The 258,520-nt window shown below is 39.9% G+C and overlaps 15 protein-coding genes and 1 long non-coding RNA gene across 28 annotated transcripts; 8 read left to right on the forward strand and 8 right to left on the reverse strand.

Moving 5' to 3' along the window:
- Positions 1–12,110: 12,110 nt before the first annotated feature.
- On the reverse strand, positions 12,111–25,354 carry LOC130918702 (gastrula zinc finger protein XlCGF57.1-like). The gene is made up of 3 exons (XM_057840646.1): positions 25,267–25,354; positions 24,892–25,008; positions 12,111–15,513 (listed from the first exon to the last, which is right to left on the reverse strand). Exons 2-3 carry the CDS (start codon positions 25,006–25,008, stop codon positions 13,711–13,713), a joined length of 1,920 nt encoding a protein of 639 aa, XP_057696629.1. The 5' UTR covers positions 25,267–25,354; the 3' UTR covers positions 12,111–13,710.
- Positions 25,355–28,215: 2,861 nt separating this feature from the next.
- On the reverse strand, positions 28,216–43,472 carry LOC130918864 (gastrula zinc finger protein XlCGF57.1-like). Of its 2 annotated transcripts, none has more exons than XM_057841032.1 (3): positions 43,379–43,472; positions 43,004–43,120; positions 28,216–31,834 (listed from the first exon to the last, which is right to left on the reverse strand). In XM_057841032.1, the coding sequence occupies exons 2-3, from the start codon at positions 43,118–43,120 to the stop codon at positions 30,620–30,622; spliced, it is 1,332 nt and encodes a 443-aa protein (XP_057697015.1). In that variant the 5' UTR covers positions 43,379–43,472; the 3' UTR covers positions 28,216–30,619. The 2 variants fall into 2 exon arrangements, 1 of the variants encoding a protein (XP_057697015.1); XR_009063848.1 differs by lacking the exon at positions 28,216–31,834 and adding an exon at positions 31,884–33,488.
- Positions 43,473–63,142: 19,670 nt separating this feature from the next.
- LOC130918775 (gastrula zinc finger protein XlCGF57.1-like) lies at positions 63,143–69,826 on the reverse strand. Its single transcript, XM_057840821.1, has 3 exons — positions 69,739–69,826; positions 69,361–69,479; positions 63,143–65,326 (listed from the first exon to the last, which is right to left on the reverse strand). Exons 2-3 carry the CDS (start codon positions 69,364–69,366, stop codon positions 63,725–63,727), a joined length of 1,608 nt encoding a protein of 535 aa, XP_057696804.1. The 5' UTR covers positions 69,367–69,479; positions 69,739–69,826; the 3' UTR covers positions 63,143–63,724.
- A 2,152-nt stretch (positions 69,827–71,978) lies between these two features.
- On the reverse strand, positions 71,979–87,151 carry LOC130918835 (gastrula zinc finger protein XlCGF28.1-like). 5 transcript variants are annotated; one of them, XM_057840975.1, is made up of 2 exons: positions 87,034–87,151; positions 71,979–73,751 (listed from the first exon to the last, which is right to left on the reverse strand). In XM_057840975.1, exon 2 carries the CDS (start codon positions 73,668–73,670, stop codon positions 72,477–72,479), a length of 1,194 nt encoding a protein of 397 aa, XP_057696958.1. In that variant the 5' UTR covers positions 73,671–73,751; positions 87,034–87,151; the 3' UTR covers positions 71,979–72,476. The 5 variants fall into 5 exon arrangements, 4 of the variants coding, with proteins under 4 accessions (XP_057696958.1, XP_057696940.1, XP_057696951.1 ...); XM_057840957.1 differs by lacking the exon at positions 87,034–87,151 and adding an exon at positions 82,924–83,847; XM_057840968.1 differs by lacking the exon at positions 87,034–87,151 and adding an exon at positions 74,358–74,536.
- On the reverse strand, positions 85,766–141,936 carry LOC130918743 (gastrula zinc finger protein XlCGF57.1-like). The gene is made up of 3 exons (XM_057840743.1): positions 141,843–141,936; positions 141,455–141,577; positions 85,766–87,457 (listed from the first exon to the last, which is right to left on the reverse strand). Exons 2-3 carry the CDS (start codon positions 141,575–141,577, stop codon positions 85,916–85,918), a joined length of 1,665 nt encoding a protein of 554 aa, XP_057696726.1. The 5' UTR covers positions 141,843–141,936; the 3' UTR covers positions 85,766–85,915.
- On the reverse strand, positions 97,502–102,109 carry LOC130918991 (uncharacterized). Its single transcript, XR_009063867.1, has 3 exons — positions 101,309–102,109; positions 97,983–98,158; positions 97,502–97,913 (listed from the first exon to the last, which is right to left on the reverse strand). It is a non-coding gene; the product is annotated as an uncharacterized LOC130918991 (long non-coding RNA).
- On the reverse strand, positions 102,933–133,784 carry LOC130918708 (gastrula zinc finger protein XlCGF57.1-like). 3 transcript variants are annotated; one of them, XM_057840677.1, is made up of 4 exons: positions 133,680–133,784; positions 133,306–133,421; positions 110,570–111,411; positions 102,933–105,249 (listed from the first exon to the last, which is right to left on the reverse strand). In XM_057840677.1, exon 4 carries the CDS (start codon positions 105,166–105,168, stop codon positions 103,471–103,473), a length of 1,698 nt encoding a protein of 565 aa, XP_057696660.1. In that variant the 5' UTR covers positions 105,169–105,249; positions 110,570–111,411; positions 133,306–133,421; positions 133,680–133,784; the 3' UTR covers positions 102,933–103,470. The 3 variants fall into 3 exon arrangements, with proteins under 3 accessions (XP_057696660.1, XP_057696651.1, XP_057696641.1); XM_057840668.1 differs by lacking the exon at positions 110,570–111,411 and adding an exon at positions 132,903–132,984; XM_057840658.1 differs by lacking the exon at positions 110,570–111,411.
- Positions 141,937–145,293: 3,357 nt separating the features above from the next.
- Positions 145,294–149,908, reverse strand: LOC130918673 (oocyte zinc finger protein XlCOF6-like). The gene is made up of 3 exons (XM_057840589.1): positions 149,804–149,908; positions 149,413–149,540; positions 145,294–147,650 (listed from the first exon to the last, which is right to left on the reverse strand). Exons 2-3 carry the CDS (start codon positions 149,416–149,418, stop codon positions 145,509–145,511), a joined length of 2,148 nt encoding a protein of 715 aa, XP_057696572.1. The 5' UTR covers positions 149,419–149,540; positions 149,804–149,908; the 3' UTR covers positions 145,294–145,508.
- Positions 149,909–153,222: 3,314 nt separating this feature from the next.
- On the forward strand, positions 153,223–159,961 carry LOC130918869 (gastrula zinc finger protein XlCGF57.1-like). The gene is made up of 2 exons (XM_057841049.1): positions 153,223–153,626; positions 155,599–159,961. Exons 1-2 carry the CDS (start codon positions 153,621–153,623, stop codon positions 156,892–156,894), a joined length of 1,302 nt encoding a protein of 433 aa, XP_057697032.1. The 5' UTR covers positions 153,223–153,620; the 3' UTR covers positions 156,895–159,961.
- A 14,640-nt stretch (positions 159,962–174,601) lies between these two features.
- Positions 174,602–185,688, forward strand: LOC130918941 (gastrula zinc finger protein xLCGF3.1-like). The gene is made up of 2 exons (XM_057841238.1): positions 174,602–174,683; positions 182,952–185,688. The coding sequence occupies exon 2, from the start codon at positions 183,033–183,035 to the stop codon at positions 184,161–184,163; it is 1,131 nt and encodes a 376-aa protein (XP_057697221.1). The 5' UTR covers positions 174,602–174,683; positions 182,952–183,032; the 3' UTR covers positions 184,164–185,688.
- Positions 185,689–188,092: 2,404 nt separating this feature from the next.
- Positions 188,093–192,662, forward strand: LOC130918810 (gastrula zinc finger protein XlCGF57.1-like). Of its 2 annotated transcripts, none has more exons than XM_057840901.1 (2): positions 188,093–188,549; positions 190,318–192,661. In XM_057840901.1, the coding sequence occupies exons 1-2, from the start codon at positions 188,499–188,501 to the stop codon at positions 191,761–191,763; spliced, it is 1,497 nt and encodes a 498-aa protein (XP_057696884.1). In that variant the 5' UTR covers positions 188,093–188,498; the 3' UTR covers positions 191,764–192,661. The 2 variants fall into 2 exon arrangements, with proteins under 2 accessions (XP_057696884.1, XP_057696892.1); XM_057840909.1 differs by lacking the exon at positions 188,093–188,549 and adding an exon at positions 188,859–188,977 and having other exon boundaries at positions 190,318–192,662.
- Positions 192,663–195,606: 2,944 nt separating this feature from the next.
- Positions 195,607–207,069, forward strand: LOC130918880 (zinc finger protein OZF-like). 3 transcript variants are annotated; one of them, XM_057841084.1, is made up of 4 exons: positions 195,617–195,696; positions 198,884–198,986; positions 201,039–201,143; positions 205,211–207,069. In XM_057841084.1, the coding sequence occupies exons 3-4, from the start codon at positions 201,138–201,140 to the stop codon at positions 206,435–206,437; spliced, it is 1,233 nt and encodes a 410-aa protein (XP_057697067.1). In that variant the 5' UTR covers positions 195,617–195,696; positions 198,884–198,986; positions 201,039–201,137; the 3' UTR covers positions 206,438–207,069. The 3 variants fall into 3 exon arrangements, with proteins under 3 accessions (XP_057697060.1, XP_057697067.1, XP_057697076.1); XM_057841077.1 differs by lacking the exon at positions 198,884–198,986 and having other exon boundaries at positions 195,607–195,696; positions 205,211–207,068; XM_057841093.1 differs by lacking the exon at positions 198,884–198,986 and having other exon boundaries at positions 195,618–195,708.
- A 2,383-nt stretch (positions 207,070–209,452) lies between these two features.
- Positions 209,453–219,546, forward strand: LOC130918823 (gastrula zinc finger protein XlCGF57.1-like). The gene is made up of 3 exons (XM_057840922.1): positions 209,453–209,552; positions 212,958–213,062; positions 216,624–219,546. The coding sequence occupies exons 2-3, from the start codon at positions 213,057–213,059 to the stop codon at positions 218,097–218,099; spliced, it is 1,482 nt and encodes a 493-aa protein (XP_057696905.1). The 5' UTR covers positions 209,453–209,552; positions 212,958–213,056; the 3' UTR covers positions 218,100–219,546.
- A 3,775-nt stretch (positions 219,547–223,321) lies between these two features.
- LOC130918949 (gastrula zinc finger protein XlCGF52.1-like) lies at positions 223,322–236,023 on the forward strand. 2 transcript variants are annotated; one of them, XM_057841250.1, is made up of 3 exons: positions 223,322–223,450; positions 226,590–226,694; positions 234,463–236,023. In XM_057841250.1, exons 2-3 carry the CDS (start codon positions 226,689–226,691, stop codon positions 235,567–235,569), a joined length of 1,113 nt encoding a protein of 370 aa, XP_057697233.1. In that variant the 5' UTR covers positions 223,322–223,450; positions 226,590–226,688; the 3' UTR covers positions 235,570–236,023. The 2 variants fall into 2 exon arrangements, with proteins under 2 accessions (XP_057697233.1, XP_057697243.1); XM_057841260.1 differs by having other exon boundaries at positions 223,364–223,462.
- A 400-nt stretch (positions 236,024–236,423) lies between these two features.
- On the forward strand, positions 236,424–245,426 carry LOC130918760 (gastrula zinc finger protein XlCGF57.1-like). Its single transcript, XM_057840773.1, has 4 exons — positions 236,424–236,496; positions 238,628–238,809; positions 242,850–242,953; positions 243,710–245,426. The coding sequence occupies exons 3-4, from the start codon at positions 242,888–242,890 to the stop codon at positions 245,288–245,290; spliced, it is 1,647 nt and encodes a 548-aa protein (XP_057696756.1). The 5' UTR covers positions 236,424–236,496; positions 238,628–238,809; positions 242,850–242,887; the 3' UTR covers positions 245,291–245,426.
- A 6,272-nt stretch (positions 245,427–251,698) lies between these two features.
- On the forward strand, positions 251,699–256,866 carry LOC130918894 (zinc finger protein OZF-like). 2 transcript variants are annotated; one of them, XM_057841122.1, is made up of 3 exons: positions 251,699–251,825; positions 252,903–252,997; positions 255,198–256,865. In XM_057841122.1, the coding sequence occupies exons 2-3, from the start codon at positions 252,992–252,994 to the stop codon at positions 256,386–256,388; spliced, it is 1,197 nt and encodes a 398-aa protein (XP_057697105.1). In that variant the 5' UTR covers positions 251,699–251,825; positions 252,903–252,991; the 3' UTR covers positions 256,389–256,865. The 2 variants fall into 2 exon arrangements, with proteins under 2 accessions (XP_057697105.1, XP_057697112.1); XM_057841129.1 differs by having other exon boundaries at positions 251,760–251,813; positions 255,198–256,866.
- The last annotated feature ends 1,654 nt before the right edge of the window (positions 256,867–258,520 follow it).

The following is a 258,520-nucleotide window of genomic DNA, read 5'->3' on the forward strand; positions in this document are numbered from 1 at the left end:
TTCTCGAACACTCATCTTTATAAAATTTGAAAAGATTATAGTGAAGAAAAAATATATATAACACTGAAAAAAAGTATTTTCAAAAATATTGACTAGTAGTTCAGTTCAATTCTAATTTTTCTGGCATAGGACCCAATAAAGTTTTTTTTTTTTTTTTTTGCGAACTCAATAAAGCTTCTGCATGAACAAGTCACGGAGCTGCGTCACACACAACGTCACACAGCCTACTCTTTCGCCGTTTGCGCGCTGCTGTAAGCCTGTCACTTCTACTCGCCGAGAGGCCGACTAGAGCCTAGTTCGGGCCTAAAAAATCCAGCCCGACCCGACACGGCCCGCTGGTATTGAGGCCCGACCCGGCCCGAGCTCGATCACTTAACTAGATTTGCAGGCCCGAGCCCGAAAACCCCGATTTAAAAAAATTTTTTTAAATTTTTTTTTTTTTTGAGTGACGCGGAAAAAACGCAGCAGCAGCAATTTATTTTCATTTCTTCGATTTGGCAGAAAAAAACGCAAGTTTTCTTAATGTTTAAATAATCTACATATTTTTTTGAGAATTATCAAAGCATTCACACAACGAAATAACGCTGGGAAAGTTTGTTAAACATATTTCTGAGTGTGTGGGATATTGTTCTCACATGGACGCGCCTCTCTGACAAGGAGAGGGAACAGCAGCAAAAAAAAAAATAAAACTACAAATGCTTTGAAATAACATTCTTTATTGTAACGACAACAATACCAAAATAAAAAATAAAAATGAAATAAAAGCTTTAAACTGCGGGCTGGCCTTGACTGCAGTCGGCAACTTGCGGCCCCCGCCTCATGTCTTGCTCTTATATTACTGTGAAATAAGGGAAATAATTAGACCGGCTCTGACTAAAAATGGCGATTTGAACAGCAGGATATTATGGTTTATACTTACACTGGTTATATTTTTTGGTCGTCGTCGTGCAGAAATAAAATAAAATCCGTCTTCAGTTTGTTTTTAGCTTCTTTCTGCTCCATATTGGAAAAGTACCAAGAGGATGAGTTGTGTACACTCGGTGCAGAGAGGGAGAAAATGAAAATGAGGGCGGCGCCTCGGCCGTGCGCAAACGGTACAGCGGGAGGACAAGAAGAAAAAGCGGCCGGCGCCACGGCGTTCGTGCACACGCACAAGCAAAAGCGCAATACAGAGAGCCTGCTCTCCATTTTTTTTTTTTTTTAAAAATAATTTATTAGTCCGGCATGGCGGCCCGCCCCGTCCTGACCCGAACGCGAATGCTTAAAATGTGTGTTCGGGTTCGGGCACAAAATCTAACCTCTAACGCCGACTCATCCCAGGAAAACAACGACAAATACGGCTCATCTTCATCCTTGAGTTAATGAAATAATGCATTAGCTTGCGCTAGATTTAGTTTTAGATTCATTCTGCACGTTTCAAAGTCGCTCGCTCAAACTGGCCGTTGCTTGCTTCAGCATGCCTCCTTTTCCTTAGTTGGCGCCTCGCTCGCAAATTTATTAAAAATGTCCACATTCGGTTTGCCCTTCTTGACATCACAACGGCTCTTGGGATATATGTAGTCTTTTGTGCTGCTTTGGGTTTTGAAAAAGGACAAGAAATGATGGAAATATGGAGATAGATACACTGTCCATGCACTCAAAAAAAAAATCCACTGGCTCTACTTAAAAAAATTGTTGTAACAATTTGCATGTAATTTTTTGAGTAAATTCAACTAAGCAATGATTAAGTACTTCCCTTATAAATTTTCTAACTGGACTAACTCAATTATTCTAGTTGAACCATCATTATTTATTGTCCTCCACAAGCTTTATTGTGTAGAACCAACTCAATTTTTATAGCATTAATAAGAAATAAAACTACTTCATTTAGGTTGCTATAACTCCTTCATTTTAATTTCTCAACTCAAAAGTTGATGCAAAATGGTACTTTAATTTATTGAGTAAGAGCAACTCATTCATTTTCCATGCCGCTTTTTCCTCACAAGGGTCGCGGAGGTGCTGGAGACTATCTCAGCTAACTATGGGCAGTAGGCAGGGGACACCCTGAACTGGTTGCCAGCCAATCGCAGGGCACAAGGAGACATACAACCATTCAGGTACACTCATACCTACGGACAATTTAGAGTGCTCAATCAGCCAACCATGCATGTTTTTGGGATGAAACCGACGCGGGCACGGGGAGAACATGCAAACTCCACACAGGAAGGCTGAAGCCTGGGATTGAACCCTTGATCTCAGAACTGTGAAGCAGACGTGCTAACCACTCAGCCACCGTGCCGCCTAAGAGTACCTTGTTTTTCAAAATAAATTGGACATGGCAACTCCAGTTTTATTTGGAAAAATATACATATTTCAAAACTCAAAAGAATGGACAAAATGAAAGTGCAGAGCAAAACCAATATAAACATCCTAAACATTGTCAACAGTTCACTTCAGGTGCAGGTATAAACGAAAAGTGTACTTCCAGTACTTTGATTCACAGATATGGCACAACAACACACAGTGCAAAACAAGTGTACAACAAAATGTTTGCAAATGTACAAACAGTATAGGGTGATTGAAAAGTAACTCCTGTTTTAAGATAATTTATTTAAATGTTGTAAACATTTTTGTAATTTTTTCGAGTATGCTGCTTGATGTATGGTAATGAAATCTGTTTTCATTTTCTTTCTGACTGCAAATATTGTAAGGCAGAAAATGGCCAATTCTTTTCCCGTGGTAATATGCACATGTGATGGGAATATAGGAAGTTGCACGAACTTAATAATGGAATAGAAATTAAATTTCACTCACTTAATCTTTCCCTTTGTTACGTGAAAGCAGAAAAGCTTATTCAAAAACAATATACTTTTAAGTTAATACGTCTTTCTTAATATTTAACTTTGATTAACTCCATAAAAGAAGTTACCAACTTAATAAAACAATGAATAGTAAAAAAAAAGCCATTTTTATGTTGAAAAAGCTCATGTTTTCAAGTCATACCAACTAGCCTCATGAATCATTTTTTAGAGTGTGCAGCCTTTTAATGCATATTTATGAGTGCAATAAAACTATAAAACTCAAATGACATTATCTCCCGTTTTTCATGGTCGATTGACTTCAAATAAAAACTGGTGTGGACATCAACTTCCGTACTTTCAAATGAGACCAACCAGAGGCACGTGGGTGACGTAATTACAGCGTGACGAAGCTTCAAAGACGTTATGCGTAAACGCGTCGCTGCCGACACGTTCGGTGTTAAAGGGTTAAATGAGCCCTCGCTCACTGCCCTAGCCACCGCCCCCCGGGGGAATCCCCACCGCCATCTTAAGGGCCGTTCCAATGGCGTACCGCACGCAGGCTATTTTTAGACCGTGACGTCGCATCGTAAAGCCGAAGTGGGACATTATAGACCCGCCCTCGCATTGACACACGTTATTAGTGCTACTTTTCTCCGGTAATCTTTAAAAACGAACATGCCGATCACGCATTGCTTTTTTGGAACTTGTAAAAACGACCCTAGACATTTCGACACATGAAGGATGTTTTCTTCATACGTTTCCGGAAACCAAAAACTCGGGAGGAAAAAATGTGAGGACCGAATCAACTTGCGCGGACTTTAACACCAGCTCGGTGAATCCATTCATGTTTCATATGCAGTAAACATTATGTTGGGTTGGCATGGTCTTTCAGAGGACAAAGAGGTAAGCCATTTTTATATTTTTAACTTATTTTTTTAGCGTAACGTCAATGGTATCTGACTGCCACTGTTACAGTTTCTGTTATTTGTTAAAAAAAAAAAAAAAAAAAAACTTTAGTCAGGGGGAAATGTAAATAAATTGTAGGATGAAGATGTGTTATCAATGAAAAAATTAAAAGTGTTCGTTGGCTGTCACTGAGTAGCATTTGCGATCGCTCCACAAAGCTAACTAAATTACCCCCAAGAACGGTAAGAGACGTAGGACAACCAGAGGATATATAAGAAAGAGGAGGCGGCGTGCTGAATTCTTCGGTTGTGCACATTTGGAGGCTAAATCAAATATATAATTATCGGATTGCGTTATCGGTTGAATGTTTTTTATTATCTGGATTATCTGTGTGACATCATAATTGCCATTATCGGCCGATAATTATCGGCAACCGATATTGTCGTGTATCTTTACTTTCAATTGCAGAAAACTTTGACAGTCAATCAACAGGGGGACATGGAAAGAGAGGATTGGAAGTGAAATAGAGGTATTTGTAAAGGTGTGTATATTCATTGATTCAAAACTCGAAGGAAGTGACTCGTTTAAATTCTACACTAAGGTTTTCCGGGACAGACATAGGGGCAGGGCCGGCCCAGCCTATACGCAGACGATGCAGCTGCTTAGGGCCCCTTACCACTAGGGGGCCCCCAATCTGGCAATTGTTTAATCTATATTCTATTTTGTTTACTGCAGTTTGCTTTATTTGACTTTTGTGAGTTTTGATACTTGATTACAAGCTTAAAAAAATAAAAGTTCTTCCTTAACTTCTTTCTTTCCTCTTTTAGAAAAAGGTTTGGCGCTATCTACTGTAAGTCCTGACAATCATTTTGGGTGAGAAGTTTGAAGTATGCAGTGCAAAAAAATCTGATTAATATACGTACAAAATATGGACGTATGGGTTGGATTGCATGTATGGGTTTCACAGTACACTGTGACAAAATGGTGGGCCAAAAATTTGGACCCCTTTGCATTTTTTTGCTTAGGGCCCCCAAATGGCCTGGGCCGGACCTGCATAGGGGAAGGACTGTGGCCTCTTCATGTTGATGGTAGGTGAGTTTAATTGTCTAATTTTTTCCTCTGTGATATTTGTATTCATTTATCCATTTGTAGTATGCTCTTTACTCTGTTCTGGATGCTCTTTTTGAGTTTAACCGTTGTAAGTTGAAGTTCACCGAATCATTCAAATTGGGCTACAAAATGTCCTTGTCGTTATTCATTATTTACACTTGTTTTTAATTTTTGTTAGACTGATATGCCAACTCTGAGGAATTGGTGGCGTATATTAGTGGTGTCAACAATAATCGATGCGGCGATGCATCCCGATGCGGGGCATGGACGATTCGATTCGATGCGGGCAACAAGCCGAATCGATTCAGCGCATTTTAAAATATATAAGTACGTTCAAAAATCTTCCCTGCGCAATTCCGGTGATGCAACGGATTTGGTTTCCCCATTTGTATTATTATTTACATGTTTCATTTTTTACACACTGCCTAACTCTGGTCAAGTTTCCCACCAATCTCGTGAAGCCAAAATGTCTCCAGATGTCTGCTTTCAATGTCTTAGGTGCATCAATAATCTTTATCGCGCCCTCTTTCTCCGCTTCAGCCATTGTTATGTTATGTCCTATCTCTTAGAGCAGGGGTCGGCAACCTATGACACGCGTGTCAGCATTGGCACGCGAAGGGTTAACCAGTGACACGCGAGCGCATGGCAAAAAAAAAAAAAAAAAACAAGAAAAAAAACGCCTTTTTACCTGAATTTCAGACATTTTCTGTTTCGCGCCCTGTTATTTAAGCCACACACACACATCCAAGGAAATTCATGTGTAAAGAGACATGGGATTTACTCACGTCATTGCTTTCACGTATAAAAAGATGTCCCGAGAATGGAGCGGGTTGGACGCTTTCACAGACTTGTCCCGTTTTGCCCACTGGCGCTCTCTGTGCGGGAAGGGCCGCTGGCGCGATTTTATAACCTCTGACATTACGTCATTTTTGGTAGGCATCGGCTGTCACAATGTTGGTCAAATCGTGTTTTATTCCAGAGTCAGCGTTCCCAACGTCGTAACTGCAGCCAATTCAATCTCATCAAGACTGTATTTAAGAGTGTTATTCCCCCACCAAGATCTGCACCCGCGGCTCCACCCGGGCTGGTATGGGGCTAGATCAGTCTTCTAGCCCCACACGCCCGCGCCTTCCTTGGGCACCACGAGAGCTCCACCCGGGCCCGCGCCCGAGGCTTCCATGCGCACCATGAGAGCCAGCCTCCTCGGGGAGAGGCGGCTCCACTCGGGTTCTCGCCCGAGGCTTGCGTGCGCACCGCGATAGGGAAGCTTTCTCTCCCCGGGGAAAGGCTCGCTCCTCGCGGCTCCACCCGGGCCCGCGCCCGAGGCTTCCATGCGCACCACGAGAGGGGGCTCCACTCGGGTTCTCGCCCGAGGCTTCCGTGCGCACCGCGATAGGGAAGCTTTCTCTCCCCGGGGAAAGGCTCGCTCCTCGCGGCTCCACCCGGGCCCGCGCCCGAGCCTTTCGTGCGCACCGCAAGAGCCAGCCTCCCGGGGGCCGCGGCGGCTCCACCCGGGCCCGTGCCTCTCCCCGGGGAGAACAAGTGTCAAACGTCATTATGAGACAAAACATGAAAATTCATTCAAGGAGGAGTCTGACAAGGCAGAGACATTAAAACGTGCTGTGTCCAGGTAGTGTAAACAAAAACACCCTGAAAACCTTTTGTCACTGCTAAAAACACCGCCACCGAAGCAAGCTATCACTTTGCTCACTGCATTGCAAAGCAAGGAAAACCTGATGAAAAAAAGAAAAACTGATGGCGAATATATCAAAGAGGCGATCTTGTCAAGCTCAGAGGTTTTGGTTGATGGCTTGACTAACAAAGAGACACTCAAAAAAAAGGGATAAGCAGCTAAAAGTCACAAAGTAAAACCCCGAAATCAGAGCTGAGCCAAGGAAAACAGGGCCAGGGATCACATTAAGGTAGGCATCTTTTATCTTTGTAATATAAAAGAATATCTAAAATGCTGCATATAATTTACTGTTTAAGTTGATAGTGAACAACTAGCTAGTGAACTGTTGCACTTATTTTCAAGTTTTGACATTTTCTACAATATGCATTTATTTTTTAGTTAATTGAAAAAGAATGGTAGTTATACGATTTCAATATATGTTCATGTTGTTTTCTTTGGGGTAAAATTACAGCTCTGTTGGATATAAAAAATTGGATGTCCGTCATTAATCTCGGTGTGGCACACTGATTGACAAGAAAATTTGAAAGTGGCACTCCACACCAAAAAGGTTGCTGACCCCTGTCTTAGAGGTTAGATCTTGTGCCCGAACCCGAACGGGTCGGGCCCAAAATGTTAAGCATTTACTTGTTCGGGTCGGGTCGGGCCGCTGCGCCGGACAAATGCATTATATAAAATTTTTTTTAAAAAAAAACATGGGATAAAACCAAGAGCAGGCTCTCTGTATTGTGCATTTGCTTGTGGACGCACATGAATGCTGTGGCGCCGCCCGCTTTTTCTTCTTCTCCTCCGCTGTGGCGCTTGCGATTCGTTACGAAAGACACTTTTATTTATGCACACAAAGGCAACACAAATGTGATCCTTTTGAATCTTCTCTGTTGAGTTAATTATCGAGGGTTGATTGAATATTTGCTTGATTGATTGAATACTTGCTTGTGCTCATACATACCTAATACATATTGCCTTATTTTTTCTTATTGATATCACCAGTAAATGATTATTGCTTGCTATACAAGGTTGTAGTATAACGTTTAAGTGTTACAAAGAGTAAAGAGGGTCGGGATGACAACTGCCTTGCTTCATGGCCGCATCATTGCGTAACTAGACCTTCCGGGACATCTTCAGCACCTGGCGTCTAGACTTTCGTCTAGACCTTCGAGGACAATTTTCCATTCGAGGACATCTTCCATGGCCGCAGCATTGCATAACTGAAGTGTCTGGGTCATTCTGACCATTTTTACCTGTGCCTTTGCTTACACACGTGTATTTAGTTAGTTCCAACTACATGCTCACACATAGCCAACCAAAATCACATGGGTGTCTCCAGCTTGCTTTCCCCCTCCCTTCAGGGCGGCACCCTTCTGTGTTAACACAAACCCCTAATAAAAAGAGCAAGGAGGGTTTTTTCCTTAGAACAATTTTGGTGACTATACAGCATAATCTAGCATTCCTCTGTCTAGTCCCTCTTTGCTCTCCTTGGCCAAGAAAACTGAGTGTCTTCTCTCCTTATTTTTGGGTAATTTTACAAATGTCTACCTGAGGGTCTATTTTTTGAACTTGACATTCTCCTCTGTGTGTCTGCAAAATCGCATGTTTTGTTTTTTTAATATATATTAAACTTTCCCAGCGTTATTTCGTTGTGTAAATGATTTCATAATGATCATAAAAATATGTAGACCAGGGGTGTCCAAACTTTTTGCAAAGGGGGCCAGATTTGGTTTGGTAAAAATGTAGGGGGCCGACCTTGGATGACGTCCTTTACGTAGAACAATAAATTTAAGCAAATTTTAGCAAGCTATTCTGTGTGTCACATTTTCTTTATTTATTTTTGAATTAATAATTTCAACAATCTTGCAACTATCATTGTGGCGTTCTCTTTTGACTCTCGAGCTCTTGTGAAATACTGCTGCTGTAAAATTAAACTAGCTTCAAGTTGCTATAATTTCTTGCTGCGTATCTTCCCTGAAATGTTGTACATGTCAGTGTGTCTTGTTTGGTATTATTGCCTCACATTGAACTTTTTAAAAACAGCTACTGTCTCTTTGCAAATGAGGCAGACCGAGTTGTTGCATATTTTAGGGAAGAAATCGTCCAATTTCCACCTATCCTTGAAGCGTCGGCTGTCGCAGTCAGCTTTTTTGTTAATTGTCGCCATTTTAGAAAATTGGAAGGGTCACATGTGGTAATGTTGCTTCGAGTGCTGCTGCCTTATAGTGGGTAAATCATGAGCAGCATTTAGTGTGTAAGCTACTTCATATGCTGGTAGCAGCACTGCTGACCAATTTACCATATTGGCCCGAATATAAGACAGCCCTGATTATAAGATAACCCCCTGTTTTTCAAGACGCAAGTTTGGAAAAAGACTTTTTGAACACCAAATTAATTTTTATTCAGAAAATAATTACAGTACATCTGAAACAAATGATTATAACAATATATTTGAGAGAAAAAGCATGTTATTTTGCCTCATTCAAATCTTAATATCTGAACATTTAAATATGTAAACTAAAGTGCAATCACATTTGTAAATGAATGGCTTCTGGTTTTTGAAATGTAAATAAACCAATCTATTGTGATAAAACAACAAAATTACAAAAACTGCATTAACCATCAAAGTGAAGTCTAACTAACTGTAGTCTTGAAACAAATCTGAATAAGGAAAAACATTGTAATAAAATAATGCAAACTGGTTAAACTTGAAAGTAGCTGAGATCTGTCATGACAGAACATCGCTTCAATAATATCTGGCGCCATCTAGCGTCGTAAATGGGTATAATGTCTAGACCGCGAATTTAAGACGACCCCAACTTTTTCAGTCTTATTTCAATGCAAAAAACACCGTCTTATATTCGGGCCAATACAGTGTGCAGGCCAGACGTAATTGATTTTATGACAGAGGCTGGGGGCTAGATGAATTTTGACCGTGGGCCGCATTTGGCCCCCGGGCCGGACTTTGGACATGCCTGATGTAGACTATTTAAACATTAAGAAAACTTGCGTTTTTTCTGCCAACTCGAAGAAATGAAAATAAATTGCTGCTGCTGCGTTGTATTTTTTTTCCGCGTCACTCCAAGCCGGGTCGGGTTTCAATACCAGCGGGCCGTGTCGGGTCGGGCTGGATTTTTTAGACCTGATCTAACCTCTACTATCTCTCTGCTCTCTCAATTGCAAAAAACTGATATTTCCTCATGTTGATTTTTTATTGTTATGTGGTAGTTACTGATTGCATTTCTAAGTTGATTTCACATATATAGTGGGCTATGCCTACATTTTACTTTTGTTCTACATTGCAATTTAGTTGTTTTGTTTGCGACTGAACTGATCCCTGGATTGATATTGCGATAAAGATGCTGCTGCACTACAATATTTTCTTTGTTGTTTTCTTTAATATTTACTTGAATATTTTTATTGCGGGGTTGTTGTGACTAAAATACAGTGACTGTTATTATTGATTTTGCACAGGAGTTCAGACGTTGCACTGTGTGAAAAGCTGCTACTGGGTGTGAAAAAAGAGAAAGTCCTGGTCTCATTCAAAGCACTAATTAAATGCTGTGATCAGTTTTTTAAAAAAAAAATATATATATATATATATATATATATATATATGAAAGTATTTTCATTTGACTTCAACCAGGAGTGACACAAGAGCCAATAAAAAGTTGTTTAATGTCTGACCGCTTGTGTTGCCTCATGATTCACGAAAAATATGCTTTGCTTTAGAATTTTAATGCATCCCGGGCTTTAATGCATTGTGATGCATTGCCGAATTGAACCGAATCAGATCGTGACCCTCTGAATCGAATCGATTCAAATCGTGAGGGCAGTGCCGATGCACACCTCTAGTGTATATTGCTAGTGAACAATATCAAACTTGGGTGCATGGTAAGTCTTTGAAACTGTTGACATGACGTTCACAGGAAAGTAGGTGCACAGCATCTTAATTCTTTGTTGGAAATTGTGGAGTACTTATTTTTGTGTTTTTTCAACTTATGTGAGCCACAGGAAAGAGTTTGCCCATTGGACAGATAAGGCAAAAGCATCACTCCAGGGTGAAGTGTCACCAGTCTATTAGTTGAAGAAGTGAAATTTGGATATAATTGCTGAGGTCAGCTTTTAAAGACTTTGTAGTGTGCATTTCTCTGAAGCACTTTTGAACATGCCCCCCTTAATTGACTTATTTTTTTAGGAAGAGGTGCAACCACAGCTCCTTCAAGTTAGTGGTGGCCCACTGCAACATATGGCAGGGAAAAAAGAGGTGTAAGATTGTTTATATACCTAGTTTAAAATCAAGAATAAAATTAATAAAGCATCATTTTTATTTTACTTTTGTAATATTCAAATAGCTCTTTTCTTTCTCTTTTCCAAAGTACAGTTTTGGTAAAAGGATTGTGCAAGACAGCACAAAAGCCTGGGACAGGGTTAGGGGGAAAAAAATCAATGCAGTAGGAGTTCCCAAGCATCCTGCCGATGGAAGAGGATGACCTCGGACGACAATGTCTTGGAGCCATTCAAGTTCTGTTTCAACCATCTGGAAGACGAATTTACCCTTTCTGAGGCGATCGTTGACTAAAGAAAATATATTGTATTCTCTCAATAATAATAAAAAAATATATAAAAACAAAAAATAAAGTTTACCACATCAGAACTGGTTGTATTGAGTTCATTTTTTTCTACAGTTTTAGTCGGTTTTTTTTTCTTTTTTTTTTTTTTTTCTTTTATCCCAGATGTTAGTTGTAGGTTGTTTTAATTACCTCTGATGAAGGCGGAAGTGTTGGCCGGAAAATGCCAGGTAATTAAAACAACCTACAAGTGTTGTCTGGGACAAAAGAAAAAAACAACACATTACAACTATTTTGTCGTTTCTGTTTGAAATAAAGCTGCTTTACCTGGAGCAGAAAGTGCTTAATATAGTTTCTGAATCAGTTAATTAGGATCTTGAAGAGTGAGCACCCACATGAATGAATTTAAGTCGTGAAAATGTCAGACAAGAAAATTTGTTTGGTTGCACCATAGAGAGAATATTACTTTTTTGATACATTAAATTGTAATGAAGCTATATTAATGAGTCCGTTCATAAAAATGTGAGGACGACAGCAATTTCTAGTAATTCAAAATAGGAATAAATTTTACATTTGACAAACTAAAGTACACACTGTGAGAGGTCACGGGCGATCTTTTAGTCACTAATTAAACCTTTATTGCAGTAATGTGTATTTTAATTTTGATGTACTGTAACTTTTTCGTTTTGGTAAAATCAGCACGCTTTAACAAACTGGCTGCGCACAGTTAAAGAGTTAATCTCCCTGAATCTCAATTCAAGGAGTATGGAAATAAAATATTTAAATAATAATGAGTGATGCTGAAACTGAAAATAAAATACGTGCAAAAAGTAAACTATTATTTACGTCCCCCCCAATTTTTGTTTGGATCGATTATTTATCATCTAACAAATCGGAGAAAATGTGACTAACAAAAAAAATACAATTAAGCGACAGCTATAATCTGTGACTGATTTACAGACACTCATTTTTTTCATTGTGACGTAATTTGTTTAAAAGTTTAAAATATCCAAGTGAACAATTTTTTAAAGTCGTTTATTATTTTTTTAAACTAAATATTAGACATCAATTAATGATTCTAAGCTAAAAATGTCATTTCCAAAAATGAATCTTACGTGCCTTCTTTTTTTGGCTGGGTTGAAACAAAAGCGGTTGCACGACATCTTTAAAAGGGGGTTTCCAGTGTAAACCGGACATATTAAAAATAGTTTAGGGGCTTAATGTGCCATGATTATGCTATGGCAGCATATGGACATATTGTTCCATCAAACACAACAGTTTTGGCTTAAAACAGTACTTCTCAAATAGTGGGGCACGCCCCCCCTAGGGGGGCGCAGAGCGATGTCAGGGGTGGCGCATGCGACCTCGGGGAACATGCTTTTTTTTTTTTTTTTTGCTGTACTAGAATAAAGTGTACTTGCACATCCACTCAGTGGGTGGCAGTGGCGCTCTCATTTTCAGAGTGCACGCAGTATTTTTGAACTAAGCAAGAGGACAGAAAGGAGATATGAAGAGTTGTGCGCAGTTTTCGAAAGCCGTTTTCCGGCCGGACTCACGCAGCTACCCACAGTCTTCTCCGGTTCTCAGGTGTCCGCCTGAGAAGTGCCATTTTCGGTTTGGGATCGTCACGACGACCGCCCTCACCTACGGTTCTCCCTCGGCCGCCGAGAATGCGCTTTTTTCGGGCCGTTTGCCTTTGACTTTTAATACAGTGGGAGTTACTGAGAGATGAGGAAAGACCACTGTGTACTGTGTCTAAAAATGATGATAGCGGACAGCCGGAAGTCAAATCAATTAAGACGCCACTTAAAGACATTAGATCTCAATCTCATTGATAAGCCGCTTGATTGTTTTTCAGCGAAAACGTGCCGAATATTGCCAACAATCGTCCCGCTTTATCAGTGTTATATCAGTAAACCGGTGAGCACTGTTAGCATGCTCAGTGCAAAATAACCCCACATCATTGCAAACTGGAGGTGATACTGGGAGCAGCGAGCAGCAAAAATAAAACTGTCCTTCTGTCCAAAGACACTTTTTTCCCCTTCTATTCAGTTTTGTTTTTCGGTCAAATTTTGGGGCATATTGTCCTCATGAGTTAATGTTTCTAATCAATTTGAATTAGTTATTGTTTACTGATTTTATTACATTTTATTTTTCAGTATCCAATGGTCAAAAATTTACCTTGTTTGTATTTTTAGTTTGGATGTGACTTTTTTTTTTAATTCAGGCAAAAAAAACAATATTAATAAAGTTATACTTTATTATAAGTTTATCTATGTTACTTTTTTTCTTTAATAGAAAAAAAGGACACAATGTTAGGCAGAGGTGTACTTATAATAGTCATATTATAGACATGATACTATTTACAGTGGCGGCAGGGGGGGGCGCGAAACATTTACGTCTTCTTTGGGGGGGGGGGGCGTAACAGAAAATAATTGAGAAGCACTGGCTTAAAATACAGCAGTTTATTTTAAAGTGGGGTGCAAGAGCAGAAACTGCCATTTCAACCTTGTCTGTGTTTTCCGCCATATATGAATTGGATAGTTGTAAAAAAGAACAGCACCTGAAAAATCATGAACAACTTTTTCAAAAGAGGCTCGTGAGAAACCGAATAATGAAATTGAAATGCTTTTTCCATTGTAAATGCAGGAATCGGAACATTTTGTCACAAGCAAGAATTCAAAGGTTTTCTCTCAGTGTGGCTACTTGCGTGGCTTACTACATGTCCTTTCCGAGCGAATCGTTTACCACAAAGTGAGCATGCAAAAGGCTTTTCTCCAGTGTGTGAGCGCTTATGTATTTTTAAATTATTCTTCTGAGAAAATCTTTTATGGCAAAGTGTGCAGGCAAAAGGCTTCTCTCCAGTGTGTGTTCTTGTGTGTTTGTTTAAATCTCCCTTACAGGTGAATCTTTTACCACAAAGTGTGCAGGCAAAAGGTTTCTCTCCAGTGTGTGTTCTTGTGTGAATGTTTAAATTTCCCTGCTTGGTGAATCTTTTACCACAAAGTGTGCAGGCAAAAGGCTTCTCTCCGGTGTGTGTACTTGTGTGTTTGTTGAAATCTCCCTTATGGCTGAATCTTTTACCACAAAATGTGCAGGCAAAAGGCTTCTCTTCAGTGTGTGTTCTTGTGTGTATGTTTAAATTTGCCTTTGTGGAGTATTTTTTATCACAAAATGTGCAGGCAAAAGGCTTCCCTTCAGTGTGTGTTCTTGTGTGTTTGTTTAAATCTCCCTTACAGGCGAATCTTTTACCACAAAGTGTGCAGGCAAAAGGTTTCTCTCCAGTGTGTGTTCTTGTGTGAATGTCTAAATGTCCCTGATAAGTGAACCTTTTACCACAAAGTGTGCAGCCAAAAGGCTTCTCTCCAGTGTGTGTTCTTGTGTGATAGTTTAAATTTTCTTTCGTAAAGTATTTTTTATCACAAAGTGTGCAGGCATAAGGCTTCTCTCCAGTGTGTAATCTTGTGTGGTTGTTTAATTTTGCCTTCGTGGAATATTTTTCATTGCAAAGTGTGCAGGCAAAAGGTTTCTCTCCAGTGTGTGTTCTTGTGTGAATGTTTAAATCTTCCTTACGGGTGAATCTTTTACCACAAAATGTGCAGGCAAAAGGTTTCTCTCTAGTGTGTGTTCTTGTGTGAACGTTTAAATGTCCCTGATGTGTGAAACTTTTACCACAAAATGTGCAGGCAAAAGGTTTCTCTCCAGTGTGTGTTCTTGTGTGAATGTTTAAATCCCGCTGATATGTGAAACTTTCACCACAAAGTGTGCAGGCAAAAGGCTTCTCTCCAGTGTGTGTTCTTGTGTGATAGTTTAAATTTTCCTTTGTGGAGTATTTTTTATCACAAAGTGTGCAGGCATAAGGCTTCTCTCCAGTGTGTGTTCTTGTGTGTATGTTTAATTTTGCCTTCGTGGAGTATTTTTTATCGCAAAGTGTGCAGGCAAAAGGTTTCTCTTCAGTGTGTCTACGCATGTGTGCCCTTAAGTATCGTTTACAAGGAAATGTTTTATCACAAAGTGAGCAGGGAAAACGTTTCCCAACCACGCCTTCCTTTGCGTCTATTTTAAATGATGACTTGTCTAAGGATTTTGAAGCATTTTGGTCAAAGTCATCCTCCTCCTCATCAGTATTAAAGTCAGAAGAATGTGACTTTAAGTCATCGCTGTCCGAAAGCGGAGCTAAGAGGCCGACCGGTTGCTCTCCTTTTGTTGTCTGGTGCTGAAATGAGCAGTCGCTCAAAGGGTTCGTTGCTCTGCTCTCTTCGCTTGTTCCTTCGTCTTCTTCGCTCTTCACACCGACACCCATCAGAAACTTGAGGATTTCAATTTCCTGTTTTTCTTCTTTGATGTCAGAGGTCCCTGGCTCCGCCTCCTGTTTGATCAACAGCATGTCAGGCTCCTCCTTCTGTTTAACGTGGACTGGATTGTGCTTCTCAGGGTGAAGTTCTTCTTCAGTGACGTTTGCGGGACTCTGGATGGGGGGGGGGGGGGGGGGGGGAATTACGTGATTTGATGACGTCGGAGATATAGAGAGAATATAGAAAGAAAAACAGGTAGTCCCCGGGTTACGACGTACCTGACTGATGTAATTTCAACTTTAGGACGCTGGAGTCGCCAGTCTTTTTTTTTTAATCATGTTGACTTTTGTTTTGTGATGCATGCTTTTATTTTGACGTAGGAAATGTAGGGCAGGTAGTACTTCCGCACGAGAGGGTTGCAAGTCAGAGCGCATTTACACACGAAGAACGTATTTACACACGCGAAGATGAACGCGAACACACACACACACACCCACACACACACACAAGGAAGAGCAATTTGCTCCCACGAAGAAGCCGAGGTGTGAGAGAGGAAATACCCTGCGCGCACATTTGTTACTTTCGAAGCATCCAGAGGCAACACCGTTTGTACAGTTTCTTGTGCGTTTTCAATTGTGGTCAAATACTTTGGGCGAGTTGATGTGATTTTTTTTTTTTCAAGGATGTGTGGACGCTAACTGATACGTGCTAATCGTTTGTGTTTATTGTTATTGCTGTATCAGCAGCGAGTTATGAAAATTTGAATTGCTATTATTGACGATGAACTGATTTTATTCAATTTTTATTTTTGTTTCATTCTGCACGTGTTGATGTCTTGAGAAGCTGAATAAAGTCAGGAAACCACATGGACTTATCTCCAACATCTTGGCGAGAACAGTACAATGTCGTCTATTTTGGGGTTTTGGATAGTTATTTTGAATTTTAGGCGGTATTTAAAGGGTTAATTCTGTGGGTTGGGAATCTCTGGCATGAAGCCGATTTGATATGTGTCTAGATACACAGGTTTCGATTCGATTCAAAAGCGATACATTTTTAAGGCCGAGCGATTCGATACGATTGGATACAGTTTAAGAAAGATACGGTTCGATACAGAGTGAAAACGATACGATAGTAAACATTAGTTGTGTGTGTTCGTACAGTATTTCAAACATATAAAAAAAGATTAAATTAAACAACAAAATTTCATACCAATGTTATGTTTTATTTTTTTATGAAAAAAATAAAGCTGACTATAGCCCGTCATTTTGTTGGATGGGATTGATGATAAAATAAAACTCCAGTGACAGACAACAATAACATGCAGTTACGAACGTAAAACTAATTAATTAAATTAATTAATTAATTAAATTAATTAAACTAGTTAAACTAATGTATTTTCTGGTGTTTTGAGCACAATAGGCAAGTAATTTAAGTGCAAACTTTCAACGTAAACATCTTACAAGCAAAAACTTAATTATATGCAGCAGCTCTAGCAAAAAAATTAAACCTGCTCGTGTTGTCATCAATAAATAATAAATTATGCTTTACCACTGGAATAACAGGGTGAATAAAAACATGGCATTTTAAACAGACAGGTAAATAATCATTACTTTAACCTTATTCACAGCAAAGTCATTCACTTATGCCTGTGCTTCCACATTATTTTATTCCTCATCACTGTCTATATCTTTTTTGAAGGGCAGATTTTTCTTGAGGAAGATCAACTGATCCACATCTTCATGTTTAAGAAAACTGCGTTTAACTGTCCATTGTTTTAGCATGTTGCTTCGTTGCCTCGACTAGTTTCGTTTTGGGCTGTGAAGAAAACGCTACGGAGCGTGGGTTACAGTGGTTTTGTTAGCTCTCGCGTTGTTATGACACGCCCGTGACAATCGGGTAATGACGGCGACTACTAGCCGTTCTGCCGAAATGAATGGGAAGTTGAGGCAACCACGACGTCACAATCTAACTGCACTGTGTGGTGAATGACACAAGCGCAGCATGTAAAAGCTAAATTTTTATCATATTAAGCAATGCATTGAACTAGGCATTAGAAGCAGATTCTTGTGCTCACGATAGCCAAATTCTATCTCCACTATCGGTTCAATGAATATTTAATGGCTAATTAGTAATTAGCCATTGTAACGGTGTAACGGTACACAAAAATCTCGGTTCGGTACAGTAAGAAAACAAAATGCAAAATATAAATGTGCTAGTTGTTTATTACACACTTTTGTGCTTTCAACAGTAGGAACAGTAGCCTATAGACCCTACCCACCGACGTCACAAAACCACGTGCTCGCTGTATGGTTCCGCCCACTTGTCCGTCATTTTGTCTCTGTATTAGCATTGGTTTCAATTGATCGAGGAATTTAAAATGCATTTCATGGAAGACCCGGTGCTTTCTGATGCCGTAAACTCACTGGATGTGTTGCATAAAAGGCGTTGTGTGGAAAAGCTTAGTTCTATACAGTCGCCAGATCCATATTTGATGCCCAAATCGATGTTTTTTGACCCACTGTCTTCGCCCTGTCTGCCTGACATCTGCTACGCTGATATTTACAATTATCTTGTCCACACAAAATCAGCCTATTCTCACGAAAATTTGAAAAACTTCAAGAGCTTGGAAGCTTATAAATACTTCGTTGCTGGTTGGGTGAAACAGGTCCTCGTCCACGAAAATTCGGCAGGAATCTATCTTGTGCTTGGAAAGGTGAGTTACGAAATTTTCAATTCAAAATCTTTTGTTATTGCTAACATCCACTGTCAAGTCTAATGTATTTCAAGTACTTCAAGTCTCTCCGTCTATCTTCTCTGTTATTGCAACCGACCGCCACACACGCCTTCACCATTTTGATTATTAATGTTAACGAGCAGAAAAACACGCCGTAAATAGGAGGAATGTACGTAGTCGTAACAGGTCGACACGATGTGTTGACGGACAAGTGGGCGGCACCAGTCAGGAGAGCGGAGTTGTGACGTCACGTGGGTAGGGTCTATACAAAGCTAGAATTCTGCTAAAAAAAAGTAGCGGGTATTTAAAGATAATAATCCAACAACAATTTGCCTTTCAGACCTCGCGTATTGGTCAGCTTTCTTTCTGAAAGAAAGAAGAAAAAAGAAGTCCTGTGCTAAAGAGAAAAGCAATCCCAATGACAAAGATTTTAACATGTATTTTACAAATGAAATGCCTCAATGAATCTTTTTTTTTTCTTCTGAACGGTTTTCAAAAGCTTTATTGGTGGTTTTTCTCAAGTTAAAGTGCCAGACAGAAATTAATAAATTTAATTGTGTAAGCAGGATCTGTGTATTATTCTTATTTAATTACAGGTGTTTTAGCTCATTTCAATTTATTTTATTTAAATGGGCTATTATTTATTTTGAGTTTATATTTTACAAATGTCATGTAGTATTCATTTATATTGTATATTTTATGTTGTATAACTTTAGTTCCAATATGAATATTAGTTCTTACTTGCTTTGTTGTGGTAGGAGGGTTTTGGATTGAACACGGGGCCTTGTTGGTTATTATTATAGCAGAGGAAACAGCAGTAAATCAACAAAGACAAGTCAACGGTGCCCCGAACTACCACTCAAGAGATCTGATGGACTCAAAAAGTGGGTTACGATTGCATATTAGTTTGAAAATCGACCAGATCCCCCATATTTTTACACGAGTGACTTCCGGTCTGCCCGATCCTAGCTATTGGTAGTAGTATTGATGCAGGAGGGTCGCGTCTCGCGTCAAATAATAAACTCTGCCATTCTTTTCACGTGCGTCGTGTTGAGCCTCTTCTGGGACGCATCTAACACACGGCCGCACTGCGACGGGTGTGCATTGGCTGATTGACTTGTAATGCCCGCGTTTCATTGCGTTCTCGCGGCGTTGACGTTTCCGGGTTACAGTCCTACTGTGTTGGTGCTCATTATAGTAGAGAAGACTGAGTAAATATAAACATAAACTACACAAAGAAACTGTACCCCGATCGACTCACAGCCTCGAAAAGTAAGGGCTACATTACGTCAGAAACTCGTTCGGTACGCCTCCGTTCCGAACCGAGCACCACGTACCGAAACGGTTCAATACAAATACATGTACCGTTACACCCTTACTAATTACTGTCGAATGGTAACTTTACTATCGATACAGCTGTAGCTCTCACCTGTAAAACCGGATATCCGGTCGTATCGGTTTATCGTTCTCAAGCTTAGTTAATTCCGACTTATGCAGAAATTCAGGTTACATCTCCAGCGTAGGAATGGAACTCGTTCGTAAACCGGGGACTACCTGTATAAATAGATGAATTCATTGACTTCATGTTTTACTTAATGCTGGCCCGAGAAGCATTCTATGTGTGAAAAATGTGTTGCATGACAATATATTGAACCCTGACATATTGGCAGAGGTGGGAAGTAATGCGTTACATTTACTCCATTACATTTACTTGAGTAACTTTTAGAGAAAAATGTACTACTTAGAGTGATGATGATGAAACTTTTTGATTTCGAGCATGCACACACAAAACAAAAAACAAACAACATAATTCAACAAAAATAATTGCACTCGAAAGGGAGTGGGAAGAACTTATTTTATCCCACCCCTGATCTCATTGTCATTGTAGAGTAGTTTTACAATGCAATGCTTTTTACTTTTACTTGAGTAGATTTGTAAAGAAGAAACGTGACTCTTACTCCACTACTTTGGGCTACAAAGTTGTTACATTTTTCCTCTTTATTCTACATATTGATTTTAATTTTGCCAGACATGCCGACAGAGGCTCTCATTTTCACCAATGAGACGTTGCAACAATAACCACATGCGCCACTATACCAATCAAAGGCAAAACTGTTTTTTCTCCACTAGAGGCGCTCATGCTCTTTGGACGGGTGGTATATTATTTCTTTTTTTCTTCCACATGAAAATTATATTTCATTTCAGTCAAATTTTTATCACTCGACGGTGGATAAAGGGTGGCAGGATCAAAACAGTTCAAAAAGTAGTTCAAATATTGTGTCAGCATGGTAATGCGGTCCAAAAAAAATAATGGTTGACATTGCCACCTCAATAAGGAACAATGAAGATAAAATGATTACCAATTCATGTTTCAAGAGTTGTTCTGGTCTGAATTTGAGTGTTTTTGTGTCATCTTTTGGCCTAATGTGGTCACGTAAAAGGTTATAGTCAGGGGCGCACATATTTTTTTTGCCCAGGTTCTCAGAGGAGGACCTGGAGATGTGACTTGGTCCTCATTGAGCTTGAGAGCCGACCCGCCTGATGCGATAAAATTATGATAAGCTTTACTTAGAGCCAATTAACTTTAATTAATTATATTAACAATTAATGCTTGATTAACATCAACTGGCACAACAAAATTGCCATTACTTTGAAGTGAAATGTAAAGAAATAAAAATAAAAGCACCAATTCAAAATAAAGTGCATTATGCGGCTCCCATATTAACTCCAAGCCTTGGTAAAAGTGGAATGTCCTCCTCATAAGACCTCATTGATCGTGCATGTTTAGCTTTGTAAAATGCGAGCAAAAACACGTTTGTCAGTGCATGTCGCTGTTCATTACCTTTATTCCGCCACTTGTCCATAGGGCGAGTGGGGTCCTGTTTGACATCGATAGTTTGCTTAAATGCCACATGATCTCTGTTTTTTCCGTGCTTTTCAAAGTTTGGATGGCTGAAATTCTTTGACCCTACATAAAATGTGCTGCTCTTATCAGCGACATTGGGATTCTCACGACGCATTTTGTACCGCATTTCCGTGCGAGCATCATTTGCTTCTAGCCTATGGTACCTCCTGGAGCCACTTTTCAGCAAAAGTACTTTTTTTCGGTAGGTCCGGTGACATCTCTGTCGTCTGTCTGTCTTTTGACGGGGGTGGGGGTACACGGAAATAATTACTCAGTGGGGCCTGCCTCTTCGACATTTTGAGAAGTTATTTTCTTGTGTCCGCCGCAAATACAGTGGTCAGCCATCGGTACGCAAAAGCGTATGGAAGCCGTTGAGGGCCAGCGCGTTTGTCTACGTCCAGTACGCATGCGGACCACTTATGTGCAGCCCTGTTTATAGTACAGTATAATAATAACAGTTCATATAGATGACGTTATGCTGAGGAAAAAAAATATTTAACCCCTTAACGCCGAATGTCGCGATTCGGCATCATACCGTTCCCGCTTTGAAAGCGGCCAAAATATCGTCTGCCTTTGTTCACTGCCGGTACATTAATGTCAAACACATGCCTAGGAACCTTTTCCAAGCATTAGTTTCAGTCGTGTCCGACCAGAGACAACACCGCTTCCTTTTCCGGACCGTGATATTCAAGATGAAAGCCACGTCGAAGTCCTGCGCACCAACTTGACTAATTCATTCAATTCAAGGTAAGTCAGCTAAAATAAAAAAATATGTACCGTCTTATTGTGTACTTGTGTTGCTAACACGATGAGATAGAGTTTCTATGATGAGTATTTTTGAAGCTCTATGACGATTTTGGTTTGTAGCGCTATCGCTACAGCCGGCATCATCGGAAAAGCACCTCCCCCCTCCCCCGCAAACGTAAATGCGTTGTTTGTCGAAGGTTTGCAACACTCGCACGCGTTTTATCTATAAACTATCACTCTCGTTATCATCTGTAAACATTACAAAAGCAATGTGTTGCATAAAAAAGGGCATTTGTGGTTACTATTTTTCTGTAGAACAAATAAATGAACACATCCTTTATATGCAACGGTGCACACGGGTGCCTCCATGTCGTTCCACTTTTAGACACGTTTTATTCAGACATTGCCACACTTGTTGTCATCTGTAGACATAATAAACATAACGTGTTGCATAAACAATGTCATTGCTAATGATTTATTTTTCTTATTTCTATATAATGAAAAATGAACACAGCATGAGCTGATAACTACCAAACAGAAGCAAATGTATGTATGTTGATGGTTTTCAACACATTTTGTTTTGAAATTATAACAGTAATTTCTTTACCTTATTTTTCTGCAGAAATACAAATGAATGCAGCAGCTTTTTACGCAAAGCTAGCACACCGGGCCAAACCACCTCCTGTTGAGAGTGCTCTCAGTGAGAGTGAGGGCAGCGATGAGGAGTACAATCCTAATAAAGCAAGTGAAGGTGAGTTTGTGTCAAGTTTGAGCTTGTTTGACATCTATGGATGTAACTACGTGAACACACTGAAAAGATAAAAATGTTTGGTGTTTCCTAAAGTGATTTATTATTTTCTGCACCAGGTGATGAAAGCAGCAGCAATGACTCTACAGTGGACATTAGCAGCAGTGAGGAAGATGATGATGATCCGCCTCATCCACCTCCAACCACCAGTGCTGCACCTGCAAGACTTGCAAGAGCTACATCAAGGGCAGATCGAGCCTAAAGCAATATATCCAAAAAAAAAGCCATACAAATTGGGATACAAGATTTTTGTACTGTGCGACACGAGAGGTCTGGTGCACTCATTTGACATATTCACAGGGAAAATAGATCCGGTACCAGGCCAACCAGACATAGGAGCCAGTGGTAACATTGTGCTCAAGCTTGCACAAGTCATTCATCCTGCTGTTCTTTGATAACTGGTTCTCATCTGTAGATCTGTTTGTTGCTCTTGCAAAAAAGGGCATACCTGCACTTGGGACCGTGCAGCACAATCGCCTGCGTGGGTGCTGTTTCAGTGCAGACTCATAGATGAAGAAGAAGCGAAGAGGGACATTTGAAGAGCAAGAGGCTCTTGTGGACAATGTCTGCATAAGAGCATTTGAAGAGCAAGAGGCTCTTGTGGACAATGTCTGCATAAGAGCAGTCAGTGTTTATATGCCATCATATAAACATGCATTTTAGTGCATAATATTTATGTGCTTACTTTTACTGATCTGAAGAAATTTAGCATTAAAGTGCTGAGAACACTCTTTACTGTTTGTAAAGTGAGACGGGGCACACTGTTGATTGCTATAGCTCGCTTAGCAGCTAGGTTTACTACATGAGCAAGAAATCGTATTTGTGGTACGAATCCATCTGTGTCACGTACTGAAATAACAATATTTGGTATGGATTGATTTGGCCTGCTTAACTTCCATTCAGTCATGGCGGTCTATAATTCATCGATGTAGTATATGGACTACGTGTTCCATAATCACTCTGGGCTCACGTAGCCAATGGCATGGGACGTAGCACATCTAGTTTGCTATTTCATGATATCTAGTGTGTGCGCGCATTAAAAAAGTTAGCAAACGCCACATAAGTCACGTCTGCTCATTAATGCACAACACCAGCATATGACAATCGACTTTCATAAACAGGACGACTTTGAAGCACAGCGCTCTTAATTTGCCACTCAATGTTCATCATGTCCGTTGTCAAAGCGTGGTTGTTCGTAGCGGTCGGTAACAATGTTTTGCCGAAAAACAGTCGCCCCGCGTGAAATGTCACCCCTGACGGAAGCGCTCACACGTCAACAACAACGGCACGCCGGAGATGGTCCGCAGTCAATCCGAAGCACTGACGCGGCCGGTATACGTTGAACAATAGGATATAATGGGAACGATTGGCAGAAACGAAGAGGCATTTTGCGCAGTTGGTAACAAGGAATCCGAACTTTTAACAGCATGTCTGCCGCACGCGCGCACGCACGTGCACGCGAGGCGATAAATCGCAGCGGAAAAATTACCGCCTCCATTTTTATTTATCGTGCGATAAATGGAATTACTGCATATTGCGACATGTTTACTCACGAGCACATTATGCCTAGCAATTTGACCAAAAGAACGAAAATGATTGGAGAAAAAAAACGACACTATTATTGGACAGAGGGACAGTTCATATTTTTACTGTAGGCTGTATCGGCTCCTTTGCAATAGTGTGAGGTTATTTTGCACTGAGCATGCTAAACAGTGCTCGCTGCTTTACTGATCTAACACTGACAAAGCGGGACGATTGTCGGCAATATTACAATATTCGGCATGGTTTCGCTAAAAAACAATCAAGAAGCTTATCATTGAGATTGGATTCTAATTTCTTTTAGTGGCATCCTAATTGAGTTGGCTTCTCGCTGTTCGTTACAAACATTATTGGACACAGTAAACAGAGGAGTCTGTTCTCATCTCCCGCGCATTCTCATCAGCCGGGAGAACTGGAGGTGAGGGCAGTCGTCGCGACGCTCCCAAGGCAAACATGGCGCTTCTCGGGCAGACACATGAGAACTGGAGAAGACAGTGGGTCGCTGTGTGAGCCCGGGCAAAAACGGCGCACAGCTCTTCATATTTCTTTGCTGTGTGCTCGTTTGGTTCAAAAATACTGCGCACACTCTGAACGTGAGACTGTCACTACCATCCACTGAGTGGATGTGCAAATACACTTAATTCAAGTACGGCAAAAAGTATGTTCCCTGAGGTCACAGAGACCACCCCCTGCATCGCTCTGCCCCCCCGGGTGGGGCGGACCACCGCACTATTTGAGAACTACTTCCCTACAGTAACAATCACAACAAAACAAAGTCTGATGTTGCATGAAAAATACAACTAATGTCATGCCGTTACCTTCATTTTCTTTTGTTTCAGTTGTTCGTCGTGACCTGGATATCCTCTCATTATTTCTACTCTTTGACTTGATGTTTGGGATCGTGTTGGCCACCAGTCAGTAGTAATTTGTCGCATCTTAAAAACAAGTCGAGAAGTGTCTCATACAATTAAATGTAATCACGCTCATGTCAACCGATCGATTTTTCCTGAAAACAAACTCTGCAAATCGAAAGAGAAGTCAAAGCAGTCCGAATGTGTTAACGTGTCTTAGCTAGCGAGCTAAGCTAAACTAAGTTAAGTGAGCCTGCGAAGCTTCAACATAAAGCCGAACGACTACCATTATGCTTTAAAATGAGACTTTTTAGTCCATTAAATTCTCTCTTCGGTACTTACCCACTTAAATTGCTTTGAAGGAGGTCGTTTGGTTTGGAGAATGGAACACGAAAGAACAGCAAGCCCCGGATGGGCACATAGAGGTTGCGTCAAGTGAACCGGAAGTAGAAACGTTCAAGTGCTGAAACTTCAGCGTAAGAAGATCAAACCTTTGGAAATTGCCTCCTGCAAGTAGTGATGGCAAACTGAAGCATCATGAAGCAATGAGGCTTTCCATCAAACTGGTTCGCTCCTGGGCCGAAGCATCATGAGGCTTCATTTGTTCTATTGCGCCTTCATGTGGAAAATAAATGTCATGACAGAGAGAGTGATTAAAATGATACCATGGATTTGATGGAGTCAAAAGGGCAGGGAGTTGTTATGTGAATGAATGTGCGTGTGTTACTTGAAAATAGAGCCTAGATTGGGCCCAAGAAATCCAGCCTGACCCGGCCCGAGTGATTAACTTAACTGTCAGGTCCGAGCCCGAATAAACCCGAAATTGTATTTTTTTTAATTTGTATACCCGAGCCCGAAAAAAAAGCCGAAATTTTATTTTTTATTTGTGAGAACCCAGAAGAAGGAAATGCAGGGATACAATGCATCACTCAGACCTGGACAGAGCACTGCTTGGAAAATGGCTGCATTTTGTGTGATCACATTTGTGACAACACCTATGTGCATAATGATAACAAATTAAAGCCTGTCTTTTATAACAATTTCTCCCAGTTGAACAAGACTGTAAAATGCATATTCAATAAACATTTATATCTTTCATATTTGTGTGTGGATAGTTCATGTGTCATTTCCTTGGTAAAATGCAGCAACAGACATTTATTTTAATTTCTTCAAGTTGGCAGAAAAGAATGCAATTTTTATTCATGTTTAAATAGTCTACATATTTTTATGATAATAATAAATGCATGTACACAACGGAATAACGCTGGATAGGTTTGTTAAATATATTTCTGTGTGGGATATTGTGCTCTCATGGACGCACCTCTCTGACAAGGAGAGGAACAGCAGCATATACAAAAATAAACTAAAATACTTTTAAATAACATTCTTTATTTTAATGACTCGCATCAGAACAGCCAAAAGAAAAACCTGCCTTAAGGAGCACTGAAACAAAATAAGAACATTTTAAAGAACACCACGAAGTCCTGCTTTGCACGAAGAGGTACGGCCCTCGAAACACATGATAATAAAGATGTTTGACTAATATCATATCCATATCGAAATTCGAAAAGGAAATATCAGGATGCAGAGTTGCAGACTCGCGGAGAGCCCCATGCTGAGCCTTCATGTGCGCAAACAATGCACTGGCTCTGCATGCGGCTCATTTTGGATTACCACAGCGCCCTTTCTCTGTTTTATCCAATTTATTTATTTTATAACAAGTATTCCTTAGTTTAACATCCATACACAAATATACATTTATTCAAAAAAAAAAAAAAAAAAGTTAGCGAGAGAAGAAGTCCGGCCCGACCCGACCCGAACGTAAATGAGTGACATTTTGGGCCCGACCTGAGCTCAAGATCTAGGCTCTATTTGAAAGAATGATTGCCTTATATTAGACATTGACACATAAACAAGAAACAAGGCACACCTTTCATTCATTTTTATTGAGGAAAACTTTCCTAATTTCTTAGGAATAATTAAAGTTTTTGGCTTGAAACGGTTTCATTTTTTTTTTTTTTTTTTTTAAAAGATAGAATTTCTCCTGCTTTTGAAAATAGTCATTCGCAAGGGACGGATGAGGCCGGGGTACAATGCCTCAACATAGATGAAGTGTTCTCTTGGTACCCAAGTTCTTTAGAACAAAGTTTGCACGTCACCTTTTGAAAAATCAGCAAGTAGAAGAAAGACATTAAAACGAGGGATACACTGTGTTGTCACAATAATTTACAATTATATATTCACACTGGTTATTAATTTGTACCTTTTTAGGAGAGAACTGCTCAAAATGATCCCAGACAGGGGATGCGCTCTTCTTTTTCGATGTTGGACAGTGCGTCCATTGCAAAATGAATCCATTGAATTTAGGTTTGAAGATGCGAGCTGGGTGTGTCAGTGTCACCTGTCGTCTCGGTGCGCCACTTCATTTCGAATCACCGGCGAAACTATGTGTTGGCGATGACGTAGGAAGCCCGTCTCGTGAGGCTTCGGACGTAGCAACGTGCCTTCCGAGGCTTCGGGCGTGGCCACAAGAGTAATCAACACATGCCTCGATGCGCGCTTTGCAGATTTTTTTCCGGTTTACTCGGCACACGCCTCGGCGCCTCGGCACAGTAGGGCACATCACTACCTGCAAGTACACGTCACTTCCGCTTATTAATATTCATGACATTAGCTACCGTTGCTAACTAAGTAGGGACTGTCATTAATCGGGTAATGACAGGGACAAGCCACCGTTTGTCCCTCATAGGAAATGAATGGAAATCGTGTACGAAGGAGATGTTTACAAAGCTAAATCTACCAATTCTCTTCGAAAATGATGTGCCTGGTGCCAAATTCACTGGCAAAGATGTGGAAGAACATAAAAATGTTGCGTTAAAGAGAGGGCTTGAGTGTCGAAGGCTGAAAAAGACGGGGAAAAAATGAGCCGACCTAAGCATAGCTTTAGCTTTTTTATTGACGCGACTGACAATGACATTTTCCTGTTTCAACAAATTATCCTTTACTATCAGCCCTGTCTTTCTTATATATCCTCTGGTTGTCCTACATCTCTTACCGTTCTTGGGGGTAATTTAGTTACCTTTGTGTAGCGATTGCAAATGCTGCTCAGTGACAGCCAAAGGACACTTTGAATTTTTTCATTGATAACACATCTTAATTCTATAATTTATTTACACTTCCCCCTTACTAAAGTTTTTATATATATAGATAGATATTTTATATATATATATATATATATATATATATATATATATATATATATATATATATATAACTATAACAAACGGTAACAGTGGCAGTCAGATACCATTGTAATTCTTTTCTGGTCATTCTTTGTCAGACAGAAGCAGTACGGCACAACGTTACACTAAAAAAATAAGTTAAAAATATAAAAATGGCTTACCTCTTTGTCCTCTGAAAGACCATGCCAACCCAACATAATGTTTACTACATATGAAATGTGAATGAATTCACCGAGCTGGTGTTAAAGTCCGCGGTCGTCACATTTTTTACTCCCGAGTTTTTGGTTTCCGGAAACGTATAAAGAAAACATCCTTCATGTGTCATAATGTCTAGAGTCGTTTCTACAAGTTCCAAAAAAGCAATGCGTGATCGGCATGTTCGTTTTTGAAAGATTACCGGAGAAAAGTAGCACTTTTTACGTTGGGTCTATGCGAGGGCGGGTCTATGTCGTCCCACTTCGGCTTTACTTCCGCCACAACCACACAATAGACCCTACTCACGTGACGTCACAGCCACGCCCCCGCGCCATGATGTCCGCATACTCGCCATAGAAATGCATTAGCGCTTCGTAAATTCTTCCTATTATTGCACGTTTTACTGCTCGTCAACATTAATACTCAAAATGGTGAAGTCGTGTGTGGCGGTCGGTTGCAAAAACAGAGACGATAGACGGAGAGACTTGAATTTTTACCGTATTCCGAGAGATCCGAAGAGGAGGCCGCGATTGACTGCTGCAATTCGACGAGAAAACTGGGCTCCTAACGACTACCACAGATTATGTAGTAGTCATTTTATATCTGGTAAGATGCATTTAATATATATTTAGAGGGTTTTGGGCTGACAACCACAATTAAGATAATTGCTAGGCTAATCGCCGACAACATACACGTATGTACAGTATGTAGTTAGTGCTATCGCTAAACCATATAAACATTAAAAGCCCTAGCTCCATTGACAAATGACATGAAATACATTAGACTTGACAGTGGATGTTAGCAAGAACAAAAGATTTTGAATTGAAAATTTCGTAACTCACCTTCCGAGCACAAGATTCCTGCCGAATTTTCGTGTACGAGGACGTGTTTCACTTAACCAGCAACGTAGCATTTATAAGCCTCCAAGCTCTTAAAGTTTTTCAAACTTTCGTGAGAATAGGCTGATTTTGTGTGGGTATCAGATGTCAGGCGAAGCCAGCGGGTCGAAAAACATCGATTTAGGCATCAAATACGGATCTGGCGAATGGATAAACTGAAGCTTTTCCACGTAACGCCTTTTATGCAACGGATCCAATGAGTTTACAGCGTCAGATGACACCGGGGCTTCCATGAATTGCTCTATAACTTGCTCGACTAATTGAAAACAATGAGAATAGGTCTGAAAAAGAGGTACAGTATGGCGGCCGGAAACAGCGACACGCCCATTTTGTGACGTAGGTGAGTAGGGTCTATACAAGGGAACGAACCATACAAAACTAAAAATAACATAACAATAAAAGAAGGTAAACTACAGTGATACAAAAATTAGGCCATCTATTGGCCCAGTTTTAAAAGGCACCTATTCCAGTGCTTCCAGAACAGTGACAAGCAGCGAGTAGAACTATGCAAAATGTTTGTCAGGCCCCAGACAGTCACATTTTCCGAACATTTCAGACGATAAATAAAATTAAACATTAGCACCCTTAGAAGGGCCTGGAGAGTATTCACCTGAGCAGATACAAACATTTCAGAGGCACTGCACCATCTGGGTCTTTTTCAGCAAGATTCTCAAAGAATCATTGTATGCCACTTGCAGTCTCTGAAAACTTGTCATAGTGTAATCTGACCACAGATGCGCAGTGTAGAGGGGAGTACAATAAGCCTTGAACAGGGCGAGCTTGACCTCATCAGAGCATGGACCAAATTTTCGAGAGACACATGAGCCACACTGTCGCAATATGTCCTCGTTGTCAGTCAGAGTGTCCATGAGCAGATGACCAAGGTATTTTACCTGACTACAGGACCAGACAATTTAAAATTAGGGAAAACCAAACGTTTGTCCTCTTTGGTTCTTAAAATCATAATGACACTCTTTGATTCATTGTATTTGATGTTGTGTAACTCCCGATACCCTGAACACACATTGAGTAGCTGCTGTAGACCTGCTGAGCTTGGGCTAAGTAGCACACAATCATCTGCATACATTAGATGGTTGACCACCAAGCCACCAACCATGCAGCCATTTCTACACTTACTTAATAATTTTGACAAATTTGACAATTTTAAAGAGGGGTGCAAGAGCAGAAACTGCCATTTCAACCATGTCTGTGTGTTCTGCCATAAATGAATTGGATAGTTGTAAAAAAGAACAGCACATGAAAAATCATGGACAACTTTTTCAAAAGAGGCTCGTGAGAAACCGAATAATGAAATTGAAATGCTTTTTCTATTGTAAATGCAGGAATCAGAATATTTTGTCACACGCTAGAATTCAAAGGTTTTTTCTCAGTGTGGCTACTTGCATGGCGTACTAAATGTTTTTTCTGAGGAAATCTTTTACCGCAAAGTGAGCATGTAAACGGCTTTTCTCCAGTGTGTGTTCTTGTGTGATAGTTTAAATTTTCCTTTGTGGAGTATTTTTTATCACAAAGTGTGCAGGCATAAGGCTTCTCTCCAGTGTGTGTTCTTGTGTGATAGTTTAAATTTTCCTTTGAGGAGTATTTTTTATCACAAAGTGTGCAGGCATAAGGCTTCTCTCCAGTGTGTGTTCTTGTGTGAGAGTTTAAATGTGACTTCATGAAGTATTTTTTATCACAAAGTGTGCAGGCATAAGGCTTCTCTCCGGTGTGTGTTCTTATGTGATAATTTAAACCTCCTTTATTGGTGCATCTTTTACCACAAAATGTGCAGGCAAAAGGTTTCTCCCCAGTGTGGGTTCTTGTGTGATAGTTTAAATTTTCCTTTGTAAAGTATTTTTTATCACAAAGTGTGCAGGCATAAGGCTTCTCTCCAGTGTGCGTTCTTGTGTGAGAGTTTAAATCTGCCTTCTTGAAGAATTTTTTATCACAAAGTGTGCAGGCATAAGGCTTCTCTTCAGTGTGTGTTCTCATGTGAAAATTTAAACCTACTTTATGGGTGCATCTTTTACCACAAAATGTGCAGGCAAAAGGCTTCTCTCCAGTGTGTCTACGCATGTGTGCCTTTAAGGAGCATTTCCAAGGAAATATTTTATCACAAAGTGAGCAGGGAAAACTTTTCACAACCACGCCTTCGATTGTGTCTATTTTAAATGATGACTTGTCTAAGGATTTTGAAGCGTTTTGGTCAAAGTCATCCTCCTCCTCATCAGTATTAAAGTCAGAAGAATGTGACGTTAAGTCATCGCTGTCCGAAAGCGGAGCTAAGAGGCCGTCCGGTTGCTCTCCTTTTGTTGTCTGGTGCTGAAATGAGCTGTCGCTCAAAGGGTTCGCTGCTCCGCTCTCTTCGCTGGGTCCTTCGTCTTCTTCGATCTTCACACCGACACCCATTGGAAACTTGAGGATTTCAATTTCCTGTTTTTCTTCTTTGATGTCAGAGGTCTCTGGCTCCGCCTCCTGTTTGATCAAAGGCATGTCAGGCTCCTCCTTCTGTTTAACGTGGACGGGATTGTGCTTCTCAGGGTGAAGATCTTCTACAGTGACGTCTGCGGGACTCTGGATGGGGGGTGGGAAAATCACGTGATTTGCTGACGTCAGAAGAAAAACAGGTAGTCCCCGGGTTACGACGAAACCAACTAATATAATTTCAACTTTAGGACGCTGGAGTCTACAGTCTTTCTTTTTTAATCATGTTGACTTTTGTTTTGTGATGCATGCTTTTACTTTGGCGTAGGAAATGTAGGGCAGGTAGTACTTCCGCACGCGAGGCACACACACACACCATTTGCACCCACGAAGAAGCCGAGTGTGAGAGAGGAAAGACCCTGCGCGCACATTTGTTACTTTCGAAGCATCCAGAGGCAACACCTTTTGTACAGTTTCTTATGCGTTTTCAATTGTGGTCGAATACTTTGGGCGAGTTGATGTGATTTTTTTTTTTAATGATGTGTGGACGCTGATACGTGCTAATCGTTTGTGTTTATTGTTATTGCTGTATTAGCAGCGAGTTATCAAAATTTGAACTGCTATTATTGACGATGAACTGATTTCATTCAATTTTTATTTTTGTTTCATTCTGCACGTGCTGATGTCATGAGTAGCTGAATAAAGTCAGGAAACCACATGGACTTCTCTCCAACATCTTGGCGAGGACAGTACAATGTTGTCTATTCTAGGGTTTTGGATAGTTATTTTGAATTTTAGGCGGTATTTAAAGGGTTAATTCTAGGGTTGGGAATCTCTGGCATGAAGCCGATTCGATATGTATCTAGATACACAGGTTTTGATTCGATTCAAAAGCGATACATTTTTAAGGCCGCGCGATTCGATTGGATACAGTTTAAGAAGGATACGTTTCGATACAGAGTGAAAACGATACGATAGTAAACATTAGTTGTGTGTGTTCGTACAGTATTTCAAACATAAAAAAAAGATTAAATTAAACAACAAAATTTCATACCAATGTTGTTTTATTTTTTTATGAAAAAAATAAAGCTTACTATAGACCGTCATTTTGTTGGATGGGATTGATAATAAAATAAAACTCCAGTGACAGACAACAATAAAGTGCAGTTATTTAACCCTTTAACACCGAACGTGTCGGCAGCGACGCGTTTAATAGTCGTGTTTGAAGCTTCGTCACGCTGTAATTACGTCACCCACGTGTCGCTGGTTGGTCTCATTTGAAAGTGCGGAAGTTGATGTCTAAGCCAGTTTTTATTTGAAGTCAATCGACCAAGAAAAACGGGAGATAATGTCATTTGAGTTTTATAGTTTTATGGCACTCATAAATATGCATTAAAACGCTGCATGTACCATGTATCTATCTCCATATTTCCATCATTTCTTGTCCTTTTTCAAAACCGAAAGCAGCACAAAAGACTACATATCCCAAGATCCGTTGTGATGTCAAGAAGGACGAACCGAATGCGAACATTTTTAATAAATTGCCGATCTAGGCTGCAACTAAGGAAAAGAAGGCATGAACACCGGTTGGATTGCGCGAGCTACTTTGAAACATGCAGAATGAATCGAAAACTAAATTTAGCGCAAGCTAATGCATTTTTTCATCAACTCAAGGAATAGGATGAGCTGCATTTGTCGTTGTTTTCCTCGGATTAGTTGGCGTCTCGGCGAGTAGAAATGACAGCAGCGCTCAAACGGCAGAAGAGTAGGCTGTGTGACGTTGAATGTGACGCAGCTCAGTGACCTGTTCAAAAACAAACTTTATTGAGTGCGCAACAAAAAAAAAAAAACAACAAAAAAAAAAAACTATCGGGTCGCATGCCTGAAAAAATTGAATTGAACTGAGCTACTGGACTGTCTCAGAAAATTAGAATACACAATATTCTAATTTTCTGAGACAGTCCTGTACATTAATCCACCATTTAAAGCAGGGGTGTCCAAACTTTTTGCAAAGGGGACCAGATTTGGCGTGGTAAAAATGTGGGGGGCCGACCTTGGCTGATGTCCTTTACATAGAACAATATACAGGACTGTCTCAGAAAATTAGAATATTGTGTATTCTAATTTTCTGAGACAGTCCAGTACTTGTCAATATTTTTGAAAATACTTGTTTAATTGTTATATTTTTTTTTTTCTTCACTATGAATCTTTTCAATATTTATATAGATGTGTGTTCGAGAAGCTTGATTGCATGTACGTATACTTTAGGTAAGGTGATGGGTATAATACCTAACTTCACAAAGAGATATCCTCCAAACCTTTTTTGTGTTAGATGATATAATTTTTTTTCTCACTATTTTGCACTGTATATAACCTGTTTTGACCACAGTATGTGTAAAGGCCAAAAACGCCTATGACCATACCCGCTGTGTGTTGAATAGTCAAACATAAAACTATTCAATCTTATTTTTTTCGATTAAATGTTTATCCTAACAAGTTGAATAAATATTATCAAGCTTCAAAACGGATGGTTGAGCATGTTTGGTTGTCAATTGGACACCAACATTACAAATTTTGAAAAAAATATTTCGGGATTTTTTTTGTCTTTTTGGGTCCAAAATGTGGATTATAATTGGTCAGTGAAGAAAACAACGGTTTGGACATGAAGTTCAAGGTGTCTTGATAAAAGGGACTCAACTTGGCCATTGTGAACATTTTTTTCTTTGAAATATAAAGGCAACATCAAATGCATGCAAATTCGGCCAAAATAGGCTTAGGTGTTAAAGGGTTAACTAATGTATTTTCTGGTGTTTTGAGCACAATAGGCAAGTAATTTAAGTGCAAACTTTCAACGTTAACATCTTACAAGCAAAAAATATTAATTATATGCAGCAGCTCTAGAAAAAAAATTAAACCTGCTCATGTTATCATAAATTAATAATAAATTATGCTTTACCACTGGAATAACTGGGTGAATAAAAACATGGCATTTTAAACAGACAGGTATATAATCATTACTTTAACCTTATACACAGCAAAGTCATTCACTTATGCCTGTGCTTCCACATTATTTTATTCCTCATCACTGTCTACATCTTTTTTGAAGGGCAGATTTTTCTTGAGGAAGATCAACTGATCCACATCTTCATTTTTAAGTAAACTGCGTTTAACTGTCCATTGTTTTAGCATGTTGCTTCGTTGCCATGACTAGTTTCGTTTTGGGCTGTGAAGAAAACGCTACGGAGCGTGCGTTAGTGGTTTTGTTAGCTCTCGCGTTGTTATGACACGCCCGTGACGATCGGGTAATGACGGCGACTACTAGCCGTTCTGCCGAAATGAATGGGAAGTTGAGGCAACCACGACGGCGGTCACAATCTAACTGCACTGTGTGGTGAATGACACAAGCGCAGGATGTAAAAGCTAAATTTTTATCATATTAAGCAACTAGGCATTAGAAGCAGATTCTTGTGTTCACGATTGCCAAATTCTATCTCTACTATCGGTTCATTGAATATTTAATGGCTAATTAGTAATTAGCCATTGTAATGGTGTAACGGTACACAAAAATCTCGGTTCGGTACGTATCTCGGTTTTGAGGTCACGGTTCGGTTCATTTTCATTACAGTAAGAAAACAAAATGCAAAATATAAATGTGTTAGTTGTTTACTACACACTTTTGTGCTTTCAACAATAGGAACAGTAGCCTATACAAAACTAGAATTCTGCTAAAAAAAGTAGCGGGTATTTAAAGATAATAATCCAACAACAATTTGCCTTTCAGACCTCGCGTATTGGTCAGCTTTCTTTCTGAAAGAAAGAAGAAAAAAAGAAGTCCTGTGCTAAAGAGAAAAGCAATCCCAAAGACAAAGATTTTAACATGTATTTTACAAATGAAATGCCTCAATGAATCATTTTTTTTCTTATGAACGGTTTTCAAAAGCTTTATTGGTGGATTTTCTCAGGTTAAAGTGCCAGACAGAAATTAATAGATTTAATTGCGTAAGCAGGATCTGTGTATTATTCTTATTATTTAATTCCAGGTGTTTTAGCTCATTTCAATTTATTTTATTTAAATGGGCTATTATTTATTTTGGGTTTATATTTTACAAATGTGATGTAGTATTAATTTATATTGTATATTTTATTTTGGTTATTATTATAGCAGAGAAGACAGCAGTAAATCAACAAAGACAAGTCAACTGTGCCTCGAACTACCACTCAAGAGATCTGATGGACTCAAAAAGTGGGTTACGATTGCATAAAATCGAAAATCGAAAAAAAAATGAAAATCGACCGGATCCCCCGTATTTTTACACGAGTGACTTCCGGTCTGCCCGATCCTAGCTACTGGTAGTAGTATTGATGCAGGAGGGTCGCATCTCGCGTCAAATAATAAACTCTGCCATTCTTTTCACGTGCGTCGTGTTGAGCCGCTTCTGGGACGCGTCTAACATGCAGCCGCACTGCGACTGGTGTGCATTGGCTGATTGACTTGTAATGCCCGCGTTTCATTGCGTTCTCGCGGCGTTGACGTTTCCGGGTTACAGTCCTACCGTGTTGGTGCTCATAATAGTAGAGAAGACGGAGTAAATAGAAATTACACAAAGAAACTGTAACCGGATCGACTCACAGCCTCGAAATGTAAGGGCTACATTACGTCAGAAACTCGTTCGGTACACCTCCGTTCCGAACCGAGCACCACGTACCGAAACGGTTCAATACAAATACATGTACCGTTACACCCTTACTAATTACTGTCGAATGGTGACTTTACTATCGATACAGCTGTATCTCTCACCTGTAAAACCGGATATCCGGTCGTTCGGTTTATCGTTCTCAACCTTAGTTAATTCCGATTTATGCGGAAATTCAGGTTACATCTCCAGCGTAGGAATGGAACTCGTTCGTAAACCGGGGACTGCCTGTATACATAGATGAATTCATTGACTTCATGTTTTACTATGCTGGCCCGAGAAGCATTCTTTAAGTTAAAAATGTGTTGCATGACAATATATTGAACCCTGACATATTGGCAGAGGTGGGAAGTAATGCGTTGCATTTACTCCATTACTTTTACACCTCCGTGAAGTTGGCCCCCCATCAGACGCAAATTTATATAAAAATTATGTCAATCGTTTGTGCTATGATTGTGCTGGTTTGTGCTGCAAAAAGTTTCGTTTGTGCCATCATCGTTTTGCAGTTATTAAACATTGTTTTTTAGGTCATCCAGAGTTCACCCAGCCCCCCATCTGTGGCGGAATGGAACCCCGGTGGTGTCATTTGATTCTGCCTCGTTAGTGCTGGATTGTGCTGCAAAAAGTTTTGTTTGAACTGCTACGGTTTTTGAGATATTCATAAAAATGTCTAGTGATGACGTCACGCGCAGCCCCCCATCTGCGGCGGAATGGAACGGCGATGATGCCATTTTTTTCTTCATCGTTAGTGCTGGTTTGTGCTGCAAAAAGTTTCGTTTGTGCCATCATCGTTTTGCAGTTATTAAACATTGTTTTTTTAGGTCATCCAGAGTTCACCCAGCCCCCCATCTGCGGCGGAATGGAACCCCAGTGGTGTCATTTGATTCTGCCTCGTTAGTGCTGGATTGTGCTGCAAAAAGTTTTGTTTGAACTGCTACGGTTTTCGAGATATTCATAAAAATGTCTAGTGATGACGTCACGCGCAGCCCCCCATCTGCGGCGGAATGGAACGGCGATGATGCCATTTTTTTCTTCGTCGTTAGTGCTGGATTGTGCTGCAAAAAGTTTTGTTTGAACTGCTACGGTTTTCGAGATATTCATAAAAATGTCTAGTGATGACGTCACGCGCAGCCCCCCATCTGCGGCGGAATGGAACGGCGATGATGCCATTTTTTTCTTCGTCGTTAGTGCTGGATTGTGCTGCAAAAAGTTTTGTTTGAACTGCTACGGTTTTCGAGATGTTCATAAAAATGTCTAGTGATGACGTCACGCGCAGCCCCCCATCTGCGGCGGAATGGAACGGCGATGATGCCATTTTTTTCTTCGTCGTTAGTGCTGGATTGTGCTGCAAAAAGTTTTGTTTGAACTGCTACGGTTTTCGAGATATTCATAATAATGTAAAGTGATGACCTCAGTTTTCAGCGCTGCGGGCCGCACAATCGGTTCTTGCCTCGTGACGTTTCTGGCGCAATGCATTGTGGGTTTTCGTGTATTGTACAACAACAACAAGCCCGTGACGCGATCCTTTGCTCGGCATCCATTCTGCGTGGTAATCGATGAAAATGGTACACTCGTGTTGTTTGAAAGACTGCCATTCTAGGTCCCATGATAGAAACGAATGCAAAAAGGATGGGATACGTTTTTTTTTAGCATTCCCGCCTGGAAGAGCAAATATGGAACTCCGATGAGTTGACCAAGAGGCTTCGAATGGTTGCAGCGGTGAGAAGAAAGGCCATCGCTTTTCATTCATCAACTGAAAACATGTCGGTCTGTTCCCTACATTTCCATAAAGGTAAGTAACTGGAAGTGTTAATGTTCTTCGGACGCTGATACTGACTGCATTTAAACGCTTATGGCGTGTGGTTGTGTTGCTTGCTTTGGCTAACCACGCTAGTGTCTAAGAGAGGCTAACTGTAGCCCTACTGGCTAACTGTGCATAAACCACAGGCGTTCACCGTATGATACTAGTACACAAAAAAACAGTTCAAAGGTAACAAAGTAAGGGTATTAATGAAGTTGTAACAGCACACCATGAATGATTATAAGTATGGGAGATGTGTTAGAAATAAATGCTATATTTACCTCCCGCTTAGGCTACTGATATGCTTGACCAAGCAGTCTGTGGAGGAGACTACAGATCTACTAAATCACCAGAAGAAATCTTCTGCTTGTTTGTTATGCCTAATGATCAGTTAAACTTAAAAAATAATTAATAAATTTAAAAAAATCTGTTGCATACACATCAGTGCCATATGAAGGCAGTTCCCACCAGTTTAGACACACTACAAAGCTTTAAAATCCATTTTAAGTAACTAATGTTAACCTGTTGTATGACTGATACGACTTTTGTAATTGCAGGAAAACCAGCATATGAAAGAAATGAGGCAGACCCTGACTGGGCACCATCCTTACGCCTGGGACACACATGTGTTCAACCCACCAACGTGGACCGCTCTTCTAGACGAAGTAGGCATGAGAAATTGAGGATGGAGGAGGACGTTGGTGCGCTACAGGAGGAGCCTTCAGCGCCCTTCAGATGCTCCTTCTGACCTTCATGCGCCTGCGTTAGGACCTGTCTGCACTACACATTGCACACATATTCCATGTTTCCCGTAAGACTGTGTACTGAGTGTTCAATGACATGGTGCCCTTTTTACATGCTAACTTGAGACGAGCAATTGTTTGGCCCAACAGAGAAACACTCTATAAAACAATGCCTCACGAGTTTGTTGAGTCCTTCAGACGCAGAGTTGCAGTGATTATTGATTAAAAAAAAAAAAAAAAAAAATTACAGAGAAACCATCAAATATTAAGGCCCGTGCGCAAATGTTTTCTAGTTATAAGCATAACTACACCATGAAATACCTAATTGGAATCACACCAAAGTGGGGAATTTGTTTCATGTCAAAAGGTTGGGGTGGTTGCACAAGTGACAAACATATCACCTTGAACAGTGCTTTGCTCAATAACCTTTTGCCTGGGGACATTGTCTTGGCTGACAGAGGTTTTGATATTCAAGAACACGTGGGTATGTTATGTGCAGAGGTCCAACTCCCTGCGTTCACAAACGGTCGCTGTCAGTTAGCTGGTAGAGATGTGGAGGAGACTAGGAAGATGGCACATTTGAGGATCCATGTTGAACAGGTAATTGGTAATCTTTGCCAGAAGTATAAGATCCTAACAGGAACTAAACCTATTAACGTGGTTCTGCCATGTGACGGCGAAGATTGCACATTGTTGTAAAGATTGTTTTATGTTTGCGGTGCCCTTACAAACCTTTGCCCAACTGTTTTGTAGTTTGTACTGTTATACATGAAAGGTACCATTTAGTATGCTAACAGTTTCAGCCTTTCAAATTTAGCTGTTATTGATTTTTTGTATTTTGTTGTGACTTGATTGTACTTAATAAAACATTAAGTCATCTTGAATCCTATTCTTTGTAAGTACAGCATTTGTGTCAATACTGTATTTTATGTATGTATGTATATATATATACACACACACACGCATAATAATGTTTATACAAAGGACGACAGTTTACTACTTTGGCCAGGTACTTTTAATGTTGCCAAATTGTCAGTTAAAGCAAATCACAAACTACCAATCACCACTAACTTAAGTGGAGCACAGAGAGCAGAACTGACATATGTCTTTAGCTGTGTCATGTTGTGTAGACCAACACAGGTTAAATAATAATGGGGCAGTTCTCATTATCACACGCAACAAGTCATCTTTGGTCTTCAGACCACGGCAGAAGCACCATAACTGACGTCATAACTGACAAATACCGATCTCTCGCTTCCTTTTCAAGCTTCTCCACATAAGGAGTCTTGTCGTTCTTCAGGCTTTTTTCCATTTTGATGTGACATTCGCGTGGCTGCTTCCCCGCAAAACTCTACAAAACAAACGTGACTGCGGCGGATGTAGTCCAGGTCACTGAGATACACGAAAGATGGCGGCTCAGGTGGTCGTGATGACGTAGGAGACAACAACCGATAGATCAGCGGAGAACGTCACTGAAACCTGTCAGTGGACGCAATCTTATTCCTGATCTATTGTGCGGCCCGCGGCGCTGAAAACTGAGGTCATCACTTTACATTATTAAGAATATCTCGAAAACCGTAGCAGTTCAAACAAAACTTTTTGCAGCACAATCCAGCACTAACGACGAAGAAAAAAATGGCATCATCGCCGTTCCATTCCGCCGCAGATGGGGGGCTGCGCGTGACGTCATCACTAGACATTTTTATGAATATCTCGAAAACCGTAGCAGTTCAAACAAAACTTTTTGCAGCACAATCCAGCACTAACGACGAAGAAAAAAATGGCATCATCGCCGTTCCGTTCCGCCGCAGATGGGGGGCTGCGCGTGACGTCATCACTAGACATTTTTATGAATATCTCGAAAACCGTAGCAGTTCAAACAAAACTTTTTGCAGCACAATCCAGCACTAACGACGAAGAAAAAAATGGCATCATCGCCGTTCCATTCCGCCGCAGATGGGGGGCTGCGCGTGACGTCATCACTAGACATTTTTATGAATATCTCGAAAACTGTAGCAGTTCAAACAAAACTTTTTGCAGCACAATCCAGCACTAACGAGGCAGAATCAAATGACACCACTGGGGTTCCATTCCGCCGCAGATGGGGGGCTGGGTGAACTCTGGATGACCTAAAAAAACAATGTTTAATAACTGCAAAACGATGATGGCACAAACGAAACTTTTTGCAGCACAAACCAGCACTAACGATGAAGAAAAAAATGGCATCATCGCCGTTCCATTCCGCCGCAGATGGGGGGCTGCGCATGACGTCATCACTAGACATTTTTATGAATATCTCAAAAACCGTAGCAGTTCAAACAAAACTTTTTGCAGCACAATCCAGCACTAACGAGGCAGAATCAAATGACACCACCGGGGTTCCATTCCGCCACAGATGGGGGGCTGGGTGAACTCTGGATGACCTAAAAAACAATGTTTAATAACTGCAAAACGATGATGGCACAAACAAAACTTTTTGCAGCACAAACCAGCACTAACGACGAAGAAAAAAATGGCATCATCGCCGTTCCATTCCGCCGCAGATGGGGGGCTGCGCGTGACGTCATCACTAGACATTTTTATGAATATCTCGAAAACCGTAGCAGTTCAAACAAAACTTTTTGCAGCACAATCCAGCACTAACGAGGCAGAATCAAATGACACCACCGGGGTTCCATTCCGCCACAGATGGGGGGCTGGGTGAACTCTGGATGACCTAAAAAACAATGTTTAATAACTGCAAAACGATGATGGCACAAACGAAACTTTTTGCAGCACAAACGATTGACATAATTTTTATATAAATTTGCGTCTGATGGGGGGCCAACTTCACGGAGGTTACATTTACTTGAGTAACTTTTAGAGAAAAATGTACTTCTTAGAGTGATGATGATGATGAAACTTTTTTATTTCGAGCATGCACACACAAAAGAAACAAAAAACAAACAATATAATTCAACAAAAATAGTTGCACTCGAAAGGGAGTGGGAAGAAGAAAAAACTTATTTTATTTTCTCGTGTCCGCCGCAAATACAGTGGTCAGCCATCGGTACGCAAAAGCCTATGGAAGCCGTTGAGGGCCAGCGCGTTTGTCTACGTCCAGTACGCATGCGCGCATGCGGACCACTTATGTGCAGCCCTGGTTATAGTACAGTATAATAATAACAGTTCATATAGATGACGTTATTCTGAGGAAAAAAAATATTTAACAAAAATTAATATTCTTCGCAGTTACAATGTTACTTATTACTACTTTTTTACTTGTACTTGAGTAAATTTTTGGATGACTAATTTTATTTGAAACTTGAGTAATATAATCTGGAAGTAACTTTACTATTACTTGAGTATAATTTTTGGCTACTATACTCACCCCTGCATTTTAGTGGCAGGGTTGGTATACGTTTTTAATGGCCAAATTCAAGCTCTTTTAAAAGAACTTTCAAGACCATTTTAACAGTACCTTATAAATATTATCCCAATGAGTTATTATTGTTTTTTTTGTTGTTGTTTTTTTAAATATGGCGGAAATCATATTGCGCCATCTCACAAATGCACAAATGTCTTCCAAAATATTCGACGACCCTGGACGATGAAAAGTGGCAATTCTGAATTTCGTCTATTTTTTCCAAAAATAAATAAATAAAAGGTTTCCAATTATTTTGAATGAACATTGAGAGACGAGCACATATTTTTGCGTCTACAGGGACAACATCAACTTGGTGGAAATACACACTCAGCAAGAAAAAAAGTACATTATATTCAATGAATTATAGCCAACTCGACTCCACAAAAAAAAAAAAAAAAAAAAAAAAAAAAAGCGAATGATATGCTACGCTAACGCAGTGCTTCTCAATTATTTTCTGTGACGCCCTTCCCCAGGAAGACATAAATGTTTCGCGCCCCCCCCAACTCCATGCCGACACTGTAAACAGTATCATGTTTATCAAATCATTATTTTTATTATAAAGTACACCTCTGCATAATATTGTGTCCTATTTGAGAAGTACTTCCCCACAGTAACAATCACAACAAAACAAAGTCTGATATTGCATGAAAAATACAACTAATGTCATGACCTTACCTTCATTTTCTTTTGTTTCAGTTGTTCGTCGTGACCTGGATATCCTCTCCTCATTTCTACTCTTTGACTTGATGTTTGGGATTGTGTTGGCCACCAGTCAGTAGTAATTTGTCGCATCTTAAAGACAAGTCGAGAAGTGTCTCATACAATTAAATGTAATCACGCTCATGTCAACCGATCGATTTTTCCTGAAAACAAACTTTGCAAATCGAAAGTGAAGTCAAAGCAGTCGGAATGCGTTAACGTGTCTTAGCTAGCGAGCTAAGCTAAACTAAGTTAAGTGAGCCTGCGAAGCTTCAACATAAAGCCGAACGACTTCCATTATGCTTTAAAATAAGACTTTTTAGTCCATTAAATTCTCTCTTCGGTACTTACCCAATTAAATTGCTTTGAAGGAGGTCGTTTGGTTTGGAGAATGGAACACGAAAGAACAGCAAGCCCCGGATGGGTACATAGAGGTTACGTAAAGTGAACCGGAAGTAGAAACGTTCAAGTGCTGAATTTTCAGCCTAAGAAGATCAAGCCTTTGGAAATTCCATCACTTCACCTGGTCACCGGAGTAAAAAAAAAAAAAAAAAAAAAAAAAATCAATAAATATGATAAACATATCCGAATTCTAGTCATCACTATCAATACCTCAATTTTAAGGCTCAGAATTTAAATATTTCATAAATGTATACACTAACTTTATCCAATCGGTCTTTGTCAGTCACGTGCCCAAACTAGCGGACACGCCCCCATGCACCATTTTGAGTGTATCACGGATGTAAACAAACCAGAACAGGAGTAGCTCCGACGCCACATTACTGCCTCAAACTTCATCGCTGGATATAAAAAAAAGTCCCTCGTTTACGGTATCAGCGCTTACATTTTAAAAACTATAAATCTCTCGAAGCTCACGGACATTTAACGAATGGCTCGGTGCAGGATCTTCGCAGTTCGACCGCAGGACTGCGACAACACAGTCGTCACTCGTTGCTCCTCTCAGAAACATGATACAGCTCTTACTTGAACATCCCTGAACTTGAATTGTACCTTGAATATCATCTTAAACATCATATGACTAAATCAGGTGAAGGAACTGTCATAATGACATGCAAATTCATGTATATTGCACAATATATTGTTTCAGTGTTGACATTGCCATGCAAAGGTGCAATTCTCTCAATGCAGGACTTCTGTGAAGAGGGACAAATTTACTTGAACACGTTATTCTACAACTAGTGTTATTTTACTTCATATGCACGTTTTATAGTTCCTTGTATTGCTATTTTCTGTTTACCATTGTGCTGCTGCTGTGTTTTGATTGAGAATTTTAGTAAAAATTATAAATCCAAAAAAAGTAAACCTGTCAAACATCTCGTTTTGTTCGCAAACATTGTATTTCCTATTCAGTGTTTATCTCCACAAAATTGTTTGAATGTAATTAGTAAAAAAAAAAAAAAAAAAAAAAAAAAAAAGTACTTTTCATTATCAAAACCAACACTAGCGTTTTACGTACCTAAGAGAGGCAAGGAGTCAAGTCTTCAAAATTGTCACTGACATACTTTATTAAACAGGTTTAAGTCATCTACAAATGTATAAAACAAACTGCTTGTACAAACACTATGAAAAGAAAATTGTACTATACTACTGTTGAGCAATGGCTTATCAGGGCACAGCAGAAAGTGACCTTATCCAACATTGTGGCTTCTTCACCTTCACATGGAAGAATCATGTTTATGGGTATGGTTCCTGTTAAGATCTTATACTTCTGACAAACATTTCCGATGACCCTTTCAACATGGATTCTCAAATGTGCTGACAGCAGCCTTTTGTAAATGCTGGGAGTTTGACATCTGAACACTACATGCCCACACATTCTTGTATGTCAAAACCTCTGTCAGCCAAGACAATGTCCCCAGGTAACAAATTATCAAGAAAATCACTGTTCAGGGTTATATGTTTGTCACTTGTACGCCCTCCCCAGCCTTTTGATAAGAAACAAATGGCTCCCTTGGGTGTAATATATATTAAATACTTCATAGTGTGGTGGTGCTTGTAGCTGGAAAACATTTGGGCACGTGCTTTCAGATTTGATGGGTTTTCTGTGAAAATTTCAAAACGGTCAATAATCACAGTCTGTGTCACATCCTGATTGGTGTTGTGCGTCTCATCCTCTGTGATTAGCTGATCACCTTCTTCTCCAGCTTCATGTGTCCCCTCTTCAGTCTGTAGCTGACCACTTTCTTCTCAATTCAATTCAATTCAATTTTATTTGAATAGCCCTCAATCACAACAGAAGTCTCAAAGGGCTTAACAGAGGCAATATGAAATTAGAAATGAAGCAACAAAGATGAATAGATGCAACAAAGATGAATAGATGCAATTCAAGTCCTGGGTATCCCCTATCCTTAAGACCCTCCATGCCGGCAAGGAAAAACTCCAAAAACTCCAGAGTCAATTGGGAGAAAAATGAGAAACCTTGGGGAGTACCACAGTCAGGAGAGATCCACTCCCAGGACGGATAGACAGGAACCCCAGAACGGCTAAAGGGAATTAGCAAGCGAAATTATAGTCCGTAAAAATACAGTGGAGTAAAGGAGCAAGAAGAAGTCCCTCTAGTCAGATGAGACGGGGGTAGCAGCGAGGACGTCTATCCAGCCAGGGGTCCGGACAGTCAGGAGGCTGCAGCTGAAAAATAGCCCCTCCCCAGAGGGGAGGGGGGATAGGGGACACCGGATGACTAGTGATGAAGAGACTAGACAACTAGATATTAACATTGGAAAATAGAAATAAAGTAAGACAAGTGGTAGGTAGAGTAAGAAAAGGAGATAGAACTCAGCGGCTGTACTGCCCCCAGCATTATAGCTTCTAATGCAGCTTAGACTAAACTGTGAGTCTACTCCGACTTCAACTAGCCTAACCATAAGCTTTGTCGAATAGGAACGTTTTTAATCTAATCTTAAATGTGCAGACTGTCTCGGCTTCTTTAATACTAGCTGGAAGCTGATTCCATAAAACAGGGGCTTGGTGGCTAAAGGCTCTAGCTCCGACAGTACTTTTATAAACCCTGGAAACTACCAGTAGACCTGCATTCTGAGATCGGAGTGTTCTGTTGGGGCGGTATGGAACCAGAGCATCGGTGAGATAAGGTGGCCCCAACCCATTAATGGTCTTAAATGTAAGAAGGAGTATTTTAAATTTAATTCTAAACTCGACTGGAAGCCAGTGAAGTGCCTGGAGCACAGGGGTGATGTGCTCTCTTCTATTGGTTCCTGTTAAAAGTCTTGCTGCTGCGTTTTGGACTAGCTGAAGAACTTTTAGAGAGCTTTTAGGACAAGCTGCAAGTAGGGAGTTACAGTAATCCAATCTCGATGTAACGAACGCGTGAATTAATTTTTCTGCATCGCTTTTAGATAAAATATTTCTAATTTTGGCGATGTTGCGCAGGTGAAAGAAAGCCGTTCTACAGGTTTGTTTAATGTGTGCTTTAAACGATAAGTCAGGGTCAAATAAAACTCCTAGGTTTTTAACTGTGGTGCTGGAGGCTACACTTACATTGTCCAGAGTGACTATCTGGGCAGCTAAAGAGTCTCTAACACTTTTCGGGCCTATTATAAGGACTTCTGTCTTTTCAGGGTTAAGTAGAAGATAGTTAGTGCTCATCCAGGTATTTACATCTCGGACGCAGGCGCTTAGTTTTTCTACTTGCCTGACCTGCTCAGGTTTAATTGATAAATACAGTTGTGTGTCGTCAGCGTAACAATGAAAGTTAATGCTATGTTTTCTTATGATATTACCTAGAGGAAGCATATACAGCGTAAACAAGATGGGCCCGAGGACAGATCCTTGCGGCACACCATAACTAACTCTAGAGTACGATGATGATTGTTGGTTTACATTGACAAACTGGTACCTATTAGATAAATATGATTTAAACCAGCAGAGGGCTGCTCCTCTAATGCCTATGTCACATTCTAATCTCTGCAATAAGATATTATGGTCGATTGTGTCAAAGGCTGCGCTCAGGTCCAACAGAACCAGGATCGAGACTAATCCAACGTCAGCGGCAAGTAACAAGTCATTAGTTACTTTAACTAATGCGGTTTCAGTGCTATGATGAGCTCGAAAGCCAGACTGGAACTGTTCAAATAAACTATTGTCCTGTAGGTGCTGACAGAGCTGTTTAATTACCACTCTTTCAAGGACTTTGGAGAGAAATGGTAAGTTAGAAATAGGTCTATAATTGGCCAAAATTTCAGGATCAAGAGTAGGTTTTTTCAAGAGCGGTTTAATAACTGCATATTTAAAGGACTGCGGCACGTAGCCAGTAACTAATGAGGTATTTATTATATTTAAGATAGTGTCAATAGTTAGAGGCAGGGTCTCTTTAAAAAGTTTGGTTGGGATTGGGTCGAGGAGGCACGTTGATGGTTTGGAGGACATTATAATTGAAAAAATAGATGAATTATAATAATAAAGAATAAATAATAAGTACAATAAAGTTGCACAACAGCATTACCTTGGCCTTTCCAAAGGAAAGACCCAGGTAATTACATCAATTTGGTCTACAGTGGTAAAGTTATTTAATATTTTAGAGGGGTTTATAGGAGATTCCGAATTCTTTGTCTGCACTTTATCAGACCTAATAACTGGAAGTGAGTCATTTATTTTATTTCTAATAGTTGCGATTTTATTGTTAAAACATTTTAGGAAGTCATCACAGCTAAGGGTGGTTGGGATATAAGGTTCTATTGAGCTGTGACTGTTTGTCAGCCTTGCTACAGTGCTGAACAGAAACCTAGGATTATTTTTGTTTTCCTCTATTAAGGATGAGTAATATCTGGTTTTAGCCGTACGCAAGGCCTGCTTATATGTCACTAAGCTGTGTTTCCAGGCAGAGAGGGTGTGCTCTGTGTTGGAACGGCGCCAAAGTCTTTCTAATTTACGTGTCGATTGTTTAAGAGAGCGCGTTTCAGCATTATACCAGGGAGAGGCTCGTCTCGGCTTGACAAACTTTAATTTGGAGGGAGCAACGACATCGAGGGTAGTACGAAGCGTAAACATAACACGATCAACAAACTCGTCATTAACAGCAAGGCCGGACATTATTCCTTCATAATTAGATGACATGGAGGCAAATATAGGCTGAATTATCTGTTTATACTCTGAAACAGAGCGATCACCTAATGTCCTTTTCATCTGAGTTCTAGTCACTAGTGGCGGATTATCTTGAAGCACAAACTGAAAGGTAATTAGAAAATGATCAGACAGTACGGGGTTGTGGGGATGGACACTAAGATCACTAATCTCCGTACCGTAGGTTAAAATCAAGTCCAGGGTGTGCTTGTGACTATGAGTTGGTTTATTTACATTTTGAATGAAGCCAGTCCCATCTAGTAGGTCATTAAAGGCCGTACCAAGGGAGTCACCTTCATCGTCAACATGTATATTAAAATCCCCTACAATTATAATTCTATCCCAGCTTAGCAAAATACTAGATAAAAAGTCAGAGAAATCTAACAAAAACTGTGAGTAGGGACCAGGGGGACGGTAAACCACTATGAAAAGAACTGGTTTTTGGTTCTTCCAGTTAGCGTCTATAATTGATAGTGCTAGACTTTCAAAGGAGTTATAAATGTAATTAGATTTACTTTTTGGGCTCATACCTAAACAAGAGTGTGATATTACTGCCACCCCCCCTCCACGGCCCGTGCTTCTAGCTGTGTGAAAATTCACGTGACTTGGGGATGTGGATTCATTAAGTCTAACAAAGTCACCCTGCTGAAGCCAAGTTTCAGTCAGGGCCAAAATATGAATATTATAATCCCCAATTAAGTCATTAACTAACAGAGATTTGGGCGAGATTGACCTGATGTTTAATAATCCGCATTTTATATATTTATTAAGAGCTATTTTATTTTCACTGCAATCAGGGGCTATATGTATTAAATTCTTTGGTCTCGTTCCTATAGTACTCTGTTTTCCCCTGTTCACTATACGAGGCACGGACACAGTCTCTATCTTCTGTCCTGAATTTTGGATTTGTGACAGCTCGGAAAGAGGCGAGTGGTCACTACTAACAGAGTTGTGTTTTACACTACAACACTGCGCCCGGGCCCCCACTCTGAAGTGTCACTTTGGGAGACTTAGTTTGGCGGCCAAATTTCGAGTTAAGAGAGCAGCACCGTCCCAAGTCGGATGAATGCCGTCTCGGCGCATGAGCCCGGACTTGCCCCAAAACGCGTGCCAGTTATCAACAAAGACTATATCGTTTTCTGGGCACCATCTAGACAACCAGCGGTTAAATGATGAGAATCTAGAGTACATCTCATCATTGACCAAATTAGGCAGAGGACCAGAGAAAACTACGGTGTCCGCCATCGACTTAGCAAGTTTACACACCGAGGCTACGTTTAATTTAAGCACCTCAGACTGTCTCCGCCGGGCGTCGTTACCGCCTGCGTGAATCACGATACGGCGGAACCTCTTCCTACTCTGCTTTAAGAGCCTGAGGTTTCCTTCGATGTCACCGACTCTGGCCCCTGGGTAACACCTGACAGACACCGCCGGGTGCTTCACGTCTCTAACTATGGAGCTTCCAATTACGAGAGTGTCTGGTTCAGCCGGTGTGTCGCTGGCGGGGGCAAACCTATTGCTGACGTGAAGCGGCTGGTGCACTAAGGTTGTGCGTTTACCACTGCGCTTCCCAAGTACAGTCACAAATCCGTCCTTAATTTCCCCCGGCTGCACGGGGCTCGCTGGGGGGCTAACTGCGCTAGCAATCCTACTACTGCAAGCACGACCTGCGGGCCCTGCCACTACCTGGCTATAGCTAGGACTAGCTTTCGTCTCTAGAGTGCAGAGCCGTGCTTCTAGCTCAGAAACCCTGGTCTCCAACCCTGAGACGAAGCTACACTTCCTACAGCTACTACTGTCCTCGACAAAGGAGCCAGGGTGCTCGCTATACATACAGCACACTGAGCAGAAAAGACGGGAGGAAGAAGGCAGAGGGCTAGCCATAGCTCGGATAAGCTAGGCTAGGAAGATAGAGCTAAAGAGGAGAGTAGTTTTAACCCACAACCTGTTAAATCGTGGGATAAAACAAATTAAGGAGCACTAGGAGAGCCGAACCAGCCTAGGATCGATTCTCCGATGTGTCCGTGGGATAAAACAAATTGAGGAGCACTAGGAGATTAGCGACTAGTAGCAGCGCTAACAAACAAACGTTACACTCACCGGATGTGACGTCACGTCGAAGATCATTACAGGCTGAGAGCTGCCCTTACCTGGCTAACTCCAGCGTCAGGTGTCCCTTCCTCATTCTGTTGGTGACTGTTTATTTCACCAGGCTCAGATGGTCCCTCCTTGGTCTGCAGCTCTTCAATGTTTGCATCCTGCTGGACCCCCATATCTGGTGCTTGCAGTGTCTCTTTCCGTAGCTGCTCACGTTCGTCTTGCAGAGCGTGCAGTGTTTGTTGGTGTAACAGATGTGTGTCCCAGATGTAGGGATGGTGCCCAGTCTGGGTCAGTCTCCATCATTTCATAAGCTGGTTCACCTGCAATCACAGGTTTTATTTAGAAAGCTAGGTAAGATTGGATATTTCCATGACATTTCACTTTCGTAAACACTTAATCAGACATGCTACCATCCCATCAGATCTCTCAGATCACAAAAGGAAATCTCGCGCATTGATAAATATTTCGGTGCATTTTTGCTGTTTACCTATATCTTTTAACTCATTCACTCTAGAATGTTTTTATAAACGATGACTGAATAAATTAAACACTGATTTATCACGTACAGATTAACCCATTTCAACTGCCCTCCCTCTTTGCCTGTAGTTTACAAGTGAGGCTAGCTAGCTAAGGTTAGCCAATGAGAAAATAGCGACTTTAGAAAGCAAAAAAACAGCATATTCAGTATCAATACTTTGAAAAAAACTGACTTGCCTTTATGAAAATGCCGAGAGCAAACACGCCGGAAGGGAGATATGGTGTAGAAAGTCGTTTCGCCGCTGCGACTCAGGCCATCCGACGCCGCTTCGTTAGTTCCTCAACCTGTTGTCTATAATCTCTTTTCCAAGAGGGAAAACGAAAAAATCTTACGTCGTGGTCAACTTTGCTGCCATTTTTGTCGTGTGATTTAGTATGGCAGCCTTTCAAACAACACGCGTGTCCCATTTATCAAAGACAATAATGAAAGCAAAGACGATTTTCACACTGCTCAGTTGTTTACAATAAGTGTACACTCAAAATGGCGATTCAACCCACAATGCACTGCGGCTTTTGACAGCGTTACGTCACCTGACAAAGACCGATGGACTGTTCTTGTCCATTGTGGGTTTTCGTGTATTGCAGAACAACAACAAGCCCGCGACGTGATCCTTTGCTAGGCATCCATTCTGCGTGGTAATCGTTGAAAATGGTACACTCGTGTTGTGTGAAAGACTGCCATTCGAGGTCCCATGATAGAAACGAATGCAAAAAGGATGGGATAGTTTTTTTTTTTAGCATTCCCGCCTGGAAGAGAAGATATGGAACTCTAGGAGTTGACCTAGAGGCTTCGAATGGTTGCAGCGGTGAGAAGAAAGGCCATCACTTTTTATTCATCAACTGAAAACATGTCGGTCTGTTCCCTACATTTCCATAAAGGTAAGTAACTGGAAGTGTTAATGTTCTTCGGATGCTGATACTGACTGCATTTAAACACTTATGGCGTGTGGTTGTGTTGTTTATTTTGGCTAACCACGCTAGTGTCTAAGAGAGGCTAACTGTAGCCCTACTGGCTAACTAACTGTGCATAAGCAACAGGCGTTCACCGTATGGTACTAGTACACAAGAAACAGTTCAAAGGTAACAAAGTAAGGGTAGTAATGAAGATGTAACAGCACACAATGAATGATTATAAGTATGGGAGATGTGTTAGAAAAAAATGCGATATTTACCTCCCGCTTAGGCTACTGATATGCTTGACCAAGCACTCTGTGGAAGAGACTACAGATCTACTAAATCACCAGAAGAATCTTCTACTTGTTTGTTATGCCTAATGATCAGTTAAACAGTTTTAAAAAAAAAATAAAAAAAAAAGTTTAAGTCTGTTGCATACAAATCAGTGCCATATGAGGGCAGGTCCCACCAGTTTAGACACACTACAAAGCTTTAAAATCCATTTTAAGTTACTAATGTTAACCTGTTGTATGACTGATACGACTTTTATAATTTCAGGAAAACCAACATATGAAATAAATGAGGCAGACCCTGACTGGGCACCATCCTTACGCCTGGGACACACATGTGTTCAGCCCACCAACGTGGACCGCTCTTTTAGGCGAAGTAGGCGTGAGAAATTGAGGATGGAGGAAGACGTTGGTGAGCTACAGGAGGAGCCGTCAGCGCCCTTTAGATGCTCCTTCTGACCTTCATGCGCCTGCGTTTGGACCTGCCTACACTACACATTGCACACATATTCCATGTTTCCCGTAAGACTGTATTGAGTGTTCAGTGGCATGGTGCCCTTTTTACATGCTAACTTGAGACGAGCAATTGTTTGGCCCAACAGAGAAACACTCTATAAAACAATGCCTCACGAGTTTGTTGAGTCCTTCAGACGCAGAGTTGCAGTGATTATTGAGTTTTTTTGCAATTTTTACAGAGAAACCATCAAATCTTAAGGCGCATGCGCAAATGTTTTCTAGTTACAAGCATAACTACACCATGAAATACCTAACTGGAATCACACCAAAGGGGGGAATTTGTTTGATGTCAAAAGGTTGGGGTGGTCGCACAAGTGACAAACATATCACCTTGGACAGTGCTTTTTTTAATAACCTTTTGCCCGGGGACATTGTCTTGGCTGACAGAGGCTTTGATATTCAAGAACATGTGGGTATGTTATGTGCAGAGGTCAAACTCCCTGCGTTCACAAAAGGTCGCTGTCAGTTAGCTGGTAGAGATGTGGAGGAGACTAGGAAGATAGCACATTTGAGGATCCATGTTGAACGGGTAATTGGTCATCTTTGCCAGAAGTATAAGATCCTAACAGGAACTATACCTATTAACTTGGTTCTGCCATGTGATGGCGAAGATTGCACATTGTTGGATAAGATTGTTTATGTATGCGGTGCCCTTACAAACCTTTGCCCAACTGTTGTGTAGTTTGTGCTGTTATACCATTTAGTATGCTAACCGTTTCAGCCTTTCAAACTTAGCTGTTATTAATATTTTGTTGTGACTTGATTGTATTTAATAAAACATATTAAGTCATCTTGAATCCTATTCTTTGTAAGTACAGCATGTGTCAATACTGTATTATATATATATATACACACGCATAATACAGGCATGAAAATCTCTCACCTTTCGGCGAAATTCGCCGTTTTGAAGTCAAAAAGGGCGACTTGCGTGAATTGCGTAGATCCGAGGAGAAATTCTTTTTGGGAAGGGGGGGGGGGTCAGGAGGTTGTAGTGCCAGGAAGGAGTCGGAGGCGGAGTATCGTGGTCAACACTTGAAAACATTTATTTAACAGAGCAGGACTTGCACACAAAAGCACGAGGTCACAGCAGAACAGAGCGGAGTGTGACAACTATATGGGTCCGGGCGGAACTCCCTCCTTATACGTTCCTCCGAGTGAATTATGTAAATAGTAACGCCACAAGGTTTTATTTAATTATTATTATTATCATCATGTGATTAACTTAGTACGTAAACTGAGCACATAAGAACACAGTCAGCAAATCCTTCTAGATGCTTCGCTGACAAGAACCAATCATCGGCCCAAGCTGCGTTCCATTATTCCAAACGCGCGCACTCCTTACGCGTGTACATGGAGTGCTCGGAGAGCCTTCGGTTGCATTGCAAAGCTGCGAAATCAAAAAGCAGGCCTTATCCACATCGGGGCAGACCAGAGCGCAGCATACACACTTGCCTGTATTTGCCAGCAGATTGAATTTGGTGAGTAATGGTTTCAATCGTTTTCACGTTTTGCGATATAAAAAAGTTACTGCCATTAGTTGCAGCTTGCGTTGAACACTGCCAGAGCTAGCCAAATCTCCCATGAAAAAAAATAGCTCCCGTTAAATTGGCGTCAAGCTTGTGTATTTAACGGTAATATAAACGAAGAAACACACTGTTGAGTCAAATTAAGCGGCATTCTCTCGGATGGAGGGGGCGCCTCACATCGCTCCCGTCGTCCGCCGGAGACGCGTTATTTTCGGCTTGGATTTGAGCTGACGGCCGGTGTCGGCACAACAGCGGCCCGACGAGTGGTGGGAATGAGTCCTGCTTCTTAAAGCTTTTCAGAAATACAGGGATCCCTCGTTTTTCGCGGTTAATGGGGACCAGAACCCGCCGCAATAAGTGAAAACCGCGAAGTAGCGCACCAACCCCCCCCCCCCCGCCCCCCATTTTTTTGTGCGTGTTCAATGCATTTATTCAGATTTAACATTGGAAAAAAGATACATATATATAAGACATGTTTTTTCACTTTTTTCACCAAAGTATCATTTATAAATGGTTTTCAAACACTTCAAAATGGAAGAATTATGATAAGTTTTAAACATGTTACTGCCCCACCGAATTATTTTTAAACAAGAATAAAGTAGTTAGAAAATGCTTGGCTTTATTAAAAGCTTCATAGTGAGTCTACTCAAACCCTCTCAGGCTTTGGTAAACGGTGATTGGCACATGTGCAAAGTTTTTCTTTTTACATATATTTTTTTGTTTGAAGCAACTTATTTGATTGAATAATAAAGACACAAATGTCCTAGCCAAAATGTGGCCCAAACGCAAAACATTACTTAAATGGAAAAATTTGTTTCAATCAAGAAAAATGGTTTTCAAATGCTTTTTTTGTCTCAAATTTATTATTGCAATCAAAAACTTTTTTTTTTTATTGAAGCTACTTTTTGGGATTAAAAGTATATACTGTATTTTGATTGAAGCAACTTTGTTTTTGATAGAAGTAACTTTGTTTTTTGATTGAATAATAAAAACACAAATCTAACTCCATCGTTATTGAGTGAGAAAGAAATTAAGAAAGCTTTAAAACTAAAAGCCACCGGGGAGTCTGTTTGTTTTTTTAAATATTTATATTTCATTACATAGACATGCGTCGTAGGGAAGGGAGATTGAGGGATAAAAAAAGGAGTTAGATGAGGCTGCTAAAGGCAGTGGATACCTCATCAGCTGGGTGAATAGCAGACCTGGTAAGAACAAGTTTGCAAGGATAGTCGGGTATTAAATCCAATCATAAACACAATTACAATGTTATTTTTCTATAAGATTTTTATGTCATTGCTTTATTAATCATTAGGTGCTAGAGTTGTTAAGTATGGATAATAATGAAATAATAGTTTTAAGAAAACTGTGCTGTTGGTGGCTCAGTGACCATCTGATGTGGTTTGTTCTCAGATGAACAAGTTGAGGAAGGAAGTTTTGATGCAGAGGTTGAAGGAAGAAAAGAGGCAGACTGACTGAGTCACAGCCAGAAAGTGTTGATGACAGTTTTGATTTCTATTCACTGTTGCCCCCTCCCAATTAAAGTATGTCACAGTCGCAGCCAATTATTATCTAAAGCTGGTTAAAATTGAAGTTATGTTGTTTTAAGGTGTATTAAATACTTGTTCATGTGCCCCTTTTGATCTACGAGCACCCACCCCTCCACCGGTCTCTGCATGGCCCTGCTGAAACACAGTGTGGGTCGACAGAGCTCAATATTTTGTTGGGGTGTACAATACAGTGTACTGGAATATATTTCCTCCACACCCTTCTCACCTTTTTAACCCCTGACCCATTTTCATGCCTGATAATAATGTTTATACAAAGACGACAGTTAAGTACTTTGGCCAGGTACTTTTAATGTTGCCAAATTGTCAGTTAAAACAAATCACAAACTACCAACCACCACTAACTTAAGTGGAGCACAGAGAGCAGAACCAACACATCTTTATCTGTTTCATGCGGTGTAGACCAACACAGGTTAAATAATAATGGGGCAGATCTCATTATCACACGCAACCATGTCATCTTTGGTCTCCAGACCACAGCAGAGGCACCATAACTGACAAATACCGATCTCTCGCTTCCTTTTCAAGCTTCTCCACATAAGGAGTCTTGTCGTTCTTCTGGCTTTTTCCCATTTTGATGTGACATTCACGTGGCTGCTTACCCGCAAAATTGTCAACAAACGTGACCGGGGCGGATGTAGTCCAGGTCACTGAGATACACGAAAGATGGCGGCTCAGGTGGTCGTGATGACGTAGGTGACAACAACCGATGGGTGAAACATGGTAATATAACGGGTCGCGATGCATATATCGCAGACATCAAGGAGTGGTAGAGATTTTCTTTTTCATATAGTTCCCCTTTTAAATGCCTCCCATTTTTGATTGGATCGATTATTTATCATCCAACATATCGGAGAAAATGTGACTAACAAAAAAAATACAATAAGGCGACAGTTATAAGGTAGATATCTGTGACTGATTCACAGACACCCATTTTTTTCATTATGACAAAATTTGTTTAAAAATTTAAAAAATTATTCACTTGTATTTTTTAAAGACTTTTTTTTTTTTTTTAAACTAAATTTTAGACATCAATTAATGATTCTAAGCTAAAAATGACAGACATTTCGTATAATAAATCTACTTACCTGCCTTCTTTTTTTGGATGGGTTGAAACAAAAGCGGTTGCACGACATCTGTAAACGGGGGTTTCCAGGGTAAAACGGACATGAGAAATAGTTTGGGGGCCTAATGCGCCATTATTCTGCTATGGCTGGCAGATAGATAGATAGATTAGATAGATTAGATAGATTTATTAACAGACTCAAGGTCCAAGCCACAACCACACAATACAAGGGAACGAACCATACAAAACTAAAAACAACATAACAATAAAAGAAGGTAAACTACAGTGATACAAAAATTAGGCCATCTATTGGCCCAGTTTTAAAAGGCACCTATTCCAGTGCTTCCAGAACAGTGACAAGAAGCGAGTACAACTATACAAAATGTTTGTCAGGCCCCAGACAATCACATTTTCCAAACATTTCAGATGATAAATAAAATTAAACATTAGCACCCTTAGAAGGGCCTGGAGAGTATTCACCCGAGCAGATACAAACATTTCAGAGGCACTGCACCATCTGGGTCTTTTCAGCAAGATTCTCAAAGAATCATTGTATGCCACTTGCAGTCTCTGAAAACTTATCTTAGTGTAATTTGACCACAGATGCGCAGTGTAGAGGGGAGTACAATAAGCCTTGAACAGGGCGAGCTTGACCTCATCAGAGCATGGACCAAATTTTCGAGAGAGAACATTGGCTTGGACATATAATGAGCGACACTGTCGCAATATGTCCTCGTTGTCAGTCAGAGTGTCCGTGAGCAAATGACCAAGGTATTTTACCTGACTACAGGACTTTAAAACTTGACCAGACAATTTAAAATTAGGGAAAACCAAACGTTTGTCCTCTTTGGCTCTTAAAATCATAATGACACTCTTTGATTTATTGTATTTAATGTTGTGTAGCTCCCCATACCCTGAACACACATTGAGTAGCTGCTGTAGACCTGCTGAGCTTGAGCTAAGTAGCACACAATCATCTGCGTACATTAGATGGTTGACCACCAAGCCACCAACCAGGCAGCCATTTCTACACTTATTTAATAATTTTGACAGGTCATTCATATACAAATTGAATAAAATTGGAGATAAAATACTCCCCTGTCTGACCCCATTGCTAACTTGGAAGGGGGCAGACATACAGCCGTCCCACTTAACCTGCATAGTTTGATGAGTGTACCAATATAAAAGAATTCTTATGATGTCATTGGGAACTCCCGCTTGGCTTAATTTCCTAAACAACTTCCCGTGGTTTACACGATCAAAGGCTTTGGAAGCGTCTAGAAAACACATAAACATAGACGAGTTTTTCCTCAAATAGGTGTTGACCAATTCTTTTAAAACATAAATAGACATGTCTGTGCCATGCCTAGGTTTAAAGCCAAACTGATTATCTGAAGAGCTTATTAATGTACTAACTCTCTCCAGCATGAGGAGTTCAAATACCTTAGAGAGAACACTAGCAAGGGCGATAGGTCTGTAATTGTCCGAGCTGCTTACTTTCCCTGCTTTATCCTTGATGACAGGGACCAGCATCACCGACATCATAGAATCGGGAAGACAGCCGTGAACCATAAAGGAAGTAAAGCAGAGTGCAAGAAGTGGAACTAGCCTCGGACTAGCATGCATAAGATGTTCGGCAGATATAGAATCCATACCTGTGGACCTATTAACTGATAAGTCTTTAATGACGTGAAACACCTCATGGGTCTGAATTGTACACACCTCTTCGACATTGCCCACTTGATAGTGTTCAGTTGTTACACAGTTAAAAAGATTTTTGTAATGCTTTTGCCAAAAAGCAGCAATTGCATTAGCACCTGAGAAGCCATCAATTGAGCAAGGCAAGCAGGGTTTGCAATAAGTAGCAAGCCTCACCTCCTAAAAGGCTTTAGTGTTGTTACAAAATAACTTCTTGGCCATGGAGTAAGTCCTCAATGTTTGTTCGTTCTTTTTGATGTACCGTAGAGCATATTTAAATTTTGCATTCGTACACTTCTTATATTCAAATATGGGGCCCTGCCTGGGTCTACCTGCCGAAGCCCAAGCCTTGGTAGCTTCACAGGCTTCTGCATACAATTCAGCGACATAAGTGTTCCAGCCAGGCCTAATTCTATTCCTCCTTCTATGCGTACTAAGGGGTTTACTGGCAGCAAGTAGTGCTGACACAATGTGATTATACATTTCCATGACATCTGTTTTATGACTGGGATCACAGCAATTATTGTTTCTACACATGACTGCTTGCTTGGGCAGATTTAAGTTGCTCAGCAGTACATCGGTGTCGGAAGTATAGGAAGTAATGTCATCGTCAGAAAGAGAAGACCAGACTACCAGATCTGGGTTAAAATTTCTCTTCGCTTTAACAGTATTCGGGACATTAGCAAAACTTATAACCATCTTCACAGGTATGTGATCTGAGGTAGACATGTTATATAAAATTTCCATCTTTGCCAATGACGTGTGAGCATCCACTGTTGATATTCAATGATCTAGCCATGATGTAGTGTGCCATGCCTCACTTATATGGGTGTAGCTGCCAGAAGGCAGGAGCTCCCTACTGGATAGAACCAACCCATTATCCCTACAGAGATGATTCAGGTGGTTAGCAAACAAGGAGCCGCTATCTGAAATGTCAGCATTAAAATCCCCAACTATAAAAATATTAGTGTATTGCGCATTCAATAGAAAAGAAGCAATAAATGCCATCTTATCCATATAATCATCAACATTATCCCGACATTCATATGGGGTATAAACATTTAAAATGAGAAGTTCCTTGTCAGACAGGTGTACAGCAATGCACCAATCTACCCCAAGTCTAATAACATTAACCACAGAGTCCAGTCTTTTGTTCCATAAAACCGCCACACCGCCAGGTATTCTGCCCCTTCTTATGCCCAAACTGAGATCAGTGGAGGACTCGCCAGCGCCATGAAAGTTATCATTGAGCGTATTTAGCCCTTTTAAGTCTTGCTTAGCCAGAAAAGTTTCCTGCAGGCACAAAATGTCACAGTGCTCCAACCTGCAACGATAAAACCAGAAGCTCGGAGCTCGAGCACCGCTTTATGTTGTCATTTCCGGTCTGAGGAAACTGAGAGCTGCGATATTGCGTCATTTCCTGTCTGCGGGATCGGTACTGAGAGTACTGAGACGAGCGGCGCAGGGTACTGAGAGAAGAGGGCTGCAGCCAGACTCTTGGAGATTGGGTGAACTTGGTGAGATGGACCCTCAGAGGGCTCAGTGATCGAGTGAAAAACGATGGTCACTCCGGAGCTCCCTGAATCCCACAATGCATTGCATGGGTACACGCAAAATATGTCCATGCAGTAGTGATAATGAAGCTAAATTACCGTTGGCTGCTGTCTATTTACCACCAAAGAAGAAGAAAATGAATGGAGGAGCCAGCACGGCGTTTGAATGTGATACCAAACTGCCTTTGGAATCGTAAAATTTATCATTGTTGTTAATAAATAAAAAAATTTTAAAATTAGACTATGTGGCAGTTATGGCAGGACGTATGGAATCACAGGAGTGCCAAAATAAAAAATAAATAAACATACAGGACTGTCTCAGATAATTAGAATATTGTGATAAAGTTCTTTACTTTCTGTAATGCAATTAAAAAAACAAAAATGTCATACATTCTGGATTCATTACACATCAACTGAACTATTTCAAGCCTTTTATTATTTTAATATTGCTGAATTTGGCTTACAGCTTAAGAAAACTCAAAAATCCTATCTCAAAATATTAGAATATCATGAAAAAGTATACAAGTAGGCTATTCAACTAATCACCTGAATCATCTAATTAACTCGAAACACCTGCGAGGGTTTCCTGAGCCTTAAAAACACTCAGCTTGGTTCAGTAAACTAAATCACAAGTATGGGGAAGACTGCTGATCTGACTGCTGTCCAGAGGACCATCATTGATACCCTCCATCAGGAGGGTAAGACACAAAAAGAAATTTCTCAAAGAGCAGGCTGTTCACAGAGTGCAGTTTCAAAGCATATCCACAAAAAGTCTGTTGGAAGGGAAAAATGTGGCCGGAAACGCTGCACAACCAAGAGAGATGACCGCAGCCTTAACAAAATTGTGAAGAAGAGCCGCTTCCAGAATTTGAGGGAGCTTCAAAGACAGTGGGCTGAAGCTGGAGTCCAGGTATCAAAAGCCACAGTTCACAGACGTGTCCGGGAAATGGGCTACAATAGCCATATTCCCATGGTCAAGCCACTTCTGAACTCAAGACAACGGAAGAAGCGTCTGACTTGGGCTATGGAGAAGCAGCACTGGACAGTTGCAGAGTGGTCCAAAGTCCTCTTTTCAGACGAAAGCAAGTTTTGCATTTCATTTGGAAGTCAAGGCGCCAGAGTCTGGAGAAAGGCTGGAGAGGAGCAAAATCCAAGTTGCTTGAAATCCAGTGTGAAGTTCCCACAGTCAGCAATGGTTTGGGGAGCCATGTCAGCTGCTGGTGTTGGTCCACTGTGTTTCATCAAGTCCAGAGTAAATGCAACTGTGTACCAAGAGATTTTAGAGCACTACATGCTTCCATCTGCTGAAAAGCTCTATGGAGATGAGGATTTCATTTTCCAGCATGATCTGGCACCTGCCCACAGTGCCAAAACCACCAGTAACTGGTGCACTGACCATGGCATCACTGTCCTTGATTGGCCTGCTAATTCCCCTGACCTGAACCCCATCGAGAATTTGTGGGGTATAGTTAAGAAGAAGATGAAAGACACTAGACCTACAAATGCAAATGAGCTGAAGGCCGCTATCGAAGCATCCTGGGCATCAGTAACACCTCAGCAATGCCACAGGCTGATTGCCTCCATGCCACGCCGGATTGATGCAGTAATCCGTGCAAAAGGATTCCCAACCAAGTACTGAGTGCATCAATGGACATTTTCAAATGTTTGATTTAGTTTTGCTGTTATAAAATTATTTTTTTACTTGGTCTGAGGAAGTATTCTAATATTTTGAGATAGGATTTTTGAGTTTTCTTAAGCTGTAAGCCAAATTCAGCAATATTAAAATAATAAAAGGCTTGAAATAGTTCAGTTGATGTGTAATGAATCCAGAATGTATGACATTTTTGTTTTTTTAATTGCATTACAGAAAGTAAAGAACTTTATCACAATATTCTAATTATCTGAGACAGTCCTGTAAAGAGAAATAAATGAATAAAGACTAAAGTTACTTTTTATTGACTTTCACTTTTGTCGGTGAGAAAAGGAAAAAACAATGACAATTTTTGTCATTGATGTTTTTTGCTTTTAATGAAAGGAATGGTCTGTCAATCAAATGGCGTTGGGACTGAACTTTCATTCATTCATTTTCCATGCCGCTTTTCCTCACAAGGGTCGCGGAGGTGCCGGAGCCTATCCCAGCTAACTTAAACTTCAAATAGGTTAAATGTATTTGAACAACAAATATGTTTACAGATTGTAAGGTATAGATGAATAAATAATGAAATGCCCAAATAAAATTTCATACAAAACCTATAATTCTGATAATTCCCAGGTACCAACGTATTGCCATCAAGCGCGGAATACTTTTCCAGCTTATTGACATGAGTCGCAGTATATTTTGTGCGATGTGGAATAAAGGTGCCACCAGGGGGTGGCGAGGCCCGGCCACATTTCCCCCCAATGAATTTGTTGACTACCCCCCTGGTCACCCCACTCGCCAGAATAATGTCAGATTGTAGTAGCTGCGGAACTCAAAAGTTTGACTGGACTATGTACATTAACGCAATATAATAGTATACAATAAACAATATAACACCATCAACAAAAGTAATCAGAAGGTGCGTCTTGAAGTCTTCCTGACAACTTTCTACTGGCCTGTTTAAGACTACAACATAGTAAAAACCTGAAATGATGGCTTTTATTTTTTTGGTGTGCCACCCCAAGGTTTTAAGTGGCCCCATTTGGCCACCCCTATGAAGAATTTCTGGAGGCGCTACCGATTTGAAATATGCAGTATAGCGCTACTCCAACACCTTGTGGTTGTTCCATGATTTTCTTGCCTGTGAGTGAACGAGGGCAGGTGTGTTCCATTTACGTCTTTCGCTCCCCCTCCGCCCACTTTCCCTCCACCCTCCAAGTGGCCTCAGTGTGACGTCGTAGCAAGTGCTCAGGGCAAGTGAGCGAGGGCAACTTAAATCGTGATTGGACAGCAGCCCATCACTTCACCTGATCAGTGAAAAGTCAGAAAAATATTCAATAAATATGATCAACATATCCGAATTCTAGTCATTACTATAAAGACCTCAATTTGAAGGCTCAGAATTTAAATATTTCGTAAATGTATACACTGACTTGATCCAACGTACTGTACTAATGGGTGAAACATGGTAATATAATAAGGGTCGCGATGCAGAAATCGCAAACATCAAGGAGTGGTAGACATTTTCGTTTTCATATACCCTTTTAAATGCCCCCCCCCCCCCCATTTTTGTTTGGATCGATTATTTATCATCTAACCAATCGGAGAAAATGTGATGAACAAAAAAATTACAATTAAGCGACAGTTATAAGGTAGATATCCGTGACTGATATACAGACACCACTTTTTTCATTGTGACGTAATTTGTTTATAATATATAAGTGAACAATTCTTTAAAGTCGTTTTTTTTTTAAACCAAATATTAGACATCAATTAATGATTCTAAGCTAAAAATGACAAACATTTCGTATGATAAATCTACTTACCTGCCTTCTTTTTTTGGCTGGGTTGAAACAAAAGCGGTTGCATGACATCTGTAAACGGGGGTTTTCAGTGTAAACCGGAAATATTGATAGTTCGGGGGCTTAATGTGCCATGATTCTGCTATGGCAGCATACAGACATACAGTACTGTTCTATCAAACACAACAGTTGTTTTGGCTTAAAATACAGCAGTTTATTTTAAAGAGGGGTGCAAGAGCAGAAACTGCCATTTCAACCTTGTCTGTATGTTCCACCATATATGAATTGGATATTTGTAAAAAAGAACAGCACCTGAAAAATCATGAACAACTTTTTCAAAAGAGGCTTGTGAGAAACCGAATAATGAAATTGAAATGCTTTTTCCATTGTAAATGCAGGAATCAGTATATTTTGTCACACGCTAGAATTCAAAGGTTTTTTCTCAGTGTGGCTACTTGCGTGGCTTACTAAATGTCCTTTCCGAGCAAATCGTTTACCACAAAGTGAGCATGCAAAAGGCTTTTCTCCAGTGTGTGAGCGCTTATGTATTTCCAAATTATTCTTCTGAGAAAATCTTTTATCGCAAAGTGTGCAGGCAAAAGGCTTCTCTCCAGTGTGTGTTCTTGTGTGAATGTTTAATTTTTTCTTCGTGGAGAATGTTTTATCACAAAGTGTGCAGGTAAAAGGTTTATCTCCAGTGTGTGTTCTTGTGTGAATGTTTAAATCATCCTTACGGGTGAATCTTTTACCACAAAGTGCGCAGGCAAAAGGCTTCTCTCCAGTGTGTGTTCTTATGTGTATGTTTAATTTTCCCTTCGTGGAGTATTTTTTATCACAAAGTGTGCAGGCATAAGGCTTCTCTCCGGTGTGTGTACTTATGTGATAGTTTAAACCTCCCTTATGGGTGCATCTTTTACCACAAAATGTGCAGACAAAAGGTTTCTCTCCAGTGTGTGTTCTTGTGTGAATGTTTAAATGTCCCTGATATGTGAACCTTTTCCCACAAAGTGTGCAGCCAAAAGGCTTCTCTCCAGTGTGTGTTCTTGTGTGATAGTTTAAATTTTCCTTTGTAAAGTATTTTTTATCACAAAGTGTGCAGGCATAAGGCTTCTCTCCAGTGTGTGATCTTGTGTGTATGTTTAATTTTGCCTTCGTGGGGTATTCTTTATCGCAAAGTGTGCAGGCAAAAGGTTTCTCTCCAGTGTGTGTTCTTGTGTGAATGTTTAAATCTTCCTTACGGGTGAATCTTTTACCACAAAATGTGCAGGCAAAAGGTTTCTCTCCAGTGTGTATTCTTGTGTGAATGTTTAAATCCCGCTGATATGTGAAACTTTTACCACAAAGTGTGCAGGCAAAAGGCTTCTCTCCAGTGTGTGTTCTTGTGTGATAGTTTAAATTTTCCTTTGTGGAGTATTTTTTATCACAAAGTGTGCAGGCATAAGGCTTCTCTCCAGTGTGTGTTCTTGTGTGTATGTTTAATTTTGCCTTCGTGGTGTATTTTTTATCGCAAAGTGTGCAGGCAAAAGGCTTCTCTCCAGTGTGTCTACGCATGTGTGCCTTTAAGTAGCGTTTACAAGGAAATGTTTTATCACAAAGTGAGCAGGGAAAACGTTTCCCAACCACGCCTTCCTTTGCGTCTCTTTTAAATGATGACTTTTCTAAGGATTTTGAAGCATTTTGGTCAAAGTCATCCTCCTCATCATCAGTATTAAAGTCAGAAGAATGTGACGTTAAGTCATCGCTGTCCGAAAGCGGAGCTAAGAGGCCGACCAGTTGCTCTCCTTTTGTTGTCTGGTGCTGAAATGAGCAGTCGCTCAAAGGGTTCGCTGCTCTGCTCTCTTCGCTTGTTCCTTTGTCTTCTTCGCTCTTCACACTGACACCCATTGGAAAATTGAGGATTTCAATTTCCTGTTTTTCTTCTTTGAGGTCAGAGGTCTCTGGCTCCGCCTCCTGTTTAACATGGACGGGATTGTGCTTTCCAGGGGGAAGTTCTTCTACAGTGACGTTTGCGGGACTCTGGGTGGGGGAAAAAAAAAAATTACGTGATTTGATGACGTCGGAGATAGAGAGAGAATATAGAAAGAAAAACAGGTAGTCCCCGGGTTACGACGTACCCGACTGATGTCATTTCAACTTTAGGACGCTGGAGTCTCCAGTCTTTTTTTTTTTTTTATCATGTTGACTTTTGTTTTGTGGCGCATGCTTTTTTTTTGGCGTAGGAAATGTAGGGCAGGTAGTACTTCCGCACGCGAGGGTTGCAAGTCAGAGCGCATTTACACACAAAGAACGTATTTGTTCATGCTAAGATGAACGCAAACACACACACAAACACACACAAGGAAGAGCCATTTGCTCCCACGAAGCAGAATGAAGAAGCCGAGTGTGAGAGAGGAAAGACCCTGCGTGCACATTTGTTACTTTCGAAGCATCCAGAGGCAACACCTTTTGTACCGTTTCTTGTGCGTTTTCAATTTTGGTCGAATACTTTGGGCAAGTTGAAGTGATTTTTTTTTTTTTTAATGATGTGTGGACGCTAACCGATACGTGCTAATCATTTGTGTTTATTGTTATTGCTGTATCAGCAGCGAGTTATCAAAATTTGAACTGCTATTATTGACGATGAACTGATTTCATTTAATTTTTATTTTTGTTTCATTCTGCACGTGTTGATGTCATGAGAAGCTGAATAAAGTCAGGAAACCACATGGACTTACTATCTCCAACATCTTGGCGAGGACAGTACAATGTCATCTAAGAGTGTGACAATATCTCGATACAGCGATATATCGCGATATTTTGCAACCCGATCGGTTATCGATATGCTCCCGCCAAGTATCGATACTTTTATTTACCATATTCGCCATACAATGGATGCTGTAAAGTGCTCAATGTTTTTTTGGCAATTCCTTGGCGGTCCACTAGGGGCGCTCGGGAGTGGCGGTGAGGGTAAAGTGCGCACAAGTCGTCTAGAGAAGAAGAGAGGAAGCTCCAAGTGGGTTGAAAAAATAAAAAAGCTCAGTGAGAACGGTGGAGGAAAAAATGAGAAAAATATTGCTTCAAATCACACATGGGGACACACTTTAGATTTTACACCAACAAGAAAGGAAGTAAGGTGAACAAGGACTTTGCTCTTTGCAAGAATTGTCTGAGAAAAATAAGTTTCACTGGCAGCTAGTTACGTAGTGGACACCGGAGTTTGTGAGCTTCGCTTCCATCACTTGAGGTAACAAAGTTTTGCAATGTAATTGACTTTTTAATTTACATGTATTATTTTGATGACATTTGGTGTTGAATAATATAAAATAAATCAGGACCCTAAACTGGATGAAAATGAATATCGAACAAGCCCACATGAATTTACCGATTTATTTGATATTATTTGAGAACCACTTTCCATCTAGTTTACTACACAAACTGTTATTACTGTCATTTTGATACAATAAGCTATAAAAATGGTTTGAATAGGTTCCAACATATATAAAGTGATGTGCATGATAATTAATGCAGCCTACATATTAAAAATAGGTAATTATTGCATTTTTAATTTCTATAGATTCAATTCATATTTTTTTAAATTCAAAACTTCCAACACACACAAAAAAAAAATCAGGATTTCAACTCAAAAAGCTATGAAGTAGCTAATATTTTTGGTTTTATTTTGTTGTTTTTAAGGTGAGGAAGACTGTGCCTGAGCAAGTCTGACATCTTAAATGCTGAAGCAGATAGTGGAAGTGCTCAAACCAAGCAACAAAGGTCATACACGAAGACCCACCAATTTTATCATTGCCCCACTCCAAGCTCAACTGCTGACACCTACGGCACTTTTTTTTTTTCTTTTTCTTTTTTAAAGATTTAAAACTTTAAATTAAGGGTGCCATTCATCAGATTTATATTAGATATATTATGTTATATTATATTGTATTTATATTAGATTTATATTTATATTAGATGTATATTTTACAGCAATGTTGCACAGAAAAGGTGTCACTGTTTAATAAATGACTTAAACAGTATTTTTTCTATTTTTAAATTTTTTTTTTCCGATTCAACAGTTGTATCGTAGAATGTCATGTATCCAATTTCTGCCCAATATATCGATAATCGCTATATCGTGATATCGTGAGATAATCGTTATCGTGAGCCTTGTATCGCGAATCGTATCGTATTGTGAGGTGCCCTGAGGTTCCCACTCCTAATGTCATCTATTTCGGGGTTTTGGATAGTTATTTTGAGTTTTAGGCGGCATTTAAAGGGTTAATTCTGGGGTTGGGAATCTCTGGCAAGAAGCCGATTCGATATGTATCTAGATACACAGGATACGATTCAATTCAAAAGTGATACATTTTTAAGGCCGAGCTATTCGATACGATTGAGAACGATACGGTTCGATACAGAGTGAAAACGATAGGATAGTAAACATTAGTAGTGTGTGTTCGTACAGTATTTCAAACATATATAAAAAGATTAAAGATTAAATTAAACAACAAAATTTCATACCAATTAAATTCAAATTAATTAGCAACGTTAACTCACGAGGACATTAAGCAATTTGACCGAAAGAACGAAAATGATTGGAGAAAAAAAACGACACGGTCATTGGACAGAGGGACAGTTTATAATTATTGCTGTAGGCCAGACATGTCCAAAGTCCGGCCCGGGGGCCAAATGCGGCCCGTGGTCAAATTTAATCCGGCCCCCAGCCGCTGTCATACAATCAATAACGTCTGGCCCGCACACAGACTTAATAAATTGGTCAGCAGAACTGCTACCAGCATATGAAGTAGCTTACACACTAAATGCTGCTCCTCATTTACCCACTAAAAGGCAGCAGCACTCTAAGCAACATTACGCCGTTTGACCCTTTACTTCCAATTTTGTCAAATGGCAACAATCAACAAAAAAAGGGAAAGTTGACTGCGACGGTTGACGATTCATGGATAGGTGGAATTTGGATTCCTTCCTCACTAAAATACACAACAACTGTGTCTTCCTCATTTGCAGGGACAGTCGCTGTTTTTAAAGAGTTCAGTGTGAGGGGATATTTCCAAACAAGACACACTGACATGTGCGACAAGATTACAGGGAAGATTCACAGCGAGAAATTGAAGCGTTTAATTTCACAGTAGCAGTATTTCGCAGGGGCCCGAAAGTCACAAGATAACTCTGCAAAGGCTAGTTGTGAGATTGTTGAAATTATTAATTAAAAACAAATAATAAAGCAAATGTGACACACAGAATGGCTTGCTAAAATTTGCTTAAATATATTGTTCTACATAAAGGATGTCAGCTAAGGTCGGCCCCCCACATTTTTACCTCACCAAATCTGGCCCCCCTTTGCAAAAAGTTTGGACACCCCTGCTGTAGGCTGTATCGGCTCCTTTGCAATAGTGTGAGGTTATTTTGCACTGAGCATGCTAAACAGTGCTCGCTGGTTTACTGATCTAACACTGACAAAGCGGGACGATTGTCGGCAATATTATAATATTCTGCACATTTTCGCTAAAAAACAATCAAGAAGCTTATCAATGACATCGGATTCTAATGTCTTTAAGTGGCATCTTAATTGATTAGGTTTTTCGCTGTTCGTTACAACCATTTTTGGACACAGTAAACAGAGGGGTCATCTCCTCATCTCCCGCGCATTCTCACCAGCAGGGAGAACTGGAAGTGAGGGCAGTCGTCGTGACGCTCCCAAGGCAAAGTTGGCGCTTCTCGGGCAGACACATGAGAACTGGAGAAGACAGCGGGTCACTGCGTGAGCCCGGGCAAAAACGGCGCATAGCTCTTCATATCTTTTTGCTGTGTACTCGAGTTTGGTTAAAAAATACTGTGCACACTCTGAAAGTGAGAGTATCACTACCATCCACTGAGTGGATGTGCAAATACACTTATTTCAAGTACGGCAAAATGTATGTTCCCCGAGGTCACATGGACCACCCCTTGCATCGTTCTGCCCCCCCCCCCATTTGAGAAGTACTTCCCTACAGTAACAATCACACAACACAAAGTCTGATATTGCATGAAAAATACAACTAATGTCATGACCTTACCTTCATTTCCTTTTGTGTTTCAGTTGTTCGACGTGACCTGGATTTCCTCTCCTAATTTCAACTCTTTGACTTGATGTTTGGGATTGCGTTGGCCACCAGTCAGTAGTAATTTGTCGCATCTTAAAGAAAAGTCGAGAAGCGTCTCATACAATTAAATGTAATCACGCTCATGTCAACCGATCGACTTTTCCTGAAAACAAAACTTTACAAATCGGAAGTGAAGTCAAAGCAGTCGGAATGCGTTAACGTATCTTAGCTAGCGAGCTAAGCTAAACTAAGTTAAGTGAGCCTGTGAAGCTTCAACATAAAGCCGAACGACTTCCATTATGCTTTAAAATGAGACTTTTTAGTCCATTAAATTCTCTCTTCGGTACTTACCCAATTAAATTACTTTGAAGGAGGTCGTTTGGTTTGGAGAAAGGAACACGAAAGAACAGCAAGCCCCGGATGGGTACATAGAGGTTGCGTCAAGTGAACCGGAAGTAGAAACGTTCAAATGCTGAAACTTCAGCGTAAGAAGATCAAGCGTTTGGAAATTCCATCACTTCACATGACCACTGGAGTCAAAAAAATATTCAATAAATTTGATCAACATATCCGAATTCTAGTCATCACTATCAGTACCTCAATTTGAAGGGTCAGAATTTAAATATTTCGTGACCCTACTCACCAACGTCACAGAATGACGTGTCGCTGTATCCGGCCGCCATATTGTCCGTCATTGTTTATCCGTATTCTCAATGGTTTCAATTTGTCGTGCAATTTATAGTGCAATTCATGGAAGCCCCGGTGCTTTCAGACGCTGTAAACTCATTGGATACGTTGCATAAAAGGCGTTATGTGGAAAAGCTTCAGTCTATCCATTCGCCAGATCCATATTTGATGCCTAAATCGCTATTTTTCGACCCGCTGTCTTCGCCCTCTCTGCCTCACATCTGCTACCCTGATATCTACAACTATCTTGTCCACACAAAATCAGCCTATTCTCACGAAAGTTTGAAAAACTTTTAAGAGCAGAACTCTAAGCAACATTACCCCGTGTGACCCTTTACTTTGAATTTTCTAAAATGGCGACATTCAATTAAAAAAAAAAAAAGTTGACTGCGATGGCCGACGCTTCAAGGATAGGTGGATATTGGACTATTTCTTCAATAAAACACGCAACAACTGTGTCTGCCCCATTTGCAAAAAGACAGTCGCTGTTTTCAAAGAGTTCGATGTGACGCGATAATGATATTACCGAACAAGACACGCTGACATGTACGACATTACAGGGAAGATACGCAGTGAGAAATTATAGCAACTTGAAGCGAGTTTAATTTCACAGCAGTAGTATTTCGCAAGAGCCCGAGTCTCGAAAGAGAACGCCACAAAGACGAGACTGTTGAAATTATGAATTAAAAAAAATAATAAAGCAAATGTGACACACAGAAGGGCTTGCTAAAATTTGTTTAAATATATTGTTCTATGTAAATCAGCCAGGGTAGCCCCCCGCATTTTTACCACACCAAATCTGGCCCCCTTTGCAAAAGGTTTGGACACACCTGTTTAACTGGTGATCCGTAGACGAGGCCAGCTTCTTTCACTTGGTACCAGCTAAATATTATTCAAAATGTAATGATGGTGGAAGAAATAAGCATCTTGAATTTGAACCTGTATGTTGTCGGCGATTAGCCTTGCAATGATCTTAATTGTGGTTGTCAGCCCAAAACCCTCTAAATATATCTTAAATGCATTTTACCAGATATAAAATGACTACTACATAATCTGTGGTAATCGTTTGGAGCCCAGTTTTCTCGTCGAATTGCAGCAGCCCATCTCGCTCTCCTCTCCGGGTCTCTTGGAATACGGTAGAACTTCAAGTCTCTCCGTCTATCTTCTCTGTTATTGCAACCAACCGCCACACACGCCTTCACCATTTTGATTGTTAATGTTAACGAGCAGAAAATCACGCCATAATAGGAGGAATTTACGTAGCGGTAATGCGTCAACACAACGAGTTGACGGACAATATGGCGTGGAGGCGTGGTTGTGACGTCATGTGAGTAGGGTCTATAGGCCTACAGTGTGGCGGGATGCGATGCGGGAGTCTTGTTGGCCCGTTGAGCAGACGACTTGCTGTGTCCGGCCGCTTGGGACTCTCAGTAACCTCTCAACTCAGCCGGAACGCGCACGGATGTTTAGTATCTGTCATGTGACTGTGACGTAGCCGGTAACGCACTCGGCCAAATGTACACACAAGTTCCGTGAGTGAATTATGTCACACAAAGGGTCACCACAACAGACTTTATCCAATGCACTGTACCAATGGGTGAAACATGGTAATATAACAAGGGTCGCGATGCAGAAATCGCAGACATCAAGGAGTGGTAGAGATTTTCTTTTTCATATGGTTCCCCTTTTAAATGTTTTTTTTCCCCCCAATTTTTGTTTGGATCGATTATTTATCATCCAACATATCGGTGAAAACGTGACCCACAAAAAAAATACAATTAAGCGACATTTATAAGGTAGATATCTGTGACAGATTTACAAACACCCATTCTTTTCATTGTGACGAAATTTGTTTAAAAGTTTAAAATATACAAGTGAACAATTTTTTAAAGTCGTTTTTTTTTTTTTATTTTTTTAACTAAATATTAGACATCAATTAATGATTCTTAGCTAAAAATGACAGACATTTCGAATAATAAATCGACTTACCTACCTTCTTTTTCTGGCTGGATTGAAACAAAAGCGGTTGCACAACATCTGTAAACGGGGGTTTCCAGGGTAAAACGGGCATATTAAAAATAGTTTGGAGGCCTAATGCGCCATGATTCTGCTATGGCAGCATATAGACATATTGTTCTATCAAACACAACAGTTGTTTTGGCTTAAAATACAGCAGTTTATTTTAAAGAGGGGTGCAAGAGCAGAAACTGACATTTTAACCTTGTCTGTGTGTTCCGCCATATATGAATTGGATAGTTGTAAAAAAGAACAGCACCTGAAAAATCATTAACAACTTTTTCAAAAGAGGCTCGTGAGAAACGGGATAAATTAATTGAAATGCTTTTCCCATTGTACATACAGGAATCAAAAATATTTTCTCACACGCTAGAATTCAAACGTTTTTACTCAGTGTGGATTCTTGCGTGCCTTACTAAATTTCCTTTCTGAGCGAATCCTTTACCACAAAGTGAGCATGAAAAAGGCTTTTCTCCAGTGTGTGAGCGCTTATGTATTTTCAAATAAGTCTTCTGAGAAAATCTTTTATCGCAAAGTGTGCAGACATAAGGCTTCTCTCCAGTGTGTGTTCTTGTGTGTTTCTTTAAACCACCCTCCTCGACAAATCTTTTATCACAAAGTGTGCAGGCAAAAGGCCTCTCTCCAGTATGTGTTCTTGTATGTATGTCTAATTTTGCCTTCCTGAAGTATTTTTTATCACAAAGTGTGCAGGCATAAGGCTTCTCTCCGGTGTGTGTGCTTGTATGTTTGTTTAAATCTCCCTTATGGGTGAATCTTTTACCACAAAATGTGCAGACAAAAGGTTTCTCTCCAGTGTGTGTTCTTGTGTGAATGTTTAAATTTCCCTGCTTTGTGAACCTTTTACCACAAAGTGTGCAGGCAAAAGGCTTCTCTCCAGTGTGTGTTCTTGTGTGAATGTTTAAATTTGCCTTCGCGAAGTATTTTTTATCACAAAGTGTGCAGGCATAAGGCTTCTCTTCAGTGTGTGTCCTTCTGTGTTTCTTTAATCCACCCTTCGCGATGAATCTTTTACCACAAAGTGTGCAGGCAAAAGGCTTCTCTCCAGTGTGTGTTCTTGTGTGAATTTTTAAAGTTGCCTGCTTGGGGAATCTTTTCCCACAAAGTGTGCAGGCAAAAGGCTTCTCTCCAGTGTGTCTCCGCATGTGTGCCTTTAAGTAGCATTTCCAAGGAAATATTTTATCACAAAGTGAGCAGGGAAAACGTTTTCCAACCACGCCTTCCTTTGCGTCTCTTTTAAATGATGACTTTTCTAAGGATTTTGAAGCATTTTGGTCAAAGTCATCCTCCTCCTCATCAGTAATAAAGTCAGAAGAATGTGACGTTATGTCATCGCTGTCCGAAAGCGGAGCTAAGAAGCCGTCCGGTTGCTCTCCTTTTGTTGTCTGGTGCTGAAATGAGCCGTCACTCATAGGGTTCGCTGCTCCGCTCTCTTCGCTTGGTCCTTCGTCTTCTTCGCTCTTCACGCCGACACCCATTGGAAACTTGAGGATTTCAATTTCCTGTTTTTCTTCTTTGATGTCAGAGGTCTCTGGCTCCGCCTCCTTTTTGATCAACGGCATGTCAGGCTCCTCCTTATGTTTACCGTGGATGGGATTGTGCTTCTCAGGGTTAAGATCTTCTACAGTGACGTCTGCAGGACTCTGGATGGGGGGAAAAAAATCACGTGATTTGCTGATGTCGGAGATATAGAGAGAATGTAGAAAGAAAAACAGGTAGTCCCCGGGTTACGACATACCCGACTGACAACTTTAGGACGCTGGAGTCTCCAGTCTTTTTTTTTAATCATGTTGACTTTTGTTTTGTGATGCATGCTTTTATTTTGGCGAAGGAAATGTAGGGCAGGTAGTACTTCCGCACGCAAGGCTTGCAAGTCAGAGCGCATTTACACACGAAGAACGTATTTGCTCACGCAAAGATGAGCGCACGCACACACACAAGAAGGAGGCATTTGCTCCCACAAAGAAGCCGAGTGTGAGAGAGAAGACCCTGCGCGCACATTTGTTACTTTCGAAGCATCCAGAGGCAACACCTTTTGTACCGTTTCTTGTGTGTTTTTAAATGTGGTCGAATACTTTGGGTGAGTTGATGTGATTGAGAGTGAGATCTTTTGTTGGATTATGCTCTTACCATAGACCCCAATCACCAACGTCACACAATCACATGATCGCTGAATTGTGCCGCCATATTGTCCGTCATTGTGTGTCGTATTGTCAATGATCGTAGTTTCTAAAGGTGGATTCGCTTGCAAATTATGGAAGCCCCGTTGCTTTCAGACGCTGTAAACTCATTGGATGAGTTGCATAAAAGCTGTTATTTGGAAAAGCTTCGGTCGATCCAGTCGCCAGATCCATTTTTGATGCCCAATTCGATGTTTCCTCCCGTCCGGTCCCGTGAGTCAGAGCTCGTCCTGAGACCACAAAATTTCCAATCATACACCAATTTACGTCACTATGAGGAGTCGGGTACCCAAAACCGGCACCGGCCCGAATATATACCCCAATCACGTGACGTCACAACTCCGCCCCCCTGACTGGTGCCGCCATATTGTCCGTCAGCTCATCGTGTTTACATATTACCGCTACGTACATTCTTCCTATTGCTGCGTGTTTTTCTGCTTGTCTAAAGAATCACCGCCGAGTAAACGAACCCAAAAACCTTCCTGACAATCGTTAACAATGATTCATTAAAATGGTGAAGGCATGTGTGGTGGTTGGTTGCAGTAACAGAGAAGATAAACGGTCATTTTAGTAGTTGCTGTGTGCCCATTGTTAGAAGGGCAAATCTCGAAAGCAGCACGGTTTGTTTATCTCGGTCCATGATGCGTTTGTGTCGACAGCTGTTAGACAGCGGCGAAAACATCAATATAACACGATCGCAGACATCATCAGACGGAGACTACGAAGCTCGTCGTCACGGTCGCGCAGCAAGAAGGTGAGCGCAACAACAGGTGTTGTGCCGACAAATAGCCGCCCTGTGTGAAACGTCCCCCCTGACGGGAGCGCCCACACGGAAACGACTTTCTTGTACCGTGAATATATTTTTTTTTACTCAGCTTGAAGTAATAAATGTCATACCTGTGTGATTGTCATTGGGATATTGTCGTGAAAACCCGTAGACTAATACGTTTCTGTTCAAAGATGGTTATGTGGCCCAGTCCACCATTTGTTACTAAAATACAGTACTAATATTTTGTGCAATTCAATTATTCAAACCTGATCTTACAGTCGTAAATCCATTACTGTAATGCGTCCATGAAAACATTTGAAGTTTTCACGTCAATAAATAAGCGCTTCCGTCACGCGTGGCAGCCATTTTTCGGCACACACCGGCCCGTTGTCGATCAAGTTTCATTTTACAATCGTGACAACCGTGACGCTCAGCTGACCAAATGTCGGTTTATATTCGGGCCGGTGCCGATTTTGGGTACCCGACTCCTCATCGTGACATAAACTGGAGTATGATTGGAAATTTTGCTGTCTCAGGACGAGCTCTGACACACGGGACGGGAGGAAACATCGGTTTGGGAATCAAATGTGGATCTGGCGACTGGATCGACCGAAACTTTTCCAAATAACGACTTTTATGCAACTCATCCAATGAGTTTACAGCGTCTGAAAGCACCGGGGCGTCCATAATTTGCAAGTGAATCCACCTTTAGAAACTACGATCAATGACAATACGGACACATAATGACGGACAATATGGCGGCACAATACAGCGATCACGTGATTGTGTGACGTTGGTGATTGGGGTCTATAAACCGACATTTGGGCAGCTGAGCGTCACCATTGTCACGATTGTAAAATGAAACTTGATCAGCGGTTTGACAACGGGCCGGCGTGTGCCGAAGACGGTGTGTGCTGAAAAATAGCGCCCCGCGTGAAATGTCCCCCCTGACAGGAGCGCTTATTTATAACGCTTTATTGAAAACATCAAATGTTTTCATGGACGCATTACAGTAATGGATTTACAACTGTAAGATCAGTTTTGAATAATTAAATTACACAAAATATTAGTACTGTATTTTAGCAACATATTGTGGACTGGGCCACATAACCATCTTTGAACACAAATGTATTAGTCTACTGGTTTTCACGACCATATCCCAATGACAATCACACAGGTATGACATTTATTAGTTCAAGCAGAGTAAAATACGAAGGGTATTCAAAAAGTAATGCAACCAGCTTTATTATGTACAAACAAATTATGATAGCAACATGTGTTATACATAAAAAAAGAAAGGTACAAGTGTGAGGATTACATTTTTACTCCTCCACATAGTCTCCACCTCTCTCAAGAGCTACAGTCCACCTATGAACAAGGGCATGTATACCATTGTTGTAGAACTCAGCCGGTTGTTCTCTAAGCCAATTCTTGACAGCAGTTTTCACTTCATTGTCATTGCCATATCGGTTGCCCGGGAGTCCTTCTTTCATTGGACCAAAGAGGTGGTAGTCTGACGGTGCCAAATCAGGAGAATATGGCAGATGTGGTATCACAGTCCATACAAATGAAGTGATGGCCTCCATGGTCTTGATGCTTGTGTGAGGACATGCATCGTCCTGCTGGAGGAGCACATTTGCCATGTCCAAGTTGGGCCGAACACGTTGAATTCTTGCTTTGAGCTTTCTAAGAGTCTCAATGTTTTCCTCAGAGTTATTGGTTTCCCCTTTCGGCAAAAAATCCACAAGGATTACACCTTGAGAATCCCAAAAAACGGTGGCCATAATTTTGCCATCTGACTATTGGGCCTTGAACTTTTTGGTCCTTGGTGAATTTGGGCGACGCCATTCCATTCATCTCCTTTTAGATTCAGGTTCAAAATGGTATACCCATGTCTTTTTACAGTACTATAGTCTACGGTAACATCCTTGTAGACATTTTCCAGCCGGTTGTGAATCCTCAGAGGGGTTTCTCCCTCTGCAACAAGGAATTTGATTACAGCTCTTTGTTTCTGACGAGCTTCAAGAGCGGCAGCCATTTTGGAAGCTAGGTAAAGCTTTAAAAATCTGAAAATAAGAAAAACACATATGACAATCGCAAAAAGGTGTGTCCTATCATGTTTGTTCGAAATATAAACAAGATTGGTAAAATCCTGCACGAGCAATACACTTAAGTGCATTACTTTTTGAAAGCCCCTCGTAATACATATTCACAGTACAAGATTTATTAGTTCAAGCAGAGTAAAATAATACATATTCACGGTACAAGAAAGTCGTTTCCGTGTGGGCGCTCCCGTCAGGGGGGACATTTCACGCGGGGCGGCTATTTTTCGGCACAACAACTGTTGTTGCACTCACCTTCTTGCTGTGCGACCGCTAGAGGTGTGCAAAATTTCCGATTCTTAGATTATTCGCGATTCGGCCGTGGAAGATTCGAGAACGATTCACAAACATCCAAATTCCGATTATTGAAATATGCCAAGTAAAGCGGAAGTACAACACACTCAGCGCGCCGCGCGGTCTTCGGGACGGAACGGAGCGGGAGTAGCTAAACATCATGCTTCTCATTAACCGGCCCCTCGGGTAATGCCAACGCTCAACTCACGGCTCTAGCTCAACTCATGCCACGAGATAAAAAAAACACAACAACATACCTGACTGCTGCCGAAAAGCTGCTACAAGTACAGCTACATAATGTTACGGTAGATATCATTTATATACGACTAGATGCAATATAGACTCGGTAGCGGGAGCAGCACATCTACAAAAAGCTAGATGCGGGCGTTAGTAAACGGCCGCCATCTTAAAGCAGTAAACTTTCCTGCAATGCTTTTGTAGCGAACCTTCCAAGCAAACCTAATTAACTTTTTATCTAAAATACTCCTAAATCGGTAAAATATTGACTTGAATCTATCTTTAAAATAGTTTTTAAACTTTCACATGTCAAAAGTAGACAAAAGGGAAATTATGAAATAACGGGAGCAATTTTAACAACTTTAACGGTTGATTCACAACATTAATTGAATGTAGTTTAAAGCTGCTGATACAGAATGGGGACTGGAGTTTTTTTATTTAATGTTATTTTTGTATATTTGTTTACTGCTATATGTTAACTTGATACTGAAATAGTAGTTTGGTTTAGCCTGAGAGTATTTTTGAACAATTTTGGAACTAATGTACAAAACAAAACAAAAAAAAAAGGAGGGGGGTGCATCAATAATCGTTTTATAATCGAATCGGAGCCTCTGAATCGTAATCGAATCGTTAGGTGCCCAAAGATTCTCAGCTCTAGCGACCGCGGCGACGAGCATCGGAGTCTGTGTCTGATGATGTCTGCGATCATGTTGGCATCACGACTATTGATATTTTCTTCGCTGTCTGATGGCTGTCGACACAAACGCATCATGGATCGAGATAAGCAAACCGTGCTGCTTTAGAGATTTGCCCTTTTAAAAATGGGCACACAGTAACGAAAGTTACTACAACCAACCGCCACACATGCCTTCACCTGGTTCACCATTTTGATTAATTAATGTTAACGATTGTCAGGAAGGTTTTTGGTTTCGTTTACTAGGTGGTGAGTCCTTAGACAAGCAGACAAACACGCAGTAATAGGAGGAATGTACGAAGCGGTAATATGTAAACACGATGAGCGGCACCAGTCAGGGGGGCGGTAATGTGACGTCACGTGAATGGGGTCTATAGGAGGTTTGTCAAGAACTTTTCCATAATTTCTGCCACTTTACACGCACTCACTCACAAAGGTGCTATTTTTTGATGGAGAGTTGAGTGTGAAGATGCATTTCAGTCTCTAAAATATTGTCTTGCAAACCCATCAGTTCTGGCACATCGTGTCTTTTCTCAAACTTTCCTGCTACACACTGATACGTCACTAGAGGGCATTGGGTCAGTGTTATCTCAAAAACTGGACAGAAAAGAACATGTTATTGCATTTGCAAGCCACAGTTTGAGTGCTACAGGGAAAAAATGGTCTACTTTTGATCGTGAATTGTATGCCGTTGTTTGGTCTGTAAGCCATTTTAAACATTTTCTTTCTGGCAGTTCTTTTGTTGTGATCACTGACCAAAAGCCACTTTTGACTCTAAAGAAACATGCAGTTGACAATGATCCAACAGGCAGAAGAAATAGATGGATTCTTGAATTGGACATATATGATTTCACCATCATGCATCGGGAAGGTAATCAGCATGCCAATGCTGATGCCTTGTCCAGATGTCCAAACACAGAAAAACTTGACCAAGCTACGCAGTGTGTTGATTTGTTATCAATGAAAAAATTAAAAGTGTTTGTTGGCTGTCACTGAGTAGCATTTGCGATCGCTACACACAACTAACAGTATAAATTACCCCCAAGAACGATCAGAGACGTAGGACAACCAGAGGATATAATATATAAGAAAGACAGGGCTGGTGGTAAAGGACAGCTTGTTGAAACCGGAGAATGTCATTGTCAGTCGCGTAAGAAAAAGGTGTCGATAAAAAAAAAGCGAAGGCTATGCTTAGGTCAGCTCGTTTTTTTCATCTTTTTCACCCCTCGACACTCAAGCCATCTCTTTAACTGAACATTTTTATGTTCTTCTATATCTTTGCCAGTGAATTTGGCACCAGGCACATCATTTTCAGAGAGAATTGGTAGGTTTAGCTCTGTAAAGATCTCCTTCGTACACGATTTCCATTCATTTCCTATTGGGGACAAACGATAGCGTGTTCTCCCTTAGCAACAGTAGCTAACGCCATGAATATTAATGAGCAGAAGTGACGTGTTGCCTTGCGGTACGCCATTGTGCATTGTTATAATTTCATTATTGGTGTTTTGGCTCATTTCAATTTATTTTATTTATATAGGCTGTTATTTATTTTATTATATAGTTATGTTTTCAAATGTCATGCAGAATTCCTTTATATTCATTATTTATGTTGTATAATTTTCACTTGATGCGTTGCATAAAAGGCGTTATGTGGAAAAGCTTCAGTTAATCCATTCGCCAGATCCATATTTGATGCCTAAATCGATGTTTTTCGACCCGCTGTCTCCGCCGTATTTGCCTGACTTCTGCTAGATACCCTGATATTTACAACTATCTTGTCCACACAAAATCAGCCTATTCTCACGAAAGTTTGAAAAACTTTAAGAGCTTGGAGGCTTATAAATACTTTGTTGCTGGTTGGGTGAAACAGGTCCTCGTCCACGAAAATTCGGCAGGAATCTATCTTGTGCTTGGAAAGGTGAGTTACGAAATTTTCAATCCAAAATATTTTGTTCTTGCTAACATCCACTGTCAAGTCTAATGTATTTCATGTCATTTGTCAATGGAGCTAGAGGTTTTAATGTTTATATGGTTTAGCGATAGCACTCTCACTACATACATACGTTTATGTTGTCGGCGATTAGCCGAGCAATGATCTTAATTAATTAATGATCTTAATTCGTGTTTTACCAGCCTTCGACACTCAAGCCATCTTTTCAACTGAACATTTTTATGTTCTTCCACATCTTTGCCAGTGAATTTGGCACCAGGCACATCATTTTCAGAGAGAATTGGTAGGTTTAGCTCTGTAAAGATCTCCTTCGTACACGATTTCCATTCATTTCCTATTGGGGACAAAATTGGGCTGTCAAAATTATCGCGTTAACGGGCGGTAATTTTTTTTAATTTTTATTAATCACGTTAAAATATTTGACGCAATTAACGCACATGCCCCGCTCAGACAGATTTAAATGACAGCACAGAGAAATGCCCACATGTTAATTGTGTTTTATGGGGTTTTGCCACCCTCTGCTGGCGCTTGGGTGCGACTGATTTTATAGGCTTCACCACCCATGAGCATTGTGTAAGTAATTATTGACATCAACAATGGCGGGCTACTAGTTTATTTTTTGATTGATATTTTTACAAATTTTATTAAAACGAAAACATTAAGAGGGGTTTTAATATAAAATTTCTATAACTTGTACTAACATTTATATTTTAAGAACTACACGTCTTTCTATCCATGGATCGCTTTAACAGAATGTTAATAATGTTAATGCCAGCTTGTTGATTTATTGTTATAATAAACACAGTCCATATGTACCGTATGTTGAATGTATATATCCATCTTGTGTCTTATCTTTCCATTCCAACAATAATTTTTTACAGAAAAATATGGCATATTTTATAGATGGTTTGAATTGCGATTAATTGTGATTAATTACAATTAACTAATTTTTAAGCTGTAATTAACTCGATTAAAAATTTTAATCGTTTGACAGCCCTAATATATATATATATAACAGAAACGGTAAAGGTGGCAGTCAGATACCATTGTAATTCTTTTCAGGTCATTCAATGTTAGACAGAAGCAGTACGGCACAACGTTACGCTAAAAAAAAAAAAAAAAAAAAGGTTAAAAATATAAAAATGGCTTACCTCTTTGTCCTCTGAAAGACCATGCCAACCCAACAAAGTGTTTACTGCATATGAAATGTGAATGGATTCACCGAGCTGGTGTTAAAGTCCGCGCAAGTTGATTCGCTCTTCACATTTTTTCCTCCCGAGTTTTTGGTTTCCGGAAACGTATGAAGAAAACATCCTTCATGTCTCGTAATGTCTAGAGTAATTTCTACAAGTTCCAAAAAAGCAATGAGTGATCGGCATGTTTGTTTTTGAAAGATTACCGGCTAAAAGTAGCACAAAATATATTGTTTCTATGCGAGGGCGGGTCTATAATGTCCCACTTCGGCTTTACTTCCGCTTTACGATGCGACGTCACGGTCTAAAAATAGCATGCGTGCGGTACGCCATTGACGACACAGTATGTAAAATTAGATCCTTTAAGTCTTTGCATTCATGTTGAATTATTCCATATCTTTGAATTATGTGAACATATATTATCATGTGAAAATGTAAGTAATAATCCATGAGTGAATGAGGATGCTTGAGGACTTTTTTAAAATTTCATTCAAAAACATAGTTTTTTAAAAAATGTTTAATATTTAGTTGGTTCCTTTTTATTGATTTCAATTTCTGCTGTGGACAACACACACTTGCATGGAACCAACGATGCCAGCATGACCAAGAATTTCTTAGCCAGTTAAAACAGGTTTGGATAAGATGTCCATTGGCTCCTCCAGTATTGAAAAAAATCTGCATTGCGTGCCATGTTGGGCTCAGCCATGCGTCGTTGCACTTTTGCAATTTCATCTACTGTTGCATTGTCTCCTTGACTCCCCACTTTGTCATCGAAGTGCTACCATAGCCCATCAGAAAAGAATTGAAGTGGAAAATAAATAAATTATAGCTTAATTACCGATTTCTAATAAATTACCAAAAAAAGCTACTGTGGGAAAGTAAAGGAATGGCTCTATCCCTGTGTTTGGTATAGAGCCAAGCCATTCTCATGCTTGGCCCAATAATGCTTTGAACAGCATTGTGGAGGTGGCTACTGTTTGAATATGACAGGCTGAAAGTACAAATGCGACATTTCGCCAGCAAAAAAAAATAGTGTTACTAATAATATTCCGATGTTCTTAAGAGCCGCGGCGTGCGACGCAATCCGTTCAACGCAGTCAGACCAGGACTGCCACCCGCGCGCCCAACGCGTCGCGGACGAAAGTAAGTGCTCTGACCACTATGCTAGCAGGTTAAATACCTTATATTTCCTTGATGCTTGATACTTTATAGTAGAGAACACTGAGTAAATACACCACAATATAAGAACTGTAACCCGATCCACCCACAGCCTCACAGCCACGAAAAGTAAGGGTTACATATGAAAGCCTGCGAAACTTCAACATAAAGCCAAACGACTTCCACTATGCTTTAAAATTACTTTTTAGTCCACTAAATTGTCACTCCGGTACTTACCCAATTATATTGCTTTGAAGGAGGTTGTTTGGTTTGGAGAATGGAACACGAAAGAACAGCAAGCCCCGGATGGGTACATAGAGGTTGCGTCAAGGGACCCGGAAGTAGAAACGTTCAAGTGCTGAAACTTCAGCGTAAGAAGATCAAGCGTTTGGAAATTCCATCACGACTTTACCTGATCACTGGAGTCAAAAAATATTCAATAAATATGATCAACATATCCGAATTCTAGTCATCATTATCAATACCTCAATTTGAAGGCTCAGAATCAAGGGCGTTGGTTTGCATAGGGCCGGTGTTCTGCCAAAATATGCTACATCGGCGAAACGTCCTACATTAGTCGAATTTGACACCTAAAGTACTACCGTGCGCTCTAAACGCGTTTTGTTTAGATGCAAACAGGAATAACGTACTAAAAAAATGCCTGCAGAAAATACTTAAATGTAGTTATATCAAATAAGGACGGTTTAAATACGCTAGATGACTAATGTGGTCAACTGCTTCAAAGCTAACACAAAAAAAAAACACAATGGTTAAACGTATGAGAGGGTAATACATGCAAAAAGTATCTTTGAGGCAGTGAAAAGGTTCTAAATAACTAAATAAAAACAAAAATAGTGAGTACTCGCCGATTCTAAGCGATGTGCGCATGCGTCTGGATGCATGCGCAAGCGCCCTGAGCATTGTGTAGGACGTTTCGCCGCGTAGTAAGGAATGGCCGAACACCGGTAGTGACATAACACGACCAACTTTTCAGGATGCTCAAATTATCCCCACCAACTTTTAAGCAACCTTATTTGCATTATATAATGACTTCAGTCATATAGGTCATTTAGATTGTCTCCCTATATGTTGTAAGGATAGAATTGATCTTACCAATATTAAGTGAATTACAGTACTTTCATTATGTTCAGACTTACACTGACCCCTTTTCACTCGCTGAATGTTCCAGTCTATTTTCTTTTTTACTCAAACGCACGTTTGATGGGCTGATGACTTGAACCCCCCCACACACACGTATTCACAGCCCAACAGAAATACAACATGCTGCCACCCCCTTCAAAGACGAGGAATATTGGAAGTTTTTTTCCGCCAGAAGCAGCCACTGTAAGTCATGTAGAAAGACGTCAATGTTATGGAGGTGGGGAACACACCACTAATTTTGCTACTGCTACAGTGCTTCTAGTCGATTTTACTTAGATTTCTTTAAATAAGAGCTATCTGAAAATAAGTTTAACACTTATTTTAAGCAAAAAGTTTGTATATTTAATCTTTATTATTTAATCTAAAGAAAAATTTGTCAGAAATGTTATTAATTCAAGAATATTGTTCAAAACATTATCTGAAAGAAATTTTTTCTTGATTTGGGTGAAAAATGGCCAACTTTTAGATGTATGGGTTCAATACAAACAAATAGTCATATTTACTTAAAGTAAGTGGAAGAATCTGATGCATTAATCTGTGAACTAACCTTTCACAATCAAAAAAAAAAAAAAGATGAAGAAAATTATTTGACTAGATTTAACAAAAATGATCAGATTATGACATTATAAATTTGCAGTGTAAAGGTTAGTATAGTATTTATTTTGCATTGATCATTTAGTCAATTATTTAGGTTCATATTGGTGAGAAATGCAGCCTTGACCCCCATTTACCCATATGTTTGGTGTAATTAATGTCCCATCCTCAGCAAAAAGTGGACAAGCAGGTTATACAGTATATTGTCCCTACCGATATGAAGACCAAGCCCATGCCCTTGCTCAGAATTTAAATATTTCGTAAAGGTATACACTGACTTTATCCAATCTACTGTACCAATGGGTGAAACATGGTAATATAACAAGGGTCGTGATGCAGAAATCGCAGACATCAACCAGTGGTAGAGATTTTTTCATATAGTTACCCTTTTAAACGTTTTTTTTTCTCCCAATTTTTGTTTGGATTGATTATTTATCATCTAACATATCGGAGAAAATGTGACTATCAAAAAAAAAAAAAAAATACAATGAAGCGACAGTTATAAGGTAGATATCTGTGACTGATTTACAGACACCCATTTTTTTCATTGTGATGTAATTTGTTTGTGAATGATTAAAAAAAAAAAAAAAAAATTACCAAAGTATTAGACATCAATTAATTATTCTAAGCTAAAAATGACAGACATTTTGAATAATAAATCTAATTACTTATCTTCTTTTTCTGACTGGGTTGAAACAAAAGCGGTTGCACGACATCTGTAAACGGGGGTTTCCAGGGTAAAACGGACATATTAAAAATAGTTCAAGGGCTTAATGCGTCATGATTCTGCTATGGCAGCATATACACATATTGTTCTATCAAACACAACAGTTATTTTGGCTTACAGCAGTTTATTTTAAAGAAGGGTGCAAGAGCAAAAACTGCCATTTCAACCTTGTCTGTTTTCCGCCATATATGAATTGGATAGTTGTAAAAAAGAACAGCACCTGAAAAATCATGAACAACTTTTTCGAAAGAGGCTCGTGAAAAACCGAATAATAATAATAATAATTGAAATGCTTTTTCCATTGTAAATGCAGGATTTTTTTTTTTTTTTTACACGCTAGAATTCAAAGGTTTTTACTCAGTGTGGCTACTTGCGTGCCTTACTACATGTTCTTTCCGAGCGAATCGTTTACCACAAAGTGAGCATGCAAAAGGCTTTTCTCCAGTGTGTGTTCTCACATGAATGTTTATACATTCCTTTGTGGCGTATTTTTTATCACAAAGTGTGCAGGCATAATGCTTCGCTCTGGTGTGTGTGCTTGTGTGACTGTTTAAACTACCCTTTTGGGCGAATTGTTTACCACAAATTGTGCAGGCAAAAGGCTTCTCTCCAGTGTGTGTTCTTGTGTGAATGTTTAAATTATCCTTCGTGGAGTATTTTTTATCACAAAGTGTGCAGGCAAAACGTTTCTCTCCAGTGTGTGTTCTTGTGTGAATGTATAATTTTCCCTTCCTGGAGTATTTTTTATCACAAAGTGTGCAGGCATAAGGCGTGTGTGCTTGTGTGTTCGTTTAAATCTGCCTTACGGGTGAATCTTTTACCACAAAGTGTGCAGGCAAAAGGCTTCTCTCCAGTATGTTTTCTTGTGTGAATGTTTAAATCTCCCTTCCCGGTGAATCTTTTACCACAAAGTGTGCAGGCAAAAGGCTTCTCTCCAGTATGTTTTCTTGTGTGAATGTTTAATTTTCCCTTCCTGGAGTATTTTTTATCACAAAGTGTGCAGGCATAAGGCTTCTCTCCAATGTGTGTTCTTGTGTGAATGTTTAAATTTCCCTTATGGTTGAATCTTTTACCACAACGTGTGCAGGCAAAAGGCTTCTCTCCAGTGTGTGTTCTTGTGTGTGTGTTTAAATCTCCCTTACGGGTGAATCTTTTACCACAACGTGTGCAGGCAAAAGGCTTCTCTCCGGTGTGTGTTCTTGTGTGACTGTTTAAATTTGCCTTCACGATGTATTTTTTATCACAAAGTGTGCAGGCATAAGGCTTCTCTTCAGTGTGTGTTCTTGTGTGTTTGCTTAAACTACCCTTCTCAGTGAATCTTTTACCACAAAGTGTGCAGGCAAAAGGTTTCTCTCCAGTGTGTGTTCTTGTGTGACTGTTTAAATTTGCCTTCCCGAAGAATTTTTTATCACAAAGTGTGCAGGCATAAGGCTTCTCTTCAGTGTGTGTTCTTGTGTGTCTCTTTAAACCACTGTTATTGAAATATCTTTTATCGCAACGTGTGCAGGCAAAAGGCTTCTCTCCGGTGTGTGTTCTTGTGTGAATGTTTAAATTTGCCTTCACGATGTATTTTTTATCACAAAGTGTGCAGGCATAAGGCTTCTCTTCAGTGTGTGTTCTTGTGTGTTTGCTTAAACTACCCTTCTCAGTGAATCTTTTACCACAAAGTGTGCAGGCAAAAGGTTTCTCTCCAGTGTGTGTTCTTGTGTGACTGTTTAAATTTGCCTTCCCGAAGAATTTTTTATCACAAAGTGTGCAGGCAAAAGGCTTCGCTCCAGTGTGTCTACGCATGTGTGCCCTTAAGTAGCGTTTACAAGGAAATGTTTTATCACAAAGTGAGCAGGGAAAACGTTTTTCAACCACACCTTTCTTTGCGTCTCTTTGAAATGATGACTTGTCTAAGGATTTTGAAGCATTTTGGTCAAAGTCGTCCTCTTCCTCATCAGTATTAAAGTCAGAAGAATGTGACGTTATGTCATCGCTGTCCAAAAGCGGAGCTAAGAGGCTGTACGGTTGCTCTCCTTTTGTTGTCTGGTGCTGTAATGAGCTGTCGCTCAAAGGGTTCGCTGCTCTGCTCTCTTCGCTTGTTCCTTCGTCTTCTTCGCTCTTCACACCGACACCCGTTGGAAAATTGAGGATTTCAATTTCCTGTTTTTCTTCTTTGAGGTCAGAGGTCTCTGGCTCCGCCTCCTGTTTAATCAACGGCATGTCAGGCTCCTCCTTCTGTTTAACATGGACGGGATTGTGCTTCTCAGGGGGAAGTTCTTCTACAGTGACGTTTGCGGGACTCTGGGTGGGGAAAAAAAATTACGTGATTTGATGACGTCGGAGATATAGAGCGAATATAGAAAGAAAAACAGGTAGTCCCCGGGTTACGACGTACCCGACTGATGTCATTTCAACTTTAGGACGCTGGAGTCTCCAGTCTATTTTTTTATCATGTTGACTTTTGTTTTGTGATGCATGCTTTTATTTTGGCGTAGGAAATGTAGGGCAGGTAGTACTTCCGCACGCAAGGCTTGCAAGTCAGAGCGCATTTACCGTATTTAAATGAGGCAAAATAACATGCTTTTTCTCTCAAGTATATTGTTATAATAATTTGTTTTAGATGTACTGTAATTATTTTCTGTATAAAAATTAATTTGGTGTTCAAAAAGTCTTTTTTCAAACTTGAGTCTTGAAAAAGAGGGGGTCGTGTTAGTAATCAGGGTTGTCTTACACACGACACACGAAGAACGTATTTGTTCATGCTAAGATGAACGCACACACACACACACACACACACACACACACACACACACACACACACACACACACACACAAGGAAGAGCCATTTGCGCCCACGAAGAAGCCGAGTGTGAGAGAGGAAAGACCCTGTGCGCATATTTGTTACAATCGAAGCATCCAGAGGCAACACCTTTTGTCCCGTTTCCAATTGTGGTCGAATACTTTGGGCGAGTTGATGTGATTGAGAGTGAGATCTTTTGTTGGATTATGCGCCAACTATAGGAGGTTTGTCAAGAACTTTTCCATCATTTCTGCCCCTTTAAGCGCACTCACTCACAAAGGTGCTATTTTCAAATGGACAGTTGAGTGTGAAGATGCATTTCAGTCTCTAAAATATTGTTTTGCAAACCCATCAGTTCTGGCCAGTGCTTAATTTGTAAATCATAAGGTGCCGGAACGCAAAGTACATATGACAGCGCAGGGATGGCTAGACATGCACAGGTCCCGGAACACAGACAAAAACTGCTGTCAAAAACAACACGCAAATGCCCACTTGTCATACTGTGGGACTTACAAGCCTCAATTTCAGATAATATCCATGGTATAAATGCTATGACAACAATTTACAATTATTACCTGACCAGCTGCTGCCACGGTAGTAGCCTTCTGCTTGGCTGGCTCCCCGTGAACCTGGCTACCTGCTGCGGCACTAGCCTCCTGCTGCACCTGCTTCTCACTGTTAGCATGTTTGCTGCAGCTTCCCTGTTCGCCGGCTGTGGCTTTTTTGACTCGTTTTGAATCTTCCTTTTTTTTTTTGAAAGAAAAACTGTAAATTCAATTGCCTTTTTGGCATGTTGAAATAATGTTTAATCCGATTCCTGGCTTCGTGCTTTCCAGATGCCGCCGAAGTTTTTTTTTTTTTTTTTTTTAGTATGTCGGGGAGGGGCGTAATTTCTCCGACTCTTTCAAATGACGTTTTTTTTTTTTTTTTTTTTTTTAAATAAACAGCATACAGTCCTAGGGTTTTTTTTAAAAAAATGAATTTATGCACATTATTATTATTATTTTATGAATTAAAAAAACAACAACTTTTTTTTATATAATATTATGGGCTCTTATTGGTGCGCCAGCACGACGCTCCGATTGGTGGACTGCATAGCCGCCCTCCAGTGACTTGTTGTGTATTTTACATTAGGGTGGCGGAAAGAAGAATAAAATGAGGGGGTAAAAAGCGTCAAGGTTCCTGTGTTATTTTCGCTGCCAAGCTTTCACCTAGCAAATGTTACAATTTAAAGCAACTGTTTTCTGTTAAGCCCAAATGCTCTATGAAAAGTTTGGGCAACCATGACTTTAGAGTGGTGGTTGGTTTCCAGTCTTATTTATCGTGTGCTCCGTGCTTCAAACTATTGCACGTCGTGGCGTAATGGACTGAAGAGGGCGACATCGTTAAAGGAGACGTTTATCACTTTGCGCTCTCCTCTAAAACACCCGGCATAGTATTATCATGAATATTTACACTCAAAAGGTACCGGAATGGACTAAATAAGTCCCGGAACACGTGGATTCTAAAACCAAGAGGTACCGGAACATGTTCCGGCATGTTCCGGCACAAATTAACCCCTGGTTCTGGCACATCGTATCTTTTCTCAACCTTTCCTGCTATACACTGATGCGTCACTAGAGGGCATTGGGTCAGTGTTATCTCAAAAACTGGACAGAAAAGAACATGTTATTGCATATACAAGCCACAGTTTGAGTGCTACAGGGAAAAAATGGTCTACTTTTGATCGTGAATTGTATGCCGTTGTTTGGTCTGTAAGCCATTTTAAACATTTTCTTTCTGGCAGTTCTTTTGTTGTGATCACTGACCATAAGCCACTTTTGACTCTAAAGAAACATGCAGTTGACAATGATCCAACAGGCAGAAGAAATAGATGGATTCTTGAATTGGACATATATGATTTCACCATCATGCATCGGGAAGGTAAACAGCATGCCAATGCTGATGCCTTGTCCAGACGTCCAAACACAGAAAAACTTGACCAAGCTACGCAGTGTGTTGATTTGTTATCAATGAAAAAATTAAAAGTGTTTGTTGGCTGTCACTGAGTAGCATTTGCGATCGCTACACACAACTAACAATATAAATTACCCCCAAGAACGATCAGAGACGTAGGACAACCAGAGGATATAATATATAAGAAAGATAGGGCTGGTGGTAAAGGACAGCTTGTTGAAACCGGAGAATGTCATTGTCAGTCGCGTAAGAAAAAGGTGTCGATAAAAAAAAAGCGAAGGCTATGTTTAGGTCATCTTGTTTTTTTCATCTTTTTCACCCCTCGACACTCAAGCCATCTCTTTAACTGAACATTTTTATGTTCTTCTATATCTTTGCCAGTGAATTTGGCACCAGGGACATCATTTTCAGAGAGAATTGTTAGGTTTAGCTCTGTAAACATCTCCTTCGTACACGATTTCCATTCATTTCCTATTGGGGACAAACGATAGCGTGTTCCCCCTTAGCAACAGTAGCTAACGCCATGAATATTAATGAGCAGAAGTGACGTGTTGCCTTGGGGTACGCCATTGTGCATTGTTATAATTTCATTATTGGTGTTTTGGCTCATTTCAATTTATTTTATTTATATAGGCTATTATGTATTTTATTATATAGTTATGTTTTCAAATGTCATGCAGAATTCCTTTATATTCATTATTTATGTTGTATAATTTTATTTTATCCTATTTGCATATTAGTTTCTCCAGGGTTGTGTTGTGGTAGGACGTGTTAAATTAAACACGAGAGTTTCCTGGCGCCCCGCGCTAGAAATAAAGACGCTGAGTTAATACTGTCCTGCCGTGTCGATCATCTTTATAGTAGTGATGGGTCCGTGAGACATCATGAAGGGTGTTGACACAGTGACACTCTGTGTTGACGCAGTGTGGATACTGTGTCATTGAATACTGACACCTGCTGGACATTAAAAATCCCTACAGGCAACCCACTTGACAGATTGACACTGAATGGCGTACTGCAAGCAACACGTCACTTCCGTTCATTAATATTCATGATATTAGCTGCTGTTGCTAAGTAGGGACAAGCCAACGTTTGTCCCTAATAGGAAATTAATGGAAATCGTGTACGAAGGAGATGTTTACAGAGCTAAACCTACCAATTCTCTCCGAAAATGATGTGCAGTTGAAGAGATGGCTTGAGTGTCGAAGGCTGAAAAAGACGAAAAAAACGAGCCAACCTAAGCATAGCCTTAGCTTTTTTATCGACGCGACTGACAATGAAATTCTCCTGTTTCAACAAGCTATCCTTTACCATCAGCCCTGTCTTTCTTATATATCCTCTGGTTGTCCTACATCTCTGACCGGTCTTGGGGGTAATTTATATTGTTTGTCTCGCGTAGCGATCGCAAATGCTACTCAGTGACAGCCAACGAACACTTTTAATTTTTTCATTGATAACAAATCTTAATTCTGGAATTTATTTACACTTCCCCCTCACTAAAGTTGTTATATATATATTAGGGCTGTCAAAATTATCGCGTTAACGGGCAGTAATTATTCTTTTAAATTAATCACGTTAAAATATTTGACGCAATTAACGCACATGCCCCGCTCAGACAGATTTAAATGACAGTACAGAGGAATGCCCACATGTTAATTGTTTTATGGAGTTTTGCCGCCCTCTGCTGGCGCTTGGGTGCGACTGATTTTATAGGCTTCAGCGCCCATGAGCATTGTGTAAGTAATTATCGACATCAACAATGGCGGGCAACTAGTTTATTTTTTTGATTGAAATTTTTACAAATTTTATTAAAACGAAAACATTAAGAGGGGTTTTAATATAAAATTTCTATAACTTGTACTAACATTTATATTTTAAGAACTACAAGTCTTTCTATCCATGGATCGCTTTAACAGAATGTTAATAATGTTAATGCCATCTTGTTGATTTATTGTTATAATAAACAAATACAGTCCTTATGTACCGTATGTTGAATGTATATATCCATCTTGTGTCTTATCTTTCCATTCCAACAATAATTTTTACAGAAAAATATGGCATATTTCGTAGATGGTTTGAATTGCGATTAATTGCGATTAATTACAATTAATTAGTTTTTAAGCTGTAATTAACTCGATTAAAAATTTTAATCGTTTGACAGCCCTAATAAATATATATAACAGAAACGGTAACAGTGGCAGCCAGATACCATTGTAATTCTTTTCAGGTCATTCACTGTTAAACAGAAGCAGTACGGCACAACGTTACGCTAAAAAAAATAAGTTAAAAATATAAAAATGGCTTACCTCTTTGTCCTCTGAAAGACCATGCCAAACCAACAAAATGTTTACTGCATATGAAATGCGAATGGATTCACCGAGCTGGTGTTAAAGTCCGCGCAAGTTGATTCGGTCATCACATTTTTTTCACAGTTTTTGGTTTCCGGAAACGTATGAAGAAAACATCCTTCATGTCTCGCAATGTCTAGAGCAGACATGTCCAAAGTCCGGCCTGGGGGCCAAATGCGGCCCGCGGTCAAATTTCATCCGGCCCCTCAGCCTCTGTCATAAAATCAATTACGTCTGGCACGCACAGACTTAATAAATTGGTCAGCGGTGCTGCTACCAGCATACGGAGTAGCTTACACACTAAATGCTGCTCCTCATTTACCCGCTAAAAGGCAGCAGCACTCTAAACAACATTACCCCATGTGACCCTTCCAATTTTCTAAAATGGCGACAATCGACAAAAAAAAAAGAAAGTTGACTACGACGGCCGACGCTTCAAGGATAGGTGGAAATTGGACTATTTCTTCACTAAAATACGCAACAACTCGGTCTGCCTCATTTGCAAAGAGACAGTAGCTGTTTTTAAAAAGTTCAATGTGAGGCGATAATACCAAACAAGACACTCTGACATGTACGACAAGATGATAGGGAAGATACGCAGTGAGAAATTGAAGCAAACTTGAAGCTAGTTTAATTTCACATCAGCAGTATTTCGCAAGAGCCCAAGAGTCAAAAGAGAACGCCACAAAGGCTAGTTGCGAGATTGTTGAAATTATTAATTTAAAAAAAATAAAGCAAATGTGACACACAGAATGGCTTGCTAAAAATGTGCTTATATATATTGTTCTACGTAAAGGACGTCAGCCAAGGTCGGCCCCCCAAACCAAACCAAATCTGGCCCCCTTTGCAAAAAGTTTGGACACCCCTGGTCTAGAGTCATTTCTACAAGTTCCAAAAACACAATGAGTGATCGGTTTGTTCGTTTTTGAAAGATTACCAGCTAAAAGTAGCACAAAATACACTGTTTCTATACGAGGGTGGGTCTATAGACCCTACTCACATGACGTCACAACCACGCCCCCGCACCATATTGTCCGTCAACTCGTCGTGTTGATGCATTACCGCTACATAAATTCCTCCTATTATGGTGTGTTTTTCTGCTCGTTAACATTAATAATCAAAATGGTGAAGGCGTGTGTGGCGTTTGGTTACAGTAACAGAGAAGATAGATGGAGAGACTTGAAGTTCTACCGTATTCCGAGAGACCTGGAGAGGAGAGCGAGATGGACTGCTGCAATTCGACGAGAAAACTGGGCTCCAAACGATTACCACAGATTATGTAGTAGTCATTTTATATCTGGTAAGATGCATTTAATATATATTTAGAGGGTTTTGGGCTGACAACCACAATTAAGATTATTGCGAGGCTAATCGCCGACAACATACCGTTTCAAATTCAAGATGCTTATGTCTTCCACCATCTTTATTTTTTGAATAATATTAAGCTGGTAACAAGTGAAAGAAGCTGGCCTCGTCTACGGATCATCGGTTGAACGGGTGTCCAAACATTTTGCAAAGGGGGCCAGATTTGGTGTGGTAAAAATGTGGGGGGCTACCTGGGCTGATTTCCGAAGAACAATACATTTAAAGAAATTTTAGCAAGCCCTTCTGTGTTTCACATTTGCTTTATTATTATTTTTTTTTAATTCATAATTTCAACAATCTCGCTTTTGTGGCGTTCTCTTTCGACCCTCGGGCTCTTGCGAAATACTGCTGCTGTGAAATTAAATTAGCTTCAAGTTGCTTTCATTTCTCGTTGCATATCTTCCCCAACTGTCTCTTTGCAAATGAGGCAGACACAGTTGTGTATTTTATTGAAGAAATAGTCCAATATGCACCTATCCTTGACGCATCGCAGTCAACTTTTTATTTTTTTTTTGATTGTCGCCATTTTAGAAAATTGGAAGTAAAGGGTCACACGGGGTAATGTTGCTTAGAGTGCTGCTCTTAAAGTTTTTCAAACATTCGTGAGAATAGGCTGATTTTGTGTGGACAAGATAGTTGTAGATATCAGGGTAGCAGATGTCAGGCAGAGACGGCGGAGACAGCGGGTCGAAAAACATCGATTTAGGCATCAAATGTGGATCTGGCGAATGGATAAACTGAAGCTTTTCCACATAACGCCTTTTATGCAACGCATCCAATGAGTTTACAGCGTCAGATAACACCGGGGCTTCCATGAATTGCTCTATAAATTGCACGACTAATTGAAACCATTGAGAATAGGGCTAAGCAATGACGGACAATATGGCTGCCGGATACAGCGACACGTCATTTTGTGACGTTGGCGAGTAGGGTCTATAACAGGGGTCGGCAACCTATGACACGCATGTCAGCACTGGCACGCGAAGGGTTAACGAGTGACACGCGAGGGCATGGCAAAAAAAAAAAAAAAATGTGTGTTATGTTTATTGTCGGTTGTATCTTTATCACTTGCTCAAGCGCCCCATCTTGTGGCCGTTTTATTTATTGGTTCCAAAACAGTAGAAGAAAAATGCAAATAGGAAGTTCTTCAAATGGGATTCAGTGTGTTACATGGCAGCTCCACTCTCACAACTTGAGTGGCATTTGTGTTCTTTAGAGCAACGTCTGTGAGTATTTTGTTGTCAAATTGAGAATTACACTCTTTATATTGTCTTCAGGTTGTATGTTTGAGGGGAAATGTGTTTGATATTTCTAATTAAGAACTACTGAATACAGGCTAATTGTGTTTGCGTATATGGATGGCATTTTTGTTATTTGCAGCATTGTTGCTGATTGCATGTATATTTTCATTGTTTTAGTTTCATAAAAAAGAAAACGGACACATAAAGGATTACTGAAAACATCCGGAGTGTGAACCTTTTCATGTTTAGCTGTTTGGATAGCGGAAGCGAGCCCATTTACAATGTGCCTTTTTACCGGAAATTAAGGCATTTTCAGTTGCGCGCCCTGTTATTTAGGGGCTTTACGGGACCGCCCCTCTCACCCACTCTGCCTGTGGCGTTATATGCGAGTAATAATGGATTTTGGGCACACCTCCAGCTCTTCCCCAATTTCTCGACTCCTGTGCTTGTCGGATTTTTTTTTTCTCTGCGCGTTTAATTCAGCCCACGCTACTAACATGTCACGAAGCCGACCAATCAGAGAGCTGGCGGAAGTACACTGTGTTACCAACTGCACTTTTTGGTAATTGCAACTCTGCACCGTTGGGTGTGGTGGACAGGCGATTAACGTAGCTTGTTGTCGTCGATTCGCCCGGTGCTTACTTCAGAGAGGTGGTGATGTGTATAAAAACTCAGTGACACGTTGGATGGTATTTTGCTGGAGACTTTTATTAACAAAACTAAAACCAGCATGGGACACAGCCACTTTTCATGGCGCTCTTCGCACAACTCTCTCTCAACAACTTGCTCCCTGCCTCTCTTTTTCTTACGCTTAACTAGTAAGCTGGTCATACTGTAGGGGACAGCGGCCCCTTGGGGGTGCCGGTAACAACTGGTTGGCTGGTTACTTCCGCTTGCTCTGTGCATTATGCCTCGGGAGCGTTGTGTGTGTGTCGCACAACAAGTGTCAAACGCAACTACGAGACGAAACATGAAATTCATGGAAAACAGGGCCAGGGCTCACATTAAGGTAGTCATCTTTTGTATTTGTTATATAAAATCTAAAATTGTGCATAGAATTCACTGTTAGTGAAAAAGACAAAGTAGTCGCCTGACTTTGAAGGTTAAAACAGCCCGCTCTGTACTGTGAGAGACCTGCACTGAGAATCACGCTTGTTCCCCTTTTCTTGCTGGGTTGTGTGTGTGTGTGATATGTTTACATAAGATGATGCTCAGGTTTTGATATTTTCTACAATATACTTTTATTTTTTAGTTATTTGATAAAGAAGAATGGTAGTTGTAAGATTTCAACGTATGTTCATGTTGTTTTCTTTGGAGTAAAATTACAGTTCTGTTGGATATAAAAATTTGGATGTGCGTCATTAATCTTGGTGTGGCACACTGATTGACAAGAAAATTTGAAAGCGGCACGCCACACCAAAAAGGTTGCTGACCCCTGGTCTATAATGTCTCACTTCGGCTTTACTTCCGCTTTACGATGCGACGTCACGGTCTAAAAATAGCATGCGTGCAGTACACCGTTGACGACATAGTATGTAAAATCAGATCCTTTAAGTCTTTGCATTCATGTTGAATTATTCCATATCGTTAAATTATGTGAACATATATTATCATGTGAAAATGTAAGTAATAATGAATGAGTGAATGAGGATGCTTGAGGACTTTTTGTAAATTTCATTCAAAAACATAGTTTTTTAAATGTTTAATATCTAGTTGCTTCCTTTTTATTGATTTCAATTTCACCTGCTGTGGACAACACACACTTGCATGGAACCAACGATGCCAGCATGCACAAGAATTTCTTAACCAGTTAAAACAGGTTTGGATCAGATGTCCATTGGCTCCTCCAGTATTGAAAAAAATCTGCATTGCGTGCCATGTTGGGCTCAGCCATGCGTCGTTGCACTTTTGCAATTTCATCTACTGTTGCATTGTCTCATTGACTCCCCACTTCGTCATCTAAGTGCTACCATAGCCCATCAGAAAAAAAATGAAGTGGACAATAAATAAATTATAGCTTAATTACCGATTTCAAATAAATTACCAAAAAAAGCTACTGTGGGAAAGTAAAGGAATGGCTCTCTATACCTGTGTTTGGTATAGAGCCAAGCCCTTCTCATGTTTGGCCCAATAGGGAATGGGACGTACTACGTCATTGTTTCGACACGCCTCCATGCTGATAATATACTTTACTTCCGGTCCGCCAAACTCAACGGGGATTGTAACGTGTGGTAGTGCTAAGCTAATTCCTTCGGTGTATTAGAAAGAAATTATGGGTGTGTATTGTTGTGTTACCGAGTGCAACAGCGTCTCCCACCCACGACAAAAAAGGGCAAGGAAAACTGGACTCTTTTCACCGTTTTCCTGCATGGAGGACCAAATATCAGATCACGAAGGCACGACGAATGGCTTGGGTCGCAGCGGTTCGTCGGAAAAGCATTTCTTTTTATCATATTTCAGCTGGAATGAGAGTGTTCAAATATATGTATATATATGTATTATAATACATAATATACTACATTATAAAAAGCTATATACTATATAAATACAAGATCACAACAAAACCTGTCTTTTTCAAAGCAGTTTTAAAAAATTCAGTGGCCTTAGGCAAATTAAGGTGTATAAATATGTACATTACAGTTCTTGCATTTCTATTTTAGGTATTGCAACTTTTCCAACACTATATGAATTGACAGTCTAAAGTCTACATTAGAGCAAACAAGAATATATTATAATCATAGAATATATACAATATTACAATTAAACGTCTTTGTCAAAGTGGTTAAAAAAAAAACACTGGCCTTAGTTAAATGCACATATTTATTCTGCTTGGCTATTTAAATTCTTGCATTTTCACAAGTTAAAAGCCCGCAGTCCATTGACAAAAAGGGCAGACCCAGATGGTGTCTGCTGCTTAGGCTTATTTGAGTCCGACACAAGACAAATGGAACAAATTTTTTTGTCAAATAATCCAAGAAGACAGACGGTGACCAATCGGGATGTGTTGTCAGCATTTCATACGCAGGTTTACCTAGGAACACAACAAGCTACACAACGGTAAAAAAAAAAAAAAAAATGTATTGAAACCAAAAGAGTGGATAAATCGTTCAACTTACAAGAGTAGAGATGACGGGAACACACTCTCATTCCAGAAGAAATGCTTTTCCGACGAACCGCTGCGACCCAAGCCATCCGTCGTGCCTTCGTGATCTGATATTTGGTCCTCCACGCAGGAAAACGGTGAAAAGTGAGTCCAGTTTCCTTGCCCTTTTTTTGTCGTGGGTGGGAGACGCTGTTGCACCCGGTAACACAACAATACACACCCATAATTTCTATCTAATACACCGAAGGAATTAGTTTAGCACTACCACATGTTACAATCCCCGTTGAGTTTGGCGGACCGGTGTTGTACCGAAATCTGCGATCCGTCAGAATCTGTGACGAAGGAGGGCGATGTTGCCAAAAGCAAGGCCGACAGCAACGACGAAGAGGAAACGAAGAAGAACACTTACGCTAATGGCGTGAACTGCTACGTAAACGAGGCTCGCTACAAGTTGCGAGGCTTATTTTCCCTTTCACGGTATTAACGTCGTGACATTCGATCATGACATCGTTACTAAGAAAATGCTTTAAAAGTTTTGGATATTTCATGTGAATTTTTGACATTGTGAAATAGTCCGCTGTAATAAATTGCTATTATTCTTCATCATGATGAGGTTATTATGTAAATATCCCATTAAATAAATTACATAAAATGTATGGCTTTTGATGTTGTGAAAATGTGCGCTTTTCTAAATTAGGTACTGTATTCTATTTGTGAAATTATGGAATTGTCTGCTCTTATAAATTACTTTCATTTTTGTAACTTATGACTCTTCCACACATGCACTCACAATTTTAAATGCATAAGGATAATGATATAAATATATGCCGTAGTCTGTGATTGATCTCGCTGTATTTTCCTTATGCTGTTGCCCAGCCCATCAAAGACAAATCCTTACTAATCTGACATTTTTTTTTACCATCATCTGAATATATAATACCTCAAAACGACCTCCAGAAACTATATTTTTATTGTCACAACCTCTGGTAGGTGCAGACGTGGCTGTCAGAAATAGTGATCCTCCCTATTGTGTCTAAAATGAAGTCACCACTAAGGCTCTTTGCTGATTTTCTGACAACCCCCCCCCCCCCCCCCCCCCCCCGCCCCCCATACTACATCTCCTCTCAATTGTACCCCCAGAGTACTAAATATCACAGGAGGATCACAATTTCTGATAGGTGTAGATGTGGCTTACAGAAATTGTCAGCATCAGAAAATGTGATCCTCCTGTATTGTGTCTAAAATCAGTCAAGTCACCCTTAAGGCTCTTTGCTGATCTAATGATACTGATGTTTAGTGATGACAAAATGTACAAACTCTGGGGGTCCAATTGAGAGGAGATGTAATAGTGTGGGGGGGGGGGGGGGGGGGGGTCAGAAAATCAGCAAAGAGCCTTAGTGGTGACTTCATTTTAGACACAATAGGGAGGATCACAATTTCTGATAGGTGCAGATGTGGCTTACAGAGATTGTCAGCATCAGAAAATGTGATCCTCCTGTATTGTGTCTAAAATCAGTCAAGTCACCCTTAAAGCTCTTTGCTGATCTAATGACAGACCCCACTTCCCCTAGTACATATTTTTTCAATTGGACCCCCAGAACTGAAAATTGGGTTAATCGGCTATCGCAAAAGTGCAAGTGTCAATGTTACAGCCCCACCTACAGTTGGGGAGGATCACAATTTCTGACAGCCACATTTGACCCTATCAGAAAATGTCATGATAAAGTGTACAGACTTTGGGGGTCAAATTGAGACAAGATGTGGTAGGGGGAGTAGGAATAGTGTCAGGGGATCAGGAAAGAGCTTTAAGAGTGTTTTGATTGTTCTTAGACACAGTAGAGGAGTATCACTATTTCCGACAGCCACATTTGCACCTATCGGAAAATGTAATAATTGAATATACACCCTCTGGGGGTCCAGTTGAGAGGATATATAGTAGGGGGGAGTTGGGATGGTGTCAGAAGATCAACAAAGAGCTTTAAGAGTGACTTGATTGTTCTCAGGCACAGTGGAGGAGTATCACCATTTCCGACAGCCACATCTGCACCTATGAGAAAACGTGACACTAAAAATATGGTATCTGGTGGTCGTTTTGAGGGAACATGCATTCAAATGACAGTAAGGGAATGTCAAATAAGTAAGGAATTGCCTTCGATGGGCTGGGAAATAGCATAAGTAAAATACAGTAAAATCACACACTAACTACCGCATTTACATTTATATCATTCATTGTCCTTATACATCGAAAATTGTGTATGCGAGAGTGTGTGAGGAAGAGTAATAAATTCATAATGTAATTTATAGGTGCGGATAATTTCATAATCTCAGAAATACAATACAGCAATGTAATTTATTAGAACACACATTTTCACAACGTCAAAAGTCATACAATAAATGTAATTCATTGAAGAGGATATTTACACAATAACCTCGTCAGGAAGAATAAGAAGAAAAATCGCAATTTATTGCAGCTTACGATTTCACAATATCAAAAGTAATCTATTCAAGCAGAAATGTTCGAAACATCAAAAATTCATAATATACTGTATGATATAGCTACTTTATGTGATTTTTTTTAAGCAGACATTTTCCAAATGTCAGCGTCTTGATTAAATATCATGACGTTTATTCGGTGAAAGGGAAAATAAGCCTCGGCAACTGCGAGTGAATAGCCTCATTTACGTAGCAAATGGGTGTTTACGCCGTTAGCGTAAGTGGCCTTGTTCGATTCCTCATCTTCGTTGCTGTCGGCCTTGCTTTTGGCAACATCGCCCTCCTTCGTCACAGACTCTGACGGATCGCAGATTTCGGTACAACACCGGAAGTAAAGTATATTATCAGCATGGAGGGGTGTCTAAACAATGACGTAGTACGTCCCATTCCCTATAATGCTTCAGCATTGAGGAGGTGGCTACTGTTTGAATATGACAGGTTGAAAGTACAAATGCGACATTTCGCCAGCAAAAAAAAAAATTATGTTAATAATAATATATTCGGTGTTCTTAAGAGCCGCGGCGTGCGACGCAATCCGTTCAACACAGTCAGACCAGGACTCCCACCCGCGCGCCCAACGCGTCGCGGACGAAAGTAAGTGCTCTGACCACTATGCTAGCAGGTTAAATACCTTATATTTCCTTGATGCTTGATACTTTATAGTAGAGAACACTGAGTTAATACACCACAATATAAGAACTGTAACCCAATCCACCCACAGCCTCACAGCCACGAAAAGTAAGGGTTACATATGAAAGCCTGCGAAACTTCAACATAAAGCCAAACGACTTCCACTATGCTTTAAAATTACTTTTTAGTCCACTAAATTGTCACTGCGGTACTTACCCAATTAAATTGCTTTGAAGGAGGACGTTTGGTTTGGAGAATGGAACACGAAAGAACAGCAAGCCCCGGATGGGTACATAGAGGTTGCGTCAAGTGACCCGGAAGTAGAAACGTTCAAGTGCTAAAACTTCAGCGTAAGAAGATCAAGCGTTTGGAAATTCCATCACGACTTTACCTGATCATTGGAGTCAAAAAATATTCAATAAATATGATCAACATATCCGAGTTCTAGTCATCACTATCAATACCTCAATTTGAAGGCTCAGAATCAAGGGCCTAGGTTTGCATAGGGACGGTAGGGACATAACACGACCAACTTTTCAGGATGCTCAAATTATCCCCACCAACTTTTTGGCAACCTTATTTGCATTATATAATGACTTCAGTCATACAGGCCATTTAGATTGTCTCCCTATATGTTGTAAGGATAAGTTTTATCTTACCAATATTAAGTGAATTACAGTACTTTCATTATGTTCAGACTTACACTGACCTTTTCACTCGCTGAATGTTCCAGTCTATTTTCTTTTTTACTCAAACGCACGTTTGATGGGCTGATGACTTGAACCCCCCCACACACACGTATTCACAGCCCGACAGAAATACAACATGCTGCCACCCCCTTCAAAGACGAGGAATATTGGAAGTTTTTTTCCGCCAGAAGCAGCCACTGTAAGTCATGTAGAAAGACGTCAATGTTATGGAGGTGGGGAACACACCACTAATTTTGCTACTGCTACAGTGCTTCTAGTTGATTTTACTTAGATTTCTTGAAATAAGAGCTAGCTGAAAATAAGTTTAACACTTATTTTAAGGAAAAAGTTTCTATATTTAATCTTTATTATTTAATCTAAAGAAAAACTTGTCAGAAATGTTATTAATTCAAGAATATTGTTCAAAACATTATTTGAAAGAATTTTTTTCTTGATTTGGGTGAAAAATGGCCAACTTTTAGATGTATGGGTTCAATACAAACAAATAGTCATATTTACTTAAAGTAAGTGGAAGTATCTGACGCATTAATCTGTGAACTAACCTTTCACAATCAAAAAAAAAAAAAAAAAAAAGATGGAGAAAATTATTTGACTAGATTTAACAAAAATGATCAGATTAAGACATTATAAATTTGCAGTGTAAAGGTTAGCATAGTATTTATTTTGCATAAATCATTTAGTCAATTATTTAGGTTCATATTGGTGAGAAATGTAGCCTTGACCCCCATTCACCAATATGTTTGGTGTAATTAATGTCCCATCCTCAGCAAAAAGTGGACAAGCAGGTTATACAGTATATTGTCCCTACCGATATTAAGACCAAGCCCATGCCCTTGCTCAGAATTTAAATAATTCGTAAAGGTATACACTGACTTTATCCAATCTTCTGTACCAATGGGGGAAAAATGGTAATATAACAAGGGTCGTGATGCAGAAATCGCAGACATCAACCAGTGGTAGAGATTTTTTCATATAGTTACCCTTTTAAACGTTTTTTTTTTCTCCCAATTTTTGTTTGGATTGATTATTTATCATCTAACATATCGGAGAAAATGTGACTATCAAAAAAAAAAAAAAAATACAATGAAGCGACAGTTATAAGGTAGATATCTGTGACTGATTTACAGACACCCATTTTTTTCATTGTGATGTAATTTGTTTGTGAATGATTAAAAAAAAAAAAAAAAAAATTACCAAAGTATTAGACATCAATTAATGATTCTAAGCTAAAAATGACAGACATTTTGAATAATAAATCTAATTACTTACCTTCTTTTTCTGACTGGGTTGAAACAAAAGCGGTTGCACGACATCTGTAAACGGGGGTTTCCAGGGTAAAACGGACATATTAAAAATAGTTCAAGGGCTTAATGCGTCATGATTCTGCTATGGCAGCATATACACATATTGTTCTATCAAACACAACAGTTATTTTGGCTTACAGCAGTTTATTTTAAAGAAGGGTGCAAGAGCAAAAACTGCCATTTCAACCTTGTCTGTTTTCCGCCATATATGAATTGGATAGTTGTAAAAAAGAACAGCACCTGAAAAATCATGAACAACTTTTTCGAAAGAGGCTTGTGAAAAACCGAATAATGAAATTGAAATGCTTTTTCCATTGTAAATGCAGGAATTTTTTTTTTTTTACACGCTAGAATTCGAAGGTTTTTACTCAGTGTGGCTACTTGCGTGCCTTACTACATGTTCTTTCCGAGCGAATCGTTTACCACAAAGTGAGCATGCAAAAGGCTTTTCTCCAGTGTGTGTTCTCACATGAATGTTTATACATTCCTTTGTGGCGTATTTTTTATCACAAAGTGTGCAGGCATAAGTCTTCGCTCCGGTGTGTGTGCTTGTGTGACTGTTTAAACTTCCCTTTTGGGCGAATTGTTTACCACAAATTGTGCAGGCAAAAGGCTTCTCTCCAGTGTGTGTTCTTGTGTGAATGTTTAAATTATCCTTCGTGGAGTATTTTTTATCACAAAGTGTGCAGGCAAAACGTTTCTCTCCAGTGTGTGTTCTTGTGTGAATGTATAATTTTCCCTTCCTGGAGTATTTTTTATCACAAAGTGTGCAGGCATAAGGCTTCTCTCCAGTGTGTGTGCTTGTGTGTCCGTTTAAATCTGCCTTACGGGTGAATCTTTTACCACAAAGTGTGCAGGCAAAAGGCTTCTCTCCAGTGTGTGTTCTTGTGTGAATGTTTAAATGTGCCTTCACGAAGTATTTTTTATCACAAAGTGTGCAGGCATAAGGCTTCTCTTCAGTGTGTGTTCTTGTGTGTTTGCTTAAACTACCCTTCTCAGTGAATCTTTTACCACAAAGTGTGCAGGCAAAAGGCTTCTCTCCAGTATGTTTTCTTGTGTGAATGTTTAATGTTGCCTTCCTGGAGTATTTTTTATCACAAAGTGTGCAGGCATAAGGCTTCTCTCCAGTGTGTGTGCTTGTGTGTTTGTTTAAATCTCCCTTACGGGTGAATCTTCTACCACAACGTGTGCAGGCAAAAGGCTTCTCTCCAGTATGTTTTCTTGTGTGAATGTTTAATGTTCCCTTCCTGGAGTATTTTTTATCACAAAGTGTGCAGGCATAAGGCTTCTCTTCAGTGTGTGTTCTTGTGTGTTTGCTTAAACTACCCTTCTCAATGAATCTTTTACCACAAAGTGTGCAGGCAAAAGGTTTCTCTCCAGTGTGGGTTCTTGTGTGAATGTTTAAATGTCGCTGATATGTAAAACTTTTACCACAAAGTGTGCAGGCAAAAGGCTTCTCTCCAGTGTGTGTTCTTGTGTGTCTCTTTAAACCACTGTTATCGAAATATCTTTTATCGCAAAGTGTGCAGGCAAAAGGCTTCTCTCCAGTGTGTGTTCTTGTGTGAAGGTTAAAATCTGCATTGTTGAAGAATTTTTTATCACAAAGTGTGCAGGCAAAAGGCTTCTCTCCAGTGTGTCTACGCATGTGTGCCCTTAAGTAGCGTTTACAAGGAAATGTTTTATCACAAAGTGAGCAGGGAAAACGTTTTTCAACCACACCTTTCTTTGCGTCTCTTTGAAATGATGACTTGTCTAAGGATTTTGAAGCATTTTGGTCAAAGTCGTCCTCTTCCTCATCAGTATTAAAGTCAGAAGAATGTGACGTTATGTCATCGCTGTCCAAAAGCGGAGCTAAGAGGCTGTACGGTTGCTCTCCTTTTGTTGTCTGGTGCTGTAATGAGCTGTCGCTCAAAGGGTTCGCTGCTCCGCTCTCTTCGCTTGGTCCTTCGTCTTCTTTGCTCTTAACACCGACACCCATTGGAAACTTGAGGATTTCAATTTCCTGTTTTTCTTCTTTGATGTCAGAGGTCTCTGGCTCCGCCTCCTGTTTGATAAACGGCATGTCAGGCTCCTCCTTCTGTTTAACCTGGACGGGATTGTTCTTCTCAGGGTGAAGATCTTCGACAGTGATGTCTGCGGGACTCTGGATGGGAAAAAAAAAATCACGTGATTTGCTGACGTCGGAGATATAGAGAGAATATAAAAAGAAAAACAGGTACTCCCCGGCTTACGACGTACCCGACTGATGTCATTTCAACTTTAGGACGCTGGAGTCTCCAGTCTTTTTTTTATCATGTTGACTTTTGTTTTGTGATGCATGCTTTTATTTTGGCGTAGGAAATGTAGGGCAGGTAGTACTTCCGCAAGCAAGGCTTGCAAGTCAGAGCGCATTTACCGTATTGGCCCGAATATAAGACGTTTTTTTTTGCATTGAAATAAGACTGAAAAAGTGGGGGTCGTCTTATTTTTGCAGTCTAGACGTTATACCCATTCACGACGCTAGATGGCGCCTGATTATCATTGAAGCGATGTTCTGTCACAACTAGAGCTGAAACGAATACTCGAGCAACTCGAGTAACTCGAGTTTAAAAACTGATCCGAGTAATTTTATTCACCTCGAGTAATCGTTTATTTTGACAGCTCTAAGCATCACGTTTCGCTCGGACTACTTTTAATGCGGGACAACGCGCTGACGTCACGTGCGTAGAGGAAGAAGCAATAAAAAAATATAAAAAACATTTCCGCAGCCGACAGCCGCTCCAAACTACGCCGACGTTGCTAAAAATTAGCCCGCATGATGTTAAGTTGGTAGCAGGTAGCATCTGAGGAGTCTCATAGAGATCACATGTATGTTGAACTAGATGCTTTATGATAGACTCGGCCGCGTCTGGGCAGCGTTAATAAACAGCGGCCATCTTAAAGCAGTAGAGCGCTAAGCGCTAATAAAGAGGGCTAAGCGCTAATAAAGAGGGCTAAGCGCTAATAAAGAGCGCTAAGCGCTAATAAAGAGCGCTAAGCGCTAAAAAATAAGATTAACGTTACTGTCTGAGTCACTAGCTCACGTAACGTTAGCCCTGCGGAGGGCTAAGTTTCTATTAATTATGACCACTTTCGATGCGTGGCTAACGTGTCTTACATACAGGCTTTAACATAACATAGCTTTGTGGAGTGATAAGGGTGTAAAATAAAAACTCAATAATGCTAACCATCAATTTTAGCTTAGTAGTCATTGCTGGATAAAACACCAAGTAGCACTGGTCCCTAATGTGCTCCAATACAGCCTGTATCATACATTTATCTTGAACACTGCAAAAACACAAAATCCTATCAGGACTTACAGTTTAGAGTAGCGTAAAACTTAACTAGAACTTAAAAATGGCTTGACACAAATAGAAATTCAATTGAAACAGGTGGGAAAAAATCCAAACTTTTAAGTGATGTGTGTTATCAAGCGTAATGGCATTTTTAGGTATAAATATATATTTTTTTTAATAAGATCTAAAGGTTTTTTGAGTGAAAGCAGTGAATTTGTCTTTTTTTTTTTAATTCTTGTTACATCTGAGATGCAATTGTTGGCTGTTTTCAACAATATACATCGAAAATAAAGACATTGATTGACTGAAAATGGTTCAAGATTAGATGAAATGTCTTGTTTTCTCATGTATATTTATAATTGCTCTTCACCTAAAAATATATTTGTTTTATCCGATTACTCGATTAATCGATAGAATTTTCAGTCGATTACTCGATTACTAAAATATTCGATAGCTGCAGCCCTAGTCACGACAGATCTCAGCTACTCTCAAGTTTAACCAGTTTGCATTATTTTATTGCAATGTTTTTCCTTATTCAGATTTGTTTGAAGACTACAGTTAGTTAGCCTTCACTTTGATGGTTAATGCAGTTATTACAATTTTGTTGTTTTATCACAATGGATTGGTTTATTCACATTTCAAAAACCAGAAGCCATTAATTTAAGAATGTGATTGCACTTTAGTTTACATATTTAAATGTTCAGATATTAAGATTTAAATGAGGCAAAATAACATGCTTTTTCTCTCAAGTATATTGTTATAATAATTTGTTTTAGATGTAATTATTTTCTGTATAAAAATTAATTTGGTGTTCAAAAAGTCTTTTTTCAAACTTGAGTCTTGAAAAAGAGGGGGTCGTGTTAGTAATCAGGGTTGTCTTACACACGACAATCGAAGAACGTATTTGTTCATGCTAAGATGAACGCACACACACCCACACACAAGGAAGAGCCATTTGCGCCCACGAAGAAGCCGAGTGTGAGAGAGGAAAGACCCTGTGCGCATATTTGTTACAATCGAAGCATCCAGAGGCAACACCTTTTGTCCCATTTCCAATTGTGGTCGAATACTTTGGGCGAGTTGATGTGATTGAGAGTGAGATCTTTTGTTGGATTATGCGCCAACTATAGGAGGTTTGTCAAGAACTTTTCCATCATTTCTGCCCCTTTAAGCGCACTCACTCACAAAGGTGCTATTTTCAAATGGACAGTTGAGTGTGAAGATGCATTTCAGTCTCTAAAATATTGTTTTGCAAACTCGAGCTGAAACGAGTACTCGAGCAACTCGAGTAACTCGAGTTTAAAAACTGATTCGAGTAATTTTATTCACCTTGAGTAATTGTTTATTTTGACAGCTCTAAGCATCACGTTTTGCTCGGACTACTTTTAATGCGGGACAACGCGCTGTCACGTGCGGAGAGGAAGAAGGAAAAAAAAAAAACTTACTGCAGCCGACAGCCGCTACAAACGACGCTGACGTTGCTAAATACTAGCCCGCACGATGCTACGTTGGTACAGGTAGCGTCTGATGCGTCTCATAGAGATCACATGTATGTTGAACTAGATGCACAATGACGGACTCGGCCGCGTCTGGGCAGCGTTAGTAAACAGCCGCCATCTTAAAGCAGCAGAGCACTAAGCGCTAATAAATAAGACTAACGTTACTGTCGCTACTAGCTCACGTAACGTTAGCCCTGCGGAGGGCTAGGTTTCAATTAATTATGACCACTGTCGATGCGTGGCTAACATGTCTTACATACAGGCTTTAACATAACATAGCATTGTGGAGTGATGAGGGTGTAAAATAAAAACATAATCATGCTAACTATCAATTTTAGCTCAGTAGCCATTGCTGGATAAAACACCAAGTAGCACTGGTCCCTAATGTGCTCCAATACAGCCTGTATCCTACATTTATTTTGAACACTGCAAAAACTCAAAATCATATCAGGAATTACAGTTTAGACTAACTTAAAACTTAACTAGAACTTAAAAATGGCTTGACACAAAGAGAAATTCAATTGAAACACGTGGGAAAACCTTTAAGTGATGTGTGTTATCAAGCATAACGGCATTTTTAGGTAAGATATATATATATATATATATATATATTTTTTAAAGTTTTTTGGGTGAAAGCAGTAAATTAGTCTTTTTTTTTAAAATTCTAGTTACATCTGAGATGCAATTGTTGGCTGTTTTCAACAATATACATCGAAAATAAAGACATTGATTGACTGAAAATGGTTCAAGATTAGGTGAAATGTCTTGTTTTCTCATGTATATTTATAATTGCTCTTCACCTAAAAATATATTTGTTTTATCCGATTACTCGATTAATCAATAGAATTTTCGGTCGATTACTCGATTACTAAAATATTCGATATACCCTACCCACTGACGTCACAAAACCACGTGCTCGCTGTATGGTTCCGCCCACTTGTCCGTCATTTTGTCTCTGTATTAGCATTGGTTTCAATTGATCGAGGAATTTAAAATGCATTTCATGGAAGACCCGGTGCTTTCTGATGCCGTAAACTCACTGGATGTGTTGCATAAAAGGCGTTATGTGGAAAAGCTTCGTTCTATACAGTCGCCAGATCCATATTTGATGCCTAAATCGATGATTTTTGACCGGCTGCCTTCGCCGTCTCTGCCTGACCCTGATATTTACAACTATCTTGTCCACACAAAATCAGCCTATTCTCACGAAAGTTTGAAAAACTTTAAGAGCTTGGAGGCTTATAAATGCTACGTTGCTGGTTGGGTGAAACAGGTCCTCGTACACGAAAATTCGGCAGGAATCTTGTGCTCGGAAGGTGAGTTACGAAATTTTCAATTCAAAATCTTTTGTTCTTGCTAACATCCACTGTCAAGTCTAATGTATTTCATGTCATTTGTCAATGGAGCTAGGGCTTTTAATGTTTATATGGTTTAGCGATAGCACTCACTACATACATACGTGTATGTTGTCGGCGATTAGCCTAGCAATGATCTTAATTGTGGTTGTCAGCCCAAAACCCTCTAAATATATATTAAATGCATCTTACCAGATATAAAATGACTACTACATAATCTGTGGTAATCGTTTGGAGCCCAGTTTTCTCGTCGAATTGCAGCAGCCCATCTCGCTCTCTCCTCTCCGTGTCTCTCGGAATCCGGTAGAACTTCAAGTCTCTCCGTCTATCTTCTCTGTTATTGCAACCGACCGCCACACACGCCTTCACCATTTTGATTATTAATGTTAACGAGCAGAAAAACACGCCGTAAATAGGAGGAATGTACGTAGCCGTAACAGGTCAACATGATGTGTTGACGGACAAGTGGGCGGCACCAGTCAGGAGAGCGGAGTTGTGACGTCACGTGGGTAGGGTCTATAGCTCCAGCCCTATTGCAAACCCATCAGTTCTGGCACATCCTGTCTTTTCTCAACCTTTCCTGTTATACACTGATGCGTCACTAGAGGGCATTGGGTCAGTGTTATCTCAAAAACTGGACAGAAAAGAACATGTTATTGCATATACAAGCCACAGTTTGAGTACTACAGAGAAAAAATGGTCTACATTTGATCGTGAATTGTATGCTGTTGTTTGGTCTGTAAGGCATTTTAAACATTTTCTTTCTGGCAGTTCTTTTGTTGCGATCACTGACCATAAGTCACTTTTGAGTCTAAAGAAACATGCAGTTGGCAATAATCCAACAGGCAGAAGAAATAGATGGATTCTTGGATTGGTGTTTTGGCTCATTTCAATTTATTTTATTTATATAGACTGTTATTTATTATATATTTATTTTTTCAAATGTCATGCAGTATCAATTTATATTCAATATTTATGTTGTATAATTTGAGTTCCTATTTGCATATTAGTTAGTGTTGTGGTGGGACGTGTCAAATAGAACATGAGAGTTCCTGGCGCCCCGCGCTAGGAATAAAGCGGCAGCGTTAATACTGTCCTGCCGTGTCGGTCATCTTTATAGTAGAGAAGACGGAGTAAATACACCACATTATAAGAACTGTAACCCGATCCACCCACAGCCACGAAAAGTAAGGGTTACATATGAAAGCCTGCGGAGCTTCAACGTACAGCAAAACGACTTCCAGTATGCTTTAAAATTACGTTTTAGTCCCCTAAATTCTCACTTCGGTACTTACCCAATTAAGGTGCTTTGAAGGAGGTCGTTTGGTTTGGAGAATGGAACACAAAAGAACAGCAAGCCCCAGATGGGTACATAGAGATTGCGTCAAGTCAACCGGAAGTAGAAACGTTCAAGTGCTGAAACTTCAGCGTAAGAAGATCAAGCGTTTGGAAATTCCATCTCGACTTTACCTGATCACTGGAGTCAAAAAAATATTCAATAAATATGATCAACATATCCGAATTCTAGTCATCACTATCAATACCTCAATTTGAAGGCTCAGAATCAAGGGCGTAGGTTTGCATAGGAACAGTAGGGACATAACACTACCAACTTTTCAGGATGCTCAAATTATCCCCACCAACTTTTAAGCAACCTTATTTGCATTATATAATGACTTCAGTCATATAGGTCATTTAGATTGTCTCCCTATATGTTGTAAGGATAGAATTGATCTTACCAATATTAAGTGAATTACAGTACTTTCATTATGTTCAGACTTACACTGACCCCTTTTCACTCGCTGAATGTGCCAGTCTATTTTTTTTTTTTTCACTCAAAGAATGCAAAACAAACCTTGGATGACCAAGACGCTTATCAACACTTGCAAAAAGAAAACATCTCTGTACAGAGTTCTTCTCCACAAGGACAGGCACCGCCGAAAAGAAATTTAAGAACTATAGAAACAAACTAAAGTCCATTCTGCGAGCTTGTAAAAAAACAATACTATTGTAAATTACTGGAAGACAACAAAAACTACACGTGTAGACTGTGGAAAATACTAAATGGAATGATAAAAAAAAAAAAAGGTAGTCGGGGAAAGCTTACCCGGAATTCTTTTATGGAGATAACAGTGAGCTGAGGAACAAAGAAGAGATTGCAAATAAGTTTAATGAATACTTTGTGACGGTTGGGCCCAAACTCGCTGAGAACATTCTCTCTATAACTACTCATATGCGCCCTGACCCTATACTAAAATCCATGTTTTTGGAACCAATTCAGGTCGCCGAGGTTAAGAGTATAATTATGCAGTGCGCCAACAAAGACTCCACTGACCTACATGAAATTGATATGAAGCTCATTAAAAACATTCATAATGAAATACTACTCCCCATAACTTACATTTTCAATACGTCTTTTGAGAAAGGAGTCTTCCCCGATGAAATGAAAATTGCTAAAGTTATCGCAATCTTCAAAGGCGGGAACCCACATGAGTTCAACAACTATAGACCTATCTCTATCCGGCCACAGCTATCAAAAATTCTCGAAAAACTTTTCAACAGCAGACTGGACAAATACATAACTAAACAGAATTTATTACATAATAGCCAATACTGGTTTAGAAAAAAACACTCCACCGCGCAGGCCCTAGCAGAGTCTGTAGAAATTATCACAGATGCTATTGACCAAAAGGAATACTCAGTGGGCATTTTCTTGGACCTAAAAAATGGCTTTGATACTGCTAACCACAATATCCTACTGGACAAACTAGAGAGACTTGGAATACGAGGCGTCGTTCTAAACTGGGTAAGTAGCTACCTGGACAGTCGATCGCAATATGTAACTGATGATGGGCACAGATCAACTACACGTCAAATCACATGCGGCGTGCCCCAAGGCTCTGTCCTGGGGCCGAAACTATTCATCCTATACATAAATGACATATACATAGTGTTGGAGCAGTTTTTGTGTTGAGTGACGTAATGTGGTAGTGCCGCCAATATGGGCGATGACGTCACCACTATGCGCGTATAAATCAATGACTTACTCGGCACAGGTGTGGAACGCTGGCGGATATAGTTTTCAACCGCACGCAACACACGTGACAGCACGCAACGCCAACACAGACCGCAGAGTTGCGAGTATATTGTTTTGTTTGTTTGAAAGTTTGAAGATGCGAAGATCGCGCATTTTGTTTGTTATTTGACCACACGACATGACTTTGGACTGAATGACCACGATTAGCTTGACTACACTCATTGACAATTTGACACCTTGGATTACCATCGGCCACGGCGTTTTGTCTGATCCTGCCGCCTGACATCGACATATGGTGAGTGCGCGTTGAAACATTCTTAAACCAGCGTATATTGAAAATTGTCAGAACAAAAGTTGAAAAACTACCGAAGGAATAAATTGACGCCGTTTGAGGATAAAACGCCGTGGAATGGCTGAATCGATTGGCTTGCTTGATTGATTAATTGTGCACGAGTTGAACGGATTGCGTGACTGCTTGGGGCAAGTGCGTTACAATACGGAGTTTTTTGATATGATTACGAGTCCGGATGTTTGTATTGGATGTCTCGATGAACGCTTAACAATGATTGTTGCATAAAGAAGCGGATTGAATTGACGTGACAGAGTATTGAACGGACGGTGTTTTCATGTTGATAGAGGCAGATGTCTCGTAATTTTGATGTTGCGCTGAACGCTCCCGCACATTAAACCAAGTAGTAGTAAACGTAACAGAAAGGCATGAAACTTTGCATTTATAGGCGCACTGGGTTGTTTGTGAAACGGTCAGCACAATGTCCCGCACAAGTGATATGAAAGGGGGTGCAGACCAAATTATTGAAATGGATGATGTTGTTAAAAGCACGACTCAAATAGGCGTTGTCAAATGCCACGCTGCTGAACAAGAATTTGTTGAAACCAATCCCAATCATCACGATGGTGAAAAAATGGCTGGTAATAAACAAAACCCACCAGAACCGGATAAAGTAAATTCCAAACAAGTTGGACATGAAAAGAGAAAATCCAAATTAACTGAAAAGGCCTTGAAGAATAAATTAGAAGGATTAATGAAGCAGAGGGCTGCTAAATATAGACAATTGACATCAAAGATGAATTATATAGAGGACAATATGCAACATGGATATGACAACGTTGAAATAATCACACAAGCATACAGCGATTTTAACAAAATGACTGATGAATTTACTGCCTCTCAAAAAACATTATATGAAATGCTCCCTGGAGAGGAGAGGGATGTGGATCACACAAACTGGTACCTACCCAAGGCTGCTCAGTTCCATGAATTTCGAACAGCAGTAAACAAATGGCTACAAAAGGTAAAAAATATTGGGCAGTGGGTACAACAGACTACAGAATATCCCTCTAAACAGCAACAATATACAAAGAAATTTGAAGTACAACAAACAGAGCCCAAAAGGGAAAGTCCTGATTCTTTTGTGTCAGTGGGGATGATGAGTAAATTGGAGCTGGATACCAAAATGAGCAAAAGCAGCAGCCGCTCATCAACGTCCTCCTCCGCCAGGCGCAACGTTGAAGCAGAGAAAGCTGCACTTTTAGTACAGGCTGAAGGTTTGAGAAAAGCACAAGCTCTCGAAAGAGAAGAAGCTAAATTAAAGGCTGAAAGAGAGATGTTGGCCATCAAAACACAACTTGCTGCTGCAGAAGCAAAACTCAAAACTTATGAACTCATGAGCGTGAGTGAAGGAAGCAACAAATCAAGGCTTCGGAAAGACACAGAATCCCACGATGATTATGATAAATTCAATAATGGGCTTGATGTTGAAGACTATGACCGGCATATTAAGAATGAAAGTGATGATGATGATGACGATGATGATGACGATGGTGAATATGGTGTGGATAATGAAGAAGAGGATGATGATGATGAAGAGGAGCAGAGTGAAAATATTGTTGGTCGTCCACCACCTGCTACTTACTTTGGAATGACCAGTCCTCAAGCACTGTTGCACAAGCCTGACAGAATAAAATTGCCCACACAAGACAAACTCATGGCAGCCACACCCATCAATTCCAGGATCACCTCGAAACCAACTGATTCAACTGCCGAAATGTTGAAAATACTGAGAAAACAAAATGAAATAACAGAAATGCTAATAAAAGAGCAAAGACTTTCCACTCTACCTGCAAAAGAGCTTACAATTTTTAATGGAGACCCGCTGCAATATCACACTTTTATACGTACTTTCGAGCATTGTATTGAAAGCAAAACGGACAGTGCTCGTGATTTATTATTCTTTTTAGACCAATACACTGAAGGGCAACCCAAAGTCCTCGTCCAAAGTTGCATCCATATGCCACCAGCACAGGGGTACACCAAAGCGAAGAAGCTGTTACATAGACACTATGGTAGTGATATTCTCATTGCGTCAGCCTACCAAAGAAAGGTTTTGAATTGGCAGGTGCTTAAATCAGAGGACCGCTTGGCACTGTGGGAATATGGTTTATTCCTACGCAGTTGTGCTAACGCTATGGCAGATGTAAAAGCCCTTGACGACTTAAACACCACCACTCATCTAAGAACCATTGTTTCTAAACTCCCCTTTAAGTTGAGAGAAAAATGGAGAGGTGTAGCCTTTGAGTACCAAGAGCGCACCAAAATAAGAGCCAAGTTCAAGCAGCTAGTTAACTTTATTGAAAGACAGGCAAGAATGGCATGTGACCCAACGTTCGGGAACATCCAAGACACTGCTGTACCAAAACCAAAGGACGAAAGGAAAGGATTTACTCCTAAAATAAAATCTGGATCAACAGCATACAAGAGCAGCTTTACCACCGTGGCAGCAGAAGAGTCATCTCAAGGTCAAGCACCAATCACAGCTACCAACAAATCCTGTCTGTACTGTAAAAAGAATCATGCAACTGAAGACTGCAAAAACTGAGCAAAAAAAGACGAGAAGAAAAGGTTGAATTCTTCAAAACAAATGGAATCTGTTTTGGCTGCGTAACCAAGGGTCACCGTAGCAAAGACTGCAGAAAAAGACTCACCTGCAAAATCTGCACATTGAAGCACCCTACTATGCTACACTTTGAAAGGCCAAAGCAGGATGATAAGCAAGAGCCACCAGCTACAGACAACCCACCAACAATAACTAGTGCTTTTGTGTCTTTAGAGAAGCACCTTCAAACCGGGGCCGGTGGTACTCAAACATTGGCCATCGTTCCCGTACAAGTGAAAATGTCAAATGGCAACAAGTGTATCAAAACGTATGCTTTTCTGGATCCAGGTGGCACAGCAACATTTTGCACAACAGCCCTGCAAAGACGACTGAATGCTAATGGAAGAAAAACAAGAATTCTACTGAAAACACTTGGGCAAGAAAGAATGACAAATGTGGAAAAAATATTAGGACTCGAAGTTTCCAATCTGGAAGGAAATGACTTCATCAAGTTGCCAGCAGTATACACCCAAGAAGAGATACCTGTAACAAAGGCGCAAATTCCAAAATTAGAGTCACTGAATAGATGGGATTACTTAAAGGAGGTGAAATTGACCCATATCAACTCGCAAGTTGACCTTTTAATTGGAACAAATGCTCCCCAAACCATGGAACCGTGGAAGGTAATCAACAGCAGAAACAATGGACCATATGCTGTTAAGACGAGGCTGGGATGGGTGGTTAATGGACTTATGAATACCTGCAATGGCACAGATGAACAGATTACGGAGCTACATAGTCATCACATTTCAGTAGTAAATTTGGATGATCTTGTAAAACAAAACTTCAATCACGACTTTCCGGAAAAGCCATATGAAGAAAAGTGTGAAATGTCCTTTGAGGACAAAAGGTTCATGGATATCATGTCATCCTCAGTTAAAGTGACAAATGGACATTATCAATTGAAGCTTCCATTCAAGAAGGCAAATGTCTCTATGCCTAATAACAAAGAGCTGGTGGAGTGCCGAGCTAGGAAATTAAAATTAAAGTTGATGAAAGACCCAAGTTTTAACCAAGAGTATACAAGTTTTTTGGAAAATGTAATCAAGAAGGGCTATGCAGAAGTTGTTCCACAAGAGGAGTTGGTGCAGGAAGAAGGAAAGGTTTGGTATCTTCCTCATCACAGTGTGCGACACCCAAAAAAGCACAAATTGCAAGTTGTTTTTGATTGCTCAGCACAGTTTAGGGGTGTCTCACTAAATGAAGAACTTATCCAAGGACCAAACCTCGCTAACACGTTGTTGGGAGTGCTCACTCGGTTCCGTCAAGAGCCAATTGCATTAATGGCAGATGTGGAAGGGATGTACCACCAAGTCAGAGTGAGTCCAGAAGACACGAACTTCCTCAGATTTTTATGGTGGCCAGGTGGTGAAATCACAAAAGATATCCAAGAGTACAGGATGACAGTACATTTATTTGGAGCTACATCCTCTGCAAGCTGCGCCATATATGCTTTAAAAAGGACTGCGGAGGACAACAAGGAAAAGTATTCAACGGAAGTTGTTGAGACCGTACTGCACAATTTTTATGTAGATGACTGCCTTAAGTCTGTGGCGACCGAAACTCAAGCCATTAAGTTGTATGACGAGTTGACGTCACTCTGTGCACAAGGAGGATTCAAACTTTCCAAATGGGTTTGTAACAGCAAGAGGGTACTGGCACAAATACCTGAAGAGGAGCGTGCCACGGAAATAAAAGATCTTGACCTGGACAAGGGAAGCTTGCATGTTGAAAGAGCTCTTGGGGTAGGATGGAGAGTTGAAGACGACTGTTTTGTGTTTCGCGTCTCCTTAAAGACGCAGGCATCCACCAGAAGAGGTATCCTTTCTGTTGTGTCCTCAGTCTATGATCCCATAGGGTTCCTTGCCCCTTTCACTTTTACCGCAAAGTATATTTTACAGGAACTATGTGAGCTAAAGTGTGGATGGGACGATACAATACCCAAAGCCTATAGCCTAAAATGGCAGCATTGGATTGACGAGTTGCAGCAAATGGAAGACTACAGGGTAGAGAGATGCATCAAGCCAAAGAATATCTCAGTATTCACCACAGCCCAGCTCCATAATTTTTGTGATGCTAGTGAGGAAGGTTATGGCGTTGTGACTTACCTCCGACTTACCACCACTGACTGTGTCATACACGTTGCCTTCCTCTTTGGTAAAGCAAGAGTAGCGCCGTTAAAAAGGATTACTATACCGCGGCTGGAGTTGACTGCAGCCATGTTGGCCGTCAGAATTGACAGGATGCTAACAGTTGAAATGCAGATTCCCCTAAAAACGTCAATATTCTGGACTGATAGCACTTCTGTTCTAAAATACTTGAAGAATGACACACAGAGATTTCACACGTTCGTTGCTAACCGAGTGGGAGTTATTAGAGAGTCAACAGAGTTAAGGCAGTGGCGATACATCAACACCAAACTCAACCCTGCAGACTGTGCCTCCCGCGGTATGACGGCAAAAGCTTTTTTGAAGCAAAACATTTAGACTAAGGGACCTCCGTTCCTTATGTGTGTAGAAGAAGACTGGCCACAAGATGTTGTTGATCTTGGGTTAATTCTACATGATCCAGAAATACGCGAGGAGAAAGTCACAGTCAATATGATACAAACATCTGAACCAAATGCAACTGATAAGCTCATTCATTATTTCTCCACATGGGAAAAACTCCAAAGGACTGTTGCATGGTACTTACATTTGAAGACACTTTTAGGAGACATGAAAACAAAGAGAAAAGAGATAGCCAATGCTATTCAAAAAAAGGAGAATGATCAATCAAAGCAAAAGTGCATGGTAGAGCTTGCCATGAAGGCATTCAAGGATTCCATCAGAGTACCAACACTTGGCTTGAAAGATCTCAAGTCTGCAGAGATGGCCATCGTGCAGTTTTGTCAAACTCATTACTATGGAGACGAAGTCGATGCCTTAAAGAATGGAGCCTCTATCAAACGCCAAAGCTCGATTTTTAAACTTGATCCTTTGCTGGATGGAAACATATTAAGAGTTGGAGGACGACTAAACAGACTGGCTATGCCAGAAACCCAGAAACACCCAATGCTACTACCAAAAGGACACCACGTGTCAAGACTCCTGATACAGCATGTTCACAGGCAAAAGGGACATAGTGGGAGAAACCACACGTTATCGATCTTGCGACAGAAGTATTGGATTCCCTGTGCCAACGCTCTTTGCCGAAAGGTAATTAATGACTGTGTAATATGTAGGAGACTTCAGAGCAGCATTGGTGAGCAGAAGATGGCAGACTTGCCAAAGGATAGGATCACTCCGGATATGCCGCCATTTACCAGCGTCGGAGTCGATTACTTTGGTCCTATTGAAGTGAAGCGTGGTAGGAGCATTGTGAAACGGTATGGAGTCCTTTTTACCTGTATGGCCAGCCGTGCAGTACATCTTGAAGTCGCTCATTCGCTTGATACGGATTCATGCATAAACGCCCTCAGGCGTTTCATATGTCGACGAGGTCAAGTGAACGAACTGCGATCCGACAATGGAACCAATTTTGTTTCTGCGGAGAGAGAACTAAAGACTGCAATTAGAGAATGGAACCATGATCAAATCAGCCGCGCCATGCAGCAAAGGGGCGTGAAGTGGACCTTCAATCCTCCTGCCGCTGCCCACCATGGAGGCGTGTGGGAAAGATTGATCAGGACATTAAAAAGGACTTTGCTCTCTATTACAAGGGAGCAAATTTTGGATGATGAGGGCCTCGTAACAGTTTTGTGTGAGGTGGAAGCTATCATGAATAGCCGTCCATTGACCACTATATCTGACGATCTTAATGATTTAGAACCGCTGACTCCAAATCACCTTTTGCTACTCAAAGTACAACCTTTGCTCCCACCTGGGATTTTCAAGAAAACTGACTCGTATGCCAGACGACGTTGGCGTCAAATACAATATATATCAGATTTGTTTTGGTCCAGATGGGTGAAGGAATACCTCCCACTCATACAAGAACGCCATAAATGGAACAAAAATAGAAGAAACTTTGTTCAAGGAGATGTTGTTTTGATCGCTGATGCCAACTCTCCAAGAGGATCTTGGGTCCTCGCCAGAGTGGTGAACACGAACCCTGACCGAAGAGGAATTGTGAGGAGTGTGAAACTTCAGACACCGACCAATCTTATTGAGAGACCAATAAGCAAAATTTGTTTGCTAGTTCCAGCCAACCAGTGAAGACCTGTTTGACGCACTCATGAAAGTGCAATAGATAATTTTGTTTATTTGTTGTTTTCTTAGAATGCTCCAAATTTGAGTATTATTATTTTCGCTTTGCCCATAATAATAGGGGCCGGTGTGTTGGAGCAGTTTTTGTGTTGAGTGACGTAATGTGGTAGTGCCGCCAATATGGGCGATGACGTCACCACTATGCGCGTATAAATCAATGACTTACACGGCACAGGTGTGGAACGCTGGCGGATATAGTTTTCAACCGCACGCAACACACGTGACAGCACGCAACGCCAACACAGACCGCAGAGTTGCGAGTATATTGTTTTGTTTGTTTGAAAGTTTGAAGACGCGAAGATCGCGCATTTTGTTTGTTATTTGACCACACGACATGACTTTGGACTGAATGACCACGATTAGCTTGACTACACTCATTGACAATTTGACACCTTGGATTACCATCGGCCACGGCGTTTTGTCTGATCCTGCCGCCTGACATCGACATATGGTGAGTGCGCGTTGAAACATTCTTAAACCAGCGTATATTGAAAATTGTCAGAACACATAGTATCTAAACTACTTAAAATGGTACTTTTTGCGGACGACACCAACATCTTTAGTCCTGGAAAGGACTTAAACAGTCTATCTATGCAAATAAACGCAGAACTAGCAAAATTGCATGAATGGTCCGATGCAAATAAGTTATCCTTAAATCTCGAAAAAACCAAATACATGCCATTTGGCAGAAACGGCCTGAACGAGAACCTAAACAAACAAATAAACAATGTTGCGATACAAAGAGTACAGCAGCACAAAGTCTTAGGTATTGTTCTGGATCACCGCCTAACTTGGAAGCCTCATGTGGAGCAGTTGCGCAACAAACTCGCTAGGAGCATCTCCATTCTCTATAGAGCTCAAAATATGGTAGATTCGAGGGCGCTCCAAACCCTTTACTGCGCGCTTGTTTTGCCGCACCTCAGCTACTGCTTAGAGATCTGGGGCCACACATATGCGTCACATCTTTGTCCACTCTTTATCCTTTAAAAAAAAAAAAAAAGCCATTAGAATTATTCATAAAGCACCTTTCAGAGCGCATACAAACGAACTTTTCCTCAACTCCAAACTATTAAAATTTCATGACTTGGTTAACTTCAAAACTGCTCAAATGATGTACAAGGCCCACGCAAAGTCTCCCGACTAACCTTCAAGCATTGTTCCAGCTAAGGGAATCTTCCTATGATCTGAGAGGTGCTCGCCTTCCTGTTGCTTCTTGGTGCCCTCTGGGTACACCGCTTCTCGACGAGAATGAAGAGTCAACTCAACGAGGTAATGGAGGCTTTTCGTAACAACGGCGACAAATTGTCACAGGTGACGAAGGAACAAGCAGCGTTAAGTGACGACACTGCTCAAGTGGTCACAAAAATCATCACGGAGCTCCGGGATCGAGGAAACCGGGCAAGGGAGGATGATGACTAATCTTCTGAAGGGGATACAGCAGACAGGGGCCTCCATGACAACCCCGGCCTTCCCTCCCTACACCTACTTGGACATTAACTGATACAATGAACCCACTCAAATTGACAATATGTGAAATTCCATGGCAATCAATGACTTTTCAATGATGTGAGAAAAACAAAAACAAGAAAAAAAGAAAAAAAAAGATAACTGTAACACAAATATGCTGTCTGTGCGTCCCTAGCTGTCGGGGGACAGGTTTCGATAAGCTTCTGCTTTTCCCGTCTTTCCTTTGTCTGTCATCGTTTTTCTTTCGGGCAAATTCCACACCCTGAAACTGTCAATGATTATGATGAAAATGACAATAAATTCAAATTCAAACGCACGTTTGATTGGCTGATGACTTGACCCCCCTCCCACACACACACACACGTATTCACAGCCCGACAGAAATACAACATGCCGCCACCGCCTTCGAAGACGAAGGATATTGGAAGTTTTTTTCCGCCAGAAGCAGCCACTGTAAGTCATGTAGAAAGACGTCAATGTTATGGAGGTGGGGAACACACCACTAATATTGCTACTGCTACAGTGCTTCTAGTCGATTTTACTGGCTTAGATTACTTGAAATAAGAGCTAGCTGAAAATAAGTTTAACACTTATTTTATTTTATTCTCCCAATTTTTGTTTGTATCGATTATTTATCAACTAACATATCGGAGAAAAGGTGTCTATAAAAAAAAAAAAAAAATACAATTAAGCAACAGTTATTAGGTAGATATCTGTGACTGATTTACAGACACCCATTTTTTTCATTGTGACTTAATATGTGAATAATTTTTTTAATTCGTTTTTTTTTTTTTTTTTAATTTAAAACAAAATATTAGACATCAATTAACGATTCTAAGCTAAAAATGACAGACATTTCGAATAATCTAATTACTTACCTTCTTTTTCTGGCTGGTTTGAAACAAAAGCGGTTGCACGACATTTGTAAACGGGGGTTTCCAGGGTAAAACGGACATATCAATAAATAAATAAATAGTTCAAGGGCTTAATGCGCCATGATTCTGCTATGGCAGCATATAGACATATTGTTCTATCAAACACAACAGTTGTTTTGGCTTAAAATACAGCAGTTTATTTTAACGAGGGGTGCAAGAGCAGAAACTGGCTTTTCAACCTTGTCTGAGTTTTCCGCCATATATGAATTGGATAGTTGTAAAAAAAAACAGCACCTGAAAAATCATTAACAACTTTTTTAAAAGAGGCTCGTGAGAAACGGGATAGATTAACTGAAATGCTTTTTCCATTGTAAATACAGGAATCAAAATATTTTCTCACACGCTAGAATTCAAAGGTTTTTGCTCATTGTGGCTTCTTGCGTGCCTTACTAAATTTCCTTGCTGAGTGAATCGTTTACCACAAAGTGAGCATGCAAAAGGCTTTTCTCCAGTGTGTGAGCGCTGATGTGTTTTTAAATAAGTCTTTAGAGAAAATCTTTTATCGCAAAGTGTGCAGGCAAAAGGCTTCTCTTCAGTGTGTGTTCTTGTGTGTCTGTTTAAACCTCTGCTATCCAAAAATCTTTTATCGCAAAGTGTGCAGGCAAAAGACTTCTCTCCAGTATGTGTTCTTGTGTGATTGTTTAATTTTGTCTTCGTGGAGTATTTTTTATCACAAAGTGTGCAGGCATAAGGCTTCTCTCCAGTGTGTGTTCTTGTGTGAATGTTTAAATTTCCCTGGTTAGTGAATCTTTTACCACAAAGTGTGCAGGCAAAAGGCTTCTCTCCAGTGTGTGTTCTTGTGTGAATGTTTAAATCTGCCTTCGCGAAGTATTTTTTATCACAAAGTGTGCAGGCATAAGGCTTCTCCTCAGTGTGTGCTCTTCTGTGTTTCTTTAAACCATCCTTCGCGATGAATCTTTTACCACAAAGTGCGCAGGCAAAAGGCTTCTCTCCAGTGTGTGTTCTTGTGTGAATGTTTAAAATTGCCGGTTTAGGAAATCTTTTACCACAAAATGTGCAGGCAAAAGGCTTCTCTCCAGTGTGTCTACACATGTGTGTATTTAAGAAGCATTTCCTAGGAAATGTTTTATCACAAAGTGAGCAGGGAAAACATTTCCCAACCACGCCTTGTTTTGCGTCTTTTTTAAATAATGACTTGTTGAAGGATTTAGAAGCATTTTGGTCAAAGACATCTTCCTCCTCATCAGTATTAAAGTCAGAAGAATGTGACGTTATGTCATCGCTGTCCGAAAGCGGAGCTAAGAGGCCGTCCGGTTGCTCTCCTTTTGTTGTCTGGCGCTGAAATGAGCCGTCGCTCAAACGGTTCGCTGCTCCGCTCTCTTCGCTTGGTCCTTCGTCTTCTTCGCTCTTCACACCGACAACCATTGGAAACTTCAGGATTTCAATTTCCTGTTTTTCTTCTTTAATGCCAGGAGTCTCTGGCTCTGCCTCCTTTTTGATCAACTGCATGTCGGACTCCTCCATTTGTTTAACGTGGACAGGATTGTGCTTCTCAGGGTGAAGATCTTCTACAGAGACGTTTGGGGGGACAAATACAACAAATACGTGATTTGCTGACGTCAGAGAGAAATACTAGTAGTCCCCGGGAAACGATGTACCCGACTGATGTAATTTCAACTTTAGGACGTAGGAGTCTCCAGTCTTTTTTTTATCATGTTGACTTTTGTTTTGTGATGCATGCTTTTATTTTGGCGTAGGAAACGTAGGGCAGGTAGTACTTCTGCACGCAAGGCTTGCAAGTCAGAGCGCATTTACACACGAAGAACGTATTTGTTCATGCGAAGATGAAAGCGCGCGCGCACACACACACACACACACACACACACACACACACACACACACACACACACACAAGGAAGAGCCATTAGCGCCCACGAAGAAGCCAAGTGTGAGAGAGGAAAGACCCTACGCGCACATTTGTTACTTTCGAAGCATCCAGAGGCAACACCTTTAGTACCGTTTCTTGTGCGTTTTCAATTGTGGTCGAATTCTTTGGCAAGGTCCCCCCAGGATTGATAAATCTAAATTCAAGACTTTTAAGACCTTTTTTAATGCCATTTCAAGTGAAAATTAATACTTTTCTCGCACCCATTATTTGGATCATATTGAATCATATTAAATAAATAAAGCACTGAACATTAAATTTAACCTCAATTATTAAGTGTGTTTGACAAAAGAATGCACATATATTGAAGATACAATTAAAACACATTTAAAGTAACATTACAAAGTCTGTCAGATTTTTTTTAAACACACACGCACACAATAATTATGGATAAAAAGATAAAAGGACAGGACTCAGACCAGCCATCTTCTGTAACAGGCTAGCCGCTAGTGCACCTGCCAAGACACCAGTGAACATGGCTAACTCTCGAGTAAAAACGTCGAAATTCACATTCATTCAAAAGGCAAACCGAAATGTTTAAGCAGGTCCACTGCATTCGCATGACCCATAAACTGCAACCTACAGTATCTGGATATAACTTGAGCCTCTATCACGTACTCCAAAACAACGGGAATATCACGGGACTTAACCGTGCAGCAGTTGTGTGTGAAAACAATTTCCCGTGTCGACTGACATGGGAAGCAGCGTGCGTGAAAGCAGGCGTTAAATTCCCAGGTCACAGCAGATGGCTGATGACTTAAATATCATAGCGGCGGCCGATGTAACTTCCTCCCTCTTCGCAGTAAGGAGAAAAGCGGTAAACAAACATCGCAATTATAAACATTCAAGCTGGAAAAAGCTAAATTAAAGTGAAAACATGACCAAAATTAAAATGTCAATTATTACGTCGGGCCGGGCCAGGGTTCTTTCTCGCTAACTTTTTGAAATAACTATATATTAACGATGTATGAATGATAAACTAAGGAATACTTGTTATAAAATAAATAATTTGGATAAAAAAAAGAAGGCACTGTGTGGTCATTGCAGAGCCAGAGCGTGCCTATACGCCCTTTTTAATCTTCCCCTCCGCGAGTCCGCAATACTGCATCTGTTTATTTATATTTAACAAACTTTCCCAGCGTTATTTCGTTGTGTAAATTAATTTAGAATGATCATAAAAATATGTAGTCTATTTAAACATTAAGAAAATGTGCGGTTTTTTTCTGGCAACTGAGAATTCGTTATAAAAGACAGGCTTTTATGCAGACATCGTCACAAATGTTATCCCACAAAACGCGGGTCGGGCTTTATTACTCGCGGACCAGTTCGGGGCGGGCTGCACTTTTTAGGCCCGATTTTACCTCTATCTTTAAGTCTTGATGAGCTTAAATTGGCTGCAGTTACGAAGTCGGGAATGCTCCCTCCGGAAAAAAAACACGATTTGAGCAACATTATGTTTAACAAACTATTCCAGCGTTATTTCATATTGTAAATGCATTTACAATGGTCATAGAAATATGTAAACTATTTAAACATTAAGAAAATGTGCGTTTTTTTTCTGCCAACTGAAAATTCGTTACAAAAGACAGTTAAGACATCGGGAACGCTCCCTCTGGAACAAAACGCAATATGACCAACACTGTGACAGCCGATGCCGACCAAAAATGACGTAATATCCGAAACAGATCTCCAATGGACTCATTTGAAGTATATGAATAGTGGTCTGTTTTTGTGTTCAGAATCCACAATACTTCTGCCTGCAGGGTTTTCGTTCCACCGACAAACGGACGCATTCCCGATGCAGAGGTGGATGGATTCTCCGTTTTGCCGGTTGTGGTGGTTTGGCACGCACGAGTTGCATTTCGATATGTAGTGCAGTGCATCGTAAAAATTCTATGCGTCATCTTCGTTATGGATTTAAAAAAAAAAAAACTTCGTCACGGATATAATTTAGGTTGCACTGAGATGTTCTTGAAAATTAAGACCACGGTGAAAAAATTCCAGACTTACAACAGCTAATTTAATACTTTTAATACCTTTAATAATGGAAAACTAAATTCAATGCTTTTTTAATGCTTTTAATTAAAGTCCAAGCTATTAAAATTTCATGACCTGGGTAACTACAAAACTGCTCAAATGATGTACAAGGCCAACACAAACAGTCTCCCGACTAACCTACAAGTAGAGCTGAAACGAATACTCGAGCAACTCGAGTAACTGGAGTTTAAAAACTGATCCGAGTAATTTTATTCACCTCAAGTAATCATTTATTTTGACAGCTCTAAGCATCACGTTTTGCTCCGACTACTTTTAATGCGGGACAACGTGCTGATGTCACGTGTGTAGAGGAAGAAGCAAAAAAAAAAAAAAAAACTTACTGCAGCCGACAACCGCTACAAACGACGCCGACGTTGCTAAATACTAGCCCGCACATGCTACGTTAGGTGCAGGTAGCGTTGATGAGTCTCATAGAGATCACATGTATGTTGAACTAGATGCATAATGACAGACTAGGCTGCGTCTGGGCAGCGTTAGCAAACAGCCTGGCAGTAGAGCGCTAAGCATGAATAAAGAGCGCAAAGCGCTAATATATAAGATTAACGTTACTGTCACGGCTAGGTTTCAATCAATTAAGACCACTTTCGACGCGTGGCTAACGTGTCTTACATACAGGCTTTAACATAACAGCGTTGTGGCGTGATGAGGGTGTCAAATAAAAACTCAATAATGCCAACTATCAATTTTAGCTCAGTAGTCATTGCTGGATAAAACACCAAGTAGCACTAGTCCCTAATGTGCTCCAATACCGCCTGTATCATACATTTATTTTGAACAGTGCAAAAACTCAAAATCCTATCAGGACTTACAGTTTAGACTAACTTAAAACTAAACTAGAACTTAAAATGGCTTGACACAAATAGAAATTCAATTGAAAAACGTGGGAAAAAAATCCAAACTTTTCAGTGATGTGTGTTATCAAGCGTAAAGGCATTTTTAGTTATATATATATATATACATACTTTTTTAAAATAAGATCTAAAGGTGTTTTGAGTGAAAGCAGTGAATTAGCCTTTTTCTTTTTAAATTCTAGTTACATCTGAGATGCAATTGTTGGCTGATTTCAACAATATACATCAAAAATAAAGACATTGATTGAATGAAAATGATAAAATGTCTAGTTTTCTCATGTATATCTATAATTGCTCTTCACCTAAAAATATATTTGTTTTATCCGATTACTCGATTAATCGATAAAATTTTCAGTCGATTACTCGATTACTAAAATATTCGATAGCTGCAGCCCTGCCTAGAAGCATTGTTCCAACTAAGAGAATCTTCCTACGACCTGAGAGGAAACAGACTGTGTTCCTATCAGACCATTAGGACTACAATGAAATCGTTCTCGATTGCAAACACTGGGGCTCGCCTATGGAATACATGTGATGCAGCGCTAACCAATATAAATTCATTAAGTTACTTCAAAAAAATGTACAAACAAAATATAATAAAACATTACATTGACCAAAATCCGTCATAACCACAGAGCGCACACACATCACAGATATGATGTTCTCACAGCAAAGGATGATTAAATGTCAGGGTCAGAGAATAAGACATAACAATTGCTCTTAGGTAATGCCCTTCAGCAAAATCGCACGACTGAGCTGCCATTGCTACGAGAGTGCCGTGTTTGACCTGCCTTCCCTCCCTACACTTACTTGGACATCAACTGATATAATGAACCCACTCGAATTGACAATATGTGAAAATCCATGGCAATCAATGACTTTTGAACGAAATGTGAAGATTATGACTGGACTGATAAACAATATGCTGTTTGTGCGTGTCGGGCTGATGGGGGACGGGGTTAGATAAGCATCTGCTTTTCCCATCTTTCCTTGTCTGTCTTCGTCCCTTCGGGGAAAAATTCCACACTCTGAAACTGTCAATGATTTTGATGATGATGACAATTACAATAAATTCATTCATTCATTCAAATTCATTCATTCATTCATATTAACCCGCGGGTACCCTGTTTGGGCGAGTTGATGTGCCTTTTTTTTTTCTTTCTTATGATGTACGGTTGCTGATACATGCTAATCGTTTGTGTTTATTCTTATTGCTGTATCAGCAGCGAGTTATCACAATTTGAATTGCTGTTATTGACGATGAAGTGATTTAGTTTTTATTTTTGTTTCATTCAGCAAGTGTTGATGTCATGAGAAGCTGAATAAAGTCAGGAAACCACATGGACTTATCTCCAACATCTTAGCGAGGACAGTACAATGTCTTGTATTTCAGGGTTTTGGATAGTTACCGTATTTTGCGTTTTAGGCAGTATTTAAAGGGTTAATTCTGGGGTTGGGAATCTCTGGCATGAAGCAGATTCGATATGTATCTATTTACACAGGTTACGATTCGATTAAAAAAACAATACATTTTAATTCAATAGTTAAAGAACGATACGGTTCGATACAGAGAGAAAACGATACAATAGTAAACATTTCTTGTGTGTGTTCGTACAGTATTCTAAACATATAAAAAAAGATTAAAGATTAAATTAAACAAAAAAAATTCATACCAATGTTATGTTTTATTTTTTTATGAGGAAAAAAATAAAGCTTACTATATGACCGTCATTTTGTTGGATGGGATTGATAATTAAATAAGACTCCAGTGACAGACAACAATAAAGTGCAGTAATTTAATTAATGTGTTTTGAACACAATAGATAAGTAATTTAGGTGCAAACTTTCAACGTAAACATCTTACAAGCACAAAATATTAAATTATATGCAGCAGCTCTAGAAAAAAAGGATTAAACCTGCTCGTGTTATCACAAATAAATGATAAATTATGCTTTACCACTGGTATAACTGGAGGAATAAAAACAGCAAAGTCATTCACTTATGCCTGTGCTTCCACATTTTTTTATTCCTCATCACTGTCTATATCTTTTTTGAAGGGCAGATTTTTCTTGAGAAAGATCAACTGATCCACATGTTCATGTTTAAGTAGACTGCGTTTCGTGGAAACAATATGCCGCCCTTTCCACCATTGTAGTGGGTTATTTTTCAGGGTTAAAAACTCATTATCTCTGTACAGCTTCACACTAGCTCTGTCCCATGCGAACAGATCTGGCTGCCTTCGTCACTTCAAAGTCCGACTTTTGTTTTCCTGGGTGCGTTGAAAATCAATCGCTGCACGTCGCTGGCGTGGAGCGCAAACTGTCCATTGTTTTAGCATGTTGCTTCGTTGCCACTACTAGTTTTGTTTTGGGCTGTGAAGAAAACGCTACGGTGCATTACAGTGGTTTTGTTAGCTCTCGGGTTGTTATGACACGCCCGTGACGATCGGGTAATGACGGCGACTACTAGCGGTTCTGCCGAAATGCATGGGAAGTTGAGGCAACCATGACTGTGAGTGGTGCTTGTCCATATTATATCATGCGTGCGGTCACAATCTAAGTGCGCTGTGTGGTGAATGATACAAGCGCATCATGTGAGGTAAAAACTAAATTATCATATTAAGCAATGTATTGAACTAGGCATTAGAAGCCGACTCTTCTGCTCGCGATAGCCAAATTCTATCTCTACTATCGGTTCATTGAATATTTAATGGCTAATTACTGTCGAATGGTAACTTTACTATCGATATTGCTGTATCTCTCACCTGTAAAACCGTATATCCGGTCGTATCGGTTTATCGTTCTCAAGCTTAGTTAATTCCGACTTATGCGGAAATTCAGGTTACATCTCCAGCGTAGGAATGGAACTCGTTCGTAAACCAGGGACTACCTGTATACATAGATGAAGTCATTGACTTCATGTTTTACTTAATGCTGGCCCGAGAAGCATTCTTTGTGTTAAAAAATTGTTCCATGACAATAGATTGAACCCTGGCATATTGGCAGAGGTGGGAAGTAATGCGTTACATTTACTCCATTACATTTACTTGAGTAACTTTTTTAGAAAAATGTACTTCTTAGAGTAGTTTTGCAATGCAATGCTTTTTACTTTTACTTGAGTAGACTTGTAAAGAAGAAACCTGACTCTTACTCCACTACTTTGGGCTGCACTTAGAGCTGGACGATGTACCGAAAATTTACAGTTGCCGAAATTCTTCACGATAAGCGACGTCATTTTGAACATAACGTTAAATTCGATAATTTTAATAAAACAAGAAAATATAGTCTTTTTATCCCGCTTTGACTCTGTTGTTCGGCAATGTTCATTCCCCTTTAAGGAAGCAGTCAGTGTACTTACGTATGAAGTCGCATGGTTATCAGGAATTCAAACAAACAGAAACCCGGTAGGCTAACGCTAGCGGCTTTCACTACAAGCAAACGGGATGGAGTCGGGCATAAGGGAGCTTCGCCAAACTTTCACCCAACATTAAGTCGACTCTTGGGCGGCCTCCAAATGGGTTTTCACCCGCTTTCCTCCCTGGTTCTCACGATTTCAGGAGAGGGTGCTTTCACTGCTTTCTACTGGAAGCCAGGCCACAGGCTAACGCTAGCTACAAATGAACGTGATGGAGTCAGCGGCTCTAACCTTGTCCACTTAATGAGTGGAATGGACACGGACTGCATCTAGCAATTAGTGTTATGCATTATTTTGTGTCTGTGTGTGTGTCTGAGGTTTCTTTGATATCGCTTTTATGATGGTAAAGCATTCATCATAAATTATGATCCAACAATGAAGCCTAAAATATGACCATTTAATGGCCACAGCTATTCTTTTGTATGTGCTTACTTTATTCTGTGCAAAATCTTAAATGTTTCATTGGCAAAAGAGCAATATAGCTTTAATGTGTGTATGTGTCTGTGTTGGGGGGGGTGTATGTATTTAAAAAATGCTCTGGGAAAAAAAAAACGGAAACCTTGACGTAAACACTTGTGTTGAGTAATTATGTCACAACAGCCATTAACAATAAGTTGTCTGTTTGAAGTGTATTGTTTCAAACTAAGTCATTTTTGTTATAATGACATGTTTGCACAGTCGTCGTATTAATTCTTATAATGTTGTACATTGTTCAAGTCATACAAGCTGTTATAAATGTTCACACTTTAATTCTTATTGTTTACAATAATTTATTATATATTTGATTTTTAGAGTACATGTACAATTGTTGTATATGTTAAATTGAAAGCTGGTAAATAAATCAACGAGAAACAGTTTACAATTTATCGTCATTTATCGTTATCGAGGTAAATCTGCTCAATTTACCGTGATACGTACTTAAGGCCATATCGCCCAGCCCTAGCTGCAGCATAGAGTTGTTACATTTTTCCTCTTTATTCTACATATTGACTTTATTTTCGCCAGAATGCCGACAGAGGCTCTCCCATTTTCACCAATGAGATGTTGCAACAGTAACCACATGCTCCACTATACCAATCAAAGGCAACATTGTTTTTTTCTCCACAAGCGGCACTCATGCTCTTTGGACGGGTGGTATATATTAGGCCTGAACGATATATCGTTTAAACATCGCCATCGCGATGTGCGCATGCGCAATAGTCCCATCACAAGGACGTGCGATAGTTTTTTCATTTCATTTTTTTAAATCCACAAACGTTTGTTTTGAGGAAGGAGCGCGAAGGACAGCGCACAGCCTCTCTTTCCCTCCAACTCGCAGTCATCGGCTCCTCCCCCTCCCCTTCTACAGCGGAGTGGAGGGAGGAGGGGCCGTTTTCAAAGTGAAAGCAAGCAACACGTTGAATAGGGAAGACTGTCTCCAAAAGGAGTTTTGGAAGTATTTTGGCTATCGACAAGAATATAAGGAACAAAAAACAGCCCTGTTGACAGTGCCTCGCCATGGTTGCCTCAACAAGAAGTAATCCGTCGAACATGTGGGACCATTTAAAACGCAGGTATCTATGCATTCCTGCTACGAGCTTCCCATCAGAGGCTTTTTAGTACAGGTGGGAACATTGTTACGTGCCAACGTTGTTGTCTGAAGCCTGCAATGGTGGATAAACTAGTAGTCTTGGCCAAAAACCTATGAGACCCAGTTGAGAATTGCTGAGCAAGGAAGGTGGACGATATGCAGACAAATACATAAATTTGGGAGTTAAAATGGTTCTGTTATTCATCAGTTATTTGCTGTTATTCAGTTCAATTATTTACAAGTTCAATTGAGTTTCTGTTTCTTTTATATTTAAATTAATTGTAAATCGTATTTTTCAAATAACTATAGTACAGCTGCACATAAAGTTTTGATACTTAATATTTTTTAAATATTTTTACAACTTTGTTGCAGTTTTGCAGTTTTATATTGTTATATTTTGTGTAAACAACTCAGGGGACTAATGCACTTGCACTTTTATTTGACAGATTTGATATTTAAGTTCAAATATGTTGACAACTTTATTGTTTTACTGAGGTTTTTATTTATTGTTATAGTTTGTGAACAACTCTTATTTGTCATATTTAATATTTTTGTTCAACTATGTTTACAACTTTGTTGTTATTTTACAGAAGTTTTTATTTATTGTTATATTTTGTCAAAAACTTAGGGGACGAATGCACCTGCTCTTTTATTTGTCATTTAATGTATTTGCTGCTGTTGAAGTGTCAAATATTGTGTTCAATAAATTATCTATTATGTGCAGACATTGCTTCCTGGATCCCTTCATAATAATACAGCAATCTTAATCATTCACAAATGAAACGGTATTATATGAATACACTGTGGTCACGGTGTGTCATGCAAAGTATTTCCAAACAGCTATTCAAGTCATCTAGTGAAAATTTCTTTAAAAAAAAAAAATATATATATATATATATATATATTTTTTTTTTTTTTTTTTTTTTTTAACTATCGCAATATAATATCGCAATATATTGCACACCTCAAAAAAATCGCAACAATAGTTTTTTCCAATATCGTTCAGGCCTAGTATATATATTTCTTTTCTTTTTTTTTCCACATCAAACAATCAAGACGCTTATCAATGAGATTGGATTCTAATATCTTTAAGTGGCATCTTAATTGATTTGGCTTCCTGCTGTCTGTTAAAAACATTTTTGGACACAGTAAACAGAGGGGTCTTTCCTCATCTCCCGCACATTCTCACCAGCCGGGAGAACTGGAGGTGAGGGCGGTCGTCATGACGCTCCCAAGGCAAACATGGCACTTCTCGGGCAGACACGTGAGAACTGGAGAAGACAGTGGGTTGCCGCGTGAGCCCGGGCAAAAACGGCGCACAGCTCTTCATATCTCTTTGCTGTGTGCTCTTGTTTAGTTCAAAAATACTGCGCACACTCTGAAAGTGAGAGTGTCACTACCATCCACTGAGTAGATATGCAAATATAATTAAGTATGGCAAGAAGTATGTTCCCCGAGGTCACATGGACCACCCCCTGCATCGCTCTGCCCCCCCACCCCCGATTTTAGAAGTACTTCCCTACAGTAACAATCACAACAAAACGAAGTCTGATATTGCATAAAAAATACAACAACTAATTTTATAATCTTACCTTCATTTCCTTTTGTTTTTCAGTTGTTCGTCGTAACCTGCATTTCCTCTCATTTCTATTCTTTGACTTGATGTTTGGGATTGTGTTGGCCACCAGTCAGTAGTAATTTGTCGCATCTTAAAGACAAGTAGAGAAGCGTCACACACAATTAAATGTAATCACGCTCATGTCAACCGATCGATTTTTCCTGACAACAAACTTTACAAATCGAAAGTGAAGTCAAAGCAGTCGGAATGCGTTAAGGTGTCTTAGCTAGCGAGCTAAGCTAAACTAAGTTAAGTCAGCCTGTGAAGCTTCAACATAAAACCGAACGACTTCCATTATGCTTTAAAATTAGACTTTTTAGTCCATTAAATTCTCTCTTCGGTACTTACCCAATCAAATTACTTTGAAGGAGGTCGTTTGGTTTGGAGAATGGAACACGAAAGTACATCGAGCCCCAGATGGGTACATAGCGGTTGCGTCAAGTGAACCGGAAAAGGAAACGTTCAAGTGCTGAAACTTCAGCGTAAGAAGATCAAGCGTTTGGAAATTCCATCACTTCACCTGATCACTGGAGTCAAAAAATATTCAATAAATATGATCAACATATCCGAATTCTAGTCATCACTAAAAATACCTTAATTTGAAGGCTCAGAATTTAAATATTTCGTAAATGTATACACTGACTTTATTCACTGTGCCAGTGGGTGAAACATGGTAATATAACAAGGGTTGCGATGCAGAAATCGCAGACATCAAGGAGTGGTAGAGATTTTTTAATATAGTTACCCTTTAATTCGCCCTCCCCCACCCCCAATTTTTGTTTGGAACGATTATTTATCATCTGACATATCGGAGAAAATGTGACTAAAAAAAAACAAAACAAAACAATTAAGCGACAGTTATAAGGTAGGTATCTGTGACTGATTTACAAACACCCATTTTTTCTTTATTGTGACGAAATTTGTTTAAAAGTTTAAAGTATCCAAATGAATAATTTTTGAAAGTTGTTTTTTTTTTTTTTTTAACTAAGTATTAGACATCAATTAATGATTCTAAGCTAAAAATGAAAGACATTTCGAATAATAAATCTAATTACTTACCTTCTTTTACTGGCTGGGTTGAAACAAAAGCGGTTGCACGACATCTGTAAATGGGGGGTTTCCAGGGTAAAAAGGACATATTAAAAATAGTTCGGGGGCCTAATGCGCCATGATTCTGCTATGGCAGCATATAGACATATTGTTCAATCAAACACAACAGTTGTTTTGGCTTAAAATACAGCAGTTTATTTAAAGAGGGGGGCAAGAGCAGAAACTGCCATTTCAACCTTGTCTGTGTTTTCCACCATATATGAATTGGATAGTCGTAAAAAAAGAACAGCACCTGAAAAATCATGAACAACTTTTTCAAAAGAGGCTCGTGAGAAACCGAATAATGAAATTGAAATACTTTTTCCATTGTAAATGCAAGAATCAGAATATTTTGTCACACGCTAGAATTCAAAGGTTTTTACTCAGTGTGGCTACTTGCGTGCCTTACTAAATGTCCTTTCCGAGCGAATCGTTTACCACAAAGTGAGCATCCAAAAGGCTTTTCTCCAGTGTGTGTTCTCACGTGAATGATTATATGGTCCTTTGTGGCGTATTTTTTATCACAAAGTGTGCAGGCATAAGGCTTCGCTCCGGTGTGTATTCTTGTGTGTTTGTTTAAATTTTCCATTGTGGAGTATTTTTTATCACAAAGTGTGCAGGCAAATGGTTTCTCTCCAGTGTGTGTTCTTGTGTGAATGTTTAATTTTACCTTCGTGGAGTATTTTTTATCACAAAGTGTGCAGGCATAAGGCTTCTCTCCAGTGTGTGTGCTTGTGTGTTTGTTTAAATCTCCCTTACAGGTGAATCTTTTACCACAAAGTGTGCAGGCAATAGGCTTCTCTCCAGTATGTCTTCTTGTGTGAATGTTTAAATCTCCCTTCCAGGTGAATCTTTTATCACAAAGTGTGCAGGCAAAAGGCTTCTCTCCAGTGTGTGTGCTTGTGTGTTTGTTTAAATCTCTCTTTTGGGTGAATCTTTTACCACAAAATGTGCAGGCAAAAGGTTTCTCTCCAGTGTGTGTTCTTACGTGAATGTTTAAATTTCCCTGATTTGTGAACCTTTTACCACAAAGTGTGCAGCCAAAAGGCTTCTCTCCAGTGTGTGTTCTTGTGTGAATGTTTAAACTTCCCTTATGGGTGAATCTTTTACCACAACGTGTGCAGGCAAAAGGCTTCTCTCCAGTGTGTGTTCTTGTGTGAATGTTTAATTTTGCCTTCGTGGAGTATTTTTTAACACAAAGTGTGCAAGCATAAGGCTTCTCTCCGGTGTGTGTTCTTGTGTGTTTGTTTAAATCTCCCTTATGGGTGAATCTTTTACCACAAAATGTGCAGGCATAAGGTTTCTCTCCAGTGTGTGTTCTTGTGTGAATGTTTAAATTTCCCTGTTTTGTGAACCTTTTACCACAAAGTGTGCAGGCAAAAGGCTTCTCTCCAGTATGTGTTCTTGTGTGAATGTTTAAATTTGCCTTCGCGATGAATCTTTCACCACAAAGTGTGCAGGCGAAAGGCTTCTCTCCAGTGTGTGTTCTTGTGTGAATTTTTAAAGTTGCCTGCTTGGGGAATCTTTTACCACAAAGTGTGCAGGCAAACGGCTTCTCTCCAGTGTGTCTACGCATGTGTGCCTTTAAGTAGCATTTCCAAGGAAATGTTTTATCACAAAGTGAGCAGGGAAAACGTTTTTCAACCAAGCCTTCCTTTGCGTCTCTTTTAAATGATGACTTGTCTAAGGATTTTGAAGCATTTTGGTCAAAGTCATCCTCTTCCTCATCAGTATTAAAGTCAGAAGAATGTGACGTTATGTCATCGCTTTCCGAAAGCGGAGCTAAGAGGCCGTCCGGTTGCTCTCCTTTTGTTGTCTGGTGCTGAAATGAGCTGTCGCTCAAAGGGTTTGCTGCTCCGCTCTCTTCGCTTGGTCCTTCGTCTTCTTTTCTCTTAACACCGACACCCATTGAAAACTTGAGGATTTCAATTTCCTGTTTTTCTTCTTTGATGTCAGAGGTCTCTGGCTCCGCCTCCTGTTTGATCAACGGCATGTCAGGCTCCTCCTTCTGTTTAAGGTGGACGGGATTGTGCTTCTCAGGGTGAAGATCTTCTGCAGTGACGCTTGCGGGACTCTGGATGGGAAAAAAAAAATCAGGTGATTTGCTGACGTCGGAAATATAGAGCGAATATTGAAAGAAAAACAGGTAGTCCCCGGGTTACGACGTACCCAACTGATGTCATTTCAACTTTAGGACGCTGGAGTCTCCAGTCTTTTTTTTATCTTGTTGACTTTTGTTTTGTGATGCATGCTTTTATTTTGGCGTAGGAAATGTAGGGCAGGTAGTACTTCCGCACGCAAGGCTTGCAAGTCAGAGCGCATTTACCGTATTGGCCCGAATATAAGACGGTGTTTTTTGCATTGAAATAAGACTGAAAAAGTGGGGGTCGTCTTATTTTCGCAGTCTAGACATTATACCCATCCACGACGCTAGATGGCGCCAGATTATCATTGAAGCGATGTTCTGTCACGACAGATCTCAGCTACTCTCAAGTTTAACCAGTTTGCATTATTTTATTGCAATGTTTTCAGATTTGATTGAAGACTACAGTTACAGTTCGACTTCACTTTGAAGTTTAATGCAGTTATTGCAATTTTGTTATTTTATCACAATGGATTGGTTTATTTACATTTCAAAAACCAGAAGCCAAAAAAAAAAAAAAAAAAAGATGGAGAAAAATATTTGACTAGATTTAACAAAAATGATCAGATTAAGACATTATAAATTTGCAGTGTAAAGGTTATTATAGGTCAATACAGATTTATTTTGCATTGATCATTTAGCCTATCAATTATTTAGGTTCATGTTGGTGAGAAAAGTAGCCCTGACCCCCATTCACCAAATATGTTTGGTCTAATTAATAAATAAATATGCTGCTTATTTGCATGCAGGGGAATGTGGCTAGAATTTCTTGCCGGAACTCCCCGACGTGAAGGTCGCCACGGAGCCAGAAATTTGGGGGGGGGGGAATCAAACCTCCTAAAACTACTTGTTTTCCGAAACTTCCAGGTTCGTAGTGAGTCAGCAACCAGCACACTTTTGCTCAATAGACGATGTTTATTGATTAGCAAATGCAGAATAGATTAGATTTATTGATTACAATCCCACAAGAGCAAGCAAACAAGTATCAGAAACAAGCATAACAAATGTCAACGATGACGCTAGATTTGAGTTTGTCAACCCCAGAATCCCCGCGTTACCGTTACGGCAAAACAAAATGTCCCTTAGCAATGAAAATCGCTTACCGTGACAAACGAGCGAGGAGCCAAAACACTCTGGCAAAGCGGCAAAGGAACAAAACCAGGCGACCCGAACGTAATCCACTGGCAGACTTCCAGCGAGTTGGGGGAATCTCCCGACTCTTATAGGTACGTCTGACGCGGGGACACGGGTGGCCACTCCCTGCCCCAACGAAAACGCACCACCCGAACTCATGAGACCCCCCCCACCCCAGCAAGGGTAGGAGATTTCCCCCCAATTGAGGCTCCCAGTGGTTAAAGTAGAATGTTTATCTAAGTTATCTCGTGGGATTCCCTCCTAACTATGGCAAAACAAGTTACCCCGTGAGATTCCCTCCTAACTGTGGGACTCAAGGTAAAAAACAATTGATCCCGTGAGATTCCCTCCTAACTGTGGGACTCAAGGTAAAAAACAATTGATCCCGTGAGATTCCCTCCTAACTATGGGACTCAAGGTAAAAAACAATCTAGGTCACAGAAGCAATCATACATAACAAAGGCATAATGTGCTAATGTTAAGGCATCACATAATATTTTCCCCCATCACTACTGAAATGCAAAGAAAACTGTTTTGGCGCAGTCATTTCTATAACACAAATAAAAACAGATTTTCATTCAAAATTGTATTTTTTTCAATGATTTGCAAAATAAAAGTGAACAAAACAGCAATAACCCCAACCTCCTAATTTTTTATTTTCCCTCATTTCCTCACATACTAAATGCCAAATCTCAATTTTAACTACTTAAAGGATACTTACTTACTTATAGGATGTATATTAAAATTGAAGTTAATGTAAACATTTACTTTTGATTTCTTTTTTTTTTTTAGTAATAAAGATATAAGTAACATACAGTAAGAAAAATAAGTACAAATGACCTATAATATGCAGAGTGAAATGGAATATTTTTTTTAAATCATAAGGAAATGAATAAGTAGCCTAACATAAATGAACAAATATATCAATCAATTGCAACATTTTTTTTTTTGCTGTTTCAGAAAACATGCACATTTGAACCAATCAGAGCTGACTATCTCTGCTGATCACATGTCAGTATGTCAGCCAATTGAACGGATAAATGTCCAGGCGTTTTGCTTTGCACATTGACGTGACTCATCATCGTCAGACTCATAACCGCAGCAGCTGGGGAAACCTCCATGCCGTCCGTGTAATAAAATAAACATCGGAGGAAACGGATTACGCAACACAAGCACTTTATTATGCGGGTTGTTAACACTTGTGTATGTAAATCTGATGTTGGTACATTGTTTTCTTCTTGGAGATGAAATGCATATGTGGCAGCTTAGCATTTTTTCCCCTACATAGCGTTTTGACAGTTGACGTTATATTTTTGGAATCAAAGCACCTTGTACCGGAACAGCATTCCAACCTTGAATTTTATACCGGAACTGCGTTCCGGCCCTGAATCTTACAATGGAACTGCGTTCCTGACCGTTCTGGCCCACTTTCACCCCTGATTGTATGTGAAATGAGGACATTTCTTTTTCTAGCAGCGGAAGTGTGTAAGCAGGAATGGCGTACCGCACGCATGCTATTTTTAGACCATGACGTCGCATCGTAAAGCGGAAGTAAAGCGAAAGTGGGACATTATAGACCCGTCCTCGCATAGAACCCGTGTTAATTCTGCTACTTTTCTCCGGTACTCTTTCAAAAACGAACTTGCCGATCACACATTGTTTTTTTGGAACTTGTATAAACAAATCTAGACATTACGACATATGAAGGATGTTTTCTTCATGCGTTTCCCGAAACCTAAAATTCGAAGGAAAAAATGTGAAGATTAAATCAACTAGCACGGACTTTTAACGCCAGCTTATATGCAGTAAACATTTTGTTGGGTTGGCATGGTCTTTCAGAGGACAAAGAGGTAAGCTATTTTGATATTTTTAACTTATTTTTTTGCGTATACTTTGTTTTCACAGAATTCTGTACTATTTCAGGTTTGTAGTGTTACCGCTGTACTTAATCATGGTTTTACACGTTCTGCATATGAAATACACGTTAGCGAATTAGCTAATTAGCTTAGCGCTCTGCGCTAACTATTAACATCTCAAAAACAACAACAATAAAGGCTAAACAGCAGGGGTTCATTTGAGCCGGATCTTGCCTGAACAAGATCCGGCACCTCTTGATTTTGGACTCCCTGTGTTCCGGGACTTATTTGGGTGGATCCGGCACCTCTCGGGCATATAAAATAATAATAATATAAAAACGTTGGGGGGAAAAGTAGGAGAGGAGTTGTTGATGGCTTTCTCCACTTTATTGTGGCAACAATAAGAAAACAATAAACTAAATAATAGCGGACTGCCGCCACATTCGACTGCGAACTTTTGCTTCCCGCTCGTCTCGTCCTCGCTCCCTACTACTCACAGCTGTCCAGTCCCAGCGTCTCTTAAACGGATCGTGCATAGTGTGTTGTTTAGAGATTTTTGTTGACAAAGGTATCGAACACACAACGTGCTGACAACTTTGTTTCTTCAACAACACATGGAGCTAACAGTATGAACATAACTTCGGGCTCAGAGAGTGATAGATAGAGCCTGTGCCTCTCTATCGCACTCCCGCATCACGTGACCAAAACAACAGTAACGTCGCGTGCACTTCAGGGTGCCTCGGAAAACATATCAGAATATTACACACAGTTACGGACAATACAGTATAAAATAAAATAATCTGCATAATTTAATTTACACAACAAAGCCCAAGAATTGCATGTTTTGTATAAAAATTTAACGTCATTTGAAAGAGTCAGAGATTTGTTGATGCACTGAAAAGCTGGACTAACAAATCACACCCCTGACATTAAATTAATAAAAAATAAATAAAAAACTTGGGAAATTTGCTGCATCTGGGGCGCAAGCAGCCAGGATCAAATGGTATTTCAACATGCCAAAAAGACAGTTTCATTTGCTGTCTTTTTTCATAAAGAAAGAAGATGGTTCAAAACAAGTCAGAAAAGCACATAGAAAAGAAAGAAAAAAAGAAAAGTCCCGCAGCATGGCAAGTGGGCGGGCATTCGCGTTTTGTTCTCAGCACCCTTTTCTGCTTATGTGCCAGGACCTATCCCCGTGTCGTCATCCCTGCGCTGTCATATGTACTCTGCGTTCCAGCACCTTATGAGTTACAAATTAAGCACTGATAAACAGTACAAGAGGGTTTGTGTACTCACCTCTTATAGACGCACACGGGTCTTAGCAACACACTCAGGACATTTTTCAATTGAACTACCTAAAAACTACTGCTGGACATCTGAAAGACAAGGAGCAACGAACTCTCTCTCTTCCCCTCTCGCTCTAAAAAATAATTTGCCAGTCTCATACAAAAATTTATTTTCCTGTCTTTTAAAAAGGAGTAAATCGTCCTCTCAGTAACTGGCAGCATCCATCACAACGTTGTCCGTGCGTCCGTTAACGGTGTGCAGGCGACAGACGTGTCTTGAATTTCGTTCCGCTACGAGCCACTGTCAAAGTTATGAGGAAAAATCATCGTTTTAGAACCTTTATGAATCGTAATCGAATCGTCACGTGTCGAATCGCGATGTATGTAATAATCGATTTTTTGGAACTCCTCTACTGAGTGGATGTGCAAATACACTTTATTCAAGTAAGGCAAAAAGTATGTTCCCCGAGGTCACATGGACCACCCCCTGCACCGCTCTGCGCCCCACCTGGGGGGCACCGCCCCACTATTTGAGGAGTACTTCCCTCCAGTAACAATCACAACAAAACAAAGTCTGATATTGCATGAAAAATACAACTAATGTCATGACCTTACCTTCATTTCCTTTTGTGTTTTACTTGTTCGACGTGACCTGGATTTCTTCTCATTTCCACATTCTACTCTTTGACTTGATGTTTGGGATTGCGTTGGCCACCAGTCAGTAGTAATTTGTCGCATCTTAAAGACAAATCGAGAAGCGTCTCATACGATTAAATGTAATCACGCTCATGTTAACCGATCGACTTCTTAAAACAAACTTTACAAATCGGAAGTGGCGTCAAGCCAAAGCAATCGGAATCCGTTAACGTGCCTTAGCTAGCGAGCTAAGCTAAACTAAACTAAGTTACGTATAGATGCGAAGCTTTAACATTAAGACAAACGACTTCCACTAAGCTTTAAAATGGGACTTTTTAGTCCACTAAATTCTTACTTCGGTACTTACCCAATGAAAATGCTTTGAAGGAGCTCGTTTAAGGGAACGGTCCACAAATTGGTAAACAAATGTTACGTCAAGTGAACCGGAAGTAGAAACGTTTTGGTGCTGAAACGGTACACAACGGCAACACAAATAAAATACATATTATAATTGCTCATATATATTTGAAAATATATATATATTGTTAATGTTTTAATTTCTATACTGTAAATGAATTGATAAAATAAACGATTGAAAATAAATACAAACAGAAATACACATTTGCTATCTGCCCAAGTGACACTCTCGTCTAAAGTAGGCATGTGCCGGTTACCGGTTTAAGTTTTACCGTGGTAGTCACGGTTTCAAAACCCATACCTGTCAAGTTGTATGGTTTCGGCGTAATTTGTACAAGTGAACACTGATTTTTAAATGTGAACGCCGCACGTTCAAAATCTGTACCTTTTCTTTGTGTGCATTACCGTATTGGCTCAAATATAAGACAGCCCTGACTATAAGACCACACCCTCTTTTTCAAAACTCAAGTTTGAAAAAAGATTTTTTGAACACCAAATTAATTTGTATACAGAAAATAATTACAGTTCATCTGAAACAAATGATTATAACAATATATTTGAGAGAAAAAGCATGTTATTTTGCCTCATTCAAATCTTAATATCTGAACATTTAAATATGTAAGCTAAAGTGCAATCACATTCATAAATTAATGGCTTCTGGTTTTTTAAATGTAAATAAACCAATCTATTGTGATAAAACAACAAAATTGCAATAACTGCATTAACCATCAAAGTGAAGGCTAACTGACTGTAGTCTTCAAACAAATCTGAATAAGGAAAAACATTGCAATAAAATAATGCAAACTGCTGACACTTGAGACTAGCAGAGATCGGTCATGACAGAACATCGCTTCAATGATAATTTGGCGCCATCCAGTGTCCTAAATGGGTATAACGTCTGGACTGCGAATATAAGACAACCCCCACTTTTTCAGTCTTATTTAAATTTAAAAAACACTGTCTTATATTCGGGCTAATACGGTACGATTTTTTTTCTCTGTTCGGATTTTGTCACCGTTTCAGCAACGAGACAATGTGCGTTACTATGCATTACTACGTTGGTTGAATGACACGAGAAAAGTCAGAGACACGGAGAAAGAAGAGCAGGTGTGGGATGGAGGGAAGAGTGTTGTGATGCTGTTCCAAACGCGATGCTGGGCTAGGTGGCTCCAATATTTCCTGACTGTAGCAAACACTCCCCAACAGCCTTCAATCTACGCCCACTTGATGCTACACTAGATATCACATGCATATATAACTACATGCGAATTGACAGACTCGGCGGCGTTAGTAAACAGCCGCCATTTTAAAGCAGTAGACTTCTCAGAAAGTCTCTGTTGTAGTAAACCTTCCACGCGAACCTAAGTAATGTTTTATCTAAAATACTCCTAAATCGGCAAAATCATGACTTGAATCTATCTTTAAATGATGAGACACTTTTAAAACTTTCACATGTCGAAAGTAGACAGATGGGCACTAATGCAAAAACGGGAGCAATTTTAACAACTTTAACGGTTGATTCACAACATCAAATGACTTCCAAACACAGCAAAGGTTACAATGTTTTTTCTTTCTTTTTTTTTTTTTTAAATGAAAAAAAACATGAAAGGTAACACCAGTTACTTTACCAAATAACTAATCACTCTTACATTCAGGTAACTGAGTTACTAACTGAATTACTTTTTGGGATAAGTAATTTTTAACAGTAATTAATTACTTTTTTAAAGTCGAGATGTCCCGATCCGATATTTGGAACGGATCGGACGCCGATATGGCCAAAAAAATGCGCATTGGTATCTGATCGGCCAACACGGGAAAAATTCCGATCCAGACTTCCGATCCAGTTTTTTTTTTTTTTTTTTTTTTCAAAAAGTCTGGTCCAGGTTTTCCAGCGCACCGATTTACGTAATCCATTCCAGTTTTTGCTTCGGTTTCCCTAATATCCGGTCCGCAATTTACGGCACACCTTCAACACACTACATTTACATTACAGTCTCCCAATTTACTGAGAGACTTTATCGGTAAAAATGTCAGCTGTGTGGGATCATTTCACCTTAAAGGACGACAAAGACGAAGAGGCAGAGTGCAACATATGTCACCATCAAGTCAAGCGTGGTGGTAAAGCTGTGAGAATAGTGTGACCTAATATCGCGATATAGCTCAGAATCGATTTTTTAAACGCCCTTAACTCATTTGCTCCCAAAAACGTATAAATACGTTTTTTTTTGTTTCAGTGTCCCAAAAACGTATTTATATGTGTTTTATGGTTTTTTGTTTTTTTTTTATCACAAGAGACATCTCTAGGTTCTGATGCAACTTTGCTCCAAAGCACAACACTCAAAATCCATTTTGAAGCAATAAAACTGGCCACTGGAGGGCAGTAGCGCATTTGGTAAGTACTCATATTGGACCATGAAAGGGAGGTGGGAGAGGAGGCGTATACCGCGGAATGAACGGTCGGGTTGCACGGCCAGGGCGCTGTTGGAAGACGACCGATTGGATGATCAGTCCAAGTAGGACAATTGGGAGGATGTCCGGGATGCCAGGTGATGAACGACCAAGTGCGACGACCAGGATGCCAGGTGGCGGATGACCGAGCAGAACAATCGGGAGGACATTCGGGATGCCAGGCGTAGGACAACCGAGCAGAACGATAGGGATCAACGGTGTAGCGGATGATGTTGTTGAGTCTGTGTTGCCCGTTGAGTAGAGTTCGCATTGCCGTGTTCAGCCGTTCGTGTCTCCCGTGACTCTCTAGTGTCTCGTGACTCAGCCACAAACGCGCACGGCTGAATTAGTTCCCCCTCAGGAATACAACATGCCCCACACAGGTTCCCTAGGTGAATTCTGTTATGAGGTAGTGGTCACTACAAAAGAAAGATTAAAAAAAAAAAATCTTGATGAGACAGGCGATGATGAGGGAAAAGTTTACCCCTTCTGGCGAGACAGCCGCGGCCACAACAGCGTCATCTCTCAGTTCAATAGTTTAGTTATGTGAAAATAGATTGTTACTATGCTATCAAAAGCTCTATTTGTCTTGTTGTTTTGTTTTATTTTGTAGAAGGAAAACATTATTCAAATGTCTGGGATGTCACAAAAAAAATAGCTGTGTTAAAGTCAAAGTTACGTTTGAAATGTATGCTTTTACAAAAAGCTCAATTTATCTGTTTTTTCATCAGCAATGGGGAAATTGTTCAAAATAAGCTATTTTCTAATGCTGATTTCTAAAAAATGGATAAAGAAATGAACTAACTTTTTTTCTGCTGAAAGAAGAGAGACTAATCTTTCTTTTGATGGGTTCCATGTTTATATAGCAATAGAACAAAATTTTCTGTGGGCCTTGCAGAATCAGTCAAAATCCAGTAAAACGGCCGGGAGCGAAGGGGGTTGCTCCAGTGAAAATGGCTGGGAGTGAATGAGGTAAAAGCAGTATGTCAGTCATGGAACAGTCGCAACACAAAGACCTGACGTAATTTATTCAATTTTAAATATTGGATAGAAAAAGAACAGCACCTGAAAAATCATGACAACAACTTTGTCAAAAGAGGCTCAAGGGAAACTGAATAAGGAAATTGAAATGCTTTTTTCACTGTAAATGTGTGGCAGGAATATTGTGTCACACACTGCAATTCAAAGGTTTTGACTCAGTGTGGCCTCTTGCGTGCGTTACTAAAGTTCCTTTCTGAGCGAATCTTTTATCACAAAGTGAGCATGCAAAAGGCTTTTCTCCAGTGTGTGTGCGCTTATGTTTTTCTAAATGATTCTTCTGAGAAAATCTTTTATTGCAAAGTGGGCAGGCGTAAGGCTTCTCTCCAGTGTGTCTGCGTGTGTGTTTGTTTAAACCTCCCTTATGGGTGAATCGTTTATCACAAAGTGAACATGCAAAAGGCTTTTCCCCAGTGTGTGTACGCTTATGTATTTCTAAATGAGTGTTCTGAGAAAATGTTTTACCACAAAGTAAGCAGGCGAAAGGCTTCTCTCCAGTGTGTCCACGTGTGTGTTTGATTAAATTTCCCTTATGGGCGAATCCTTTACCACAAGATGTGCAGGTAAAAGGCTTTTCTCCAGTGTGTGTATGCATATGACTATCCAAATGAGTCTTCCGAGAAAATCTTTTACCACAAAGTGTGCAGGCGAAAGGCTTTGTGTGTGTTCGCTTATGATTTTCTAAATCAGGCTTCCAATGAAATCTTTTATCGCAAAGTGTGCATGCGAAAGGCTTCTCTCCAGTGTGTGTGCGCTTATGTCCTTCTAAATAAGTCTTCCGCGAAAATCTTTTACCACAAAGCGTGCAGGCGAAAGGCTTCTCTCCAGTGTGTCTGCTTGTGTGTCTGTTTAAACCTCTCCTATCGAAGAAACTTTTACCACAAGATGTGCAGGCAAAAGGCTTTTCTCCAGTGTGTGTATGCTTGTGCTGTTCTAAATCATTCTTCTGAATAAATCTTTTCTCGCAAAGTGTGCAGGCGAAAGGCCTCTCTCCCGTGTGTGTTCTTATATGCAATACTAAATGTCCCTTCTGAGTGAATCTTTTACCACAAAGTGTGCAGAAGAAAGGCTTTTCTCCAGTGTGTGTACGCTTATGTTTTTCTAAATCAGTCTTCAGAGAAAATCTTTTATCGCAAAGTATGCAGGCGAAAGGCTTCTCTCCAGTGTGTCTGCTTGTGTGTTTGTTTAAACCTCCCTTATCGACAAATCTTTTACCACAAAGTGTGCAGGCAAAAGGCTTCTCTCCAGCATGGTTTCTTGTGTGCGATGTGAACTCCCTCTTCTGAGTGAATCCTTTACCACAAAGTGTGCAGACAAAAAGCTTTTCTCCAGTGTGTGTACGCTTGTGCTGGTCTAAATCAGTCTTCTGAATAAATCTTTTCTCGCAAAGTGTGCAGGCGAAAGGCTTCTCTCCAGTGTGTGTTCTTGTGTGCGATACTAAATGTCCCTTCTGAATAAATCGTTTCTCACAAAGTGTGCAGGCGAAAGACTTTTCGCCAGTGTGTGTACGCTTATGCATTTCTAAATGAGGCTTTCGAGAAAATCTTTTACCACAAAGTGAGCAGGCAAAAGGCTTTTCTCCAGTGTGTGTACCCTTATGCTTTTGTAAATCACACTTATGATGAAATCTTTCATCGCAAATTGTGCAGGCGAAAGGCTTCTCTCCAGTGTGTCCGCTTGTGTGTTTGTGTAAACCTCTCTTATCGACGTATCTTTTACCACAAAGTGTGCAGGCAAAAGGCTTCTCCCCAGTGTGTGTACGCGCGTGTGCGTTTAAGGTACGTTTCCAGGAAAATGTTTTATCACAGAGTGAGCAGGGAAAAGGTTTCCCTACCGCACATTCTTTTGTGTCTCTTTTCAATGATGACTTGTTTAAAGATTTTGAAGAATTTTGGTCAAAGTCATCATCCTCCCTATCAGTATTAAAGTCAGAAGAGTGTAACGTTATGTCGTCGCTGTCCGAAAGCGGAGCTAAGAAGCCGTCCGCTTGCAATCGTCCCTCTCCTTTTGATGTCACGTGCTGAAACGAACGGTCACTGGAAGGATTCGCTGCTCCGCTCTCTTCGCTTGGTCCTTCGTCTTCTTCGCTCTTCACACTGACACCCATTGGAAACTTGGGAATTTCAACTATCTGGTCTTCTTCTTTCATGTCGGAGGTCTCTGGCTCTGCTTCCTCTTTGATGTACGGCATGTTGGACTCCTCCTTCTGGTTAACGTGGAGGGGATCGTGCTTCTCATGGTGAGGATCTTCTACAGTAACGTCTGCGGGACACTGCGTGGAAAAAAATAAAACAACGGGATTTGCTCAAGTCGAGCTTTTGCAATAATGTTCAGGTTGCTTATTTTTGTGTAATATGGGAAGAAATCATCGGGTCTTTCCCCCCAAAATTCTCACATTGTGATAAAGTTCATTATTTTCCACAATGTAATGATAAATATTACATTTTCAAATATTTTAGATTAATTACACACAACTGTAGTAGTTCAAACCTTTTATGAAAAGGACTAGTACATAGATGAATTAATCAACTTCATATTTCATGTTTCCTCTATTACTCGTCTGCAACTTGTTCAAAATGCTGCTACTCGACTTTTAAATGGTACACCCAGACGTGAACATATTACGCCTGTGCTATCATCCCACCACTGGCTTCTGGTTAATTTCACAATTGATTTCCAACTTTTATTGTTTGTTTTTAATTCTATTAATGACGTAGCTCCTTCTTGTTTGTCAGAGATTTTAACCCTCCGTAACTCTGGCAGGGCTCTTTATTCTACCGGCCAACTATAGTGCTATAGAAGTAATAGTTGTATTGAGTTCATTTGTTCTATGACAATAGATTGAACCCTGATGTATTGGTTGCATGGTTCGTACACCTTTTTCATGCCGAAATTCAAGCACTTTTTAACAACTTTCAAGACCACTTCTCCAGTTTTTCCAGTACCTTTTAAATATCCCAATGGGTTTTTATTACTAGTTTTTTTTAACAATGAGGCGGAAATCATCATATGGCTAGGCCCTTAGCCAAGATAGTGGCATGGAAGGATGCAGCGGCTCACGGCTCTCCCCTACAGTGCTCGTTTTTGTTTTTTATTTACGTTATTGTTTTTTTCATACACTCACCTCGGCTTTACTTCAATACACCAGCCAGGACCTCGTGGATATCAGTTACCGTCACAAGATAGCCATTACGAGGGACTTTCGCTACTCCCATAACACCCGGACGAAACAGCGAGAGCCTCGTACTCTCCGTGGATTGTTGTCGGGTCTGAGAAGCGGCGCAGGCGGAGAAGGAAGACAAAGCAGAAGCGCGGCCGCAGATCTGGCATTCGGTAAAGGCTACGAGGCCAACCGCATAAGCCAGCTCTGCCGAGCCTGTACTTCACCAACGCCAGATCCCTCACTCACAAAACGGAGGACTTGCATATACAACTTGCAAGGTACAGCTATGTCCATGAATGCTGCGCCCTCATCATTACAGAGACTTGGCTTCATCCGGGCATCTCCGATGCTAGTGTGCAGCTAGCAGGCCGCACGCTACACGCCCACGACTGAACAGCAGACTATGGTAAGAGTGGAGGTGAGGGGCTTTGTATTTACGTGCATGCAGACCAGTGTAATAACAGCATGGTGCTAGCGGAGCACTCATCGGGTCATCCTCTTGCCATCGTGCTGCAGGATTTTGCTGTTGTGCTGCGGGAACCGTTTGCATTCGGGCTGCAAACCATTTGCTGTAGGCTGTGGCAAGTGGGGTTTGTGCTTTTGCCAATTTGCAATCGCGTTTTAAGAATTTGGGATTGTGTTGTGGCGGTTGCATTCGTGCTTTTTTCTTTTGCAAAGCGTTTGCAATTGTGGGTCGTGCTTTTTTTCGATTTGCAAAGTGTTTGGACTTTGCATTTCGCCTGACACCTCTCGGCCACCATACAAGTCGTATATGGGCTTGTTGCCCGACAGTCACAATCATTGATTAAAATCACATCAAAACAAGTCATACATTGCATGAAAAATACAACAACAAATGTCATGATCTTACCCTCATTTTCTTTTGTTTTTCAGTTGTTCGGCGTGACCTGGATTTCCTCTCCTCAATTACCACGTCTCTACTTTTTGACTTGATGTTTGGAATTGCGTTGGCCTTCAGTCAGTTGTAATTTGTTGCATCTTAAAGACAAGTGGGGGAGCGTCTTATACAATAAATGTCATCATTCTCATATTAGCCGATGTACTTTTCCTGAAAACAAAGTTTGCAAATCGAAAGTGGTCTTAAGCCAAAGCAATCGGAATGCATTAACGTGTCTTAGCTAGCAAGCTAAGCTAAACTAAACTAGGGTCAGGCTGCGCAGCTTCAACGTGAAGCCAAACGGCTTCCACTATGCTTTAAAATTGGACTCTTTAGTCTAGTAAATTCTTACTTGGGTACTTACCCGATGAGAATGTTTCGAAGGAGGTCGTTTGGTTAGGAGAAGGGAACACGAAAGAACAGCAAGTCCCGGATGGGTAAACAAATGTTGCGTCAAGTGAACCGGAAGTAGAAACGTTCAGGTGCTGAAACTTCAGTGTAAAATGCTTAAGCGTTTGGAAGTTCCATCACTACTTCACATCATTGGAGTCCAAAAATATCCAATAAATATGATCATATGATCAATATATACAAATTCTAGTTTCACTCTAGTTAACCGTTGCAATAGTCCAATCTCCTGGAAATGAATCCATGCATAAGTTTTTCCATGTCTTGCTTAGTCAGAAGCCCTTTAATTCTAGCTATATTTTTTAGGTGGCAATAGGCAGATTTAGTAATGGACTTTTGATGGCTGTCAAATTTTAGGTCTGAGTCAATAATGAAACCAACATTTCTGACTTGATTTGTTGCTGTAAGTGACTTTGTGCCAAGGTGCGATGTTTAGCAGGTTCGCAAACATATTTATAGAATTATAGAAGGGAAATTTAAAGAAACACACAAGCACTCACACTAGAGAAAAGCCTTTTCCCTGTTCAGTTTGAGAGAAAATATTTTCTTCGAAGACTGATATAGAAAACCGTACACACACTGGAGAAAAGCCTTTTGTCTGCACATGTTGTAGCAAAAGATTCACCCCGAAAGGGAGATTTAAACAATGACACACGCACACACACTGGAGAAAAGCCTTTTCCCTGCTCAGTTTGTCATAAAAGATTCAGTCAGAAGGGAACATTAATCAGACACCCAACAACGCACACTGGAGGGAAACAGTTTGCCTGCTCACTTTGTGGTAAAATATTCGCTCAGAAGCGGTATTTAGTTTTGCACGCAAGAAGCCGCACTGGGGAAATACCTTAGAATTGCATTGTGTGACAAGATATTCAGATTCCTGCAACGCATTTACAGCAAAGCCATGGAGAGAAAGTTGCGACACTCTCTGATCTCGCCGCCGGCAGTCACGTGGTTCATGTAGGGCGTGAGTAGTTCCAAGCACAAGCAGCGCTGTAATGGTTCTCAATGGAACTGACAGCGGTGATTGCGACCTTTATTAGAAAATGGATGAAATCACATATCTAAGTACTTGTTTGATTATGTCATTGCAATTGAAGGGAATAGGTACCGTTCTCGCACACACCGTATAATTGTTTGCATTAGTCTAACACATTCATCTAACTATAGTTTAGGCAGACTTCACTCCATGCCCTTGGACATAGTAAAGTTACCTACGTGGGCACCATCTAACTGTTTGCATTACTGTAACACACGTAATACAAACAATCAGGGAATAGTATAATTTCTCATATGGATTGTAGGATTGTTTGTACTACTCTAAAACACCTAAGTAAATAGCACACCATAGTTTAATGAAAAGGAGCAGAATAGATACACAACGCCATCTTATCACAGAAGCCCAACGTGTACGTCATGAGCAAGACTGACGCACCAACTATTGCAATCAGTTCTCCTGGCCACTCCAAGGACAAAGAGCAGGGCGCTCTGTCCTAAAACAAGTAGCGTCTCGCCCAGCCAGGATAACAGAGTCGATAGCGGGCGCTTGGAACGTCAAGACTAGCGTCGGTTGCTGTGGTAACCATGTCCCATCCACGCATGAACCTAACCGCCCAAAACCGGCCACAGAGGGATGATCCCGAAACAACACCCTTCGGCCCGGCCCACTCCACCACAGCCTTCAAAAACACTGGACACTGAGATAACAGATTCGCTGCTCGGAAACTTTTCTATGTAGCCTTGTTTTGGATCGAGCATTGTTCCTCCGTCGTCTGTTTTTGCCTTGTTTTTTGACAAATGTTATGACGAGTAAATTGTCAACCTGTTTTCAGTGAGCCTTCTTCAAACTTTTGGAACATGGAGTCAGTACAAAGGGTTTACACAAGAGGTGAACGCGCAGAATTTCAGCCCTCGCGGTTGACTCGCGGAAGCGGTGAGCAGCGGAGCACCATTTCCGTTCGGCTGTCGCCGTTTCCGTGCGGCTTGGCCGGGGTGGCGAATTCCCTCACAATATAACATATATGTAAATGGTAGTTTTACATTTGGAGTGTTAAGGAGACACCCGAGAACTATCTAAACTATTATGCAGAACGGAACTTTCCCATGTTGTGGAGTGAAAGTTTCATGTTTGTGTTAGCATTAGCGCGGGACTTTGACTTTTATATTGAAATGCAAGATGATTTAGGTTTTTCTTTTTTCACAACTAGAATACTGTTTTTCCAGAGAATGTCTGGATTTCCTTGGTTCACCTACCTGTGGTAATATATTAAAGATAACACCACGTATAACATATTTTGTTTCCAAGTTCTAAGTGGTAGTTCCTAGTTTGTTTTATCGCATTGCCATATAAAAACACTTTTGCTTCCCAAAACACCGAACTCACCGAGCGACAAGACTCACCAAAATAATCTGCTACAAGCCTCACATAAATGAACAAAAACAAGTCCAAAGTGCACAGATATTCTGAGCCTTCCAAATATAATAAAGTTCATCAACTCTTTTCTTTCTCTTAAAGATCTGATCAATTTTCCGTTGCATCGCCCTTTTAATTCAGCAAGCTTGTTTTTTCCTCTATTTGTTGCCCCCCCCCCTGAAAAAGACATGCATTTGAACAAATCAGAGCTAACTATCCATGCTGATCACATGTCAGTATGTCAGCCAATTGAACGGACAGCAGAGTGCAGTTTTTTGTTTTTTTGCTGTATGTTCAGACAAGTGACGCAGCTTGTCAGATACAGAGAGATGCTGGGAAGAACGACATAGAATAAATAAATGAATAATAAATATCGGAAGAAATGGATTACGCTACACAAGCACTTTATTTTGCTTGTTGTTAACACTTGTGTATGTAGATTTCACGTAAGTAAATTGTTCTCATTGGAGATGAAATCAACTTTGGCTATATGCCTAAGTGACATCCTAATGCTTTTTGCTGCATTTATTTTGAATTCATTAAATGTTTTTATTCACATTGTAATAATTTATCAATTCATTTATTTCATAGAATTAAAACAAATACGCAAACGAATCAAAAATTTAAAAAATATATATAGATGCAATGATATATTTTATTTCTCAAAGTCTAATGAAACAACCTGCTTTGAGTGGAGCCTTCTTGCCAATAGCGACCTCTCCTGGCCGTTCCTTCTCTTCACCTCGAAGTATGAATGAATGCTTTATTTGGACATGTGAAAAAAATAAAAATAATACATTGAAATTGAGTTACTGATAGTTATGAATCAAATTCGGATATGTCTATCATTTTGATTAAATATTTTTGGAGTCCAGTGATTTGAAGTAGTTTTGGTTCCAAATGCTTCAACGTATTATTCTGAAGTTTCAGTGCCTGAACGTTTTACTTCCGGTTCACTTGAAGCAACATCCGTGTATTGTCCTCTCGCCAGACTCGCAGTTCTTTCATTTCCTGTACCCTTCTTCTAACCAATTTTTTTTCTTTAAAGTATTTTAATTGGGTGAGTAGCCAAGTAAGAATTTAGTGGACTAAAACGTCCCATCTTTAAGCTTAGTGGAAGTCGTTTTGCTTGATGTTAAAGCTTCCCAGGCTTACTTAACTTGGATTTGTTTAGCTTTGCTCGCTAGCCAAGACGCTCGGTTAACGTGAGAGTGATTACCTTTAAATGCCTAAGACGCCTCTCGAGTTTTCTTAAAGATGCGACAAAATACTACTTGACTGAAACCTAAAGAGTCGAGACATGGTTGATGAGGAGAGGGAATCCAGGCCACTATGAGCAACTGAAAAACGAAAGAAAAAAATGAGGGTAAGGTTATGTCATAATGATGCTTTTTATGCTATATCAGACCTTTTGTGATTTGACTGTAATCATTGATTGTGACTGCAAGGCAAAAATCCCGTAGCTGATTTGCGAAATGAGGCTCACAATAACGATCCCAGGATATGGGGATGACTACAAATATTGGTCGGGAAATCATTCTAGGACAGGGGTGTCCAAACTTTTTGCAAAGGGGGCCAGATTTGGTGTGGTAAAAATGTGGGGGGCCGACTTTGGCTGACGTCCTTTACGTAGAACAATATATTCAAGCAAATTTTAGCAAGCCATTCTGTGTGTCACATTTACTTACTTACTTACTATAATTTTTTTAAATTAATAATTTCAACAATCTCGCAACTAGCCTTTGTGGCGTTCTCTTTTGACTCTCGGGCTCTTGCAAAATACTGCTGCTGTGAAATTAAACTAGCTTCAAGTTGCTTCAATTTCTCGCTGCGTATCTTTCCTGTAATGTTGTCGTACATGTCAGCGTGTCTTGTTTGGTAATCGTTTATGTGGAAATGTACTTCACGAACAACAAAAAATAACAACTATTCACCTTCTCGCCAAAACTAGTAAAACTCTTTACACGGCTATTAGAATTGCCCCTACTCATTGAAATGGGTCCATTAACATAAGGACTATTATTGTTGTGGTAATGTAGTACTAGAGGTGTGCAAAATTTCCGATTCTTAGATTATTCGCGATTCGGCCGTGGAAGATTCGAGAACGATACACAAACATCCAAATTCCGATTATTGAAATATGCCAAGTAAAGCAGAAGTACGACACACTCAGCGCGCCGCGCGGTCTTCGGTACGCAATTAGGGACGGAGCGAGAGTAGCTAAACATCATGCTTCTCATTACCCAGCCCCTCGGGTAACGCCAATGCTCAACTCACGGCTCGAGCTCAACTCATGCCAAGAGATATAAAAAAAAAAAAAAAACATACCTGACTGCTGCCGAAAAGCTGCTACAAGCCACATTATGTTACGGTAGATATCATTTATATAGGACTAGATGCATTATAGCTTCGGTATCGTTACCAGCACATCTACAAAAAACTAGATGAGGGCGTTAGTAACGGCCGCCATCTTAAAGCAGTACACTTCCCTGCAAGGCTGTTGTTGCGAACCTTCCAAGCGAACCTAATTAACTTTTTATCTAAAGTACTCCTAAATCGGTAAAATATTGACTTGAATCTATCTTTAAAATAGTTTTAAAAATTTTACATGTTGAAAGTAGACAAAAGAGAAATTATGGAATAACACGAGCAATTTTAACAACTTTAACGGTTGATTCACAACATTAAATTAATTGAAAGTAGTTTAAAGCTGCTGATATAGAATGGGGACTGGAGTTTTTTTATTTACTGTTATTTTTGTATATTTGTTTACTGCTATATGTTAACTTGATATTGAAATAGTAGTTTGGTTTAGCCTGAGAGGATTTTTGAACAATTTTGGAACTAATGTACAAAACAAATTAAAAAAAAAAAAAAAAAGGAGTGGGGTGCATCAATAATCGTTTTATAATCGAATCGGAGCCTCTGAATCGTAATCAAATCGTTAGGTGCCCAAAGATTCCCAGCTCTATGTAGTACTTATTAATTTCAATTTATTCACACACATTCATATTCTTAATATTGCCTATCGACAGTAATTTATGAGACAATATATCGCCTACTAAAATTTGTCATTGCAACAGGTCTGCGTTCTTCGTGTGAAAATGCGCTCTCTCGCAAGTCTTGCGTGCAGAAGTACTACCTGCTCTACACTTCCTACGCCAAAATAAAAATATGCATCACAAAACAAAAGTCAACATTATAAAAAAAAAGTTTTAAAAAAATCGTAAAGTTAAAATGACGTAAGTCGGGTATGCCCGGGGACTACCTGTATTTTTCTCCGTATCGCCGACATCAACAAATCAAGTGAGTTTTTTTTGTTTTTTTTCTTCACTCAGTGTCCCGCAGACGTCACTGTAGTAGATCTTCACTGTGAGAAGCACGAACCCCTCCACGTTAAACAGGAAGAGGAGTCCAAGATGCCGTACATCAAACAGGAGGCAGAGCCAGAGACCCCAGACATTAAAGAAGAAGAACAGCAAGTTGAAATCCCCAAGTTTCCAATAGGTGTCACCGTGAAGAGTGAAGAAGACGAAGGACCAAGCGAAGAGAGCGGAGCAGCGAACCCTTCGAGTGACGGCTCATTTCAGCACGTGACAACAAAAGGAGAGGGACAATCGCAACCGGACGACCTCTTAGCTCCGCTTTCGGACAGCGACGACATAACGTCACACTCTTCTGACTGTAATACTGATGAGGAGGATTATGACTTTGACCAAAATGCTTCAAAATCTTTAAACAAGTCGTCAGTGAAAAGAGACACAAAAGAAAGCGCGGTAGAGAAACCTTTTCGCTGCTCACTCTGTGATAAAACACTTTTGTCGAAACGTACCTTAAAAGCACACGCGCATACACACACTGGAGAAAAGCCTTTTGCCTGCACACTTTGCGATAAAAGATTTCCTCGGAATTCTTATTTAAATAGACATAAACTGATACACACTGGAGAAAAGCCTTTTGCCTGCACATCTTGTGGTAAACGATTCAATTGTAAGGGAAATTTAAACCAACACACACGCATACACTCTGGAGAGAAGCCTTTCACTTGCACAATTTGTGGTAAAAGATTCGTCGTTGAAAGAGATTTAAACAAACACACAATCAGACACACTGGAGAGAAGCCTTTCCCCTGCACAATTTGCGATAAAGGATTTCATCGGAAGGCTGATCTAGAAATACATACGCGGACACACACTGGCGAAAAGCCTTTTGCCTGCTCACTTTGTGATAAAAGATTCATCGAGAAGGCAAGTTTAAACAAACACACAAGAAAGCACGCTGGAGAGAAGCCTTATGCCTGCACATTTTGTGATAAAAAATTCTTCACGGAGGCAAATTTAAACATTCATACAAGAATACACACTGGAGAGAAGCCTTTTGTCTGCACATGTGGTAAAAGATACATCAGTAAGGGAGGTTTAAAAAGACACAGACATACACACACTGGAGAAAGGCCTTTTGCCTGCACAATATGCGATAAAAGTTTTCATTATAAGAGTAATTTAGAAAATCATAATCGTGCACACACTGGAGAAAAGCCTTTTTCCTGCACACTTTGTGGTAAAAGTTTCACCGAGAAGAAAGGTTTAAACAGACACGCAAGAGCACATAGTGGAGAGAAGCCTTTTGCCTGAGCAACCGATAGTTTTATTCTTTCATTTGTTTCGTCGCCGCTGTTGTGCTCGCTGTGGATAGTCTTTTGTTGGGTTCGGGAAATTATGTCACGTTTCCGTGTTTGGGAATACAGTATTGACAAAGAGCTAAAAAAACAACAAAATGCGGATCATTTTTGCAGTTACACGTCTGAAATGACATGGTTGTTTCGATTAACTTATCCAAAGTTTATATTCGTAAATGTCACGTCAAGGTGGCATGGGCACGGAGGACCAAGCACGTGCATAGAAGGGGGCGGAGGGTGCTTGAGCACTAGATAGGTTCCAAACAATTGACTATTAAATCTTCTCCGCCCGTCTGCGTGGCTGTCGCGCGTCCAGTGGGGCTCACGTGCTGCTGGATGTGGTAGGGCATGCTCGGGTTGGGGGTCCTGGCGCCGGAATTGGCGATGGGGCAGCATAGGGTTGGTCGCCAACGGGCTCACACTCATAAGAGATTCACACGATTACTGGGTTCTAGATCACAGAACTGATTTGTGTACACTCTACCCCTTTCCATCACTTAGCTTATAGACACCCCCACCCCGGTCCCTCTCTTTCACTGGCCAATAGGACCCCACATGGTGTAAACCGGAAATACATCTCGCTGACGATGGCACCAGCATATTAGTAATTAGTCTAGATGTTCAATGTATTTCTTGTTGTTGTTTGTGTATGTTTTTCTTTCTTCTCTTGTGTTTCTTTTCTTCTGTCTCCCCATAATCCCTATTTATTCGCTGCTTTGTCATAATAAAAAGGTATTTTGAATGATCACAATGGGAGTATGTCAGACTCTCAATGTGAAACATTAAAACTGTTCAGACTATCCGGGCACTTAGACTTCCATTCTCTGTGTCAAACAGCTGAACAGGACAGGTTAATAAAAAATAAAAATAAAAAAATTAAAATGCGGATCATTCTTGCAGTTACACGTCTGAAATGACATGGTTCTTTTGATTAACTTATCCAAAGTTTATATTCGTAAATGTCACGTCAAGGCGGCATGGGCACGGAGGACCAGGCACGTGCATAGAGGGGGGCGGAGGGTGCTTGAGCACTAGAGAGGTTCCAAACAATTGATTATTAAATGCATCGCGATTCGACACATGACGGTTCCATTACGATTCATAAAGGTTCAAAAACGATGTTTTTCCCTCATAACTTGGCAGCCGCTCGTAGCAGAACGAAATTCAAGACACGTCTGGCGCTGGGCACCGTTAACGGGTGCGCGCACTAGGGCTGCAGCTATTGAATATTTTAGTAATCGAGTAATCGACTGAAAATCCTATTGTTTAATCAAGTAATCGGATAAAACATTTTTAGGTAGACATTTCATCTAATATTGAACCATTTTCAGTCAATGTCTTTATTTACGATGTCCATTGTTGAAAACAGCCAACAATTGCCTCTCAGATGTGACTAGAATTAAAAAAAAAGACCAATTCACTGCTTTCACTCCAAAAATTTTTAGATCTTGTAAAAAATATATATATTTCTTACCTAAAAACGCCATTATGCTTGATGACACACATAACTTAAAAGTGTTTTTCCCACGTGTTTCAATTGAATTTCCATTTGTGTCAAGCCATTTTTAAGTTCTAGTTTTAACTTAGTCTAAACTGTAAGTCCTGATAGGATTTGGAGTTTTTGCAGTGTTCAAAATAAATGTATTGTAACATATCAGGTTATAATATGGCGGGGATATTTGCATGTGTTCCTGAATGCACTGCGTGATGTGCGGTGGGGAGGGAGGTGCGGGAGAGCGAGAGACGTGCCTTCATGTTGTTGTTGTTGTTCCACAAGTTCCCAAAAAAGAAATAATTGCAACCTAACGAAGCGGGTGACTCTTTGTCAACGTTACAGTATGATACCTGCTGTATTGGAGCACATTAGGGGCCAGTGCTACTTGGTGTCTTATCCAGCAATGACTACTGAGCTAAAATTGACAGTTAGCTTTATCATATTTTCATTTTACACCCTCATCACTCTACAGCGCTATGTTTCACAGATTAAATAAAGCCTGTATGTAAGACATGTTAGCCACGCATCGACAGTGGTCTTAATAGAAACCCAGCCCTCCGCAGGGCTAACGTTACGTACGTGAGCGAGTGACAGTAACGTTAATCTTATTAGCGCTGAGAAGTGTACTGCTTTAAGATGGCGGCTGTTTACTAACACAGCTGACTCTGTCATTTCGCATCTAGTTCGACATACATGTGATATCTATGAGACGCATCAGGTGCTACCTGCTACCACCGCATCATGCGGGCTAGTTTTTAGCAATGAAGGCGTAGTTTGTAGCGGCTGTCGACTGCAGAAAGTTTTTTTTTTTTTTTTGCTTCTTCCTTTACGCACGTTCATCAGCGCGTTGTCCCGCATTAAAAGTAGTCCGGGCAAAACGTGATGCTTAGAGCTGGCAAAATTAAACGATTCCTCAAGGTGAATAAAATTACTCGGATCAGTTTTTAAACTCAAGTTACTCGAGTTGCTTGAGTATTCGTTTCAGCTCTAGCGCGCACGTTATGGTGGATGCTGCTGGTTACTGAGAGAGAGATTCACTTCTTTTTAAAAGACTGGAAAATAAATTTGTGTATGAGAGAGGCCAGAACAGAATCGCAACCCGGTGGTCGCGCTTTTGTGTGCAAGTTATTTTTTTGAGCAAGAGGGGAAGAGAGATAGTTTGTTGCTCCTTGTCATTTAGATGTCCAGCAGTAGTTTTAAGGCATTTCAATTGAAAAATGTCCTGAGTGTGTTGCTAAGACCCGTGTGCATCTAAAAGAGGTGAGTACACGAACCCTGTTGTACAGTTTAGCCTTTATTGTTGTTGTTTTTGAGATGTTAATAGTTAGCACCGAGCACTTAGCTAATTTGCTAACGTGTATTTCATATGCAGAATGTGTAAAACCACAATTAACTTTAGCGGTAACACTACAAAGATGCGAAATAGTACAGAATTCTGTTAAAACAAAGTATATTGGTTAAAAGAAGTCTTATTTCTAAAGACACTTTGTTTCCAGAAAATGTGAAATTCATTCCACCTGTGTAAATTTTATTGTATTGTTGAGAGAAATAAGTACTCCCTCTAAAATGATTAATGTTTTTGCACTTTCTTGTAAAAATAAATAAATAAATAAATAAAAAAGCAGCTTAAGGGCAGCTTTTTGTTGTATGGGCATGTTTCCATTGTTCCTGTTGAATCATTAGGATATTTTAAATAAATAATAGACATAAATTTGTTTGGCTTCTGTATTAAGTAGTAATGTACGATGCATCGATAATCGCGATCACCGTCAATACCGCGTTCATCGTTTAATAATTGGATCATAGCACCCTGAATCGTAATCAAATCGAATCGTTGGGTGCCTAAGATGGCACACCCCTATTGAGCACCTGCCCCTTTGCCCTGACATGACCAAAGTGCTCTTTTAGACTGAGCTTTTTTTTGGGGTGTGTATGTGTGTGCTGGTTGACTGCAGACACACCAACGAGTATTTTACTTGGAACACCGAAAAAAAACTTTAAAAAGAAAAAAAAACATCTGTGTGCCGCTAAGCTGCTGCATAACCCTCTCCCCTGTACGCTGTTCCTCTTTGACCTGGGTGTGTGGTGAGGAGCCCGAGGACATCTGGTGGTTGGAAACACGGTTTTACCCTATTAAGTCGTGTTCGATTATCTAGAAAGGTACTCATGTTTTAAGTTCTCGTTTTGTTCTAAATTTAATATTTGCAACCTGTCCCTTTATTTCATTTTCTTTGATGCAGGTGTTTGTATGAATCTTAATGTGATAATTTGGTCAATCCATTTCTATGTATTGTGAGGTAAAAAGTATATTTTTGTATTCTTCCCGCAAGTCAACCTTGTTCAGTGTTCTGTCTTCTCTCTCTCTCTTCACAGTGTTATTGAGAGAAAGAAATCAAGAAAGCTTTAAAAATAAAAGCTACCAGGGAATCTGAATTTTTAAATTTTAGATTTATATTTCATTATGTAGACATGCCTTAGAAGGAAAGGAAGTTGAGGGATTAAAAAAAGGCTGAATGAGGCTTCTGAAGGCAGTGGATCCCTCATCAGCTGGGTGAAGAGCACAATAGGTAAGCATACAGTTTGCAAGGATATTCAGGTATAAAATATACAACAATTATAAACACAATTACAATGTTATTGTTCCATTATCAGGTACTTGAGTTGTCAAATATGGATAATAATGACGTAATATTTTTGAAAAAAATGTGCTGATAGTGACTCAGTGAACATCTGATGTTGTTTGTTCTTCGATGAACAACAAGTTAAGGAAGTTTTGATATAGAAGTTGAAGGAAAAACAGGGTAAGACTGAAGGCCCAAGTACACCGCATGCGTGATCGTTGCGTTTCCGGTCCGACTCCGGTAAAAAATTGCGCCGGAGTCGATCCGTTCCCATTATATCCTATTGTTCAACGTATACCGGCCGCGTCAGTGCTCCGGCTTGACTGCGAACCACCTCCGGCGTGCCGCATGCCCGCCGGATGGTATAGGCTATTTTCTATTTTTGCCGGACACGCATCCGGCAAAATGGGCGGAGCTGGGCCTGGACGTAACAACCCAGGTGCCTAATCACGCTTTAAACACAAGCGAAGATGGATGATGAGCGCTTCATCATGGAGGTGGAAACCCACAAAATCATTTATGATGCAGCAGATCGTTACTATAAGGACACCATTAAAAGCGAAACTGCAAAGTGTCCTATTATGTGTGTTTTTCTGGCAATGATATTAAACACGACGTGCTAAGCAAAAAAAAAAAAAAAAAAAAAAGAGCGTATCTGGAAGTGGTTCCACTGCAGAAATTCTCGTGCCCCCGCGCACAAACAATCTCGGTTTGTATACAGAGTCGAGGGGGAAAAGTACGAAAGAGAAAAAAGAGACGAAAGAGAAAAAAGAGACACCCACAAGTTTCGACCTGGTGGTCTATTCAAAACATTTCTCTTTCTTTCCTACATTTCACTTGACTCTTCATAGAAAAAACAACAGTTTGGGCTGGCCACATGAATCTGCAGTGTTGAGACACCAATTCCAAGTACGCTGTTTTTTAGTTCGTGTCGAATATAATTCGCTATCCATTTTATAAATATGACAGATTATTTATCAGTTGTTTATAACAACTCTATGAGATGTTATGTGCCATAAATTTTAAATGTGCACAAAGATATAAACGCACCGATACAACCAAGGGCATAATAGCCCCCCTTCCCTCCACACACAGAGCCCTGATCTCAACATGATGCAGTCAATCTGGAATTAAGAGACAGACACAACTAAAATATTGTAGCGTCGCCGGGGCTGTCATCGGTGGGTTAATTTATTTACCAACGCGGGGCTGTCATTGGTGTGCTGGTGCACCAGCGCGACGCTCCGATTGGTGGACTAGATAGCGTCAGTGTAAATACAGTGGGGAGAACAAGTATTTGATACACTGACAATGGGAAAACCCATTGGCAGTGTATCAAATACTTGTTCTCCCCACTGTAGTTGTTGTTTTTCCATTGGTGAGGTGGCAGGAAGTTAATAAAGAAAAAGAGGAAAAAGGCGTTGAAGCTCGTGTGTTGTTTTCGCGGCCAAACTTCCGCTTAGCAAACGTTACATTATCAATATGCAAGGAAAAAAATGTGCTCTCTCTCTGCTTCTCTGATGAGTACATACTACAGACTCCGTGTGTTTGTCGTTGATTTAAATGGCACATTATCGCGCGCGATCACGCGAGAGCTCACGAGGGGACGGAGTTGGCGGACCGCAGCCGTGCAGCAGCCGGTATGATTTGCCTGTTTTTGACGGACTGCGTGACACGCAGGCAACACTGAACCGGACCGGAACCGCAACGATCACGCATGCAGTGTACTTGGGCCTTGAGTCACAGCCAGTAAGTTGATGACGGTGTTGATTTCTATTCACTATTCCACCCCTCCCAATTAAAGTCTTGCAATCACAGCCAATTATTCTGCACAGCTGGTTAAAGTGGAAGTTATGTTGTTCTAAAGTGTATTAAATTCCTGCTCAAGTAACCCTTTTGATCAATGAGCACCTGCCCCTCCATCGGTCTCTGCACGGCCCTGGTAACATGGAGAAAATGAAAAGTAATATCAGTTACTTGGCTGCATAACTAATTACTCTTACAATGAGGTAACTGAGTTAATTACTTTTTGGGAGAAGTAATTTGTAACTTCTTTAAAAGTAAGATTAACAACACTGGTCTGGACAACAGGTTTGCACGAAAAAAAGAGAAAATGTTATAATGAAAGCCATATGTTGTTCAGACAAAACAAAAACATGTTTACTTGAATGCTAGATGAGTTTTCGGGGAATAATTGATATATGCATACGTCACGATTGAGGGAAGGGGGTTGGGGTTATTCCTCTCAGGCACTAATATTTTAAATGTCTTCTGTTTATTAAATCCATAGTCTAATCAACACTTGGCGGAAAACACAGACAAGACTAAAAAAGCAGTTTCTGCGTTTGCACTGCTCTTTAAAAGAAACTGCTGTATTTTAAGCCTTAAAACTGTTGTGTTTGATAGAACAATATGTCTATATGCTGCCAAAGCAGATTCATGGCGCATTAATCCCCCGAACTATTTTTCATTTGTCCATTTTACCCTGGAAACCCCGTTTACAGACGTCGAGGAACCGCTTTTGTTTTAACCCAGCCATAAAAAGGTAATTATATTTATTATTCAAAATGTCATTTTTAGCTTAGAATCATCAACTGATGTCTCATATTTTGTATAAAAAAAGACTTTAAAAAATTATTCAGTCACATATTTTAAACTTTTAACCAATTTACATCACAATGAAAAAAATGGTGTCTGTAAAAAAGTCACGGATATCTACCTCATAGCTATCACTTAATTGTATTTTTTTGTTACTGTCGCATTTTCTCCGATATGTTAGATGATAAATATATGATCCAAAAAAAGAAAAATTGAAGAACAAAAAACCACCAATGTTTAAAAGGGTAAAAACCGTAATTTTCGGACTATAAGCCGGTACTTATTCCTTCATTTTGAATCCTGTGGTTTATAGTTCAGTGCGGCTTATTTGTTGATTTATTTTGGTTAATAGGTAACACTTTATTTGACAGCGGCATCATAAGACCGTCATAATAATGACATGACACTATCATGGGTATTACTGAATGCTTATGACAGATGTCATTAAGTGTCATCCAGCAAATTATGTCACTAACTCCATTTATGTCCAGCTCAGATCTTTTACATCCATTCAAAAGTGAGGTCATTTGCCAGATAACACTAAATGACATGTTATAAGCATTCATTAATGCTCATGACAGAGTCATATCATAATAAGTCTTATGGCGCCACTGTCAAATAGTGTTACCAAATACCATAACTAGAAATTAATGAAACAACTAGAACAGTAACTGAAAAAATAATTAGCACAGAACATGAATTTTGATTGTTATTTACATATGTATTACGGCAATGCATGCTAGGAGGCATGTTGTACAACAACAGAGTTAACAGCAGGTAGCAGCAGAAGTTGACTGTCTCCCCCAAGGGAGCAGTAATGGCCAAATAGAGCTTCTTGAAGAAATGAAGCTTGACAGCCAATTGGTTCGAGGCTCCATGGTGGTTCATTTGGTCTTATGACAGTCGTATGATGCCGCTGTCAAATAAAGTGTTACCGGTTTTATCTTTTGGTGTAAACATCCCATAATACAGTGAGGACAGCTGCGGCTTATAGTCCAGTGTGGCTTATAGTGGGAAAATTACGGTATATGAAAAAGAAAATTTCGACCATTCCTTGATGTCTGCGATTTCTGCATCGCGACCCTTGTTATATTACCATGTTTCACCCATAAAATCCCCCCAAAAAATCCAGCTGTGGCCATTCACAGCTATGTCTTGACACTCAAAGATACATGCTACATGGAGTTTTTGGATCGAAATACGGTAAGTACGCGATAGTATCTCGTTAAAGTCATGGCGTCTGTAATTCTGCTCTCGTGTGCTCTCACCTCCATATAGGGTTTTGCTGTTTAAAATTTTAGATTTTTTTTTAAAAAATGCCCTCCGGTTCTAATTTTTCTTCCTCCGGAAAATTGAGATTTTAAGCTTTCCAATGACGTATCACACATGCGTATCGGACTGTTTTGAAATTTCGCCAAATTGGGGGTCTCAGAGCGGAACTTCAAGTCACCTGAGTGTTTTCTGCCACTTATTTTATGAGGTACTGCAGTAGTACAGGCAATAAAAGCAGGTGTGTTTAAGCATGATCGCTCTTTAGCAGGTTCGCAAGAAATTAAAAGGTCAAGTAATTCTAAAAATTAAATATTATTGTTCATCACTTGTTGACTTCTTCTACTGTAAGCTATTTTCAACTTTTTTCTGTGTTCTTTATAAAAATCAACTTTAGACGAAAGTGTCACTTGGGGACATAGCCAATGTGTAGGGGAGAGTGGGGTGATTTGTGCCAGTGGGGAAATTGTGCCACCCCATGTTTCTAGGCAACCATAGAAAAAAATGGTCATGTGTCCACACATTTTTGAAGACTCAGTTATTTCACTCATCCTGAAAAGAAGAGAGCCTTATTGCATGAGAGGTAAGCACATTTAAGTGAAGAAAACAGTTTTTTGCCTTTCAAAGTAAAATTTCTATGATTACGTTTTTTTTATTGTTGTGTCTGAACAGTTATGTTAAATGGTAAATGGTGTTATACTTATATAGCGCTTTTCCACCTTTCAAGGCGCTCAAAGCACTTTACACTATCTCGCCATCCACCTACTGGTGACGCAGCACCAGAGTTTGAAAACATTTCACACATGTTTTAGTGCATTGGTAAGCTACTCTATGAATCCGTACAGCTAGCACAATGTCAGCTCAAAATTGATGGATGATGCAATTTTTCCAAACAAGTGGGGTTGGGGGGATTTGTGCCACAGGGCCTGGGGTAAGTTGTGCCACTGGCACAACTCACAGGCAGATGAAATGGGCTCTTAGAGAATCAAACCAAACTTAACTCAAGAAAATTAAGAAAACACACTGCTGCTGAAATCCTCACTCAGGCTGAGGTAAAAGCATTACATTACTATCCAACTAGTTCGCAATTTCTCTGAGTAACTCTGAAAGTGACGTGAAAGTCAAGGGGCAAGTGGCGGCATGTGGAAGCTAACGAGGCTCCTCGTTAGCTCCTTCTCTTGGAGTGATGGGTCCAAAGAAATCCGGTAAAGAGACTACTACTGATGAGGAATATGTAACTGTCAATGTCCTCACAGAAATGTTAAATCAGCAGAAAATATTCTTTAAAGAAATGATGGGCCTCCAGGAAAAGAATTTTAAAACTTCCCTGCAACTAATCATGGAGACAACTAACAAGCGCATCGACGACCTCGTGAAAGATTTCAATGAATATACAGTGCTGCTCGAAAGTTTGTGAACCCCACAGCGATGGTCAGATTTTTTGTAAAAAAAACTAAAATAACCTTATTAAATGTTAAGTTATACCCAAATCCACAATACTGACATTCCAAATAATGGACTGAAACAAAAGAAATAGTTATATTGTCATTCTTTATTTAACAAAAGTGGTTGATTTAAGAAAAACTCAGATATCATGTGTGCAAAAGTATGTGAACCCCTTCAGTTAATAGGATATTGCGCCTCCTTTTGCAGAGATTACCTCAACCAAACGGTTTCTGTAGTGACTAATCAGCCTCTCACATCTACTTTGGGGGATTTTTGCCCATTCTTCCTTGCAGAACGCAGTCAGTTGAGAGAGGTTTGATGGGCGTCTGGCATGAACTGCTCGCTTCAGGTCCCGCCACAGCATTTCAATGGGATTTAGGTCAGGACTTTGACTGGGCCAGTCCAGAACACGAATCTTCTTCTTTTTCAGCCATTCCTTGGTTGTATTGCTGGAATGCTTTGGATCATTATCATGTTGCATGATCCACCTTCTGCCAAGCTTTAACTTCAAAACAGATGGCGTCAGGTTATGTTCTAGGATTTGACAATATTCCTCAGAATTCATGATTCCCTGGACTATGTGGAGTTGTCCAGGTCCTGAGGATGAAAAGCAAGCCCAGATCTTGACATTCCCACCTCCATGCTTCACTGTTGGGAGAAGGTTCTTTTGGTGGTATGCAGTGTTGACTTTTCGCCAGACATGGCGGTTTTGGTTGTGACCAAACAGTTCAATTTTGCACCTACATCAGTTGATGAAAACTCTTTTTAATTTAGTCTCGACAACACAACTGTTAAAAAAACAAAAAAAAAAACTACTGAATTGATTGATTAGGAAATCAGGTTGAAATAATAGAAAATTCCAAAATGTTGAGGGGGTTCACAAACTTTTGAGCAGCACTGTAAACACAGCCTGGATTATACCTAAATGCAGGTGGATAACCAAAAAAAAAAGATTAACGATGAGATCACCGCTATGTGCAAGGACGCACGCAAAGACATCAATACTGTTTGCGAGTCTGTAATATCACTTGATGTCAAGGCGGATTATCTTGAGGCCCAGTCAAAAAAGAACAACATAATTATTGATGGCATTCCGGAGTCTAAACCAGAAAGTTCGGAAGAAACGGAGAATAAAGTCCGCCGTATTTTATCTGAAAAGTTGGAAATGAACATGGAACGGCTCGAGATGGAACGAGCCAGTCGGATGGGCAAAACGAAAACAAACCGACACAGACCGATCATCGTCAAGTTCTTCAGGGGGAAGGACAAGGAGGCTGTGATGGCGAGAGCCCACAAGTTAAAAAGAACGAACATCTATCTTAATGAGGACTATTCCGAGGCTGTGAGGCAAAAACGAAAAGAGCTCATCCCAGTCATGAAGGCGGAAAGAGCAAAGGGAAACATTGCCTACATTCGCTATGACAAACTTGTTGGTTAACCCTCCCTCCCAAAAGCCTGTAGCGGTTGCAGAGGGATCCAGAGTACCCCACCGAAGGTCTGAAGGAGTCTAGGGGGATTTGCCAGCAGGGAATACTGGCCCGTGACAAGCTTGTGTGCACGAACATAAACTGGACCGTGAAAACATGCCAAGACATTGGTCGTCAGGAGTATGGAGGAATTGGTCAGATATGAATGAGCGACATGGACTTTGAGGTATGAAGACACACACCACCATGACACACCCATCACCATTCAGAGACAACAGGGATATATTACGAAGGATTGCTGATCATGGGGAACAAGAACTCAGATCATTTCAACATACCGAACATAAATCACTGGACCTGGAGTATGATATAGATCCGGACAATAATTTCTTTTTTAATACCAACATTAACTGCTGCTATTGCACTGAGGAACACTACAACTCTACCATTAAAATGAACAATAAATTATCCATAATACATCTCAATAGCAGAAGTATGTATGCTAACTTCAGCAATATAAGAGAATATCTGAGCCAATTTATAAACCCATCAAAATAATTGCCATATCCGAAACATGGCTTAAAGCAGAAAAAGGAATGGATTTTGAACTGGATGGCTATGAATTTAACTGTTTAAATCGAAAGAATAAGAGTGGAGGAGGTGTCGCCTTGTATGTGGATAAAAATTTGAATTACAAAGTTGTAGAGAATATGACAACTGTGGTGGATAACCTGTTGGAATGTATAACAATTGAATTAGATAATGAAAATAGCAAAAATGTATTAATCAGCTGCATATACAGAGCACCAGGCTCTAGTATTGAAACATTCAGTGACTGGATAGGTGAAATGTTTTCAAAAGCAAATCAAAAAGTTGTGTTCATTTGTGGTGATTTCAATATCGATTTGCTCAATCTGTACAAGAACCAAGCAGCTGATGAATTTATCAATACCATGTACAGTATCAGTTTATACTGTATCCAAAAATCACCAGATCGAGTCGAATCACAACCCACTGTGCTACTTTAATAGAAAATATATTCACCAATGACATTGAAAGTAATACAGTAAGCGGACTGTTAATTAATGATATTAGTGACCACCTACCAGTTTTTACAGTTTATAACGGCACCCAGCTCAGAAATATGCCAGAGGAGGGTGTCAAATACAGGCGAGTGAGGACAGAGGAAACTCTTAACTCTTTTAGAAAGGATTTACTTGCACAAAACTGGGAACATGTATGTAACGGAAGTGACATTGACTGTGTATATGAAACATTTTTAAATATATTCACATCATTATATGATAAAAACTGTCCAATACAACAGTACAGCAGAAAGCAAAAGTACAAAGCTAGACCATGGTTCACAAAGGGATTGCAAAATGCTTGTAAGAAGAAAAATACACTGTATAGAGAATTCATGAAAAAAAAGAACTACAGAGGCAGAAAATAGATATAAAAAATATAAAAATAAACTGACCAATATCATAAGGGTATGTAGGAAGGAATACTATAGCAAAATATTGTATAACAACAAAAACAATATGAAAGGAATATGGGATATAGTAAATGGTATTATTAAAAATGGTGCGAAACAACAGGGCTATCCTCAATACTTTGTGGAAGATGATATGAAGAAGGATAATATGAATGACATCGTTAACAGCTTTAATGCGGTCTTTGTAAACATTGGACCAAATCTGGCAAAACAAATTCCAGATACAAGTTTATCTGAGGAGTGGAATGAAATCTTAATTGAAAGGAATCCCAGCTCAATGTTCCTTACAGCAGTGGTGGAAGAAGAAATAATTGATATAGTAAATACATGTAAATGCAAAACATCCACTGATTCAAATGACATTGACATGACAGTTGTGAAAAAGGTCATTGAGGGGGATTTCAAAACCACTAACATATATCTGTAATTTATCATTTTCAACTGGTAAATTTCCAAATAAAAAGAAAATAGCTAAAGTAGTGCCATTATATAAGACTGGGAATAGACACCACATCACAAATTACAGGCCTATTTCTCTACTCCCACAGTTTTCCAAAATTCTAGAAAAATTATTCAACAACAGATTAGACAAATTCATAAGTAAACACAACTCACTTTTCGACAGTCAATATGGATTTAGGGCAAACAGTTCAACATCACTAGCATTAATAGAATCAGTTGAGGAGATCACGAACACTATTGATAACAAATTACACTCAGTTGGAATATTCATTGATCTTAAGAAAGCATTTGACACCATTAATCATGACATTTTAACCAATAAACTTGAAAAGTATGGGATCAGGGGAGTGGCACTACACTGGGTGAAGAGTTATTTAAGTAACAGAAAACAATTTGTGAAGTTGGGTAACTACTCATCATCATGCTTGGACATTGCTTGTGGTGTCCCCCAGGGTTCAGTGTTAGGTCCAAAACTGTTTATTCTTTATATAGTGGGGAGAACAAGTATTTGATACACAGTCAATGGGAAAACCCATTGGCAGTGTATCAAATACTTGTTCTCCCCACTGTAAATGATGTATGCAAAGCTTCAAGAATACTAAAATTAGTTTTATTTGCAGATGACACAAGTATCTTTTGTTCTGGGGGGGATTTACATGAGCTCCTGGGTAGGGTTTCTGATGAAATTTGTAAATTAAAAACATGGTTTGACAGAAACAAATTATCATTAAACTTAAGTAAAACAAAATTCATGTTATTTAGCAGATGCAATAAAAACAGAGAAGTACAAATACAGATAGATGGGGTAAATATTGAAAGGGTCTATGAAAACAAGTTTCTTGGGGTAGTTATTGATGAGAAGATTAACTGGAAAGCTCATATTAAACATATACAAAGTAAATTATCAAGAAGCATTTCAGTCCTGAGTAAAGCAAAACACAGTCTTGACCATAAATCACTCCACATACTTTACTGTTCTTTAATCCTGCCATATTTGCAGTACTGTGCAGAAGTCTGGGGTAATACTTATAAATGTACAATAAATTCACTATCCATTTTACAAAAAAGAGCCATAAGAATAGTAAATAACGCTGGTTATAGGGATCATACAAATACATTATTTTTAAATTCCGGAACATTAAAATTCATGGACTTGGTTCATTTTCAAACAGCTCAGCGAATGTATAAGGCTTCACACAGGTCACTTCCTGGCAATATACAGAAATTATTTTTTAACAGAGAAGGACAATACAGTTTGAGGGGGGAGCTTCACTTACAGCATCAGAGGGTAAGAACTACACTAAAAAGTTTTTGTGTTTCAGTTTGTGGAGTGAAGCTGTGGAATAAACTAGATGAGGGGCTCAAGCAATGTCCAAGCATGACCCAGTTTAGGAAGTGGTACAAGCACATGGTTTTCACTGGGTATAGGGAAGAGGAAGGGGTTAAATTATAGGGGGTATTCACATATCTGTTATTGGCTAAGTCCTGTTTATTTTTGTTTATCTTGCATCTTATTTATATGGTTATTTAGTTTATTTCATTAGCCACGTTTACATGGAGCCAAATATTCCAATTACAATCGGTTTATATGTTCAAACCGAATAAATGTGTTCCATATAAACACCTAATTCGGAATGAACAGGCCCAAACCGAATGGAATTTCATTCCGTTTCACAGGGGTGGAATATTCCTTTTCCCAAACCGATTAGAAGTAAAATTATATCATGTAAACAGGGAAGCGGAATGGTGTCTGGTTGCGTTGTTTCTGCACATGCTCCGTACTGACGTGGTGACGTCACTTGGTGACGTAAGTAACGTCACTTGCAACATGGCTTCCAAGCACAGCGCACCTAATTGGAGTCTGGCGGAAAGTTTGTATTTAGTTCAAACTTTAAAAGAATTGAATATAATTGCTCGCTTAGACAGGCGTAAAACGAGGAACAGTGAACTATTTAAAAAAGTTCACGAGAGGTTACACGAAGCCGGAATAGACCGCAGCGTTGACCAGATTAGAAACCGGTGGAAAACGCTGAAAACCGGCTACTACAAGGCAAAAGAGCAAAACAGCAGAAGCGGATACGACCCCACAAACTTTCCGTTCTTCGAGCCGATGGACGAAGTGATGGGAGGACGACCACTGGCCAACGTCGATGTCCACGGCGTGGACGTGGGTTTTGAGGAGGAACTGTGTGATGGGGACAGTTCTTCTCTGAACGCTGCTCCGGACGCTGAAACTAACGTTTGCATATCTGGATATCAGCAGCACTCTGACGATCGATCTGCATGTTTTGCAACGTGACGCTTTGTTTTGATTAATCTGCGCATGTCAGACGGCAGTTGTCAAACGTCCTTTCGGAATAAAGGCAGACACATGTAAACGCTGGATCGGAATAGATGAAGTGACATGTAAATAGCTGATCTGAAATTTCCATTCGGAATGATTTGAATCGGTATGAATAAAAGTCGGCATGTAAACGTGGCTATTGTTAATATGAGGACTAGTTACATAGGGCGGACAGATATAATTAAGGAATAGAAATGGGGGGTAGGTTTTAATAAGCAAATGCTTCATCCTACTCCCTTTTGGACACAATGAATACATTCTGATCTTGTTTATTATTATCATTATTATTATTGTCTTAACTATTGTTTCTGTTATCTCGAGAATATCATTGGTTCTGTCTGATTTAAAAAAAAAAAAAAAAAGAAATTCATTTTGTTTTTCATTTTTTTGTTTTTGTTTTGTCTATTATTTTTATTTTTTTCTCATGTCCAAATAAAGCATTCATTCATTCATTCATTCATTCATTCAAAGCAGTTGTGAAGAAAGCACCTTGGCCATTCCAATTAATGCAGGCATGTCCAAAGTCCGGCCCGGGGGCCAAATGCGGCCCGTGGTCAAATTTCATCCGGCCCCCAGCCTCTGTCATAAAATAAATAAGATCTGGCCCGCACGCAGACTTAATAAATTGGTCAGCAGTACCTGCTACCAGCATATGAAGTAGCTTACACACTAAATGCTGCTCCTCACAAAAACAAGCTGGATAGGGGCCCTCAAGGACCAACGTTGGCTACCCCTGTTCTACGTAAAGGACATCAGCCAAGTTCGGCCCCCCACATTTTTACCACACCAAATCTGGCCCCCTTCGCAAAAAGTTGGACACCCCTGGTCTAAACCAACCAAACCTAAAAAGAAAGTGGCTGTCTTCAGTAGCTCAGAAGATAGTGACATTTCCATCCTACTTAACCACACCACTGACGATGAAAGTTATGCAGAATGATGATAATGATATTGACAAGGATCCGTCTGCTGGGGACTTTGTCATTGTGAACTTTGCAGGCAAAACCAAATCCTGCAACTACATCGGATTGGTTGAGAAGGATGATGGTGCCGACATCAGTGCCAAGTTTATAAGGCAAAGTAATAAAAGGTCCGTGGATGGAAAGCCCATCTTCACTTTCAAAGAAAATGATGGCGTCATCCCTACAGAAGATGTGCATATAAAACTACCCACACCACAAAAACTTGGTGGTACAGCCATAAGGGAGCTGAAATTAAATTCCCCTGTAGCATCACCAAGTGGGATGTTATGTAGCAGGCCAGATCTGTGAATCAGATTGCATTCAATTTGGTCTTTATGAGAATTTCATTTTGTTCTGAACATATGTTTATGTGGCGCTAGGCCTTGTTTCAGAAAATTTGCCTTCAATTTCATAAATTACCTTTAAATAGAACTGCCTATTTTTTGTTTGTTTGTTTCTTTTGACTAAACTTTGTTCTGATGTGTTCATGGAGCGCTAGGTCTTGTTGAAAATTGACCTCTGATGTGCTCATTTGGCGCAATGGGCTTGTAGAAAATTGGCCTTTGATGTTGCAAAATACGTTTAAATAAACCTTAAATGAATAATTTTGAATTTTATTTTTCTAGCAGAGATATACTGTTTCACTTCAATAATCAATGGCACAATTTACCCCAATGCATTCGCTCCAAAGGCATAACCAAATGACCACTTTTTTTGAGAAAGCTATATTTCTTAAATACTATAGTTCAGATCCAAAATGATTGTTCCCAAAGATGCACCACATTCTGAAATATATGTTCATATTGCAGTTGGATAGATTACTATCATGACCTCACTTTAAAGTCACTTTAAGTAAAAACTGGCCCAACTCCCTCCACTCTCCCTATGTCCGTTTGTATTTTCATTTCGTTAATTACGTTTTTAATAACATTGTATTTTTCAGTTTATCAATTCATTTATAGCATAGAATTAAAAAAAAAACAATCATTTAAACAAGATATATATATATGTCATGTGAAACAGCCTGCTTTGAGTCTAGGCGTTTTGCCAACAGTGACCTCTCCTGGCCGTTCTTTCTCGTCGCCTCGATGTAGTTCTGCCTTGCACTAGGAATGGTTAGCGGAGGGGAAAAAAAGCTAAATTAAATGAGCCTGAGAAACTTCAGGGTTTAAAAATAAGGCGAGTTCATTGTAATGTTCCTTGATGGAAGAAGTGCAGCGGAAGCAGTACAGTATATTAGATACAGTCGGTGTATATATTAACGAAATATTTAAATTCCGAGACTTCAAATTGAGGTATTGATAATGATGACAAGAATTCGGATATGTTGATCATATTTATTGAATATTTTCTTGACTCCAGAGATGTGAAGTCATGATGGAACTTCCAAACGCTCGATCAAATTTGAGCCTTCAAATTGAGTTATTCACAGTGATGACTGGAAGTTGATCATATTCATTGGATATTTTTGGACTCCAGTGATGTGATTACGCTGAAGTTTCAGCACTTGAACGTTTCTACTTCCGGTTCACATTGACGCAGCCTCTGTGTACCCATCCGGGGCTTGCTGTTCTTTCGTGTTCCCTTTTCCAAACCAAACAACCTCCCTCAAAGCATTTTCATTGGGTAAGTACCGAAGTAAGAATTTAGTGGACTTAAAAGTCTGGTTTGAAAGCATAGTGTAAGTCGATTGGCTATATGTTGAAACTTCGCAGACTTACCTAACTTAGTTTAGATTAGCTTGCTAGCTAAAACACGCTAACGCATTCAGATTGCTTTGGCTTAACGCCATTTCGGATCTGTAAAGTTTCTTTTAAAGGGGAAGTTCAGATTTTTTGACATCAGGCTTAATCTTCGAGTTAGGGGGGGTTAATTCGTCAGTGGAGTAGATTTCAAAATATTACGTAGCGTTTGTTAGTTATTTATTATTTTTCAGGGCTCCGGAGTGGCTATGCTAATGCAGTCAATGTGGCCAATTAGCATACCAATAAAAAAGACATGCACGCAGGTGAATCACCGATGACGCATGCAATCAGTAGTGTTGGCTATGTTTTCAGGATAAAGTTATTAAAACTTACCATTGCATGTCTGTAACTGCAGTATGAAGAGCAACATTAGTAATTCAGTTGCTTTGCAGAGAACAAGCGCCGGTGTTGTGCCGAAAAATAGCCGCCCCGCGGGAAATGCCCCCCCCTGACGGGAACGCTTATTTATAACACTTTATTGAGCGTTTATTTGATTTATTTGTTTATTTATTTTATTATTGAGTGCCCACATGTCACTCGTACAGCTTTTTCTTACCAATCGATGGACATGGAAACGATTTTCTTGTACCGTGAATATATGTATTATTTTACTCTGCTTGAACTAATAAATGTCATACCTGTGTGATTGTTATTGAGATATGGTCGTGAAAACCCGTAGACTAATACATTTATGTTCAAAGATGGATTATGTGGCCCAGTCCACGATTTGTTACTAAAATAAAGTACTAGTATTTTGTCTAATTTATTTATTTAAAACTTATTTTACAGTCGTAAATTCATTGCTGTAATGCGTCCATGAAAACATGTTTTCACCTCAATAAAGCGTTATAAATGAGCGTTCCCGTCAAAGGGGACATTTCACGCATTTTTTTTTTTTTTTTTTTTTTTTTGTGGCAACGGCGCAACTTCCCTGTAGTTTATTCTGACCAAGACATGGCTTCGTTTGAACCGTCTATGCATTTCTCTGACAGGGAACAGGATGATTAAGATTTTGTTAGTTTTGTAAACATTTCACCATATCAGTTTGAGCTGGAATATACAGACCAACAACTGAAAGACATGGAGGAAAATCGAAGACTGACAAGCACAGATCCCGCAGAAGCTGCCGCAGCCTTCGACACCCCAGTCAGGACAACAGTAGACTGGTGGTGTCGTTGCAAAAAATGCATCCCAATGCCAACAGATGTCGAATATTTTTGCTGCAGGGAATGGCAATTGATTTATGAACAATTGCAACAATTGGAGCTGGACACGAGTTTTCATGAACTCAATATATCGCTGCATAGCGACAACGAAGAAAAAGCATTTCGATGCATAAGTGAACACGAACACTTTTTACCGCTTATCAACAAAGGTGTTCTAGAAACTTTCTTCGTTGACAAGATCAACTGGATGAAAAAAACCAAGGCCAGCAGGCCCAAATGGACAACTATCAATGAGCTAAGTTGATTCTTGCATGCCGCTGGGCGAATATTCGTAATGGTCTCATAATAAAACTCTAAGCTTCATTCTACTTCAGGTAAGCAGCTATATGATCTCAACTGTAATGCATTGTGAGTGTAAAAGCATGATGTCATTATCAAAAGCAGTAGCTGTATGGCAATTATTTACGAGAATGTGCCTAAATCATCACGGGATATGTCAAAAATGAAAAACATTATAAAACCCTGACATAGACAAATGTGTTGAACATCAAGTATCATTTCATGTATGACAAGTGCCGGTGATGGGCACCTTTGAGCACTTGAAGTTACGTAACTTGCGGACCATAAGTCGCTTCTTTTTCCCCTCATTTTGAATCCTGCTGCTTATAGTCAAGTGCTGCTTATTTGTTGGGTATATTTAAAATGTATATTGCTAAATAATCTAGAGTTCTGTAACTTTTTATTATATACTGTTGATCTATAACATGATGATTTTAGAACTTTCTTGTTGAATCACTCTCTATTATGGTTTTGTTTTAGGCAACTCTGATTGGTAGCATATAGGGTTGTTCTTGAGTGGGCGTTGAAAGGCGAACATCTGGGAAGAGGCCAGCGACATGTTCTTCCATCGTGTGTCGTCTCCTGCATCCGTGAGAAGTACCCTTCTGTCAGTGAGAACTACAATGGTTTTAGGGAAGCTGAAGATGCTATGCAATTTTTCTAAGTACAACTTACCTACATGCCTTTTCATACCATTTCCTCCATACCCAGAAACTTTTTATCTTTTAAACCTTCACATTTCACAAATTATACAATATGTGTGTGTGTTTTTTTTTATTGTCATACATTCAAAAATGTCTACATTCTAAAATATCTATTAAAAAAAAAAGAGGAAAATGTCTGCCTACTTATTTTTTAAATACACTGACATGTTGTAAAATAACTTTTTCTTTGTCAGGCCTTTCGATGTTTGCAATGTTCGGTGGAATAGTAGTTGGAGGCTTGAAATAGAAGTCTGGCTCAGCAAGCTTTAATGATGAATCCTGCCGTCTTTCCAGGACCCGCTCCACCAAATTCTCTCTGAACGTCTGCGTTGTTGGCTCGTAACAGCTCCGGGCAACCCATGTTTTTGTTTGCTTTGGAAACTCCAAGCTGTATTTCAAAGTGCCTAATAGAGTAAATCTGATAGAGATATGTACACGATAAGAAAGGTGGAGTGCAATTGTAATGGGACAAATGTTGACAGATTTCAATTTGGTCCATGACGTATGAGTAAGCCTACCATCGGCGTTCCTCTGTTGCTGGCGCCCGACATTTTCATTGTGGTCCATAACAGACATCACTGTCCTTGCCTTCATGGAGTTATAGACAAAGTGGAGCCTCTTTTGGGTGTACTTCAGCATCGCACTGTGGTATACCGCCAGGTCACCAACAGATCACAATTAAAAAGTATCTTGTTAGATATGTCATGATAATACGCCAGTGTAATAGACACAACCGCACCACGGAATAAGGCAAACCCTAGTATCAGGAGGAAGAAAAAAAAATGCAGTATTTTCATGTTCAGCCAAAAAATACAGGACACCAAAAAGATTTAATCTATCTGGTGTCCTGATGAGGCAACAACTTAGTCAAAAATTTGCTCTTGTCGATCATCATTGTGTACTTTTGTTTTAAACAAAACAAAAATTGCGTTTATATTATGTATGTGTAATGGACTAGGGATGTCAATGGCAGAGGATAACATTTTCTACTGCATTAAAATAAATGTTTGGAAAATTGCTTCTAATTCAATCAGAAATCAAGTGAGCTATTAGTGTTGTAAATAGTGTAGTAGTGTGTAAATGGTCTAGTCCTTCAGTGTTTCCGAATGTCAATCAATCTCTCATAGTTGAAGAGGCTAAACAAACAGGATGCGTGTCTAGAGGTGTGACAATATATAGAAAAGATGATATATAGCGATAGTCTGTAGCCCAAAAGGTTATCGATATACTCCCACCAAAAAGTGATATATATTTAAAACACTAGAAGTGCAGGGGGGTTGTGTTTTTGGGGGGATTGTGTTTTTGGCTATAAAGAAAGACCAGAAAGTCATTAGATGACCTATACCAAACTCAGGTGGATAGGCACAATTAGCATCTGAATGTTTGCAAATGCAGGACTACCTTGGCTTTGTCAAACAATAGACCACTCAAACAAGCAATCAAGCAGAGGGGTCGCTGCCTGAGTGTAAAGGGGGCAGGGGGGCACTCTTTATAGTTGCAAATAGCATTTGAATACAGTGGTACCTCTACATACGATCGCTTCGACACACGAACTTTTCGACATCCGACGTAAAATTTGACTCGCCATTCGTTTCTACATCCGACGACATGCTCGAAATACGACGACAACGGCAGCACCGCAGACGAATGCACGGCGGATTTTCTTGTGTGACAAATCAACACAGGTTTCAGAAAAGGTTGGTACAGGTGGTGAAACAAGGAAAAAGTTGACGCTTACCTTCTAAATGAAGACGCAAATGACAGAAAAATATGAGCGTGGGGTGAAATGGCTCAACAATACATCTCCACGGTCCTCCTCTGACCATCGTTCGCCAGTCTTTATAAGTTAAGCTGACAATTCTTATTGTGGTAACATCTCCAGAGAAATCGTCAACTTCGCCACGTTTTCATCATTTCTTTCACAACTTATTCAACACAAAACGCCTGCTGTCTGCCGCAATTGACGATGTTCTCAAGAAAGCATTGAAAGCGAAAGTAAACTCTCACCCGCTCCCCTCCCTCTTTGTCAAGTCAGCCCCGCGGTGCCTTCAGGTACAGAAAAAAAAACGTCCACCTTATTAGAACCCGTTTCGTTACACTATTACAGGAATTATTATTATTATTATATTATTAATCCAATTTTTATTTATTATTTATTTGTTTTGCTATATGTAATTGCCATTTGTAATAGTACCAGCAGTATTTTTTAAGGATTTAGTGCAGGTTTTTGGGCTGTGGAACAAATTAATGGAATTATAATGTATTCCTATGGGAAAATCCTGCTCGACATACGACCATTTCGACTTACAAACAAGGTCCTGGAACGGATTAACTTCGTTTGTAGAGGTACCACTGTATTTGCAAATGCAGGACTCCCTTAGCTGCAGTTTTCTACTTACGTACGTCAGTGCCCTGAGGAATTCTGTGGCCAAGAGCTGGTGGAAATGATCCTGATTGAACTCCACCCATGTGACTGAGATGGAGAGGAGATCAACCTTCAGCTGTGTTGGGACTCTAGCTGTTTTTTTCTATCTTCCTAATTTTGTCAAAACGCGCACAATTCGATCACATTAGACAACCATACTGAGCAGTTAACAAACACTAAAACATAATTATCAGGACATAAAGCTGTAGAGATTTATAGCGTAAAATAGAGGAAGTAAGTAAGTAGAGAGTAAACGAGGTGGTGTCGTAACTTTGCACCTCAATTCACATACAGGAATATGTAAAAATGTCGTCTGCTTGATTTTCTGACAAAGCCAAGGTAGCCATGCATTTGCAAATATTTAAGATGCTTGCTAGTGTGAATGCGAATGCCAAATGAGGACCTCAATGCTCAAATAAATATTCTGATTAGAGTTAGATGACCCTTCTCTGGAAACAACAGTGATTTGTATCAACTGATCCACCCTTGCCCTGGCCAGTGTTCAAAAGTTGTCACTGCTTAAAAATATAAAATAAAGAAAATCTTTTATTAGATGAGTGTCTATGTTCGCTCAATGGCTGCCATTGACGGCGCTAGACATGCAATTCATTTTGAGTGGACTGGACATCGAGCACCATCAATGGCACTGAAACCAGAGCATGTCATTTACAGGTCGTTTCTTGTTCATTTTAGGGCATTTTACAGGTTACTTCCTGTTGCATTGGAGTTGCTTCCTAACTGTTTGGGGACATTTTTGAGTGGTCAGTAAGCCTAAATCAACAGGAAGTGACCCGTTAAAAGGAAGTGATTGAAAATAAACTGGAAATGATGTGAAATGCCCCAAATCGAGCTCATTGACAGCCATATACGTCCAATCCATTTGAAGTGGAAAGCTGGCTGGCAGCGAATAACTATCCACTGCCATCCCTCCCTCTTCGAACTGATTGGATCTCTAGTAGAGGTCCAATCAGTTTCTCTGTTTATTTATAAAAAATTTTTTGAATATCCGAGAAGCATTTCCTGACCGATGTATCGATAATTGTTGTATCACCGTTTTGTGAGATCATCTTTATCATAAGTCTTGTATCGCAAATCATATCGTATCGTGAGGCACCCAGAGGTTCCCAACCCTAATATCGTGTGGCAATTATTACTAGATGATCACTTACTCGTGATGATTGTTGAATTGTCCTCAGCTGGCCTGATGTTGATGTGGTATCCTTCACTGGCGTGGACTGTGGTAAAGCAGATCTTTCCTATATTTCATTATCACAAAAGACAAAGTAAGAACAAATGCTTGGCTTAGTAAGGCCTATCATACAAAAGAGAGAGCTGATCGCTTTGTTTTTTTTTTCATGTCATTTCAGGCATTTACATTAATATTTACAAATACAGTTCTTTTACGCAAACGACAAAATTTTAAATAAATGCCTGAATGGGAGGGGGACGAAGAAAACTACTTACTATAGGTAGAATGACAATATTTAGATTTCCAAAAAAAGGGTAAACTCGACCCGGCCTCGAGTTACTTAAATTATAATATTTATACACTAATTATACTATAATATAGGATGCCTAAAAAAGAAAGTGCCAAAAGCAAGTATATAAGTTACAGAACTGTAGCTTGGACACATTTTCAATTCACCCAACAAATAAGCAACACTGGACTATACGCAGCAGGATTTAAAATGAGGGAAAAACATAGCGGATTATAGTCCGCAAATTACGCAACTTTAGGTTTTTAAATCAAGTGTTCAAGGGGGCCACTTGTAATTCAAGAAATAATACTTGAAGTTATTTTCAACACATTTGCGTATGTCCGAGTTTTATAAAGAGAAAGTAGAACGCAGACAGAAATAGCAGCAGCATCTACATGAATTTAGAAAGCCACTCGGGACACGCGAGGACATGACAGGGCAAAAGATCCCCCTACGAAGTTACAAACGGCACAACATAAACCAATTACGAACCATTTGTAAACCGAACCCAACCCAAATTGGAATAATTTACTGCATTTGGGATGGTTATATCAAAGTTGATCGTTGTTTCCTATTTAAAAACACGAACCATAAATATGTCCGATGTTTGTTACAAGTAGCTCGCTTTTGGCGTGCATGTACACCAACACCTAGTGGAAGTGTATATGCGATATATTTCCATACATGATTTTTTTTTACTTGTTTATCAGAAGATCTTGAAGCTGTTTGGGCAGTCGAAGGCACAGCATTTGGTTTCAGGAGATAATAGCCACAAAATGTTTTCCTGATATCGGTTGTTGCGAAATGCTTGCTGCATATTCGCCATTTTTGTCCTTTTTCCACCGGTGTTTGAATGTCATATCCAGCAGAGAGTAACCAAAGTTTATATAGTTCCTCGTTCTTCACAGGGAAGCGGTGGACACTTTCTTTTGTCCATTTCTTCTGTATGTTTCCACAAGTTGTAAAAGCACATTTCACCATGCTGACGTCCTTTCGTGAACCTTTAGAAGAGCAGACTGACGTGAAAACAAGTGGCCGTAGCACTGCTCTCTAGTGGAGTGTCATTACGTATATGAAACTATAGTCCCGCAGAATTAAAAAAATTACGGCAGTTTGGTGCGACATTTTTTTTGGCTGCAGGGGATTTTTGTACATTGAGCTGCGTTTTCAATTTATTTGACTGTGTTAGATCTGTGAATATCGCTTTTTATTAGCATGCTAATTGGGCACATTGACTTGCATTAGCATAGCCACTCCGGAGCCCTGAAAAATAATAAATAACTAACAAACGCTACGTAATATTTTCGAAATTACTCCACTGACGAATACCCCCCCCTAACTCGAAGATTAAGCCTGATGTCAAAAAATCTGAACTTCCCCTTTAAGAGACTTGAGAGCTGTGACGTAGGGGCAAGCAAATAGGAAGAATGGGAGAACGGGCGAGATGGCGAGAGATAGCGGTCGCATGCTACCTCGATGTTCGTTTATGTGGAAATGCAGTTCGCGAACAACAACAACAACAAAAAATAAAAACTATTCAACTTCTCACCAAAACTAGTAAAACTCTTTACACTGCTATTAGAATTCCCCCCTACTCCTTGAAATGGGTCCATTAACATAAGGACTATTATTGTTGTGGTAATGTAGTACGTATTAATTTTAATTCATTCACACACATTCATATTCGTAATATTGCATATCAACAATAATTTATGAGACAATATATTGCCTACTAAAATTTGTCATTGCAACAGGCCTGCGTTCTTCGTGTGAAAATGCGCTCTCACAAGTCTTGCGTGCAGAAGTACTACCTGCTCTACACTTCCTATGCCAAAATAAAAATATACATCACAAAAGTCAAAAATAAAAATATGCATCACAAAAGTCAACATTATAAAAATTAAAAAAAAAATTCCCAAAAAATCGTTAAGTTAAAATGACGTAAGTCGGGTATGCCCGGGGACTACCTGTATTTTTCTCCATATTGCCGACTTGAAGAAATCACGTTTTGTTTTTTTTGTTTTTTTCTTCACCCAGTGTCCCGCAGACGTCACTGTAGTAGATCTTCACCGTGAGAAGCACGATCCCCTCCACGTTAAACAGGAAGAGGAGTCCAAGATGCCGTACATCAAACAGGAGGCAGAGCCAGATACCCCAGACATTAAAGAAGAAGAACAGCAAGTTGAAATCCGCAAGTTTCCAATGGGTGTCACCGTGAAGAGTGAAGACGACGAAGGACCAAGCGAAGAGAGCGGAGCAGCGAACCCTTCGAGTGACAGCTCATTTCAGCACGTGACAACAAAAGGAGAGGGACAATCGCAACCGGACGACCTCTTAGCTCCGCTTTCGGACAGCGACGACATAACGTCACACTCCTCTGACTGTAATACTGATGAGGAGGATTATGACTTTGACCAAAATGCTTCAAAATCTTTAAACAAGTCATCAGTGAAAAGAGACACAAAAGAATGCGCGGTAGAGAAACCTTTTCGCTGCTCACTCTGTGATAAAACACTTTTGTCGAAACGTACCTTAAAAGCACACGTGCATACACACACTGGAGAAAAGCCTTTTGCCTGCACACTTTGCGATAAAAGATTTCCTCTGAATTCTTATTTAAATAGACATAAACTGATACACACTGGAGAAAAGCCTTTTGCCTGCACATCTTGTGGTAAACGATTCAATTGTAAGGGAAATTTAAACAAACACACACGCTTACACACTGGAGAGAAGCCTTTCACTTGCACAATTTGCGATAAAGGATTTCATCGGAAGGCTGATTTAGAAATACATAAGCGGACACACACTGGCGAAAAGCCTTTTGCCTGCTCACTTTGTGATAAAAGATTCATCGAGAAGACAAGTTTAAACAAACACACAAGAAAGCACGCTCGAGAGAAGCCTTATGCCTGCACATTTTGTGATAAAAAATTCTTCACGGAGGCAAATTTAAACATTCATACAAGAATACACACTGGAGAAAAGCCTTTTGTCTGCACATGTGGTAAACGATACATCAGTAAGGGAGGCTTAAAAAGACACAGACATACACACACTGGAGAAAGGCCTTTTGCCTGCACAATATGCGATAAAAGTTTTCATTATAAGAGTAATTTAGAAAATCATAATCGTGCACACACTGGAGAAAAGCCTTTTTCCTGCACACTTTGTGGTAAAAGTTTCACCGAGAAGAAAGGTTTAAACAGACACGCAAGAGCACATAGTGGGGAGAAGCCTTTTGCCTGAGCAACCGATAGTTTTATTCTTTCATTTGTTTCGTCGCCGCTGTTGAGCTCGCTGTGGATAGTCTTCTGTTGGGGTCGGGCAATAATGTCACGTTTCCGGGTTTGGGAATGCAGTATTGACAAAGAACTAAAAAAAACAACAACAAATTAAAATGCGGATCATTCTTGCAGTTCCGTGTCTGAAATGACATGGTTGTTTCGATTAACTTATCCAAAGTTTATATTCGTAAATGTCACGTCAAGGCGGCATGGGCTCGGAGGACCAGGCACGTGCATAGAGGGGGGCGGAGGGTGCTTGAGCACTAGAGAGGTTCCAAACAATTGACTATTAAATCTTCTCTGCCCGTCTGCGTGGCTGTCGCGCGTCCGGTGGGGCTCACGTGCTGCTGGATGTGGTAGGGCATGCTCGGGTTGGGGGTCCTGGCGCCGGGATTGGCGATGGGGCAGCATAGGGTTGGTTGCCAACGGGCTCACACTCATAAGAGATTCACACGATTACTGGGTTCTAGATCACAGAACTGATTTGTGTACACTCTACCCCTTTCAATCACTTAGCTTATAGACACCCCCACCCCCGTCCCCCTCTTTCACTGGCCAATAGGTGTAAACCGGAAATACATCTCGCTGACGATGGCACCGGCATATTAGTAATTAGTCTAGATGTTCAATGTATTTCTTGTTGTTGTTTGTGTATGTGTTTTTCTTTCTTCTCTTGTTTTTCTTTTCTTCTGTTCCCCCATAATCCCTATTTGTTCGCTGCTTTGTCATAATATAAAGGTATTTTGAATGATCACAATGGGAGTATGTCAGACTCTCATTGTGAAACATTAAAACTGTTCAGACCAGAGGTTGCGCTAGACTTTTTCGTTGTCTGTCATTTTGACTGAAAGTGTCATACAAAATCCGGTCATAATCTATTTTTACCCGTCACATTTTAAAAATGATAATAATGACATATTTAATAGTATTTAGTTTTCATTCATTTTTAATTAATATTCTGTCCAGACAAGCTTGACAAGAGGCAAACACAGCGTAGTGCACCAATCAGCGACGGGCAGACGTGCCGTTAGCAAAGCGACGAGGGCAGGACGAGGGACTTGCGCGCGGAAGTAAACACGAGGAGAACGGAGTTTATTCAACATGGCTAGCGCGTGACAGACTGTTGTCAATGACTCGTGTCGATGTGTTTTAGCTCATTTAAAACTGAATTTACCGCGGATTGGAACATATTCTCGGCTTTCCCGTTCGCCATCCGTGTTGTTGTAGAGACGACTTTCGGCGCGCAAGAGTGACATTGCTCGTTAAGAACACGTCACGCAAATAAACAAATCTGATTTGTCGATTGATTTTGTACCTACTCGAGAGGCTGTGTCCCAGACTTTTCTCTCAGTGTTTGAAAAATACAGGGAGAACAGTCTGGCCGTGCCAGGCAAACACTCAGTTGCCTTGACATTTTTCCGAGTAAGGCCAATGACGTCATGCATCGAGAGACAATAGCTAATTAATATGCTCACTCGCCACCCTGTGGTCTGGGGTGTGAATTGCAACCTGTCAAAATGACGGATCCTTCAGTTTTTTCTCTCTCTCTCTCTCTCTCTCTCTCTCTCTCTCTCTCTCTCTCTCTCTCTCTCTCTCTCTCTCCACAATGTTATTGAGAGAAAGAAATCAAGAAAGCTTAAAAAAATAAAAGCTACTAGGGAATATGAATTTTAAAATTTTAGATTTATATTTCATTTTGTAGACATGCCTTAGAAGGAAAGGATGTTGAGGGATTTAAAAAAAAAAGCTGAATGAGGCTTCTGAAGGAAGTGGATCCCTCATCAGCTGGGTGAAGAGCAAAAAAGGTAAGAATACAGTTTGCAAGGATATTCAGGTATAAAATCCAACAATTATAAACACAATTACAATGTTATTGTTCCATAACATTATCAGATACTTGAGTTGTCAAATATGGATAATAATGACGTAATATTTTTGAAAAAAATGTGCTGATAGTGGCTCAGTGAGCATCTGATGTTGTTTGTTCTTAGATGAACAACAAATAAAGGAAGTTTTGATATAGCAGTTGAAGGAAAAACAGGGAAAGACTGAGTCACAGCCAGTAAGTGTTGATGACAGTGTTGATTTCTATTCACTATTCCACCCCTCCCAATTAAAGTCTCGCAGTCACAGCCAATTATACTGCACAGCTGGTTAAACTGGAAGTTATGTTGTTGTAAAGTGTATTAAATTCTTGCACATGAATCCCTTTTAGTAAGTAATTTATTATTCAAAAGGTCTGTCATTTTTAGCTTAGAATCATTACTTGATGTCTATATTTTAGTTTAAAAAATAAAAACAACTTTAAAAAATTATTCACTCGCATATTTTAAACTTTTAAACGAATTACGTCACAATTAAAAATTTGGCGTCTGTAAAAAAGTCACGTATATCTACTTCATAACTATCGCTTAATTGTATTTTTTTTGTTACTGTCGCATTTCCCCCGATATGTTAGATGATAAATAATCGATCCAAACAAAAAAGAATTGAAAAATAACGTTTAAAAGGGTAACTATATGAAAAAGAAAATCTCAACCACTCTTTGATGTCTGTCATTTCTGCATCGTGACTCTTGTTATATCACCATGTTTCACCCATAAAATAAGAATAAAAAACTCTGGCTGTGGCCATTCACAGCTGTGTCTTGACACTCATTGATACATGCTACATGGAATTTTTGGATCGAAACAAGGTAAGTACGCAATAATATCTCGTTAAAGTCATGGCGTCTGTAATTCTGCTCTCGTGTGCTCTCACCTCCATATAGGGTTTTGCTGTTCCAAAAAATTTTATTTTTTTTAAAATGCCCTCCGGTTCAAAATTTTCTTCCCCCCAGAAAGTTGAGATTTTAAGCTTTCCAATGATGTATCACACATGCATATCGGAGAGTTTTGAAATTTGGCCAAATTGGGGGTCTCAGAGCGGAGCTTCAAGTCACCTGAGTGTTTTCCGCCACTTATTTTATGAGGTACTGCAGTAGTACAGGCAATAAAAGCAGGTGTGTTTAAGCATGATCGCTGTTTAGCAGGTTCGCAAGAAATTAAAAGGTCAAGTAATTCTAAAAATAAAATATTATTGTTCATCACTTGTTGACTTCTACTGTAAGCTATTTTTAACTTTTTTTCTCTGTTCTTTATAAAAATCAACTTTAGACAAAAAAGTCACTTGGGGACATATATCCGTTTGTATTTTCATTTCGTTAATTACGTTTTTGATAACATTGTATTTTTCAGTTATCAATTCATTTATGGCATAGAATTTAAAAAAAAAGAAAAAGTTAATCATTTTTAAAATATAGAAGCAATTATAATATGTATTTCAATTATTAAAGTCATGTGAAACAGCCTGCTTTGAGTCTAGGCGTCTTGCCAACAGCGACCTCTCCTGGCCGTTCCGTCTCTTCGCCTCGATGTAGTTCTGCCTTGCACTCTTTGTCTTTCATACTTTAGGAATGGTTAGCGGAGAGGAAAACAAGCTAAATTAAATGAGCCTGAGAAGCTTCAGTGTTTAAAAATGAAGCGCGTTCATTGTAATGTTCCTTGATGGAAGAAGTGCAGCGGAAGCAGTACAGTATATTAGATACAATCGGTGTATACATTAACGAAATATTTAAATTCTGAGCCTTCAAATTGATAGTGATGACTAGAATTCGGATATGTTGATCATATTTATTGAATATTTTCTGACTCCAGAGATGTGAAGTCATGATGGAACTTCCAAACGCTCGATCAAATTTAAGCCTTCAAATTGAGTTATTTACAGTGATGAGTACAAGTTGATCATATTTATTGGATATTTTTGGACTCCAGTGACGTGATTACGCTGAAGTTTCAGCACTTGAACGTTTCTACTTCCGGTTCACATTGACGCAGCCTCTGTGTACCCATCCGGGGCTTGCTGTTCTTTCGTGTTCCCTTCTCCAAACCGAACATCCTCCATCAAAGCATTTTCATTGGCTAAGTACCGAAATAAGAATTTAATGAACTTAAAAGTCTTATTTTAAAGCATAGTGTAAGTCGATTGGCTGTATGTTGAAGCTTCGCAGACTTACCAAACTTAGTTTAGATTAGCTTGCTAGCTAAAACACGCTAACGCATTCCGATTGCTTTGTCTTAACGCCACTTCGGATCTGTAAAGTTTCTTTTAAGAAAAAGTCGATTCGGTTAACATGAGAGTGATTACATTGCATTGTACAAGACGCTTCTCGATTTGTCTAGAAGATGCGACAAATAATTATTGCTGACTGAAGGCCAACTCAATCTCAAACATCAAGTCAAGGAGTAGAACGTGGAAAATGAGGAGAGGAAATCCAGGTCACGACGAACAACTGGAAAACAAAATGGAGGTAAGATCAAGACATGAGTTGTTGTACTTTTCATTAGTGCTGGGCGATAGAGGCAGTCGGACATCCTGGCATTAATGACGTCACCAGCCACAACAAAACGTCGCCATATTGAAATAGGGGCAAAAGACAAGTCACAAGCAGTTGCTCTGTCGTGCATTGTAATACAAACGCGTTGAACTTTCGTCTTATTTGCGATCTTTTTTCTGTCGGAATGACCAAAAGTTGCTGTGTAGCGGGTTGTCACACAAGGAAGAGTTCGGAGCCGCATTTGAAGTTCTTCATTCTTCCCCGTGAGAAGAAAAGGAGAAACAAATGGCTGAAAGCACTTAATCGAGGAACAGTAAAAGAAGGCTGTTCCGTGGACTATTCTCGCCTGTGGGAAACTAAATCCAAGCACATTTACGTTTGCAGCCGACATTTTATTACTGGTGAGTAAATTTTAATCGTTTTTTTTTTTTTTTTTTTTTTGTGCCCCTATTAGCTGCTAGGATTCAATAGACTAGGCAGTGGTTATTATTACCGTGACCGGCAACTCGCAAAGCGTTATTTTTCTTTTGCCGTAAACTGCTCTGATTAGTCAATCGGTATATTATTGGCCTGGTGGTAATTGGTTATTTTGCCGTGACGTGTTTACGGCTAAATAACGCTTGGAGGCGAAGGACCGGTTACGGCAGAAATAATCACTCCGTATATACTACCAGGTTTCTTAGTTCCACACAGTACATATTCCACGTAATTGATAAAGGTTAACTTACTTGGTGACTTTATGAGGTAGAGGTGTGCATCGGCATTGCACCCACGATTCGATTCGATTACGATTCGGAGGGCCACGATTCGATTCAGAGGTCTTGATTCGGTTCGATTCGGCAATGCATCGCGACGCATTAAAGCCTGGGATGCATTAAAATTCTAAAGCAAAGCATATTTTTCGTGAATCATGAGGCAACACAAGCGGTCAGACATTAAACAACTTTTTATTGGCTCTTGTGTCACTCCTGGTTGAAGTCAAATGAAAATACTTTCATATATATATATATATATATTTTAAAAAACTGATCACAGCATTTAATTAGTGCTTTGAATGAGACCAGGGCTTTCTTTTTTTATTACACACAGTAGCACTCCCTCTTTCTCCGCTTCATCCATTGCTATGTTATGTCCTATCTCTCTGCTCTCTCAATTGCAACTGCACATGTCTGTGACGTTACTCCAGTGAGGAAGCGGATTTGGGTTCCTCGTTCCCCCTGCATTGCTTTGAATGTAAAGTAGCTTCCTCTACAGGTAAACATGAGAATAATAATACAAATGGGGAAACCAAATCCGTTGTCTACTGTTTTAGATGGCAGCTGTTTACTTGCGCCGGCATGTCTGTCATTTCGCATCTAGTCCTCTATACACGTCATAACGCCGCTGTCGTCTGTCATTTTACACCTAGTTGTATATAAATGTGATATCTACCGTAGCATCATCATGTGGCCGTATGTTTGTAGCAACTACCAACTGGGTGTTGTTTGTGGCGGTTGTCGGCAGCAGTCAGGTATTATTGTTGTTTTTTTATCAAGCGGCATGATTTGAACATGATATTTACTCTCGGTCTGTTCCTCATTGCGTCCCGAAGACCGCGCTGACTGTGTTTTAGTTCCGCTGGAAACACCAGCGTCTTAGTTGAAATCACATCAGCCTGGTAACCCGGGGACTACGTGTTTTTCTCTATATATATCCGACGTCAGCAAAACATGTGATTTTTTTTTTTTTTTTCTTCCCCCAGGTTCCCACGGTTGTCACTGTAGAAGATCTTCACCCTGAGAAGCATGATCCCCTCCACGTTAAACAGGAGGAGGAGCCAGACATGCCGTGGATCAAACAGGAGGTGGAGCCAGAGACCCCTGATATTAAAGAAGAAAAACAGGAAGTTGAAATCATCAAGTTCCCAATGGGTGTCAGTGTAAAGAGTGAAGAAGCCGAAGGTCCAAGCGATGAGAGCGGAGCAGCGAAACCTTCGAGCGACAGCTCATTTCAGCACCTGACAACAAAAGGAGAGGGACGATCGCAACCGGACGGCCTCTTAGCTCCGCTTTCGGACAGCGACGACATAACGTCACATTCTTCTGACTTTAATACTGATGAGGAGGATAAAGACTTTGACCCAAATGCTTCAAAATCCTTAGACAAGTCATCATTGAAAAGAGACGGAAAAGAATGCGCGGTTGGGAAACCTTTTCTCTGCTCACTTTGTGATAAAATATTTCCTTGGAAATGCAATTTAAAGGCACACATGCGCACACACACTGGAGAGAAGCCTTTTATCTGCACGTTTTGTGGTAAACGATTCACTCAGAAGGAACATTTAGTGTTACACACAAGAAACCACACTGGAGAGAAGCCTTTTCCCTGCTCACTTTGTGATAAAACTTATTCTTCGAAACATCATTTAAAAAGACACATACGTACACACACCGGGGAGAAGCCTTTTGTCTGCACGTGTTGTGGTAAACGATTCACTCAGAAGGGACAATTGGTATTGCACACAAGAAACCACACTGGAGAAAGGCCTTTTGCCTGCACACTTTGCGGTAAAAGATTCACCGAGAAGGGAATTTTAAAGAAACACACACGCACACACACTGAAGAAAAGCCTTATACCTGCATACATTGTGATAAAAAATTCTTCAGGAAGGAAAATTTAAACATTCACACAAGAACACACACTGGAGAGAAGCCTTTTGCCTGCACACTTTGTGGTAAAAGATTCACCGAGAAGGGAGGTTTAAACATTCACACAAGAACACACACTGGAGAGAAGCCTTTTGCCTGCACACTTTGTGATAAAAAATACTTCACAAAGTCAAAATTAAACAGTCACACGAGAACACACAGTGGAGAGAAGCCATTTGCCTGCACACTTTGTGGTAAAAGATTCACCCATAAGGGAGTTTTAAACAAACACACAGGCACACACACTGGAGAGAAGCCTTTTGTGTGCACGTTTTGTGGTAAACGATTCAGTCAGAAGGGACATTTAATATCGCACACAAGAAACCACACTGGAGAAAGGCCTTTTGCATGCACAGTTTGTGATAAAAGATTCAGTCGGAAGGGAAATTTATCATCACACTTAAGAAACCACACTGGAGAGAAGCCTTTTGCCTGCACACTGTGCGATAAAACATTTTCTCGGAAGACTAATTTAGAAATACATAAGCGCACACACTGAAATACATAATGATATGAAATGACATAAAGAACCAAATAATTTTTCAGGTGCTGTTCTTTTTCACAACTATCCAATGTATATGGTGAAAAACACACAAGGCTGAAAAAGCAGTGTCTACTCTTGCACCCAATAAAATGCTGTACTTTAAGCCAAAAGAACTGTTCTGTTTGATAGAACAACATGTCTATATGCTGCTGTAGCAGTTTCACGGTGCATTATGTCCTCGGACTATTTTTAATTAGTCTGTTTTACCCTGGGGACCCCGTTAACAGACACTGAGCCACAGGTTTTGTTTCATCCATTCTTTTGTTTTGTTGCCGCTGCTGTGCTCGCTGTGGATAGTCTTCTGTTGCGTTCGGGAAATTATGTCACACGATAAACTAAGATTCGGCCAGCACATCAACCACATCACCAGAACTGCCTTTTTCCACCTCAAGAACATCGACAGTCTTCGTGAAACGCTCATCCATGCCTTCATCATTTCCAGACTTGACTACTGTAACAGCATTCTTTTGGGTTCTCCATCTCAACTCAATAAACTACAATATATCCAAAAGTCCGCTTCACGCCTTCTCATCCGGACCCCCTATAGGAAGCAGATTTAGTGACAGACTTTAGATGGCTATCAAATTTTAGGTCTGTGTCAATAATTATGCCAAGATTTCTGACTTGATTTAGAACCGAATAGCCCTTTATTGTCATTATACGTTTGTACAATGAAATTGTGGAGCATCTCCCTTTAAAGTGCAGGACAAGTAAAAAAAAATCTCGAAAGTGGCTTGTAAGAATAAAGTATAAAATCTAAATAAGTATAAAATAGGCATGAGGTTATTTGAGGTGATTTGGAGCTGGTTGTGCTAAGATGCGATGTTTAACAGGTTCGCAAACATTTATAGAATTCAAGTGCGTAGGTTTGCATAGGGATGGTACTAGGGACATAACCAACTTTTAGGGATTCTCAAATTGTCCCCACCAACTTTTAAGCAACCTTATTTGCATTATATAATGAGTTCAGTTATATAGGTAATTTAGATTGTCTTCCCATAAGTTGTAAGGATAGAATTGACCCTACATTATGTTCAGACTTACATTTACCATTACATTTCACTTGCTGAATGTGCTGGTCCATTTCCCCCCCTTCAAACGCACGTTTGATTGGCTGATTACTAGAACCCCCACATTCACACAATCCCAACAGAAATACATGTTGACATGCCGCCTCCTCCGCCCCCTTTGAAGAGGAGGGATATTAGAAGGTTTTTTCGCCCAGCAGCAGCCAATTTAAGTAATGTAAAAAGACGTCAACACACCACTAATTTTGCAACTGAATGTCCGACCTGCTTCAGAGTTAGCATAACATGAAACTGTGTGAACTTCCTAACCTGTAAAACTCGAGTAGAAAGCTGTTTAGTGACGTCTTCCTGTACTTTTTCTACTTTTAACGGAAATCCAACTGTGCATTTTGTGCATTTATTCCCTAATTAAAATTTATATATTTTCTATCATCATTGAAAAAATATTTTTATTTGCAGCCGATGCTCATTTTTTTATCTAAAATAATTCTAAACGATTTTATTCGCAATTTTAATACTCCTTTTAGCAAGGTTCCTTGGGTATGCGTCCGTTCCTATAGCAACCAGTCCTGTTATTGTCCGACGTCACAAGCGCTGCGTGTTCTAGGAGCGAGAATAGGCGTAAGTTGTGCATTTCGAGCAGAGGACGGCCACCTGTTAAAGTGTGTGCGTCCATAAACGAATGTAAGTACATCCATACGAGTCAGTGTAAAGTGCTTAGTTCTGGCCACTTTTATGGCCAAGATGACCGCACGTGCACGCAGCGCGCACTCGCACCCCCCACCTTTGTGTTCATTGCACTGCGCGAGGATGTATGTTGTCTCATGTGACTTAGAAAGGCCCCCGGGGACTCTTGCTACGCTTCTGATTTTTGGGACATAAATATAGCGAATACCATACTACTGTATGACGGAAATTTTTTGTAGTTTTGAAACCATGACGTTTTCATACCGCAGTAAACTTTGAAACCAGTAACCGGCACATGCCTACTTTAGACTAAAGTGTCACTTGAGCACATAGCCAAAGTGTATTTTTGTTGGTATTTATTTTTAATTCGTTTATCAATTCATTTATAGCATAGAATTTAAAAAATAAACATAAATATTTATAAAAATATTTATAAGCAATTTTAATATGTATTTTATTTGTCAAAGTCATGTGCAGTGTTGTCAGTAACGCGTTAGTGTAATCTGATTACTTTTTTCAGTAACGAGTAATCTAACGCGTTCATTTTTCTACACCAGTAATCTGATTAAAATTAGTTTCCTTAGTGTCTCTGCATTACTATTTTTTCATTGCCTCATAACGTATGTAGAATGAAGAATATTGTAGTCATGTACGAAGAGCATTTTGAATAGAAAATGCTAAAATAAAAGGTTCCCGGTACGTGTTTCCATGACAACCTCTTAGCTATTTCCTGTTTTGGACTCGCGTCAGAGGCGGGTGGACATTCGCGGCAAGTGTTGACACGTTGCGAGAGAATGTTGATCTGTGGATATCCATTAATGAAGGTGAGTATTTTTCCTTCATTCTGGAGGGTATCAGAAAAAGGTTGGACCCCCTACATGCGCGGCCGTTTCGTAGCTTTGCCGTAGCAACGACGAGCAGTCATCGCTCCAACTTGGCAAGCTTTGTTTACATCATATGCGTGTTGCACATTTATGCCGTGAGGTGATGTGTTCGTTTAGCATCTGTGGGATGTGTTGTAAGTCCGATTGAGTGTAAAGTGCTTAGTTGCCGCCACGTTTTGTGGCCAAATTGACCGCGTTTTATGTTGAGAGGAGTACTTCCGGGTTGTTAATGTGCACGGCTGCACGCGCATCCGCGCTCGCCACCACCTTTGTGTTTATTGCACTGTACATTGAACTTGTGAGTTGTTGATTATTGTGCCGTCAGTTTACATTGTTTTACAATGGCACTGAGATGCTGTTAACCATAACCCGAAATTCAGAATTTTTGACATTAGGCTTAATCTTAAAGTTAGCAGGGTTTAATTGGTCGGTGGAGTTGATTTCAACAAATTCCAAGCAGTTTGTCAGATATTTGTTAGTTTCAGGGCTCCGGAGTGGCTAAGCTAGCGCGAAATTCTGATATTCTCCTTTAAATTCAATCATCGGAAAGTCAATTACATGTGATGACATTTTTCTGTTGTCATTCCCTTGTTTAGGCGGCAAAGGGAGAAAAATAACTGATAGATTACTTTTAAAGTAATATTAGTTACTTTGATAATGAAGTAATCAGTAAAGTAACTAGATTACTTTTTTGAGGCGTAATCAGTAATCAGTAATCAAATTACTTTTTCAAGTAATCTGTGACAACACTGGTCATGTGAAACAGTCTGCTTTGAGTCAAGGCATCTGCCAACAGCGACCTCTCTTAGACTTTCCATCTCTTCGCCTCGATATTGTTCTCCCTTGCACTCTTCTTCATCCGTCCTTTGGAATGGTTAGTGTGGAAATAAAAGCTAAATTAAATGGGCTTGATAAGCTTTTGTGCTTAAAAATGAAGCGAGTTCATTGTAATGTTCTTTGATTAAGAAGTGCAGCGGAAGGAGTAGAGTAAATTGGATGTCGATGTATACATTTACACATTATTTAGATTCTGAGCCTTCAAAATGAGTTATTAACAGTGATGACTAGAATTCGGATGTGTTGATCATATTTATTGAATATTTTCTGACTCCAGTGACGTGAAGTCGTGATGGAACTTCCATTCACTTCAACATATTACGCTGAAGTGTCAGCACTTGAACGTTTCTACTTCCGGTTCACTTGACGTAACCTCTGGGTACACTGCGTGTCTTGCTGTTCTTTCGTGTTCCCTTCTAACAAAACGAACTCCTTTAAAGCATTCTCATCGGGTAAGTACCCAAGTAAGAATCTAGTGGACTAAAAAGTCCCATTTTAAAGTATAATGAAAGTCGTTTGGCTTTGTGTTGAACCTTCTCAGGCTTGCTTAGTTTAGTTTATTTAGCTCGCTAGCTAAGGCACGTTAACGCATTCCGATTGCTTTGGCTTAATTCTCGGGTGACCATATTTTGATTCCCCAAAAAGAGGACACTCGGCCCGGTCGCAAGATACTTGAAATTTACTTGAAGTTCTTCAAAGATGCTTGTATCACTTAAATATATTTAAAGTGTGCCTCCTCCGTCTGGATAGAAAAATTCAGTTTTATAAAAATATATGTGGCGGAAAACACTGAGATGACTTGAAGTTTGGCTCTGAGACCCCCAATTTGAAATGAATCAAAAGTGTCTGATATGCATGTGTGATACATTATTGGAAAGCTTAAAATCTCAATTTTCTGGGGCAAGAAAAATTTTGAACAGGAGAGCATTAAAAAAAAAAAAAAAAACAGCAAAACCCAAACTGGAGGTGAGCACGCGAGAGCAGAATTAAAGATGCCTTGACTTGAACGAGTTATCGTGTACTTACCTTGTTTCGATCCAAAAACTCCACGTAGCATGTTTCACAGAGTGTCAAGACACAGCTGTGAATGGCCACAGCTGGATTTTTGGGGTATTTTATGGGTGAAACATGGTAATATAACAAGGGTCGCGATGCAGAAATCGCAGACATCAAGGAGTGGTCGAGATTTTCTTTTTAATATATATTCACCCTTTTAAACGATTTTTCTTTTTTTTTTTTTTCTTCTCAAATTTTCTTTGGATCGATTATCATCTAAGACGATGTTTTCAACCGTTTTTTGACCCACGGCACGTTTTTACATTGGAGAAAAATCTCGAGGCACACCACAAACCATAAATGTACCAAAATTATTTTCTGTACAGTATATTTAATTTTAGAATAAAATCTCTGTACGTATACTTACTCAGGTTGAAACATGAGCCTGTTTAGATGAACACTAAGTTGATAGCCTTATTCTTCAACAGCTCTCAGTCTTTGTTATTATTTATTTATTTTTAAAAACAGGCTTGAAGAAGCTCAGAATTGTCAGACAGGGGGACTTGAGCAATGTCTTTAAAGGCCAAATGTGAAGTAAGGTTGGCCAACCATGTTTTTGAATAATATCAATGGCTAAACAATTATAAGCATATTTTCGTTATTTTATTTTTTTTGTTTTACGCAACCTTTCCAGATTCTTTGTTTAACCCATAGCAACGCCCTTGACAACGAAAATGCTTTTCTTCGACAATCTTCGGAATTGATATCACACCGAGAACTGCGAGGGAAGTCCGCCATACACACAGTATTGTTGCATTGGTTCTCGGTAAGATGCCACGGCGGTGTGTGGCGATGTATTGTTCTCAATCTAAAGAAAAGTTGTATGAGTGGCTGAAGGATAGCAGATCACGTAAATGGACATCTTTTGTTCGCACTAAGCGAATGAATTTCACGCCATCATCGAGTCGTGTTTTCTGCTACAAAGACTTCGAAGATGCCTGCCTCCTCAACCGGTCTGCTTATGATCAAGGATTTGCAAAAAAGTAAGTGTGATTTTTGGATAGATGACTGATGACTTAATCAAAGCAGAGATGCCAACTGTTGTGGAACAGTGCTTACCGGTAATTTGTAAATCATAAGGTGCCGGAACGCAAAGTACATATGACAGCTCAGGGATGAAGGCATGTGGACAGGTCCCGGAACATATTGTAATAGCCCGAATAGGGAAATAGAAAGGAGAGGAGTGAATGATGGCTTCCTTCACTTTATTGTGGCAACAGTTAAATAACAAAGAACAAAAATAACAGCGGACTGCTGCAGCATGCGACCGCCAACTTCGCTCTCACGCCGCACTCTTCTACTCACTTCCCGCTACGTCACCACTCTGCTGTCCGATGGCTCCTTCACGGGCCCACTGAAAGCTACAGACATTACGTTATGCAGAAAATGGTGCTGAGTACAAAACGCAAATGCCCACTTGCCATGCTGTGTGACTTTCCTTTTTTTCTTATTTTTCTATGTGCTTTTCTGACTCGTTTTGAACAATCTTCCTTTTTGAAAAAGACAGTAAATGCAAGTCTTTTTGGCATGTTGAAATACCGTTTGATACTGGCTGCTTGCTCCCAAGATGCCGCAAGTTTTTTTTTTTTTTTTTTTTTTTTAAATGTCAGGAGTGCAGACCTGTTAAGTTTCACGATTTGGTCGGGAGACTCCCGATTTTGACCCCAATGCTCACGCCTCACGATTAAGCCAAATCTCCCGATTTTCCAAAAATGTCAATTTTTTTTTTTTTTTTTTTTACGTTTTTGTTTGTCACCGTTTTATAACGATACCATTCGGCCCGATTCGGAAAGTGACCAACAACGAATAGCCTGGCCATCTCTGACTTCCCTGCCCTCCCTCCCCTTCAGAGCTGGAAAAGCCCAACCCATACATCTGACAGGGAGGGAAGAGGCGAAGCACCACCGACTTCCCAAGATGCTGGCACTAATAAACCGGCTTTTAGACTGGTTCAAGTCTTTATTTTGGAAGGAAGAGATGGAGCTGACCCTGGTCGGCCTCCAGTATTCGGGAAAAACGACGTTCGTCAACGTAATTGCCGTAAGTCTTACCTGCCAACGATAGCCAACTAGCCTAATGCTAATAGCATTAGAGCTAATGATGGGAGAACGATGACGAGGAAGAAGTCGCTGCTTTACTCTGTGTTTTCGTGGATCAAACATCATGGAATATTAAACCACTGCGGTCCTACCCCCACAATATATGAATTTAAGTGAGAAAGCGTATCGTTACTTACTTGAAGTTTAATCATTTAGATTCGCTATTATGCTAAAGCTAAAGTGTATACTATACACTTTATTACATTATATCATTATTACTGTGCTGAAACAAAAAATATAAAGTTTCAATTCTAGGTTACAATTCAATTAAAAAACTGCCATGACAAAGATACTTTTAAAAACAAATATGATTAATTTTCTAAATGATGTAATTAATGTTTTTAATCTTGCTGATTTAGTCTGACGAAACCCTAATTGGAGTGATGGTTGATGAGATGAAGAGGCTGCTGAGGAAGCTGATGTCCAAATTTGTGCAAATGGATGTGATCAGGAAAGCTGAGGATATCCTTGATGTTGATTACAGGAACAAGGAGAACTGGCATGACACAGGCAACATAGCAGTATCACATGATGCCAGACAATACATGGAGCAAGTTGAAGACTATCTCTGATGCCACCAAAAAGAGGTTCTTTGACAGTGTAGTTAATTTTTACACAAGTGTTGTGACCAAAATGAACTTGAAAAAAAATGGTTGCATTTTGTCTTAGCGATTGTCGCGCGTGCGCGCATCATCGGGGTTGGCAAACAGAAAACTCCCTATTTGCAATTTCTACAACTTAACAGGTATGGGAGTGTGATTTGTTGGTCCAGCTTCTCAGTGCACCATTATTATTTTATTTTATACTGTAATGTCGACTTGTAACTGCGTGTAATAGTCTGATATAATGTTTTTCGAGGTACCCTGAAGTGCACGCTGAAGTTACTCTTGTTTTGGTCACGTGACGCGGGAGTGTGATAGAGAAGCACAGGCTCTATCTATCGCTCCGCACAGCCTGCCGAGAGCTCCAAGCTGTGTTCGTACTATTGCTGCAACGATTAATCGATTAACTCGAGTATTCCATTAAAATAAAAGATTCGAATTAAATTTTGCTGCTTTGAGTATTCGTTTAGTTAAAGTGGCGTTGTAAAGGTTTATTTTGAAAGTGTTTGCATTTAGTTTTATTGCTTTTGGTGGATACACTGCCCTCTAGTCTGCGTCATTTCACATAGCTGAATCCAGCTGCTCCATGTTAAGACCAACATAAGCCAAGTTTTTGTTTGAGCTGATGTTTTTTTCAATGCATTCGTAATTTCATTTATAGGTTTATTTAGCTTTTTTTTTTTTTTTTTTTTTTTTTTTGCTGGAATATGCGTCTGAACAATTGTTAAGAGCGTTGTTTAAAAAAAAAGTTTTATTGCATTTAAGCTACTGGACTTTTGCTATGTAAGTTAGCCATTGTTCTTTTGTTGTACATAGATCCTTAGGATTCTTTTTTTAAATTTTTTTTTTTTATACCATTCGAGGGTCAGCTCAGGTATTTGAATTTCTCATGTTCCCTATCCGATTACTCAATTATTTTAACTAAGTAGTTAATCGATTAATTGACGATTAAAATAATCGATAGTTGCAGCCCTACTTACAATTTAGACTAACTTAAAACTTAACAAGTTGCTAATCGCTTTCGTGAAAACACAGAGAATAAGGCAACTTTTTTTTGTAATATAAACACTACGAAGGAAAATGAGAAAGCCCTCAAAGCCAGTTACCTTGTTGCTAAATCCAAAAAGTCCGACACAGTCACAGAGACATTAATACTACCTGGCTACAAAGCTATTGTCTGTGAGATGCACGGCCCTGATGTGGTTAAAGATTTACAAAGAAAAGCATTTTCGTTGACAAGGGCGTTGCTATGGGTTAAACAAAGAATCTGGAAGGGTTGCGTTAAAAAAAAAAAAAAAAAATGCTTATAATTGTTTAGCCATTGATATTCAAAAACATGGTTGGCCAACCTTACTTCACATTTCCACTTTAAATACCTGCAACATGAAGCAATTATAAGAGAATCCCAAAATTTGAAAAATAATGTCCTAATTAAACCTTTTCTTCCAAATTTGTAAAAGGAAAAGTCAAAATGAATATGTGTATTAAGCACTCTAATATCTATAACCCTTGCTAAATCATGTTTTTTTTCCCTCATGGAACCTGCAGATGCATGGTTTGAGTTGCATCCATCTTTTTTTTTTTTTTTTTTTTTAAATGTCAAAATTCTGAATTAGGGTCAAAATCATGAAATTTTAGGTGTATCACGTGATATATTTGGCAATAAAGGCTTAGAACTACTCCTGTTTGTAGTCTGTAACTGCCTGATCCCTTGCCCAATGGTCAACCCACTAGATGGCGGTAATACCCCATCAAACAAGAAGAACTACTCCTTGTCCTGTAGGAGCCATGTCAACGCAGGCAGGCGCGGCCCCCCAGCGGCTGGAGGGACTTCTCTTCAAATTGGTCCCGTGAAAAATCATTAAAACCGGACAGTTTAAAAATAGGATCTAAAACGAGGACTTGTCCAGGCAAAAGAGGACGTTTGGTCACCCTACTTAATCGTACCTCCGATTTGTAAAGTTTGTTTTAAGGAAAAGTTGATCAGTTAACATGAAAGAGATTACTGTATAAGATGCTTCTCGACTTGTCTTAAAGATGTGACAAAATACAACTGACTGAAGCCCAAAGAATCGAGACGTGGATGTTGAGGAGAGGAAATCCAGGCTACGACGAGCAACTGAAAAACAAAAGAAAATGAGGGTAAGATTATGACATAATGATGCTTTTTGTGCAATATCTTACTTGTTTTGATCTGTTATCAGTGATTGCGACTGTAAGGCAAAAAATCCTATAGCTGACTTGCGATACGAGGCTCACGATAACGATGATCTCACATTATGGCGATACTACAAATATCAATCAGGAAATCATTCTAGGATATTCTACAAAACAACTAATGAACAGGAAAACAAGCTATTTTACTCCTTCTGCTGTGAATTCAAATGAGTTTATTACTAGTAGCCGTCCAATCCGTTTACACTGGAAGGTGTGGTAGCGGATGGACAGTTGTTCATTCCACTCCCACTTCAAACGGAATAGTGTACTGCATGCAACACGTGACTTTTCCTCATTAATATTCTTGACGTTAGCAACTGTTGCTAGGAGGGTCAAGCTCGCGTTTGTCCCTCATGCTAGATGTATGTAAATAGTCTACGAACGAGATGTTTACTGAGCTAAACCAACCAATTCTGTCCGAAAATGGAAAAAATCGGATTCGTGCATTAAGAACTGCAGTATGAACCTAGAAAGTGTCAAATAACATTAAACAGAGGTAAAACAGTCTCATTTCTTCAGCAGTGTAGCGGACTAACTACACTTTCAGTGAGGGAACGCCACTTTGCGGACTCTCGTTTGTATTTCTCAAATCAAGCGATTACCTCTGTAATTGTCGATTGGCGTGACGAGGTAGGCTCCGCTTGTTGCGATGCAGTTTTCTTACCAAACAGTGAAAACTAAAGACAGTGATAATGTTTCAAATGAGCATGTAGATTTGCTGTTGTTGGCCCTCTTTGTTGAAACAACCTCCAAACACATTTTGCAGACTGGTTCGTCCTTTTTGGTTGCCTTGCCATTTTCATTTGGTTTATAATCAAAATATTCCCACACCGGGGCTGTGGTGTTTGGCTTGGAAATCAGCATTTTCCGTCCATGTTCTGCTCGCTCATTGCTGTACGCAGACAGTGCACTCGGCCCCACCTCGCCCCATTGAATGAAGGTCACGCAAACTCTAATGTATAAAACGAACATACCCAGAAGTCAATAAAACAGAGGGAATCCTCGTCACAGCATATTGCGCTATTGGTAACAAGGAAGCCGAACTTTTAACAGTCCGCTGCACCTGCGCGCACGCATGTACACACGCACATGAGGCGATAAATCGCAGTGGCAAAATTACCGCCTTTATTTTCATTTACTGAGCGATAAATGGAATTATTGCATATCGCGACAGGCTGACTGTTGGGGTTGGCATGTCAGCTAGCTGTCACGCCTCTTGGTTTGTTTACATTCTCAGAAGCCGGCAGGGAAATGGCAAAAGCCCGACTAACTACGGTGGCATAAAATATCGTACGGGAGGTGCGACAGTAAAGGTGAAGTCGACAGTTTTGACCATTATGGAGTAATTTTGAAATGTCCTACTGAATACATGCATTTTTATTATTTCATAGTCCATTTAGCACAAGACTGCTATTTGTCATCACGATACCATTTATTTAGCTATTGGGGGGAAAATACTTGGATAAAAAGAATATCCTGTAAAAATATTGGAGTATAGAGACTGAAACAATGACATTTTGCGGCTCTCTTTGTCGCATTTTCCTCATTCTGAATAATTCCCCCTCAATGGGATGAATAGTAAAACGGATTATACCATTCTCCTGCTGACGTCATCCACCAGTTGGGGACGCTAGAGCCCGATAATGGTTGGCGTGGCTAACCGGCAGATTAAAGACTAATTTCTCGTCATCTGCGCTTTGCCAAATTGTTGTATATAGTCGAATCGTCTCAAAATATGATTGTAATTCACATAATAATGCTATTTAAGACTTTTATTGAGGTGACAATGTCAACCATTAGTTTTTGGGGATCACATTACCATGCTGATACAATATTTTGAACAACTTTTGTAAGTGTTTTGATTCCTCCACCCTTTATCCACTGCAGAGTGATAAAAATTTGACTGAAATAAAATTTTCTTTTGGGGAAAAAAACAAAGATATACTACCTGTCCAAAGAGTATGAGCGCCCTCTAGTGGAGAAAAAAACAGTTACCTTTGCTTGGTATGGTGGAGCATGCGGTTATTGTTGCAACATCTCATTGGTGAAAATGAGAGAGCCTCTGTCGGCATCTTTGGCAAAAATAAAGTTAATGTGTAGAATAAAGAGGAAAATGTATATGAATCTATAGTGTAGCCAAAAATAGTGGAGTAAGAGTCGCGTTTCGTTTTTTACAAATCTACTCAAATAAACGTAAAAAGTATTGTGTTGTAAAACGCCCCTTTTAATGTTTCGGACATTAGTTCCAAAATTGTTCGAAAAATCCTCTCAAGCTAAACCAAACAACTATTTCAGTACCAAGATAACAGTTCAGAACAGTAAATAAAATACTCAAGTCCCCATTTTGTATCAGCAACTTTAAACTACATTCAATTAATTTGATGTTGTGAATCAACCGTTAAAGTTGTTAAATTGCTCCCGTTATTCCATAATTTCCCTTCCGTCTACTTTCGACATGTGAAAGTTTTAAAACTGTTTCATCCTTTAAAGATGGATTCGAGTCAAGATTTTGCTGATTTAGGAGTATTTTAGATAAAAAGTAAGTTAGGTTCACCACAACAGAGCCCTCCAAAGAAATCTGCTGTTTTAAGACGGCAGCTGTTTACGAGCACATGTCTGTCATTTCGCATCTAGTCCTCTATACATGTCATAACGAAGCCGTCGTCTGTCATTTCACATCTAGTTGTATATGGCGGAAAACACTCAAGTGACTTGAAGTTCTGCTCTGAGACCCTCAATTTGGCCAACTTTCAAAGTTGTCCGAAATGCATGTGTGATACATCATTGGAAAGCTTAAAATCTCAATTTCCTGGGGGAACAAAGATTTTGAACAGGAAGGCATTTAAAAAAAAAAAAAAAAATTTAACAGCAAAACCCTAATTGGAGGCGACAACAGGAGAGAGCAAAATTAAAGACGCCACGATTTTAACCAGATATTATCACGTACTTAGCTTGTTTCGATCCAAAAACTCCCATGTAGCATGTATCACCGAGTGTCAAGACACAGCTGTGAATGGCCGCAGCCAGAGTTTTTTTTTATTTTATGGGTGAAATATGGTGATATAACAAGGGTTGTGATGCAGAAATCGCAGACAACAAGGAGTGGTTGAGATTTTCTTTTTTTATATAGTTACCCTTTAAACGTTATTTTTTTCAATTTTTTTGTTTGTTTGGATCGATTATTTATCATTAACATATCGGAGTAAATGCTACAGTAACAAAAAAATACAATTAAGCGATAGTTATGAGGTAGATATACGTGATTTTTTTACAGACACCAAATTTTTAATTCTGACGTAATTCGTTTAAAAGTTAACATATGCGAGTGAATCATTTTTTAAAGTTTTTATTTTTTCAAACTAAAATTTAGACATCAAGTAATGATTCTAAGCTAAAAATGACAGACATTTTGAATAACAAATATAATTACTTGTTTTTATGGCTAGGTTAAAACAAAAGCGGTTGCGCAACGTCTGTAAATGGGGGTTTCCAAGGTAAAACGGACAAATTGAAAATAGTTTGGACGCTTACCGCGCCATGAATCTGCTATGGCAGCCTATAGACATATTGTTCTATCAAACACAACAGTTCTTTTGGCTTAAAATACAGCAGTTTCTTTTAAAGAGGAGTGCAAGAGCAGAAACTGCTTTTTCTGACTTATCTGTGTTTTCCGCCATATAAATGTGATATTTACCGTGGCGTTATGTGGCCATATGTTTGTAGCAACTGGGTGTTGTTTGTGGCGGTTGTCAGCTGCAGTCAGGTATTATTGTTGTTTTTTTTATCTCGCGGCAAGAGTTGAACATATTTTCTCTCGATCTGTTCCTCATTGCGTCCCGAAGACCGCGCTGACTGTGTTTTAGTTCCGCTGGAAACGCCAGCGTCTTAGTTGAAATCACATCAGCCTGGTAACCCGGGGACTACGTGTTTTTCTCTCTGCATATCCGACGTCAGCAAAACATGTGATTTTTTTTTTTTCTTTCTTACCCCAGGTTCCCACAGATGTCACTGTAGAAGATCTTCACCCTGAGAAGCACGATCCCCTCCACGTTAAACAGGAGAAGGAGTCAGACATGCCATGGATCAAACAGGAGGTGGAGCCAGAGACGCCTGACATTAAAGAAGAAAAACAGGAAGTTGAAATCATCAAGTTTCCAATGGGTGTCAGTGTAAAGAGCGAAGAAGCCGAAGGTCCAAGCGATGAGAGCGGAGCAGCGAAACCCTCGAGCGACAGCTCATTTGAGCACCCAACAACAAAAGGAGAGGGACCATCCCAACCGGAAGGCTATTTAGCTCCGCTTTCGGACAGCGACGACAAAACGTCACATTCTTCTGACTTTAATACTGATGAGGAGGATGATGACTTTGACCCAAATGCTTCAAAATCCTTACACAAGTCATCATTGAAAAGAGACGCAAAAGAATGCGCGGATGGGAAACCTTTTCCCTGCTCAGTTTGTGATAAAATATTTCCTAGGAAATCCAATTTAAAGGCACACATGCGAACACACACTGGAGAGAAGCCTTTCGTCTGCACGTTTTGTGGTAAACGATTCACTCAGAAGGAACATTTAGTATTGCACACAAGAAACCACACTGGAGAGAAGCCTTTTCCCTGCTCACTTTGTGATAAAACTTTTTCTTCGAAACATCATTTAAAAAGACACATTCGTACACACACCGGGGAGAAGCCTTTTGTGTGCACGTGTTGTGGTAAACGATTCACTCAGAAGGGACAATTAGTATTGCACACAAGAAACCACACTGGAGAGAAGCCTTTTGCCTGCGCACTTTGCGGTAAAAGATTCACCGAGAAGGGAGGTTTAAACATTCACACAAGAACACACACTGGAGAGAAGCCTTTTGCCTGCACACTTTGTGATAAAAAATACTTCACAAGGTCAAAATTAAACAGTCACACGAGAACACACAGTGGAGAGAAGCCATTTGCCTGCACACTTTGTGGGAAAAGATTCACCCTTAAGGGAGTTTTAAACAAACACACAGGCACACACACTGGAGAGAAGCCTTTTGTGTGCACGTTTTGTGGTAAACGATTCAGTCAGAAGGGACATTTAGTATCGCACACAAGAAACCACACTGGAGAGAGGCCTTTTGCATGCACAGTTTGTGGTAAAAAATTCAGTCGGAAGGGAAGTTTATCATTGCACTTAAGAAACCACACTGGAGAAAAGCCTTTTGCCTGCACACTGCGATAAAACATTTTCTCGGAAGACTAATTTAGAAATACATAAGCGCACACACTGAAATACATAATGATATGAAATGACATAAAGAACCAAATGTTTTTTCAGGTGCTGTTGTTTTTAACAACTATCCAATGTATATGGTGAAAAACACACAAGGCTGAAAAAGCAGTTTCTACTCTTGCACCCAATAAAATGCTGTATTTTTAGCCAAAAGCACTGTTCTGTTTGATAGAACAATATGTTTATATGCTGCTGTAGCAGTTTCATGGTGGATTATGCCCCCGGACTATTTTTAATTTATCTGTTTTACCCTGGGGATCCCCGCCCCGTTAACAGACACTGAGCAACAGATTTTGTTTCATCCCTTCATTTGTTTCGTTGCCGCAGCTGTGCTCGCTGTGGATAGTCTTCTGTTGCGTTCGGGAAATTATGTCACACAATAAACTAAGATTCGGCCAGCACATCAACCACATCACCAGAACTGCCTTTTTCCACCTCAAGAACATCGACAGTCTTCGCGAAACGCTCATCCATGCCTTCATCATTTCCAGACTTGACTACTGTAACAGCATTCTTCTGGGTTCTCCATCTAAACTCCTCAAAAAACTACAATATACGCCTTCTCATCTGGACCCCCTATGGGAAGCAGATTTAGTGACAGACTTTAGATGGCTATCAAATTTTAGGTCTGTGTCAATAATTACGCCAAGATTTCTGACTTGATTTAGAATAGAATAGCCCTTTATTGTCATTTTACGGTTGTACAATGAAATTGTGGAGCATCTCCCTTTAAAGTGCAGGACAAGTAAAAAAAAATCTCGAAAGTGGCTTGTAAGAATAAAGTATAAAATCTAAATAAGTATAAAATAGGCATGAGGTCATTTGAAGTGATTTGGAGCTGTAAGTGACATTGTGCCAAGGTGCGATGTTCAGCAGGTTCGCAAACGTCGAATTACTTGACCTTTTTATTCCAACTAAAATATTTTTGTTCATTACTGGCTGACTTTAAACTTCTTTACTTTCGACTATTTTTTTAATCGCTTCCGTTTTATGTATAAATCAACTTCAGGCATGTAGACATCATCTTCCTTGCTTAAAAACTTACTGAGCTTATTTGTTTCACCTTTACTAGACACACTAAACACGCTGAGCTCTCGTAGCTGGTGGGAAACATTCATAAAAGCGTTTACTTAAATTTTGTGTAAAGTGACGGATCATGGTCACGTAAATGTGATATGTTTGAGGGGTGGCACCCTTCATTGCAACCACCCTCCGCAAGCATATCTTGCACGCTTGCTGTCCTCCTCTAAGCCGCGGCCGTCTGTTTGTTTTCCCCCTCAAAAAAAGTCGAAGTACGACTTTTTTTGAGGGGGAAAAAAAGCTCAAAGTTTTTACGTTTTCAGCCACTAAACAGAATAGCGTCACTGACAGACAGCAACAACAACCGGAGGGAGAGGGGTGAGCGCTGCCGCTCCAAGCCACTTCTTGCTGCATTTTTTTGCAGAGGCGTCGCGTCCCATTAGGCAAACCAGGTAATTGCCTAGGGCCCCCAGCCAGCAGGGGCCCCCAGAGGGCCAACAGATTTAGCACACACAGCTTTACTGCACTGTTGCATCTACAAGTGTAGAGAGTTTCAATACTATGGAATTATTTGACAGATTATCTAGCGATTCTGTTATCAATCCCAATAAGCACTAACCATGTCATGTAGATTATACATTTTTAAGAAAGTCCAATTAGATATTAATACCACGTGATTGTTTCCAGAGTGACTCACCAAGTACTCTCTGGAAAGTTTTTGCCAAGTTGTTTTACGTTGATTTTCACAGGCCACCTCATTATTTATGTGACTACCTAAAGAAATGGTGATTTTTCTAGAAAAGTATATTAATGGATCTATCATATTCCTCGTGTAATACTCTATAAGAAAAATACTGTATAAGTTACATATATTCATCTAAAATAATCCTTAACAATTTTATCCGCAATTTTTATACTCCTTTTAGCAAGGTTTCTTGGGTATGCGTACGTACCTATAGCAACCAGTCCTGTTATTGTCCTACGTCAGAAGCGCTGCGTATTCTAGGAGCGAGAATAGGCGTAAATTGCACATTTCGAGCAGAGGATGGCCACCTGTTCAAATGTGTGGGTCCATGAACGAATGTAAGTACATCCATACGAGTCAGTGTAAAGTGCTTAGTTTTCGCCACTTTTATGGCCAAGATGACCCCCCCACACACACACACACACACACACACACACAAACACTTTTGTGTTCATTATACTGCACGAGGATGTATGTGTGTCACATGACTTAGAAGGGCCCCCGGGGACCCTTGCTACGCCTCTGATTTTTGGGAAATAAAAATAGCGAATACCATACTACTGTATGACGGGAAATTTTAGTGGTTTTGAACCCATGACATTTTCAAACCAGTGTTACTTGGGCACATAGCCAAAGTGTATTTTTGTTGGTATTTATTTTTAATTTGTTTATTTTATCAATTTATTTATAGCATATAATTTAAAAAACAAACATGATTGATATATATAAAAATATACAGTATATAAGCAATTTTCATATTCAAAGTCATGTGAAACAATCTGCTTTGGGTCAAGGCATCTGCCAACAGCGACCTCTCCTGGCCGTTCCTTCTCTTCGCCTCGATATTGTTCTCCCTTGCACTCTTCTTCATCCGTCCTTTGTGGTTGGTGTAGAAATAAAAGCTAAATTAAATGGGCCTGATAAGCTTCAGTGCTTAAAAATGAAGCGAGTTCATTGTAATGGTCTTTGATGAAGAAGTGCAGCGGAAGGAGTAGAGTAATTGGATAATGTCGATGTATACATTTACAAATTATTTAGATTCTGAGCCTTCAAATTGAGTTATTAACAGTGATGACTAGAATTCGGATATGTAGATCATATTTATTGAATATTTTCTGACTCCAGTGATGTGACGTCGTGATGGAACTTCCATACACTTCAACATATTACGCTGAAGTTTCAGCACTTAAACGTTTCTACTTCCGGTTCACTTGACGTAACCTCTGTGTGCTCTCCGGTCTTGCTGTTCTTTCGTGTTCCCATCTAACCAAACGAACTCCTTTAAAGCATTCTCATCGGGTAAGTACCAAGTAAGAATCTAGTGGACTAAAAAGTCCCATTTTAAAGTTTAGTGAAAGTCGTTTGGCTTTATGTTGAAGCTTCGCAGGCTTGCTTAGTTTAGTTTAGCTTAGCTCGCTAGCTAAGGCACATTAACGCATTCCGATTGCTTTGGCTTAATTCTAGGGTGACCATATTTTGATTCCCCAAAAAGAGGACACTCGGCCCGGCCGCAAGATACTTGAAATTTACTTGAAGTTCCTTCAAAAATGCTTGTATCACTTTAATATAGTTAAAGTGTGCCTCCTCTGTCTGGATAGAAAAATTCAGTTTTATAAAAAAATATATGGCGGAAAACACTGAGGTGACTTGAAGTTTTGCCCTGAGAAACCAAGTTTGAAGTGAATCAAAAGTGTCTCATATGCATGTGTGATACATCATGATCATTGGAAAGCTTAAAATCTAAATTTTCTGGGGCAAGAAAAATTTTGAACAGGAAAGCATTAAAAAAAAAATCAAACAGCAAAACCCTAACTAGAGGTGAGCACGCGAGAGCAGAATTAAAGATGCCTTGACTTGAACGAGTTATTACCGTGTACTTACCTTGTTTCGATCCAAAAACTCCACGTAGCATGTATCACCGAGTGTCAAGACACAGCTGTGAATTAGTGTTGTATCGGTCGCGAACGATTCGTTCTTTTTGAACGAATTGTTTGGGTGAACGAGACCGAACTAATCACCATCTGCACTGATTCGTTCTATGAAGTTGGTGGCGCTTGTTCGCTGCGTGGGAGGGCGTTGAGCAAGCGGCAGCGTCTTCTGACATCGCACACGACCAATCAGACGCCAGCCTCATCGCGGGCAGGGGAGGGAGCGGAAACAGAATAAAGGCGTCTGTCACTCATTTCCACGTGTGGCCAATAAGCAGCAAGCGTGCAGGCAGGGAGGAAAGACTGAGTTTTGTCACTTCCCGTTCAGTGATTCGGTCCTCCGGTTCCTGACCTAGCTTGCTGCTAACTTGACTTTCCAGTAATGACTATGCGGTGAACGAGTCATAAAATGAGAGGAAATGACTTTGTCACATATTTGTTAACGTGGAGCCTATCAAATGCTGCTCAAACAGACAAAAACACTGCACAAATCTAGTGAGCATGGTTTAGTATTCTACTTTTCTCAACAGACTCGGGACTGTACCTATGACGATATACTATCAAATTTACAGTAATTTAAAACACGCGTAGCTACGAGGCAAGCAAAAGCTGAGCTGCGGTCGCGTGACGGCAGTGAAGCGGGCAGAGAACTGTCACTATATGGAGGCTTCATGGCAGCGATATTTACCTCATATGTGCACAGAAAAAAAAGAATATTTAGTATGATCACCATAATATTGATTTGCAGTGAAACAGTATATACAGGTACATGTCAATTTTTTCCGAGTGTTTTTTTTTTTTTTTTTTCGTGTCAGAGGGTGTCGGTTGGTTTGACAAATTATGTCAATCCGTCCATCATGTGCTACTCAAGCGCCCAAAAACAAAGCGCGCGGACACGGGAGATGTCGCAATATGTCTACATTTTTCTTAACAGACTAATGAGAGTAGAAAGGCGACATCATAAAGAGCAAACAATTATTTCTCGTCAGCATTTGACGATCTGAGATGCGGGGACGACAGGGGAGCTGACCGGATTATTTTATTTATTAATACCAGTGCAAAAATTCAATACGATCGTCTTAATAATAAAAAACAAAAATACAACAGAGCGAGAGGTAAATATGATGTGTTGGTCGTTCCATATTTAGGAATTAAACTTTCGATTTATTTTTATTTTCGTGACAGCAAGCATGCCGCGTTGGCTGGTAGAAGCAGCAGCATTGTATATGTGAGCAAGATCATGCTAAAGAAAGTCCGTGCGCCCCCGACCCCAAACCCCCACTTCCCCCTCAAAAGGAAAATGTTTAACCGTGTCCTAAATCGAAATGCAAGCACGAGCCATGACTTTGAGCCCATAGAACTAGGACAGACGACGCGGAAGTTCTCCCTCGCTTTTGGAGCAACGGGAGGGAGACGAGGCTGTCTGTGAAAGCAGAATGATATCACCTGTCACTCATTTCTGAAACTACGACGAGTGGTCAATGTGCAAGAGAGGGAGGGACCAAGCAATGTCACTTCCCGTTCAGTTATACTGCGAAGCGGTCTTTGGTGATTCGTTCGGCAACGTCACTTCCCGTTCACTAACCGAACGATTCATTTGGGCGGGGAGGGAGATGAGGGGGGGCGAACGATTCGTTGAACGATAAGTTTGAACGAATCTTTTTACTGAACGAACCGGAATGGATTCGTTTACTCAAGTGAACGAGAGATCCCGTCACTACTGTGAATGGCCACTGAATGAATTCGGTCGCACTTGTCGAAGCGCATCTTAGCGTGGTGACGTCACGAACTTTACGCACGGATGAGGAGGGGTTGGGGGTTAGACGGGTGGGGGAAAAAAAAAAGACACGGCTTTTTTTTGTCAATGGGAAAGGTGCCAAATGCCAATTGCTAGTGGGTTGCATCGGCTTGGAAAAATGCGCGTTGACCCACTAGTTTCAGTGGGAAAGGGGCACATGGCGATCAGAGCCGAGGTGATTTTAACGCGGGTCGCTTGGCGGGTTGATTGACACGGGTCGCTGCACCTTTCCCACTGCCTCCAAAAGCCGATTGTTGGCGGGTTGACACGGGTTTTTTGGTCAGTGGGAAAGGGGTATTGTACTCTCCTTTACTTGACAATTATGCACCTTACATTCACACCAAATATTATGCATATTTGGCACACCTGTCAGCACCTCTAGTCATGCCCTTACCCTGTTCATTGTGGAGAAGTCCCTCTCGCAGTTGACGCTGGAGACTGGAATGACCAGAGCAACTCCTGCCAAGTGGCTCAACGGGAGAGCCGGCAATATGTTCCAATCCGCGGTAAATTCAGTTTTACATGACCAAAAAACATCGAGTCGCCAAAACCAACAGTCTGTCTCGCGCTTGCCATGTTGAATATGTTGAAATGTCTCTCGCTAATTTCTTGTAGCTTTACGGACGTCGCGTCAGCCCGTCGCTGATTGGTCCGCTCCGCTGTCTATTTGCTGTGGCTGGCTCCGCCCGAATGGTGGCCAGACAGCTATGAGTCTGGTGTACCAGGCTAGTAGTCCCGTCTATGAGCGCGACCTGTTGGCGCGTGTGTCTGTGTGTGTGCACGCACGCACGCGCGGGCTCTCGCTCGCGCGGGTAGTAGAGTGGAGTTGGCTACAGCTGTGTAATCGGCTGACTGACGCATCTGATTATTAATCTCCTTTTTTTTCTTTTTTTTTCCCGGCGGGGGGGGGGGGGGGGGGCAAACGAGACTGTGGCAGGTGGGAAACATTGATAAGGCACTTCTCGACTTGTCTTAAAGATGTGACAAAATACAACTGACTGAAGCCCAAAGAATCGAGACGTGGATGTTGAGGAGAGGAAATCCAGGCAACGACGAGCAACTGAAAAACAAAAGAAAATGAGGGTAAGATTATGACATAATGATGCTTTTTTTGCAATATCATGCTTGTTTTGATCTGACTGTTATCAGTGCTTGCGACTGTAAGGCAAAAAATCCCATAGCTGACTTGCGATACAAGGCTCACGATAACGATGATCTTACGTTATGGCGATACTACAAATATCGGTCAAGAAATCATTCTAGGATATTCTACAAAACAAGTAATGAATAGGAAAACAAGCTATCCTTCTGCTGTGAATTCAAATGAGTTTATCACTAGTAGCCGTATAATCCATTTACACTGGAAGAGGTGGTAGGGGATGGAAAGTCGTTCATTCCACTCACACTTCAAACGGAATAGTGTACTGCACGAAACACGTCACTTTTGCTCATTAATATTTTTGACGTTAGCAACTGTTGCTGGGGGGGGTCAAGCTTGCGTTTGTCCTTCATGCTAGTTAAAGCAATGGCTTGAGTGTCAAGGGCTTAAAAAGACGTGAAATAGAGCCGACTTGATCCAGAGGTCACTTTTTTATCGACACCTTTTTCAATGACATTCTCCTGTTCCAACAAGCTATCCTTAACCACCATATGCCCTGTCTTTCTTATATAGTCTTACCTAACCTCTGTTTGTCTTACGTCTGTAACCGTTTGTTTGGCCGTTTACGCTTTTATGACGTTTTCCGCACCGAACGTGATCCGAAAGAGAACACCCTGGATAACTCCGCTTGTGCTTACAGTTTATTGTTGGTTTTATATTGTTGATTTTTCGGAGTTGCGAGTAGTAAGCACCAAGTAGGTTATAAACCAATAAATGCAAACAAAGAATGTATATGGCAGAAAAAACACTCAGGTGACTTGAAGTTCCGCTCTGGGGCCCCCAATTTTGCCAAATTTCAAAATTGTCCAATATGAAAGTATGATACATCATTGGAAAGCTTAAAATCTCAATTTTCTGGGGGGGGGGGGGGGGGGGGATTTTAAACAGGGGGGTATTTAAAAGAAAGGAAAAAAAATTAAACAGCAAAACCCTAACTGGAGGCGAGAGCAGATTTAAAGACGCCACGATTTTAACGGGATATTATCGCGTACTTGCCTTGTTTCGATCCAAAAACTCCATGTAGCATGTATCACTGAGTGTCATGCCCTGGGAAAATGTTAATATTCCATCATTTATCCATAAACGCATGCCTTTTGTATTCATATCATGCCACTTCGTGTAATTACTCACAAGAAAATGAGAGAAATTTGGCTCGATTGTCAAGCGAAAACGACCAGCGCCCGAGATCTGGCAGATTGTGTGCGTGACGTCACGACAAGTGAAGAGAGTGCCACCGGCCACTAGGGGGGCAGCGCCTGTCTGCATCAATATAATTCCTTCTAGTGAGGGGAGAATTAGGGGTGTTTTGAGCTGTTTATGCTGATGCATTGTGTTTGTCCTGCACATATTCCAGGGTCCCTCATGAAGAAACACCCCTCGTTGTCAATAAAAGAGAATTCAGAATTGACAGTGAGGGTTGTTTCTTCAACCAAAAAAAAGGCTTTAATACTGAATGGTGGCGATGATGGCAGACAATTTCATTTCTAGTTTCAGCGACGAATCCGACGTAGAAGGACGTAACGAATGTTCATCTAATCGTGATGAGGAGAGCTACGAAGCTTTAATCGGTGTTTTAGGTTACCAATTTGAGCCCAAACGAACGCCAATGCAGCGTAATGAAACGGTCATTGAGGGGAGCAATGACACTGATGAAACATTGGCAGCAGATCGTGTGGGAAACACCAATGATTTGTTTTGCATTTCTTTTTGTGAAGCTGATACACCGTGACTGCAAAATAAAGGAATGCATAGAATAATTATCATTTATTGCGCTATCATAGCTTTTCGCTCTGCCAACAGACACAAATATGAATGGGATCAGAGGATTTGTTCTATATATTTTACGAACGATAATTTATACATGTGTCCAGTCCTGTATCCAATGCGTGACATTTTTTTATTATAAAAGAGTACTCACTCTGGCCATTTCGAGCTTGGCTGCTCCCCTCCTTTGCTTAGCCTTAGCCTCCTTTGCCAGTCATCGTCCTCTTTCTTGATATCTCGGGACATTTAGGTGGCTGCGCGTGTATGGTCGGCACCGCATCTCCTTTGAGCAGCAATCTTTTAGCAAAACCCGATTTCACTTGACCATAGTTCGAGAAGCTTTCAGGTGGAAAATAACAGAAAAGCGTGCCGGAGGCTGTGTCTAGAAAATTAGCCCTCTTTGCACGGACGAACTTTACCCATTGTCTGCGTAGCCCAGCTTTTTTTTTTCGCGTTCAGGAACTCATGGATACTATATTCCGATAAATAGCTATTTGTACACCACATAGCACAGCAGTTTTGAACCATTCTAGTGCGCTACAACGCTACTCTCTCGTCGATAAAAAAACAATGGCACCTGGCTCCGCCTCGACTGTCAATCACTTGTCGTGACGTCCCCGCCCCATTCGGCTGTTTCCGCAACACTTTCGGAAATGTTCGTCATTTTCGATTTATTTTCGATAATTGCTCATTAATGTGATTTTTTCGTTAACTTTATCAATATTTGTTATCTTGGCACATAACGGTTATATTGATGTCTCACACCCCCTTTGCCGCTACATACCCTTTAATGTTTCACTTGAGTCAGAAAAACACAAAAAAATCGGATTTGTGCATTAAGAACTGCAGTATGAACCTAGAAAGTGTCAAATAACATTAAACAGAGGTAAAACAGTCTTATTTCTTCAGCAATGTAGCGGACTACACTTTCCGTGAGGGAACGCCATTTTGCGGACTCTCGTTTGTATTTCTCAAATCAAGCAACTTCCTCTGTAATTGTTGATTGGCGTGACGAAGTAGGCTTTGCTTGTTGCAATGCAGTTTTCTTACCAAACAGTGAAAACTAAAGAGGGTGATAATGTTTCAAATGAGCATGTAGATTTGTTGTGTTGGCCCTCTTTGTTGAAAAAAACCTCCAAACACATTTTGCAGACTGGTTCATCCTTTTTGGTTGCCTCGCCATTTTCATTTGTTTTAAAATCAAAATATTCCCACACCGGGGCTGCATGTCAGCTAACTGTCACGCCTCTTGGTTTGTTTACATTCTCCGAAGCCGGCAGGGAAATGACAAAAGCCCGACTAACTACGGTGGCATAAAATATCGTACAGGAGGTGCGACAGTAAAGGTGAAGTCGACAGTTTTGACCATTATGGAGTAATTTTGAAATGTCGTCCTGAATAAATGCATTTTTATTATTTCATGGTCCATTGAGCACAAAACTGCTATTTGTCATCACTATGCCATTTATTTAGCAGTCAGGTATTATTGTTGTTTTTTTATCTAGCGGCAAGAGTTGAACATGATATTTACTCTCGGTCTGTTCCTCATTGCGTCCCGAAGACCGTGCTGACTGTGTTTTAATTCTGCTGGAAACACCAGCGTCGTAAAGTTGAAATCACATAAGCCTGGTACGTCGTAACCCGGGGACTGCGTGTTTTTCTCTATATACTGTATATCCAACGTCAGCAAAACGTGATTTTTTTTTTCTTTCTTACCCCAGGTTCCCACAGATGTCACTGTAGAAGATCTTCACCCTGAGAAGCACGATCCCCTCCACGTTAAACAGGAGGAGGAGTCAGACATGCCGTGGATCAAAAAGGAGGTAGAGTCAGAGACCCCTGACATTAAAGAAGAAAAACAGGAAGTTGAAATCATCAAGTTTCCAATTGGTGTCAGTGTAAAGAGCGAAGAAGCCGAAGGTCCAAGCGATGACAGCGGAGCAGAGAAACCTTCGAGCGACAGCTCATTTCAGCACCCAACAACAAAAGGAGAGGGACCATCCCAACCGGAAGGCTATTTAGCTCCGCTTTCAGACAGCGAAGACATAATGTCACATTCTTCTGACTTTGATACTGATGAGGAGGATGAAGACTTTGACCCAAATGCTTCAAAATCCTTACACAAGTCATCATTGAAAAGAGATGCAAAAGAATGTGCGGATGGGAAACCTTTTCCCTGCTCACTTTGTGATAAAATATTTCCTTGGAAATCCAATTTTAAGGCACACATGCGAACACACACTGGAGAGAAGCCTTTCGTCTGCACGTTTTGTGGTAAACGATTCACTCAGAAGGAACATTTAGTATTGCACACAAGAAACCACACTGGAGAGAAGCCTTTTCCCTGCTCAATTTGTGATAAAACTTTTTCTTCGAAACATCATTTAAAAAGACACATGCGTACACACACCGGGGAGAAGCCTTTTGTCTGCACGTGTTGTGGTAAACGATTCACTCAGAAGGGACAATTAGTATTGCACACAAGAAACCACACTGGAGAGAAGCCTTTTGCCTGCACACTTTGCGGTAAAAGATTCACCGAGAAGGGAGTTTTAAAGAAACACACAAGCACACACACTGAAGAAAAGCCTTATGGCTGCTCACATTGTGATAAAAAATTCTTCACGAAAGCAAATTTAAACATTCACACAAGAACACACACCGGAGAGAAGCCTTTTGCCTGCACACTTTGTGGTAAAAGATTCATCGAGAATGGAGGTTTAAAGAAACACGCAAGAACACATACTGAAGAGAAGCCTTATGCCTGCACACTTTGTGATAAAAAATACTTCACCAAGGCAAATTTAAACGGTCACATGAGAACACACAGTGGAGAGAAGCCTTTTGCCTGCACACTTTGTGGTAAAAGATTCATCAGGAAGGGAGATTTAAGCAAACACACAGGCACACACACTGGAGAGAAGCCTTTTGTGTGCACGTTTTGTGGTAAACGATTCAGTCAGAAGGGACATTTAGTATCGCACACAAGAAACCACACTGGAGAGAGGCCTTTTGCATGCACAGTTTGTGGTAAAAGTTTCAGTCGGAAGGGAAATTTAGCATCGCACATGAGGAACCACACTGGAGAGAAGCCTTTTGCCTGCACACTGTGCGATAAAAGATTTTCTCGGAAGACTAATTTAGAAATACATAAGCGCACACACACTGAAATACATAATGATTACGTAATGATATGAAATGACAAAAAGAACGAAATTATTTTTCAGGTGCTGTTCTTTTTCACAACTATCCAATATATGTGGCGAAAAACACACAAGGCTAGAAAAAAAAGTTTCTACTCTTGCACCCCTCTTTTCAATAAAATGCTGTATTTTAAGCCAAAAGAACTGTTCTGTTTGATAGAACAATATGTCCCCGGACTATTTTTAATCGGTCCGTTTTACCTTGGAGACCCGCGTTAACAGACACTGAGTAACAGATTTTGTTTCATCCCTGTATTTGTTTCGTTGCCGCTGTTGTGCTCGGGAAATTATGTTACACAATAAACTAAGAATAAACCAGCACATCAACCACATCACCAGAACTGCCTTCTTCCAGCTCAAGAACATAGACTGTCTTCACCCCTCCCTCACTTTCTCTGCTGAAGAAACACTCATCCATGCCTTCATCACCTCCAGACGTACATAGGCGGAGTTTGACTTTTGGGGCAGGGGGCACACAACATGTAGATGACCCCGAAACGCAGTGTCAACAATAAAATTCACTTAACGTATTTTTTGGACGATAAGTCAGTTTTTTTTACCATAGTTTGGCTGGGGCTGCGACTTACTGTATACTCTGGAGCAATTTATGTGTGAGATTATTAACACATTGTCATATAATTTCACATGTTATTTTGGTGTTTTGGAGTGACACTGATGGTTTGGTTCTGAATAACTCTTAAAAGTAAAGATGCCGATCGATCGGGTCCGATCACGTCATTTTCAAAGTATCGGAATCGGCAAAAAAATATCGGACATGCCTTTTCAATATATATTTTTTTGAATTAAATCGTTTTCTAAGTGTATTTAACATAACAGACAAAATGTCTTACACTTATCCAGAGTCTTTGGTTTTGGCTTAAAGTAGGGCTATCAAATTTATCGCGTTAATGGCAGTAATTATTTTTTTTTAATTAATCACGCTAAAATATTTAACGCAATTAACGCATGCGCTGCGCGACCCACTCACGCATTGTCGCGTTCAATCTATAATGTCGCCGTTTTACCTATATATAGAGCTAAAAGGCAGCGTAAAATAAGTAGAGTGAATTTAGGCAGTCTTTGGAGCCATTTTTTTAGTTGGCTAAAGCCTTAAAGTCTCTCTCTCAACATTTAGAAATATCGTGGGAAGCAATGTGGGGAAGAAAGGTTGTAGTTGATCTTTTTCTTAACACCCTATGTTCTTTCCCAACGCAGAGAATATATATCAATTGGTGCCACTACGCACAGTCATGGTTGCACTTCCCATCATGCATTTGGGCAGATCAGTTAAATGGCTACAGTATCATTGACTGGAAGCTCAACAAATACACTAGATGGCAATATTTAGTCACAATATACAAAGTCACGTTAATCCTTTTAAGAATTACAAGTCTTTCTATCCGTGGATCCCTCTCACTGAAAGAATGTTAATAATGTAAATGCCATCTTGAGGATTTATTGTCATAATAAACAAATACAGTACTTATGTACTGTATGTTGAATGTATATATTCGTGCGAGTTTTATTCATTTTTTTATTAATGCATTGCCAAAAGGTATATGATCGGGAAAATTATCGGGAATGATTGGAATTGAATCGGGAGCAAAAAAAGCACTCGGATCGGGAAATATCGGGATCGGCAGATACTCAAACTAAAACGATCGGGAGCAAAAAAGGTTTCAAGGTGACATATCTGTTCCATGTGTTGGATTTTTATCAAGTACATTTCCCCCAAAAATGCGACTTATACTCCAGTGTGATTTATGTTTTTTTACCCTCTTGATTGCGCATTTTTGGGCTGGTGCGATTTATACTCGGGTGCGACTTAGTCTGAAAAATACGGTACAAAAATATTTATAATAAGTTGAAAATGAGCGTTTTTTTGTTTCCCATCATTCACAATCAGAGTGCTTAGGACAGCTATACTTTTCACCAAGATTGTCATCCATTGAATATGGTACGCCCGCCTGTCTTGTGCCAATGTAGTTACCCCGTCAAAAATTGTATCCCCTGGGCGGAGCCACTGCACTGCACTGATTTGCTTGATTTCCGTGTTTTGGTGATGTAGTCATCTACGATCTGTGTCATCTACATTTTAAAGCATGGCCCATCCATCAAAAAAAAAAACGTTTTTTTTTCTCTGTCGGAACATAAGTATGGAATGTAAGAAAAGGCAATGTTTCACTGTTTTAATCGTAGGATGACCTATAACCGCTATTACTGTAATTAGAGTCCTGTAAAGAGTTTCTCCAGTCGATGTCCAAAATGTATAACTGTGGTTCTTTTTTCTGGCTTGAATTATTTGTTCAAGTAGACATAACTCGTAACTTATTTCTTGTGTGTGTGTATCGCGGCCAGGGGACACAATTTTTGACGGGGGTAACTACATTGACAAGACCGGTGGTGGCTCTGTTGTGCAATTAGCGTCTTTAGTGGGGCAAATTGAAACTCCGTTCACCATTTTGACGGTGGTCTATAGTGTTTCATAGGCCACATTTTTAATCCTTGGTTCTTGCTCAGTAGTTGCTGTCGCTTTTGAAAGCGGGTGGTTTTGGCTAAGCAAAGCAAATAACCGTTTAAGGTGCTAGTTGCATGATCTGTGCGAAAATTATTTTTATTTTTTTTCATTTCATTCATTTTTGTTGTTTTAATGCTTTACAACTTCTATAGACAATATTTTACCGGAAAATTCTTAATTTTAAAGTTATATATAAGAAAGACAATTACATGCGATTATACTTTTCGGCCACCAGGGCCCCCCCCCCCTAAACTCCGCTTATGTTGACTACTGTAACAGAATTCTTTTTGGTTCTCCCACCAAACTCCTCAATAAACAACAATATATCCAAAACTGCGCTGCACGCCCTCTTATCCGGACCTTCTATAGGAAACAGATTTAGTGACGGACTTTAGATGGCTATCAAATTTTAGGTCTGAGTAAATAGTTACGCCGAGATTTCTGACTTGATTTAGAATAGAATAGTATAGCCCTTTATTGTTATTATACGGTTGTACAATGAAATTGTGGCGCATCTCCCCTTTAAGTGCAGGACCAGTAAAAATCTCGAAAGTGGCTTATAAGAATAAAGTATAAAATATAAATAAGTATAAAATAGGCATGAGGTTATTTGAGATGATTTGTGGCTGTAAGTGACATTGTGCTAAGATGCAATGTTTAGCAGGTTCGCAAACATTTATAGAATTACTTGACCTTTTTATTCCAACTAAAATATTTTTGTTCATTACTAGCTGACTTTAAACTTCCTTTCAACAATTTTTTAATCGCTTCTCTGTTTTATGTATAAATCAACTTTAGAATAGGCATTTAGACATTATCTTCCTTGTTATTTGTTTCACCTTCGCTTGTCACACTAAACACGCTGAATTCTCGTAGCTGGTGGAAAACGTTCATGAAAGTGTTTACTTAAATCTTGTGTAAAGTGACGGATGATGGTCACGTAAATGTGAAATCATGTTTGAGGGGTGGCACCCCTCATTGCAACCACCCTCCGCAAGCACATCTTGCACACTTGCTGTCGTCCTCTAAGTCTGTTCGTTTTCATTAGTCGAATTACGACTTTTTTTGAGGGAGGAAAAACCTCGAGTAAAGTTTTGCCCTTTTCAGCCACTGTGTCGACTCTAGTCTACAGCAAACAGAATAGCGTCACTGACAGACACAGCAACAACAACCGGAAGGAGAGAGGTGAGCGCTGCCGCTCCAAGCCACTTCTTGCTGCATTTTTGGCAGTGGCGTCGCGTCCCATTAGGCAAACCAGGTAATTGCCTAGGGCCCCCAACCAGCAGGGGCCCCCAGAAGGCCAACAGAATTAGCACACGCAGCTTTACTGTACTGTCGCAGCAGCAAGTGTAGGGAGTTTTTCAATACTATGTAATTATTTGGCAGATTATCTAATGATTCTGTTATCAATCCCAATCAGCACTAACCATGTCACATTCATTATACAAGTTTAAGAAAGTCCAATCAGCTATTAATACCACATGATTGTTTAAAGAGTGACTCACCAAGTACTCTCTGGAAAGTCTTTGCCGAGTTGTTATACGTTGATTTTCATAGGCCACCTCATTATTCATGTGACTACTTAAAGAAATTGGGATTTTTCAACAACAAAAAAAAGTCTATTAATGGGTCTATCGTATTCCTCGTCGAATACTCCATAAGAAAAATATAAGTTACATATATGCATCGAATATAATCCTAAACGATTTTACTAGCCATTTTAAGACTCCTTTTAGCAAGGTTCCTTGGGTATGCGTATGTTCCCATAGCAACCAGTCCTTTTATTGTCCTACGTCACAAGCGCTGCGTATTTTGGGAGCGAGAATAGGCGTAAGGTGCGCATTTCGAGCAGAGGACGGCCACATGATAAAATATGTGCGTCCATGAATGATTGTAAGTACATCCATACAAGTCAGTGTAAAGCGCTTAGTTGTCGCCACTTTTATGGCCAAGACAACTGCACGTGCACACAGCATGCACTCGCACCCCCCCACCTTTGTGTTCTTTATACTGCGCGAGTATGTATGTGTGTCACGTGACTCAGAAGGGCCCCCGGGGACCCTTGCTACGCCTCTGATTTTTGGGACATTAAAATAGCGAATACCATACCATATGACTGAAAATTTTAGCGGTTTTGAAACCATGACGTTTTCATACCACGGTAAACCTTGAACCCAGTAACCGGCACATGCCTACTTTAGACTAGAATGCCACTTAGGCACATAGCCAAAGTGTATTTTTGTTGGTATTAATTCTTAATTTGTTTATATTATCAATTTAATTATAGCATAGAATTTAAAAAATAAACAATGATTTTTCAAAAATATAAGCAATTTTAATATGTATTTTATTTGTCAAAGTCATGTGAAACAATCTGCTTTGAGTCTAGGCATCTGCCAAAAGCGACCTCTCTTAGGTGTTCCATCTCTTCGCCTCGATATTGTTCTTCCTTGCACTCTTCTTCTTCTTCCGTCCTTTGGAATGGTTAGTGTAGAAATAAAAGCTAAATTAAATGAGCCTGAGAAGCTTCAATATTTAAAAATGAAGCGAATTCATTGTAATGTTCCTTGATGGAAGAAATATTTAAATTCCAAGCCTTCAAAGTGAGGTATTGATAGTGATGACTAGAATTCGGATGTTTTTTTACTCCAGTGATGTGAAATTGTGATGGAACCTCCAAACGCTTCAACATATTACACTGAAGTTTCAATTGCTCAACCTTTCTACTTCCGGTTCACTTGACGCAACCTCGGTGTGCTCTCTGGGTCTTGCTGTTCTATCGTGTTCCCTTCTAACCAAACAAACTCCTTACAAGCATTCTCATCGGGTAAGTACCCAAGTAAGAATCTAATGGACTAAAAAATCCCATTTTAAAGTTTAGTGAAAGTCGTTTGGCTTTATGTTGTAGCTTTGCAGGCATGCTTAGTTTAGTTTAGCTTAGCTCGCTAGCTAAAACACGTTAACGCATTCCGATTGCTTTGGCTTAATCCAGTACTTCTCAAATAGTGCCCCCCCCCCCCCCAGGGGGGCGCGTGTGACCTCGGGGAACATGCTTTTTTTTTTTTTTTTGCCGTACTAGAATAAAGTGTACTTGCACATCCCCTCAGTGGGTGGCAGTGGCGCTCTCATTTTCAAAGTGCGCGCAGTATTTTTGAAGTAAGCAAGACCACACGGAAAAGACTCATGAAGAGATGGAGAGCTGTGCGCCGTTTTCGAAAGCCGTTTTCCGGCCGGACTCACGCAGCGACCCTCTGTCTTCTCCGGTTCTCACGTGTCCGCCCGAGAAGTGCCATTTTCGGCTTGGGATCGTCACGAGGACCGCCCTCACCTACGGTTCTCCCTCGGCCTCCGAGAATGCGCGTTTTTCGGGCCGTTTGCCTTTTGGCTTTGACATTTAATACAGTGGTAGACGAGGAAAGACCACTGTTTACTGTCTCTAAAAAAGATTATAGCGGACAGCCGGAAGCCAAATCAATTAAGACGCCACTTAAAGACATTAGACCCCAATCTCCTTGATAAGCCGCTTGGTTGTTTTTCAGCAAAAACGTGCCGAATATTGCCAACAATCGTCCCGCTTTGTCTGTGTTATATCAGTAAACCAGTGAGCACTGTTAGCATGCTCACCTGACATCATTGCAAACTGGAGGTGATACTGGGAGCAGCGAAAATAAAAACTGTCCTTTTGTCCAAAGACAGTCTTTTTTTTTCTTTCTTCGATTCAGTTTTTTTTTTTTTTTTCGGTCAATTTTTTTTGGCATATTGTCCTCATGAGTTAATGTTTCTAATCAATTTGAATTTGTTATTATTTACTGATTTTATTTTTCAGTCTCAAGTGGTCAAAAATGTACCTTGAGTGTATTTTTACAGTTTGGATGTGACTTTTTTTTTTTTTTTAATTCAGGCAAGTTGATGCGCGTTAAGTCTTTTCTGTTACAAACGAAACAATGTTAATAAAGTTATACTTTATAACTTGATCTCTGTTATTTTCTCTAATATAAAAAAATGATACAATGTGAGGCAGAGGCATACTTATAATAGTAATATTATAGACAAATGATACTATTTACAGTGGCGGCAGAGTTTGGGGGGGCGCGAAACATTTTCGTCTTCCTTCGGGGGGGGCGTAACAGAAAATAATTGAGAAGCACTGGCTTAATCCAAGGGTGACCATATTTTGATTCCCCAAAAAGAGGACACTCGGCCAGGCCGCAAGATACTTGAAATTTACTTGAAGTTCGTTCAAAGATGCTTGTATCACTTTAATATATTTAAAGTTTGCCTCCTCCGCCTGGATAGAAAAATTCAGTTTTATAAAAAATATATGGCTGGAAACACTTAGGTGACTTGAAATTTTGGCCAACTGTCAAAATTGTCCAATATGCATGTGTAATGCGTCATTGGAAAGCTTAAAATCTCAATTTTCTGGGGGAAGAAAATTTTTGAACAGGAGGGCATTTACAAAAACAAAAATTAAACAGCAAAACCCAAACTGGAGGTGAGAGCACGCGAGAGCAGAATTAAAGACGCTATGACTTTAACGAGATATTATCCTGTAATAACCTTTTTTCGATCCAAAAACTCCACGTAGCATGTATCACTGAGTGTCAAAACAGCTGTGAATGGCCACAGCTGGATTTATTTGGGATTTTATGGGTGAAACATGGTAATATAACAAGGGTTGCGATGCAGAAATTGCAGACATCAAGGAGTGGTCGAAATTTTTTTTCCATATAGGTCTATTTGCCCTTTTAAATGCCCCCCCCAACCCCCCCCCCCCCCCCCCCAATTTTTCTCTGTTTGGATCAATTATCATCTAAAGTATTAGGGAAAATACAACATTAACATAAAAAAAAAAAAAAATACAATTAAGCGATAATTATGAAGTAGATATCCGTGACTTTTTACAGACGCAAATTTTTCATTGTGACATAATTTGTTTAAAATATGCGAGTAATTTTTTAAAAGTTTTTTTTTTTTTTTAACTAAATATTATACATCAATTAATGATTCTAAGCTTAAAATGACAGACATTTCGTATAATAAATACGATTACTTACCTTTTTGTGGCTAGGTTGAAACAAAAGCGGTTAATCTGCTATGGCAGCATATAGACTTAAAATAGGCTTAAAATACAGCAGTTTATTTTAAAGAGGGATGCAAGCGCAGAAACTGCTTTTTCAGCCTTGTCTGTTTTCTGCCATAAGTATTTATCGTTTAAAAAAAAACTTAACAACTGTGCAGGCGGCAGGCGCTCATCGGAACACGTACCGTAGTAGGCAACAAAGTTTCTATTTCAGCACACGCTAATTGTATTGTGTAAATAGTCCTCTGTGTCAATTTGGAATTGTCTTTTATTAACATAGATGACAGAACCATGAGGCATAAGAAACACCACTACATAGAAAATAATACTAACATTTAACCAGATACACAAACTAATACAATGTACTGCATCTCTAGTACACATATAACCCACTATACACTAGAAGACACATGATCGACATTAACAGGAGAGAAACTTACAGAAAGGTGTATGGAGCCACGTCTCTTAGAACTACTCCTTATTGTAGTCTGTAACTGCCTAATCTCTTGCCAAACCGTCAACCCAGAAGATGGCGGTAATACCCCATCATACAAGGGGTAAACTGCCAACAAAAAACAAGAAGACGAACTACTCCTTCTCCTGTAGGAGCCATGTCAAACGCAGACTGGCGCTGCCCCCCAACGGCTGGAGGGACTTCTCTTCAAATTGGTCCCATGAGAAATCATTAAAACCGGACAGTTTTATGAATTTTTTAAACCCGGCCTGACAGTAAAAATAGGATCTAAAACGAGGATTGTCCAGGCAAAAGAGGACGTTTGGTCGCCCTACTTAATCCTACCTACGATTTGTTAGGTTTGATTTAAGGAATAGTCGATCGGCTAACATGAGAGTGATTATTGATGCTTCTCAACTTGTCTTAAAGATGTGACAAAATACAACTGACTGAAGCCCAAAGAATTGGGACGTGGATGATGAGGAGAGGAAATCCAGGCTACGACGAGCAACTGCAAAACGAAAGAAAATGAGGGTAAGATTATGATATAATGATGCTTTTTGTGCAATATCATACTTGTTTTGATCTGACTGTTATCAGTGATTGCGACTGTAAGGCAAAAAATCCCATAGCTGACTTGCGATACGAGGCTCACGACAACGATGATCTCACGATATGGCGATACAACAAATATCGGTCAGGAAATCATTCTACAAAACAAGTAATGAACAGGAAAACAAGCTATTTTCATCCTTCTGCTGTGAATTTAAATGAGTTCATCACTAGAAGCCGTCCAATGCGTTTGTACTGAAGGGCTGGTAATGGATGAACTCTTTCATTCTTGAATTCCACTCCACTCCCACTTCAATTGAGGTGGATGGAGGGGGGGCGAACGATTCATTGAATCGTTTGTTTGAACAAGACTTTTTACTAAACAAACCAGAATGGATTTGTTTCCTCAAGTGAACTCTTTATCCCATTACTAGAGTGCTGCCTATACTCGACGCACGTGCGTGTTGATTCCATTTTAGACTCCAGTAGCTTTCACAGATGTTTATTGGCCATCAACATGCCGTACAATTAAAGTTTGGACATACAAAATAAGGAAACACATCTGTAGTAAACATTGTAAAACGTTAGCATTGCTACATTAAGGCTAATGGAAATAAGACAATGTAATGACCACTTTAGCCTGTTATAAAACATTGGCAGTCTTCTCCACAACGCAAAATTGCGATTAACAAGTGAAACTTTAAAAAAGAAAACTCGCTGGATTTCACCATTTGCAAACGATGCGGACAAAAGAAAACAAAATCTATTACTGACACCACATGCATGACGAAAAGCGAAGTGCACTTTTTTTGTTTTGTTTTGTTTTTTTACTGAGTGTAAAGCATCCGGTTAGTGACGTAGCTAACGTACTTCCGGTGAACATTTCAAACTAAAACCATGTCATGTTCAGATATCTGGAGGCAATCTCACATACTTCAGATTCTCCACAATGAATAGATTTAAAATGACACCCAGTATGAAAAATCTGATTGGCAATGATAATACAATGTAACTAATGATAATAATTTAGCTTCAAATTCATTAACATGCGCACTTTGCAGGACAAGATGACAGTCATTTTGGATCAAATTAACACTTTTAATGGGCTCTAATTGGCAGACAACAAAAATGACATTGGGTTTCTCACCTATTACATATTCTGCACTTAACTAGATTTAAGATGACTCATGCATTGGGTGTTTTTTTAAATATGTATTATTTTAAGTTTTATTGCATTTGAAAGGATGATTTACGAGGATGTATTGAAGGGGCGTGAAAGAATATCGAAATGGTGATATATCTTGATAGTTTGTATCCCCAAAGGTTATCGATATGCTCCTGCCAAGAATCGAGATATCATTTTAAAAAAGGTGTCAATGTCTAAGAAATTAAAAAGGAACCAACAAATTGCTACCAAAATCTTCCACCATAATAGTGTCTCAGTTAACTCTAAGGCTGCATTGACGGTGCTCGCCACCCAATCCATTTAGACTAGAAACGTTCGTTCATTCGAAACCAGAGCATTCACGGTCATTTTGTCCGATTTTCAGGGCATTTACAGTTCACTTGCTGTTCATTTAAAGGTCCTTTCCTGTCAAGTTTGAGTCACTGCCTATTCATTTGGGTGATTCCCAGGTCATTTCCTGTTCTGTAACTCAAAATAAACAGGAAGTGACCCATGAAATACCCCAAAATCAACAGGAAGTAACTGAAAATCAGCAGGTAAATGACCTTAAATGGCCCAAAATTTCCTCATTGCCTGGCACTGACGGCCATAGACGTTCAATCGGTTTGAATCCAATTCAAATGGATTGGGCGTCTACAAGTGATAAACTCATTCCAATTCACAGCAGAAGCTTGTTTTTCTGTTTAACTCATTCACTCCCAGCCATTTTCACTGGAGCAAGGCCCTTCGCTCCCGGCCGTTTTACTGGATTTTGACTGATTTTGCAAGGCCCACAGAAAATTCTATTCTATTGCTACATAAACATGGAACCCACCAAATGAATGATTAGACTCTCTTCTTTCAGCAGAAAAAAAAGTTAGTTCATATCTTTTTTCTTTTCTGTAGAAATCAGCATTAGAAAATAGCTTAGTTTGAGCAATTTGCCAATTTCTGATGAAAAAACGGAGAAATAGAGCTTTCTGTGAAAGCATACATTTTAAACATAACTTTGACTTTAACACAGCTATTTTTTGCTTTAGTTATCCCAAACATCTGAATGTTTTCCTTTTACAAAATAACATAAAACAACAAGACAAATAGAGCTTTTGATAGCAAAGTAACAAGTTATTTACACATAACTAACTGAAAGATAACGCTCTTGTGGCCGCGACAGCCGGTTAAACTTTTCCCTCATCGCCGCCTGTCTCATAAAGATTAATATTTTTTAGTCTCTGTGGGCTCTGCTCGCTAGCAGCACTGACTCAATGGCATCGTCCGCTACACTAGTGGTCCTGGTCATTCTGCTCGGTCGTTCAGCGCCTGGCATTCCGGGCGTCCTACCGGTTGTTCTGCTCGGTCGTCCGCCGTCTGGCATCCATCCATTCAGTCGTCTTGGGCCGGCGCCCCGGCCGTGCGGCTTGGCCATTCGTTGCCGTTGAATCGGGTTGTGTGTCTTACCAAATGCGCTACTGCCCTCCAGTGGCCAATTTTATTGCTTTAAAATGGATTTTCAGCTTTGTGCTTTGGAGCTAAATTGAATCAGAACCCAGAGATGTCTCTTTTGGAAAAAAAAACGTAAAAGACGTATAAATACATTAGTGCTGCAACGATTAATCGATTAACTCGAGTATTCGATTAGGAAAAAAATATTCAAATTAAATTTTGTTGGTTCAAGTATTCGTTTAATTATAGTGGCGTTGTAATGGTTTATTTTGAAAGTGTTTGCATTTAGTTTTATTGATTAGGGTGGATACACTGCCCTTTGGTCTGCCTCTTTTCACATGGCTGAATCCAACTGCTCCCTGTTAAGACCAACGTAAGCTAAGTTTTTGTTTTAGCTAATGTTTTTTAATGCATTCATAATTTAGTTTATGGTATATTTAGCGATTTTTTTGTGGGAATATGTGTCTGAACCATGTGTTAAGTGCATTGTAAAAAAAAAAAAACCCAAAAAACTAGCATTTTATTGCATTTAAGCTAAGACTTTTTCTATGCAAGTTAGCCAATTGTTCTTTTGTTGTACACAGATCCTCATTTAAAAAAAAAGAATTATACCGTTTGAGGCTCAGCTAAGGTATTCTAATTTTTAATGTTCCTTATCCGATTAGTCGATTATTTGATTTAACTAGTCCATCGATTAATCGACTACTAAAATATTCGATGGCTGCAGCCCTAAAATACATCTTTGGGACACTGAAACAATTAAAAATAGAACGTATTTATACATTTTTGGGAGCAAATGAGTTAAAAGTTGTTTGTAGCATATCATTGAATGATTTACTGACCAATGTATCGATAATCGTTGGATCACCATATTGTCAGATCATTATCGTGACCTTTGCATCGCGTATCGTATCGTGAGGTACCAAGAGGTTCCCACTCCTAATGTCACTACATTGATAGTTGAAATGGTTAAAAATAAAAGGACTGACAATTATATCTCATATCGGCAATAATTTATGAGACAATACCGTAATTTCCCGAATATAAGGGGCACCCGTGTATAATGTGCACCCCAAATTTACTTGTAAAATCTAGGGGAAATTATTGTACCCGTTTATAACGAGAACCCTAATTTTAGCACCAATAAATTGAAGAATACAAGAAAACAGCTCGTGTACAGATACACAAATGTCATTTTACTGTTTGGTGAAACACAGCACAAGCATAGCACATTGGTAGTTCAAAACATTACCATAAACTGACAATATTTACGGTAATAATATGATTTGACAACTTTTCCAACTTACCAGAATCTAGGAGAAAACAAAACAGATGTGACTTTTCTTTTAAAGGCTGCTGTAAAACTTGCTTGTTTCATCTTGATGAATAAATGTTTCTTCCATGGATTGATACGTTAAAATGAAAGTGAGAACGTAAGTTGGAAATCCGTTAGAGCTCATCGCTGTCAACACGACAGTAACAATAGGAACTATTGTTATTTGGGTTTGAGTTTCCTGAGGGACCGATATAGTTGACGGACACAGGAAGTGTGTGTGCTTACGTTTGTTATGGTCCGTGTTGCAGAGCTGCAATAAACGTCGATTCAAATGAATTCAAGAAACTAAATTGTGTGCTTTATGAAGAGTGAAAAAAGCAGAATTTAACACAGACGAAATCATTCGGCCGATTAGAGTGAAGTATTACCGAAACAAAATGGTGACGTCACGTACCGTAATGGTCGGCAACGGGTCGCCGCATACGTTTCTTCAACACAACGTGGCCGTGTCAATAAAAAAAAAAATCGGTTTATATACAGTGCCTTGCAAAAGTATTCGGTCCCCTTGAACCTTGCAACATTTCGCCACATTTCAGGCTTCAAACATAAAGATATAAAATTTTAATTTTTTTGTCAAGAATCAACAACAAGTGGGACACAAACGTGAAGTGGAACAACATTTATTGGATAATTTAAACTTTTTTAACAAATAAAAAACAGAAAAGTGGGGCGTGCAATATTATTCGGCCCCCTTGCGTTAATACTTTGTAGCGCCACCTTTTGCTCCAATTACAGCTGCAAGTCGCTTGGGGTATGTTTGTATCAGTTTTGCACATCGAGAGACTGACATTCTTGCCCATTCTTCCTTCCAAAACAGCTCGAGCTCAGTGAGGTTGGATGGAGAGTGTTTGTGAACAGCAGTCTTCAGCTCTTTCCACAGATTCTTGATTGGATTCAGGTCTGGACTTTGACTTGGCCATTCTAACACCTGGATACGTTTATTTTTTAACCATTCCATTGTAGATTTGGCTTTATGTTTTGGATCATTGTCCTGTTGGAAGATAAATCTCCGTCCCAGTCTCAGGTCTTATGCAGATACCAACAGGTTTTCTTCCAGAATGTTCCTGTATTTGGCTGCATCCATCTTCCCGTCAATTTCAACCATCTTCCCTGTCCCTGCTGAAGAAAAGCAGGCCCAAACCATGATGCTGCCACCACCATGTTTGACAGTGGGGATGGTGTGTTCAGGGTGATGAGCTGTGTTGCTTTTACGCCAAACATATCGTTTTGCATTGTAGCCAAAAAGTTCAATTTTGGTTTCATATGACCAGAGCACCTTCTTCCACATGTTTGGTGTGTCTCCCAGGTGGCTTGTGGCAAACTTTAAACGAGACTTTTTATGGATATCTTTGAGAAATAGCTTTCTTCTTGCCACTCTTCCATAAAGGCCAGATTTGTGCAGTGTACGACTGATTGTTGTCCTATGGACAGACTCTCCCACCTCAGCTGTAGATCTCTGCAGTTCATCCAGAGTGATCATGGGCCTCTTGGCTGCATCTCTGATCAGTTTTCTCCTTGTTTGAGAAGAAAGTTTGGAAGGACGGCCGGGTCTTGGTAGATTTGCAGTGGTCTGATGCTCCTTCCATTTCAATATGATGGCTTGCACAGTGATCCTTGAGATGTTTAAAGCTTGGGAAATCTTTTTGTATCCAAATCCGGCTTTAAACTTCTCCACAACAGTATCTCGGACCTGCCTGGTGTGTTCCTTGGTTTTCATAATGCTCTCTGCACTTTAAACAGAACCCTGAGACTATCACAGAGCAGGTGCATTTATACGGAGACTTGATTACACACAGGTGGATTCTATTTATCATCATCGGTCATTTAGGACAACATTGGATCATTCAGAGATCCTCACTGAACTTCTGGAGTGAGTTTGCTGCACTGAAAGTAAAGGGGCCGAATAATATTGCACGCCCCACTTTTCAGTTTTTTATTTGTTAAAAAAGTTTAAATTATTCAATAAATGTTGTTCCACTTCACGACTGTGTCCCACTTGTTGTTGATTCTTGACAAAAAAATTAAATTTCATATCTTTATGTTTGAAGCCTGAAATGTGGCGAAAGGTTGCAAGATTCAAGGGGGCCAAATACTTTTGCAAGGCACTGTATATATATATATATATATATATATATATATATATATATATATATATATATATATATATATATATATTTCTGTCTCAATCCATGTAACCGTTTATAATGCGCACCATGATTTTACAAGTTGATTTTGGGGAAAAAAGTGCGCGTTATATTCGGGAAATTGCGGTATATCGCCTTCTTTTCTTTTTTTTTTTTTTTTTTTTTTTTAAACCTGTCCTGTTCAGCTGTTTGACACAGAGAATGGAAGTCTAAGTGCCCGGATTCTGAACAGTTTTAATGTTTCACATTGAGAGTCTGACATACTCCCATTGTGATCATTCAAAATACCTTTTTATTATGACAAAGCAGCGAACAGGAAGGGATTATGGGGGGACAAAAGAAAAGAAATACAAGAGAAGAAAGAAAAGAAAAGCATACACAAACAACAACAAGAAATACATTGAACATCTAAACTAGTTACTAATATGCTGGTGCTATTGTCAGCGAGATGTATTTCCGGTTTACACCATGTGGGGGCCTATTGGCCAGTGAAAGAGGAGAATGGGGGTGGGGGTGTCTATAAGACTATAAGCTAAGTGATTGAAAGGGGTAGAGTGTACACAAATCAGTTCTGTGATCTAGAACCCAGTAATCGTGTGAATCTCTTATGAGTGAAAGCCCGTTGGCGACCAACCCTACGCCGCCGTATCGCCAATCCCGGCACCGGAACCCCCAACCCGAGCATGCCCTACCACATCCAGCAGCATGCAAGCCCCACCGGGCGCGCGACGGCCACGCAGACGGGCGGAGAGACCGCGCGGGCACCAACCCAGGGCCACGGCCCACACCCAGCCAGCCCGGGGAGGGAGGGAGGGAGGGCGGGCGGGGGGGTGGGGGGGCCATGCGCAGCCCATCCCTCCTCCAACCGCCCAGCAAAGGAGCCACCGTCCCCCCCCCCCCCCCCGGGACCCAGGGTGGTCCCCCGGGCCACCCGCGCGCCCATCAACCGGCCTTCAGGGATGGCAGGAGGGGACGCATCACCAACCCCACGCCTACACCCACCCCCGCCCGCCCACCCGGGCCACGAGCCACAGCCACAGCCCCCCAACCGGCACGGCACGCCACGGGACCCCCAGCGGCCCACCAAGCCCCAGGCAAGGCAGGGTCCCCCGCCGGTGCAGGCGACACCCCGCTGATACACCGGCGCCCAGCCAGCGACCCGCGACGGAGCGCAGGGCGGACGCCCAGCCAGAGAAGAGAGGGGAAGGCGGAGGCAGGAGAACGCCCAGGGACTGCCATGGGGCGATGCAAGATCGGGGACCCGACCCCCCAACCCACTCCCGCGGCCGGCAGCCGAGGCAGAGGGGAGTCCACACCCCGGGAGCCACGCCATATAGAAAAAGTGTGGGACCCACCTACCACCCTATTACTGTGGTATATCGCCTTCTAAAATTTGTTATAGCAACAGGCCTATGTTCCTCTCTGTAAATGCGCTCTCTCGCGAGTCTCGTGTGCGGAAGCACTACCTGCACTACGCTTCCTACGCCAAAGTAAAAACATGCATCACAAAAATAAAAGTCAACATTATAATATTTTTTATTTTTTTTTAAATGTTGTAAAGTCGAAATAACATAAGTCGGGCAGTCCCGGGGACTACCTGTATTTTTCTCCATATCGCCGACATCAACAAATCACGTGACTTTTATTTTTTTCTCCACCCAGTGTCCCGCAGACGTCACTGTAGAAGATCTTCACCATGAGAAGCAGGATCCCCTCCACGTTAAACAGGAAGAGTCCGAGATGCCGTATATCAAACAGGAAGCAGAGCCGCAGACCCCCGACGTGAAAGAAGAAGACCAGGAAGTTGAAATCCCCGTTCCAATGGGTGTCAGTGTGAAGAGAGAAGAAGACGAAGGGCCAAACGAAGAATGCGGAGCAGCGAACTATTCGAGCGACAGCCCATATCAACACGTAACAACAAAAGGAGAGGGACGATCGCAACCGGACGGCCTCATAGCCCCGTTTTCGGACAGTGACGACATAACTTCACATTCTTCTGACTTTAACACTGATGAGGAGGATAATGACTTTGACCAAAATGCTTCAAAATCTCTAAACACGTCATCATTGAAAAAAGACACAAAGGAATGCGCAGTTCGGAAACCTTTCACCTGCACACTTTGTGGTAAAAGATTCGTCAATAAGAAAGGTTTAAACACACACACAATGAGACACACTGGAGAGACTCCTTTCGCCTGCACATTTTGCGATAAAAAATTTTATCGGAAGACTGATTTAGAAACACATAAGCGTAAACACACTGGGGAAAAGCCTTTTGCCTGCTCCCTTTGTAATAAAATATTTTATCGGAATTCTTGTTTGAATAGACATCAACGTACACACACAGGAGAAAAGCCTTTTGCCTGCACATCTTGTGGTAAAAGATTCGCCTTTAAGACAAATTTAAACAAACACACACGCATACACACTGGAGAGAAGCCTTTTGCCTGCACACTTTGCGGTAAAAGATTCACTGAGAAGGGAGGTTTAAACAAACACACAAGCAGACACACTGAAGGGAAGCCTTATGCCTGCACATTTTGTGATAAAAAATACTTCACGAAGGCAAATTTAGACATTCACACAAGAACACACACTGGAGAGAAGCCTTTTGCCTGCACACATTGTGGTAAAAGATTCATCGAGAAGGGAAGCTTAATCAAGCACGCAAGCACACACGCTGAAGAGAAGCCTTTTCCCTGCACACTGTGCGATAAAAGATTTTCTCGGAAGAATATTTTAGAAATGCATAAGCGCAAACACACATAAATACATAATGATTACATACTGATATGAAATGACATCAAGAATGAAATGATCTTTCAGCTGATGTTCTTTTTCACAACTATCCAATATATGGGGGGAAACAGACACAAGGCTGAAAAAGCAGTTTCTGCTCTTGCACCCATTTTTTCAATAAACTGCAGTATTTTTTGTCAAAAGAAATGTTGTGTTTGATAGAACAAAATGTCTATATGCTCCAATAGCAGTTTCATGGTGGATTAAGCCCCCAGACAATATTTCAAATTGGTCCATTTTACCCTAGAGATCCCAGTTTACAGACACTGAGCAACCGATTTTGTCACATTCCTTCATTTGTATCGTTACCGCTGCTGTGCTCGCTTTGTTTTCTGTTGCGTTCGGGAAATTATGTCATAGTATTGACGAAGAGCTAAAAAACTATTAAAATAAAACGGCTTTGACTCTAGGCGTCTTGCCAACAGTGACCTCTCCTGGCCGTTCCTTCTCTTTGCCTCGTTGTAGTTCTGCCTTGCACTCGTCTTCTTTCGTACTTTAGGAATGGTTAGCGAAAAAAAGCTACATTAAATGAGCCTGAGAAGCTTCAATGTTTAAAAACGAAGCAAGTTCACTGTAATGTTCCTTGATGGAAGAAGTGCAGCGGAAAGAGTACAGTAAATTGGATAAAGTCAGTGAATACATTTAGAAAATATTTAAATTCTGAGCCTTCAAATTGATGTATTGATAGTGATGACTAGAATTCGGATATGCTGATCGTATTTATTGGATATTTTTTTACTCCAGTGATGTGAAGTCGTGATGGAACTTCCAAACGCTGGATCATATCACGCTGAAGTTTTAGCACTGGAACGTTTCTACTTCCGGTTCACTTGACGCAACCTCTGTGTACGGGACTTGCTATTTACCAAACGAGCTCCTTCAAAGCATTTTCTTTGGGTAAGTACCGAAGTAAGAATTTAGAGGACTAAAAAGTCCCATTTTAAAGCATAGTAGAAATCGATTGGCTGTATGTTGAAGCTTCGCAGATTTACTTAACTTAGTGTAGTTTAGCTTAGCTCTCTGGCTTCCGATGTGTAAAGTTTGTTTTCAAGCAGAAATGTGAAGTAATTTCATAACATGCCAAATAGGGTCAGAATTAAAGTAATTAAACATTGAACAACAAATAAAGCATGAAAAAAATAATTTATATATTGTATATTTGACAAAATAATCGCGTTTCCGAAGTTCGAGCCTGAAAGGGGACGAACCCGGAAGTGATACGTCAGACCGGGAACAGCGATGGCAGCTCCATACATACGGCCGCCATACAAAGCCCTTCAAACAATGATTCAAACAGCGATATAAGCGATAGATCGAGCGCAAGGGAGGAGATCCAAGTTTTCGAAGAGTTGGAGGAAGAAGAGGAGCTTGGAATTTTATGTTGGACCTAACATGTATTAGCCAGACGCTAATCAGGATGCAAACAATGTGCCTAGACTACCTGACATGGAATGGAGACAAGACCCATCGAGATTACAAGATTGATAAGATATAGGCTGTTATTATTTTCATGATTTGAAGATGCAGGCATTTGCACATAATTTTATGTTTTTGTCTATCTTATGACATTGTTAAAAAAAATAATAATCAGATTTCATGTTCATTTTGGCAGATCCGGCAGCTCTCGTGCATATAAAATAATAATATAAAAACGTTGGGGGGAAAGAAGGAGATGAATCGTTGATGGCTTTCTCCACTTTATTGTGGCAACAATAAGAAAACAAAATAATAGCGAACTGCTGCCACAGTCGACCGCGAAGTTTTGCTTCTCGCTGATCTCCTCCTCGCCTCCTACTACTCCAGCGTCTCTTAAACGGATCATGCATAGTGTCTTGTTATGAGCTTTTTGTTTACAAATGTATCGAACACAGGACGTGCTGACAACTTTGTTTCTTTATTAACACATGGAGCAATTACGAACACAGCTCGGGGCTCTCGGCAGGAAGTGGCGTCTAATGGTGTGAGGAAATGTAGTTTTTTTCACACAAGTGAACAGATTACAAAGCACCACTTCAGTGTTGTCCAGAGACTACATTTCCCTTGATTCACTGCGTGACCTGCGCGCCCGCTGATTCGCTGCCAGACATCAAAACCAACATGCTTGTTGTTGTCACCTGTCAGCGGCTCTCGTACGTAAAACACAAACTAGAAGGCTATCAAGCGATCACGGTGAAAGAAACATCGAACCGTACAAATGCAATGCAATGCTTGAAGCATGAAGGTGGAAATACATAATACAGATACAAATAAATGTGCACAAACTCAGGTGTGTGTCTCTTACTGCAACGTGACCATGAATTACCGCGACGCCGACCCGCTTATATGCACATCCACACCCCTTTCCCGATTGACAGTGGATTAACCCTTTCGGACAAGATTGTAGATGACGCACAATTTAAGCACGCTTAACCTAGCGAGCGCAACAACAACTATGATCGGGGATTGCCACGAGTTAACTTCTAACTTCACGGGCTAACGTCGCTAGCTTATACTGTTCATTCCACAACAGTTGGCAGCTCTGCTTTGACAAAGTCATCAGTCATCTATCCAAAAATCCCACTTACATTTTGGCAAATCCTTGATCATAAGCAGACCGGTTAAGGAAGCAGGCATCTTCGAAGTGTTTGCAGCAGAGAACACTACTCGATGATGGCGTGAAATTCATTCGCTTCATTCGAATGAAAGATGTCCATTTACGTGCCCCGCTATCCTTTGGCCACTCATACAACTTTTCGTTTGAGTGAGAACAAAACATCGCCACACACCGCCGTGGCATCTTACCGAGAAGCAATGCAACAAACAATACTGTTCTATGGCGGACTTCCCTCGCACTTCCTGGTGTGACGTAATTTCCGAAGATTGCCGAAGAAAAGCATTTTCTTTGTCAAGGGCGTTGCTATGGGTTAAACAAAGAATCTGGAAGGGTTGCTTAAAAAAAAAAGAAAATATGCTTATAATTGTTTAGCCGTTAATATTATTCAAAAACATGGTTGGCCAACCTTAGTTCACATTTCCACTTTGTTTTCAGGAAAAACTTAAGCGTGATTACATTTTACTGTATGAGACGCTTCTCGACTTGTCATTAAGATGCGACAAATTACTACTGACTGGAGGCCAACGCAATTCCAAACATCAAGTCAAAGAGTCAAACATGGAAAATCAGAAGAGGAAATCCAAGTCACGACGAACAACTGAAAGAAAAAAATGAAGGTAAGATCATGACATTAGTTGTTGTATTTTTTATGCATTATCAGACTTGGTTTGATGTGATTGTTACTGTAGAGAAATGCTTCTTAAATAGTGGGGCGCGGGGGGGGGGGGGGGGGGGGGGAATCAATAATCGATTTATAATGGATTTATAATGGAATCGTAGCCTCTGAATCGTAATCGTATCGTTAGGTACCCAAAGATTCCCACCTCTACTGCTCAGACACGGAGAATAGGATTCTTAAGTATCCTTATTGTCTGAACAGTTTCAATGTGGGAGTTTGATATGATGGCCGCCCATTGTGGTTGTTCATCAGTGTTAGGAACGTTACTTTGAAAAGGTAATTAATTATAGTTTACTAACTACTTCTTCCAAAAAGTAACTGAGTAGTAACTGAATTACTCTATAGTAAAAGTAACTCGTTACCAGGGAAAGTAAGTATTTTCATTACTTTAAAAAGAAGTTGTTGTATGTCAAAGAATTTGAAATTTTCTGAGCAGGATTCGAGTCAATTGAATAGAGAATAACAGACAGGTAGTTGTGTTATAGAACCTTATAATATTTATTGCACCTCACCAGCAACATATTGACAGTTGAAGTGCAACAAAAATAAACACATTTGAATTGCTTACCACAGATGTCGACAAAAGCTTTACCCCGGGACATAAATTACACTTTACATGCACGTTCATTCCTTTAATTTCGACCAACTTGAAATAGTGTTTATATCTCCACCTCGTAAAGGACAAATTTTCCTCTGAATGCTCTGCCATCATATCCCTCTGCATCTGTTTTGCGTGTGTGTGTTTGCTGCACGCGCTGTTCCGGTTTGTGTGTGAAAACTCCGGCTCTGATTGGCCTACCATGACACATGATTCTAACACTCAGCCAATCACAATCACTTCAATCGCATCTATCCAGGGGGTGCATTCAGGTAGCCTCGTCCCTCCACTCCTCCCGTCACCCTCAAAGCGTCTGCCGTCCTCAAAATGGAAGCAGCATTGTTGCAGGCTGACAGTGGGGGATGGGAACGAGGCTAGCATTCAGGTGTAGCAAACACAGAAACGTTAGCAATCTTTGGAAAGCATTGTCTAATTGAATGAGCAGGGACAAACATCCTGGAGCAGGGGTCCCCAGACTTTTTCCTGTGAGGGCCACATAACTTTTCCCTTCTCTGATGATGGGCCGGGGTCAGTTTGTAACAGAAAAGGTGTGACGATTGCAGGAGTGCCTAAATGTAAACAATTGTTTTTCAGAAAGCCACAATCAAATAACCCTTTGTGGATTCTTCACGGATCAAAAGTAAATGAAATAAAAAATTATAATAATATAATATAATATGATAATAAATAATAATAACACTATTAATTAAATAGATAATAACCAAATAACCCTCTCTGGGTTCTTCACAGAAAAAAGCCAGGAAATAAATAACACTATTGGGGAAAAAAATAAATAAAAAATTGGTTCATGGGGCCGGACCAAATGTGGAGGTGGGCCGATTTGGCCCGCGGTCTGTAGTTTGGGGACCCCTGGCCTGGAGTCATAAGAAATACGTGCGCTATTATGCTCGAGTGTTAACGTCACAGAATGGGGGATCACGTGAGATTTGACAGCAACGCAGCCATATTGGAAGCAGGTCTGGCTCGCCCTTGCCAGTTCGTTAAAGAGACAAACTCGTTACTAAGGCGAAGAACAGATATGTGATCAAACTTAAAGTGCCTGTGACACGAAAAAGCATGTTTATTTCATAATACACGCGGTATTTTATGCCCCTGAATGATATGGACCGCTTGGATGTGTGTGGAAGCGATCGCTATTTTTATTTAGTTTTTTGAATCCCGCGCCATGAAAATGAGTGACTTCCGGCTTCGGTCTTGCATTGAGGAGGAGGGCGCTGTGACGTGTACGGTAGAAGACGTCCTCTTCACGCTACAGTGTACTGTTGTGTATGAGGACGAAGGATTCAGCTGATTTTGCGGATTAATACGTTTATTTTTCGCATCACGCCAGCCAAACGGCTGCAGAAAAATCATTCTGTATGAGGGAGAGGCATATGCGCCTTTTTGGAGTTTCAAAAGGTTCCCATTCACCGTGGATATTTACTGTGGGACCATTGGACTTACAAGGAAGTGAGTAAACATCTTGTTTTGTATTATGTCAAATACGAATACAGCAATTACAAAGTAAACACTACAAACTTCCTTTAAATAAAGGACTACTTACGTTTGATCATTGAGAGGCATGTAAAAAGCTCTCCTAATGCTCATTAGCAGCAGCACATTAGCTGCACAACAACTCGAGCCACCCTCCTCCGGGGAGCGAACTGTAAATTGCTCTCCGCCGGGCGGTTTGCCGATCCGCGAAGACAATCGACAACCGGGTCGTCATGTCAAACAATCCAGGCTAGTTATGTGTGATTTTCCGCTTCAAAGACTTTGAAACCTCACTCGGTTCGGGTCAGCATGTCGGCTAGCTGTCACGCCTTCTGGTTTGTTTACATTCTCCGAAGCCTGGGAAGGGAAATGACATATGTCCGATTTAGGTGTCATAAAATATCGTTCAGGAGGTGCGACAGTAAAGGTGAAGTCGACAGTTTTGACCATTATGGAGTAATTTTGCCATGTCGTCCTGAATAAATGCATTTTTATTATTTCATATTCCATTCAGCACAAGACTGTTATTTGTCATGACCATGCCATTTATTTAGCAATTGGGGAAAATACTTGGATAAAAAAAATATCCTGTAAAAATATTGAAGAGACAGAAACAATGACATTTTGCCGCTCTCTTCGTCGCGTTTTCCTCGTTGTGAATAGTTCCCCCTTGACGGGCTGACTGGTCCTTCTCAAGCCATTTATATAGCTATTGGGGAAAAATACTTCGATAAAAAGAATATCCTGTAAAAATATTGGAGTAGAGAGACTGAAACAATGACATTTTGCGGCTCTCTTCGTCGCATTTTCCTCGTTCTGAATAATTCCCCCTCAATGGGCTGAAAAGTAAAACCGATGAGCCCAGTCTACCGCTGACGTCATCCACCTGTTGGGGACGCTAAAGCCCCATAATGGTAGGCGTGGCTAACCGGCAGATTAAAAGACAAATTTCTCGTCATCTGTGCTTTGCTAAATTGTTGTATATAATCGAATTGTCTCAAAATATGATTCTAATTCACATAATAATGCCATTTAAGACATTTTTCTCGTGTCATATGCTCTTTAAGGATGTGAACAATGTTGACCCTCACGAGCAAGCCGAAGACAAATGCAGTAAAGATGTCGACGGGCTTCCACAATTACGCAAAATGGACATTCTGCTGTATTTATTGTTTGGTGTATGTTACTAAACTCATCAGTGATTCCGAAATTACAAATCACTACAAAGCTACGGACAGTTTTGCTGCGGATGGGTGCAGGACCTGCACATTATGACCGTATCAAATGGCAACTCCATCGTTCTTGCAAAAGTAGGCTATGTGTGTTTACTATTTTCATTGCCATGAACCTGAACGCACCCCAAGTCTTGGATGACAAATAAACAGCCACGGCTGGTAGTTTCTTCAATTTATTCAAAGTAACGCACCGCTTTTGACCGTCAGTAACGGTAATGGCGTTGTAACGGCAGGCAAAATAATTCGTTAGATTACCCCGTTACTGAAAAAATAACGCCGTTATGCAACGGCGTTATTTATAGCGGCGTTATTCCCAACACTGTTGTTCATTATGTTTTATTTATTAACTCACCCATGCTACAACTGGACCTTACTCAGACCAAAGCAGGACTCCTTCTATGGTTAAAGCAGGACTCTCACACATAACATAGTACACATCCCATGAACGAGGTTTTGGTCTTTTTTTACTTTAAGTGGGCCAAATCAATTATATTAAAGGTAAACTCATGAAAATTGCTGCTGTAATTTTATTCTTTTAATAAGTGAAGTCAGTATGCATCTCGCCTAATTCAATCTTCTGATATGCTTTTAAGCATGACCATAAATGGAGTTGTTTTTCACATAAACTGCTGATTGTTAGTTTCGCCTCAGATAATCATGGACTTTCAACTGCCAACGCTGCAAGGTTTATGACCTATTTTGCAAGATCTGCAAGAAGAGCTAATCACCAAACGTTCCAGACACACCTCCTTATGGTAAATGGTGTTACACTTGTATAGCGCCTTTCCACCTTTTAAGGCCCTCAAAGGCCTTGTCTCCTCATCTACCTACTGGTGATGCAGCACCAGGAGCAACGTGGGGTTCAGTATCTTGCTCAGCAGGAGGTCCAGTGTGTAGAAATGCAATGGAATGAAGAAACAAGAAGAGGTTCATCTAGCCAGATGAGGCGGGAGGTCGGGATTGTCAGGAGGCTGCGGCTGAAAAATAGCCCCTACCCAGAGGGGAGGGGGGAAAGGGGACACCGGGTGACTAGTGATGAAGAGACTAGTCAACTAGATATTAGAATTATAAAAGAGAAATAAAGTAAGACAAGTGGTAGGTAGAGTGAGAAAAAGTGGATAGGACTCAGTGGCTGTACTTCCCGCAGCATTATAGCTTCTAGGTCAGCTTGAGACTGAACTGTGAGTCTAGTCTGTTTTCAACTAGCCTGACCATAAGATTTGTAAAATAGGAACGGTTTTAGTGTAATCTGAAATGTACAGACTGTGTCGGCTTCTTTAATACTAGCTGGAAGCTGATTGCATAAGACAGGAGCTTGGTAGCTAAAGCCTCTAGCTCCGACTGTACTTTTAGAGACCCTGTGAACTACCAGTAGACCAGCATTCTGAGATAGTGAGATATTCATATCAGTCGGGTACGTCTTAACCCGGGGACTACCTGGATTTCTCTCTACTAGTATGTATATCTCCGACGTCAGCAAATCACGTGATTTTTTTTTTTTCCCCATCCAGAGTCCCGCAAACGTCACTGTAGAAGATCTTGAGATTCCTGAGAAGCACGATCCCCTCCACGTTAAACAGGAGGAGGAGTCCGACATCCTGTTGATCAAACAGGAGGCAGAGCCAGATACCCCTGATATTAAAGAAGAAAAACAGGAAGTTGAAATCCTCAAGTTTCCAATGGGTGTCAGTGTGAAGAGCGAAGAAGACAAAGCTCCAAGCAAAAAGAGCGGAGCAGCGAAACCTTCGAGCGACAGCTCATTTCAGCACCTGACAACAAAAGGAGAGGGACGATCGCAACCGGACAGCCTCTTAGCTCCGCTTTCAGACAGCGACGACATAACGTCACATTCTTCTGACTTTAATACTGATGAGGAGGAGAATGACTTTGACCAAAATGCTTCAAAATCCTTAGACAAGTCATCATTGAAAAGAGACACAAAAGAAGGCGCGGTTGGGAAACGTTTTGCCTGCTCACTTTGCGATAAAACATATACTTGGAAATGCGACTTAAAGGCACACATGCGTACTCACACTGGAGAGAAGCCTTTTGCCTGCAAAGTTTGTGGTAAAAGATACTTCAAGAAGGCAAGTTTAAACATTCACACAAGAACACACACTGGAGAGAAGCCTTATGCCTGCACACTTTGTGATAAAAAATACTCCTCAAAGAAATGTTTAACTATTCACACAAGAAACCATACTGGAGAGAAACCTTTTGCCTGCACAGTTTGTGGTAAAAGATACTTGACGAGGGGAAATTTAAACATTCACACAAGAACACACACTGGAGAGAAGCCTTATGCCTGCACACTTTGTGGTAAACGATTCACTCAGAAGGGACAATTAGTATTGCACACAAGAAACCACACTGGAGAGAAGCCTTTTGCCTGCACACTTTGTGATAAAAAATTCTTCATGAAGGCAAATTTAAACAGACACACAAGAACACACACTGAAGAGAAGCCTTTTGTCTGCACATGTTGTGGTAAACGATTCCCTCAGAAGGGACTATTAGTATTGCACACAAGAAACCACACTGGAGAGAAGCCTTTTGCCTGCACACTTTGTGGTAAAAAATTCTTCATGAAGGCATATTTAAACATTCACACAAGAACACATACTGGAGAGAAGCCTTTCGCCTGCACACTTTGCGAGAAAAGATTCATTCATAAGGGACAATTGGTATTGCACACAAGAAACCACACTGGAGAGAAGCCTTTTGCCTGCACAATTTGTGGTAAAACATTCTTTGGGAAGGGAGATTTAAACAAACACACAAGAACACACACTGGAGAGAAGCCTTTTGCCTGCACACTTTGTGGTAAAAGATTCATCAGGAAGGGAGATTTAAACAAACACACAAGAACACACACTGGAGAGAAGCCTTATGCCTGCACACTTTGTGATAAAAAATACTCCACGAAGGCAAATTTAAACATTCACTCAAGAAGGCACACTGGAGAGCATTTTGCCTGCACACTTTGTGATAAAAAATTCTTCAGGAAGGGAGATTTAAAAAAACACACAAGCACACACACTGGAGAGATAACTTTTGCCTGTACACTTTGTGATAAAAAAATTCACCAGTAAGGCAAATTTAAACATTCACACAAGTACACACACTGGAGAGAAGCCTTTTGCCTGCACAATTTGTGGTAAACAATTCGCCCATAAGGGAAGTTTAAACATTCACACAAGAACACACAGTGGAGAGAAGCCTTATGCCTGCACACTTTGTGGGAAAAGATTCACCGAGAAGGGTAGTTTGAAGAAACACACAAGAACACACTCTGGAGAGCCTTTTGCCTGCACACTTTGTGGGAAAGGATTCATCAGAAAGGGAGATTTAAAAAAACACACAGGCACACATACTGAAGAGAAGCCTTATTCCTGCACACTTTGTGATAAAAAATACTTCACAAAGGCCAATTTAAACATTCACACAAGAACACACACTGGAGAGAAGCCTTTTGCCTGCACAATTTGTGGTAAACAATTCGCCTTTAAGGGAAGTTTAAACATTCACACAAGAACACACACTGGGGAGAAGCCTTATGTCTGCGCGTGTTGTGGTAAGTGTTTTACTCAGAAGGGACATTTAGTATTGCACACAAGAAACCACACTGAAGAGAAGCCTTATGCTTGCACACTTTGTGATAAAAAATACTCCACAAAGGCAAATTTAAACAGGCACACGAGAACACAGACTGGAGAGAAGCCTTTTGCCGGCACACTCTGCGATAAAAGATTTTCTCAGAAGATGAATTTAGAAGTACATAAGCGCAAACACACTGAAATACATTATGATTAATTAATGATATGAAATAACAAAGAACGAAATGTTTTTTTCAGGTGCTGTTCACACTAGGCTGAAAAAGTTGTTTCTGCTCTTGCACCCCTCTTTTCAATAAACTGCAGTATTTTAATCCAAAAGAACTGTTGTGTTTGATAGAACAATATTGTCAGGGAAGTTCACATTCCAAGACAAGTATTAACAGATAGCTCAAAATGTATGGAGATAGATTTTGGTCTTTATAATTCAATCCAAAAAAAAGTTGATTCAATCAAAAAATGTATTTTCAATCAAAGAAAAAGTTACTTCAATCAAAAAAAATGTGTTTGAATCCAAAAATAAATTTGAAACTCAAAAAAATTTATTTGTAACCTATTTTTCTTTGATTGATTTAAAAAAATTTTTTTTTTTTTAAGTCCAGTTTTTTTTTTTTATGAAAAAACATTTTTGATTGACGTAATGTAGTATTGCGTTTGGACCACATTTTGGCTAGGTCATTTGTGTCTTTATTATTCAATAAAAAAAAAATAAGTTGCTTCAAACAAAAAAATATATTTTCAAAAGAAAAATCACTTCAATCAAAAATTTTAAAAAATTCAATCGTAGAAAAAAAGTTTTTGAATGTGAAAAATTATTTGAGACTCAAATTCGCACTTGATCATTTAATTTTTCATCAAAACTGTTTTCTTTGATTGACGCAATCCTTTTTGTGTTTGAGCCATATTATGGCTAGGACATTTGTGTCTAAATCATTCAATCCCAATAAAAGTTGCTTCAATCAAAAAAACTATTTTTAATCAAAGAAAAAAATCACTTGCAAAAATATTTTTTTTGAAAAGTCACTTTTTTTGAAAAGCAAAAAGTTTTAAACTTTTTTTTTTAAAGTGGAAAAGGTTTTGAACACATGTTTTTTTTAAAAAATTGAATCATTTTGACACAAAGATTCAACTTCAACGCTACTTCCGACATGTTTGAGTGGCAGGTGACTACGCCAATGGCATAAAAGTATGAAGCAAGAATAATGGCCACCAGGGCTCCATCCAGCCATCGCACTCTGCTCGAGTCAAGCCGAAAATAGGGCACCGGTAGGGGGGTGTGACATCAGCATCTCACCGGAGTGCCCGCGATGGTACGGTGTGTCCAATGTGGACCAAACGCAAAACTACATTACGTCAATCAAAAAAGTTGTTTCAATCAAAAATAACTTGACTTAAAAAAAAAAAAAAAAAAAAAAATTCAATCAAAGAAAAATAGGTTCCAAATACATTTTTTGGAGTTCAAAAATTTATTTTTGCATTCAAACACATTTTTTTTGATCGAAGTGACTTTTTCTTTGATTGAAAATTAATTTTTTTGATTTAAGCAACTTTTTTTTTTAATTGAATAATAAAGACACAAATCTACCTCCATAAAAATGAGAATAAAAAAATCAACAGCCAAGGATTGCCAGCTTTGAAGACTTTATAGAAAAACAAGATATATATCTGGGGTACGGTATGATGTGGTCCAGACAGGACTATGGCCACACAAAAGTACAAAGTGAGAATACAAGTCTCGTCTCTTTATACAGAAGAAAGGGCGTTGCTTACTGTGTAACGACACCTTTTTCGGAAACACAAGTGAATACCTTTTACGGAAACAAGTGATGATTCCTTCCACGGAAACATAAGTGAAAGTTATTATTGTCCAACTGTGGTGGTCTTTCACAGAAAAACATTCAGAGCCTGTCCTTGGAACAGCCTGTTCTTGGACAAGATCATGTCCTTGGACAAGAGGGAATCAAACCAGATAAGGGATATTTTAGTATATTTTCGAAGAGCAACTTCTTGAAGCATATTAAACACATAGGTTTGGTACTTGCAGTTGGTAACATGGACGCATATTTGTCAGTCCATTCCTCATTGAAACGGCGATTCTCGTTGTCGACTTTTCTTCTCTTGGTCAACTTTGAGCATGCCATTTTATAAGATTCAGTCTTCTATAGGGATTGCAAAAAACTGGGTGCGACTCGTGTTTCACACTGCTGCATTCTGTCCACTCTAGCTGGTAGCATACAGGCTCTCTCAGCTATGCTCTCTCAGCCCCCCCCCCACCCCCATTACATTATTCATTCATTTCACACTATCCTTAATTATTGCCTTAATAAACAAAATGTACTTCAGATTATTATTATTACTGTGCTTAGTACTCATACCTTTACACATACCGTATTCTACTGACTAGCTGGTAAGTTATATTGCTTTTACTTAATAAGGATAACATTCTGGCACAGAAGTGAATCATGTAACATCTTATCAGTTTGGCTGATCAATGTGTATGGTGATTCTAAACACTGATTTAATGTTCTTGGTAACATCTTTATGTATGAAGAAACGCTAGCATGCTGCAATGCTGTTAGCAAACGCTAACAAGCTAGTTACAACAAGTCAAGGCAGTTAATTGGTTTAGGACATAAAAATACTACTACTACTACTACTACTACTAGTCTGCAGTGCTTCGACTACATTAGGACATAAAACTACAGTAACATAGTACACTCACCGCTGTCTTGCTTCCTTTTCTTCTCTTCTTTTTTTTTCTTTGTTTTCATTTCCAGACGGATAACTTCTCTTCATTTTGCCAATTAAAAAAAGGCCCGATCGCCGCCCACTCTCACTCTGAGTCACGTGACACACATACATATTTGCACAGTAAAATGAACACGAAGGTGTGTGTGTGTGTGTGGGGGGGGGGGGGGGGGGGGGGTCGAGTGCGCTCTGCATGCGGTCATCTTGGCCATAAAAGTGACGAAAACTAAGCACTTTACACTCATATGGATGTACAACATCATTTTAAGATACTAAACTAACACCTTCCCTCTTAAAGCAAATGTACAATGTGAATATAATGTAAAGAACGCTCTCGTTGACGCAGCGAGAACGAGTGGGATCAACCAGCCGACGTAACAGGAAAAACACGAAACTGTCGCGCTGGTAACGGCTCTAACTTATCATAAGAACTTTATGGCATGAAGAGGAAATACTTACATTCGTTCATGGACGCACAGATTAATCCTAACAGGTGGGGTGGCCGTCCTCTGCTCGAAATGCGCACTTTACGCTTACGCCTATTCTCGTTCTCAGAATATGCAGCGCTTGTGACGTAGGACAATAACAGGACTGGTTGCTATGGGAACGTACGCAGCGGCATACCGCATACCCAAGGAACCTTGCTAAAAGGAGGATTAAAATTGCTAATAAAATTGTTTAGGATTATTTTAGATGCATATGTGTTATATTTTTCTTATAGAGTATTCAACGAGGAATACGATAGACCCATTAATAGACTTTCTTGGAAAAATCACCATTTCTTTAACCCTTTAACACCTAAGCCTATTTTGGCCGAATTTGCATGCATTTGATGTTGCCTTTATATTTCAAAGAAAAAATTGTTCACAATGGCCAAGTTGGGTCCCTTTTTTAAGGACACCTTGAACTTCATGTCCAAACTGTTGTTTTCTTCACTGACCAATTATAATCCACATTTTGGACCCAAAAAGACAAAAAAAAACGCAAAATATTTTTTCAAAATTTGTAATGTTGATGTCCCATTGACAACCAAACATGCTCGACCAAACGTTTTGAAGCTTGATAATATTTATTCTACTTGTTAGGATAAACATTCAATAGAAAAAAATAAGATTGAATAGTTTTATGTCTGACAATTCAACACAAACAGCCAGTATGGTCATAGGCGTTTTTGGCCTTTACACATACTATGGTCCAAACGGGTTATGTATAGTGCAAAATAGTGAGAAAAAAATATATATATATGTCATCTAACACAAAAAGGGTTTGGAGGATATCTCTTTGTGAAGTTAGGTATTATACCCATCACCTTATCTAAAGTATTTACGTACATGCAACCAAGCTTCTCGAACACTCATCTTTATAAAAATTTCCTTGAAGAAAAATGTATATAACATTGAAAAAAAGTATTTAAAAAAATATTGACAAGTAGTTCAGTTCAATTCAAATTTTTCTGGCATACGACCCAATAGTTTTTTTTTTTTTTTTTTTTTTTTTTTTTTGCGAACTCAATAAAGCTTCTGCATGAACAGGTCACGGAGCTGCGTCACACACAACGTCACACAGCCTACTCCGTCCCGTTTGTGCGCTGCTGTCAGCCTGTCACTTCTACGCGTAGAAACGCCGACTCACCCCAGGAAAACAACGGCAAATACGGCTCATCTTATTCCTTGGATTAATGAAATAATGCATTAGCTTGCGCTAAATTTAGTTTTAGATTCATTCTGCACGTTTCAAAGTCGCTCGCTCAAACTGGCCGTTGTTTGCTTCAGCATGCCTCCTTTTCCTTAGTTGGCGCCTCGCTCAGAAATGCATTTAATTTTTTTTTCAACAAATGTCCACATTCGGTTCGTCCTTCTTGACATCACAACTACTGTTGGGATATGTAGTCTTTTGCGCTTCTTTCGGTTTTGAAAAAGGACAAGAAATGATGGAAGTATGGAGATAGATACATGGTCCATGCAGCGTTTTAATGCATATTTGTGAGTGCAATAAAAATCAAATGACAATATCTCCCGTTTTTCTTGGTCGATTGACTTCAAATAAAAACTGGTGTGGACATCAACTTCCGTACCTTCAAATGAGACCAACCAGCGGCACGTGGGTGACGTAATTACAGCGTGACGAAGCTTCAAAGACGACATGGGTAAACGCGTCGCTGCCGACACGTTCGGTGTTAAAGGGTTAAGTAGTCACATGAATAATGAGGTGGCCTGTGAAAACCAACATTCGATAATACAGCAAAGACTTTTCATATAGCTGTAGGTGATTCACACTTTGCACGAAAATGCAGTGTTAAAACTGATTGGATTTTCTTAAACACGTATGCTAATTGGGACTGATAACAAAATTGTTAGATAATCTGCCAAATGATTCCATGGTATTGAACCACTCCCAATACTTGAAGCAACGACAGTATGGTGAAGCTGAGTGTGCTAAAACTTTGTGTGCCAAATCTGTCAGCCCTCTGGGGGCCCCTGCTGACTTGGGGCCCTAGGCAATTGCCTGCGTATGCCTAATAGGACGCTACGCCTCTGGTCGTGGACCGCGGTCCGCTAACTGGGGACCCCGGGACTAGAGTGTCACTTGGGCACATAGCCACTGTGTATTTTTGTTGGTATTTATTTTCAATTTGTTTATTTTAGCAATTTATTTATAGCATAGAATTTAAAAATGAGCATGAAAAATGATCTTTAAAAAATATATATATAAGCAATTATAATATGTATTTTATTTGTCAAAGTCATGTGTGCTTTGAGTCTAGGTATATGCCTACAGCGACCTCTGCTGGGAGTTCCATCTTTTTGCCTCGTTCGTCCTTGCGCTCTTCTTCCGTCCTTTGGAATGGTTAGCACAGAAATAAAAGCTGAATTAAATGAGCCTGAGAAGCTTCAGTGCTTAAAAATGTCACTGGGAGGAGTAGAGTAAAGTGCAGTGGAAGGAGTAGCGTAAATTGAATAATGTCAATGTATACATTTACAAATTATATAAATTCTGAGCCTTCAAATTGAGTTATTGACAGTGATGACGAGAATTCGGATATATTGATCATATTTATTGAATATTTTTGGACTCCAGTGATGTAAACTAGTGATGAAACTTCCATACACGTCAACATATTACGCTGAAGTTTCAGCACTTGAACGTTTCTACTTCCGGTTCACTTGACGCAACTTCTGTGTACCCTATGGGTCCTGATGTTCTTTCGTGTTCCCTTCTAACCAAACGAACTCCTTGAAAGCATTCTCATCGGGCAAGTACCCAAGTAAGAATCTAGTGGTCTAAAAAGTCGCATTTAAAAGTATAGTGAAGGTCGTTTGGCTTTATGTTGAAGCTTCTTAGGCTTACTTAACTTAGTTTAGCTTAGCTCACTAGCTTAAACACGTTAACACATTCCGACTGCTTTGGCTTAATCCTACATCCGATTTGTAAAGTTTGTGTTAAGGAAAAGTCGATGGTTAACATGAGAGTGATTACAGTGATACCTCTACATACGGAGTTAATTCGTTCCAGGACCTTGTTTGTAAATCGAAATGGTCGTATGTCGAGCAGGATTTTCCCATAAGAATACATTATATTCCATTAATTCGTTCCACAGCCCCAAAACCTACACTAAATCCTTAATAAATACTGCTGTTACTATTGCAAATAGCAATTACAAAGAACAAAAAAAAAGTTATGATTACAAATCATAATAATAATAGTAATAATAATAATAATAATACCTGTAATAATGTAACGAATCTGGTTCTAATGTGGCAGACTTTTTTTTTGCTGTACCTGAATGAACCGCGAGGCTGACATGATGATGAGCAAGAGTTTACTTTCTGTTTTGATGCTGGCATCCGCTACTGTTGCACAGGTTGATGGAATAAATGATTAGAAACCTGACGAAGCTGGCGATTTCTTTGACGTTGTTAACACAATAAGAATTGTCATCTTAACTTATAAAGACTGGCGAACGGAGGAAGACCGCCGGCGGAGATCGACATTTCACGGCCCTATTGTTGACATAGTTCATGGATGCACACGCCATGCTTATATTTTGCATCTTCATTTCAATAGTAATTGTCACCATTTCTTTTTTTTTCTCCACCTGCACTAACCTTTTTGAATCCAGTGTTGATTTCCCTCTCAAGAAAATGAGCCGTGCGTCTGTCTTCCAGCAAAACAAGGAAACTGCGGCGCTGTCAAAAATCGTTGTATTTCGAGCATGTCGTCGGATGTAGGAACAAATGGCGACTCAAATTTTACGTCGGATGTCCAAAAGATCGTGTGTCAAAGCGATCGTATGTCGAGGTACCACTGTACTGTATAAGACACTTCTCAACTTGTCTTAAAGATGGGACTGACTGAAGCCCAAAGAATCGAGACGTGGATGACTAGGAGAGGAAATCCAGGCTACGATGAGCAACTGAAAACCGAAATAAAATGAGGGTAAGATTATGACATAATGATGCTTTTTATGCAATATCATACTTGTTTTGATCTGTCTCACGATATGGCGATACAACAAATATCGGTCAGGAAATCATTCTAGGATATTCTACAAAACAAGTAATGTACAGGAAAACAAGTTATTTTCATCCGTCTGCTGTGAATTTAAATGAGTTTATCACTTGAAGCTGTCCAAGCCGTTTAAACTGGAAGGTGTGGTAGCGAATGGACACTCGTTCATTCCACTCCCACTTCAAACGGAATAGTGTACTGGACGCAATACCTCACTTTTGTTCATTAATATTCATGACGTTAGCAACTGTTGCTAGGGGGGTCAAGCTCGCGTTTGTCCCGCATGCTAGATGCATGTAAATAGTGTACGAACGAGATGTTTACAGAGCTAAACTTACCAATTCTGTCCGAAAATGACGTACCTGGTGCCAAATCATTTTGCAGTGTAACTCAATGGACAACAGGTGTCTAGCCAAAGATACGACACAATTCACTACTTACGCTGCGCAGCCAATCATAGCATGGACGGTGTTGTGCAAATGTGCCCTGCCCATACACACCGTGCAAGTTAGCAAGCTAGCAACAGTGCAGCGGAGTTAAGAGATGCAAATGGCCCCATTCATCATCATCACCCTTATCATCGTGAAGACAAAGCAAAAAAGAAATTCTGTTCTTTTAAGATAGAATGGCTGTCGGACTATGTGCAAATAGAAGAACCAAGTGAATTTTTTTCAGTTTTTTTCTCCCCTTTTTTAACCTGTCATGTATACACTGCAAATGTATCGAGCCTTAATTAGATAATTTTTCTTAAATCCAGTCACTTTTCTCCATCTTGTTTTGAGTGTGAGACTAGTTAACTGATTAATGCGTCAGATTATTCCACTTAATTTCAGTAAATATTGATATTTGTTTTCATTAAATCCATCTAAAGTTGATCATTTTTCACCTAAATCAAGAAAAAGTGGCTTTCAAATAAGATTTTGAACAGTATTCTTGAATTAAGAAAATTTCTGAAAAGCTTTTTTTCTAGATTAAATATACTAACTTTTTGCTCAAAATAAGTCTGGTAAATTTATTTTCAGCTCGCTATTTTTTTTAATTTCAAGAAATCTAAGGGAGTGAAATTTACTTGAAGCACTGGCAGATCCTTTCCCTTACGGTGTATCACAAAAGTGAGTACACCCCTCACATTTCTGCAGATATTTAAGTATATCTTTTCATGGGACAATACTGACAAAATGACACTTTGACACAATGAAAGGTAGTATGTGTGCAGCTTATATAATAGAGTTAATTCATTTTCCCCTCAAAATAACTCAAAATGCAGCCATTGATATCTAAATCCCTGGCAACAAAAAGTGAGTACACCTCTTTGTAAAAACGTACATCCCTTTAGGGATGTAGTTTCTAAGGGGTGTACTCACTTTTGTTGCCATGGGTTTAGGTATTATTGGCTATATTTTGAGTTATTTTGAGGGGGAAAATTTTTAACTATTATATATGCTGCACACAGAATACTTTTCATTGTGTCAAAGTGTCATTTTGTCAGTGTTTTCCCATGAAAAGATATACTTAAATATCTGCAGAAATGCGAGGGGTGTACTCACTTTACAGTGGCGGCAGAGAGTTGGTGGGTGGGGGTGGGGGATGAAACATTTACATCTTCCTGAGGAGGGGCGTAACAAAATAATTGAGAAGCTCTGTGTTTTCATATCATTGGCTTTTTTTTTTACATAAAGTTTGTAGCATCTAGTTGGGTATAATTCATTGAATACAATGCGCTGTTTTCTTGCTAAGTGTGTATTATCACCAAGTTGGTGATGTCCCTGTCGTCGTAACAATATGTGCTCGTCTATCAATGTTCATTCAAAATAGTTGGAAATCTTTTATTTATTTTTGGGAGAGAAAAAAATTATAGACGAAAACATTGCTCTCATCTAAGCGTGAGCAAATAAGTTTTTCGTGTGTAAATACGCGCTGACTTGCGTGCGGAAGTACTACCTGCCCTACGTTTCCTACGCCAAAATAAAAGCCAACATTATGAAAAAACACTGGAGACTCCAGCGTCGTAAAGTTGAAATCACATCAGTTGTGTACGTCGTAACCCGGGGACTACCTGTATTTGTTTCTATATCTCCAACGTCAGCAAATCACGTGATTAAAAAAAATTTTTTTTTCTTCCACCCAGAGTCTCACAGGTGTCACCGTAACAGATCTTCACCTTGAGAAGCACAATCCCCTCCATGTTAAACAGGAGAAGGAGTCTGACATGCCGTCGATCAAACAGGAGGCGGAGCCAGAGACCCCTGACATTAAAGAAGAAAAACAGGAAGTTGAAATCTTCAAGTTTCCAATGGGTTTCAGTGTAAAGAGTGAAGAAGACAAAGGTCCAAGCAATGACAGCGGAGCAGCGAAACCTTCGAGCGACAGCTCATTTCAGCACTTGACAGCAAAAGGAGAGCAACCAGACGGCCTCTTAGCTCCGCTTTCGGACAGCGACGACGTAACGTCACATTCTTCGGACTTTAATACTGATGAGGAGGAGGATGACTTTGACCAAAATGCTTCAAAATCCTTAGACAAATCACCATTGAAAAGAGACGCAAAAGAAGGCACGGTTGAGAAACCTTTTCACTGCTCACTTTGTGGTAAAACATTTCCTTGGAGATGCAACTTAGACGCACACATGCATACTCACACTGGAGAGAAGCCTTTTGCCTGCACAGTTTGTGGTAAAAGATACTTGACGAGGGGAAATTTAAACATTCACACAAGAATACACACTGGAGAGAAGCGTTTTGTCTGCACACTTTGTGGTAAAGGATTCATTCAGAAGGGACAATTAGTATTGCACACAAGAAACCACACTGGAGAGAAGCCTTTTGCCTGCACACTTTGTGGTAAAAGATTCCCTGTGAAGGATAGTTTAGACAAACATACACTAATCCACACTGGAGAGAAGCCTTTTGTCTGCACGTGTTGTGGTAAACGATTCACTCAGAAGGGACAATTAGTGGTGCACACAAGAAACCACACTGGAGAGAAGCCTTTTGCCTGCACACATTGTGGTAAAAGATTCACTGTGAAGGATAGTTTAGACAAACACACACAAATACACACTGAAGAGAAGCCTTATGCCTGCACATTTTGTGGTAAAAGATTCCTCAGGAAGGGAGATTTAAACAAACACACAAGAACACACACTGGAGAGAAGCCTTATGCCTGTACACTGTGTGGTAAAAAATTCATCCGGAAGGGAGATTTAAACAAACACACAATCACACACACTGGAGAGAAGCCTTTTGTGTGCACCTGTTGTGGTAAAAGATTTACTCGGAAGGGACAATTAGTATTGCACACAAGAACACACACTGAATAGAAGCCTTATGCCTGCTCACTTTGTGATGAAAAAAATACTCCACGAAGGCAAATTTGAACATTCACACAAGAACACACACTGGAGAGAAGCCTTTTGCCTGCACACTGTGCGATAAAAGATTTTCTCAGAAGACTCATTTCGAAATACATAAGCGAAATCAAACTGAAATACATAATGATTACATAATGATATGAAATGACATAAAGAACGAAATGATTTTTCAGGTGCTGTTCTTTTTCACAACTATCCAATTTATATGGCAGAAAACACACACAAGGCTGAAAAAGCAGTTTCTGCTCTTGCACCAGTCTTTTCAATGAACTGCAGTATTTTAAGCCAAAACAACTGTTGTGTTTGATAGAACAATATTGTCAGGGAAGTTCACATTCTAAGACAAGTATTAACAGATAGCTCAAAATGTATGGAGGTAGATTTTGGTCTTTATTATTCAATTTAAAAAAAAATGCTTCAATCAAAAAATATATTTTCAATCAAAGAAAAAGTCACTTAAAAAAAAAAAAGTGTTTGAATCCAAAAATAAATTTGAAACAAAAAAAATGTATTTGGAACTTATTTTTCTTTGATTTTTATTTATTTATTTATTTTTAATTTAAGTCAAGTTTTTTTTAAATGAAACAACTTTTTTGATTGACGTAATGTAGTATTGCGTTTGGACCACATTTTGGCTAGGACATTTGTGTCTTTATTATTCAATCAAAAAATAAGTTGCTTCAAACAAAAAGATTTTCAAAAGAAAAATCACTTCAATCAAAAATTTAAAAAAATTCAATCGTAGAAAAAAAGTTTTTGAATGTGAAAAATTATTTGAGACTCAGAAATTCGCATTTGAACACTTAATTTTTCATCGAAACTGTTTTCTTTGATTGAAGCAATCCTTTTTGTGTTTGAGCCATATCATGGCTAGGACATTTGTGTCTAAATCATTCAATCCCAATAAAAGTTGCTTCAATCAAAAAAACTATTTTTAATCAAAGAAAAAAATCACTTGCAAAAATATATTTTTTTGAAAATATTTTTTATTTCAAATATATTTTTTTATTGAAGTGTCACTTTTTTGACAAGCAAAACGTTTGAAACTTTTTTTTTTTAAAGTGGAAAAAGGTTTGAACGCACTTTTTTTCGATGGAATCATTTTGACACAATGATTCAACTTCAACACTACTTCCGACATGCTTGAGTGGCAGGTGATTACGCCAATGGCATAAAAGTATGAAGCAAGAATAATGGCCACCAGGGCTCCATCCAGCCATCGCACTCTGCTTGAGTCAAGCCGAAAATAGGGCACCGGTACGGGGGTGTGACATCGGCATCTCACCGAAGTGCCCGCGATGGTACGTTGTGTCCAATGTGGACCAAACGCAAAACTACATTACGTCAATCAAAAAAGTTGTTTCAATCAAAAATAACTTGACTTAAAAATAATAAAAAAATTAAAAAATTCAATCAAAGGAAAATAGGTTCCAAATACATATTTTTGAGTTTCAAATTTATTTTTGCAAACACTTTTTTTTTTTATTGAAGTGACTTTTTCTTTGATTGAAAATACATTTTTTGATTGAAGCAACTTTTTTTTGATTGAATAATAAAGACACAAATCTACCTCCATAAAAATGAGAATAAAGAATCAACAGCCAAGGATTGCCAGCTTTGAAGACTTTATAGAAAAGCAAGATATGTATCTGGGGTACAGTATGATGTGGTCCAGACAGGACTGTGGCCACACAAAAGTACAAAGTGAGAATACAAGTCTCGTCTCTTTATACAGAAGAAAGGGCGTTGCTTACTGTGTAACGACACCTTTTTCAGAAACACAAGTGAATACCTTTTACAGACACAAGTGATGATTCCTTCCACGGAAACATAAGTGAAAGTTATTATTGACCAACTGCGGTGGTCTTTCACAGAAAAACATTCAAAGCCTGTCCTTGGAACAGCCTGTTCTTGGACAAGAGCATGTCCTTGGACGAGAGGGAATCAAACCAGATAAGGAATATTTTACTATATTTTCGAAGAGCAACTTCTTGAAGCATATTAAACACATAGGTTTGGTACTTGCAGTTGGTAACATGGACGCATATTTGTCAGTCCATTCCTCATTAAAACGGCGATTC

Source organism: Corythoichthys intestinalis, chromosome 1, assembly GCF_030265065.1.
Source record: "Corythoichthys intestinalis isolate RoL2023-P3 chromosome 1, ASM3026506v1, whole genome shotgun sequence".
NCBI classification, from domain to species: Eukaryota; Metazoa; Chordata; class Actinopteri; order Syngnathiformes; family Syngnathidae; genus Corythoichthys; species Corythoichthys intestinalis.

What these genes read in the sequence shown, in the direction of transcription:
- LOC130918702 (XM_057840646.1), bottom strand. Translation starts at nt 25,008, where the DNA reads ATGCGACAAATTACTACTGACTGGTGGCCAACACGATCCCAAACATCA. An exon ending in TGAAACAAAAGAAAATGAAG is followed by an intron (nt 15,514 to 24,891) that starts GTAACGGCATGA and finishes CCCCCCATCCAG; the next exon opens with AGTCCCGCAAACGTCACTGA.
- LOC130918864 (XM_057841032.1), bottom strand. Translation starts at nt 43,120, where the DNA reads ATGCGACAAATTACTACTGACTGGTGGCCAACACAATCCCAAACATCA. An exon ending in TGAAACAAAAGAAAATGAAG is followed by an intron (nt 31,835 to 43,003) that starts GTAAGGTCATGA and finishes CCCCCCATCCAG; the next exon opens with AGTCCCGCAGACGTCACTGT.
- LOC130918835 (XM_057840948.1), bottom strand. Translation starts at nt 73,993, where the DNA reads ATGCGCTCTGACTTGCAAGCCTTGCGTGCGGAAGTACTACCTGCCCTA. An exon ending in GTCCTAAAGTTGTCAGTCGG is followed by an intron (nt 73,752 to 73,846) that starts GTATGTCGTAAC and finishes CCCCCCATCCAG; the next exon opens with AGTCCTGCAGACGTCACTGT.
- LOC130918743 (XM_057840743.1), bottom strand. Translation starts at nt 141,577, where the DNA reads ATGCGACAAATTACTACTGACTGGTGGCCAACGCAATCCCAAACATCA. An exon ending in AAACACAAAAGGAAATGAAG is followed by an intron (nt 87,458 to 141,454) that starts GTAAGGTCATGA and finishes TTCCCCACCCAG; the next exon opens with AGTCCCGCAAACGTCACTGT.
- LOC130918941 (XM_057841238.1), top strand. Translation starts at nt 183,033, where the DNA reads ATGCCGTACATCAAACAGGAGGCAGAGCCAGATACCCCAGACATTAAA.
- LOC130918810 (XM_057840901.1), top strand. Translation starts at nt 188,499, where the DNA reads ATGAGGAGAGGAAATCCAGGTCACGACGAACAACTGGAAAACAAAATG. An exon ending in AACTGGAAAACAAAATGGAG is followed by an intron (nt 188,550 to 190,317) that starts GTAAGATCAAGA and finishes TTCTTCCCCCAG; the next exon opens with GTTCCCACGGTTGTCACTGT.
- LOC130918760 (XM_057840773.1), top strand. Translation starts at nt 242,888, where the DNA reads ATGACCTATTTTGCAAGATCTGCAAGAAGAGCTAATCACCAAACGTTC. An exon ending in TCCAGACACACCTCCTTATG is followed by an intron (nt 242,954 to 243,709) that starts GTAAATGGTGTT and finishes TTCCCCATCCAG; the next exon opens with AGTCCCGCAAACGTCACTGT.